The sequence below is a fragment of the Canis lupus genome, chromosome 14 (genome assembly GCF_011100685.1).
Source record: "Canis lupus familiaris isolate Mischka breed German Shepherd chromosome 14, alternate assembly UU_Cfam_GSD_1.0, whole genome shotgun sequence".
Taxonomy (NCBI): domain Eukaryota; kingdom Metazoa; phylum Chordata; class Mammalia; order Carnivora; family Canidae; genus Canis; species Canis lupus.
In genome coordinates, this window is record NC_049235.1 from 6,878,895 (window position 1) to 7,126,077 (window position 247,183).

Genomic DNA, 247,183 nt, shown 5'->3' on the forward strand with positions numbered 1-247,183 from the left:
GAGACCCCGTCGGACACCAGGGGGCGCCCGCACCTCGGCGCCGCCGCGTCCCTCCCGCCCGAGGCCCCGGCCTCGAGCCTCCGCGCCCGCGCCGCGAGGAGCCTTCTCTGGGCCGGCCTGGCCCCCGCCGGGCTCCGGTGGCCCGCGACACGGGCGGCGGCGAACGAGAGGAGCCGGGGGACGTGGGCCGGGCCACAGCAAGGCCACCCGCACGCCTCCCCCCGAGCCCCGGCGGCTCCCCGAGCGCGAGCGCCCCTGCGGGGTGGGGAGAGGGCGGGGAGCTCCGCGGGTGCCGCGGCCCGGGAGGGGACGCCCACCGGCCCGCGCGGTCCCGTCTCGCCCCGGCCTCGGGCCAGGAGCCCAGTGTCACCAAAGCCCCGCACGCCGCCGGGAGGGCTTCCTGTAGGAGGGGGCTTGCCCGGGGCCCGGCGGGATGGGAGCGAGCGGGGTCACACGAAGGGAGCAGGGCCGCCGGGCGGGAGCGGCCCCGAGTGCGGCGCGGCGCGGAGGGGACGGTGACGCGGGCTGGCCTGGGGTCCTGGGGCGGAGAGGGTGAACGGCGGCGGCTGGGGGCCACGTGGAGCAGCCGGGGCGGGAGTCAAGGGTGCGGAGGAGGAGAGGGCGACGGAGGAGTGGACGGGGACCTGGATGTCCTCCAGAAGCAAGAGAGCCGGGCCAGGAGGGACAAAGGGGAGGCTGCAGGGGCGGCGACAGGTGCAGCCGGGTAGAGGGCGGGGGAGCCAGAGCGCGGGGCAGAAAGGGTAAAACTGAGTGAAGTAAGTCAATCGGAGAAGGACAAACATCATATGGTCTCATTCGTTTGGGGAATATAAGAATTAGTGAAAGGGAATAAAGGGAAAGGAGAGAAAATGAGTGAAAATACCAGTGAGGGGGACAAGACATGAGAGACTCCTAACTCTGGGAAATGAACTAGGGGTAGTGGAAGGGGAGGCGGGCGGGGGGGTTGGGGTGACTGGGTGACGGGCACTTGGCGGGATGAGCGCTGGGTGTTATGCTATATGTTGGCAAATTGGACTCCAATAAAATTTTTTTAATTAAAAATAAATTAAAAAAAAAAACAGCTGAGAGCATGTTCACTTTTGAGACTAATGGAAGCCTGTAGCTTCCACCTTGAGTGCTCCCTCTCTTGCTCCCTCTTTGTCCTGGACTTGTCTCTCTAGGTTTCAGCTGCTGGGGGCTGGGAAGGGAAGACCTAAACCAGTGGCTCCTCCAGACCCCCTCAAGCTAGGAATGACCGCCACTCAGACCTCAGGAATCCCAGATTCCTGACCCTCAGAAACTGAAACAGGTGATCAGTTGTATTAAGTGTCTAAGTTTGGGGTGTAATTAGTTACACAGACGTATTAGATATCTAGTGGTCTGTGATTTTGTGGAACCCCTATATCACTACTGGACTGCTTATCACTAGATTTATATGAGATTTTTAAAAAATTCTATCATGTTGAAGCCACTGCTTTAAAATTTTTGTTTTGGGGGCATCTGGGTGGCTCAGTCCATTAAACCTCTAACTCTCGACCTCAGGTCATAATCTCAGGTCATGAGATCCAGCCCTATGGTGGGCTCTATACTCAGCAGGGGTCTGCTTGAGGTTCTCTCTCTCCCTCTGCTCACCTCACTCGTGCTCTCTTTCTCTCTCTCTCTCAAAATATACATAAATAAATATTTTGTTTTGTTTATTACAAGGAACCTAATCTTAAGTGACTCAATAATAAAAGGCTGGAAATAACAGTGAAGTAGGAAATTCAATTCCTACTCTCTGCGCCCTAACTTGAGCTTCCACTTGCAAGGTCACCTCATGGTCCAAGATAGCTGCCAGAGCTCCAGAAATCATATCCCCAGTTCTAGGCAGCAGGAAGAAGGACGGAAAAGTAAAAGTTGCTCATCTCCCAGATGACAGCTCTTTTTCAAAAGTCTTCTTGGATACCTCCTCCACACTTCCACTTCCACCTCCTTGGCCAAACTGGAGACTCATGGCCACATATTGGTTTGAGAAGTAGGGAAATGAAAGGTACTGAATGCATTGCCCCCTTGAATAAAATTGGGGTTGTAATGCAATATGTGGATCTTATATTTTTATTTTTTAAGACATTTCTTTATTCATGAGAGACATAAAGAGAGGCAGAGACATAGGCAGAGGGAGAAGCAGGCTCCCTGAGGGGAACCTGATGCAGGAGTCAATCCCAGGGCTCCAGGATCATGACCTAAGCCAAAGCCAGACACTCAACCACTGAGCCACCCAGATGCCCCAGATCTTATACATTTAGAAAATGTTGGAACAAGTCACCTCTTTAAAAAATCAGGAGACAATTGGAGAGTTTTGAACAATGAATAGATAGATGATGATATTAAGAAATTATCATGAAGTTATCATTGCTTTTTATGGATGATCACGGTATTGTGTTTTATATTGAAGTGTGGATGTGTGGGTGTGTACAAAGATTACCTTTACATACTGAATTTTGGATGAAATTATATGATGTCTGGATTTGTTTCAAAATAATCCAAGGAGGGACGCCTGGGTGACTCAGCGGTTGGGCATCTGCCTTTAGCTCAGGGTGCGATCCTGGGTCCCAGGATCAAGTCCCATATCAGGCTCCTTGCATGGAGCCTGCTTCTCCCTCTGCCTGTGTCTCGCCTCTCTGTCTGTCTGTCTGTCTGTCTCTCTCTCTCTCTCTCTGTCTCTGTGTGTGTGTGTGTGTCTCTCATGAATAAATAAATAAAATCTTAAAAAAAAAAAAAGAAAAAGAAAAACGGGCCGCCCACATGGCTTAGCAGTTTAGGGCTTCCTTCAGCCTGGGGTATGATCCTGGGGAACCCGGACTGAGTCCTACTTCTGGCTCCCGGCATAGAGCCTGCTTCTCCCTCTGCCTGTGTCTTTGCCTCTCTCTCTGTGTGTGTCTCTCATGAATAAATAAATAAAATATTTAAAAAACAATAATCTAAGGGTAGGAGGAATGGTATCCATGAAACTGGGTTAGCCATCCATTAATTGCTGAAGCTGAATGATGGGTGCATGGGAGTTCATTATACCATTTTTTCTACTTTTTTTAGTTAAAGATTTTGTTTATTTATTTGAGAGGGAGAGGGAGAATCAGACTCACCAGTGAACAGAGAGCCCAACGTGGGGCTCAATCAGAGGATCCCAAGACCACGATCTGAGGTGAAAGCAGATGCCTAACTGAGCCATCCAGGTGCCCCCATTTTCTCTACTTTTGAATGGGTTATAAAATTTTCTTCAAAGTCTGCTATTAAGTAAAAGTATATTTTAGAAATTGGGGTTCTAAAACACTGGAGTTCTGTTATTAAAGAATAGCAGAGGTTGGCTTTGGGGATGCACAGAGCAGTCTCTGCCAGGCGCTAGCAGCTGAGCTCAATTCCTAAGGGACAGAGATTGTCTGAATGTTCCGTGATCGGATATCCTCCAACAGGCCTGGGCCCTGTCCTCCTGGCCATGGTACCTGCTAGATTCCTCAGTTGCCTGGCACTTCCTGGATCCTGCTGTACGTCTAGATTGGCGTCATAGGCCTGAGAGGAAGGGGATAATGGTTTGAGAAGTATGGAAATGAATGCCTTCAATTGAAGGCATTGAGACCCAGGCCCAGTTCCCAAGCAGTTTATGATTTATTTGAGCAGACAAGTGGGAATTCAAGGACACCCACACTCCACGTAGTCATGCCAACATTGGAGACAAACAGGTGGCAGATTGTTTCAGGCATGTTCCTTCAGCAAGAAGAGTGAAGCTGAGGTGTGCAGGAAGATGGTATGCAGGAGGCAAGGATGAACAGGGCCTGGACTTGAGCCTGATAAGGAGACAAGGTGCCTCTGGTGAGAGTAGCAGGATCAGGGAGCTGTGCGGAGACACTGTGTATCTCAGGGGTTGGGGAACACTGCAGCTCTGTGCCTGTTTCTGGCCCTGGCGAAGAAATTCATTCTTCAGAATAAAAAGGCAAGCCACAAGTTCTCCCCGTGGATAATGATGATGATAACAGCAGCAATAGCTGATGTTTTAGGGTTCTGGGCATTGAGCTGTGGGCGTCATTTAAGCAATGTGTGATCACGGCCGTGTGATCTCCCTGCAATGCACACCTGTTACTGTTGCCTGCCCAGCACCTGTTCCTTCTTCTGGAATCAGTCCTGCCATGCTGTTTGGGGGACCCACCCCCTCCTCACGCACTATCCTCCAAGTGGTTTTTAGAGGCTAACTCCCTCTTCTCCCTCCCTCCAATATGGGCCCCCTTGACCCTGACAGCCAATCAAGCATCCTACTCTGAGTTCAGAGAGGAGCCCGTAGCTGGGACTTCTGCTGAGACCATGTGCATCAAGAGATCCTTTTCTCTCTGGGGTTGCTGAGCTGGTAGGAGGGGAGCCTGGAACCAGGCTGGAGCCTGGACAGCCTGTCTGAGAACCTACCTGGACTTTTCCTTCAGATGAGAACATGAAGCCCCCTTTTTTTGTGGAAGCCAACTCACGCTGGCTTTTCATCATTTGCAACCAAGAATCCTGACTACTACACACCTCCATCATTCGAGTAGGAAACTAGAAGGTGCAATTATAAGCCTAAAGTTATCAGATATGCTTAGAATCTATAATAGCCATTACCCTGAGCTTAGAAGACAGAGTTCCAAAAATGCAGCAAAAAAAAAAAAAAGGATAGGTTTAAGCCAAAGCCTTATATAGAAGAATGATGGCCTCTAATTAAGATGACCAAGTGGCTCTATAAACTAACCCTGTACCCTACCAAAACCCCTAAAATGACAGTAAAGGGTCACAGAAGAGACAGGGGCCGTAAGTATAGAAACAAAGAGAAGGAAGAGTAGGCAATAACAAACAAGAACACAAAAACATTGCTGGAGACTGGTAACAAGTGTACTAACCAATGAGATCGATTAAAAGCACAAAAAAAAAAAAAAAAAAAAAAACACGAAACTTGTCTCATAAAAACCCTATTCCTAAGCCAGAAGGGAGGGAAGTGACAAAGCAACCCAATCTCCACTGCAGAACCCCACCCTCCATGGCTGGTGGTCCCAGGTTCCTTTGATCCTTGGGTTGGTTGAAGGTTATAAAAGGAGGAGGGATAGAAAGTTTAGGAAGTGTTGGACAACAAATCTCGTCCCCATTTCTGTCCTCCCCACCAACCCAAGCCTCTGGCCCTTTCGACTGGACACATCACAGGATTTTGCTAAGGGAAAGAGCAAACCAGGGAGTTACAAGCACAGCTCAGGGAAAACCAGAGCGTAAGTGACCTGTAACAAAGTGCTTGAATTAGTAATTTTAAAACCACTCACAGGGGGATCCCTGGGTGGCTCAGTGGTTTGGCGCCTGCCTTTGCCTCAGGGTGTGATCCTGGAGTCCCAGGATCCAGTCCACATCGGGCTCCCTGAATGGAGCCTGCTTCTCCCTCTGCCTGTGTCTCTGCGTCTCTCTCTGTGTCTCTCATGAATAAATAAATAAAATCTTTATAAATAAATAAATAAATAAATAAATAAATAAATAAATAAATAAAACCACTCACAAAGTAAATTTCAAGTCTAACCGGCTTCACTGGTGAATTCTACGAAGCATCTTTAAGTGCTTTAATCTTTAAACTCTCTTTAAAGAATCAATACCAATGTTTAAAATTCGTACCAAAAAAATTGTAAAGAAGGGGACACTTCTCGGGGCGCCTGGGTGGCTCAAATCAATTGAGCGTCTGCCTTCCGCACAGGTCATGATCCCGGGGTTCTAGGATCAAGCCCTGAGTCAGGCTCCCTGCCTGGTGGGGATTCTGCTTCTCTCAGCCCCTCTGCCCCTCTTCCTGCTTGTGCTCTCTCTCAAATAAATAAGCAAAATCTTAAAAAAAGGTGGGGGGGGCACACTTTTCAACTCATTCGATGAGGCCAGTATTATCATGATCCCAAAGTCAGACAAAGACATCACAAGAAAAGAAAATGACACCTTATACAATTTTCCATGTCAACTATAACTCAATGAAATGTATTTTTTACAAAAGTGAAGGAAATAACAGAATGAGAGGATTATTTGCAAATTATATGTCTGATAGGAGTTTAGTGCCCAGAATATATAAAGAACTATTAGCTCAACAATAAAAAGACAAATAACCCAGGGGACAGCTGGCTGGCTCAGTTGATCTCGGGGCTCCTGAGTTGATGTCGAGATTACTTTAAAAAAAAAGTCTTAAAAAGACAAGTAACCCAGTTTTAAAATGGGCCAAAACTGGAAGAGACATTTCTCTAAAAAAGACATACAAATGACCCATTAGCACATGAAAATACGCTCAACATCATGAGCCTTTAGAAAAATGCAAATCAAAACCATAAGGAGATACCACTTCTCATTACTAGAAGAACAGCGCTAATGAAAAGGTGGACAGTGACTAGTGTCGCCCCCCTGCGGAGGAGAGGGCGCGCTCACTCGCTGGTGGGAATGTAAAATGTTGCAACCACGTTGGAAGACAGACTGGCAGTTTCTCAAAACGTTAAGCATAGCGTTACCATATGTTCTGGCAAGTCCACTCCTAGGTGTGTACCCAGGAGAATTGAAAACATGTGTTCACATAAAAACTTGAAAGGAGTGTTCACAGCAGCATTATTTATAATAGCCCATAAAGCGGAAACAACTCAATTGTCCATCAGCTGATGAAAGGAAGGACAAAATGTGATGTATCTACATCTATCTGTCATCTATCTATCTATCATCTATCTATATTCATGCAGTGGAATATTGTTCAGACTGAAAAAAATGAACTACTCACATGGCTGTAATATGGATGAAGCCTGCAGACACTGGGCTGAAAGAGAGAAGCCAGGTACTACTAAAGGCCACATATTATAGCGAAATGTCCAGAATAGGCAAATCCACAGAGACTCTAGTAGATTAGTGGTCACTGGGGCTGGGTTGAGGGGGCAGTGGGAAATGACTACCAATGGATAACAGGTGTTTTGGGGGGTGATGAAAATGTTCTAAAAGTAGATACTGGTCATAACTGCATGACTTTGTGAATATACTAAAAATCACTGGGATCCCTGGGTGGCGCAGCGGTTTGGCGCCTGCCTTTGGCCCAGGGCGCGATCCTGGAGACCCGGGATCGAATCCCACGTCAGGCTCCCGGTGCATGGAGCCTGCTTCTCCCTCTGCCTGTGTCTCTGCCTCTCTCTCTCTCTGTAACTATCATAAATAAATAAAAATTAAAAAAAATAAAAATATTTTTAAAAAAATAAAAAAAATCACTGAATGGTTTGCTTTAAAAGGATGAATTTTATAAAATGGGAATTATAGCTCAAACAAGTTGTTATAAAGTGTTAAAAAGAGTTCTCTTAATGAGATGAATGGGCTGGTTTTTTGCAATTATTTTTTGTATCTATGATTTTAAGACATAATTCAGGAAAAATTTTAATCCTATTTTTTCATCTTTAGAGATGTAAGCACCAAGAAACATAAATAAGGAGATGGGAATGGAAATCATTTTGATATAGCCATTTCAATCAATTCTTTGAATTCTTTCTGAATTATAGGGAAAATAGTAATCTATCATCACAAATTATTTTTAGTGATTTGCCTGCTGACAAATCTATTCAGTTCTCTATTTTGCTGAAAGCAAAGAACTGAAAGTCACCTGAGTCACAAAAGAATTTTTTTAACCCAGTTGCTAAAGTTATTCTATTTATCAACTGTGGCAGGTATACTAAGAAAACTTTGCCAAGACTTAGCGAATAAGTTATCAAATATATCAAAGACTTTTCAAATATGTTAATTTCAACTGTCACTTTCCTTTTAAGATTTTATTGATTTATTCATCATAGACACACAGATAGAGGCAGAGACACAGGCAGAGGGAGAAGCAGAAGCAGGCTCCTTGCAGGGAGCCCAACGTGGGACCCCATCCCAGAACTCCGGTATCACGCCCAGAGCTGAAGGCAGATGCTCAACTGCTGAGCCACCCAGGCATCCCAGTTTTTTCAATTTTAAGAAACTTGCTTAACTAAAAAAAAAAAAAAAAAAAGAAACTTGCTTAACTGATCACATTCAGAAGGTTTGGGAAAGTGAAAACATTTTAATGGTTTTATTAACATAACTATTATGCCTTTACCTGAAATGCCTCACACATTTCATATATACACACACACACACACATATGTAGACACACATATACACACACATATGTGTAACACACACACATGCACACATACATAATTTTTTGTCAAAATCTTGAAACAACAGATTTGACTATTCAATTTATAGAAAATATTTACTATATAACCTGAGTCAGTCCTCAGTCATCCAAATCAGACTTACTTTCTGTCTGAAAAAGCCTGATGTCACTTTTCAATTAACTAAACGTTTTAATATGCATTTGGGGAAGGGTACCTGGGTGACTCCATGGGCTAAGTGTCTGACTCTTGATTTCAGCTCAGGTCATGATGGCAGAGTTGTGAGATCCAGCCCCGTGTTGGGCTCTACCCTCAGCAGAGTGTCTACTTTTCTCTCTCTCCCTCTGCCTCTCCCCATGCTTGCTCTCTTTCTCAAAATAAATAAATAAATATTAAAAAATATATATTTGGGGCAGCCCAGGTGGTTCAGTGGTTTAGCACCTGCTTTTGGCCCAGGGCATGATCCTAGAATCCCGGGAATGAGTCCCGCATCGGTCTCCCTGCATGGAGCCTGCTTCTCCCTCTGCCTGTGTCTCTGCCTCTCTCTCTCTCTCTCTCTCTCCCCCTCATGAATAAATAAATAAATAAATAAATAAATAAATAAATAAATAAATAATAAATCTATCTTTTCAAAAATCATGTAAAACTAATATAGTTACCAGCAACTGTGCTCCTAGCTATTTACCCAAAAGAGGTGAAAACATGTCCACGAAAAATCCTGCACACTGGGATGCCTAGGTGTCTCAGTGGTTGAACATCTGCTTTTGGCTCAGAGCATGATCCTGGGGCTCTGGAATCAAGTCCCGCATCAGATTCCTTGCAGGGTGCCTGGTTCTCCCTCTGCCTGTGTCTGCCTCTCTCTGTGTCTCTCATGAATAAATAAATAAAATCTTTTTAAAAACATCCTGCACACTGATGTTTATAGCAGTTTTATTTGTAATTGCCAAATCTTGGAAGCGAACAAGATGTCCTTCAGAAGGTGAATGGATAAACAAATTGTGGTACATCCAGGCAGTGGAATGTTATTCAGCACTGAAAAGAAATGAGGTATCAAGTCCTAAAAAGACATGGTGGAATCTTGAATGCATTATTGCCAAGTGAAAGTCTATACACTGTATGATTCCAACTCTATGACATTCTGGAAAAGGCAAAACTGTGGAGACAGTAGAAAGATCAGGGGTTGCCTGAGGTTGAACTGGCAGTGGAAGGGAGGGATGAATAGATGACACGCAGAGGATTTTTAGAGCAATGAAAATAGTGTGTATGGAGCTATAATGATGAAAACCTCGATAAATACATATTTGTCCAAACCCACAGAATGCACACCACCAAGAGTGAACCATAAATGGATTTGGGTGATAAGGATGTGGCAATGTAAGTTCAACCATTGTAACAAATGCACCACTCTGGTGGGGTTGTTGGTAATAAGGGAGACTGTGAGGGGCATTTGGGTGGCTCCGTTGGTTCAGCATCTGCCTTTGGCTCAGGTCATGATCGCAGGGGCTTGGGATCAAGCCCCGCATCAGGCTCCCTGTTCAGCTGGCAGCCTGCTTCTCGCTCTCTCTCTGCCCCTCCTCACCCACTCATGTTCTCTTCCACTCACTCTGCTCTCTCTCTCTCAAGTAAAACAAAAATCTTCAAAAAAAAAAAAAAAAAAGGGAGGCTGTGCATGCAGGGGGAAGGGGGCATATGGGAAATCTCTGTATCAACCCCTCAGTTTTTCTGTGAACCTAAAACTGCTCTAAAAAATAGTCATAATTTTTTTAAAAAGTCATAATTTTTTAAAACTAATTTAATTTAAATTTTAAGGTAAATCCTTCTGTCCTTCCTACTTTTCCCTACTCAGTTTCCTTTCCCGGAGGCTGACCACTATTTGTAGCCTCATGAGTGCCCTCCCAGAGATGGGTCCTTATGTATATAAGCACAAACCATCAGATTCTTTATATACAAATTATACACAGTGCTCTACATCTTGCTTTGTTTTTCATAGTAATAATTCCATAACAGTATATAGAGAGTGGCTTAGTTCTTTTTTTTTTTTTTTTGGCTTAGTTCTTTTTAATAGCTGTATAATATTCTATTGTGTTGAGCTATATGTAACCAATTCCTTATTGTTTTTTTTTTTTAAGGATTTCATTAATTGATTCATGAGAGACACAGAGAGAGAGAGGCAGAGACACAGGCAAAGGACTCCTTGCAGGGAGCCCGACATGGGACTCGATCCCAGGACTCCAGGATCAAGCCCTGGGCTGCAGGCGGCGCTAAACCGCTGAGCCACCCGGGTACCCCCCCAATTCCTTATTGTATCAAAGTTCTAGGAGTTCTAGTTGGTTCTTTTTCATCTCTATGTCTATATATGTATATATTCTATATACATATAAAATATATGTATATTCTACTAGACATAAATATATGTCTATATGCCTATATATGTATATATGTCTATATATGTATAAACATATATTTTTTTGCTTTATATTATGCATTTCAGGTGTCCTGGAATACATAATATAAAGCCAAAAAAAAAAAAAAAAGATACATGCCTTGTTGAGAAAGGCAGACCCAGGACTGGATAATGAATTCTGCAGAAAGGGCTGTGGTGGAGCCAGGCCGGGCAGAGTGGGCCCCTGGTGCTCAGAGAAGGCTCATTGGAGGACAGAGGCCTGAGCTGTCTTATGAGGGGAGCCAAGCTGGGGAAGTGGAGGGTGTGTGTGGGGGTGACATCTCAGGCTGAGGACGAGGCCTAAGTGAAAGCAGAGAGGTTGGAACAGCAGGAGGGGACCTACACAGTGGGGCGGGCAGGGCCAGGCAGGACTCGATCCTGAGACACGGTGACCATGAATGGGCCTGAAGCTGGGGACGATATGTCATGTGCAAACAGGGGCTATTGTGCAAGCAGGGAGTGCAGCCAGGGGCTGTCCCGTTGTCCAGGAGAGGGGGGTGTTGGCGTGGACCAGGCTAGAGGCCAGGCAGACGGATTCAAAGAATCTATGTACTGAGTAGAATTGGAAAGACTTGGTGATGGGGTGAGTGGGAGTGCTGACTCTGGCAGGGGCACAGCTGTAGGGAAAGCAGGGGTTGGGGGAGCAGGTTTGAGCCTGTGAGAGCCTCTGGGGTGTGGAGAAGCTTTGGGGGTGTTGGGGAATCTGCTTTACTGCCCAGGTGGTGGACTCTGGGGCCAGCAGTTGGCCTCCCACTAGGAGTCAAGATACCCAGCTCTGCTGAATTATTCAGCCACTGCCTCTCAGCTGTGACTGCATCAGCAGGGCCTTAGCAGATGCTAGAAACCCTGGCTGCTCTGCTGGCTACCTGGGGACAGGAGACCAGGGAGCCCTGAGTCTCCAGGGAGAGAACCCTCCCTCACCTGCTGCTGGGCCTCTGAGCTGGGCTGGGTGGAGGCACCGTCTCCCTGTCATCCTCCCTCCTGGCCACTTCCAGGACACCTGAAGCCTGGCCCACTGGCTCTGCTTGGTGGGGCCTGACACCCTGGGAGGGCTGATGAGAATGAAGCTCCAGAGGCAGGTTGTGTCCTCACCCTACTCCAGGGTCTCAGCTCCTACCACCATCTGCCTGTCAGCCTGGAAACCAGTTCCCCCACCGGGCCCAGGGTGGTGGTGCTGGGCAGCACCATGGGGAGCAGGGTGGGCCAGGGCAGCCAGGTGCAGGAGCCTCTGGTCCTGACCTCTGGGGCCCACTTTTGGGCAATCCACTGAAACTCTAGACCCTACTAAAAGCCCCAGCCAGGGAAGACCACTCTGGTCATGAGACCATCTCTGCACCCAGCCTGGCCTACATCATCATGAGCCCAGAAATCAATCCCACAGTCAGGAGCTCTGTTCAGAGCAATCTTGAGGGGCACACTCAGGATTATAGTGGGGGGCAGTGAGCAGGAAGTGGGCTGAACTATCTTCCTTCCTGAGGGTCATGGTTTCTTTGAGGTCACACGGTGGTCACCTACAGAGCTGGCCTGCACCCCACTCTGCCCACACTTCCTCAGGGTCCTCAAATTACTCAAATCCAATGTGCCCCACCTGAGAGGTGGTCCCCCACTGAAGTCTCCCTTCCCACACAGGCCTATTCAGCCTCCTGCTGACAGCCTTATTCCCGGAGGGGGCTTTTTACTCTAGGGTGTTGTGTGTTCTGGTAACAATGCCTTATCTCTCACGGTGAGAATTACAAAGTTCCCAGGAGAGGCATTTGGGGGCAGCTGGGACCTTCCCGTTCAAGGGCACCTGCTGGAGATGGGTCACAGACCCCCAGACAGAGCCTGAGTTCCTCGGGGACACCCTAGAGCTGCGGTGGGAGTGAAGGGACTGTCACGTGGCCCTGGGGTTGGGGGGGGGCAGGGCCTGTACCTCTGCCCTTGGAAATGGAAGAGCTGCTTGCTGCCTAGAGTCCCAGGGTGAGACGAGCTTCCCGTGGTCTACTCCCTCCCTCCACTTGGGCCTGAGGAGAAGAGCTGGGGTGTTAGCAGTGCCCCCTGGCCCCTTCCCTGCTGCCCCCTGCCCCGGGATCTTACAATCATCTAGGCCTACTTGATCCAGGACGTGCTCTAGGGAGCCTCCACAGCTGGGCCACTGCTGTTCTTTGGCACCCCGAGTCTAGCCTGCCAGGGCCTGTGGCCCCCATTACCAGCTGCAGCCCCATTAGGGCAGAGGCCAAGTCCCAGGGCCCTAGAACAGCAGGACCAGAGGTAGCCTCAGAACAGACCTGCTCGCTACAGATGAGGAAACGGGCCCAGCCCAGGAAGGCCTTGTACCCAAGCAAACTGGTCCTTGGAGCCTCCCAGCACTTCTCCTAACACTTCCATGTTGGGGAATCCTCTGAGAGCAGACAATGTGAACGCCAATGCTTGGGATGTCAAAAGAGAAATAATTTGTTTGCATTTCTGTTTGATTTGATGCAGAGACTGAGGACCAGGGAAAGAGGAGGTGTCCAATGGCTCTGCCACAGGGTGGAGTCTAGAGGGCAGGGGCCCCCAGGCTCGGGTTACTGCCCCACTGGAAACAGGGCGCAGGGCCAGCAGGATCGGTGGCCCATTACTAATGCATGTGCTGGCTGTGGTCCTGTCAGCCTCCCCAGCTGGGTCCCAGCGGGCCGGGTGGGCGGAGGGGGAGGGTGCTGGGGCCCGCATTCTCCCAGCCCCGGCCCCAGGGACAGCCCGGGGAAGCACCAAGACTGGCCAGAGAGGACGACCATCCCCCACAGTCTGAGAGCTAGGGCTCTCCCCTGGGGCCATACCCTGCCCCGAAGAGCCCCTTGGGCCACATCTGTGCCCAGCTGCCTGCCCTAGCGCTGATCTCAGATTTGAATTTCGTTTTTGCAAGGGAAATGACCCGCGCTCCTGCCAGGGCCTCCACCCTGCAAGGTCCCCTTGCTCTTCCAGAGCAGTGCCTCTAGGGCAGGGGCAGGATGCTCCCCAGAAACTTAGCACGTGGCTTTCCTGGGCTGAGCCTCGGTGTCCTCACCTGGAGCCGGATGCCTTCGGTGCCATTGGTATGTCTGTGTTTCTACCCTGCCTGGTTGCAGACAGGATTCTGGGCATTAAAGCTTTGCACCTAGTAACCCACTCGGTCCCGTGAGATGCTGAGGGAGGGTTACTGCGCTGTCCCGGGCGCTTCGGGGCAGAGTTTGAGCGATTTGTTCAAGCCAAACAGAACTCACCCAAGGTCACACACCAACCTCCTTATCGCCAGCCCACGGTTCTTTCCACCCATCTCCTATAGCTCCCCATGAATAATTTGCACCCGCCTGGCAGGGCAGTCACCGGCCACATCCTTCTCACTTTTCTAGAACATCAGCCTTTCTGCTCTCCCTCCAGCAGCTTTTCCGCCCACTCTGGCAGGCTGGAGAACCCGTGTGTTCAAAATTATTGGTCCATTCTTTCCCCTCCTGGAAAAAAGACAGCCAAATAATGTCCCTGTCCTTGTCAGGCGGGTGTCTCATCCCCCTCACACTGCCTTACGTCATCCTAATCAGAGTCACATTCATAAATTCATTCATTCGGTTCTGGCCCAAAAATAAACATAAAGCATTCACACACACACACACACACACACACACACACTTATTCACATTGCAAGAGCCCCAATGATAAAGCATCTTTAATTCATAGTTTGACATTTGGGATAGCAACGGTAGGAGGAAATGTACCTTTGCACCTATATGCAAAAAAAAAAAAAAAAAAGTATAAGTAAATAAATAGGATGATTAGAAAAAAAAACAACCAAAACCCTTAATTAGTATCCTGTAGGGCAGCCTGGGTGGCTCAGCGGTTTGGCACCTGCCTTTGGCCCAGGGCCTGATCCTGGAACTCAGGATCAAGTCCCACATCAGGCTCCTTGCATGGAGCCTGTTTCTCCCTCTGCCTGTGTCTCTGCCTCTTTCTCTCTTTGTCTCTCATGAATAAATAAATAAAATCTTTTAAAAAAATTAGTATCCTACAAAAATCATATTCAAGATTGTCTTCAGAGGTTATGGCAAGAAGACCTGGTGAGAGAAGGTTGCCTCCCCTTCAGCTGAACTCTCTGGATCCTGAGGCTCCTCTGACGGACCTGATATCAGAGCCATTTGGGTACAGAGCACCCGAGACCTTCTACTTATGCTAAAGGAAATCATATCTCCTAAAACAGAGGCTCTGATCTGATCCGTTTTCTCCCTCCGATGTGGAGAGCCTCTGGGGCGCCTGGGAGGCTTGGTCAGTGATGCCTGTACCTTCTGCTCATGATCCTGGGGTCCTACTTCTCCCTCTCCCTTTGTCACTCCCCCTGCTTGTGCTCACTCTCTCTCCTGCTCTGTCAGATAAATAAAATCTTAAAATAAATAAATAAATAAATAATAAATAAATAAATAAATAAATAAACTAAACTAAATGGAGAGCCCCAATGGACTGTTTATCTCCCCAAACCTCCTCATACGCTGTTGGCCTCCCGGAGGTCCAGTCTCTAGTATCAATCCTTGGTGCTATTGGTCATTGACAGACTGGTGGCTGGGATTTTCTGAAATCCAGGGCACACTCTGAAAGGAGCATCTGGTGGCTTATATAGAGCAGGGCTGTGGGTACACAGTCTCTAAAATACCAGACTCGACCGTTTCCAGGTGCTTCAGAAATACACCTGACAACTATTTGAAATAGCAAAACATTAGAAACAACCAAATGGCCACTGAATAACTATGATATTGTTTACATCATGAAATCCTATGCAGCTGTTAAAAAAGAAATGAAGACTGTCTCTATCTGCTTCTATGGAATGACCTCCCAGATATATCAAATAAAATTTAAAACAAAAAATTGTAAGGTAGAGAGAGCTCTTTCTCTTCCTCTTCTTCCTTTTCCCTTCCCGCCCAGAACAGTTCACCCCAAAAGCCATGAAGTGGGCTGAGCAAGGAAGGTGCACATGCGTGGTGGGGTGAGCCAGGTAAGGAGGGGCGTGGCCTGCGGTGTCAGAGCAGGGACAAGGTGAGGAGGGCATCCACATAACCGCTCCTTTCACCCGCTTGGGTGTCAGAACCTGAGCCAGGAGAGATGGGCATCGCCAAGGGGGGCCCACCCCTTATGGAGTGTCAGAGGCCAAACCCAGTAGGAGAGCACTCACACGGGAGGGTGTTCTAGAATGAGATGTTGGATGGGGCACCTGGGTGGCTCAGTGGTGGAGCGTCGACCTTCGGCTCAGGGCGTGATCCCCGGGGCCTGGGATCGAGTCCTGCATCGGGCTCCCTGCAGAGAAACTGCTTCTCCCTCCGCCTCTGTCTCTGCCTCTCTCTGTGTGTCTTTCATGGATAAATAAAATCTTTTTAAAAATTATGACATAAAAGAATTATGCTGGAAGTGACATAGGAGGGGACTAGAGGCTTGCTAAGCCCCCTCGGGGTTCCCTGTAGAGCCTCATTTGGGACAGGCTGACTACCGTGGCCACCGACTGGAACATGTTCCCCAAGAGCCAGGGAGGGAGCCCGAGGAGCCACATCTCTCCTGCGGAAATCCTCTAGAATCTTTGGTGGAAAATGCCTCCTTCCCCCTGGGCGCAGGGATCGGCGTGAGAGAAGCGTCGGTGGGGGTGGGGACGGCTCACAAAGGGTCAGTACGGCAGGGCTGGTTCACAGGGTGCAGGGAGACGGCGAGCGGCGGGGAGGCTGCCCAGGAGAGAGGGCAGAGCGGCGGGGGGCGGGGGCGCGGGGGCTGCGGGGGCGCGGGGGGCTGCGGGGGCGCGGGGGCGCGGGGGCGCGGGGGCGCGGGGGCGGTGGCCAGGAGGCGCCCACGAGGCCCGGAACTGGGATGCGAACCCGCTGCCCTGCGGGTGGCGGCCTGCCGACGGTCGCCTCGCCATGCAGGGTGCACGGTGCCCGTGCAAGTCGGGGCTGTGGGGGACACCTGGCAACACCGGCCGTATCTGTGTCCCGGGGCTGCTGCAACAAACGGCCCGAAGTGGACAGGCTGAAACAGTTGTGTCAGGGGCGCCGGGCAGCTCAGTCGGTTGAGCGTCCGACTCTTGCTTTGGCTCAGGTCCTGATCTCGGGGTCCTGGGATCCCCGTCAGGCCTCACACTCAGCGCGGAGTCTCTTGAGGGCTCTCTCTCCCTCGCCCCTCCCCCCGCTCGAGTGCGCACACGTGCTCTCTCTGCCTCTCAAATAAATAAATCTTTTTTTTCTTTAAGACTTTATTTATTGGGAACCCTGGGTGGTGCAGCAGTTTAGGCCTGCCTTTGGCCCAGGGCAGGATCCTGGAGACCCGGGATCGAATCCCACTCGGGCTCCCGGTGCATGGAGCCTGCTTCTCCCTCTGCCTGTGTCTGCCTCTCTCTCTCTCTCTCTCTCTCTCTCTCTGTGACTATCATACATACATAAATAAAAATTAAAAAAAAAAAGACTTTATTTACTCATGAGAGACACACAGAGAGGCAGAGACACAGGCAGAGCGAGAAGCAGGCTCCACGCAGGGAGCCCGATGTGGGACCAGATCCCAGGACCCCAGGATCATGACCCGAGCTGAAGGCAGACACTCAACCACTGAGCCACCCAGGTGCCCCTCAAACAAATAAATCTTCAAAAAATATGTAAAATGATTCTCTCAGTTGTGGGGCCAGAAGTCCAAAATCAGGCTGTGGGCAGGGTGTAGGCTCCTGAGATCTGGGGGGAGACTGTTCCATGCCTCTCTCCTAGCTTGTGGTGGCTGCTGGCCACCCTTGGTGTTCCTTGGCTTATACAAAGTCACTCCAGTCCCTGCCTCCTCCTCTGCTGTGTCTGTCTCCTCTGTGTGTCTCTTGTAAGGACACTTGTCACTGGATTTAGGACCCACCCGGATAATCCAGGATGATCTTCTTGTCTCAAAATCCTTAACTTGATTGCATCTGCAAAGACCCTTTTTCCAAATAAGGTAACATTAACAGGTTCTGGGGATTTGGAAGTGCACATATCTTTTTGGGGGGCCACCATTCAGCCCACTCCCCCAGCCTTTAAGGAGAAGAAACAGGCAAGAACCCTGGGAAAGGAGTCAGGACCCCGTGGGGCTGGGTCACTGATGCCACAGGGCTGCAGACAGACCTGCTCGGGGATGAGAGAAGGTGGGAGCAGATATTTCTACTTTGTATGGGCGCTACCACTACTCTTCAGTTTCCTTCCTCTGTGATTTAACAAAGTCTGTTCTGAAAGTTCAAGTCAGTCTTGGCTGTGCTGTGAAGAACCTAGTTCTTGGGCCAGGGTAACAGGGGGGTTCAGCTCACCTGGGTCCAAGGCAGAGCCAGCAGCCATCAAAGCAAGAGACCAGGGAGAAGGGGAAGTTGGGAGTACAGCCAGCATCATGGGTCATGGGTCCTGACCTTCCAGAAGCCCCCTCCCAGGCCAAGCATTGGCAAGTCAGGGTTCTGTTCCATCAAGGAGGGTGCTGTCCTCTCAGCCTCTGGAAGCTGGTGGTGCGATGCAGAGGGGGGATGGCAGTGAGGCAGGGCTGGGGTGGGGTGGGCCGGGCAGAGAGGTGGAGTCTAGACCCTGCAAAGCTCTGGGTACCCCCTTTGCCTTCTAGTCCCTGAGCCTCCTGAAGGCTGGGAGCAGCCCCTCCTCCTGCCTCCCCTTCCCTGGGGGCTTCCAGGGTGCCGGGCACACATGTGCATGTGCCGTCCAGGAGCACCTGGCTAGTTTAGTAGGTAGAGCACGTGATTCTTCATCTCAGGGTTGTGAGTTCAAGCCCCATGTTGGGCGTGGAGCCTATTTAAAACTAAAAGAAGGGGCAGCCTGGGTGGCTCAGCGGTTTAGTGCCACCTTGGGCCCAGGGTATGATCCTGGAGACCAGGGATCGAGTCCCACGTCAGGCTCCCTGCATGGAGCCTGCTTCTCCCTCTGCCTGTGTCTCTGCCTCTCTCTCTCTCTCATGAATAAATAAATAAAATCTTTAAAAATAAATAAATAAAAGAAAAGAAAAAGAAAAAAAGAACCAGTCCAAGGTGGGGCTGAAGGAGGAGGGAGACCCAGGACCAGACTGAGCAGAGCCAAGGATCTCTCTCCCAGCTGGAGGCTGCAAGTGGGGCAGGAGCTGATTCCTGGAGAACCTAAACAAAGTGGGCAGACCACCTTCCAGAGTGACCCCCAGAACCACAGCTCTCTAAGAAAAGAAGATGATAAGAGTGCCCACCTTGAGGGCAGTTGTTTGGGGAGCAAAGTGGGCTGTTGCTGTGAAGCGTTTAGCCCCCACATCCTAAGTGATGTAGTGAGTGGTAGTAACAATCATCACATGCCCTAGAAGTTGGAAGGAAGCTGATGTGGCCTGCAAGGAAAGTCCAGCACCCCTCCAGACAGTTACCCACCCTCTGGCCTGGTGTGTCAGGAACAAGAGTTTGAGGGATGGCCCTGGGAGGTATTGGGTGATGATCCATGTCCCGAGGTCTCCCCACCTAGGAAGGTGGGAGTGCAGCAGAGCAGCCCCTTGAGGGAGGACTACCTTAGTGAATCTCACTACTTGGGTCATGGGGGCATCATGCAGACCAGTGGGTGCCCTAGCCAGGAAGACTCCCTTGTTCAATTCTGATTCCCAGGGCCTGAGAGCCCTTCCCAAAGACCTCGGCAGGAGATGCCACATCCTTCCTCATCATTCGAGATGCCTGTCATCAGGAAGTCCTGCTGGTACCTCTTGAAGGCTCTCATGCTGGAGGCCTGGCAGTTGGCCGGCTGCTGGGCTGGGAGACACAGGCAGAGGGTCTTTGGGTAAAAAACACATATCAGGATCGAAGGCCCTGATCCAGCTCCATGGTGACAACCTCAAGCCCTCGGTTTTGGGGGGCAGGCGGCAGGGGAGGGACCCAGCTGCCACTTGGAGGCAATAGGGCCAGTCTTAGAGCTCTGATCTCAGCCTCTGTCAACTTCAAAAGCAATTTCCTTTATTGCTGGCGCCATTGGCTGGAACCCTGGATGAGCAAATTAATGTTGGAAGCAGGTGGGCAGTTAATACCCGAGTTCAGCTTTGTGTTCTCTCAGCGGTAAACAGAGATAACCTGAACTCTAAACAGTCAGCTCCCGGAGGCTGCCCACGCGGGCCCCCTCTCCCCCCCCCACCACGCACCGGCTCCTCTCGTTCAGCAGGTGCACCGCCGGGATGTGCCTGCTGGTTCCACACACCCCAGGGCCTTCCCTTGACTGGGGGGATGCAGGACATCCCGCGGATCCGGATGGCAGGCCTCTAGGATGCCCCCAGGACAGCTCCACCAGGAGCCCTGCAAGGTGCATGCTGCTGTCCCCAGCTCCCTCGGGTAAGGAAACCAGATGTAGAGAGACCTGAGCTGAGCTCACAGGCCCCGAGGGGTCCCCTACACTTCCTACCCTTTGCTCCATCTGGCTTCTTAAGCTCTTGTTATCTCCCGGGCGTAGGTCAGGAAATAGGGCGCCTTGCACGAGGCCAGCCAGCCAGGACATGGGCTAGTTTGAACTGGAGCCATCTGAGCCCGAGACTGCCCTTGCCCTTGTCACCACAGCACCACACTGCCTGGCCATCCACTCACGGCCAGTCATGGAAAAGCCGGATTTGAACCCGATGTGTCCAGCCTGGGATGCCTGGACGTGGACCCTAGTTCGTTCTGGAAGCCCTCCTTCCACAAAGCCGTGGGTACTCCCTCTGCCCAGGCCCACGCGAGCCTCCTCTGGGATTTCTAGCCAACTCCTCCCCTCCTGCTCTAGTCCATCCTCCACCTTTGGCCCTGGCAGCTGCTTTCTTTATGCCAAGCCCTTCAGTGCTGACAGAAGCACATGGGACATTCTCCACCCCCAGACGCTCTATGGCTTTATTTCCCTCCCACCCAGACAAGTGAGTTCCCACCAAACAGGCCTCAGGTCCCAGACCCCGACCCCTGGAAGAGGGGGCCTCTTCCAGCCTTGAAGAAGAGTGCTGTGACCCAGGCACTACAGGAGGGAGAAAGCCCTTCCAGCTGGGGGTCAGGGAAGGCTTCCAGGAGGAAGCGGGTGGGCCAGAAGGCATGGGGGCACATGAGTCAGCATGGGCAAAGCTGAGGCAGGAAGGCTGGATCTGGGGGCTGCTGCCCAGGAAGGGTGTTGGTCAGAACAGCCCCTGAGAGCACAGGAAAATGCACTGCCAATCCCTAACCCTTCAGGAGAGGCCTGGAAGCCTGGAATGGCAGATGAGAAGTAGGGGGCGATTTGAGGTGGTACAAGTGCTAACAACCTTCCTGCAGGTGGAGGTTTCGAAACACCTGGAGAGTGGACACCATCCCTGCATGTTACTAACCTGGTGTTAGCTTGGCCAGGTCACTCCTGACACCCAGTCTCCGTGTCCTCATCTGTAAATGGGGGTGAGGGGAGGGGGGAAATCAAACCAGTCGTCATTTTTCCTAACTTTTTCTTAGCATTAGAGCCTGGAAGCTTTTCCTTTTTTAAAAAAAATTTTTTTTTTTTTTTGATAGAGAGAGAGAGAGAGAGAGAGAGAGGCAGAGACATAGGCAGAGGGAGAAGCAGGCTCCATGCACCGGGAGCCCGACGTGGGACTCGATCCCGGGTCTCCAGGATGGCGCCCTGGGCCAAAGGCAGGCGCTAAACCACTGCGCCACCCAGGGATCCCGAAGCTTTTCCTTAAAGGAGATCTTTCTTGGAAATCCCAAGGACGATGGGTAAAAATGGAGCCATGTGAATAGATGGAGGGAGGGAAGGAGCCCAGAGGCGGATCAGTCTCCCCTCTAATGTCTACGATAAGGCTGGTGGACGATCACTGGATTTGGAGTCTGTCTCGACAGCACCTCCTGGGTCCTGGCCCCACCCCATGATAATCCACTGACCCTCACCCACCACCCATCCCCAGCCCAAGTTGGTTGGGCCTGCCTTCGCGCTGGGCCCCCTTGCCTGTCCCCGGCCTCAGGAGAGGGACAAATGCTCTGAGCCCCAGCACTGGGGAAGAAGGAGGAGGCAGCCCAGGTGGTGGCCACACAACCCTGATTTCCCAGGCATTGATACTGAATTGTCTAGATTTCTATGCTCCCAGGGCCCCCGGGCCCCTGAGGAAGGAGGAAGATGGTCCTGGGAACTGAGGACAGGGAAACAAGACCTGTCCCTCAGCCCTGCCCATTGTCGTAGCATCTGGGGTGCTGATGCACATGTGGATGGATGATGGGGGGAGTCCAGGGACTGCTGTCAGGATCACCGAGGGCCCAGCGCGCCTACTGCATATACCACCTGCTTGTTGGAATTTTTGACAAGGCATATGTGCATGTGTGTGGCTTCCATAATATGAACCAATAGTGGAGCATGAGACTCTTGATCTCAGGGTTGTGAGTTTGAGCTCCACATTTCAGGAAGAGTTGACTTAAAAAAAATTTTTTTTTTAATTAATGTTTTAAAATTGGTGTTCTTTGACCTAGAGATACCACTTTTTGAAATATATCCTTTTAAAAAAATCTGAATTTGGGCACCTGGGTGGCTTGGTGGTTGAGTGTCTGGCTTTGGCTCACAGGATTCAGGATTGAGTCCCACATTGGGCTCCCTGCGGGAAGCCTTCTTCTCCCTTTGCCTATGTTTCTGCCTCTTTCTCTGTGTCTTTCAGGAATAAATAAATCTTTAAAAAAATCTGTGGGACGCAGAATAATAAATAAATCTTTAATAAATAATGAATATGGGGGGACCCCTGTGTGGCTCAGCAGTTTAGTGCCTGCCTTTGGCCAGGGTGTGATCCTGGAGTCCCGGGATCAAGTCCCACATCAGGCTCCCTGCATGGAGCCTGCTTCTCCCTCTGCCTGTGTCTCTGCCTCTCTCTCTCTCTGTGTCTCTCATGAATAAATAAATAAAATCTCTAAAAAAAATAATGAATAAATAAAATATTTTTTAAAATCTGAATTTGTATTATAGTGGGAAATTGGAAATTACCCAAATGCCCTTAAGATGGGCTTGAAAAATAAAGGAATAACCATAGAATGAAATACTGCAGTTATTAACTATCAGAGGATATAATATTCCCAAATGAGAAAAGATAATTCAGTGAAAGATGATACAAAACAGTATATACAAAATGCTCTTATGTTTTATTAAAACAAAATGCACATGGGGAAAAAGACTGGAAAAGCCTACAGTGGGTGGTGGTCAGTGGCTTTCAGGGTTTTGTGTTGTCTGCTTGGTCTTCTCACTCTGCAGTCTCAGGATTATTTCTGTGATGAGGGGAGCACCAAACATTTGTTTTGTTTTTTAAATATTTATTCATGATAGACATAAACCTTTGTTTTTTTGTTTTTTAATTTATTTATGATAGTCACACAGAGAGAGAGAGAGAGGCAGAGACATAGGCAGAGGGAGAAGCAGGCTCCATGCAGGGAGCCTGATGTGGGATTCGATCCCGGGTCTCCAGGATCGGGCCCTGGGCCAAAGGCAGGCGCCAAACCGCTGCGCCACCCAGGGATCCCAATTCATGATAGACATAGAGAGAGAGAGGTGCAGAGACACAGGCAGAGGGAGAAGCAGGCTCCACGCCAGGAGCCTCACGTGGGACTCGATCCCGGGACCCCAGGATCGCGCCCTGGGTCAAAGGCAGGTGCCAAACCGCTGAGCCACCCAGGGATCCCCAAACATTAGTTTTAAAAGAAAATTAGAGGGGCTTCCGGGTGGTTCAGTGGTTGAGCATCTGCCTTTAGCTCAGGTCATGAGCCTGGGGTCCCAGGATTGAGCCCCACATCGTGCTTCCCACTTAGCAGGAGTCTGCTTGTCCCTCGGGCCCTCCCTTCCTCTCATGCTCTCTCTCTCAAATAAAAAAAAAATGAAATCTTTTTTAAGATTTTATTTTATATATTTTTAAAGATTTTATTTATTTATTCATGAGAGACATAGAGAGAGAGGCAGAGACACAAGCAGAGGGAGCAGTAGCTCCCTGCCGGGACTTCGATGTGGTACATGATCCTGGAACTCCGGGATCATGACCTGGGTTGAACGCAGACACTCAACTGCTGAGCCACCCAGGCGTCCCCTAAAAAATGAAATCTTGAAAAATTAGAGAGGCACCAGGTTGGCTCAGATGGTTGGGCGTCTATCTTTGGCTCAGGTCATGATCTCAAAGTCCTGGGATCGAGCCCCACGTGGGGCTCCCAGCTCAGTGGGGAGTCTCCTTCTCTTCCCTCTTCCTCTCCCCCTGCTCATGCTCTCTCTCTCTCTCTCTCTGGATTCCTCTGTCTCAAATAAATAAATAAAATCTTTTTTTTTTTTTTAATTTTTTTTTTATTTTTATTTATTTGTGATAGTCACAGAGAGAGAGAGAGAGAGGCAGAGACACAGGCAGAGGGAGAAGCAGGCTCCATGCACCGGGAGCCCGACGTGGGATCCGATCCCGGGTCTCCAGGATCGCGCCCTGGGCCAAAGGCAGGCGCCAGACCGCTGCGCCACCCAGGGATCCCCAATAAAATCTTTTTTTAAAAGAGAAAAAAGAAGGGATCTCTGGGTGGCTCAGCGGTTTAGCGCCTGCCTTTGGCCCAGGGCGCGATCCTGGAGTCCCGGGATCGAGTCCCACGTTGGGCTCCCAGCATGGAGCCTGCTTCTCCCTCCTCCTGTGTCTCTGCCTCTCTCTTTCTCTCTCTGTCTATCATAAATAAATAAATAAATAAATCTTTAAAAAAAAGAGAGAGAGAGAAAAGAAAAGTAAAAATCCAAAGTATCCAAACAAATTTGGCACAGCCATGGCACACAGACATGAGTAGGCCTGGCCCCTCCTCTCCCCTCTTTCCATGGCTTCTCTGCCACTCAGGTAATGTTACCCTCCCAGTGAGGAGGGTCTCCATCTCCTGGGCTCCTGTCCCTAAGGCAGCTGTGTGTCCTGGGCTCCAGACTCAAGCCCAGAAGAGAGATGCCTCCTTGGGCCATAGAGCAAGGCTTCCTGTGGCTGGGAGGCAAACCCCCTCTGTTCCCACACTCAACACTTCCAGTAGTTGGAGGGGGTCTGCAGGACCCTCTGAGGTTGCCTGGCAGTCCTGTCTGCCAAGGGCTTCCCTTCCCCTGTGGCTAATTATTAGGTAATAAGATACTGGAGGTGGCTCCTGACCCACAAAGACAGAGAAGAAACATGTATTGCTCGTCTCCCATTTCCCAGCACTGTGCTCAAAGCTCTGCATAAATCATCGACATTAAGCCTGTTGTTCCCACGAGGTAGATGAGGAAATAGGCTCACAGAGGTTAGGCACCTGGGTAGGGTCCCACTAGCCAGGAAGGCCAGCAGATGCTCCCCGCTGCAGGTGGGCCTCAGCTCTCTTCTCCAGGCCTGTTCTGCCCCAGCCAGGTGTTAGCTCCTTTCCTGGAGGTACGAAGGTAGTTGGTAGGGGGCTCCATCGTGCTGCTGCTCAGTGGGGCCCCTGGGTGGCACAGGACCCCAGGGAGGCCCCTGCTCTGAGGCCCAGCCAGCCCCACTGCCCGTGGGTGGGGCCTGGGTGCCCCGCTGTGGACAGGCCTCCCCTTCCCTGGTAAAGAGGATAGTGACCACTCCTAGTAGAGGGAATGTCCCAATTGCCTTTTGGGGAGGCCGCAGCCCATTCCCAGGTGAAGAAATGTCTCCCAAGAGACCTGGGTGGGAAGGGCCATGGCCGGAGGATTAGGGAACAGGGCCTAATCGCCTACTCTCCCCTCACCCTCAGGGGTCTCGCCTTCATGGCTGTGCATGCTGGTCCTGTGGGGCATGGGTCTGAGTCCTCAGCACCAGCATTCTTAGTCCTGCTGACTGGTGTCACCTGTGGGGTGGCAGGGGCCTCCCCCAAGGAGGGCCTGCCCAAACTGCCAAGGGTGGGAGCACAAGAGCAGGCAACAGAAGGATTCAGAGACTCATGCAGAGCACAGGAGGACACCTGCTGGGTCATCAGCAAGGGGCTGGGGGTGTGTGTGACTTTTTAAGGGACACCTGGATGGCTCTGCCTTTGGCTCAGGTCGTGATCCTGGAGTCCCAGGATCCAGTCCCACATCGACTCCCTGCATGGAGCCTGCTTCTGCCTCTGCCTATATCTCTGCCTCTCTCTGTGTGTCTCTCATGAATAGATAAATAAAATCTTTAAAAAATAAAACAAAAGGACTTTTAAAATATGAGTATGTCCAATGCAATATTCAGGACACACTTATAGTATAAAATGATTTCGTTTTACTAAAATTCCAATCTGAGTGGCATCCTTTGTTTCATCTGGCAACCCCAGACCTCGGACCTCACCTGCTGAGGCCACTCAGAGGGCACCCCTCTTCACACAGCCAGGAAGGGGCTCCTCCCAGTCGTGTGACATCTTCACATCTCACCATTCTGGGCTCTGACCCTGACAGGCTGCTGGCCCTCATGGAGTGGCTAGCATTTTCTATGTAGCACAGCTCTCTTCCCACCTATGTCTCATTCAAGGTGCGCAGCCACTCCAGACCAGATGGAGCCACCAGCATTCCCCTGTTTTTGTAGATGCAGAACCTGAGGCCTGTGTAAGAGACTAGCCCAGAGTGCTACAGAGAGAGAGAGTAGAGCTCCAACCAGAATGGAAACTGTCTTGGCTGGAGGCAGAATTAGGAACCATAGGGCAACGTGTAGCTAATTCTTCAGCCAATCTGGGTTGCTACCTGGAGAAGGAACCTAGCTTTGGCGGACACAGACTCAAGTCTATAGGCATGCTTGGATGATGAAATATTTGTATTTGCCTCCAACCCTCTCCTCTCCCCCAAGTCTTGATAGATCCCAGTTCACATTAAAAGGGCCTCTGGAAACTGGAAAGATAGCAGAAGCTCCTAAGCCATGCAGGCCCTGGCCTCTGCAAAGGTGTGCTGGCTTGAGTGGATTACTTCTCATTCTCTGCTGTATCTCAGTTTCCCCACCTGTGAAGTGGGTGGAAATATGCTGTCATGTCAGGCTCCTAGCAGCCCAGAGTGATGTCCTGTTTGATTACAAAGTGGATTAAAAGTCTCATGTACTTGATACAAGTAACTCTATCCTGTACATGGATGGCTTCATTGAAAAGCAGCCTCAGGTGGCTTTTCACCAGCCTCCTTGGCCCTCCCCTCCAGCCCCCATGGAATGGGCTGTGGAGGAAAGAGAAAGATGATAGGCTCCTCCTGGTGCCCTGGGGTATCACTGCTGCTGTTCACTCTTGCTCAGGGCTCCAGGAAGGGGAGCTGGCCACCTGGGCCGGGGCCCTAGTTCGTGCCCTGTCCCTTTCAGGCTGGGAGCTGGTCTCAGCTGAACTAGGCCATCGCACTCCTGACAGTGGGCTCCAGGGCAGAGGGTCAGGGTTCCAGCAGAGCACATGGAGCTGCTCAGACGCCCAACCATCTGGCTTCAGCACCCCACCCCAAACCACATTCACACCAGACACCTTGGCTGGAACCTGTGTGTCTTGCAAGATAATCCCATGTGACATAAGCTCAGGTCTGTCCTTTGGCGGGGACCTGGGCCCCTCAGGTCCCCTGGACATTCAGGGTGAGGAAAAGTGTGAGCTGCTGCAGGGAAGGCCCCCACACACCAAAAGGCCACCTTCACCTGTTTTCTGAAATGCATATAGTAAGGGCTCCCTGTATCCCTGAGGTCAGCACCTGAAGAGCGCTTAGGCCCTTTGCTGCAGTAGCTAGTGGTTCTGTGGATTGTTACACCCCACCTCTCTGGGGGTTTTGCTCTTTTAGGTTTTTTGTTTTTTTGTTTTTTGTTTTCTGTGAACAGCTCTTATGTAGATGGTCTTTCGTTGTCTGCTCCTTCTGGAAGCAGGTCTCAAATAAACAAGTGCATAAATGAAATGTATCTCAGTGGTTTTCAGGAAGTTGGACATTAATGGAGTAGCATTATCATCCCCACAATGCCCACCATCTCCGCCTCCCAAGAGGTAGTGGTAGGGAACTCAGATACTGATAGTCAGGCCTCTGGTGGCTTCAGCCAGCTGAAGCCACAGGCTGTAAATGGCCTCTGAGTGTGGCCCGAGGCCTGCTCAGCCTGAGATATCTGGGGCTGACCTGTTTGATTTCAAAATGGACATAAAGTCTCCTGGATTTTATTCTTTTTTTTTAAGGTTGTATTTATTTATTCATGAGAGACACACAACAGAGAGAGGCAGAAACATAGGTAGAGGGAGAAGCAGGCTCTGCATGGGGAGCCAAATGTGGGACTCGATCCCAGGACCCCAGGATCATGACCTGAGCCGAAGGCAGAAGCTCAACCACCGAGCTTCCCAGGTGCCTCCACTGGACTTTATTCTTTGGAGCACAGCGGTGATCTCTGAGGCTGTGGCTGATGCTGGACTTATTTTTTTTTTTTTTTTTTTGATGCTGGATTTAAAGACATAACTGTAGAGGACAGTTTGAAATTCATTTTTGTGACTGGCATTTAACTGACCTTCACTTGCATATTTGGCCAGATGGGGCTAGGGCCTGTCTGGAGCTCAGGATCTCAGGCTGCTCACTGCCCACTGGAGGCCAAAGGGCCCATCCAAGGACACCAGCACTCAATCTCCTCACATACAATGGATACAGATCAGCAGGACCCTCAGACTCAGTCTGAGTCCCGGCTCCACCCCATCTTAACCGAGTGGCCAAATTATTCAACCTAGTAAGCCTCGGTCTTCTCATCCATAAAAGTAGGCATGATAACCACAGTCTTGGGCAGCCCCGGTGGTGCAGCGGTTTAGCGCCGCCTGCAGCCTGGGGTATGATCCTGGAGATCCAGGATCTAGTCCCACATCGGGCTCCTTGCATGGAGCCTGCTTCTCCCTCTGCCTGTGTCTCTGTCTCTGTCTCTGTCTCTCTCTCTCTCTCTGTGTCTCTCATGAGCAAATAAATAAAATCTTAAAAAAAAAAAAAAAAGATAACCACAGTCTCACACAGTTCTGGTGAGGAATATAAAGCACCCACTCAGTAAATGTAATCTCCCTCCTTCTGGGATTTTTATTAATTACAGCATGGGAATAGAAGCCGTGTTCATTAACAAATGCCATTCATTTATTTAACACATTTTAACAAGTGCCTACTATGTGCCAGAAAGGTGCTGTTAACGTCAGAGCTCTTGGACAATGGAGTGGGGGACAGTCTGAACCTGTAGGTGAGGAACAAACACAGAGACACAAAGAATCTGTGTCTGGATTTTCCTGAAGAAAATGGAAGGGGCAGCTAATGTGAGCAGAGCCTACAGGAGGCATATCCTGTTTTTCTAATCTCATGACTGAGGACAACCTGAAGCAAGGCATCCGGGGGTCTTCAGGCAAAGTCAAAGCCACCATGATAAGGAAATGGTTCTTTTTTTCTTTTTCAACATTTTTTTTTAACTCAATGTGGTGCTTGAACTCAGGACCCTAAGATCAAGAGTAGCAGGCTCTGTCAACTGAGCCAGCCAGCTGCCCCAAGAAAATAGTTTTTATTTTTTAATACTAAAAAAAAATTTTTTTTAAATTTTTATTTATTTATGATAGTCACACAGAGAGAGAAAGAGAGGCAGAGACATAGGCAGAGGGAGAAGCAGGCTCCATGCACTGGGAGCCTGACGTGGGACTCGATCCTGGGTCTCCAGGATCGCGCCCTGGGCCAAAGGCAGGCGCCAAACCACTGCGCCACCCAGGGATCCCTAAAAAAAATTTTTTTTAAGTCAACATGGGGCTTGAACTCACAACCCTGAGATCAAGAATCACATGCTCTATCAACTGAGAAAACGGTTCTTTAAAGGTTCCTGAGCTTGAACTAGCTGGGACTGGCTGAGCCCAAGGCAGGTGGCCTGGGGAAGCTCCTACGGTGGCTTCTCCTAGAACTAAGGATAGAGGGGATTCCTTGGATCCTAACGCAAGTTGAGGGCAGATGAGCCTCGCAAGGACAAATAGTGAAGCCAGAGAGCCAAGAAACTAGGGTACAAGTCTGGCCTCTGCCACTCATGGACAGTAGGGCTTGAACAAGTCACTCAGTCCCCAGAAACTCAGTTTCCCTCTAGTAGAATGATTGGCTTGTCCTGAGAACCCGATGAGGTAAACTGTGGGAAAGCTTTTTGTAAACTCCGAAGTGGCATCGTCACAACTGGAAGTGAGCAGACCGAGGCTGAGCTTTTGTCCGCCAAGTGTCCTGAGTGAACCTGAGAAATGCACACTCGCATACAGCCTCAGATCTTCCTACACCACTGAGATCTGAGGGGGAAATGAATGTGTTCAGGAAGAACTCTGGAAAGTATGATCTATCTGTGGGCCTCAGTCAAGGCTGCTTGCTTTCTGGGCCGACCCTTAGCCCTGGGTGCCCCAAGTTTCCATGGTGGCTACCAGGTGCCCGGAGCCCTTTATTGTGACACCCACTCCACGACGTTTCCCCATAACACTCCAGAGCCAGGCCCTTCTCCTAACCCTCTCGAAACTCACTCATCTAGGGCCGCCTGGCTGGCTCAGTCGGTAGAGCACATGACTCTCGATTTGAGGGTGGAGAGTTCAAGCCCCAAGTTGGGCATGGAGCCTACTTTAAAAAACAAAACGAAACAGAAAAACCCAAAAACTTACCCAGCCAGGTACACAAGCACATGAAAAGATACTCATCATCGTAAGTCACCAACGCAATAGCAACTTAACCCACAGGAAGATGTAGCTACACACCCTGCATAGAATGCTAAAATTAAAAAGGCTGGCAGCATATCAAGTGTTGGTAGGGATGTGGAGCAACTGAATCTCTCATTTCTCTCACTAGACAAGGGGAATGGAAATCAGTAGTGGCACTTCGAAAGCTTCAAATTGCCCTTGGGAGAGTATGTATACCCCTGAAACCAGCAAATGCTGCAAATCAGGGCTCTCTCCTACCCAGAGAGCTGGTTGTTAAACATTCGCTATCACAAACTCTGATGGGAATATGTTCACAAAGAGACTAGTACACCAATGTTCCTAGGAACCTTGTTGATCATAGCTGAACACTGGAAACAACTCCCATGTCAACCAACTAAGGGGTGGGGTGGGGATGGATAAACAAACTATGGTACATCCATACAGCAAAATACGACTCAGTGATAAAAAGGAGTGAACTATTAATACACAGAACTTGGGTGAATCTCAGAGGCATTATGCTGAGCAAAAGCAGCCAGGTTCAAAAGGTTACATACTATATGATTACATTTGTATGAAATTCTGAGAAAACAAAACCATGTGACAGAAAGCAGATCAGTAGTTTCCAGGGGCTAGAGGGGAGATGAGGTAGGTGGTTGGTAGGATGGCGGGGAAAGGAGACTGACCTGGACGGGGCATGAGGAAAAGTTTAGGGGTGGTGGAAATGTTGTGGTGATGGTGAAATGGGTGTATATTTGTCAAAGCTCATCTAATTGTAGGCTAAAAATTGATTAATTTTATTGGATGTAGGGATGCCTGGGTGGTGCAGCGGTGGAGCGTCTGCCTTTGGCTCAGGGCGTGATCCCGCCATCCTGGGATCCAGTCCCACATCGGGTTCCCTGCATGGAGCCTGCTTCTCCCTCTGCCTGTGTCTCTGCCTCTCTCTGTGTGTCTCTCATGAATAAATAAATAAAATCTTAAAAAAAAAATGTTACTGGATGTAAATTATAGCTCAACACAGTTGTCCAAGCAAAACAAAACTAAAGACTTATCCCTTCTTCATTGCAGTCCTTGGGGTCTTTGCTAATACATATGGGATCCTGGTGGCAGGCCAGTTGCAAGCCTGGTATCAGTCTCAGAATAAAAACCGAACCAAACCTCCACGTAATGATTGACGGCAGGACTGGCCAATGGGGAAGCGACTTGGAAGCAGGAGGTGGTACTTCAAGTTCTACCTCTCCCAAGGAGGTGGGTCAGCTGGGGTCAAGGTTGCTAGAGTCGGGTTGAGGGGCTCTCCCTTTCAGGTGCCGTCTTCTCTGCCTGCTCTCCACCTGAAGAAGTTGAGACCCTATGGATTCTCCTTCAGAGAAAAAAGGCAATGTTTTTGCTGGTGGACCTGGGAGGACTGGGGCCCCTGAAGCTTAGATGAAAGAAGTTGGGAGGGAGATGAGGGCAAGGAGGGATCAAGACCAGGTCATCATTCACCACGGGTGCTTGGGGGATTAGCATATGGCAGATAACAAGCAGCTGTTCTCCTTTGGTTCCAGATGGATTCAGAGAAAAACAGCCTTCACTGGTAGCAGAAAAGATTTAGGTGGGACGTAAGGATGAACTTCCTGAGGGCGCTCGTGAGAAAGTGGACATGTGTGTACACCCACATAGGTGCACACGTGTATGAGTGTACGTATGTTGTAAAGTCAGAGAAGGGCAAGAGGCCACTTGGTATGGATAGTTCCTCTCTCTGGAATACTTGAGGAATTGGAAAGACAAACCCCACTCTGAAATGAGCCTGGCCCCTCTGGGCTGAGGACAGAGAGATGGACTCAGGCCCTTTCTCTAGGTACCTTGGAGGGCAATTAGCTGGCTGGTCCATCAGGAAGACCCCCAAACCAGAAGTCTATGGAGCCAGATGGGTACTTACTTCCATGGCCCGACCCCCTCCCAGACGGCCCTGTGCACTCTCTTCCCATTAGAGCAGAAGAGACCATCCATCAGCAGCAGGGATGGTGATGTCACAGCTTCAGGCCTCCGAGTGCACAGGAAGACTGTTCCAACCCCTCCGAGGCGCTAAATCATTCATGGAGCAGAGAGCCCGGTGGCAGGAGATTTACTGCCGAGGGATCACTTTAGGGACTGTGGAAATCAATTCTTTAAAGAGACCCCTTCAGCTGGCAGGTGGCCTCAGGCTGAGGCTTGGGCATATGGGGACCCAGTGAAGTGGGACCTGGTGGGGAGGCGGCTTCCCAACTCCAAAACGGAGGATGGGAGCGAGCCCAGAACCTGCATCTGAGGGTAGCTCCGAAGTGAAGGCGGATTCCCAGCACCCTGGTTGGTCGGGGGTGGGGGCTCCCTGATAGCCAGCCCTGGTTCATCCATTCCTCCTGTCACCCATAGGGGTTTCTGTGCTGTACCCACAGGAGTTTTGCAGGTCATTAAGAGAATGAGGAACGGTGTTGGGATGTGTCTGCTGAGTCTATGGGCTCTGTGATCTTGGACCACCCCAACCCAGCCAGTCTCAGCTGGAAGCAGAGTTTCAGGCCAGCTTTGGTTTCTTGAAAGTGGAAGTTGGAGCATTACCCAGCATTCACACCCTTGTCTCAGAAAGAATGTGAGCTCCTCAAAGGCCCAAACTGTTTGACGCTCCAAATTCCAGAACTTGGGGATTCGGCTCTTGGCATACTATGTACTCATTTAACCATCAGGAGCATGTGACATCAGGAGCATGTGGGATTTGTGCTGCCCTGCACCACCGCAGCACACAGTGGGGCTCTTCTTGCCCAAGTCCAGCCCACCTCATCCACCTCCATTTGAATGGCTACAGCATACTTCTTCTTTGTGTCTTGCTCAAGAAAAATGAAGGGATGACAGAAGAAAGGGTATTTGGTATTTCCAGATCAGCTTTGGAAAAGCAGACATAGCTCTTAGGGCTCCTTCCAGTTCTCACACTCGACAGATGAGGAAACTGAAATCTAGAGGTGGAACTGACATGTCCAGAGCCCATGTCCTTGAGATAGGGGAAGGAGGGGAGGGAAGGTCCCCAGAGGTTATGCTGAGCTCTTTCTGCCTCCCTGGAGATGGCCCCGGTCATCACGGAGGAGTAAAGTCAAGCAGGCAGCTGTGACTGTGACAGAGAGAAAGGTCTGGGATGGTTCTGGCCACTGTCCAGCTGCCCTGGCTCCTCTGCAGGCTCTTCACGTGCTGGGTGGGGGGTGGGGGGAGGGGACCCTGAGGCCCCCTGGGGGACTGCACGCTGTACCTTGCTCATTTATTCACTCCAACACGTATTTGTGGAGCACCTTCTGAGAGGCAGGCATGGGGGTACAGCTGTGAGCCAGACGGATGTAGTCCTCTCTCTCTTGGAGTTTGCATTTTGTGTTACCAGCACTCATGCTAAAAGCCGGGGCAGGCAATCCCACCCCCGCCCCTCCGTCATCCAACCCATCCCTGTCCAGATCTACAGGATGCTTAGAGCACCTCCAACCCCTTGATAGGGGCCAGAATCTGCTTCTTAAGGACCCCTGCCACCTCCAGGCAGGGCTACAACCACCTGGGTCAGGCCCTCCCTCAGCTGCCATCCGTCTCTGGAGGCCCCGCAGGGGCAGGTTCTTGGAGCTTTGCAAAGAGCCTCAGGAATCCCTGATGGGCAGTCCCCCCCAACCTCCACCCAAGCTGCTCATTTCCCACCTCCTTTTGCCCCCTCTCTCTTCCACATTTGCCAGTTCTCCACCCTTCCGCCTCCCTGCATCATCTCCCTGCAGGAAGCTCTGTCAGCTTGCAGCCTGGGAATGGGGGAACCTTCCTTCTTGGCATCCCAGCGTTTGCCTGGCACCCGCTCCTCAGGCTTGTCCTGGGAAAATCTCAAGTTCCCGAGGCGCCCTCAGGGGCCACTAGGCTAGAGGCCCTCAGGGGACTGGGTGGATTCTTGGACACGAGCCCTCCCCCAGGGGGTCCCTCAGCATTTCTTTCTTAATGGCCAGCTCCAGTTCTCCCCACACAGTGGCGTGGAAAAAACTCCGGTTGGGTCCAGAGAACTGGGCTCTCTGGTCCTGGCTCTGGTCCGGATTCAGGTCCTTGCTGGGCCCCTGATCCCTCCCGCGGAAAACGGGTTGGATCCGACAATCCCTGACGCCCCAGTAGGGTCCGAGTGGATGGGAGGTAAACCAAACAGACCCCAAGGCAGACAAGTAAGACGAGACACTTGCGGAGATGCGGAGGCGGAGAGGATCGCGAGCCCGAGCCTGGGCCGGCGGGGCGCACGGCATGGAGGAGGCGTTGGCCGGGCACGCGGGGTGCGCCGGGGGGGACCCGCCAGCTAGGAGTGAGCGAGGAAGCGACGCGAAGCCCCAGAACCCGGCGCATCGCCTGCTGTCCAGCTGCCGGCCGGAGCTCAGGCAAAAGTCCTTTCCCTGCCCGGGCAGGAGACACACAGAAAGCCGTTCCACAAAGGCGGACAACCTGACCCCCTTGCATGTGCTTGGTGACAACGGGACTTAAAAGAACTGTCCCCTGGAGAAACCCATTGTTGTTTCCAAAGCGCTTGCAAAAACATTTCGTTATTCAATTCCCCAAACAGTCCTCTGACTTGGGTAAGCTTCCAATTTCCAGTAGAAGAAATTGAGGCTCAGAAAAAAGGTCAGGGAGGGGCCCAGCACCCAGGAGATAGGTGATTAAAAATGCAGATTATTCTAATTTGAGACAATTAAATCCTAACTCTCTGACACATCCCAAAACAAAGCGTTTGCCTGCTTTGGACAAGCTGAATTCTGCTTTGGACAATACCGTATTTGGTCACCGACCTCTGGATAATCTGCTGAAGGCAGTGAGATGCCCCCCCAACCAACGGCAGACACAGCCTCTCTCCTTAGAACCTCTGCGCTTTGAGCTCTGGAGTCCTGGAGCCCTGGAGCCATCTCCAGGCCTGGGGGCTGGGACCTTAGCTCCACGCCGGTGGGTGCGTTGCAGGACAGTTCTTCTGGGTGCAACAGATGCCCGAAGGTGGGCGCTGTACTGCCGGGCTCTGGGGTGGGGTGGGAATGCTAGGTTTCTAGCCCTGGAGGGGCCCCAGCTGAGTTCTGGTCGACAGGGCTTCTTTCCAGGGGCCATGTGCCAGTTTTCTGCCCCTATCCTCCGGAAGGAAGTGGGGCGAGTGTCCTCCGTTTCTCCCACACAGGAGGAAACAGAGGCTGGACTCAAATCCCACGCCCTGAGCACCCACCCAGTGCTCAGTCCCCTATCCCCTTCGGCCGCCTTCTCACTGACTTGGGTCAAGGACATCTCTGGGGTGGTGCTCCAGCCTTGGCCAGGGGCCAAACTCAGCTGGAGTGTCACCTGGTAAGAGAAAGTAGGAGACAGAATGTTGCAAGGATGACGTACTGGCCACACACACACACACACACACTTGCTTTCCTCCCGAGTGGCGGGTGACCCTGACACAGGACCCACATGGACCAGGATCTGAGAACCCTGGGACCCCCTCCCCCAAGCCCCTGCCCAGCGCTTAGCACCACTGCTCACTTAAGCCTCTGGCTCACCCTCTCTGATTGAATTCCTCCAGGCTTCAGCATCCCGAATCAGATTTTTCAAAAAGTAGTTTCTGGGGGCACCTGGATCGCTCACTCAGTTAAGCGTCTCCCTTCGGCTCAGGTCATGATCCCAGGGTCCTGGAATCGAGCCTCATGTGGGGCGCAGAGTCTGCTTCTCCCTCTGCCCTCCTTCACCCCTGCTCATGCTCACTTGCTCTCTCTCTCTCAAATAAATAAATAAAATCTTAAAAAAGCAATTTCTACAGTTTCTTTTTTAATTGAAATTTTACTATGATCATATGGTAAACACATACACTTCAAACAGTCCCGAAAGACATAAGGCAAAAAGAAAGTCTTCTGCCCCGTGGTCCCCAATTCCCCCGCTCAGCAGCCACCCCTATTTGTGTCTCAGGTGTCCGTAGAGAAAACCTGACACCTAGACACCCACCCCCCACTTACATTTTTACACAAACGGAAGTCCATGTGTCCTTTGCACTTTTCACCTAACATCCAGGGTATTTCCCAAGATATATTCCGGCCATATATATTTTCCTCACTCCTTTTAAGGGCTGGAGTAGATTCCTCTGATAGGATCGCCTTTCATTTGTCTTGTCTCTCTTCTTTTTGTTCTTTGCCTATCAACCCTTGCCCTCGCTGTCCCTCCCTGCCTGCAGCCAGGAGCTGAATCTCTGGGTTTCCAGGCCCTTCGATATGGTATACGGACCTCATGCCGCTGGAAGGAAAACGTAGACGCACAAACACACCGTTTTGTTTTGTTTTGTTTTGTTTTGTTTTTTGTTTTTGTTTTTGTTTTTGTTTTTGTGGAAAATGGGGGAATCGTTGGGTTTTGAGCACCCCTGCAAGCATCGACCAATGGACATTTAGATTCTAGAACAAAGCCCGTAGGCCTGGGGCTGGGCCAAGATAGAAAGACAGTAATTCGCCTCTGGAGTGGACCTTAGCCTCCAACACTTCTCCAGGCGTGGAGAAGTGACAGTGGCGACATCTCCAGGGGCAGAAGGAGGAACCTGGGATCTGGTGGCGGGACACTAGCACTCAGGAGGCATCGCGCTTGCGGGGGTGGTGGGATGGGGGTGGGGGAGTACACGGTCTGCCCCAGCGATAATGCGGGTTCTGTAGTTTGCCAGAGATCTACGGGTCCCCAAATACGCCCGTGCCCACACGTGCATTTTCTTTGTCCTCCTGAGAGGTGGGAGTCATGATACCCATTTTGCAAATGGGGAAACTGAGGCTCTGAGAGGTGAAATGAACCGCTGGAGATCGCGCTGCCGGTACCTGGAGAGCGCGGGGACCTGAACCTGGGGCCCGCCTCACTGCGGAATGCGAGTTAGGCTCGTGTCCTGGACCTAGCGCCCGGGTCAGCGCGGGGTCCCGACTAATCTGAGCGAGGCCGAGGGCAGAACCGCCGCTGGGGGCGGGTCTGGGGGGAGGAGGGCTGCAGCCCAGACCTCCTGCCCCGCACAGGGAGAAGGGAGGGGAGGCCGAAGGCTGATGACCTCTTCGCTCAACGTCTTCAGCACAACGGTGACCTCCTAGGAGAGGGCGAGCTTAGGGAACAGGATGGGGCCGGGGGAGGCAAAGAACTGGCCAGAGAAGTTGGCCAGAGAAGCAAGCCGAAGCACCGGCAGCGAGAAAGATGGGCCGCGTTCAGGGACCGAGCGAGGGGCGCGATCTTCCAGGTTGGAATAGCCCGAGTTTAGGGGTCCTTCCTAAACCTGACCCGAGGGAAGAGGTTCCCAAACCCGCGCGTCGCGGGCCCCGTGGGATATTGACGGAGAGGCAGTAAAGGTCTCTCCGGGGGGAGGAGGAGGCCGCCGCGGGGCAGAGAGGCGCCCGACCTGCGGAGGGAGGGCAGCAAAGTGAGGACCTGAGGTCGTCCGGAGCCATCTCCTCCCCCGCCTGCGCCCCGAAACGAAAGGGATACAGGGTATCGGGTCCCCGGGGGCCACCCTCTCACCGTCCGCGTCCAGCTCCGGTTACTGGCCTGTTCCCTAAAATATGTATGAGGCCCTTCAGGGTGCAGCTTCGCGCCCCTCCCGGAGTGGGGTTGGAGCCCTTGGGGTGCGCGGGGAGCCACGGGGGGGAGAAAGCCTCGTTGGCTCCTGAGGCCGGGGCCGTCTCAACTTTCAGCAGCGCATTTAAGAAAAGGTGGAAACTGGATCCGTCTCGGAGCCGCCCCCGCCCCGCCAGCCCCGACGGCCGGACCGCGCTGCCGGGTGGCTCGCTTTGCGCTGAGCGGTGTCTAGTTCTCAACAGCAGGTGAATGGGCCCGGGCGGGGCGCGCCGGGCACGGGGGGCGGGGCGCGCGCTATAAAGGGGGTGCGACAGGCCGCGGGGGCCACTCGCAGCCGGCATTGCCCGCGCTTAGGCTTTGCGGTTCCTGGCACACCGCGTCCCCACCACCCAGCATCCCACGGCCCTCGGGGAGCAGGTAGGGCGCGGCTGGGGACGGAGCCAGGGAAGTTCAGGGCGACGGGGCTAGGCAGGGGAATGCGAGCCGGCCCGGGAGGGGTTAATGTTCGAACGATTCCCGCCCCCCCCCCTCCCTTCGGCCCTTTGGGCCTAGCTCTTTGCTCGAGATCTCCCCTGTCTGGGTCCTGGCGCACCACGCCTCATCACGGGGTACTCTTGAAGAGGGACACCGAGGCCCCGCGACTCGCCCGGGTGGTCCGCCTGGGGTGGGGGGATCTTGCCTCCTCCTCTGGCTGCGACATCCAGGGCCGGAGCAGGCCCCGCCCAGGAGTCGGACCTATTCAAGGGTTGGTCTCAGCACCAGCTCTGGCTGCCCCTCCCGGCTGGGCGGGGGCTGGGGTAGTGGACACCGTGGACCCTGGCCCCCATCACCACTGCCTACTCCCTTTCTTCGCTGGCGCCCAGAACAACGTGCTAACGGTCTTCAATTTTAATACAAGAGAGCTTTCGATTTGGGGGGGGGGCTCGGCTAAGCACCCTCCTTTTTGGGGGCTTCTTAGCCGCCAGACCTGCGAGGTTCGATAGGGAGAATAGGAGCTAAATGGGAAGAGGACGGATTAACGTTTTATTTTAATCTGGTTTTGAACTGCGGTTGCCGTCTGGGGAGGCCAGGAGGGGCTGGTACTGGGAAGGGCGCCCAAAGCAGCGGGTGGGGGGAGGCGCTCGGTGCTCAGGATGCTGGGGAAGGAGGAAAGGGCCACCTCGACGCTGACAGCCTGGTTGTCTTCCAGCCCCTGCCCCGCCCCTCGGAATGCTCCGGATGGTACCGGAGCAAAGGACCGCAGAGAAGTATCTAATCAGCGTCCGCGCCCCAACCCAGGCCCGCCCCGCCCCCTCCCCGGGGAGCCTCTGCCGCAGAGGGTGGGGGGGAAGGAAGGGAGATGGAAACGGGTCTGGGGGCGGCTCCTCTCCCCCTCCCCCTTCCGGGACAGGCAGCCTTTGTTCCCGGCGGCGCAGAGGCCAGACACCTGTGAGGCCGCAGAGCTGAAAAAGCATAGTGGTAAGGACGCAGCGGGGAGCCCTGCCGTCCCCGCTCCAGCCCAGTACCCCTGGCTCCGGGTGGGCCCGCTGACACAACTCGGCCTTGCGCACCTTTCTGCGGGGGAGACTGCGGAGATCCGTCCAGTGGCCCCACAGTGATCCCAGCTCCCGACGCGCGTCCCCTCCCCCAGCACAGGGTCGGGTTTCCAAGCACGCTACTCTACACACACCTCGGCTAGCTCCGGGCTCAGAGGGCGGTGGGGTGGCGGGGCGTCGGGGCGTCGGGGCGCACCGCGGCCTGCGGCACCCTAGCCTTAGGGCGGAGGAGGCAGGGGTAGGAGGCGGGCGGCGAGACCCCTGGGGCCGGAGCCGGCGGGGCTGGGCCAGCAGGCGGGGCCCCCGGCGCCTCCGCAGTCCCGGCCGGGCGTGCCCTGCGCGGCGCACCAACCCGAGCCACATTCAAGGTGAATCATCCCCGGCCCGCCCCCGGCCCCTCCCCGCCTCGCGGCACCTGAACCAATGGCGCGGCGCGGGGGGCGGGCGGGGCTCAGGGGGCGGTAAACCCTCCCAGAGTCATTATCTCTGCCCTCCGTCGAGTCCCCGCACCTCTGCGCCGGAGCCCGCGGGCCTCTCTCCGGCCGCGCGGTCCCGGGCGCGCCGCGCACCCTTTTCCCCTCGGCCTCCGGGGCCCCCGTGCCTCTCCGGCCGTGCCCCGCCTGCCGCGCGGAGGCGGCTCCTCAGGTGGCAGAGCCGGGGCCTCCCCCAGCAGACCTGTCACCCGACACCCAGGAAGCGCGCGGCCCCATCCCGGCTCCTCTTTGTTCCCCCGCCGGGCTCCTGCTCGGGCGCCGCCTCCTCCCGCGTAGCGCTGTGGAGGTTCGGGGCGCCGCCCTCGGCCGGGACGTGCCCCGGGCTCCGTCCATCCGGCCCCCTCCGAACCAGGGCCCTTTTTGTCTTGTTGTTCCCATGTGGACTCCGCGCGGAGCTGGGAGGCGGCGGTGCGCCCAGCCCGGAGCCGGCGCAGGTGAGTGTCCGGGCGGGGCGGGGCCGAGCCAGAGCCGGCGAGGAGAAGGTGGAGGCGGGCGCCCCGGGGCGAGCAGGGCTAGAACCCGGGTGGGGCGGGCAACCGGCCTTGGGGATGACGCGGCAGCGCGGCCTCCCGGCTCTCCCGCGCCTTCCGGCGGAGGTGCGCACGCGGCCCCGTGGTCTTGGGGCCCCGATGGAGTCGGGTTGCGCGCAGGGCTGCGGTTTGGGTGCGGACCGTGTTTGGCCAGGTGCGTATCGACGCGGGCCCGCACCTCCCGCGGGCTCCGATCGGGGTCGCGTCGGCGTTCCGCCGCCCCGGTGGGCTCAGGTGGAAGCGCAGGGCTGGGAGGCGGGCGCCGACCTGGGCTGGGGGAGAGTTCCTGCTCCGCGAGCTAGTTTCTCCAGCCTCCTCCCCGGGCTTCGCGACTTGTCGTTACCACTTTTGTGGCCCCGGGACGGCCCCGCCCAGTCTCTAGGGGAAAGCAGTTCTCAGACCACCAGCTCCCCTCTGCTTCGGGCTCACCCGTCCTGGGAGCCAAGCACGCGGTCGAGACACGCTGCGGCCCTGCGCCCACCCCTATATCCTTGTTCCTGCCAGCGAGCACCCGGGGCCCCTGAGCTCTGCTTTGGGGTGGGCAGCCCGACGGCGTGCCTCGGGTCCCTCACTGGTGCGCGCATCCTGGAACTGGGCTGCGAGAGAGCCGTCCGGGGGTCAGGGATCGCCCGATTCCGCGGGACCCTCTAGGCTCAGCCGTTCGCTGTCCCTTCCCCCAGCCCTGGCATCCCTACCCTGTGTATAGACGTGCCCGCTGGGGGCTGGGGGCGTTAATACAGGCTCAGAGCGATTAGCAGCCGCGAGCCGGCGCTGCCCTAATCAACCTCCCCACCCCCATCGTTTAGGTGAGGACCGAGCCTCCCTGCGTTCTGTGGGGCCTCATAAAGCTCTAGAGGATTAAAAGCCCGATTTTCCTCCTGGAAGCCAGGTGGCGGATGTCTGCGCTACGCCCCTGGTCCTCTGGCCGGGTCACGGGGCTCCACCCGGTGTGCACCACCTCCTGCAGTGAGCCCAACCCGCGCCGAGTCGTCGGGTCTCCGAGCAGGGACTGAGCCTTCCTAGAACTCTGTCCTGACCGTCGACCGAGCGCACCCAAATGAGCGTGGCCCACACCCGGCTCGCAGCCGGATCAGGCCAGCGCATGCGCCCCGAGGCTGTGGGTTCGGATCCAGCCCCTGATCTGCAGCCTCAGCGGCGGGTTTCCTTAACGCTCTTGGCCCGCCGTGTGTGTGTGTGTGTGTGTGTGTGTGTGTGTGTGTGTGTGTGTGTTAGGAGAACCTCTGGAATCCACCTTATGCAAAGGAGAAAAAAATCCCAGGTCCAGAATGCGAGAATTTCGTTTACTCCTTTACCTCTACCAGGCAGGTCAAGGGGTGCAGTGGCTCCTGGCGGAGCTCGCACAGCCCCAGCGGCTCCCATTAATGGTTGGAGCTCTGTTGGCCCGGGCTGCGACGAAAGCAGCTTTGGGTGCCTCCCCCAGGGCCTCTGGGAAGATAGGGGGCAGGCACCAGGCCCTAGGCATGGCTGAGGGCCCCAGCTGCTCCCAGCCTCTAGCCCCTTGGGCCTGGGGCATTCGTTGGAAACCAGAGAGACCTGTCCCTGGCCCGTTGTGGGTGGTGCAGCTCAGATCCTGGACTCTGGAATCGTTGTGTATTTGTCGAGTGGAGAGCCATGGGGGCGCTTTGTGATGGCCAAAGACTGGCAATCTCAGAGTACTCAGGCCCGGTGTCCCAGTGACCCCCTCGTCCCCTGAGCTGTTAGAACTCGGGACGGTGAGACCTGCCGGGACGGTGAGACCTGCCGAGGGAGGGAATCCTCTAGAGGAGTGTCTGAAGATGGTCCCCAGGGAGTTCTGGAGGGTGGGGCCGAAGAGGGTGGGGTGGTGTCGGCAGAGACCTGGGATGGTGTGTAGGGCACACACACAGGAGATCCTCAAGTACTCCAGGTGCTTTGGTGGCTTTAGTGTCAGCAGCCTTCCTACCTGGCCCACAGGTCGGGTCCCCTTTAGGCCACACCAGCTCTGCAGCTCTTTTCTTTGTCATGCTCTCCCTCTGGCCAGGGTGGGAGACAGGGACTCGCCTGCTTCCAGACCTTACTTCATCTTCCCTCTCCCAACGTGGATTTCTGTGCCTTTGGATCTCAAGGTCAGGGCTGTGTCAGGTTGCCCTCCCCGCTTCCCACTAGGCCAGAGGAGGCTGCTCTGAAGATTCCCCTTGAACCACAGGCCTTGGTTTCCCTTTTGACGCTTCAAATGAGGCTTTTGCTGCTTATATCGTCCCAGCTCCCCTTGGCCCTCATTTCAGGAGAGCTGGGAGACCATGCTCCCCTAGGATTCAGGTCTGAGCATCTCTCAGTGGAGAGCTGAGAGGTTAGCGCAGGGCTCTGGGGGTTGACCCCGGTGGCGGGGGCGGCGGGGATGGCACCGCCCCAGCACTGCGGCACTGGGTCCTGCCGCATTGGGCTTAGCAGGGGCGAGGCAGGCGCAGGGGAGGAGCCTGGCCCAGCTCTGCCACTCCTACGGGAAGCTGCAAGGGGATTTGGCTTTTAAGCTATTCTCTGCTTACAGAGACCCAAGTCAGCTGCAAAGATGAGGAAAACAGACCAAGTGTCTCCACGGATGCCGCAATTAGAAGGAGCCCGAACAAGCCCCCAGGCCTGCTGCAGCCCTCTTTACCTTCCCTTTCCTGGACCAGGGAGAGCAGGACCCATAACTGCTGTCCTCTACCTGCTTCTTGGTCGCCTGGTGCCAGGCTAGTGTCCGGTGCTCCCCTGCCCCCAACATCCACCTCTACCTACCCCTAGCTCCCAAAAGAAAGAAAGAAAAAGGAATTTAGGGCTGTTTGTGTAAGTACCCCTGGGGTAAGCCTTCTGATAGTTTAGAGTGACCGCCTCAGAAAGAGCTGCCAGACATTTTGCAAAGAAGGGCTGCACCCCTGGGGGCAGAATTGCCCGGGTCCCTATTAAAATGCAGATTTCTGAGTGCACCCACTAATCTGCATTTCAGGGGCCCCTTGGGTGAGTCTGCTGGGTTACACCCTGAGCTCTTTTGAGAACTACCTCCACCTGGCCTACAGGCTGTACTAACATTCCCACCCCTGGGGTGGGAGGTATTCTGTCCCTTCTTTTCTCTAGCCGAGCTCACAGTTGTGTCTGTGTCGTGTCTGTGTCGCGGAAAACTGAGGCGGAGTCCCAGGGAGTGCCTTCGAAGATGTCCGTCCCAGCAAGCTGGGTTGGCCTGTGGTAGCCCGGGGCCCAGCAGTGGGCCTGTGTTGAATCAGGATGAGGAGTCCCCTGGGGGCTTGGGGAAGGTGGAGGCTTGAGCAGTGATTTGGGTTCCTTTGCACACAAGTGATGAGGGCAGAGTGGGTGAGGATTTAGAATAGGTGCTGGGAGGCCGAGTGGCTCCTAGCAGCCCCGGGGTCATTGGGAGGAGCATCACCAAGGGGGTTTTGATAGTTTCTAGGCCAGGAGACTTGTTCTCTGAGCCTTCCAGGCTGCTTTTCTAGCCACTCTGCCCCCTGGTCCCCACTGAAGCCTGGAGCAGGCTGAGACTGCCGCTCTGTGGAGCGCTCCTGCCTGGGCACCAGCTCCCCTGAGACCGACCCTCTCTCCCCTTCCCTCATTTCTTCCCCAGGGTGCTGGGCACCAGAGGCAGGAGCTGCCACAGTGACTTCTCTCGAGGCAGCCACTCTGGCAACCACTGATGCAACCTCCCCAGCCCCTCCCTCGCCTCCCGCACCTCTGCTTTCCTCTGCAGTCCCCTCCAAGCCAGCCAGATGCTGCTCCCCTTGCTGGGAGGCAGCCGCGCCTCCAGCTCCCTCCATGCTGCCTCCTCGGCCAGGGAACTTCCTGCCCACCTGCCCTGCTATCCTGGCTGCAGGCTGGCTGCAGAGATGCCCAGCCAGGGCAGTTCAGGATCAGGTCTGGTTTGGGATGGGAGCCCAGGGAGCAGCAGGTTTGGTTTGGCGCTGGGGCTCTGTTTCTGCCACACGGCAGGCTGGGGGCTGGAGGATGGTGGAGACCAAGACATCTTAGAACAGGAGGGTTCTCTGCTCAGAGGTCAGGAGAGGCACCCTGATGTCCCACTGGTCACTGCCCCTTTGGGACCTGGTGTGATGGGCAGAGAGGAGGATCTAGCCAGCAGGTTGCTACCCTGAGCTGGATTTGCTCCCTCCTCGGCCTGAGGAAAGGTGGGCTGGGTGAGGGTGGAGGGACTGTGGGCAGGCTTTCAGGTTGAGACAGGAGACGCCCCGGTGTGGAGGGCTCTGCCCTCCTCCCCCCCCCCCCCCAGTCCCTGCTCCCGGAAATTCGTTTTGGGCTGAGAGCAGGCTGGTCAGGGTGGCGGAGGCGTGGGGTGAGGAGGGCCACTGCGGGGTGGTGGCAGGCTGGACCTCCTGGCCAGGGTGGCGGGGAGCGGGGCTGGGCGTCTCTCCGCAGGGCCGGCGGGCCGAGAGCGTGACTCCTGTTCTGTGTATGGCACTGGTAGAATTCACTGTGAACAGTCTCGGTCAGTGAATTACCGAAGGGCCATAAACAGAGCAGAGACAGATCCGCGAGTGTCTCGGGAGCACTCTTCACCCCGTGGCCCCATGCCAGCCTGGACGTCGGAAATGTCTGCGGGGGTGGGGGCGGCGCAAGGGATACCCCTCCAGTATGTCCCCAGAGGGCCTGCCACACTTCCCACCTGCTTGGCCGATTTTGGCACTAGCACATTTTTGCTTGTGTCTCTCCGCTCTGAGCAATCATGTGCAGTGCCAATATGGGAAAAGCGGGACCGCAGCCGCGCGCACCTCCCCAGCGTCCTGTGTCCGGGCCCCAGCGGCTCCTCGGCCACTCCCGGGCCCATCTGGCTCAGCTGCCGCGAGGGCCGCAGCCCTGTGGACAGCCAGATCGCCTTACACTGCCTCGGGCCACGGCAGAGCTGGGAGCCCACAATCCGAGCAATCCGAGCCGGCGGCAGATGGGGCCGCCCGCAGCCGTGGATGGGGGTGTCGCCATCTGTAGGGCCAGCCGGGGGGTGCCATGGGTCAGGAAGGCCCAGCTCGCCTCCCCACACACCCTTGGGGTGAGACTTGGCTGGCAGCACAGAGCCTGGCCTTCTGCAGCAGGAACTGAGGGAGGCAGCTCTGGGCAGTGGGGGGCGTCCTTGCTGTCAACCCAGGTGTTTCTGGGGGCTGCTGTCCCTGGGCCAGAGCCTTCATGCAGTGACACTGAGAACAGGGTGCTTGGTGGGCTCAGAGTTGGAGTGTGTGGTTCGGCCCGGGCCCTGGCAGGTAAATCACCGTGTAGACAGGCAAAGTGAGAGGAAAGGCCTGGCTGAAGAGGTCAGTCAGTGAGTCAGTCGTTGGGCTAGGCCGGTGTCACTCTTTGGTCACCAACCACAACTTGTGAGGAGCAGGTCAGCCTCTTTGGTTTTGTGTTTTGGGCACTCCTGGCCCCCAGGGCTTGGAGGCACCTCAGCTCTGCACCCACAGGCCTGGGCTCAGATGCCCCAGATGACAGATATGGAGGTTGAGAGGCCTGGACCCAGCCAGGCTGTCCTGGTGCGAAGCCCTAGTGACCTGCCCTCAGTGAGAGGCCTGCTGACTGGCCAGGCATGCTACCCGCTGAGGGCCTTCAAGCCTGAAGTCTTTGGTTCCAGCTGTTTCTCCCTGGGGAGTGAGCCTCAGGCATGGGGTAGGGAGGAGGGGGTGGTGTGTGTTGGGCTGCCAATTGGAGCTCGGTGGGACACAAGGAGGCTGCTCAGCAGGAACCCGGGGCCACCAATCCCTCCTGCTTAGGGCACTAGGAATGCCTTGGAGGAACCGGGCCATTTCTCTGTGCTGGTTCCCTGTGTGTCACATAGAGAGGAGCTCCCTCGTGGTCTCTCCTGGGTGGTGATGGTGTCCTGTGCAGAAGCTCTTCTAAGCCCTGCAGAAAAAGGACGGATGCCGCTTATTTGCATATTTATTCTAAGAAGGAGACATGTGCCCATTAGCTGCCCCTGCAGCTGGATCTCTCCTCTGATGCTCACCCCCCCACCCGCCCCAGGGCCTGCCTGGCTGACCCTTGCTCATCCTGTCTCTTCGCTGGCCCCCTACTCCATGGCTGAAATGGCTGACTTGCCTGAGAGCTTCCCTCCAGGGCTCTGTGCTATAGGTCTGAGGAGCAGGGAAGAGGGCCTGGATCGGTGTGACTCCTGGGAGTAGGAGTGGACACAAGGACCCAGCAAGGGTCAGGGGTCGGAAAGTGCCTTGGTGTGACAGTTTCTGGAACATCCCTGGAACTTCTGAAATGTCTGGCCACATTTCTGTACTTTCCTGCCCGGCAGGGAAGGGTGGCCCTTCCAGCCTGAGAATAGAGCAGCTGCCCCTCAGCCCGTGGGTGGTCTGCAGCTGGGCTCCATTCTTCCTGTGACTTTGCTTCTGCTTCTCAACACCTGCTCAGGTGGGTGCCTTTGCTGAGCTCTGAGTAACAGGTGCCAGTTGGGGCTGTAGAGGAGCCAGTTCTGTGCCTGTAGCCAGCCTCCAGGCCTGGATGTCCCTGGGGCCCAGATCCAGTGCTCCCTGGGAAAGACCTCATGTCCTAACTTTAATCGATCCCGGGTCAGGCACCAGCTCCCGGTGTGGGCGATGCAATGAGTTCACCCACAACAGTGACTAGGCCAGGCTGGGACCCCTGGAGTCAGCTCTCATTCCCAGAGGCCACTTCCTGGACGGTTGGGGTGGGAGCCCTTCCTTCACCTCCCTCCTCTTCCAGCCTTTGTCCCTCATCACCCTGTAAACTGGGCCCGAATCCTCCTTTGTGTGCCTGGGGAGCCCCCACCCCCCGCCCCTGCCACCAGCAAAAGGCTTTACCCCCTCAACAGGCAGCTCAGTTCTGGAGATGTTTGATCTAGCCCGAGCCCTGTGCCCCACAGGGATTCCTGTCGTCTGACTGAAGTCCCTCCGGCTGCTGCTGAAAGCATTTTCTTGCGATGGCAAGGGCTCTGGGAAGCACTTTGCTCTGATTTTTGGTGTTTTTCAAGGGCGGCCAGCCCAGGGTGTCCGCCTCCTCCCTGCAGGGCCCCTGTTTGTCTGCGGGGCTCGAGCTTCTGGAGATGGCAGCGCCCCGGAGGGACTGTGTGAAGTGGATTTTCCAGACTCCCCACCCCTCCCCCTCCCCCTCCCCCACCGCTCCATTTGCTTATTCAATCCCAGCCATTATCCCGCCGCCGGGCGCTGCGAAATGCGATCCCGCCCCATTGATCGCGGCAGTGAAGCCGGGCTGCTGTGCCGAGAGGGCTCCCCCCGCCCCCCGCGGTGCCCACCCGGGCCGCCCTGCCGGCCGCACCCCCAGGAACACCCGGACCCAGAGCCCAGGCCTGTCCCCAAACAAGCCTGCCCACCCTACAGCCTCTGCCTTGCTCGCTTCTGTGAACCTTTGGCACCGCGCAGATTTCTCTCCAAACCCAGGCCTTGCCGGTCCTACTGGGGGCTCCGGCTGCCCGGTGCCTCTGGGGGCCTGCCCTGCGTGAGCCAGAGCCTGAGGATGGCCTGGTCTGCATCTCCGCTCTTCTGCCCCATCTTCCTAGTGGCTCCACCCCGGAGGGGCAGTGGCTGCTGGCTCCCGCTCCTGCTGAGGGTCACAGGAGCCCTGCTGTGGTGGGGTCAGCCTCTCTGAAAGCTTCTGGTTTGGAAAGAAGTCCTCTTGTGAGCTGGTCTTACTGCTCTTTAGGCAAGCAGATCCTTCCAAGCCTCGAAGGGCTGGGCCTGCATGCTGGCTGAAGACTCGAGGTGACCTTAGGTGGCTTCAAACACCCCTTAGGAAAGGGCTTGCCTGCATCTGGGGGGATGTGGGACACACAAGTGTGCTGCCCTAGGATGGGCAGGGCTGCCGTGGGTGTTTATGGTGAGTTTACAGTCAGGAGAATGCTGTGTGGATGGGATGTTTAGTGGCTTTTGGCTTGGCTCGTTTCTGCCATTAACTGGCCAAGCTGAATGATGTCAGTGACCCCAGAGGCCACCTGTGCTGGTCATGGAGGACTGGCACTACTGGGGGTTGGTCCACCTTCCTCAGGGAAGATGCCACAGCAAGCTGTTTGCCCCTCTGGGGCTCCATGCAGAAAAGTATCGGTACAGAAAGTCAGCTTCTTCCTCATGGGGTGGGGCAGCTGGTGAGCTTTAGCCCCAGGGAAGGACAGGGCTGGGGGGGCTCTCCCTGGATCAAGTGAGACAGTGACATGGAGTGATGAGTACGCCGTAGAGCATGGCCCACTTTAGCTCTCGCAACCCCAGAGTCCAGGCAGAGGACTGTCTGAAGTGGAGGGGCCCTCTATGGTTCCCCAGAGAGTGGGTGGGGACAGGGCCCAGTCCTGAGCTGCATCCCCATAGCTGCCGCCTGAGTGTTCTCCCTCCCTCCCTGCATGATCCCAGCACAGTCCCAGCACCAGGTCCCAGCACCAGGCCAGCGCAGTGGGGTGGCACCGGGGCACGGCCCAGGAGGGCTGGGCTCCCTCAGGAGCCAACAGGAAGGACGTGACCATGCGGTCCCTGCGGTGGGGAGGGTGCCTCCTGCCCGACCGTCCCGGGCCTCAGAGCGCGCTAACTCTCCCTGTCTCTTCTTCACAGAGGCAGTGGCCTCTGAGCCCCCTCGGCTGGCTGTCCCACCACTGCCGCTTGCCTCCCGCCGTTTTTGGCAATGGTAGAACTCACACTGGTGAGGTAATGGGATCCGGTGGTTCTAGACTTGCCAACTATGGTGCGAGGCCTCCTCAGGCAGCTCTGCAGCCAGCCGCGGGGACCACACTGCCCGCACTGGGCCTGCTGCCCCCCAGGGAAGGGGGAGGGACTCTGGCCCCCAGGTGCCGGGCAGTGGCAGAGGGTGGGTGCAGCTGGAAGTGACACTCACTGTTTCCCTGCATCCCCCTGAGGTCACAGGTCTCCGAGCCAGCGGGGAAGCTGTCCTCCGCCTTGGGGGTGGGTGGGTGGGTGGGTGGGTGCTACCTAGAGGGCTTGAGATACAGCCCAGAGGGAAGGAGTCGGGGTGGGTGGCTGAGCTCAGGAAGGAGGGAACATTTGGAGTTAGGTACCCTCACCCGGCTTTTCTTTTCAGGGTGAGCCCTGAGGCCTCAGGAGAGGGTCTCTTTCCCTTCCACACATCACTGGCAGTGGGTCTCCCTCGGCCAAGAGCCGGGAGGATACGGCCGGGTATCCATGACCTCTGCAGTCTTGCTGAAGCAGTGGAGGGATGGATGAGACAACGGCCCCAAAGGTGTGATGGGGGGTGTGTTTAAGCCACTCAGATAAATGTAGGACTGGCTCCCTGGGGTGTGGGGGCCCCTGGGCTGGACCTCGGCCTCCAGCTGCAGCTCTGCAGTGTGCTGCTAATGTCTCGAGCCCGGGATGCAGTGGGAACTCCCAAGACAGGCCAGAGAGTCAGGGACCCAGCTTGGGTCAGGATGGGTGGCAGCGTGGTGGACAGACCTGCTGGCATTTCCTGTGCCCGCTGAAGATTCGAGAGGCCCCAGGACTAGAGCCGCACATGTGTGAGAGGATGACCCACAGGCAACAGAACAAATAGAAGTGCAAAGGCCCTTCCCTGTTCCCCTGGATCTCCTGGGAGACCCGCATCCCCTGCAACTCTAGCTGTTTTCCCCTTACTTGTTCTCAGAGGGGAGGGAGTGGTTCCAGCCACTGGGGCTGATGCGTGGGCAGGGCGGGCAGCCCTCCCTGGCTCACTCCAGGCTCTGGACTCCAGGGAGCTGCAATGTTTTGAGGAAAAGCTGGCTGAATAAGGAAGGTGGGGGGTACGTCCCCAGAAGAGGGCATCTCAGCCTCTGGCTCTTGGAAACGAGAGAAGAAAGACTGTCCTCCCACAGGCTGCAGTTCATTTAAAAAGCCTGATAAGTGCCAGACCTGAGGAGGATGAGGGTTTGTTCCTGTTGTCAAGCACTTATTAGGCAGCAACTACATACCAGGCAGGGCATAAGCACTGGGGCTGTAATCAGAACAGGCAAGGGGGGGAAGGGCGAGAGGTGCAGTTGCAGGGACAAGGGATGGGGAATCGATGGAAGAGCTGGGGAACTTGGGGAGCAGGAGAAAGAAAGCCTCTCTGTGAAAGTGAAGGTTTTGCAGGGGGAAGCAGACCATGTTTGGTTTTGGCCCTGAGAACAGTGGGAGCCTGGGAAAGGCAGAGGGGGATGTGATCTTGTGAGATGAGGGGAGGGATGAAACCGGGGCTTGGGGGGCACAGGTGTTGATCCAAGGGTGAGATGGTGGCCTGGGCAGGCCGAGGTATGGGACTGGAGGGAGAAAGTACCTAGAAACGCACTCCCGGGAAGCTGAGTGAGGGATCCACTCCTATCTTAACGGGCTCTATTCTGAAACTTCTGAGCAACCAGAAGAGGAAGGCGCTTTAGTAGCCACACCAGCGGGCAGATGGGTGCGCGGTCAGCGATCTGTACAATCGCAGCCCCGCCTGACCGCTAACTGGTAAACATCCAGGTAAAGGACGGGAGCAGAATGAATTTACAGCAAAGCCCGAGAGGGTGAGCCGAGCCTCAGGCCAGGGTGGCGCCACCTCCTTCACCTGGCCCAACAGCTACTTTTGGGTCTGGGACAACCAGGCAAGAGTGAGATTATTCCTGGGCCTTGGTGGGGAGGGGAATTAAAAGAAGAAATTGGGGGGCTTTGGACAGATTTAGTCATGGTAAAAGCTACTGATCTGTTAGCACTTACTGTATGCAGTGTTTTCCTGATTTCAATTAATCCTCACAACTGCCGGCCAACTGGGGTTAGGACATGAGGCACGATGACCCTGGTGAGAAGCAGGGAACTTGAGCCCTGGCCATCTGCCTCCAGAGCTGTGACTTGCTGGGGCCTGTGGTTGCTGGGAGTGGTGGAGCCAGGACCAGGGCTGGTGGGGATGGCCTGGACACCATCACCACTGCTGGCTCCCGGCCCGGCTCCCTGTTCTGCTCTCCTGACTGTCCCCTGCACTAGCCCGAGCACGACAAGCCTGTCCCTGCACTGCCTCCAGGATAAAGCCAAGCGCTTTACCTGGTTGGCAAGGCCCCGTGTGACTGGGCCTACCAGGCATCTGCCCTCTTCTCACCGCCCTGGGCTTCCCCTCATGCTCCCCTAGGAGATGCACATCCCCATCTAGCCTCCTCACCTTTTTTTTTTTTTTTAAGATTCTATTTATTTATTCATGAGAGACACAGAGAGAGAGGCAGAGACACAGGCAGAGGCAGACCCTCAGCCACGGAGGCACCCAGGGACCCTGGCCCCCTCACCTTTGCCTGAGCTCTCCGAAGTGCCTAGAGCACACCCTTCCCTGGCCCTGGCTGCCTCACGTGAAAGCGTCTGCTGGTGGGTCTGTTTCTCCATCAGCTGAAAGCTGTTTGAGGCTGTTTGAGGGCCAGACTGTCTCACTTGGGGGCCTGGGACCACATGGTAGGTGCCTGGCACAGGACAGGGAGACCCTGGGATCCCACAGGGTATTGAGTTCCATGTGATCTTGTCTTGGGCACCTCTACCAGTCACCTAAGAGTCCCAGCTCTTGCCTGACCCCAAGATCAAAGGATGGTGCTGCCCCAGGGTCAAGGCCAGGCAGGTGGCTCTGCCTGAGGACTGAGATGGCAGGGACCCCACCTCTTCTAGGTGTGACAGCTTTCAAAGTGCTGTGTCCTCCGGCAAAGCGCCATGAAAACCACGTGTGACAGGCATCCTGCGAAGACCAGCCTTAATGCAGGAAGATGATAGCGGCCACGAGTGGACGGATAATCCTGTTGGATGCTAGTGGCAAAGGCATGGGTGTGGACTGGGCCTGTCCTGGCACACGGACCTCTGGCGGGGCGCTGTGGACGGCAGGCAGGTGCAAACGGGTGGTGCCAGGTGTTGGGCCCCGAATGAAGAATGGCCCTCGGGGAAGGGGGAACCCATGGGCTTTGAGTGAAGGCAGCACCTGAACTGGGCTTGGAGGAGGAGCAAGCCAGAGCCACCTGACGGCAGGAAGAGTGGAACGTGAGGCCTGGCACGTGCCCCTCAGTCTGTTCAGGCTGAAGGAGGTCAGTGCCAAGGCCTGATCCTGTTCTGTCCGCGGCCCTCTGCTGCCAGGATACAGATGGCCTGTGGTCTGTACAGAACAGTGGTCCTTGTGGGGGGCGAGTTTTGCCCCTCTGGGGGACATGAGACATCTGGAGACACTCGATTGGCCTAACTGGAGGTGGGGGCCGTCCCTGGCCTCCAGGGGTAGAGGTCAGGGAAGCTGCTACAGCCCGCAGTGCCTAGGACACAGGATGATAGGCCCCACTGTCAACAGAGCCGAGGCCGAGAATACCCACCCCCCCCATAGGATGATAGGTTAGAAGCAGTGAGTTGGCATCTGAAGAGAAGAAGGTTAAAGCCCTACGTTTAGGGAAAAGCCTCAGTTGTACCGGGGTAAGAAGGGAGGAGACCAGACTACCTAAATGAAGGCAGAAGAAAGACCTGGTGACTTTGGTTGACCACACACTCACCTGGGATGGCACTGAAGCAGGTCACGGGAGGTGAGCAGGCTGTGTCTGTGCCGTGGTCCGGGTCTGCTACCATCTTCAGAGGGGCCGCAGCAGACAGCTGGGCCAGACCAGTGACATTTCGGGTGCCCACATGCCCTTCTGCGGATTACATAATTGCTCACTGATACAGTTAAAAGATGTTTTGCGTGGGGCAGTGGGAAGAATAAAAGGTATTTTAGGAAAGCCTGCTGGCTCATTTGGAAGACCATGTGACTCTGGATCTTAGGGTTATGAGTTCGAGCCCCATGTTAGGTGTAGAGATTACTTAAAAAAATAAAAGAGATTTTAAAATTCAGCTTTTTTGGTTTTCACTGGGTGGATCATTCAGGAAATCTAGTCTACTTTATATTTGGAAACTGCTCACCTATCTCCAGGAAAAGCTGGAACTGGAGATGTTGGCTGTGAAAAGTTTTGGGTGGGAATGTGAATGCTATTTTCAATGATTTGGAGGACTGGAGACATTACAGTTTTCCCTGACTGCAGAGGCAGTGGGCCCTACAGAGAGGTGGACTGTGCCTCACAGAAGAACTTCCTTATGGTCCGTCAGGCCATGATTTAAGACAGGTAAGCTGTCCATCTCTGGAAATATTCCAGCGAAGGTGTTGGGGTGCTGAGGTGGGTGGCAGCCTTAGATGGGGGCTGAAGCAGATGCCTTGTCACTGTGTCAGCGTCATTTCATGGTGAAGCTGGTTCCTTGCCCAACAGGTCGCTCGCATCTCCCTAAACTCCCGAGCTGTGATCTACACGTGATTCAGCTCACGTGCACACAGCTTTTTAAATGTCCATAAAGGCTATTGTGATGAACAAGCTGCAAATTTTTTTTTTATTTTTTTTATTTTTTTTATTTATGATAGTCACAGAGAGAGAGAGAGAGAGAGGCAGAGACACAGGCAGAGGGAGAAGCAGGCTCCATGCACTGGGAGCCCGATGTGGGATTCGATCCCGGGTCTCCAGGATCGCGCCCTAGGCCGAAGGCAGGCGCCAAACCGCTGCGCCACCCAGGGATCCCAACAAGCTGCAAATTAATGGAAGAACTTTGGATTCATAATGGATGTGTCTTTTCTCAAACAGCAGATACTGGAAAGCCAGTTACTGTAGTGGTAGCGCTGGTGGGCTGTGAGGGTTTGTTTTTTTTTGTTTTGTTTAAAAAAATATTTTATTTATTCATGAGAGACACACAGAGAGAGGCAGAGACACAGGCAGAGGGAGAAGCAGGCCCCATGTGGGGAGCCCAATGCAGGACTCGATCCCGGGTCTCCAGGATGAGGCTCTGGGCTGAAGGCGGCGCTAAACCGCTGAGCCACCGGGGCTGCCCAACCCACAGGTTTCAAGTGTCTTCCCTTTTTGTGAAGGCAAAGGCATCTCATCTTGGCGGGTTTGAACACAATGTGGTTTTACTCTCTGTAGTCATTACCTTGACCAGGTTCTGTTGACTCTCCTGTCAACTCCTAATTACATTTTGAGTGAATTCCATAATTTTATAAACATGGTTCATCATTAAGTACCGACCCCCCTGAAGCTTCAGTCTCAAACTCGAGTTCAGTGCCACCCTCTTCCAAGCTCCAGGACCGGTAGTGTTTGGGGTGGGGGTGTGGTCTGCCTTGAAGACGGCTGCCTGCCCTTTTCCTCTTGATCCCCATCCTCCAGGATTGGGGGGTGGTGGTGGATGATGATGGGGAGGTGGGGAAGTTGGGAGAGGGGAAGCAGAAATCAGAAGTCAAGCACTTTCCTGAAGCCTGGTGACCTTAGGGCTCCTCTCCTGTTCCTGCAGGTCTTACTAGGACAGGGAAGGGGGCATTTCAGATTTCAGGTAGCTTACTGGCTACTGCTGACCATTCTTGCCTCTCCCCTACCTTTTCCTTGGATACTTAATGACCTGTGAATAAACACTTAAATGCCCCATTAGTTCGGCTCCTCCCATGATACCTTCAAAATTGAGGTGTTTAATGTAAAGGTCAAGGCTTTAGAAGACTAAGGAAGTAATCACAGCTACTGGTTTGGGTATAAAAATGTGGAATATACTGAATGTAAAATAGCTTGGGAGTTCCCTTCAACTTTTAAAAAAGTATTTAGCACTTTGTTTCTTTCGAGTAACTGATGATTTGTTTCTTTCTTCTAGTAACATGACCTCTTTGTCAAGAGCGGAGCTAAATGGAAGCCTTCAAATCACTGATGTTGACCCCACCGTGGGTAAAAGTGTGGCATGACCTCCTTTTATTTGGTCTTGATTTCTCATTCCCATTTTCTCACTTCATCGTATACATCTTTTGTACAACCTTCACATTCTTTTTGGGGAAGTGTTACAACCAATGAAAATGTTCTAAAATTACATTATATGATGTTTGGACAACTTTGTAAAGACACTGAAGACCTTTGAGCTGCTCCCTTTAAAACAGGCTACCTGTCATGTAACTTCTCAATAAAGCTGTTTTTAAACACCTTGAGGTTCTTGGGATGGTGGGAGTGTGCAGATGGGGCACACTGTTACCCCAGTGGTCCCCTAATTTACTGACTTTCACAGACCTAGGAGAGCTCTTTGGTAGGGGCAACGCTAATAGGGGAGGCTATTGGGATCCCAGCTTCATTATCCAGCTGGGTGGTCACAGCTTAGGTGGAAATGATGGCGCTTGCAGCCCCCTTCTCTACCTGTGAGGTAGACCATCTCTAGCCCGGCTGGCCATCGCTGATTGGTCGAGAGGCAGAGACGTGACACCAGCTGGCTAATCAACTGCTCTCCCAAGACCACGGCTCCATATTGGGGGTCCGGAATTTGCGTGAATTTGGGCTTGGAAGACCCAGATCCTTGGCTCCATTTGCAGCCCATCTTTACTCAGGCACCTTTGCTCTTCACACCAGAAAGGCTTTGATGCCAGGTGCTTTCTGGCGTCACCTCATTCAGTCTGGCCCTGCCAGAGATGTTGGGACTGGTGAGCACAGGAGGACACTGGGGCCGGGACTCACAGCCCAAACCAGCCCAGCTTGGCACAGCTCATCTGTGGAACAGTAATGGCACTCCACTCAACTAATTCATTGGGAGAAGCAAAGGACCTGGGCCACTGCCTCTTGTTCGTGATAGGGTCCCCTGAATTGTTCATTAACTGATGTTTTGTACAGATGAGAACCCTGAGGGCCAGGGTAAAGAATCCTATTATGTGATTAGTCTTCCTTAGCTTTTCTCTTATGAATTAAAAAAATATTTTTTTGGTTAAAAAAAAGTATCCCTTTGTGGCTGTTTTCTGCAATAATTTTGGTAAATTTTGGCAAATTTCAGATTACTTTATTTGGCTTGAATATTGTTCTCTATAAAAATAGTTCTGGTAAGGGAAATGCATAGGTATAAATTAAAATTTTTAAAAAATATTTCAAGGGGGATCCCTGGGTGGCTCAGTGGTTTAGTACCTGCCTTAGGCCCAGGGCATGATCCTGGAGTTCCGGGATTGATTCCCACGTCGGGCTCCCTACATGGAGCCTGCTTCTCCCTTTGCCTTTGTCTCTGCCTCTCTCTCTCTCTGTCTCTCATGAATAAATAAATAAAATCTTTTAAAAAAAATCTTAAGTATTTTAAGCCACCCAACCTGGGGCTTGAACTTGCAACCCCAAGATCAAGAGCTGCATGCTCTACTACTGAACCAGCCAGGTGCCCCCCCCCCCAGATTTTAAGGTTCGAAGAAGCCCCTTTAGATGGTAAGGCCAGGCAGGGCAGGAGTTGCCCAGAGTGCAGTGGGGGCATGACCCCGGCCAAGAGTCAGAAGCCTGGGTGCAATGCTCCACTCATGTGGTCCTGAGTCTCTGTACCTCTAGGCTTTAATCTTCATAGCCTAAATGAGGGGTGGTGGCTAATGTCCCTTCCAGCTTTAAAATCCTCTTCCATGCAAGGCCGAAGACTGTATGGGACTTAGGTCCAACTGACGACTTCACAATCCAACTACTTTGCCAAAGTTTGGCTTGGCCTCCTTGCCTGGAGCTTCTTGGGTTATAACATCAACTGATCTCTCTGCAGTGTTGAGGCTGTAGGGCTTTTAATGAAGACAACATGATGTAACTACTTATGTCCAAGAATATGTCCAGGCCCCAGCATCTTCACTACCCTTCATCCTTGGTAGGATCTCACAGGGCCAGATTTTTCTTGGGAATAACACCAACATTATTTTCACACCAAATTATTTAACAATGTTAACACTGGCTTTTGCAGAAAATTTTTGAGTAATAAGGTGTGGGAATGGATGTTTTGGGTTCCTTGAAGTTTTTAATTAAGGAACCACTGGAAACTAAGGTCACTTATCTGATGAGATAGATGTTTTGAGTATCTGCTCTATTCGAGTCCCTGTATGTGTGCCTGATAAAAAGGCCCCGCTGCTGGGGGGGCGGCTTGTGTGTGGCCAACTCCCCACGACAGCGAGGGCACAGTCAGAAAACCCTGATGGCTGAGGCTGCCCGTGGGCTAAGCTCAGGACTCACCTGGGGATTTCCTTATTTTTTTATTTAAAAGATTTTATTTATTTATTCATGAGAATACACAGAGAGGAGAGAGAGGCAGAGACACAGGCAGAGGGAGAAGCAGGCTCCATGCCCCGGGAGCCCGACGTGGGACTCGATCCTGGGACTCTAGGATCCGGCCCCGGGCCAAAGGCTGCGCTAAACCGCTGAGCCACCCGGGCTGCCCTGGAGATTTCTTTAAAGATGAGAATCCAGATGTACAGCTTGTATTTCAACACCAGCCCTCTGAATGGTTGGCACAAAGAACAGAACTTCTAGAGACAGACATATCAGTTTGACCCCAGCCCTCCATTTGCTAGTTGCACATTTACCTTGTGAAGTTGCCAAGTTTCAGTTCCTGCACCTATAAACTGGAATCTAACCTCCATATAGGGTTGTGGAGAAGGTTAGAAATAAAGGTGGACAGCATTTTGCATAGTGTCTTGTGCAGAGCAGTTTTTAATTACTGCTAGTTTTTTTTTTTTTTTTTAAGATTTTACTTACTTGACAGGGAAAGAAAGAACAAGTGAGAGTGAGCACACCAGAGGGGGAGCCCTGATGCAGGACCCAATCCCAGGACCCTGGGATCATGACCTGAGCCGAAGGCAGACACTTAACCGTCTGAGCCACCCAGGCGCCCCTAATTACTGCTAGTTCTAACACTAGTATTTGAAGGATAAATTCAGAAGAAATTGGAGTTGAGACCCAACTAATTTAAGTTGCATCAACAATTTTATTATTTTATTAATTTATTTATTTATTATTTTTAAAGATTTTATTTATTTATTCATGAGAGACACAGAGAGAGAGAGAGAGAGAGAGGCAGAGACACAGGCAGAGGGAGAAGCAGGCTCCACGCAGGGAGCCCGACATGGGACTCGATCCTGGGTCTCCAGGCTCATGCCCTGGGCCGAAGGCGACGCTAAACCGCTGAGCCACCCGGCTGCCCTGCACCAACAATTTTAATTTCAAGTGCATTAAATTTGGGGAGATAGTTCCTAGACTTTTCTCCCAAATATTAAATAAGCGACTTTAACCTCTTTGTGTCTGCTTGCTCATCTGTGAAGTGGGGATAACAACAGTACTTTGTAAAGATTAAGATAATCTATAGGTAAATCTCGAGAACAAAACAAGCCACGTTGTAAGGGCTATATAGGTTGGAACTATTTTGATACCATATAAATACTCTTCATTGTAGACAAGTCGTAGTTCTCAACAGGAACTAGGAAAGCCTCTGGACGGGGCTGGAGACACGGGCTTGGGACACAGGCTTGTCCTTGCCTCCCGAGGTCGCCCTGGGTTAAGCCTGGCTCCCCCTCTGCACATGGGCATTATCCCTGTTCTTTTCCCCTCCCGCCCTCAGTCTTTGTAGAAATACACTCCCAAGACACCAGCAGTCAATTAATGTTTGCTAACCGCCTAGTGGTTTTCAGGAAAGAGAACCTCAAAATCAGAGCGAGTTGGGGACTGGAATGGCAGTGGGAAAACCCACCCTGTCCTGCTATTCCAGAATCCGTAAGTCATAGCTCTCCCTCGGTGCTGCCTCCACGGCCCCGAGTGGATCTTCTCTGAGAGCTGCCAACCTGGAGCAACGAGCAGAGGCTAAGGTGGGAGTGCACGGACGGTGTCCTTGGCTCTGGCATCTGAGTATGCGCCCTGCTGCTGCCACAGGCTGCGCTGGCCTGAGGACCTGACCCAGAGCCCACTGGGGGGGCGGTGGGAGGGGGAAATGCGGGCTCTTCTCCCTCACCCCATGTAGCCTCTGCTCCAACTAATTAAGCTTCAGTTGTGTGGTGACACCAAAGGGACCCACAGCATTGGGTACAACCTAGCCACACTCCAAGCTGAGGCTGCGGAGCATTGTGGAGGAGTGGGGACGAGCTGCAGGTAGGGAGGAAGGCGAGTAGGCTCTTTCCCATGTGCAAAGTGGCTGCAGATGAGCCCGGCTTGGGTCTGCATGAGGCCCACGGCACACTGGCAGCCTGAGCTTTTAGGGTGCGCAGCCCTTCTCTTCCCTGCCCTTCTGGTTCTCCTCAGCTCACTCATCTGAGTTTAGACAACTCCAGCGGTCACCAGCATCGCCAGTGACTTCTCAAATGTAGGACTCAGAGCCAAGAATTCCTGGCCCAGTCTCAGTTTCTGTGAGCACCGGATCTTTGTCTGCGGCCTGGATGATAAACTACTTAATGCAGAGGATCCTTAAGGAGATAAAAGGAGATAACAGAACTTGTTCTGCTACATCCCTCCATCCAGATGGCACCTTATCACCCTGGGCTGCAATGATCTGCTCATACGAATGTCTCATCTTGCTGCCCATGGGCACCTGCCGGGCTGTATGTGTCTGACACATGGCAGGCTATCACACCAAGTTAATCAAAACTGACGCATGAGCCAGATCTGGTATACAGATGTTTTTTTTTTTTAAAGCCCCTGCAGGGTGTGTAAAGGGTTTTTTTGTTTTTTGTTTTGTTTTGTTTTTTAGGATTTTTGATTTGTTGTTGAAATCAGGAGATATGTTCACAAATCTGAACTCCCCATCTTCTCTGAAAAGTTACGGAGATGGGGCTCTAGGGCCCATATTCCTCCTACTTGCTGGTAATCTGTGCACACTCAGGAGAGGCTGCTCCCTTTAGAAGATTCTCTCTACCCTGCCCCTATGCTTCCCTTCTTCTCCCACCCGAGCTACTTCCACTGCACTTGGCGATTTTACCTACCTGGTCCCTGCAGCAGCTGCTGCTGCTGACTCGGGCAGTAACAGAAGCAAGTCTCCATGAGCCCCACCAAAGAAAGTTTTCAACATGCTTGCTCAAAAGGCAGCACCTGGGGCTTGCCAGGCCAAGAGAATATACTGTATAGAAAGTCACCTCCAGAGAGAGGCTGGCCCCATAAGGAAGTACTCCAGATAACCCAGATGCTCCTAGGTGGCCAATGGCAGTGAAGTTCAGTTGATATGGCTGTAATCAGTCCTCTTTTTCCATTCACCCTCTAGTGAAAATAGGCAAGAGTATGCTATTTGTTCAAGAAGGGGGAGAACTGGCACTAGCTTTATTGAGCCACTGTCAGTCATCAAGGAAAACCCCTCTGGTCTTTTTTTTTTTTTTTAAAGATTTTATTTATTCATCATAGACACAGAGGCAGAGACATAGGCAGAGGGAGAAGCAGGCTCCAAGCAGGGAGCCCGACATGGGACTCGATCCCAGGTCTCCAGGATTGCGCCTTGGCCCAAAGGCAGGTGCTAAACCGCTGAGCCACCCTCCCTCTGGTCTTCTTTATTCCACTATTTTAACCATTATCACCAGGAAACTGACCCAGGAAGCATCCAATAACAAAGAAGGTAGTGGAGGGAATCATTCTAGGCCAAGGCACAGAGTGGGCACAAACACGGAGGTGCAAGGTTATGGGGGGGCGTTATGAAGGGCCCACAGCCGGTGGTGTGACAGGGCGTGCAGCTGGAAAGATGGCAGCTGCCACATGAAAGCAATGAGCCAAGAAGCGAGGACTTAAGGAAACAGTTACTGGCTTGAGGCCTCTGTGTCAAGGATAATCCACTGCAGTATCGAACAATATTCACATGGAAGGAACCCTGATGGGCAGGCACCATCACCCATCCTGATTTTTAATGTGGAATGCAACACCTGAAGAAAGAACTCCAGAGTAGAGTTTCCAAACCATCTTTAGAAATTTTCAAATTAAATTCCAGCCCCTCACCTGCCCCTGCACTGCCAGGACAGTTTATAAAACTAATTCAATGGAACTGCTCTGGAGGCGGGTGCTGGCCAGGAGGCCCTGACCCAGTCCTTCCGCTCACTATCCTCACTGGGTTCCAGAGCATCACGGAGTGCCAAAGACCACCAAGCTTGAGGACGAGCACCTTTCACAAAGCAGAACAAGCCACCCCAAAAGAGTTCCAAGGGGCCAAGTGCTCCTATAGAGATGAACAGTTCCACTTCCTGTTGCCACATTTTAAACTATTTATTGAATGAGGCAGTAATAGACAGAATGGAAAACAACACAGAATCCATGCTCTGCTACTTGGGTTTTGCTTCTCTTCTTCTTGGCAACTTCTCAAACTATTAGGAGGTTATTTCACCACAAAGGAACACGGACTTTAAAGCCCCTGAACAGCTTCACAATGACGATAAAAAATAATAATTAAAAAAATAACAAGTTGTAGAACTAGGACTGTTTATATGTAAATTTCCCTTCCCTCCCCCTATTACGTACAGAAAAAAACATACAAAGAACATTAGATAGTTTTATATAAAACAAGCAAATACAAGAATTTGAAACTTTTCTCAAAGGCTGAGCAAGACGTGAAGGATCTTTTAATGTCGCATAAAAAAAAAACACATTAAATACACTATCACACGTGGGGGCCCGGGAGGAGGGAGGAAGAGTTGTCCCTGTACTCAAGGAGCAGAGATTTGGCCTGTCGAGAAGTCAGGTGAATTTAGCCACTGGAGACTCAGGGCTTGCAGCTGAGAAATCACAGGATTTCACAGAGAACACCCAGACCAGTCAACGCCCGTGAGGAGGAAGCCGTGGGGCCCGGCGCACAGGCTGCAACCTGGGAAGACTGCCGTGTCCCTTCTGAAACAGGGCCTGCTCCAGGGGTGCCGGAAACACCCAGGTCCCTTTCTCTTCCAAAGCCCCCCGCAGGATGAAGAGCAACCTTCCTCAAGCCAGGCGCTCCTGTCAGTTCCAGTCTCCTCTGTGAAGCTACAGAAAGTTACTGGAAAGGAAAAAAATTGCTCCCATTGGTGTGCCCTGGTCTTTGAAGATCTTTCTCTCCCTCCTTCCTTTCCCCTTCCCGCCCCTCCCCTCCCCCTCCCACTCTCTCCCCTCCAAGCACACGCCCACAAGCACACTTAACACGCACGTGCTCCTCAAACCCTTAATACTTCTGTTACCTTCAGTTCATATACATGACCAATTCAGGACTGACCTTAAAACCAAAGCAACCTCTTAAGAGTCGTGATATCAAGAAGGCTTCCTGGGAAGGGGAAGAGATGGGAGGCTGAGGAAAACCCTCTTGTTCCTGCCGGGGGCTTTAAGGACATTCACCTGCCTATGGTAAGGTCAGCACCTGGGCCAGCCCGAGGAGCTCTCAGCTGCCAGACCGCGAGGCCCTTGGACCTTGCAAACACAACTTCTGGACCCTGCCCCATTCTGGAACCTCCTTCCTCAGGTGAGTCCAGCAGGGAGAGCTCTGGGTGGCCACTGGGAGGCAGCTTTGGTGAAGGGCATGGTCACCTCCGCCTGAGTTTGTCAGTAGCTCAACGCATGACCCTGGTATGAACAAAAACCGGGTGACTGTGTCTGGCCACGTACCCTACACCCACTAAACTGGGTGAATTATTTTTTTCCACAGCTCACCTTGATTTCATACAGATAATTCCATGCGGGTTTCATATATATATATATATATATATATACACACATACATACATACATATATATATACTTTATATATATGTAAATGTGTATATCCATATGTACACATATACATATATTCACACTCACACATACACACACGTAAGTATACACACATGTTTCTGCAGAAAGAAGTCCTGCCATAATTTGGCTTTTTCGGGACAGTGAAATTGACAACATGGTATCTTATTCCACCAATCCCAGAAAATCAAGAGTGGTGCTTTAAAAAATGCAATTCCAAAACCCACTGCCTTTCTTCCTTTTTAAAAAAAAGGTTAACAAAACTTTTCTTCCAAAGTCGAGAGACTTAATTCCATTTGATTGCACCTCTGCAAACGTGTAAAAAATTTTGAAGTAGACTAGAAAACAATGCGGTGGTATGGCTGCATGTCACTGTTCCAACGTCACCACCTCCACAGCCTGGCCGTCCATGGTAACTGTGCTGTCCGATATCCGGGTGGTCACAGGAGCCATGGCCACCTGCACGGGCCCGTTGCCCTGGGCGAGGCTGGTCACCACAGTCTGGTACATGCTCACAGGGATCTGGACCAGTCCTGCAGAGACAAAGGGGACACCATTGGACTCAGCTTCCCAGATGCCAGCTGGACAGGGTGCCCAGCCCCAGCCCTTCAGGATGCCACTGTCAGCCTCGTGTAATCGCACACCGACTGTCCAGGCACAAATACATCCCTCTTCTCACCTAGTTTCATTCTTTAAAACAGACCTTCAGGAAAGAAACTTTCAAGAAACCATGGAAACGTGCCCCAGGGCAGGGCCTCCCCAACTTGCCAGATGAGCCTGCCTACCTCTAATTTTAGGAAGGAAGGCTGGTCAGGTGTGAACCCTCCTCCCCAGCTCAACCCTTCTGACTGCCTCCTCCCACTGGGGAAGGCTGCCATTAATCTTCTTTGATGTTCTGCTACTGACTTCAATTGTCTGCCTGCCTATGCTCAAGTTTCTCTCAGCTCCTGGGTGGCCTGGTCAATTATTTAACTCTTGAATTTGGCTCAGGTCATGATCTCAGAGTTCTGAGATCGAGCCTCAGGTCAGGCGCATATGGAGCCTGCTTAAGATTCTTCCTCTCCTCCCCCAACTCTCAAAAAAAAAAAAAAAAAAAAAAAAAGGCTAGGGTATTGTTTTCTTGATTTTAGATCCACAGACCAGTAAAATTTAAAAATATATTTTGGGGTCAACTTAAAAAGACCCAACTGTCTCCTAATATCACTTTCAGAGTAGAAAGGGTGGTTTAGCACAAAGAAAGGAGGAAGCACATCATCTCAGAAAAGGGCAGTCCTTCCTAAGAAAGAAAAGTTGATAGCTTTATATGACATGTTAAAAAATAAAAAAAGGATTTCCAGTTAAATGAGATAGAAGAAATGCATAAGAGGAAGCTCCTCTTCCTCTTGAAACTAAAATTATAATGAGGTGCAGGGGAAGGATATAAGTGAGGGGTGCCAATTTGCTATGGAAAATGAAAAGCAAATGTAAAGTGGTTCTGACTTATCAGAGAACTAAAAGCAGCAAGTCCTGTGTTCACGGAGGGCACAGGATATATAGGCCTCACTACTGTAGAAAGAGATGAAAGAAAACAGGAATTGGTAAAAAGGAATTTCCTGGACCAGCAGCTCTCACCCATCCCAACACCCAGACACCCTGACCTTTACTGACAGGACATCTGAAGTTGTCCTACTGAAGAACTCCATTGAGCTCTATTGAGAAGGTGACCTGAAGAGGCCAGGGAATGACCACAGGGATACCTGCTGAGTGGGGAGGTGGGGGGAAGACACTGAAAACTCTGGCCTGCTGTGCTGGCACTTACCCCGGGGCCTACAGACCATCTACTCTGCCCTGCACACTCCCTGACAACTCGCTCTCACTCTTCGGGAATACAAGGTTGAAGACAATGGGGGGAGAGAAGAAAGCAAAGCCTCCGAACTCAAATATTCTCAGAGAAGATATTTATTTATTTTTATTTATTTTTCTTTTTTTTTCAGAGAAGATATTTATATCATAAAAATCGGATGCTTTTCTTATAAAGAAATATGAGAAAAAGTTTTAAAATAAAAAAAATCTAAGAGATGAAATATTTTCCAAAGAAAGCAGAAGATAAAGTCAAGGAAACTTCTCAGAGAGTAGAAAAGATTAAAAGATGGAAAGGAGAGAAAATATGAAACTGAAGGGGTCCAGCCTCTGATAAGATGGAATTCCAGAGACAGTTAAAAAAAAAAAACAAAAAACAAAAAAACAGAAGGTAGGAAATTATCAGACACATTGTAAATAAATTTCTAGAACTGAAAAATACGAGTTTCACATTGAAAAGGCCGATTAGATGCCCAGCAGACAAGATAACAAAAGATTGAGGTACTAATGCACATCTTTGCAACATTTTAGAACACCGGAGATAAAGCAATGATCCTGAAAGCTTCCAGAAAGAAAGAAAAGTCATATACAGGGATCCCTGGGTGGCGCAGCGGTTTAGCGCCTGCCTTTGGCCCAGGGCGCGGTCCTGGAGACCCGGGATCGAATCCCACGTCGGGCTCCCAGTGCATGGAGCCTGCTTCTCCCTCTGCCTGTGTCTCTGCCTCTCTCTCTCTCTCTCTGTGACTATCATAAATAAATAAAAATTAAAAAAAAAAAAAAAAAAAGAAAAGTCATATACAAAGAACTGGGAATCAGAATATTGTGGGACTTCCCAAAAGCAAGCCTGGAAGCTAGGAGATGAAGGAGCAAATGCCTTCATGTGTCTGAGAGAAAGTGCTTTCCGGCTAGAACTGTTTCTAGCCCATTAAATGATACCCCTATCAACTGAGTGTGAAGGCAGAAGAAAGGCATCTTCAGAACTGTAAGGGGTCGAAAAGTTGGCTACCCATGCATGCTTTCTCACGAAGTTCTGAAGGATGTGCTCCACAGCAATGAGAGAGAAAACTAAAAAGTGCCCATGGGATCAAGGGGACAGAGAACACATTATGAAGAGCTCTGGGGCAGGCTGAGGGGCCCTGAGCCAGAGCTGGGCAGCAGGTCTGAGAGCACAGAGAGGAAAGACTGGCAGGACAACATGGGCATGGTTTCTGAGGGGTTTTCCAGAAATGGGCAGAACTGGTCATTACTACCAAAAAATAGAAGGGAAAAAGCAAGTAGTAACCATAGTAATATACTTACCTTAGGAGTGGACAGGTTTTTTTTTAAAGATTTTATTTATTTGAGAGAGAGAGAGTACACAGGGAGAGGGAGAGAGAAGCAGACTTCTTGCTGCGCAGGGAGCTCGACAAAGAGCATGATCCCAGGGCCTCAGCATCATGACCTGAGCTGAAAACAGATGCTTAACCCACTGAGCCACCCAGGTGCCCCTGGAATGAACAGTTTTAATGTAGTTATAATAATATAAACATACATTGTGGGTTATGAAGAAATTGCAAAACTGCTTCAGCTCAAGAAATAATGACTTAAGACTTTTAGAGCAGTAAAGATATACACCAGAAAGAGCATGAAGTGCTGCCTCTAGGGTATAGTCTTTTTTTAAAAAAAAAGTCCTTTTAGTCCTTTTTGACATTTAAAGCCATATATCATTTTGTTGAAAATAAAAATTTTATTTATTTTTTTTAAAAATGATTTTATTTATTCATTTGACAGCACAAGCAGAGGGAGAGAGAGAAGCAGGCTTCCCATCAAGCAGGGAGCCCAATGTGGGGCTTGATCCCAGGATACTGGGATCATGACCTGAGCCGAAGGCAGACATTTAACCAACTGAGCCAGCCAGGCACCTAAAATAATTAAAAAAAAAAAAAAAAAAAAAAAGGTGTTTTGGGCACCTGGGTTCCATTTCCCTCATCTAGACTTTGCATATAGCTCTTAAATGTCTCTAACCAAGCCTCTTTCAGCTCATTCCTCCCTGTCACCTGAGAGATCTTTCTATACCACATCAAATCCTCCATCTCAAGCTTTTCAAATTCCACGTTAAAGAAGTTCTCAAAACCTATATATATATATATAAAGTTCCTGTTTGATGTTGTATTCAAGACATCTTATGCTCTTCTCTGGTCTAGCTCTGTAGTCTCACCTCCCTCCCTCACCACAGGTATTCTGTGCTCAGGACACCACCCTGGCTCCTCTCATCTCCCAACACAGTGGTCACATGCCTTCCTCTGGGCCTTTGCTCACACTGTTCACTACTGGGAAGTTCCATACTCCCCACTCCTTCCCCTCTAAAAACTGGCAAATAAATAAAACAAAAATGAAATTCAAAAACAAATATAATGGACATGAAATTAAAAAAAAAAACTGGGTTCAGTTGGACGTCCTCTTGGAAGCTGGCCATATTCCAACCCCCATCAATGCTGAGAGTTGCCTCTGCTAGATTCTCAGCACTGGCATGGCCGGTAAAAATGCGTGTGGATAGGCCTTCCTGTCTGACAGAGGGTTACTTCAAGGCCAGGCTTGGCTCTAGTTCATGTTCTGTTTCCCACAGTGTGAGGTACAAGATGTGCCAGAAGAGCAAGAGGCCACAGGAGTCTATTACTGGCCTTGGCAATGTGCAGCTGGGCCCCTACTCCCTGGCCTCTAGACTCCCGAGTATATATGAAGACCATACGACTGCTTCCATCACCCCAGTGTATTCATGATCATCATCACTTTCATCCTCTCTACTGGTCACAAGGGACGAGGTAAAATTAACAAAGTAATACACTTTTTTGTGTTTTTTGTTTTGCCCACTGGCAAAAGTAGGGCACATATGTCATCCTGCAAAGAAGCCACGTGCTGGCACAGAGCAACTAAAACTAGAAGCAAAGATCAGTCTCACTTCTTTACTTTTGCTTCTGAGCTTGATTCAGTTCCCAAAGCTCCAAACTTAAGGGAATAAGTTGCATACTTTATAAAAACAGGGACCACTGTGAGCAGAGAAACTTCCTCACTGTGAACAACCACCCTGAGACAGGGGGCAGGGGATGGGTGTGGGTGGAGACTGAAGGAATTGTCATAGTTACATCTCTGGTTTATGGTATGTTTTCATTTCCCTATTATGTGGATCCACACCAACACTGTTGTTAAAAGTTTTAGTATTGTGGGAGATTTGCTCCAGGGTAAAATGGAGGAAGGGGCAAATTGCAGAAATATATATTGGCTGCCACTGCTATAACCAGAACAATCCTCTGAATGCAAACTGATCTTGTTGCCTTTTACAATTCTTCAGTGACCCAGGGATATTAGGTCCAAACCTTGCAGGATTTAAACCCTTCATTTCATCCCACGTTGTTCAGTTTAGCCTAGTGACCACGAACCCCCACCTGTTTTACACTCTGATCTGGTGAACTTGACTGAGTCTCCATGACCTGCATTCAACTATGACTTCTGCCTGCAATGATGGGCCTGGACTTGTGCCTTGAATGGGCTCCTATTCTTCCTTCCACAGTCAGCTGCAGTCTCTCCTCCCTGGCCCTAGCTCCTCTTCTCTGGAGGTCACAAGCACTTTGCACTGGCCTCCATGGAGGCAGTGGTTATGTCCACCATCACTGTTTGCATGTCTTTGGGAGGACTATCAATTCCTCCAGGGAGGGACAGAGTGTCCATCTTTGAGTCCTCAGCAATCAGTGGGGACTCAAAAAGATTTCTGCACTCACGGATGAAACCTGCCTTCTGAGGTTGCACAGGTGCCCCTCCCGGAGACAGGGTGACTGAAATGGCACAGTCTTAGGGTGATGAGGCATTTTAGAGTGGAAGCTCCCCATCCAGACAATACTCACATAAAAACTACTCTGTTCAGGACTCATCCAAAGAAAACCACTTTTAAAGATTTCATCTTATTTCACCTCACGATCAGGGAACGAATAAATTTGGCCTCCACAACTGGGTGATGAAGTGACTCCGACACAAAGCTGTCTCAAGAGTGAATGGTGACAGCAACTGCATCTCTGAAATGCTTTTCGGAGGGCAAAATTCCACATACACAGCCATTTCATAACTCCAAATGCCTCAAAATCCCAATGCCGTTATTTTCTGCATGTGGTTTCAATCTACCTCCACCTTAAATCACCACATTACCATCCTACCGTGGGGATTTGAGAATTTCAGAATCTCTCTCTCTCTCTCTCTCTCACATACACACAGCCATTTCGGCACGGGATTAGATTAAATCGTCTCAGCAGCTCTGACCCAGCAGCCCTCCTGTCCATGGAGGGGCGGAGGAGGGCCCAGAGGCCTGCAAACCAGCGCACTAAGTCTGTAGCTGCCCTTGGAAGAGAGATGATTAAACGCTGAGGTACAGTAATCAGGCTGGGATTGTCCCTGCATCTGCTCAGCCAGCCCTGATTAGCCCTAATCTAGAAGGTGTATGTTAATCTCAGTTTGTATTCTGGGTCATTTCGATTAAGCAACAGGAAGCCCTTCACATTCTACTTTAAAGGTTGGAAGTTCTCTTTTATTTTTCTGAGAGATCCTGTTCAATCCTAGCAGTAAGTCTCTTGGCATTTGTATAGCACTTTTCAAAGCCCTCTTTTTTTTTTTTAAAGACTTTTATTTATGCATGAGAGACATAGTGAGAGAGAGAGAGGCAGAGACACAGGCAGAGAGGAAGAAGCAGGCTCCATGCAGGGAGCCTGATGTGGGACTCAATCCTGGGTCTCCAGGATCAGGCCCTGGGCTGAAGGCGGCGCTAAACCGCTGAGCCACCGGGGCTGCCCTCAAAGCCCTCTTACATCCACTGTGTATCATCTGATTTTTGCTAAGACCCTAGAGAAGCAGGCTGGGCAGGTGTTCCTCCCTTTCACAAATGATAGGCAAGTTCCTTTGGGAGAACCAGGGACTTATCCTAAAGGCACATACTTATAAAGTCCTGAAGATTTAGTACCCCAGTCTCCAGAACCCCAATATTTCAAAGCCATAAGAAACCTTAGCATTCACTCAGTTTAGTAAATCCCTTTTGCTTTAAACTCAAAAGTAAAAAGTTTATTAAAAAAAGTAAACACAGAACAAGACAGAGTGGTTTTCACCCCAAGATGACTGAGTGCACTTGTCGTTAACATAGGCTTCTTGAAATTAAAGCCTTTGAGTCTCTTCAGCAGAGGAAATCCTGAGCGCCTTTCTGTGCCTTCAAGGGAGAGCTCTGGGTGCCAAATCACTATAGCGCGGTACGTGTTGTGTAAGGAGGAGCCTGTGTGGATGAGCCCATGGTGTGGCACCTGTCAGTGTAAAGTGGTAACATCTGCCTTTATTTCCAAATGTAAACAAAATTATTTTGGAGGGCTTTCCATTTTTTTCCCTGAGCGATTTTTTTTTTCTTGGAGTCTTGTTTTTGAGTGAAGAGAAAGATTTTGACATAAATCTTGAATGGAACTGCAGCTCTCAATACAGAGTGCTATCGTTTTATTTCATGGAAGAATAAATCCCTCTCAGTGGCAAAAAAAAAAGTCAGGTGTCCAGGCTCCTGACCCCCATGGGAGTCTTGCCATGCACCCAACTGCTCTTAACATTGAACAACATGCTGGCAGGGACCTAGAAGGTGGAGCACTACCCTCTTCGTGCTCATTGCTACCTCTCCCCTCAGGCTTCCAGGTAAGTTTTACAAAGTTGGCCAAACTGGGAAGAGGCCAAAGCTGCCTCAGGTCTCAGCACCAGAATTTCCTTGTCCAATAGCAGTCAGACTAAAATCTCAGGAGGGACTGCTGGCTCCAGGACCACATTTCCCTGTAAAAGATAATGAGACCTGCCCCTGCTTCTCTCCCACTTGGGAATCACATACTGGAGCCCACATGATCAAACACACTCCTCCCAGTCTTTCCCCAGTGCAATGAGTGGCAATTATATCCCTCCAGGTGCTCAGGCCCAAACTTTGCAGTCATCTTTGACTTTACATATGATACAGCAGCAAATCCTGTCAACTCGTCCTTCAAATATAAACCTGGAATTCAGCCACTTCTCTTTGCTGCCTCCCTGGACAGAATCGTACCCTCTCTTGCTAGGACTACATTTTTAAAACATGTATTTTTTCTTTATATATATAAAGGGGGAAATAGAGCAAACACATGTGGTGGGGAGGAGCAGAGGGAGAGAGAGAAGCTTAAGCAGCCTCCCTGCCCAGCACGACCCTGAGACCATGAGGTGAGCTGATATCAAGAGGGGGACATTCAACTAACATCCACTCAGGTGCCCCACCATGAGTACATTTTATCTTCCTCCATAATCATCCTGCTTCAGCCCTTGCTCCACTGTAGCCAGAGGGATTTTCTAAAACTTCCATATGACATGATGTGTTATCAGGACAGCCACTGAAAATTCAGATGTCTGGGCTAGGCTGGCTCTGATACAGCTCACGTGCTTCTCACCCAGCATCCTTCAAAGGCCTCCCTTCAAGTCACATGACCTTTTCAGGTAGGACACACAGGGACACTGACCCCCAGTGTGGCCAGGCTTCTACTCAGAGTTCTCCAAGGAGACCCCTGCACAGGATCCATTCTTAAAGGGGACTGCTCATCTCACCAGGGACGTCATTTCACACAAGGTAGATCATCTGCTGTTTAAGCTCCCCGCCGCTTCAGAAGAATCCTTATTTTAACAGAGACTTACTTAAAAAAATAGCTAACCCACAGAGGGCATAGGAAAAAAAGGTACAAAAAAGGGTATAGCGTTGAAAAAAGTCAGTCTCCCTCCCAGAGGCTAACTACTATGGCCAGTTTTGTGGCTGGCCTGTAGTCTCACTGAGACTGTGCATTTGGTAATGTGTGTCTTTTCCCCATTTGAACAATGCATACCATTCATAGTCTTCTGCACCTTGCTTTTTGGGGGATCTTTACTTACAAGTATGAAAAGAGTGGCTGCAGAGTATTTCATTTGTATGAAGGTGCTTAATTTTTTTTTTCATGTCAGATGGGTAAGGTGGCAATATTGTAACAAGGTCTGAGGGAGGTACAACCACAGGAACACCCAATCATCATGCTTATGAACTACAAAAGGATTTGGAGGTGCTTGGTTTTGACTAACTAGTGCTCTGATGACTCACACCTTGGCTTCCCAATCTTTTGGTATTATGCCAAATGTACTGTAATTTCTCACAAATGCAAGGATTTACCAAAGAATATGACTTCTTAAGAGGATATTTATACTTTAAAATTTCATAGGTGCAGTAATGAGGGGACTCCTAACTGTTTTGCTCAGCCCAATTCCTTTCAAGATTCAAATTCCTAATCTATTGCTAGTAGTGGGATTTAAGATTAAGGCATGATAAGTGACAGGGGAATATACTTTTGGACAGACATTTGTCTTTGAGCCTCTCAAATCGTTATTATATGGGTGGCAGATAATGCCATCTACTCATAAGCCTGGTCTTGTCTTCTAATATAAGTGACCATTTGCTCATGTTACAGGGCTTGGCCTTGTTTTCTGCAAAACAGGAGGCCATGAGTTTATAGTGGTCTGTCTCTGATGGTGGCACCAGGGGAGGCTTTGTGGTAGACCATGGGCGCCAATAAGAGTAACTTTAAAGGTTAGGGTCACAGCCTTGCACACTCTGAATTTATCATTCATGAGCGGATCTACTCTATTCCTGACCTCTCCTGAGGTAATGAGTTTCATCACTTACCTACTGTATAATGGAATACACAGACATGTGTACGTGTGTATGTATATTTGCAATTTATTTACCTAGAGGAATTAATTTACTTTCCTTCAGGCTAACTCCTTAAGTGTTCTGTGATTTGATGAATACATCTACATATCACAGTTAGCTAAATCTTCCTGAAGTAACATTTAGCAATGGCTATCCTGTCCCACCAAAAAAAACAAAACAAAACAAAACAAAACAAAACAAACCCTCACTTTTGGTGGCTGTTTACTATGGGAAAAATAAAGTTCAAACAGCTGGTTTGAAGGATTACATCAGCCTTTCCCACAAATACTCTACATTCTCTCTTCATTACAACCGTACCTGTCTCCTTACTGTACCCTGGCCACCACATATGTCTGCTCAGACAGATCCCTCTGCTTAGCACTATCCCCTGCTGATGCAAGTCCTGTTCTTCCAACAGTCTCCATACCTTTCCCAGAGTCCATCCAGATAGCACAGCCCACACAGGTTTCCTTTCTGTGATTTTACTCCCTCCATCATTTGGCACCAGCTCTGTGCTAACCTGTTTCCAAGTAGTTATTGTTCTCTCTATAATCTGCTTGCTTAGACCATTGGCAGGACTATGTCTTTAAATACTGAGCAGCTTGAACATAGTAGATGCTTAATAATGAAATATGACTATAGAATAGTGTTCTTCATGCTTTTTAGAAACTTGGTTACATTCCTATCAGCTTTGGCTTCCATAGACTGAAGAAGGCCTTGGAACCTTTCACTCTGCTCCTGAGTGTAGCAGGATTTTCACAACAAGACTCAAGGTACGGTAGCCAAATACTGTTTGGCTAATACCAAAATAGGCTGTTTTATTTCCATGAAAGGCTTGCTGGTCAGAAAGACTACATGTGACTCCTGGCTCTGCCATTGAATGGCTTATGAACCTCACTTTCCTCAACTGTAAAATAGCAGTCACTAATCTCACAGGGCTGTCGAGGACTAGATGTACTGACTTAGGCAAGGTCTGGCATAGTTCCTGGCACATAGTAGGTATACTATAAATGTCAGCTACTTTTCAAAGATGACTTTGAACAAGAGGTTGAATGAAGTCTGGTGGGGCCACAGACGTTAGACTAAAGCTCTCAGGAAACAGAAATGAAAGCAGAGACGGCACAGATCTCCTTTCAGCAGTGATTTGTTCCTGCCAGGAAGCACATCATTCGCCAAAGGCCTCCAAAGATGTAAAGATTAGAGATAAAAGCCATGAAATCAGGGCAGATGGACTGGCGTGCAGCTTCCTTTCTGAGATGCAGATGGACGGTCAGAACTGGCACTGGATCTACACTGTGACATATATGGAATCACTGCCGACTCTGCACTGGTAAATAGATAATCCAGGTGAAACCGCTAGTCAATAGTGAGAATGTTAAATATATGGTCAGGGGCAGTAGGATATGATATCATCACTCTGATAAATTTCTAAGCCCCTCCAGATAATAACGACATAGGCTCAAGTGTAGCAGAGCACAGAGTTACAGGCCTGGCCACTGTCACCCAGAACCAGACTGCCCTCCCCCTACTCCACCCTGCGACGAGACAGAGCAGGACAGACAGCCTCAGGAAGAATGGGCCTTTCATTTGCCCTCACAATCTGGGAAACCTCTGGGAATTGTTGTTTGCTGTAACTGAATCTTTCAGCCCAAAGGCCTTCCAAGTTGGTCATGGAAATATCTTTAGTTGGGAGAAAAATATTGATGGTTGTGAGAGAAAAAGAGCTACACAAAGAAATTTATCAAATAAACACAACATTTTCTGGAAGATAATAAAACATTTTTAAAGACTGATTTATTTATTTTAGAGGGAGAGAGAGGGAGGGAGGAGGGAGAGAGCATAGGCAGGGGGAAGGGCAGAGGGAGAGAGTCCTAAGCAGACTCCACACTCAGTGTGGAACCCGACATGGGGCTTGATACCATGACCCTGAGACCACAACCCAAGCTGAAATCAGGAGTAGGTTGCCCAACCAACTGTGCCACCCAGGCACTCGAAGAGAAAGAAGTCTTAAAACCCAAAGGAAAAAATTACAATATAATGCCTTCTGTAGTTTACGGATGTGAAAGCTGACTACAGGTATCAGGAAAATGCTGGCTGAAATGGGGAACCAGAAGACTTCAATTGGAAAGGACTGGAATAAATAAGTAAGAAATAAAGCCATGAATTATATTACCTAAGTAAGTTCTGCAGTTTTTGTGTTTTATTTTGTTTTATTTTTAGGTGGTTTTATTAAAGCACAGGGACAGGGCCCATGGGCAGAAAGTCTGCGGCTGCCAGTTCTGAAGTTTTTGAAGAGCCACCAAGCATTATCTTCAGGTGTGTCAAGAGGTGACAGGCAGGAGGGAAGTACTTTAAAGTCTTATTTGCAGACTTGAAAAAGAATTTGCACCAGGGACTGATGTCTAAGGCAAGCCACTATTAAAGGAAGAAAACTAGGTATGGTATGTACTGGTGTAGAGATGGGAGAACATGAAAGGAACTCAGGGAAAGAAGCTAGTCCAGTAGGCGGGTGGCAGATAGAGGCTGAGAATAACAAACAAGGACCAGATGGAAAGAAGACAATTACAGGGCAAGAAGGGGAAGGTCATGAAAAGAATGTCAATATCAAATGACAAGGAGATCCAGGGAACCCTCCTGATGCTAAGACAAGGAGGAAACAGAGAAAAGTATTTCTCTCCCAGTCATTCTGTTATATTAGCTGCTTCTGGGACATTTAATCTTTCTTTTCCGTGTTTTCTAAGTCCCTGGCTTTTGGGTGAATTTGTGGGATTTATGGATTAAAATATGTATTATACCTGGCGTACTGAGTATTCTCATGAAGCCGATAGCAGCCTCCTAGGTGCCTTGGTGTAACAGGCACTTCTTGGCATACAAGATTTTCTACCCCCTTGCTAGACGATGTCAACCCTGTTTTGGAGAAACCACTTCCCGTGATAACTATCATAGCAGAAATTCTGTCCTTTGCCTGATTTTTCAGACCACCAGGCAATTTCTCTTGCCCACATCCCACAAGCCAAATGTTAAAAATGAATCCATTTTTCCTTTATTAGTAAGTGTATTTCAAAACATATTTTGGAGATACAATTTCACAGTTTGCTTTTGAAATTATTGGGAGTGTCCAGGAACATCAATGAAGTCAGGGTTTTGTGCTTCAAAACGAACCACTGTGGTATATTACCCCACAGGCCGAGCTCCCAATGTGGGGTTGAACAAGCTAACTCCAAGGCCTGCTGATCTACCCAATAGGGCTTTAAACTGAAAATGGCAGGAGAGAAAAGTGTTCAGCTAAAGTTTGTGGGACATGTGTATGCTCAGGAGGACATGTGATTTGACTGTACAGAGAAGGGCAGGAGATACCTAGGAAAATTCAGAAGAAATCACTGGGAAGAAGGAAGACACTCAAGGTCCCTAAAGTCTATGCACCAGTAGACAGGGTATGAGCAATATGTAAAGGATTGATTTTTTTTTTTTAATATTTTATTTTTAAGTAATCTCTATACCCAACATGGGGCTCGAACTTCTAACCCCGAGATCAAGAGTCACATGCTCTACCGACTGAGCCAGCCAGGTGTCCCTAAAGCATTAATATTTATTTATTTATTTATTTATTTATTTATTTATTTATTTATTTATTTAAATATTTTTAAATAAAAGAAGGGGGGGTAGGGTAACTGGATGAGAGGCATTAAGGAGCACATGTGATATAATGAGCACTGTTATTATTAAGATTTTATTTATTTAATACAGGGGAGAGAGAGCGAGCGAGCACGCACAAGCAGGGGGAGCAGCAGGCAGAGGGAGAAGGAGAAGCAGATTCCCCACTGATCAGCAAGCCAGATGAGGGGCTGGATCCCAGGGCCCTGGGATCAGGACCTGAACCGAAGGCAGATGCTCAACTGACTGAGCCACCCAGGCACCCCTAACAACACAAAACTTTCAAAAAGCACTGAGCAAGATGAGCCACGAGAATGTGCTACAGAGGAACAGCCACAGGAAACTGCCTCCCCTGTATGTCCTGGTGTCCGGAGTGCAAAAACCATCTCTTGACAATCTCCCATGGAGGGTTTTATAAACCCTTCGGTCAACATGCCAGCACACTGAGTGCTAAAGGTGTGCATATTGGTAAAAGCAGATCTTACAGTCAGCTCTTAGTTGTGTTGAAGGGAAGGTGGGCCACTTCTCGGATACCTCCCCTTCTAAACTGGAATTTATGATGTGCTTTTCTTATAGCAGACTTACTTCCTAATAATGTCTCCTTTAAGCTAATATGAAAACTAATTTGTATTCCCTAAGTACCCAGCAGCTGGGTGAGGGGTGGAGGAGATGGTCTGGGCTTATGCTAGCTTGTTGAAAGAAACTGTCCAAGGATTTAAAATGTGTCATGACTAATCTGCATGACAGATAATCTGTATGTGGCTCCTGAGAGTGGACTATATTTTACATTTATAAAATGGACAACTACTCTGTCTCAAAGGGCTGCTGTGAGGAATGTTATATTTACATGATTTAAGTTCTGGAGAAAAAAAGGACAAGATCTAAATTTGAGTTCGTTTTGTTATTTCATATAGGTTTCCTCATAGGAGTCAAAGCGACCATGCAGTGGCTACCAGAGGCAGGTACAGAGAGGAAGCAAGATTCAAGATCTGGCCCTTGGTCTCCAGAGTTGCTAAAAATGGAAGGCACCACCAGTTCAGTGGTCTACCCTACTCCACATGGTGCACAAAATGAAGAATTCATATACATATTCTTGGCACTCTTGTTAGTCAAACAGCAGGGCCTTGAAAGCTTAAGGAAGGATAGACCAGGGAGTAGGCCAGCTGAAAATGGACCTTCCTAAGATTAAAGCCCTTTCTCATGGTTATAACTCATTACTATTATTTTGAGTGTGTGTGAGGGATGGGGAAAGGACTTGAGATTCTTGGAGGAAAACAATTGTTTAAGGTGGGAAGATAAAGATCACATTCTAAATAATACAGCTGGAAGGAGTTGTTCCAAAAACATCCAAGCAAATTCCCTTTTTCACTTCCCACAAAGCTGAAACAGAAACTCCAAGGCTGGCTAAAGTGGTCAAGACATTTCAAAAGGTTCAGACTAATCTCTAACAGTGCTGTCCACCAGAACTCACTGTAAGGATGGCCACGTTCTATTTGTGCACTGGCCAATATGGTGGCTATAGAGCACGTGAAATGTGGCCAATAGGACTGAGGAACTCAATCTTTGACTTTATTTAAAGTTTAAATAGTCAGTGCAGCTCTAAAACCTTCCCAGAGTTTCCAGTGAGCCAACTCCACATCATAAACATGCTTCAATTGTACACACACTGTAGAACATGATAAGAGTTGCCTTTGTTACCTAGAAACTCAATCTGAAACTGGATGCTCTGCATTCACCTAAAATATGTTTTCCTCACATTTCCCTTATTTATGTCATTGTTTTTTTTTTCCCCCTTTTGCTGCTCTACCCCATCAACTTATTTTAATACCTCCCTCCCGGCCCCCTGCAGAGTCCCCAGGTGAGAAACTTCAACATTTGAGAACAATATAGTATAGCTCTACAGTATAGGACTACGAGCAGTACAGAAAGGCTGGGCAGGACAAAAGCTGAAGAACTGCTGGACGCCGGCTCCGTGAGCCGATCTGATAGCAGGGTTTGTCTCACTTAGAACAGTGTCTCAGTTTCCAGATTTAGACCCCTTCAGTGATTTTCAGATCCAATTGCTAGCTTTACAACGGAAAAGATGTGTTTATCAATTTCACTTCGAAAACCCCATTTAGCCTCTGAAAATCTCTAAATTGGGGCCTTTCTAATAATGAAGATTTGGTGTAATTATAATGTCACAGGCATTTGTGCTGACAAAGCAAAACCAATATGTCTCCTTGCTGGGTCTCTGCTCAGTCTGACCAACAGGAGGAGAAAAGAGGCTTTGTCAGGAGCAGATGTGCAGTGGGAGGCCCCGGGAAAGCAGATCTGTTGAATGGAGCAGGTGCCACTTAGACATTCACTTTACTGACTCCAACCACAACCTCCCCTTCATTTGATATCCTGCTCTTGGCAGGAGGATGGGGAGAAAGCATCATACAAAAAGGAAGCGTGTTTATCCTGTTCAGATTACGGCTCTGCCAGGCTGCTGCTGCTGCTGGGTTCTGCATATTCGCTCTTTATTAAGCAAATGGTAGAGCTGGGAAGTGAATCCCTGTATTTACACAGGTAATCTGAGAGCCAGAGGGCCCTAAACCATACTGGCTGCGATGTACAAGCTATCAGAGTTAATAACAGTGTGCTGACATTCCTTCAAAATCCTAATGGAAGAAGCATAAATAAAAAAAGGAAAGTCTACTTTCCACATGGACCTTAAAGACTTCATTCTGTTGGAGTTTTTCCTGTCAATGATAGTCTCGCTCTTGTGTGAACAGTGATTAATCCACTTTTTACATGCTCAATTAAAACCTACTTTTTCATCTATGTATTAAATAGAAATGACTCCAATTAAAGTTGTCCAATTATGGCTCCGGATTTGGTATGCCAAAAAAAAAAAAAAATTCCCTTTACAGAATATTACCTGCAATGACAGGCACCAAGATTCTGCTGGAATCATCTAAGACCAGAATCTGTCTTTCGAATACAAAGACTCAGAAAGATGTGGGGACCTAAAGGGAAGGAGAATGAGATAAGGAAACATGTAACTTGGCCCTCATGACATTGGGGATTGAGAGGAGACTGGTCAGTCCATCTACCAAGTGGCAGGCACTGCTTCTTGGGAATCTCTGCTCTGAAGCTCTGGCCTGAGTCCTTTGCCCAGAATGTCCCTGGCTCACCAAGTTCCCCAAGCTGAGAATACCTGACACCATCAGATGGAGGAGTAGTGAAGGCATGCTGACCTGGATTGCTAATTCCCTCTGGGGACCTGAGGGGCCAACTCTGGAGGCATTCAGCTTTTAATATGGAAAGTACCTAAAAGCTACCTCAGAAGGACATGGCCATCGCTCAGATGAACACTAAGAATAGAGACCAGTGTGTAGTGGTCTGTCATTTCATTGTAAAGGCTCTCCCTTTCTGCAGTCTTTAAGTTTTCAAGTAGCAGAGTAATACTTAAGCAATTTCTGGTGTATAAATGATGAATGCCTGAAGCCACCCTCATTTATAATGGTATAGGGGAGAAAATACACCCCTCTCTGGACTAACCAACTCTGCAAGGAGAAAGACGAATCTAAACATCACACTCTTTCAAGACACAGCCTGGTCCTTCTGGAGGTATCCACAGGTCAGTATTTTTACGGGAGACAATGGCACCAGAGAACCCTGATAATTAGAAACCCCTCCAGCTGTGGGGGCTATGTCTGATGAGTGACAGGAAAGACTTGGTCATTCTGGATTACTGAATCTTACTTTTGTTTCTCTAGCATGCCTGAGGGACACAATATGTTTTATCAGTAACAGAGGCTTTCTAAAGCAGGGATTCTCAGCATGACATCCATTCCCTGCTCCCTCCAAATGAAGGCTTACTGGACCAGATCCTAAGAATGTGTCCCAGAGGAGATAAGATCGAACCCTCTGCAGATTAATTTCCTTCCCGTTCAGTGTGTTTAATAACAACAACAGTAGTAGTAGTAATAGTAGTTAACAGTTATGGCATACTTACAATGCTCCAGGCACTAAAGAGAGTGGAACTAAATATTCTGTGCTATCTGCTGGCCCCTAAAATTAGTGTGATCGACATATCTCCCTGGATGGGCAAAAGCGGGGAGCCAGAAAAACTGCCATTTCCCTCTGGCAGCTATTCGGGAAGGCATTTTGGATTTTAGGAGGTAACTATGAAGGGAGTTGGGAAGGAGGACAAGCTTCAGTGCTATAAAAGGGCTAGGAAGTAACACACATGGGGCAGAAAACTGTGAATCTGAGTATTCTAGAATTGAGAGCCCCAGTATACACCTCTATGTTCTTATCTCAGAAGCAGTCATGTTTTCATTGTAAAGTCTGGAGTTTATCCAATAGTAATGAATTCTTTCAGCCTTGTGACCCACTGGGCTCTGGATATTTTATCCTTTTGGGGGTCATTATAAATCATTAAAGCACCTAGCCTCAAGATGCCTGCAGTCAAGAAGAGAAATCTGCACTTGTAAGGCATCTGGGTGGAAATGTGTAAGGGGCCTAGGTCGTGCATAAAGAGACTAGGAGGTGGGTCTAGGTGTCTTCATTGCCTTTTTTTTTTTTTTTTAGATTTTATTTATTCATGAGAGACACACAGAGAGAGGCAGAGACATAGGCAGAGGGAGAAGCAGGCTCCCCAGGGAGAGCCCGATGCAGGACTTGATCCCAGGACTTCAAGATCATGCCCTGAGCTGAAGGCAGATGCTCAACCAATGGGCCACTCAGGTGTTCCCTCCCCTTCTTTTTTAAAGATTTTATTTATTTGAGAGAGAGAAAGAGAAAGAGGATGAACAAGAGGAGGGGCAGAGCTAGAGGGAGAAACAGACTCCCCATTGAGCAGGGAACTGACTTGGGGCTCTATCCCAGGGCCCTGAGATCATGACCTGAACTGAAGGCAGATGCTTAACTAACTGAGCCACCCAGGCACCCCTCCATTGCCTCTTGTCTCAGGTTTTCCTGCTCAGGACTCTGCGGTGCACAAAAATAGGCCAGTTCTTCTTGCAACCCTCCTGCCCAGCTGTTTACTGGTTGCGGATTACTGCAGTCACATGGTAGTGTTTTGTTTTTTAAGCAAAGCCATGCTGTCTATGAGGTGAGGTCACTGGGAGGCAAGGATCATGAAGTATTGGTGTTGTCCTTCCCTGTGCAGAAGGGATACAACTTGCCAGAAGAGAATAGTATTTCTGCTATAGCCTTTGGATTAGTGCTAACCAATACAACTTCCTGCAATGATTAAAATGTTGTTTTCTGTGCAGTTTGTTATTGTAGCTACTAGCTACAAGTGGCTATTTACATTAAAATTTTTTAAAGATTTTATTTATTTATTTATTTATTTATTTATTTATTTATTTATTTGTTTGTTTGTTTATTTGAGAGAGAGAGTGAGTGGTGCATGCAGATGAGCTCACAGGAGTGGGGGGAGAGACAGAGGGAGAGGGAGAATCAGACTTCCTGCTGAGCAGGGAGCCCAATGTGGTACTACCAGGACCTCAGGATCATGACCTGAGTCAAAGGCAGAGACTTAACAGACTGAGCCACCCAGGAGCCCCATGCCTATTTGCATTTAAATGTGAATAAATTAGAATAAAAAATTCGGTATCTCAGGCCACACATGGCTTTTGAGTACTTGAAATGTAGCTGTGACTGAAGAACTACATTTTTTATTTAACTTAATTTTAATGAACTTACACTTAAATTCAAACAGCCACAATTGTAGCTACTGTATTAGACAGTATACCTGTAGATCTTAGGTTTTGATGCCATTTATTTATTTGTCTCTGCTAAGAGTTATCATGACACTGGCTTCTTCTTTTTTTTTTTTAAGATTTTATTTATTCATTCATGAGACAGAGAGAGAGAGAGAGAGAGAGAGAGGCAGAGACACAGGCAGAGGGAGAAGCAGGCTCCGTGCAGGGAGCCCAATGTGGGACTTGATCCTGGGTCTCCAGGATCAGGCCCTGGGTTGAAGGCGGCGCTAAACCACTAGGTCACCTAGGCTGCCCATGACACTGGCTTCTAAAGTGAGTAAAATATGGCTATAATCACTCCTTAAAACAATTCTGCAGAACAGTGACCCACACAAAGAACAGTTGAATCAGATGAATAATAAAGACAATGGTTTTCACTTGTTTTATATCTCCTTGACCTCCTTGGTTGGCAAGAAGGACTGAAGAGGAAGGAAGGGAACCACATCGGGCAGTAGCGAGTACTGGAGAACTGGGTTTGGTTTCCAGTTTCACCATTTAGTTGCTGAGTAGGCAAGTCCCAGCTTTAGCTGCCCCTGCAAAATAGCGCCTTATAAGCTCTGTTCTACCCGCTTTACTGGGTGAAGTAGAATAATGCAGAGAGTTCTTGCTTAGTCACTGGCAAGGGGGGTTATGGTGATGGTGGTGGCCATAGCAGTTAAAACAGAAAAGGAAAAAAAGGAGAAAGAAAAGAAAATGATGAAGGTCCTAAATAATGATGGTCAATGCTCATAATCAAAAAGCAAAAATAGAGCAATAATGAGTTATTTTCCTGGTAAGACATCTATCAACATGTTTTCCAGAATGAAAACTATGCACTTTAAGAAAAGAGTTACCTGACTTAAATAGGGAAATGCTGTTTGCAAAGAAAGTGTGTTGTCCACATCTGTCCACAGATTGTCCACATGAAGCATCTGTGCCCTGGGTGCTGGCCGCAGGGCTGCTGCAGTTCCCCAGCTACAGGCCCTCCTGTACTCAGCCCTCTTTTTTCTGAGCCATCCTCATCTGATTCCTTCTAAGAAGTAAATCTTTCCAGGTTTGTGAATATGCTCTACCATCCCCTCCATTTAAAAAAGACCTATAATACCAGGGGCACCCAGCTGGCTCAGTCAATAGAGCATGCTACTCTTGATCTTGGGGTTGTGAGTTCAAGCCCCATGTTGGGTGTAGAGATTGCTTAAAAATAAAATATTTTGGGATGCCTGGGTGGCTCAGTGGTTGAGTGTCTGCCTTCGGCCCAGGGCGTGATCCTGGAGTCCCAGGATCGAGTCCCATATTGGGCCCCCTGCATGGAGCCTGCTTCTCCCTCTTCCTGTGTCTCTGCCTCTGTCTCTGTCTCTCATGAATAAATAAATAAAATCTTAAAAAAAAATTTTTTTAAAAGTACATAAAAATAAAAAAGACCTAGGATTCTAAAGGGAAAAAAGCTGTACGGCACATAAATCTTCATTTGCTTTTTATGACAGAATAGGTAAGACCTCAGCTTGGTTGGACTGAGGCCATTCTAGTATCTGAGCTTCCCTTCTGGTCTTCCTGTCAGTGGAAAAAGAGTCATTTACTCTACAGAAGGGTAGTCTAAAAGCCCATAGCTGCCAAAGGTACTGCTCTTTGGGGACTTTAAGGATGGGAGGAGGCTTATAGCCTAGGACTCCTAGCTCATATAAAACTGTTTGCCTGCTTCAAGTCCAGGAGGACTGAACTCACTATCTTTGGATTAAAGGGACAAATAATATAGTAGCAAAAAATGTAACAGCTCATTTCAAAGCTATTATTGCATGTTATGGTGACTGAAAATGTACCTTTACAATAAAACTTAATATCTTTGTTTAAACGTTAATTAAAATAGCGAGGCAAAAAGTGATTTAGTGCATAGTAGAATAGCACGCCAGCACTTTTTAAAAAAAGAGATTTTATTTATTTATTTGAGAGATAGAGAGAGCACAAGGTGGGGGGGAGCGCAGAGGCAGAGGGAGAAGCAGACTCCCCACTGAGCAGGGAGCCTGTTGAAGGGCTGGATCCTAGGACCCAGAGATCATGACCAGAGCCGAAGGCAGCTGCTTAAATGACTGAACCACCCAGGTACCCCTACCAGCACCTTTCTGGAGAAGCAACACTGACATATCTCCTAAATTAATTTAAAAATTAAAAAAAAGATTTTATTTATTTATTCATGAGAGAAACAGAAAGAGAGAGGCAAAGGCAGAGACAGATGTGGAGGGAGAAGCAGGTTCTATGCAGGGAGCTTGATGCGGAACTCGATCCCGGGACCACAGGATCACACCCTGGGCCAAAGGCAGAGGCCCAATGGCTAAGCCACCCAGGCATCCCCTAAATTAATTTAATACTGACATCTCCATTGACTCTTTTGAGAACAAGTCCATTTACTAATGTGTCCAGAGAATGAGGAGCATAGATAAAGGGAGGATGAGAGATGTATTCTATAGTTTATCAAGATGAGGACAGGCATTTTACCTCTTATTTTTTAAAGAGCTGGAAGAGAAGGACATTTAATGAATAATAATGGATGATGATGGTAGTGAGAATAAGGAAAAAAGTGAAAAAAATCCTCCTTCATGATGGAGATGGAAATATAATGCAGCTGTAAGATGTGACAAGAGATTGTGCCCTTAGGAGTAACAGAGGCCAGCCACATCAACCACAGCAGCAAACTAGGAGCTGGTAAAGAACAGCAGCCATTGCCCAAGGACAGTGATATAACCAAATCCATGAGCTGTTAAACAATGTCACCTTCAATCAAAAACCCTTCAATTTCCTTCACTCAAGGCCACCCAGAAAGAGCTTATGATCTCCCATTTCTGCAGCATTTACCTCTGGAGCATAAATTCTTCAACTGTATAAGGTAAGCATGTGGATCTGTCCTAAAGACAGGAAAACACAATCGTATTTTGCATTCTGAATTACAACTGAACATATTCTGGGGAATGATGAAATTCTGGGAGATGAAACTGATGTAGACAGCTAATGATAGTTTTATGTTTATAGTGTACGTGCCAAGCACTATGCTAAGCACTCTACAGGAATCATTCTGTTTAATTCTCACACTGACCTCATGAGCAGGAAACTACCATTAGCCTAATTTTATAGTTAAGGCTTAGAGAGGTTAATTTGCTTGTTCAAGATCAGAGAGCTTGGTAGTGTAGCTTTCAGAGTAAGCAGCTAGGCCGGCAGACCCTCCCATCTCCGTTGCCCCTCTTACTCTCAGCACTAGACCAGATATCCACAAAGTTGAATGACCCTGGCCACCACTTTTTATGGCAGAAGCTCTTAATCCTTTTGCCAGAGGCCGGGTGGGGTGGGGGGAGGGGTTCTCTATTTGCACATATGATCAAAGCTATGGATCCCAGAAAACTATAAAAAATTTACATAGAATTTCTCATGGTCTAAGACCCCAGGTTAAGGATGCCCTAATGTCCTTATAATACATATAAAGTGGGTTTCCACAGAGAATTAAAGCACACATGCTGCCTCCTTCAGATCCAGCTGCACTTACCTCTTCATAATAGGTACAGAACAGAACTTTCTGCTGTCCTGTCTCACTTGGGAGGCCTTGCGGAATAGGAATGTGTGTTCCAATCTCTCATGCAAAAACCCCACCCAGGAATCCTGCTCTCTTATCTGAACTTCATATTTCTGTACTCATCCATCTATCTACTCTTTTATCCCTCTTGCTATAAAAAGATGAAAAATTTTTTAAAAAAGTATTCCAATGAGCATAGTTAAGATTAAATTACACTGGAGAAATACACTTATTTTTTAAAGTTTTGAATAGGGTCAAAGAAAAGTAGCCAGGTGAAAGGTGAAAACATGTTCAGTATGAAGAGAATTTTTTTTTCTAAAGGAATTAAAAACTGATTTAGCTTGATTTGGCAGTTGAAATGGGTAGTAAAATGCACACTTGTTTTACAGTGTAGCAAGATTTGAGTGGGGTCTTCTAGTTGTAGGAAGTTTATGTTGATGAGTCTTACGGGGGACCCTCAGGCAGCGGGACTGTTGCTTTGTCAGAACAAAGAGGGACATATTGCATGGCAGAGAAATGAGAACGGTTGCTCTTTCTGTGAGTATAATGTTAATGCCTTGTAATCAGCTTTAATTTTTAAATAGTTCCAGCCCTCTAGTCCACTTCTCCCCATCCAGGGCAGGAGGAAAGTAGCTGGCCCCAGGTCTCAGTCAGGACAGCACAGGTAGTGGAGAAAGATGCATTTTCTAAACTCTCTGGCGTGACCCAATCAAGGGCTAGAGGCAGAGCCAAAGGAAAGGCACAGTCAGGAGCAGGGGAAAAAAATTAGCCACCAACTAGCTCTGGGCAGAAATGTACATTCCCCAGAGCCCTTTCTACCACCTCGGTTCCTACTTCCCTAGAGAAAGGGGGGAATGCTGAAAGAACTCTGGCATAAACTGAATGGTGGCAGATGGGCTTAGAAAGAAGCTTTAGGAGGTGAGGAAACAACTCATAAGCTGGGCTTACTTCCTTGGGAACATCATCTACTCCCTGCCCCCAAACAATGTCCTTGGTTCTAAACGACACCCACCCCCTCCTCAATCAAATGAAGAAGACATGTTCACTAATTACAAAGTGATCTCACTAAATGTGATAACTGATCATTGAATGGTTCTATAATTTCTGCACCTGGAGAAACACAGACCTATGGGCTCCCCAGGCTAGCAAAGGGAAGTGCATGCCCGCAGAGAGGAGGGCTGCTGGAGAGAGGAGCACTTGACATCAGAAACCACCATAGGCCCCCTACAGCCATCAGGGACAGCTGGGGCAGAGGAGGGCACTATGGCCAAGCTCGACAAAGGCAAGTGGCTTCTAGCAGGGATGGGGAGAAAGGCCTGACATTCCCAAACTTATTTGTTGGATGCTGGGAGATGTCATCACTCTGTATTTGTGGAGTCACATCAAAGGGAGGCAGCATAGCTGATTGGTGCAGAAGCCAACTGCCTGAATTCAAATTCCACTTCTGCCACTCTCTGTGTGAACCTGGCCAAGTTACTGAAACTCTATGTCTCAGTTCCCCCATATGTTAAATGGGGTAACAGTGTTTACCTCATAGGATTATTCTGAGTCTTAAGTAAGTCAATGCACATAAAACACTTAGCAGAGGGCTTCCACACAGCAAGCACTATATAAATGTTTATAAATAAATAAAATTAATAAGACAATGGAATTGAGAGACAGAAAGCAAGGTCAAAAGTGGGAAAGAATGCAGATTCCTAGCTCGGAGTACTCTGGAAGGGGGGCTGTGCCTCACCCTCACAAAAACAAAATTGAAATTGAGGGAAAAACGGGAAATTAAAATTTCAAAGGGTAAGAATTGAGCCTCTATAGAATTCTGCATCAACAGAACAGACAGCCACAATTTCTTAATCTAGAAAGACGCACCTGTTTTGGTCTAACTACAGGGACAGTGTCTCCTCCAGCAACAATTAGTGTTTCATTCATTTCACTGGGGCAGTATTAAGAGCACTTGCTTCCCACTCCTGGTCCATCTCTGTGATAATGAATACTCCCCACTTCCCCTGCCCTATGGGGCAGAAGGAGAGGAGAACACTTAAATTAGTTAAATTAAAATAAGGCTTTAACACTATATGTTAATTACACTGGAAGTAAAATTAAGGGGAAAAAAGGCTTAATTCTTCTGAATGAACTTTAAAATCACTGTAAAGATCACACCCCCCACCACACAAATCTTTTTGGAATTTTGATTGAATTTTTTCCAAATTTGGAGATAGGCCTTTCACTAACTGCTAATAATAATACCACAATAAAATATTATACTATAAAGAACAAAACAAATAGATGAATGGAAATAGAAAATCCACACAAAAGACCTTGTACAGTCTATTTAAGAATTATGCATAAAAATACTAAAGGCATTTTTCACAGAACTAGGATAATCCTAAAATTTGTATGGAACCACAAAAGACCCCTGAAAAGCCAAAACAATCTTGAAAGAGAAAAACAAAGCTACAGTAATCAGAACAATATGGTACTGGCACAAAAAGAGACACAAAGATCAATGGAACAGGACAGAAAGCCCAGAAACAAACCCATGGTTATATAGTCAATTAATCTTTGACAAAAGAGGCAAGACTGTACAACAGGAGAAATGCAGTCTCTTCAACAAACGGTTTTGGGAAAACTCCACAGTTACATGCAAAAAATAGAAACTGGACCACTTTCTTTCACCATACACAAAAATAAACTCAAAATGAATTAAAGACCTACATGTAAGACCGAAACCATAGAAATCCTAGAAGAGAGCATAGGCAGTAACGTCTCTGACATCAGCCATAGCAGTATTTTTCTAGGTATGTCTCCTGAGGTGAGGGAAATAAAAAGCAAAAACAAATTATTTGGGCTATATCAAAATAAAAAGCTTCTGCACAGGAAAGGAAACAACAAAACTAAAAGACAATCTACTGAATGGGAGAAGATATTTGCAAATGACGTATCCAATAAAGGGTTAGTATCCAAAATATATAAAAAAACTTATAAAAGTGAACACCCAAAAAACAAACAACCCAGTTAAAAAGTGGGCAGAAGACATGAACAGACATTTCTCCAAAGAAGACATACAAATGGCCAACAGACACATGAAAAGATGCTCAACATCACTCATTACCAGGGAAATGCACATCAAAACTACGATGAAATACCATCTCACACTGGTCAGAACGGCTAAAACCAAAAGCACAAGAAACAACAAGTGTTGTTGCAACAACAAATGCAAACTGGTGCAGCCACTATGGAAGAAAGTATGGAGGCCCCTAAAAAGTTAAAAATAGAACTGCTCTAGGATCCAGTAATTGTACTACTACTGGGTATTTACCCAAAGGATACAAAAGCACTAATTCAAAGGGATACATGCATCCCGATGTTTATAGCAACATTATTTACAATAGCCAAATTATGGTAGCAGCTCAAGCATCCATCCAATAGATGAAAAGATAAAGAAGAGGTGGGATATTATTCCCACCTGAATATTATTTTATTCAGTCATAAAAAAAGAATGAAATTTTGCCATTTGCAACAACATGGATAGAACTAGAGATTATAATGCTAAGGGAAATAAGTCAGGAAGACAAATACCATATGATTTCACACATGTGGAGTTTAAGAAAAAAAGAAATGAATAAAGGGAAATAAAAGCAGGATGCCCAGTAGAGCTTGCAACTCCTGATCTCAGGGTTGTGAGTTCCAGCCTCATGTTGGGTGTGGAATGTAAAGAAAAAATAATAAAATAAAAAAATAAAGGGGAAAAAAGGAGAGACAAACTAAGAAACAGACTCTTAACTATGGAGAGCAAAATGATGGTTACCAGAGAGGAGGTGGGGAGGGGTGAAATAGGTGAAGGGGATTAAGTGTACACTTATCATGATGGGCAGTCAGTAAAGTACAGAATTGTTGAATCATTATATCGTACATCTGAGACTAAAAAACACTATGTTAATTTAACTACACTGGAATTAAAATAAAAAACTAAAAAAAAGAAAAAAGAATTCTGCATATGATAAAAATGACATTTCAAATCAGTTGAGAAAAGATGGACTTCAATCTTTTTATTGAATAAATGGTACTGGAATGGATTATGTAGGGGGAAAAATCAATTCAGATTCCCACTTAATGCCATATTCCAAAATAAACTGTAGATATTTTATAGTATTTAAAATAAAAAATGAGACCATAGAAGCATATATATATGTATCTGATCTGGGACCTATGTAAATGTAAAGGCAAAAGACAAAAATAAACTGGAGAAAAAAAAACTTTGCAACATATATAATTAAAGATGTTATATTTTGGGGTGCCTGGGTGGCTCAGTCAGTTAAGCATCCGCCTTTGGCTCAGGTCATGATCCCAGAGTCCTGGGATAGAGCCCATATCAGCTCCCTGATGAGCACAGGAGTCTACTTCTCGTTCTCTCTTTGCCTCTCCCTCTGCCTCTCCTCTGGCTTGTGCGCCTGCTCTCTCTCTCTCTTGCTTGCTCTCTCTCAAATAAATAAATAAGATCTTTAAAAAAATTAAGGGGTTATATCTTTAATATAGGATACTTTCTTAGCAGCTCTGGTAAGAGGCTTAATGGGACCACAGTTGAAGCAGATGATTCCCATTATCTGTATTGATTAACTATGAATTATCTGTTCAGTAACCGCCCCCCCCCCCGCCCCATCTAGCTTTTAGGAATAAAAGACAGCTCCATGAATATGCAATATGATCTCAGACATAACAGCACCTCAAAAGAATTGGCCAAAGGTCAATATAGTTCCTATTTTTAATTATTTTTACTGAAATAGGATGGAAGAAAAAAATATGTGTAGGGCTGGTTGCCCAAAGACTGCTAACCATGGGTGGCAAGGTCAGGTGAGAGGTGACTATGAGTCACAGAGTCCCTTTATCCTTGTGTAGGCTTGCCTTTACAGATTGCACAACCTTTTATATTAAGGCGTTGCGGGGAAGGGGGCACAAGGAATGACTATGAGGGAAAGGAAAGGAAAGGAAAGGAGAAAAGAAAGGAAAGGGGTAAGGAAAGGAAAGGACAGACAAGAGAAGACGAAAGGAAGGCACTCATGGACGGGCCTTCCCCAGTCTTAGGCAACTCTACCTGCACTTCAATGAAAAGAAGACACCTATAAAAAACTTTCCATCGAACCAAACCATAAAATTCCATCTTAAAGAGAGATCAAAGACCCATTTAGTAACGCTATCAAAAAAGGGAGAGCATAAATGAAATAAAGTATACTAATGCCTGAGCAGTTCCCTTAGTTCTGGGGTGGGGCAAAGTCCCAGGGTGCCATCTTCAGGGTGCAAGGTCTCTGTCCAACCTCCCTTGGTGACCCAGAAATTAAACTTGCACATATACATGGGTCATTATCTTGAAAACTACTGTCCTACAGGACACTGCTTTGTATATCATTGCTGCCTGGACATCTTTCACTGGTTTCCATACTCCATCAAGCTCTACACACAATGGTTCTCCATCCCAGAAGACACAAAAACTCCCTCTGCTTCAGGCCTAAACAATATCCAGATTGCTCCTAGAAAAGTTGTCTGCTAGGAGGATTTTTATTTAAATCATACTCTGGAATCGGATGTATTTCCTTTTCTCTATTAGTGGCGTTCTAAATAGCACCTAGTTCTGCTACCATCTGGTTCTTCCTGATAGAACTCTTCCTGATAATAAACTTGGTCTACTGGCAGACATCATAAGGCTGTCATCACAGAAGGGACAAGCTTTGGCAATAGGACATAATCTGAAAGAATAATAAAAAGAGAATCCCTGAAAGTCTATCCAGATACTAATCATCTATTTACATGGGAAAAATATGGTTCCTGTCCCACAGTAAACTCTATAGCATTCTGGGTAAAATGTCTAAGACAGAAGGCAGAAGGAACATCAGAATTATTTGGATCATATTCAATATTTGATTCATTTTCCCGATTTCCAAGGGAGAAATGAAATGATTGGCCTTCCCCTAAAATTGCTGGGGTAAGGTGCACCTCGACATCCTGGATTGATGTGGAAAGCTGTGCTGAAAATGTGCTAACTCTAACTCCCACGTTGTAGTTCAGCACGTGTTGGCAGTCACAAACTGGGGATGGCCTTCTTTGGGAACCACTGGCTTTTAGTATGTAGACCAGAATTTTCTCTTACCACCAACACAGCCAACTACATGAAATCAACACAACCGATTCATATACCCCAAGGTTACTGAAACGAGGCAGTTTCCAGGAATCAACGGTAGTGGGTGTGGTTCATCTTTACTGTATAGCTGAATGGGTCTACTTGGCCAGAGACCACCAGGGTCCTTATACTTATTTATAAATTCATCTGAGAAGAAGCCAGAACTAGAAAGCTGTCTATTCTCCTAGCCCAGACAGGTCAAGACCATTAGAAGGGAGAACATTCTCCTATCAGACCCAGGCAAAGAAGTATTTGTGGCAGTTCTATGGTGAATAACAGCAATCTGTGCTTCAAAAGAATGTCACAGAGCCAGATATTCTATCTGTTCAAGGTAGATTAGGACTCAGAAGAGGAATAGCATAAAGTAAGGAAGTAGGGATAGGATTCTAGCTAAAGAGGGAGGTTTTCCTTAAGTCTACCTATGGTCCATTTCATGCCCTTTAACTTGCAATGTTCTGGCTAAAATCAAGTCTATCTCTGTTAGGGTTAGTTCATGGAAGCCTCTAACCCTACAGAAAAAGCAGGGTGTAGTTGTAGTATTTGATTTTTGTTTGTTTAAGAAAATGATTCTCAGGAGTCACAGGGGCTCTTTACATTTCCTATATTATTTTCTTTCTGGGTGATAGACACATGTACTTTCCTCTTCTCTCTTCCAAAGGAGGATACAGTCTTCTTCAAAGACTTTTCCAACTGACATTATTCACTTATAAGGGACCCATCCTTTAAAAAGGGCCAGGAAATTTTCTTTTAGCCACTGATGTCATTAAGGAACTTTCTGTCTAAATAAGAATATGTTATTATTTATTCTCTTTTCAAGACTAAAAAGAAATCTAAAAATCATGGACTAATTCATTTGCCCTGCTTAACCTAATTTTGTCCTACTTAACCTAATTATAACACACACACACACACACACACACACACACACACCACATATAGTTTAATAAATAATCACAGAGTGTCACAGAACGGGGCTGGTCCTTCTCTTTGACCCAGACTTCTGAGGCACTTCCCCTGGCAGCCCAAGTCTTGGTAACTGACTTCCAGAGCCTGCTGAAGTGGATCCAAAGAACTGGGCTAGAGTTATAAATTTTTGCCACCATATTTCCACAAACATTATCCCTTTTCTTTATTCGGGAAATCAATAATATTCAGTAAGTCAAAGAGCTGGGAAAGAAGGGCAGGGTGGTGGCGTGGATTGGCTAAATCCAGAGGTCCTTGGTGAGGCCACATTCACCAAGAGGTGGACTCATGGCACCAATCAGAAAAATGCCTTCATCACAGCTTGCTGGCTTACCCTGTGTGAGATGGTGGTGCCTTTCTTGAGATAGAACATACTACCTTACCACAATGCACTCGCCCATAGGAGGGTCTCTGCTATAGCAAAAGACCCCCAGGTCCTTTGATCTACCCCCAGGGGAGAGTAAAGGACAAAATGTGCCCCATAGCAAATTTTAAAGTACCTCTCAGTTCTATCACAGCAAAATATTTTTCAAATAAACAATTCAGTTAGATAGCCATTTTCATGGCATTTCCTTCCAGCAAACCCCAAGTCTCCTACTAGTGAAAGTAATCAGAGGCTCCTAGAATTTCGCTAGGCATCTATTGCCTATCAATAAAGAAAAACTCAAAACAAAGCTCGATCTCTTTCTGAAGGGCCTGCTGTCAGTCATGTCATGAAGGTTTAAGTGGAAACAGGGAAGATATTCAATAAAATATTTATGCTCTCTTACCATTAGCATCTTGGACTCCAGTAAGTGCTCCGACAGCTGCTGCGGTTTCCCCAGACAGGACGATCTGTCCCCCCCCTTGCAAGGTGGCCTCGGCCAGTGTGGCGACAGCATGGGCAGCGGCTTCACTGTGGGCACAGGAACAGCAGAGGGGGTGGGTAAGATGAATAAAGGTACAGCACTGAAGCCAGACAAACCACCCTTCTAACCCGTCCTTGGATCTCCCTACTTGCTCCATGGGTATGAGCCTACCAGTGAATACATAAGTCCAGTGCTGCTGGATAGAACCAGAGTAATTTATTTATTTATTTATTTATTTATTTATTTATTTATTTATTTATTTATTTATTTATTTGTTTGTTTGTTTGTTTGTTTGTTTATTCATGAAAGACACAGAGAGAGGCAGAAACTAGGCAGAGGAAGAAGCAGGCTCCCTGCAAGAAGTCTGATGTGGGACCCTGGGGGTTAAGGGACCACTCCATGAGCTGAAGGCAGATGCTCAACCACTGAGCCACCCAGGTGTCCCAGAACCAGAGTAATTTTTAAATGATAACAGTAAATAGCTAGAGAAAACCCAAGTCTTATTGATTTATAAAGCTAATGTGAGATTTTCTTTAAATCTAAGAAATGGGTGTTTGAGGACAGAAGGCACTCATTACCAGTCTTCTCTTTATCAATATTGGTTGAGTGTTTATCAGCCAGAGTGGAAGCTTTGATCCATACTGACAATGCAAAAAAACCCTTTCTGGTTGGCAATCACAGGTTTTTATTCTTTTTTTTTTTTTTTTTTTTTAAAGATTCTATTTATTTATTCATGAGAGACACAGAAAGAGAGAGGTAGAGACATAGGCAGAGGGAGAATCATGCTCCATGCAGGGAGCCCTACATGGGACTCAATCCTGGGACTCCAGGATCATGCCCTGGGCTAAAGACAGGTGCTAAACCGTTGAGCCACCCAGGGATTCCCTTCTCTCTTCTCTTTATGGTAACAGTAGCATGATTATCTAAAACTGCCCTTTTGTAGCGGAGGATAGATGATAACATGAGGAGTCAACAACCTAGACTTGCTATTCAATTAATATTAAATAATAACAATGTAGTTTATATCCATGACTTCAAATACAAGTAATGGCTGACCAAGACCCTAATACCCTGCAAAGTCAAGCTCTTTTCTTTGCCTCAGGGTACATGTGGGTAGTGCTAAATTAAGGCTTGAAATTTTAAATGATCATGATCAGGGTAAGCTCAAACTCCTAGCCTCTAGAAACAACAATGAAACAATTAATCTCCCTTCACTGCAAAGCAAACACTTTATAGAATAGAAAGATATTAACCATCTGTTTACAGTGAGCACTATCCTAGCAGTTTGTATCCTATTTTTTTCTTTTCCTTGCAACATGCTTTTCCCAAGTGCACAAGTACCCATTTTTATTGATTCTAGGTTGCTACAAAGTAGAAAATGCACCATTATCTGTGCCAGATATGTGCCAGCAAGAAAAAGAAAAATGCCTGATAATTTGCAGTATTGTATCCAATAACTACAAATTTACTATCCAAATTTCAGAGATGTTAAAATGTGAAAGAAGCACAAATTTGGTACTTCTCCCGGGAACGAATCAGCTCCCACTTTGCACAGTTACTGAAGGAGTATCAAACGAGGTCATGGAGTAGAGGAGGTGGTGTCATTCAGTTGTGCAGAGGTGGGCAAAGTCCTGGGTTTGACACTGAATACAAGCCAGCTGATTCAGCTTTGCTCTGAAGCTGCAGACACTAACTTGGCAGGCACACCTCGTTGTCACAAGCTGTAGGTGGGATTGGGTAAGGGGCTGTGGACTGGTTACGGTAGACATGTCCTGACCGTAGGCAAAGCAACATGTACCACACTCAATAGTGTCACTTTCATTTAAGAAGATCAGCAGATAAGTAAAGCAACCGACATAATCATTTCCCTGGGGAAATGTAAGGATTCCAGGAAGCAGTAAAAGAAACCCAATGGACAGAAAAGAGCTATGATCACCCTCCATGCTGAGACACACTTCTTGGTGATCTGATGCCCACAGCTAGTCATTGCACGGTATCTGTAACATGAATTTAGAACTAAAGGGGCCTTTGATCTAGAATTACTACGAAGGCTATTCTTTTCATTTTACATGGTAGAGTTTAATTTTAAAGTCTTTCAAAAGTCTTTATTAGAAATAGTAAAATTAATGATCATTTAGTGTCTAGATCTTTAATCTTTAATAGTTTTCTAAAAAATTTATGTCAAATAAATTACAGTATCCAGCTGTCACTGATTCATGACAAAAATATTTCACACTCTGGCCTGAGACTTCATGGAAAGTTGAAAAGTCTATTCTTTGAGAAAAGCTGCAGCAGTGTGGTATTTTGGAGAAGGAAGCTGTAAATGAGGATTGTTTATATGTAAATACGGTTTGTGTTTACAAGTTACTTAAGCGACAGTTTCATTCCCTACAGTTTTTAATCACAATTTGTATAATCTTATTTCTGTGACCATCAAAGATGATATCCTGCCACATGGAACCCCTGGCACATGCTTTCAGTATGGAATTTTACAGATGGTGAAGGGAAGACAGCTACCTTGATGTGGAAGTGCACCTGTACCCAACCACAACTATTTTGTTACATCTGAAGCTCTACATACTTGAAGTCATTTTCTTGAATAACCTTTCTAAAATACATTTAGTTAGAAGAAAGGATGTAAACCTGCACAAGCCAGTGCAATCTAGGACCAGAGGTTTGAGGGGGATGATGAGCTCACAGGCTGGTGAGGTTAGTTATTTCATCCCCTGTCAGGGGCCACAGGCAAAGCAGTGGAGGATCTTTCCCCATAGGGGATCTAAAGGCAGTGGTGACTCCAGTGGTCAACCGGTCTTCATTTCTAAATCTACTCTGACCACTGACTCTAGATGTCATGGGAAGGGAGCAAACTGTTAGGAAAAGATACCCTTTACTTACAAGGTGAAGAGGGATGAAAAAGTCTCTAAGCTACTGCTTCACAAGTTTTTGACAAAAGTAAATTTCTAAACCAGAGTTACAAATGAGTTTTCGTCAGCTTCTTAACTACAAATGTCCAACCTTTATCCCCATGAGAAAGCAGCAGCTGTGCTGAACCTGCCTTCCATCTCCAAAGAGGATTTCTAATCTAGGTTGTCCATCCCATTTTATTAGACAAGTACCAGTCCCTACGTTAAAGCCATATTTTAATTTAACAATGTCTCTAATTTTAAGTCAATAGTACTTTCATTAAAAAAAAACAAAACAACAGTAAGTTTTTCTTTAAAAGTAAGATTCACTTTGGGGCACCTGGGTGGCTCAATTGGTTAAACATCTGCTTTCGGCTTAGGTCATGATCCCAAGGTCCTGGGATTGAGCCCTGCAACTGGGCTTCCCTGCTCAGCGGAGAGTCTGCTTCTCCCTCTCCCTCTGCTGCTCCTCCCTGCTCATGCTCTCTCTCTCTCTCAAACAAACAAAATAATAAATAAATAAATAAATAAATAAATAATAAAACTTTAAAAAAATACAATTCACTTATTTTTTTTTAACTCACTTATTTTTTTAAGCCAAGTGTCTTCACAGCATAAGAACAGCAACTCTGAGTTCCTTGCCTTTGCTTCCCCATAACACCGAGTTGTAACCCTATACACCATAGACACACAAGTAAAAATTGTCTCGGTGTCTACAACACAGTGTAAATTTCTACTAGGGCAAACATAGACTCAGTCTATAAATACTTACCACGCATCTGTATATGCAAGGGCTGTACTGACTTAAAAAAAAAAAAGATTTAAAGTCAGTACAGCCCAGTGTGGGCCTTGAACTCTCACGACCCTGAGATGAAGAGATGCATGCTCTACTGACTGAGTGAGCCAGGCACCTTAGGGTCGTACTGACTTAAACGGACTTGTTTAAGCAGCAATATAATCCAGGACGGCTTAACCAACAAACTGAAACTTCAAATTAATCTTCGTATTGCAACAAGCAAATGATGATTTCACTTCCTTTGCCCTCTGGTTGTTCAACTGAATATTTTTTATTTTTTAATTTTTTTTTTTCAACTGAATATTTTTGTATGTTGAGGTTTTTTGAGCTGTAATGTGCTGTGCTTCATTTGTTCATTTTGATTCTCTCCTTGTCTCCTTCCTCAGAGTGCTGATTTATTATGTATTTTGAAAAGAATTAAAATTAACTAGTTTTCACATTTTTTATTTTTTTATTTTTTTTAAATTAATTTATTTATTTATTCATGATAGTCACAGAGAGAGAGAGAGAGAGAGAGAGAGAGAGGCAGAGACACAGGCAGAGGGAGAAGCAGGCTCCATGCACTGGGAGCCCGATGTGGGATTTGATCCCGGGTCTCCAGGATCGTGTCCCGGGGCAAAGGCAGGCGCCAAACTGCTGCGCCACCCAGGGATCCCAGTTTTCACATTTTTTAAATGATAATTTCTCCATACCCTCTTTGGCTTATTTATAATGCCAGGGTGGGCTGAAGGCTGTTTGAGCTCAGGGTCCTTGTTCTGACTTGCTCAACAAAACTCTTTTAACAGCGTGGTTGAAAAACAGGTCTGTCCTGCATCTGTCCTGACCCCCCTTTCCCCTCCAGCAGATGAAGGAGCCCCTCTGCCTGCTTATTCCCCACCTGCCACATCATGCAGCTTGCCTCTCCTCACTCTGTGCCCACATCTGCTGTTTACAGCATAGAAGAGGGGCAGGTGATTATTAAAGAACCATGCTTGTTCCATCTGCACCTGAAACAGGCTAGAAGGAAGCAGCTCTATGAAATCGCTTTGTTACCATGGGAACAAAGACCAGATTTCTCAGGGTAGTTTTCACTAAGATGACTTCCAGCAACAAATTCTGCAGAAAGGCTGGGAGTATCGTCTTATTCCATAAAGAAGCAAACACCAGGGGTTTGCGTCTGAAGTCCAAACCTCCTGGCATTAGGCAGTGAGTGACCTCTCTTGGAATCAGAAAACCCCTAGTAACCTGCCATAGTCTGGTCTTGGCTGCCAGGCTTGATTTTTCACCCCCTAGTAGAGGCTGCAACACACCATCCCCCAACACTCATGGGGTGGGGATGGGGGACTCTCTGATTGCAAACAGATTTCAACATCTCTACTCCTCCTCTATGCCACAGTGAACCACATTCTCCTTCCTTTGGAGTAAACACTATAGCCACCTCAGCTGCATCTGAGTTTGTTAACAAGCCCTCAGGGGAAACCATTACTCTCCTTGCCTTTAGAAATAAGCCTTGGTCCTTACACTAAAGGGAGCCAGAATGTGCCTCATATTTTCCACTATGTATAGGGTTCCCAGGACACTCACACTTCATTGGAATATCCAAGGTGCTGGCTCAATGAATCCAAGTTTTGCTGGTCTTTAACTGTGGCCTGTTAGGCTCCATGCTACAGTAAGGGGTTACCAAACCAGAGGGAGGTTCTCACTCTGGCTGTGACTTTTAGGAAGTTTATCTATGCATCCTCTCTGAAAGGAAGGAGTAGAGTTGGGCCAACTTAATTTCTCCAAAGTAAGAGGGAAGGTGATCTACAATGTTCATGGTCTGTGCTACACAATTCAATAGTGAATTACCCTTAGTAATGGTGTTCACTGAGTGTTTTACTTAAATCAATTTCCCCAAAATAACAGTATGACTTCTTTGAGGGCAGACATTGTATCTTAGAGCACTCCTTACTTACAACCTTACCTAGTAGAGTGCTGGCATGTCAGAAGAGTTCAGTGACTATCTGAGGCTAACAGCTGTTATACATCATGGAGACAGCAGCCTTACCATATGCCAGGCACTGATCTAAGGATCTCACATGCAGTGGCTTTCTCAGTTCTCATGACACCTCTGCATGGTAGCTACTGTTATTACCCCTGTTTTACAGAAGAAGAAAACCTGGGCACTAAGTGCAAGTAAATATCCCAAGGTCAAACAGCTAGTTAGGTGACAGAGCAGCAATGTAAACCCAGATAGTCTAGCTTTAAGACCCGCACTCTTTTAACTATTAGGTAAAATGCCTAGGTCCACTGAAAATAAAATTATGTCAGCAATAAAGAAAAAAAAGAATAGTATGGGGATAATCTCTTCCATTAACCAACAGAAGGAACCAAGCAGGAACAATATAATTTAGTTTTGGAAACTATCTTTCACTGGGGTATCCTATTCTGCAGCACCCTTCCTAAACATGCCTGAAGAAAAATATTTCCTAATAGTCTGTTTTTCCTGAATAGTCTAAAACTTATTTCAAAATCATTGATAAGCAAAGGAAACAAGTTTCCTGAAAAGTCAGTAAAATCAGCTCTCAACCAGCCAAAACATGGATTAAAGCCCCTAACAAAAAGTGGTTTCTTTTGGATGAGTGAAAGTATGACTAAACACGATTTATTTTGTGGGGAGATGGAATATCAATCCTGAAGCTTCTTGCTTTATCATATCCTTTGGTCCCTTTAAAAACACGTACTACTCAAACCTTGCTGCTTTTGGTCTGATAAAGGGCACAAGATAGGATGAAGCTAAATCAATCCGTGTCCCTTGATCAGCAGGCTTGAGCTGGAAGTCAGAAGGCTGGACTGGGGTGGGGTGGGGTAGTAATGGGGTGAATGAGGACAAATATGAGCCAAATTACAATATGGCTATGTAGTTAGCCATGGGCTAAGAGCGTTAAGCTCCAACTGCCAACTGTGACAGATAGAGGTACAACATTTTTCTTGACAACCCGTAGGTAGGGACAGATTCACCATCCTCATTGATTCTCCCAGCCCTGCTTCCACCTGTTGAGAGCCATGGTGACTGTAGCTCCCTGTTGCATCTCCTGAGAAGCTGCCACTGCGGCCTCTGCCAATGATGCCACCGCCTGGGTGGCCTCGGATGCTTGCGTTGTCTGGATGGTCATCTCACCTCCCTGTAACGTGGCCCAATTTTGTTCCACCTGAGGCAGAAAGGACATGATAGTAAAGAATCAAAGTCACAAAAGGATTATAATAAATTGCTATGTGCTCAGCCAAATACATACACATTTTTAAATTAACATGACCTATAATGTACAGAACAGGGTTTTTAGTATGCTATCTTTTGTATATAAAAAAGGAGGTATTAGAAAATATATTTGAATTTGCTCATATTTGCATAAAGAAATTCTGGAAGGACACAAAAGAAACCACTGAAAATCTTTTCCTCAGTGTGTGTAGGGGGACAGGAATTGTGGGAGTAGGTTGGAGAGGAGACAGAAAGCAAGATTTTCCAATGTGTACTTTTAAATAATTTTTGAAATATATGAGCCCTATCAATGTATTACCTATTCTTTTGAATTCTTTTGAACAGGTAACACATTAATATGGGTCAGATTAAAAATTTTGAACCATAAAAAACTCAAAAGTTAGAACTTTTGAATAGATCATAAATATAATTCTAAAAAAATTCAAATGATACCAAAGAGTATGTAATGCCAGTACTCCTGACCTTTTGCCCAGAAGTGACTACTGTTACCTATTTCTTGTGTGTTTTTGCAGGGATATTTTCTCTATATGCAAGCATATTTATACACACATTCCCTCCTACTTCTCCCTTTCTACTTCCTCTTAAAAAAATAAAAATGGCAGCTTATTCTACGTTATCTTTTTGTGACTTGCTTGTTTCATCAACAACACATCTCTGAGGTGATTCTATTTTGCAATGTATAAAATAGCTTCATTCATTCATTCATGACTCATAATGATGGCTGCACAGCATTGTAGCATATAAACACACCGTGATTTATTTAACCAGCCATCTTTTAATGGGCATTTAAGAAGTTTCTAGTCTTTTGCTATTACAAACAGTACTGTGATGAGTATCTTTACATACTACATTGCATATTTCATGGGAGTCTCTTTATGAAGTAAATTCTCAGAGGTGGGATTGTATATTAAAGTTATTTTATATTTTAGTTTTTGATGGAAACTGCCAAATTCAGTAAACATTTTTTTTTTTTTTAATGTAGCAAAAACTGCTTTCCTTCTAGTGGGGAAGAATTATGAAGAAACAAAATAAAACATACAAAAAATTCTATTTGGTGAGAGAACAGACTTGAATTTAGTTTTGTTAGATCAAGCACAGGGGTTTTCTTGGCATTGGCATTATTAACATTTGAGGCCAGCCAAGTCTTTGCTGTGGCGGGCTGTCCTGGTAGGATGTTTAGCAGCATCCTGACTTTTACCCATGCTAACGGCCCCCACCCCAGTCAGGACAATCAAAAACATCTCCAGACATTACCAAATGTCCTGGGGTGGGGGTGGGGTGTGTGTACCCAAAGAATCACTGCTTTCAGAATAATGCTTTGCATTTAGAGATTTCTCAGTCCCGAATACCTTTATCTAGCTATTTCAGTCCATTTTGCTCAATAAGTACAGTTGATTAATCACTCCCCCTCAAAAACAAAAAGCAGCAGAGGCAATGAAAGCAATTTCTATTTGAAATTAGGGTAGGTGATAAATCAATCTGCTCAGGTACAATATTTCTACAGTCTCAGGATGTTAGGTGTGCTCACTGGAGCTCTTCCTGCTCCTGATTCACACTGCTTGGGCCAGGTGAGTGGAGAGCTTGTGACTGCATGTTAACTGTGTCCCAAAGAAAGTGTCACAAGCTAGGAGAGGGAGATATTTAAAATGCCTCCTGCTTTGGATCTATTATGATACTTAAGACTATGAGAGTGCTTCTCAGAATGCTTGTCAAAAGCCTCCCAGAAAATGGGACATTTTTTCAAACTACCCTAGTATTTGCCCTGAGTTCTCATAAGCAGTGAATTGTGCCAACAAGCCTTAAGGGCTCATCACTAAGAGGCAGAGATACCCCGTTTCCTTCCCTTAGAACTGCAAAGTTAACTCAGGAACTCATAAAACTCTTGCTTTCCAAGAGTTAATCTCTCTTTGATTTCATTACTCCAGTGAGTGGCACTGCAAACAATGCCACTTTAAATGACAAGTTACTGCCAATTTGTAGATGGTCTATGATTCCACTCAAAACACCAGCTGAAGCTAGCTGGCCCCCGTCACCTTTTGCCATTAAACAGTCTTCCTCTTTCCAGTTCTGCCCCTCTAGATTTTTGCCCATCCCACTGCAGAGCCTGGCCTAGTGAGGCTCTCCCAATACTCAGATTCCAATGCCAGCAATTTCATGTATACACATTTAGTTACAATTGTATTTGTAGCAAAAATGGTATAAGAAAGTTGCCATATATAGTATATTTTAAGGGAGTTAAATTATATGGCATGAAAGATTAATGGATGGTGGCAAAGGGTAGAGAGGAAGTAGGAAGAAGAAGCAGACGAAGAGATTTCTATTCAGAATAATGGCAGGTGATAAATAAATCACTTGGGTGTTAACATTTCTTTGGAATTTCCTATTCTTCAGTCTCAGTGCTTTAGTTGTATTTGCTTGAGCTCTTGTTGCTCTCCCTTTCCATCTGTTGGGAGCCACTGTGTGGTTATCTATGCCGGATGTCACCATGTCCCAGAGAAAGGGCCCCAAGCCCTAGGAGGGAAAGATATTCAGAGGATGTACAGTTAGCATCAATGCTTTTCTGAGAGACCCACTCCAATGAGGCCCTTCAAACTGTGGTTACTCTTATTCCTCTAGCTACAGTTGAACTACCTGAGGCCCTTCCACACTTTGACAGTGCGATATACTGCATGTACTGTTCCCTTTGATAGGAATACAACTTGCACCTTTGCTTCTAGTTGAGCTCAGGTGAACCTGATGGAGCCTGTACAACTCCCTCCACTCCCCTATGGTACAAGGCTTAGGACTTCTCCTCTGTGTTCCACAGTACCCTGGGCTTGCTTCTACTCGGTCCTTACCTCATTGCCATTGTGCTTTGATGAGTTTTTCTCTACCACCTACCTGTGTGCTCCTTAAGAGCAAGAGCAGTCTTTATTTTCCTGTATCTATAGAATCTATAGTAAATGGCACAGGTCTCAGAAAGTGTTTACTGAATGGCAGGATGGAGAACATATTCCTTTATTCATATTTTCCTACTTGTTCTTCAGCCTTCCTATATTTCAGACAAACTGATATTCATTAAAAAACCATCTGAAATAGATCATGCTACTGTTATATGTGGTGATGGTTCAGCTTAAAATTCATGTCTTCAATGTCTTTGTACTTTGGTTTCTTCTTCCTCTTCTTCTAACAGAACCATATATACCATCATGATCAGATACCATTCTATTCCAAAACTTGACTTTCCTGACACTTAAATGCAATTAATATCACCACTACTAATTGGTGGTCTTATTATATAACAAAATAAATTCTCAAATCCATTTGCATTGGTAAATACGCCATCAAAACTGAAATTGTATAAATATTTTGAAATCAATGTAGTTTATGTCAAATTATTTTGAAATTCTTTCCTTGTTCACTTTTTTTAAGTAGGTTCCACACCAATGTGGGGCCTGAATTCATGACCCTGAGGTCAAGAGTCACATGCTCTTTCAACTGAGTCAGCCAGGTGCCCCAAAAGACTCTTTTTTTTTTTTTTTGACTCTTTTTTTTTTTTTAAGATTTGTTCATTTATTTAAGAAATCTCTTTACCCAACATGGGACTCAAACTCACAATCCTGAGAGCAACAGTTGCATGCTCTTCCCACTGAGCCAGCCAGGCACCCCTATTTCCTTGTTCATTTCTAAATGTCTATGCAATTTATTATGTCCTTACTTAGTTTTAAGCTGCCTAAGGTTCTTTTTTGTTTCTTTGTAAATACAGTCAACCCTTGAACAACACAGGTTTGAACTGTGTGGGTCCATTTATAAGAGGATTTTTTTTTCAATCGATATAGTACTATATGTTTTTCCTTATGCTAGTTGACTGTTATTAGTAAGGCTTCTGGTCAATACTTGGCTATTAGTAGTTAAGTTTTTAGGGAGTCAAAAAGTTATATGTGAATTTGACTGCATGGGGGTCTGTGCCCCTAACTCTCACGTTGTTTAAGGGTCAACTATACTTAGATTATTGGTTGTTCTCAGCACATAGAGTATTCAAACAAATTTGGGAGACCACGTATTACCAGAAGGGACAGACCCCAGTGGTTCTGTAACTAAGTGTAACTTAGTTGAAGGCGGTGTGGTCTAATTGTAAGAGCTCTCACTGGCAAGGTTATGATAACAAAATGACCTCACAACTTCTAAGAGTATAGATATTTATTTTTGTAAAGTACTTTGTGTTCCTTGGAAGAAAAGATGCTAACTACAAGACAGGATGTTTCTACTGAGTCATCTGATGCAATGTTTCATTGACTTGATGTGGTCTTATCTGCCCTAAGCAGTGAGATATTTTGAGTAATTCCAGTTCTTACAGCTCAAAACTGAGATGCTAACCATGTCAACATCTAGGAGAAATGAGAAGGCAAATAAATCACACTATGAAATCGAAAACATTTTGTTACTTTCTGAGATAACCTGTGCTGCTTCTCTTTATACCATTTTTGTTTCAATGGAAGTATGCAAAGAATTACATTTTTTCCCCCATCTGACTGAATTGGGGTATTTAACAGCTGGCTCTTTCTGTCATTCACCCACTCCTACAATAGATGCCTTAAACATGACATGCTTAAAAGCCATAGATAACTCAGAGATTTAAAAAAAATTTCATACTTTTCTGTGAACTTTTAAATATGTTAATTACCACCAAACACATGAAGTTATTTAGTAAAATGGGATTCAAAAAATTAGTGTCTAGGGAAGTGTTTAAGAAACACAGAGTTGCTTTCTTTAAGTAGTACCAGTAAATATTCAGTAGGTAGATATGGTTGATAACTGATTAAGTCAAAGAATAACAAATCTCGTGAATGTACCTACCACTGTCTTTTCTATCTCTTTCACACTTCAAGGAGTGTCCCCCAGTTCTAGTGTTTGAGGACTAATGAATTTTTCTGTCAGCTAATCCATACTCCTATGTGACATTTATATACTTATAAAAGTAAATATCCTCTTGACTGTTACCTCTCTATACTGCAAAACCAAATGCTGCTCCTGCCTCCCAAAACTTCTCAGACTGCCTAGCTGGAAACATTCTCTCCTGAAGGCACAGACCACTTTGCAGCATCTCCTGCAGAATGGACCAGAGTTCATTTATGTACACTCTTCTCCCCCACCAGACAGGAGGAGCTTCTTGAGAGCAGATTTCCCATGTAAATCCACTCCACACATCTAATGCTTCATTGCAGCATGGCAGGGGCTCCCTTCCTGCTGCTGACTGGGGAATCTGGCTGTGTTTCTCTTCATCTCACTAGCCATGAGACCTTTCTCAGCTCTCTCCCTTTCCTGAGTTGCACAAACAAAAATGACTTTCTGGTGTTCTGAGTAGAATGCTCCATGGTTGTGAACAAAGGTGAGATAATATGTTTAACTGTATTTCTAATGCTGCTCTTTGACATTTGTTAGCTATTTTTTTAAACTTCAGGGGTATACCACACTGGTACATTTGGGGGAAAAGTCCATGGAGCCTTACTGAAGCCTTTCCTGAACTTCACAGATGGCTCAGAGCTCAGAGCCTGGACAACATTTTTCTAAATGCATTCCTCAGCTTCAACACTTAGTCCATGATTTTGGGCAAGTCATCTAACCTCTACATGTTTCAGTTTTCTCATCTATAAAGTGAAGATGATAACAGAACCCATTCTTAACAGGGCTGAGTGCTTACCAAGTACTCAATTAAAGTTAGCTACCTTTAGACTAACATTCCATAATTATCTTGATTTTGGTAGAGAACAATTTTCTCATTAAGTCTTTTCAAAGGCATATTTAAAATGTAAAATATCTACTGGTTCACAAATATTTTTGTCCCTCCAAAGAATTCTTTAGTCAGTTCCAGTCTTCATGATCTAATTGTTTTAATAAAACCTGATGATTAAATCTTTGAGGTTTACAGCATAAAAGTATTACATGGATAATCTTTTTTTATTGTGTATTATATAAAATGCTATATTGTAAATGTAAAATTTTACGTTTCTGACAGGTCTGAATCATAGAGATCTATGAATTTCAATTACGACAATATACACAGCATAAGATACTTTGCAACTATCTTGGTCTGATGTTTTAATAAGCTTAAATAAAATAATGCTACAGATGTGTTGCTACTTGGTCTTTTTATCTTGTGGACCCTAACTACTCCCTCACCTATACATTTAAGTATTTAAGTAGATGCAGACCAAATCCTCTTTCTTACCTCTCCATCAGCCACTGCTGAATAATTCACTTGGGCAACAGTGACTGTGGTTGGCAATTCTGAAGCATCAGCCAATGTGGCTACTGTTGCCCCTGTGCCAACCTAAAGAAAAACACAGAGAGTGATAAGCATCAGTGGTGGATTCTTCTACCTCCTTTACTCATAGATTAAGATTCATTTAATCCCAAATTCAGCACAGATAATGATTAGCATGCTTTGTAGTGTGAAATGAATCATATCTTAGATACTTACATGAGTTTCAGAATTTTATTTCAACCAAATAAATCAGTATCAGAAGCTATCATGTTTCACCACCAATACCTAGTATCAGCCAACTGACTTTCTACTTTCACCTCAATCTGAATTTTAGAGGCTCCAACAAATTGTGTTTTACCTCAGAAGAGGTCATTCAGAAGGACTAGCTCCAGGTTCCTGACAGAATCAAATGGTACAAAAGGAGCCATTTTTCTAGTGCTTTGTCTTGGAAATGTCCAAAAAAGCTACCAATAGCACTGTATTTAACAAATTGCAAACAATTTAAAATAGTATTCAAAAATAAATTTCAGGGCAGCCCATGTGGCTCAGCGGTTTAGTGCCGCCTTCAGCCCGGGGCGTGATCCTGGAGACCAGGGATTGAGTCCCATGTCGAGCTCCCTGCATGGAACCCTCTGCCTGTGTCTCTGCTTCTCTCTCTCTCTCTCTCTCTCTCTCATGAATAAATAAAATCTTTATTAAAAAAAATCAATTTCAGATAGAAAGACCTTGGAGAGCTATGAAAAGTTAAGTAAGAGTAAACTCTTCAGTCTGGAGTGAAGTGCCCACTGATCCACCTTGCAACTATAATCTGATAACCACAGGTTTACTCACCTGGATAAGTGAGACAGTGCCATCAGGGTTACTAAAGGTCTGGACTACAGTCTGTGATGGTACAAGATGGGCTATACTGTGTGTGGTTGTGGCCTGTGTTTGTGTTTGCTGATCTTCGAAAGCATACAAAAGGTCCTCCCGCCCGTGCTGTTTATAACAATTTTTAACTATGGTCCGTAGTGCCTGGGTCCATGAAACCTGTCACCAAAAGACCAAAAAAGCACATTAAAAAGTCACAAAGAACATTGGCCATTTAGCCTCACTATGGAATAAGCAGCCGCTTATTTATCAAACCAGACTAAAACTGTACAGAATAAGCTCCCTCAGGGTTATTTCCTGTAGACCGACTGTGGCACAGAGAAACTCAGCATCAAACACCAAAGATTTCCCACTCGTCTCCTTCCTAACCAAACTCTGGTTCAGCTTTTGGGTTTTATATCCCATTCTAACCTGAGACTAACACTTAAACTTCTCACAAAAGGAGGTTACTCTTTTGTCAAAAATTATATATTAAGATTCTAAATAAACTTCCAAGCTAACTAAAAAACAAATATGCAGAAAAAGCAAGGGATGACAACTAGTTGAGTCGATGTTTTTAAAAAGAAGTGTCATTATCAGCAGACTTAGCCAACTTCACATCTTTTTAATTCTATATTTTTCAACAGTGGTTCTCACTAACCAGGAATAAGGACATTTCTAAGTCTTCAAAGTGATACTTTTTTCTTGAAGTTTCTTCAGTTTTTCCAAGTACCTCATAATATTAAAACTGCTCCAAAAGGCAACGAGGCAGAGAGAAGTGTAAATTCATGGACTCGCCCCAAGTCTTTATAGTGATGAAATGATGAATGAGAACGACTACAAATCAAAGAATATCAAACTTCTTTTGGGAGACAGGTTTGACTTTTACACATATGTTTCTAAACTTTTTATAATAAGATGTGGAACCTGCAAAACTGTAGTTGATTCAGAGTGGAAAAGCAACAAACTACTCAGGTCTGAGAAACTCTCACCCTCTGCTTTTGCTCTTCTGTGCGGACGTCGCTCCGGACATTTGCCCATGGGATATCTTCAGGCCACCAGATGGGCTTGCAGCTTTCTTTGCCCCAGCCTGGTTTCCCCCGACCTGTGGAGTACTTGAGCATCTCTGGAATAAATGCCCGAAGCTGGGCCTAGAAGACAAGAGTGTGGTCATCAGCGGTCATGAAAAATATCTGCAATGTGCCCATGTCTTTTATTATCTTAGAATTTTTAAGATAATAAAACAGAGAGCCTTCCTGGAGGGTTGCAGAGAATTCCAAGACGTAACTGATGAGAACCCATTGTTCTCCACAGGTTATCATAGTTCCACGGGTGGCTGAGAATTATACATATGTTGGTAAGGTATACCTTAAGCTGTGTTTCATAGACTTGTTCCTAGAAGATCAAGAATAGCTGCCCCCAAGTTTGATTTCTGCCTAAGATACTATGGATGCTATTTACCTCATTTCCCTTCTACAGCTTCCCATGCATTTAAGGTGTCAAACAAAAGCAATGCATTTAACACTGTTCTGGAGGAAGTAACCAGGGCAATTAGATAAGAGAAATAAGAAGTGAGGATAACATCATTATTTGTAGAGGATATGATTATGCATCTGCGAAACCCCGGAGAATCCAATGAAAAACTACCATAAACAATAAGAGCACTCAGGAAAGTGGTTGGTTACAAATGGGAAATAGGCTTTACTTAATAAAAAGGGAAATAACCCTAAAGTTTTTCCAGAAAGTTCCTGGTACGCTAGGCCAATGTCTGTGAGTCTGACACACACATGGAGTGAAGCAGATGTGATCTTACGCTCATTATGGACTTCATTCAGATCTATTTTACAAATCGAATCCAGACCAAACAGGTGTTAAACCAGAGACAACTGCCATTCTTTATCTCCTGGCACAGGAACCACACTGAGTGTGTATGTTGGAGGAGAAGGGGAGCTTACTTTGTGAATATTCTTAATTGCTGACAATGATTTTTGACAAGAGAAGCAGTTTATCAAGTTATAATGTTCCTCCCTGGACCTACTGCTTTCCTTTTAACCTCTGCAACACTCAGGAGAAAAGCAGCATCCTCTAACTAAGGACATGTCCACACTGCCTCTACAGTTTAAGACCAAAAGGAGAAGACAATTTTAGCAATGAGTCAGACCCAAGGACATGGGCTTGTAACAATAAAAGAAAAAAAGAATAAAACAGAAATGGGAATGCTTAAGTATTAATGAGAGAATGAGTGCAACACCACTTTTATATTCGAGAGCCTACTGAAATATTGGTTGTTCTTATTTGAATATTATTTTACCAGAAGCTGATATCAATTATTATATAATAGGGAATCATGAACCCAAATCAGTAAAGCTTCCCTAATGAGAAGAGCTCTGGTTGACTGTATATCCATCATTAATCCTTGCGCTGAGCCTGCCATCTCACCTCCCTAAGCCTGCCTCTCCCAGACAGTCTCCTGCTTACAGGATATGATATAATACACTCCGTATATATTTGGCTCTGCAGCATCAAGCAGCAGGCTAATAGAAACGTATCCATTTGCAAACCCAGGCTATCAGCTGGCTCATGAGGTCACTCCTTCAGTTATTTTAAGAAAGTGCATCTCAAAGTCATTTTCCCCTTTATCCTGCTTTCCTGGGAGTGTGTCTTTTTCTTGCCTCAGATACAGAGGGAAGGAAAAGGCTTAATCCTCCTCACACACAATATTTGCATTTCTTCAAGGGAGAAAAAAACAATGGCTTTTTCAGATGCAAAATAAACCAACACCACATACTTTCTCAAGTCTCTCTTTTCTTTTAATCCCATTAACACTCTCCAAAAGGAGAGTTCTTTATATCCATACCTAGCAGAGTCTGGTGATAATGAAATAAAGTTCAACAGCTCTAAATTAACATAAGACTACAGTGTTCAGAAAGAACTCAAAAAACACTTGGCTGAAAGAGTCTGCTCAAATCTCACCTGGAAGCACATACATTCTCTAATTCTGATGACTTTCAGCTTCTGATCCCCCACCACATTTGCATCATTTCCCACATTCCTCAGCTCTGGGTCACCCTGGTACCTGGTGAGGACACCTTCCATCCTGTTTTACTTTCAGGCTTCTCACATCAGGCTTTCACTGGGTTTCAAGGACTCACAGGTTATGGGAAGTGTAGGCACAGTACCAGCCTACTCACTTTAAACCCTCCTCTGCCTTTTCTCCAACCACCTGTCTTTTCAGTCTTAGTCTCTGCTAGTAGAGCCCCACATTCTCAAGCTACCATTCTAATGCCAATACTCGCTCCTTATTGCCCAGCAAATCCCACATTCTTCGTGAAATGTCTCTTTTATCTCCTGAGTCAGCTTGTTGTCTGTCAGTCAGTCAATAAGAACATAAGCTCTGGACTCAGAGAGTTGGCTCAGAACCCCGGCTCCCTCTGAATCTTAATGTTCTCAACTGCAAAATGATAATGACAAGTGTATAGGGTCAACTCAAAGGATGAGAGATAGTGGGGACATACATACACATAGCTGCATTGAATTAACAGCAGTTTCACTATCATGATTCTAGTCAGCAGCACTTTACTCAAATTCAGAGAAAAAGCCAATGTTCTAAAATGGCTTTCTACTACAACACACCGTGATGTACAGGAAGACATTTATCCTTAGTTTTTCAAGGTGGGCATAGTGAAAAGGGCAGAAGGAGGTAGAAGAGTGAGTTTATATGTATCTGTGTAAACCTGGTTGAAGATAAGACAGAGAATGCTAGAATCAAAAAGTGACTGGGCAGCCCAGGTGGCTCAGGGGTTTAGCGCCTGCCTTGGGTCCAGGGCCTGATCCTGGAGACCTGGGATCGAGTCCCACGTCGGGCTCCCTGCATGGAGCCTGCTTCTCCCTCTGCCTGTGTCTTTGCCTCTCTCTCTCTGTCTCTCATGAATAAATAAATAAAATCTTAAAAAAAAAAAAAAAAGTAACCATTGAGGTCAATTCAATGCCTTGAAGAAGGAAGCTGTTACCAAAACACTCCAATGTAGAGATGATTTAGGTGATTTGTTCTACGGGATTTGGGGGCATTTAAAAAAATGTGTACAAGCAGTTACTAATAGAAATCATCAGAAAATGGGACTCAAGTGTAACCATAATAAGAAGAGAGAACTAGAACTAGGCAGCCTGTCAGAGATGTTCCATGTGCTGGGAATCTCTGGATGGGAAATGTCTCATAGTCCTGGGAAGAAGAGAGTAGGAAAGACAAACAATATATGGAGAAGGTTGCATCCACAGGCAAAAACTCCATCAAAAGTTAAAAGATGAGACCAGAGTGAAATTTAACTGCTGGTATACAAGTTCTAACTCACAGGCAGATTTTAATGTTTTACTAATTATCCACTGTGTAATTTGCCCCCATATCAAAACAAGAGGTAAAAAGCACTTTCTACTATAGTAGAAAAGTTCTAAAAGTTCACTTTTCAAGTCTGTACATTTGGGGGATGAAGACCATTCTTTGCTTTTAAATGCATAGAGATGATATGACTTCACTGAAAAGGACGATTTTCCACCAGACTGTTACTTTATACTGTCCCAAATAAACAGTGCTCAGACAAAAGGGACTATCAATAAGGGAAAATGAACTATGCAGTATAGAAAGAGTTAAATGATGTCTTTCCAGAATTCAGCACTGTGCTCTTATTACCAGTTGGATTAATTACTGGTCCTGGAGAGTTTTGGAAACCCAAGCTACTCAATGTGCTTGTTAAAGAAGGTTTGTCTTTAATCCCCAGAGGAGACAATCAACAGGATCAGCAAAGGTAAAGCCTACCCTCTCAGGCTGTCCTTTAATTGGGCCGTAACAAGCTTTCCCAGCCTCTCATTCTGATTTAGGGTTATATATGGGCTTAAAGTGTCCTGCTTGGTCAGTAAACCCACCCCAAACCTGCAAAGAGTAGAAAGTCCCACTCATTCCGGGCACATCAGCAAAGAAAAATGGTATCAAATTCCTGCCAGTGGCAATCAAAAGTAAAGATTATGTAGAAATCACAGATGGTTTTTAAAAAGATTTTCTGAAATTCTAAAAAGTTTAATCTAGCCACAATGAAATAATTTACTATGTTAGAAATTGTCCACTTGTAAATTCTTTGCTGTTCAACAATGCATTATCCTTGTACATTCCCAAATGCCCATCTTTTCTCATTCTATCTTTGCTCCACTTGTACCCAAGTCTAGGATTTTTGAGGCCCTGGTGTCTAATTTGATTCAGTTACCAAGAAAAGGCCTCTCAAACCAAAACGTTTGTCAACTCCCCCTTTACTGAAAAGATGAGCGTATTCATAATTAATTTTAAGAGAAGGCTGCTGAAATCAAGTTGTGTTGGCAGGTGATGCTTTCTAGAACCTACGGGGAAACAGGAATGCGGCAGAGAAGGAAAACTGTAGAGTTTTCATATTGTGGCTTCATTATTTTAATTTAAAGTTATGACCTTCCAGGTCAACAGATTCAATTACATTCAGATGGATATATAAAGGGTATTAGAAAGCAAAAGCAAAATGACATTTTTGCTCACTATTTAAAATGATTTCCACCACTGACCTCTGTTCATAGAGACAATGAGAGTGATTTTCCTTATTAGAAATGCCAATCCTACATCCCCACTCCCTGGCAGCATCAGCAGAAACACTGGCTTCTTTTAATTTCATTCCCCCATAAAACATATTCCCATAGAAACATGGGGAGAACAAGTCTGGAAGGAAAGAGAACTTCAGAGAATATATGTCAATGAAATCACTCGTTTTGAGACTTCTCTCAAGCCAACCCCTCTGCTTTCTCTCTCTCCACACCCCATCAACCTACTAGACTGTCTCTTTCACATTCATCAAACTGCTTTTAAAATTGTACCTTCCCTTTGAAAGAGTCTAAATCAGTCCGTTTCTGCTATCTCATCCCAGCCATACTCTTTTGTACAAAAATCTAAACAAGCAAAGTACTCTTTTCCATCCATCTTCCCCAAACCAGTCACATATCAGCAGCCAGAATGTTCTTCCTTATTGGCCAAATTCTATGCATTTACATGAATATATGATGGAAAAGCACAGTTTTATGTGATGAAAGAAAACACAAATTATATCATATTGTACATATTTTCCTACAACTCAATTTTTCCACTCAACATATTGTCACAGAGACCTTCTCATGGTACTGCAACTAGAATAACCTAATTTAAAAAAAGTAGTTCTCTAGTATCCATGATAGAGGTTTTTTCCATTTTATTTAACCATTCGCCTGCTGATAAACATCTAGGTTATTTACAATGCTTGTAAAATGTCTCTTTGTCCACAGGTATGGGTGTTTCTCTAGCAGCAAAGTGAAACTGCTGGTTAGAAGGCATATACATTTAATTTTTGTTTTTAAAGTAGGCTCCACACCCTGTGTGGAGCCCAACTTGGGGCTTGAACTTGTGACCCTGAGATTAAGACCTGAGCTGAGATCAAGAGTTAGACATTTGACCAATGGAGCCATTCTGGCGCCCTTGCATTTAACATTTCAATAGACACTGCCAAATTGTCTTCCAAAAAGTCTGCCAATCCCATTCCCATCAACAGTACACAACAATACTCATTCTTTCAAAACCTCCCTCAAATTTTTTATTACTCACCTTTCTTATTTTGACTAATCAAATGTGGGGGAAATGGTAATTACTTTTTCATTACTAGTGAGGTTGAGAATCTTTTTGTATGTTTACTGATTATTTTTCTTCTTCTGAACTGTTCAGAATGCTTTGCTTATTTTTCTAATATCTCTTTCTTATTAAACTGAAGGAAATTTCTATTCTGGGTATTACTACTTTGCCATATAATTTGCAAATATTTTCTCTAGTTATATCCTGCATATGGAATTTCTATGTCTATTCCCTTCTATTAGCATTCTTAAATATATCATTATTCTTTTACTCTACTCAAAATATGTTATGTTCTACTTAAGAATTCAGTATTTTTGTTAGTAATAATTTTGTTATTGTCTTAATCTCATCCTGCCTGCCTAATATTTACAAAATGTGGAATGGCATCATATAAACATTTTTCGATAATTTTAGATGGTAGGAAAAGCCTACTTTGTACATAAGTTTTGACATTACAGTAAGGAGAAACAGTTTGGAACTATTATCTACAACAGTGGTTTTCAAAGTTGGCTGCACATTGTAATCCCCTGGGGAGTTTAAATGCTATACATGCTGGATCTCATCCCCAAAGATTCTGATTTAATTGGTCTGCAGTATGGGCACTATGATTTTAAATTCTCCAGGTGATTTTACTATGTGGTCAAGTTTGAAGACCACTCTATACTAATTTTTTTGTCATAAAATATATATAAATTATGGTTTTAATATGTACAATTCAGTAGCATTAAGTACATTCACAGTGCTGTACAATCATCGCTACTACTTCCAGAACGTATTCATCACCATCCCAAACAGAAACTCTGTATGCATTAAGCAATAACTCTTCATTCTACTCCTCTTCTGCCCATTGTAAATTCTACTCTTTTCTGCCTCTATGAATTTGCCCATTTTAGATATGTCATGTAAGTGGAATCGCACACAAGATTTGTCATTTGTGTTTGGCTTATTTCAGTTAGCATAATGTTTCTACTCTTTGGGTAGAAGAGGCTGGACCTATGCTTTTGCAAAACAACATTCAAAAAACCTAAAAGACAACTGATTAATAGTTTCTAAGTAAAATGGGTCAGACCCTGTGAATAACTTCCTTCTAATGAAGCAATCACTGTGCTGAATGTTTCTGAAGGTTTTTCCTAAAAACTGGTGAGGAATTACTACCCTATTGCATCATCACCCCAAGGGAATATTAAAGCAACAAAGATTGCTCCAGTGAGAGTAAGAGGAGGACAGTAAGTTCAGGTGAGGAAAGGGAAGGAACAAAGGAAAAAGTAGCAGATTTTTTTTTTAGAAGTGTAATTACTATAGAATATTTATATTAGTTTCAGGTGTATAACATACTGGTTTGACAATTCTATGCTCACCAAAATAATTGTAGTCACCTATGTCACCATACAATGTTATCACAACATTATTGACTATATTCCTTATGTTGTTTCATCTCTGTGACTTACTTTTATCTATCTATCTATCTATCTATCTATCTATCTATCTATCTATCTATCTATCTACCTACCTACCTACCTACCTACCTACCTACCTTAAGGATTTACTTATTCATGAGAAACACAGAGAGAGAGGCAAAGACACAGGCAGGGGGAGAAGCAGGTTCCCTGGGAAAGCCTGATGAGGGACTCGATCCCAGGACCCAGGATCATGACCTGAGCCAAAGACAGATGCTCAACCACTTTATATTAGTAAAGTGCCCAGGTGCCCCCTCCATGGCTTATTTTATAACTAGAAGTTTATACCTCTTAATCCCCTTTATCTATCGCACCCATCCCCCTACTCACCTACTCTTTGTATTGTGCTCTGTATTTAAGAGTTTTGGGGGTATCTGTTATCTGTATGTCTTCTTTGGAAAAACATCTATTCAGATCCTCTGTCCATTTTTTAATTACATTGTTTTTTGTTTTGTTTTGTTTTGTTTTTGTTTTTTGGTGTTGAGTTGTATAGCTTCTTTATATATTTTGGATATTAACCCCTTAATAGATATATCATTTGCAAATATTTCCTCACATTTAGTAGGCTGCCTTTTTGTTTAGTTGATGGTTTCCTTTGTTGTGCAAAATATTTTTATTCTGGTATAGTCCCAATAGTTTATTTTTGCTTTGTTTCCCTGGCCTAAAAAGACATATCCACAAATATGTTGCAAAGGCAATGTCCAAGAGATCACTGCCTAATTTTCTTCCAAGAGTTTTATGGTTTCAGGTCTCATGTTTAGGTCTTTAATCCATTTTGAGCTTTATTTTTATGTATGGTGAAAGAAAGTGGTCTAGTTTAATTCTTTTGCACGTAGTTGTCCAGTTTTCCCAGCACCATTTTTGAAGAGTGTCTTTTCTCCATTGTATATTCTTGTTTCTGTGGTCACAGATTAACTGGCCATAAAATGGGTTTATTTCTGGGCTCTTTATTCTGTTCTGTTGGTCTATGTGCCTATTTTTATACTGTTCCATACTGTTTTGATTACTATAGCTTTGTAGTCTCTCTTGAAATCTGGGGTTGTGATACTTCCATTTTTGTTCTTCTTTCTCAAGACTGCTTTAGCTATTTGGGGTCTTTTGTGATTCCATACAGATTATTTGTTCTAATTCTATGAAAAATGCTATTGGATTTTTGATAAGGATGGTACTGAATCTGTAGATTGTTTTTGGATAGTATGGAAATTTTAATGATATTAATTCATTCATTTATTAATAAATTTTAAGTAGGCTCCACACCCAATATGGGGCTAGAACTCATAGCTCTGAGATTAAGAGTTGCATGCTCTACCGAATAAGCCAGCCAAGCACCCCTTAACGATAGTAATTCTTCCAATCCATGAGCACAGAATGTCTTTCCATTTATTTGTATTGTCTTCAATTTCTTTCATCAATATCTTACAGTTTTCAGAGTATAGGTCTTTCACCTCCTCGATTAAGTTTATTTCTAAGTATTTTATTCTTTTTTGGTACAATAGTAAATATAATTGTTTTCCTTTCTCTTTCTGTTACTTTGTTATTAGCATATAGGAATGCAACAAATTTCTGTATATCAGTTTTGTGTCCTACAACTTTACTGAATCCATTTATCAGTTCTAATAATTATTTGGTGGAGTATTTAGCATTTCTACATATAGTATGATGTTATCTGCAGATGATGACAGTTTTACTCCTTCCTTACCAATCTGGATGCCATTTATTTCTTTTTCTTGTCTGACTGCTGTGGCTAAGACTTCTAGTACTATGCTGAATAAAAATGGTGACAGTGGACATCTTTGTTCCTGATCTTAGAGGAAAAGTTCTCAGGTTTTTTTTTTTAAGATTTTATTTACTTGGGGCAGCCCCGGTGGTGCAGTGGTTTAGTGCCGCCTGAAGCCCAGCGCGTGATCCTGGAGACCCAGGATCGAGTCCCGTGTCGGGCTCCCTGCATGGAGCCTGCTTCTCTCTCTCTCTGCCTGTGTCTCTGCCCCTCTTTCTGTGTCTCTCATGAATAAATAAATAAAATCTTTAAAAAATTTATTTATTTATTCATGAGAGATACAGAGAGAGAGAGAAGCAGAGACACAGGCAGAGAGAGAGAGAAGCAGGCTCCATACAGGGAGCCCGACACGGGACTCGATCCCGGGTCTCCAAGATCACACCCTGGGTCGAAGGCAGGTGCCAAACCACTGAGCCACCCAGGCATCCCAAGTTCTCAGTTTTTCACCACTGAATATGATGTTAGTTGTGAGTTTTTCATAGATGGCCTTTATTATCTTGGTATGCTCCCTCTAAAAAAAATTTGCTGAGAGTTTTTATCATGAATGGATGTTGTATTTTGTCAATTTTTTTTTCTGCATCTCATGAGATAGTCACATGATTTCTAACCTCCTCTTGTTAATGTGAAGTATCGCACTGATTGATTTGTGAATACTGGACTGCTCTTGCAACCCTGGAACAGATCCCATTTGATCATGGTGAAAGATTTTTTTCTTAAAAAATTTTTTTCTTAAATGTCTTGTTGAATTCAGTTTGCTAATATTTTGTTGAGGATTTTTGCACTTACGTGCATCAGAAATATTGGCCTGTAGTTTTCTTTTTTGTAGTGTCTTTTTTCCGGTTTTGACATCATGGTAATGCTGCCCTCATAGAAGGAATTTGACAATTTCTTTTCTTCCTCTATTTTTTGGGATAGTATGAAAAGAACAGGTATCAACTCTTCTTTAAATGTTTGGTAGAATTCACCTGTGAAGCCATCTGGTCTTAGACTTGCTCGTTGGAAGGTTTTTTCTGTTTGTTTTGCTTTATTTGTTCATTATTTTTCAAACTTTTTATTTATTCAAGTAATCTCCACACCCAATATGGGGCTGGAACTCAGGACCCTGAGAGTAAGAGCCACATGCTCTTCTGACTGAGTTAGCCAGGAGCCCTGGAGTTTTTTTATTCAATTTCATTACTAATAACTGGTCTGTTCAGATTTTCTATTTCTTTCTGTTTCAGTTTTGGAAGAGTGTATGTTCTAGGAATTTACCACTTTTTTTCTGTCCAATTTACTGGCATATAATTTTTTACAGTATGCTCTTATAATCCTTTTTATTTCTATGGTGTCAGTTGTTACTCTGATTTTACCCCATTATCATTATGAATGCCCTTCTTTGTCTCAAAAAGGACTAATTTTAAACAATAATGCTGGACTGATCTTTCCAGAGATGCTTCTTCTATATTATAATCTTTGCGTGCATCTCTTCTAAGACAAATTCCAAAAGATTTATAGCCTCCCAAGAAAAAGACAATCTGACTAGATTCCAATGTGGTTAAAGAGCAGAACTGATTTCCCACGAGCAAAATCATAATAATTGCTTAAAAACTCTTCAAGCAACAACGTAATTTCTAATTTCAAAGTGTAGTCTGGGAATTAGCAGCAGCATTGGCATCACCTGGGAGCTTGCTAGAAGCCATAATCTCAGGTCCCCACTCAAGACATAGTCTGCATTTAAATGACAAGACTCTCAAGTAATTCTTATGCACCCTGAAGTTTGAGAAGCATGATTTAGCTTTGGTTTCTGGTCTGAAGTATCCTATAAAATTTTGCAAACCTGGCTTCCAAAATCTCTGAAAAAGATGCTTCATTATTTCATTGCAGAATCTACACTAAATTAATGATTTCTTCTGCTAAGCCTTATCTCAACCTCCTTCAACTCTTATGCCAGTAGGCAGGCAGATATGGGATAAGTTCTAGCCACTATTCTTTTTTTCTTTTTAAAAATATTTTATTTATTTATTCATGAAAGACACAGAGAGGCAGAGACATAGGCAGAGGGAGAAGCAGGCTCCCTGTGGGGGGCCCGATGTGGAACTCGATCCCAGGACCCCAGGATCACCCCCTGAGCTGAAAGAAGACACTCAACCACTGAGCCATCAGGGCATTCCCCTAGACACTTTTCTCAAAGGTCCCTAGAAATGCAAGTTTTCATTTTAGCACTAAAAATATTACAGAGCTATGTGTTTTTTATCACACACAGACGCACACATACACACTAAGACTTTAACAGGATCAAGACAGAGTTATAATAGTTTCTATTTTTAAGTGAATGTTTATGTAAATATTCTATTTACTAACATGGCATCATACTCATACCAAAACCAAAAATAAATTAAAAAATGACAAAAAACAAAACTACAGAGCTGCTTCCTAAAAGAACCAGAGCATTCAGTTCACACAGAACTTAAGATATTCTATCATATGTAATTTCAGTTTGTGTAGGAGACAATTTTGATAAAGCAAGAAATTTCTTTAAAACAGTAAATGTTAAAAAAAAAAAACAGTAAATGTTTAGTGTAGATTAGTTAAAATACTCAACCTGAGTGATGATCATAATATAATTTTAAGAAAGAGACAGAAACAGAGAGAGAGAGAGAGAGGGAGAGAGAGAGAAAGAAAACACTGGCAATATGGACTTCATCATTTAATTCCATTTCTGTTTGTCACTAATTTGCCTCATAAATTGCTTCCTCTCTTTATGCCTCAATTTTAAATATATGATCACCTGTATTGTCCCACTTCATTGCTTAGCCAAATAAAAATTCCAGGTCCACTAACTTTCTGTAAGTGAAAAATGGGTGAGAAATGGTAATGTTCAGATCACTCAAAAGTTAATATAGGTAATATATACAGTTAGTATAAGTAATTGATAATACTATCTTTGTGTGATGTATTCATTTTCAAAGCACTTTCCCATATAATACCTTATTTTTAATTTCTTTGACTCCATAAAGTAGGAGGGCATATATTATTCTCACTTTCAGATAAAACTGGGAACCCGGGCTCTATGTGGTAGGAATGGGACTAGAGACTAGAGCTTCCAACTCTAATAAACCAGGCTAACTTTCAAATTTGTAGATAATAATGGAACCAACCCATAACATTAGAACAATATTGAATACAATTTACTCTTTAGATGATTGAGTACTCATCTTAGGATTACATATAGAATTATATTTGTCAGTCTGGATCATCAATATAAACATTATTCATCTCCACAGCATTCAGTGCAGATAAGATGACTAATAGAGTTGTCTAGTTAACCCAAGTCCATCTCTGTTACAATGCACCTTTATAATTCTGGAATTCAACACTTCAAGGAAGTCATGAATTACCTATATGGTCTGGATTCTAGAATTGGTATCCAATTAAATTTCCTCATCCTTTATGGTTATCAATCAACCATATATGAGTTCTGCTTCCTTGACTATGAAATAGGAATTATATATGTACTCTGGAGGACCAGGATTAAATGAGATACTCCTATAAAAACTTAGTAGTGTGTCTCCCAAAACATAGTAGCTATATGAGAAAAATAAGAGAAAGAAAAAAGAGTTGTTGACAACTTCATCTAAAGTTCAACAAACTTGTACTTTAAAAAAAATCAAATTTAGGGGCATCTGGGTGGCTCAATCAGCTAATCATCTGCCTTTGGCTCATGGTCCTGGGATTGAGCCCTGCATTCGGCTCCCTGCTCAGTGGGGACCCTGCTTCTCCTCTGCCCCTATCCTCATGCTCACGCTCTCTCTCTCTAAAATAAGTACATAAAATTTAAAAAAAAAAAAAGAAAAATTCAAGTTTAAATATAAAAATATTTTTGTGTTTCTATTTATAAAAGTAATTCATGCTTATTAGACAAAGAAAGTGAAAAGCACTCATAATGCCATCATGTACAGATAATCACTGTTAATATTTTGGTTTTACAGTAAGTTCTACATACACACAACACACAGAGACAAGTTTTGTGTGCACGTTCTAAACAAATGAAATTGATTAACTCAATTATGTATTCCCTGGGGGAAAAAAATCTAGCCCTCTCCTAAACAAACAAAAAATTAGCACTAAACAAAGTATTAAACAAAGCAAATTAGAGAACATATGTACTGTTATTTTACAAGCAGTTAAAAACTACTGGAACTCTCTATCCCACTGCAATAGAGAAAACGTCAGCATTTTTGGTGTCTAATATTTCCCTGAATAGTAAATTTCTAGTCTAGTTTGGGAGCTGCTGTTTTTTCATATAAATTCTAAACATCACTACTCTAACTTATTCAAGTACTTTGTTCCCAGATTTTTCTATTATAAACAATGCCATGAACATACATCTTTGCTCACCTGGAAGGCATGACATTACATATGTTAAATTTTGTTTTTTTTTTTTTTTCATATGTTAAATTTTGATATGACTGTCACCCAGCTTTCTGGAAAGATAATACCACTGCGCATTTCTACTGACACTGTGTTAAAATGCTTGTATTCCCATTCCCTCTCCTACCTAGGTTTAGTTTGAAATAATACCCTGTTTTCACGATCATTAATCGTGAAAGGTTTTGGTATCAATTAGAAAAAAAAAAAAGGTAACTGGCTCACATTAATTAAAAAAAAAAAAAAAAAAAAAAAAAAAAGATCCAGAGGGCAAAATCCAGGATCCAAATACGCAGAAATTACCATCCAGTTAGGAGCTGGGGTTTTCAACACCCTGCTCTCACTCCTCCTCACCATCTGTTTGTTTTATTTGTTACATATTACTTTTTAGTCATGATCTGTGATGAGAAGGGAAAGGATGGAATGTAGTATGATAAAGAATGTGCATGCTCCCAACAAAGTACTTCTTTCTGAGTCTGATCCCTGATTTCAGTACTAACTTCCCTGGGATCATTAGACAAAGCTCTCCCAAGTGTGTATTTCACAAGAATAGAAAGCAAAAGTTTCAAATGTGACAAAGGAAAAAAAATGCCCATCACGGTAGAGGGCATAATGCCTCTCATAGTATTCTTAACCAGAAGTTTAGTTAACTTTTTATCTACCTTATATCTGAGGTATAAATTCTTTACATCAATCAGGTAAAAAAAATCATCTTATGTTTTAATTAGTCAGAATGGTCCTAAGGACAGAATAATAGGTATGAAGTGACAGGAAAAAAGTTTAGATAATGCTTTCCTTTTGAACCATTATTTAGATATTCTTCAAATGTCCAGAGAAAGATCTATGAATCCAATAAGCAAAAGATCACAATTTAGCTTTATAAAATATTATATGGCTTTAGACTAAGCTGCAAGCTCAGATTCAGCAGGAAAAAAAGTGTTACCCCCTGAGTAGCAGCATCAGTGTCTGCAGTCAATGAACATCCACTTGGAAGACTTACAATCCAAGTACCTACCATGCTGGATTCATTTTACTGTGAATCTTAGGTCATTTACTGAACAGATACTATTATTTAAAATTCAAAGGTTATTTAGGTGACAGGAGCTGTAGTAGACAGCAGTAAAGAATGGAAACTAAATTCCTGCTCTCAAATTCTAGCTGGAGAGATAGATCACAGACAAGTATAAATGTTCATGAATAAGATAATTTCAGATAGCAAACAGTGTTACCAAGACAGTAGGATAGGGGGACGCATTCGGCAGTGACTTGGTAGCAAGGAGAAGCTCCATTAGATGGGATAATCAGGAAAGGCTGGTCTTAGGAGGTAATGTCTGAGCCAGACTTTGAATAAGATAAGGTTAAGCATGTAACAATCTGGGAGAACAAAACAGTAAAAGCAAAAGAATGGGCTTGGAGTGTGATAAAAAGAGGGCCAGTGTGGCCAGAGCACAGTGACTGAGGGCGAGTTTAAAGAATGAAGCTAGGGCAGTCTGGGTGGCTCAGCAGTTTAGCACTGCCTTCAGCCCAGGGCGTGATCCTGGGGACCGGGGATCTAGTCCCATGTTGGGCTCCCTGCATGGAGCCTGCTTCTCCCTCTGCCTGTGTCTCTGTTCTCTCTGTGTCTCTCATGAATAAATAAACAAAATCTTAAAAAAAAAAAAAAAAAGAAGGAAGGAATAATCAACTGTGCTAAATGCTGCTGGAAGACTGAATAAGATCAGGAAAGAAAACTCACAACTGAATTTACCAAGAGAGGAGTACATTAATAAAGAAATAGGGCAGGAAAATTTGTTATAAAAAAGGCATTTGATCTTGATCAAGCTGTTACTTTCAAAGCTATTTAAAATGGACCACCTCAGCAAAACTCCTCAGGAATGCTGATTTCTCAGGCTAAGTACATCTTGACTTCCTTGTCAAAACAAGAGGAGAAGCAATGACTCAGGGGGATGTCCTTCTGAGTGTTCTGTTCTTACTCCCCAGAGAGGGGAACCTTCCTTGACGCTAGTGTGGTGGTATTCGGAATTTACATAGAGGAGCAACTCAGCCCAAAAGACTACATTTACTTGCCCTGCTTGATGGTGATTCATCAAAATCCTAACAGCCACCTGTCCAAACCAATTCCAGACTATAAGTTTCTTTATCTAACCCAATGGCCCAAGTGAAAGGAAAGAACTGCAAACCAAGGAGGAGACCACATCCACACTCTCGGGTGGGAGCATTCTTCTGACACTACATTCTCTTCCCCAAGGCTGCTACCACCTCACTGTCAGACTCAAGCTTGGCTCTCTCTCCACGGGCATCACTGAGCACAAAACTAAGAAGTGTGACCTGAGGCCCGCCCACACCCGGGCCACTTGTCTTTCTGTCTCCTCCTCACTTTCCACCCCTTACCTGGGTCATTTTGTCCACAGAGACTGGAATTCCGTCGATGGTGAGAGGTGGCAGCTCTGAGTTAACCTCCTGTGGCGCGGGGGCGTGTTCTGCCAGGGCAGACTCCAGGTCTTCCAGGATCATGCTCTTGTACTTACGCACCTGCAGGGAATTAAGGGCAGGAGTAAACAAGATGCCCAGCAACCAGGGAGGGTTGGTGCCAAGCAACCGGAGAGTGGGTGGGGCTGGCTCCCTCAACCATAGCAGAGCCCTAGGAACAAACACTTCTACAACTAGCAGGTAAAAACACCCGCTGGCCCCAAAGACATCATACTATACAGAATTAAGTGAAAAGATGATGAAATTGCAGGTAATAACAGTAGAAAGGAGCCAGTGGGAAAGGTTTTACAGAAATACTGCTTCTTAAAGTCACATTTTCTCATTCAACACCAGCCCTATTACCTGTTCCATGTCTAATAGGAATGGTGTTCTTTATTCTGTTTCTCAGGCCATTTGATAAAACCTAGCTGTGGTAGTTCATCACTAAAATCATTTTCCAGGTCACCAAGGATTATGTCTCTAAAACTCTAAGCAACCTATCTGAAACTGCCACTACTTTCCTGCAAGGCCAGACTACCCAACAGGTGATTCAAGTGATTGAGAGGCTCAGCTGAAAGGCTTCAGAGGGGAAAACAAGTGGTGTATACTGGAGCTACCTGTCAAAGGTGTCACTAGCAGCAAGGCCCAGGGTCAGAGAGAGCCCCGCAGGTCAAGCCCTCCCTCCTTTCTGGTACTCCCTGGTGAGTGGTAAACTTCAAACCCATGATGTCTCTGTAGCTCTGGCATGCACAGGTCTAAACCAGATACCATTATTCTGACTCCTTCCCTTCCACTACCAGTGAAAGATCTCTCCAAAGACAGAGAACTTAGCAGCAGCACATTTGTACATGCACACATTATTCCATGATGAGTAGAAAGGGTAGGCAGACACAGGATCCTACAATCACCAATAATGCATCCATTCCCTCACAAGAATACACAGGGGGGTAAGGACACATTGAGAGATGACAAAAAAGCCATGGAATTATGGAAATATAACAAGATGGGACAGGAAATTATAACATGCTTTCAGGGCTCAAGCCATTATCTTAGAAATAAAGGGGAAAGAAAAGAGGTTTCCCAGAAATTATGACAATATTCAAGTCCTAGGTTTTCTTTTTTTTATTTTTATTATTTTTATTTTTTATTTTTTTGGTTTTCTTTTTTTTTTTTAAAGATTTTATTTATTTATTCATGAAAGACACGGGGGGTGGGGCAGGGGCAGAGGCAGAGCCAGAGGGAGAAGCAGGCTCCATGTAGGGAGCCTGATGTGGGACTCGATCCCAGGACTCCGGGATCACGACCTGAGCTGAAGGCAGACGCTCAACCAGTGAGCCACCCCAGCGTCCCAGTCCTAGGTTTTCTACTCCAGGATGGACTCTCAATCAGGCAAACTTCCTTAAAAGTATCTCATTATGAGGATTAAAAAAAAGAAAGATTCCCATACTCCACCTCAAGCATATGAAAAAGTAAAAATTATTGTTGGTTATGAAGTACAACGTTTGCAGTTACAGAACCTTCCAAATAGGTTAACAAAGGGGATGAAAGAAAAATAGTACAAATACGTATAGTCATTATCATCTTAGAGACTCAGTTTTAGCCTGGTTTCTAACAACAACAAGTAAGTTTTAAAAATCATTGCCAATATATTTACTGTAACATAAGCAGCTAGTGTTGCCATGCCAACTTTAAGGATTTGTATTTTCTACTTTCTAGTTTCTGTATCCTATGTAGAGTTTTTTGTTACCATCCCAGAGAAAAATCAAATCTTATAAGCCTAAATTCTGGTCTTTGAACTTTAATATACCAGGTTGAATCATTGTATTAGTATGCAAGCCATAGTAAGAGTGAATAATAATAGTATAAAAATAAATTTCACGGGCAGCCCGGGTGGCTGAGCGGTTTAGCGCCGCCTTCAGCTCAGGGCATGATCCTGAAGACCCCGGGATCGAGTCCCACATCAGGCTCCCTGCATGGAGCCTGCTTCTCCCTCTGCCTGTGTCTCTGCCTCTCTCTCTGTCTGTTTCTCATGAATAAATAAATAAAATCTTTTAAAAATAAATAAATAAATAAATTTCACTGTGCTGGAAATACTTGGCAAAGACAGGAAGTCATTAGATTATTATTATTACATTATTAGCTGGTTTCAAACAATTTTAGCCATTTTTATGGATCAGTAAAATTCTAGGAATTCATCTCCAGGCACTTTGCTAAACTTATCAGATCTATATAATTCCTTAAAATATCTTGAGTTTCAAAAAAAACAAATTGCTGGTAGAGCATTCCTCTGAGTAATTTACAACAAAATAACTTCAGCTGTGACCACAGTGTTTTTAAGGTCATTCGGTAAAGTTTCCCAGAGTGATCAAGCTAGCGCTTCAATTCTATCTGACTTCTCAATTCTGAGGTACATATTCTTTTGCATTTATCAGTGCTTTGAAATCAGGATACATCTTAAAATTGCTGTGGATGAGGCAACTTGGGGCACAGCTGTCACAGGCTGCACACCTGTGAACATGGCTTTTCTCCCTAGGATCATGACTGCAATCCCTTGTCTTTTCGATCAACAAACCATTTGAGAAAGGAATGTGAGTCTTGGTTGCAGTTAGATCATCTCCCCAGGGATCTTTCTAGTAAGATCAAGAAGCACCAGCATCAAACTTGTTGCATCTTAGAAAAAAGTCTAGAGACTATAGCAGAGCACTTCCTAAAGACATGCAGCACCACCCATGCTCTTGATGGCACAGAGGACAATATTACATGAAATGTCACAGATGATGATGACTTTGCAATAAGAAGTCATTCAGAAGCACTGGATTGTGAAAGTGAGAAGTTTTAGGAATACCAATTTATTTCACTTTCATTTTCCTTTTTAAGGTACTATATAAAATGCAATACTATTAAAATCTATGTCTAAATAAGCTTAAAAGAGTTCTCTCAATAAGTGTAAAATAAAAATTTTAAGTGATCAGCACTGTGCCAGACTTTGTCAGTGGTTTTTCTTTCTTCATGGTACATATATGATGGTGCAGCTTATAACTGATCATGTCATAGACACAATAATGTAGAGGTTTGTTTTTCCAACTTCTATCTTCTATTCCAAAAACCACAGCTTAAGCCTTTGTTACTTCATACAACCAACTGGTTTTACAAAATTAAAACCACTTAAAAACAAAATCAGCTGGTCTGCCTACCAAGCTCTCTTCCCGCAATTCATCCTGTATATCACTCCCATTTATAAAATATCTGAGCCCTGGGTGCCTGACGGCTCAGTAGAGCCTGCAACTCTTTGATTTCAGGGTTGTGAGTTTGAGCCCAGAGATTACTTTAAAAAAAAAATTTTTTTTTTTAAATATCTGAGCCCCTTTGGAGCTGCATGAAAATAAATAAATCAATTAATTAACTTCTGAAATAATGGCTTATGATAGTTAAATATGATTTATTAAGCACTTACTATGTGTCAATCACTGCATATATTATCTCAGTTAATCCTCACATAATTCTATAAGGAAAATACTAGTATACCCATTGTGCAGCTAAGAAAAACAAGGCTTAATAAACTTAAGTGACTTACCCAAATCATATAGCTAGTACATAGTAGTAATATGGCTGCATATCAAACTAATTTTTATCTAGCTCCAAAGCCTGTATGTTCAGCCACTTTGCTATCATTTGTCTTTTTCTCAAAATCACTTCTCCAGTTCCCCACATCTCATAGGATGAAGTCTAAACTTCTAAGCCCAGCATTTCAACCTTTCTAATCACTCCCCACTTTTCCAATACTCCACCGGGGCCACCAGATACAGTCATGCTTGCCCAGCCCTGTAGACTATGAGAATGGCACTCTCTGAGCTGGCCAGTTTCCTCACTAACTTTTTCATCTAGCAAGTTCTTTTCTACCTCTGGGTCTTTAATTCTGTTTCCTATAAAAAAATCTTTCAAGGCCCAACTCAATTTCCACTCCCTGTAAGAAAAATTCCTAGGTGTTCTTGCCATAATTCTTTGACCCTTTTAAATTCCTACAAAATCAAATGATCACTTATATTGTTAAATATACCATATACAACTAATGTATGACATCACTATCATTACCTATGTTATGAAATATTTCACATATTCGGATATGTGCAGATGACATATAACAAACATTCTCCTAGTTGCCAGAGGTGGAGAGTGTTTAGGGTGTTTCAAAGAGCCATTAGAGTTCTGAGCATGGAATGTGCTTGCTGAGGATTTAGGAATTGGCTGCTCCAACCGTAACATCAATGGGTCTTTAGTCAGGTTGCAAAAACAATCCCAGACAAGATACCATAATTCTTTTGTATACCTGAAGACTTTCTGGAGAAAAGATGAGTCTTCAGGAAGGTCCTATGAAAGATTACAATTTTTTTCTTACCTATGTACTTCTCTGAGATTAAAAATATGTTGTCATCTGGGGTATAAAATAAAAAGATGCCCCAGTGCAGAGCTGTTCTCAGACCCATGATCCTGAAGCATGCTTGGCATGGAGCCAGACCACAGGCTGTGGCCCATGAAGTTATGTTGGCTTTCACCCTGTTCTCTCTCTAGCCCCAATGTCAGCCTCTTTTCTCCCCTGCCTCAGTCCAGATCTCTAATTTTCTCCTCCCTCCCTGGATTTCTAGTTTTGGACCCTGAAACCTCAAAGGACGGATTCTTTATCTTATACTTTATATCTAAGAGTGTTATTTGCTGAATATGTAAGTAAATGAAAACTTTTTACTTCACTATTCAAAAAATTTTTAATTCCAATATAGTTAACATAGTGTTACATTAGTTTCAGGTGTACAATAAAGTGATTCAACAATTCTATACATTACTCAGTACTCATCATGATAAATGTTTTCTTTAATCTCCATCACCTATATCACCTGTCCCCCCACCCACCTCCCCTTTGGTGACCACCAGTTTGTTCTCTATAGTTAAGAGTCTGTTTTTTGGTTTGTCACTTTTTTTCTTTTTTCATTTGTTTAAGTTCCACATATGAGGAAATCAAATGGTATTTTTTACTTTACTATTTTTTAAATATGCTTCCCCATTTCCTGTAACTTGCAGGCATTTTTAAAAACCTATATAAAAAAGTGAATGAGTTAGAACAAGAAATCACAACCAACTCTCCCACTCATCTGCTGGGAAAATGGAATTAAAGACCGAAGGATGATTTTAGAGAAGCTGGTGACAACGCCAGGGCTACCTTTTGCCTCTGTGCCTGTGACTAATTTCTGTACCTGTAGAACTGGTTAGTCATATCCAGTGTATCCCCATCTAAATGTTACAGATTAGACTCCAAGGAAAGAGCTCCACCTCCAGGAATTCCTGAAGTTCTTCTGGAAAAGGATGGAAATTCTTTCTCTATTCCTCAACAAAATATTTTTGGGCCTATTCCTACCGACCCTATAAAAGTATGGGATATAGCAGTAAGCCAAGAGAATGCTCTCAGGGCACAGCAACTTGAAAAACCTACCATTTGCCAATGTTCTTCATGCCAGCTCTCTATAAACATATATAGGGGGATGATAATCAACTTTAATTAATTTCTACTGTTCCCCAGTGAGGTAGGTATTATCCTTATTTTACACATGAGGACACTGAACCACATGTAGGAAAAATCAATGTGGGTAACTACTCAAAAACTCAAAGCTTAAAAACAGTTTCCACAAATATGGAGGCAAAATTGAATGAGCTTGTCTGAATGTTAATAATGCTGCCTTTTAGGTGGGAGCCACACCTTCACTAAAAAGGATATTCCAAAGGGCCAAAACACACAATAGAGTTGTTCTGGAGGTCTTTTAACTTATTTTTTGTTTGTTTGTTTGTTTGTTTTAAAAAGCTGAGGCTTAAGAAGACAACGGTTTTAAACTGCAGAGAACATTAGATCTGAGAGTCTAGATCCCAAGCAACTTAAAAAACCTTGAGTTTCTGACTAAGGGAATCTCATTCTACATCAAAGTCAAAGGCCCTTTCCAAGAGATCAGCTTAGTTTTAAGTTACTTCACTACCTCACGTTACAAATATAGACATGGCATAAGTGATCTCTGAACCCAGTAGTTCCTCCAGCCAGCCAGCCATCAAACAAACATTTATTCATCTCCTATATGTTAGCCACTGCGCTAAGGGTGGGCCAGGGACAAAATAGAAAGCAAATTTATCCATCAGTGTCCATTATTATGCATATTCCAATCTAGTGGAGAAGATGAACAAAAAATAATCATAAAAATAAATATATAATTACAAACTGGAACAAGCACCATAAAGAATGGCACAAACTAACTTCACAGTTCTTTACTTTTCAAGGTCTCAACTGAGATCCAATGTAGGATCAGAACTTAGAAACCGAATCTTTATTGCTGAGTGCTGCCAAATGTTTGAAGATGCTTTATTCATTCAACAAATATTACTAAGCAACTACTCGTGGCAGGGGCAATGTATGGTTCCCGGAGCATAATGGAGAACAAAGCAAACTCAGTCCCTCCCATCCTGGTGCTCACAGTCTAGCTGGGGATAGACGTTAGTCAAATAATCATACAAATGAACATACATTTATAGTAAGTACACACAGGATTGTTGAGAACTGGAAGGTAGTTCTATTTGTTCCCTTTTATAAAAGGAGGCAAAGACTTAGAAAATGAGATTAAACTTAAAACCCCATATTTAATACCCTGGACAAATCTATGAAAGATGTAATACTCCATCACCTTGAACCCAAATTTCGACAATGGCTCTATCTTTCAGAAGTTGGGAAATGTTGAGCAAATTGCTCAGCCTCTTTGAGCTAGCATTCTCTTGCAAAATGAAAATAATCATACACGCACATCTCAGGATTACTGCCAGATTTACTGAGAATATGTATAAAGTTTTAGGGCACCTGGGTGCCAGTTGATTAAGTGTCTGCCTTTGGCTCATGTCATGATCCTGGGGTTCTGGGATTGAGCTCTATATTCTGAGCAGGGAGCCTGCTTCTCCCTTTCTCCTGCTTGTGCTCTTGCTTGCTCTCTTGCTCTCTCAAATAAATAAATAAAATCTTTTTTAAAAAACCTACAAAGTTTTATAAATCTGCCATATTATACAAATGTTAGTTATAACAATCCTCTGTATTCAACAATTCCATAAACATGTATAAAATGCAGACTGACTTTTAAAGCAGGACCAAACTCTATGGTTCTATAATTTTGTTCACCTAGTACATCATCTCGATCTGAAAATATTAATAGAAAGACCAATGTCATCATTATACAATGGCAGTGTAGCAGTCCTACCTCTGGATGAGTCATCAATTTAACTAACCCCTTATCTCTGAACATTTAGGTTATTTTCAATTAAAAAAAAAATGCTATAAAGAGTACAGTGACTGATATACTTGTACATCTATCTTCACTCATTTAACCAATTATTTCCTTAGGATAAAATTTCAAAAGGAAGCTGGGTTAAAAAGTGTACATTTGGGGCACATTTTATACTAGTTGCCAATCTCCCCTCTAGAAAATTACACCAATTTAAACTGCCTGGTTGACATACCAACACTGCAAATTGTATATCTTTACCATGTTTACCAACCTAAGCAATGTAAAATGGCTGTTTTAATTTCCATTTCTTTGAAAATTTTGACATCTGTTCTTCCTCCTTCTGTTTATGTCCTTTTCTCTTTTGTCTTTGGGCGTCTGAAAATATGATTTTAAATGAAAAAACTTAAATATACAGAAAGATGTAAAGAACAGTAAAATAAAGGCTTCTACTCTCACCACTCTGATTCAATAATTGTCAACATTTTGGCATAATTACTTTATTTGCTATCTGTACACACACGCAATATTTTTGGGGGCTAACCACTTAAGGTACATTTTATTTTATTATTATTTTTTAAAGATTTTATTTATTTATTTTGAGAGCAAGAGCATGCAAGAGCAGGGGAGCGGTGGGTGCAGAGGGAGAGGAGACGCAGACTCCCAACTGAGCAAGGAGCCTGACGTAGGGCTTGATCCTAGGACCCTGAGACTATGACATGAGCCAAAGACAGACACTTAACTGATTGAGCCATCCAGGCACCCCCACTTAAAGTATATTTTAGACACTGCAACACTTCTAAATACTTCAGCATGCATCTTGGAAAAATAAGGGCATTCTTACACATAACTACAGTATAATGATCACATCCTACAAAAATATCAGAATTCTTTAATATCATCTAATATCTAATCCATATTCAAACATATCTTTGGGTCTTTATTATTCATCTGTTCACATTTTTTATTGATTTTTGAGAGCTCGTTATATATTTAGAATATTAATCATTAGTTTGCTACTTACTGTGTGATCTTGAACAAAATACTTAAGCTCTCAACCCTCAAATTTCTACATCTGTGAAGCACAAATAATAAGACATATATATCATAGGGTTATTGCAATGATTACTTAAAATCATAAATATAAAATGTTTAGCAGAAAACAGACATATTAAAAATACTCAATAAATCATAATTGCTGTTATTAACTTGAAAACATTTTTCCAGTTTTTTGTGAGTCATTTAATTTTGTTTACAGTGCCTTGCTATATATATACCCTAATTATGGACAAGGAGGTAATATCAGCAGAACACAGTATGGAAAAATAAACAGAAACCTGAAAAATATTTAAAAAAACAAAATACAATATCAACTATTAAAAGACCTAGTAATGTTTCCAATTCCCTTTAACAAACTCTAAATAAAATTAACAATCTTGATTCTGAAATCCATATTCCAAAGATGAACATCCCTATTGAATTTTAATTTTTCTAGAGTTTCTCAGTAGCCTCTAGCTAAAAAAGCATAAAGGAAGATTAATGACAGCTTCAGGCAGGAGGACAAAATGCAAATCAGTTTTAAAATTATTAAATGAGATTATACAAAGTGCTTATAACTATACCTAGAACACAGTAAGCATTCAATAAATATTAGACATCTAAATCATCTCCTTAACTGTTATTAACAAGAGATTATGTACAACATATTGTGTACTGATTATGATAAACAATGGGTTCTAATTACTTAATGCCACTCTGTATACCAGTGTATATTAAGGAATATTCTGTACCTTGAAGGTTAACAGAAGTCATCCAAAATAATCAGAGCAGTGTCCCCTTTGAGGGATACATTTTAATTACTTTTTCAATTTTGTACATGTTTATTGTTTTACTGAGGTTTAGATATATTTTAGTTATTTTATTTTCTTACTAAATTATCCACTTAGTTGAGGTTCTTAATTTATAACAACAGAATTAATGCACAGCATTTCCTTACAATTTTCAATCTTTCCTTACCTGCAATTGTAACTCATATCATTTCTAAGACTATATATTTGCTTTCTTCTCCTTTTTCCTCAACTAGCATACTAGAAGCTTTTCTATTTCATTGGACTTTGCATAGCATCATTTCTTGAATATAACAATTCTACTTTTTCTGCTCACAAACTCATTAATTTTTTCCACATGTTTACTTATTCTATTTTTTTCTTAGACTCATTTTCCAGCTTCTTGAATTAGATGAAGTTTATTTCTTTCCCAACTTCCTTATATATATAAAAAAATTAAGGCAATGGATATTCTTTTGAGTAGTGGTTCAGATCATAACTTTTAAATTTTGCTTTTATAATTTCTAAATAGTCTGCAAATTAAGTTTTTCTTTTAAGAAGTATTTTTAAATTTCCATGTGACTGAAAAATTTTTCCTGTCCATCTTTTGATATTAAGTTCAAAATGTTCTGTGCCATGGTCAAAAATATGGCCTGTATAATTCCACTACTGGGTATTTAGTCAAAGAAAATGAAAACACTAATTTGAAAAGATATATGTACCCCTTATGTTTACTGCAGCATTATTTATAATAGCCAAGATATGGAAGCAACCCCGGTGTCCATCCATAGATAGTGGATAAAGAAGAGGTGATGTGTGTGTATATACATATATATACATGTATAATGGAATATTATAATATTGTAATATGTGATGGAATATTACTCAGCCCATAAAAAAGAATGAAATCTTGCCATTTGCAACAACATGGATATATGTAAAGGGTAAAATGCTAAGTCAAATCAGTCAATCAGAGAAAGACATCATATGATTTCACTCATATGTAGAATTTAAGAAATGAAACAAATGGACAAACAAAGGAAAAAAGAGACAAAAAACTAGACTCTTAAAGTCGTCTACCATACTCTTCTAAGGAAAGGTTCTAATATGCACCCTAATTCTAGGGCCTTAGGAATTTTTAGCAAAATTCAAAACAAAACTCAAAAATGTTGAAAAAGAACCACAACAGTTGTATGTGGAAAAAAAAACAATAAAACAAACAAAATTTCAACTGCTTACTAATCAGTTCTAAACTCCTGAAATGTCTATATTCAATACGGGAGAAATCCAATAAATGTCCCTTTAGCTAACAAATGTTATTGTAATAAAAACAAAATGCAATTTAAATCTGGTCGGACTGTTATTCTACTAACAATTCACAGTTATTTTGGCTAGAGAAAAAGTAGGTCACATAGTATTAAGTATGCAAAGGTAAAATACTATCTTTATAAACTTAGCTATGGATAGTTAGGCAATCAAAATATTCAACTATTTTTCAAAACTGAAGCAGAATGTCGAATAAATTCTTCAAAGAAATGCAAGAGATTTTAAGCACGTAACTAAAATACCAGCAATCAGCAAAATGTTTCCTGAGGTTTGCCTCACAAAGTCTACATCTTAGAATTATCTCCCACTTGGTTCCAGATGTAAATCAGTAATTTTCTTACAAAATCCTGCACTGGTTTCTTAACAAATATAACACCATTTTTTCTCCTTGCATGACACAAGGTATCTTTCAGACGGAATATCTGATAGGATAGAATATCTTGTTATAGTAAGTACAAACCAATAATCCCTTTTATTTTGATCTACATAAAGTAGCTTGAAAACCAGTCCCACTCCCACCTTCGGATCAGGGGAGCACAGAAGTAACAGCTATTGTACTAGACAGAGGACCAAAAGAACGAACAACGACCCACAGAAAGCAAAGAGTATCTGAGAACGTAGCTGAATATTCTTACCACATTTTCCAAAGGTGCTGCACCAAACACTTTAAAGACGGGGTTGGGTTTAGAGGGGGAGATACAGAGGACAATAGCTTGCTGTCCCACTCGAGTAGTATATTCATCTAATGTGGCTCGGAGTTTCCTGAATCAGAGAATGAAAAGAGAATAAAAACAATTAAAGAAAACAGAAATTATAGTGACATGGAAACAAAATTTACTTTGACTTCAGAAAATTCATTCTGATTAGATATGGGTCTTTTTTTTTTTACCTAAAATATGAAAAGGGGAATGTGAAGTTGAATACCCTGTTCAGCAGAAATATGTGCATGCCTCTGTCCTAGAGCCATGACTAGCCCACTGATCCAAAGGTCGGTTATAAGTTTGCACACAGCCTTGACACAACGTCAGACGTGGAGAGTAGAATTCTTCCCGATCTCAGTAACACTAAAGGGGTTTTCTCTTACTGCTACTTATAATAGTAATAATTACTGCTGAGACCCTTTCTTGTAGACGTCATCATATCATCGCCATGCTTACTGAAGGGGACCTAAATGACCTGCTTCTAATTTCTTTGACTGACATAGTCCTTGTTTATGTCTCACTGACATAGTTTTAATCCAGAAATACAACTTCAAAATGTTGTCATTTCCAGATTTTCACTGCATATAAATAATAATTCTTGGTCCTGCAGTATTTTACAAATGAGGAAGAAAGGGGATCCCTGGGTGGCTCAGTAGTTTAATGCCTGCCTTTGGCTCAGGGTGTGATCCTGGGGACCCGGGATCGCATCCTGCATCGGGCTCCCTGCATGGAGCCTGCTTCTCCCTCTGCCTGTGTCTCTGCCTCTCTCTCTGGGTCTCTCATGAATAAATAAATAAAATCTTAACAACAACAAAAAAAATGAGGTAGAAGTCAAAGAGCTTTTTCAAATATATCAACATCGGATGAAACAGAAATGCTGGGCTTTTCTTCTGAAATTATGGGAGATTATTTTAAAGTCTACATTCCATAATTCTTCTGGGAACATAGTCTACTCTTTCCAGAGACTGGTGAGTAATTAATTCAAATGAAACAAATGGAACATAACTACTTTTCCATCTTTCTCCAAAAGTATGTACTGTCATTCTATGCCCCTTATAGCAAAGACATTTCTATAGATAACACATTCTAATTACTCCTGCCTATCCTGTCATTAAAAGAAATGAGAAGATCTATCTGGTGGTATAGAAACTCTTTGTTGAAAGCTTCCAATCAGTACTTTTGGGTTTTTCCTTCAGTTTCTTATAATCTTCCTCTTCTGTTCTTAGTATAAACCGTATTTTCTAGCTTTTGTCACATATCATTTACATGGACTGGCACTCCATTTGGATTCAACATTCCAATAAACATCTAAAATTTTGGATATAATATTTAAAACACTACAAGAAAAAAACTTCTGGAATATTTTTAGATGAAATTTCTTATTCTTTATGCAGTCAAATGCTCTGCCACTGAGCTATACCCCCTCTTATTCCTTATGAATGCATGTTGTGCAACCATCAAATATTAAGTCCTCCATGTACCACACCTGTGTAATAATCTTCATTTGCAAACTACAAACTCTTCAGAAAAACAGAAATGAGCAAAGGACCATATACCAACAAGAAATTTGAAGACACTCCAATCCTTTCAATCTTACCATTCCACTGAAAATGCTTTTGTCAGGTTCAATCATGACTTCCATGTTGCTAAATCTAATGGTCAATGTGCATCTTGTTCAACCTGCCAGCAGTATTTGACAAATCACATGCCCTCCTTCTTAAAGCACTTTTGTACTTGGTTTCTAGGATATTGCTCTCTTGATTTTCCTCCTGATTCACTGATAGCTTCTTGGACTCCTTTGCTCATTGCTTTGATCTCTCCAACCTCTAAAGGGTAGAGTACATCAGGCCTCAGGTGGCACTCACTCCCTAGGTGACCTCTTCTAGTCTCATAGTCTTAGACAAGATCTAAGACTTAGACACTTTCAGCAAGATCTCTCCTTTGAATTTCAGACTTATATATCAATTGCTTATTCTGTTTCTCCACTTAATAGGTAAGAGGTATCACAAGCCTAATCTGTCCAAAACAAAATTCCTGATTATGCTCTACCCTCACTCGTTTCTATACCTGTCCTTCTTCCAATAAGTATCATCTCAATACTTCCAGTAATCAGACCAAAAATCTTGAGGTCACCCGTTACTCCTGTTTTTGTTCTCATACCCCACATCCAATCCATCAATTACTTATGTTAAGGGTAACTTTTGAAATACATCCAGGACCTGACCATCTCTTACTATCTTTGCTATGTTGGTTTTAAACACTATAGTTTCTGGCCTGGATTACTACAATCATCTCCTAATTGCTCTCCCTGCTTCCATTCTTGTATACCCAAATTTGATTCTTAAAACAGTACCCTGGCAGTTTCTTTGAAAACATAAATCAGACCATATCACTGCTTTGGTCAAAAGCCTTCAACTGACTTTCCATCTTATTCAGAACAAGAGTCAAAACCCTTATAGTGGACCAACGACTCCAAAATGTGGCTTTCTACTACTGCTCTGATGCTATCTCCTGTCATTCTCTCCCTGGCTGTTCCTCAAATATGACTATCACGTTCTATCCCACTTCAGAAACTGCTCTTGCTCTTCTCTCTGCCTGAAAAGCTCTTCCCCTAGACATCAACAATGTCCCTTTACTTACTTTAGGTCTCCATTCAAAGGTTGCCTATCAAAGAGGACTTCCCAGGGGATCCCCAGGTGGCTCAGCGGTTTAGCGCTTGCCTTCAGCCCAGGGCGTGATCCTGGAGACCTGGGATCGAATTCCATGTTGGGCTCCCTGCATGGAGCCTGCTTCTCTCTCTGCCTGTGTCTCTGCCTCTCTCTGTGTGTGTCTCTCTCATGAATAAATAAATAAAACCTTTAAAAAAAAAAAAGAGCCTTAAAAAAAAAAAAAAAGAGGACTTCCCAGACCATCTCTATAAAAAAAGAGAAACTACTGTATCCTCCTCCAGACCTTTTTTTCCCCCTCACTCTATTTTCTTTTCTTCCATAGTACTTATCTTCATTTGATACATTACATATGTGTTTACTTTCTTTTTTCCTTCACTAGAATATAAGTTCTTTAAGGGAATTTGTTTTGTTCATGGTTATATTCCCGAGGCCTACAGCAATGTCTGGCACAGAGCAGGCATAAAAACTTTCTCTGAATGAAATGATGTGATATTCTACATTTGTTCATCATTTCTAGTTTCATTTATTTAATTCCATAGGAGTACTTTCAAGTCTAATTCTGCCATCAAGGACTCTAACTTGGCATCCTTGGTGTACTTAGTAATGTATGTTCTAACTCTCATTCACATCACGAAGCACTGGAGGAACAGCAACAATATGGAGAAGGTAGCCCTCACCGAAGAAGGCGTGTTTGCTGTCTCTTCCGGATAGATGGATTAGACTCAAACACATGAGGCCGTTTCCGCTTCTTTCCTGTTGCCACAGCAGCAGCAGCAGCCATTCCCACAGGACCTAAAATAATAACGCATGTGCTGAGATCAGGCAAAGCCTGCTAGCTGTATAAGACAGAAAATAAAGGTACAAAAAAGGTAGCATTTATTTCCTAATATGTTCTCATTAAATAAAATGTTTCTGATATTATCAACATACTTTGCTATTGTTCACCACGAATCATATTTTCATTTACCAATAAAACTTACAATGAATCTTAAAAAGTGATTGACTTAAACACCTCCCCACCATACACTAGCTAAATTTGATATAACGTTATGTTTTGTTTTGTTTTGTTTTGCCAGCATGCCCATACTGCGAAGGCAATATTTTCAGAGGTGCTAGATTAAACTGCAGCATTGAGAGGAAGAGCTTGCCAAAAGAAAATAATCACAGATTTCAAATTTCACTTCCAACCCTGTGCCCCTCTTTCCATTACCCCAAGACACTGCCAAGTGGACAGTGCCAAGTTAAGGAAGTCAGAGATAATCACTCATACTTGGAACTCAAATAGTAATACTACCACACATAAGAAGACTATCTGGAAGAATATTACCTTAATGGGAAATTTTTTTCTTATATATCTGAGAATTGTGCCTAAAATGGCATTGTTGACCACAAAGTTAAACTGATAAAAGCATGCTGGCAGGAAAAAGATGAAAACTATCCCACTCTGAGGAAAAAATATTAATAAAAGTTGGTCTGGCTTGCCCTGAAGCTAATCACTAAAAGAGAGGAATTATTGGTGTCTCTGATTCATGGAATCTCAACGTATCAAGGACATTCCTTTTTTTTTTTTCCTTTTTAAGCAGATGACCCACTTTTATCCTTATCTGTAAACCCTGTAAAAGGCTTACATGAAAATTAAGTTTACTCACATTTATATATGTTATATATGGTCTAAGGGGCTCAATTAAAATAAGCCTTCTTGAAAATCCAGACAAATCTCTCTACATGTATTTTTGGTAGTATAATCAGTCTGACTTAAATAAACTCCACTAAAGAGCCCCAGAGCAAGTAAAAAAATAAATTAATAATTTTCCTCTCCTTTCCATAAAAAATCTTACTGATGCATTTTTTCTAGGATTTTATTTTTTTAATTGTGATAAGAACACTTAATGAGATCTGACATATTAATTTTTTTAAGTGTACAATACAGTTAAATAGGCACAATGTTATATACCAGATTTCTAGAACTTATTCATCTTGCATAAGAGCAACTCTCATTTTCACACCCCTGTCCCTGGCAACTACCATTCTACTCCTATTTCTCTAAGTTTGACTAGGTACCTCATATAAGTGGAATCATGCAGTATATGTCCTCTGTAAATGACTTATTTCACTTAGCATAATGTCCTCAAAGTTCATCCATGTTGTTGTATATGGTAGGATTTCCTTCTTTTTAAAGGCTGGATAATATTCCATTTTATATCTACACCACATTTTCTTTATCCATTCATCGGTCAGTGGACATTTGAACTGCTTCCACATCTTGGCTATTATGAATAATGAACATGGGAATGTGAATACTCTATGAGATCCTGATTTCAATTTTTTTGATTAAATATCCAGAGATAGAATTGCTGGATCATAGGATAGTTCTATTTAACTTTTTAAGGAATCTTTATACTGTTTTCCATAGAGGCTGCACCATTTTATATTCCCACCAACAGCATACAAGGGTTCCAATTTCCCTACATTCTTTGCTGATATTTATCTATTTTTTTTTTTATAAGAGCTATTCTAACAGTGTGAGGCAGCATCTCACTGTGGTTTTGATTTGCATCTCCCTGATGATTAATAATGTGAACATCGAGGGAGGGGGAAAAAAAATAATGTGAACATCTTTTTCATGAACCTCTTGGCCATTTGTACGTCTTCTTTAGAGAGATGTCTACTCAAGTCCTTTGTCCATTTTTTAATTAGCTTATTTGTGCTCTATGGAGTTGTAGGAGTCCAACATTTTATTACTGAAACTTTCAAATACAGAACAAAGTTAAAAGAATTTTTTAGTGAATATTCATATCTACCACTCTACCATTAACATTTTACTATATGCACCTATCCATCTTTCTTTTCTTTAATTCTTTAAGATTTTTTTAGATTTTTAAATAATCTCTATAGCTAATGTGGGGCTTGAACTCACAACCCCAAGATCAAGAGTCACGTGCTCTAATGAGCCAGCCATGCACTCCATCTTTCTATCCATTCATCAAGCCATATCATTTTTCTTATTCTGATTCATGTAAACTGCAGTATGACTCCCCTAAATATTCAGTAAAAATATCATTACCTAGAGTTCAGTATTTCTTTACAAGTTTTTCTTTTGAGGTAAAATTTACATATAATGCAATGTACAAAATCTTAAGTGTACATTCAATTTTAAGTGTACCATAAATTTTGAAAATGCAGACACTTATGATAACCAATCTCCTATCAAGATATATAATAATATCACCACTACAATAAAGTACCCAAAATTCTGAATTTTTTCACCCTATTTTAGTTGTCTATTCTAGAACTCCAAATAAATGGAATCATATGATATATACTCTTTTGTGTAAGGTTTTTTTCACTTAGAATAATGTTTCTGAGATTTATCCATATTATTATATATTAGTAGTTTGTTCCTTTTTATTGATGAGTAATATTCCAGAGTATAAATAAATCATTGTTTATCCATTATCCTATTGATAGACATCAAGGTAATTTCCAGTTTTAGCTATTATGAATAATGATGCTTAATTAATTTATAAATTCAATACAATTCAAATTAAAATCCTGGCATGGGTTTTTCTAGAACTTGAGAAACTGATCCTAAAACTTAAATGGAAGTACAAAAGGCCAAGATTAGCTAGAATTATTGTGAAGAATTTTAAAAGGTGAACTCATCCTATCAAACATCAGTAGTTACTATAAAGCTATAGTCATTAAGAGTATGGAACAGGCTGAAGGATAGACAAACCAATGCAACTGAACACAAACACCTTCTTATGTCAGAAGACAGAGTGGGAAAAGGATGAACTATTAAAAATATGGTACTGGGACAAATGACTGTATGGAAAAATAATGAAACTAGATCTCTATATCATATACAGAAATGTATTATTCCAGGTGAATTAAAGAGCTAAATTAAAACAACAAGAACAAAAAATTTTATAACTTCTAAAATAAACTGTTGTAGAGTATTTATACACTCAAGGGTAAGAGTTCCTTAAGTAAGACTCCAAAAGGATTAACAGTAAAGGTAAAAGACTGATAAATTTCACAATAATATAAATTAAAACCTTTATAGACAAAAAGAAATAATAAAAAATTGGGGGAAGGAGTGGTCAACAAATTGGGAGAAGATAATAAATGCAATGCATACTATCGAGAAAAGAATAGTATTGAAAAACATTATCAGTAACTCTTACAAAGTAATTGGGAAAAACGACACAACCCGATTGGACAAAGGCACAAAGAGGAAATATGCAAAAGAAGAAAAGCAAATAGTCAATAAAGATCTGAAATGGTGCTCTATCTCATCTTCTGCACTGGCCGGAATTGCTCGCTCAGAGATGAGCAAATTAAACCAACAATGAGATACTATTTCATACTCATTAGACTAGCAAAAACAAAAAACAAAAAACAAGTCCAAATATGGTACGGACTGGAAGCAACCGGCACTTTAGCATGCTGCTTGTTGGGATGTAAATTAATATAGTGATCTGGAAGGGCATTTGGAATATTTAGTAAAGTTGAAAACGTGCCCATCTTTGCCCTCTCATTCTCCTCCTGGGTATATCCTTCAGCAGTGTTTTTAAACTGCAGGTTTCTGTTCTTTGGTGGTTCATGAGTAGTTTTTGTTTTTTAACAAAATGGAATAAAGTAAAAGATACCAGAACATATCAGTGGGTGTATCATGGCGGACATGTAAGTAATACTCCATGAGAAATTGTTATTACAGTTATATGTACACTCACTTATTCCAGACCACAATGTAAAACATATCACTATGGGAGCTGTCAAAGTTTGAAAAACAATGCATGGGTTTTCCCACAATTTGCATAAGAAAACAAAATAATTTTCATTTGCAGCTATTATTAATAGCAGAAACTTACAAACAGCCTAAGTATTATACCAATATATGTCATATTCAGATAATGAATAGAATACCAAGTAACAATTAAAATAAAAACATACTGCCACATTATCAATATGAATGAATCTCAGAAAAATATTACTGAATGAGATAAACAATGTTATAGAAAGGATTAGAAAAAAAAAAGAAAGGATTAGAGTGCTATCATTTATATAAAACTTAAAACATGGCAAACAATGCTAAGTATCGTTTATTGAAACAGACATACACAACAGTAATAAAAGAAGTACATGAGAATGATAAATTTAGAATACTGGTTAACTCAGGGGAGGAAAGAGAATAGGATTAGAAAAAGCAGCAATTCCCTTCCCTTCCCTCTCCATTCACCTTGTTTCGTTATTTCTTCTAGAGTATTCAGTGCTTTCTGAAATTATTCTGTACCTTTATTATTTGTACCTTTCTCCTCACCACTGGTCTGTAAGCTCCTTTAGGAGCAAGCTCTTGCCTGTCTTGTTTATTGTATCTACATATAGTGACATGGAGTATACAGCGATTCCTCAATAATTGCTGAATGATTAAATGGTAGATAATTTCTACCACCTGGCCCTCAGTTTCCACACCTGTCACATGAAAATGTTAGATAAAAGTCCTTTCCTAATTTTAACATCATGACAATGCAGTGCCGTAATAGCAAAACTGTGGCTCAAAAGCATCTTCCTTCCCAGGAAAGAAGTTGACCTGCATTCATTATGTTAGGATGCCCTCTTCTGGGAAGTATAAATACTTCAAAAATATATTTCACAAACATCTCATCTGTGTTCTGCCACTGAGCCTTATTTTAAATTCACAATTCCAGAAATACACAGTGGATAATAACGGAGAATAATACGGCTGTTTTTCATTTTTCATTTGTTTTCTCCTTAAATATAGCACATTCTAAAAAAAGATGAAATATTGTGGCCATTCCTAATCACTGATTTACTGTCCAATTTTCTCCTAAATATCTTCTAAGATCAGTTTTCCTTATACAATATTAAACCCTTCCAGGCATCGTTTACATAGAGTCTTCTACATAATGTTAAATGTACAATGTAAATAGCAAAGAGAATGGCACAAACTATAGCCCAGCTTTAAGTCATTTAGTGGCCCAGAAAATCTCAAACCTTAAATTGGATTAAGATAATCCAGGATTGCTAGTGTCCTCAGGCATCTGGCAGAAGCAAACAAAAATCCTCTCTAGAGGACAATAATTTCATTCTAGACCCCAAATTATTTCTAAAAAAATTTCTAAATGCACCATCTAGCACTCATTTAAACATAACCAATACATGAAGAGAAAAAGCAATGTAAGTAAGAAACATCAACAACATACAACAGAAAAAGAGCCAGAGGCACTTCAGAGAGTAGAGTACCAAATTTATTGTAAAATCATTATGCTTACTTCACTCATGGAGATTAAAAAACTTTTTTTTTCTATTTCAAAGTTATAATAATACAAATTTGGGAGGAAAAAATATTAGAAATTCTAAAACAAAAAACTATTAACTATTACTAAAATTACTGCCTCAGTAGACAGATTTAAAAGCACTTCAGACACAGCTGATGAGAAAAATTAATAAACTAGAAGACAGTCTGAAGAAATTATATAGAGTAAAGCATAAAGAGACAAAATAATGGTGATACAGAATAGAGGGTAAGAGACATAAAGGATTTGGTGAAGACTCAATGAGGAAAACTAATATATTTAACTGGAGTCACAGAAGGGAGAGATGGAATGGAGCAGAAGCAAAACTGAAGCAAAATGTAGTGACTAAGAGGCACCTGAGTGGCTCAGCTGGTTAAACGCCTGCCTTTGGCTCAGGTCATGATCCCAGGGTCCTAGGATTGAGCCCTACGTTGGACTCCCTGCTCTGCGGGAAGTCTGCTTCACCCTCTCCCTTTGCCCCTCTTTCCAACCATGCTTTCTCTCTCTCTCAAATAAATAAAATCTTTAAAAAAAAAAAAAAAATCTTGTGACTAAGACGTTTCAGAATTGATGAACGACATCATCCACAGATTCAAGATGTTCAAAGAATCCTAAATAGAATAAATAAGAAGTCCAAAGCCAAATATATCACAAAAACCGAAGACAGAAAAATAAACAAAAAAACTAAAGACAGAGAAAATCTTTTTTTTTTTTTTTTTTAAGATTTTTTTTTATTTATCTATTCATGAGAGACACAGAGAGAGAGAGGCAGATTCCATGCAGGGAGCCGAATGCGGGACTCGATCCTGGGACTCCAAGACCACGCCCTGGGCCAAAGGCAGGCACTGAACCGCTGAGCCATCCAGGGATCCCCCAAGACAGAGAAAATCTTAAGAAGAGTTGGAGGAGGGACCTATGTGGGAGATAACCTGCAAAGGAGCACCTGTTAAAATGAAATAGCTGCATTCCAAAAGCAAGGATGGAAACCAGAGGACAGCAGAAATAGTATCTTCAATACGAGGGGAAAAAAATAAGTGTCGACCTAAAATTCTATACCTGATGAGAACATTCTTTGAGACTGAAGGTTAAATAAAAAACATTCTCCAACAAAAACTGAGACTTCCATGCTGAAGAAAATACTAAATGTTATCTTTAGATAAAAGAAAAACTCTCAGAAGTCAAGTTGGATATAAAGGAAAAAATGAACACTATGTATGAAACAAAAATAATGTCTTGTATAGCTTAAAATATACAAAGAATTAATACACAGAATAATAGCATATAGGTCAGGAGGGGCGGTAATAAAATTCAAGGGTTTGAAGAGACTTGCACTGTCCCTAAAAAGGACAGAAGTATCAACTACAGAAGACTTCTAAATAAGTTAAGGATGCACTATAGTTTCTAGGGGTACCAATAATAATAAAAGTGTGTATAATTTTCAAACTAACAAGAAAAAAAATTTAAACTTTTCGGTCCCTCCAAAACACAAAGGAAAAGTAAACACAAAGTGGGATGAAGAGAAAATATATAGCAAGCATGATAAATTTAAACCTAAACATACCAATGGTTATGTTTAATGTAAATGGACTAAATGCTTTAGTTAAAAGTCAAAAGGTTGTTGGAATGGATGAAAACACAAAACCAAAGTCTAATCATTAATAGTATGTGATTAATTAGTATGTGTCACATTAATAGTATGTGACATCTTAAGTCTCAGTAGAATACAAGCATAAGCTGTAGATGAAAGGCTTTAAAAACTGTGAAAATGTGATATGAAGATATACATGACAATGCCTACATCCGAGGCCCTTTCAGATATGCACAATACCAAAAATTAAGCAAAAAACCGAAGAGCTTCTGTTCCAAACAACATTACCTGCAGCAGCTAGATGGGCTGTTACCTCATCAGCCGCTGTGGAGTTGAGTATGTCTGAATCATCATAAGATGTGTCCTCAGGAGAAGAAGGTGAGTCTTCATCAGCACTCAGCATACTGTGCTCAGTATAGGTGGCCACATGGACCTGCTGTACTTGTTGGGCAACTGCATGGGCTTCTATGGTAGCCATGTGTTCAGTTTGGGTCACTCCGTGTTCCTCCATGAAGATCTACTGTCAGAAGAAATGGCAAAGAACAGAATTCAATGTGTAATGTAACACAATGCTTAAACTAAGCAATATTTTCCGCAAGAGCTGAGGAAGCCTGCAATTTTACTACATACCTCACCACACCAAGTCATAGGAAATGGAAAGCACCATTCAAACATCACCTAGAAATGGTAGAACATTTTCCTTATGTAAAATCATTTTGGTAGAAATTCACTGTGCTAATTTTATATGTCAGGCCACATAAGAGTAAATACTCTTGATATTACATGTAACAATAAAAAGATATTTTAAAGATCCCAGTGACTTGCATTTGCCATTATAGAAATAAAAAAATTAGTAAGTAAAAGAAATACTTAACATTTTCTTTGTACTTCACAGACAAATGGAAGTTAAGCTTTATTTTTTCCAAAACTACAATCACTTAAATTGGTTTTTCTGCATATAAAACTGTGCTTCTTGTAAATCCTGATATGATGCAGTAACTTGTAAAGTGGTAAGATAAAAGTCTCCTCTTCTACTGCACTTATAATCTATTCCCTCATCCCCCTCAATCTACGGAAATGTGTTAACCTTACAAGAATTTTTTGAAGCATACATACATAGATATGATTTTAAATAAAAACAAGTTCATATGTGGAGCACATGGGTGGTTCAGTTGATTAAGCATCTGCCTTTGGCCCTGGTCATGATCTCAGGGTCCTGGGACTGAGTCCCACGTGTTGGACAACCTGCTCGGTGGGGAGTCTGCTTCTCTCTCTCCCTCTGTCCCTCCCCTCTGCTCATGCTCTCGCTCTCAAATAAACAAAATCTTCATTTAAAAAAAGGTTCATATTACACATACTCTTTTATAATTTGTTTTCATATTACAATCTATCTAAACATTTTGATGCGTCAAAACATACAGACCTTTCTAAACAGCTGCAGTATACTTCATTGTATGGATGTGCCATAATTACGCAACCAATCACCTACTGATACGTGCCAAGGCTGCTTCCCACATTTTGCTTTTATAAACATCAGTGTGGTGAATATTTTTGTTTATAAAATTTTGCATAGTGGTCCTTGATAAACTGAAAAGAATACCCTATGATCCAATAATTAATTATCTTCCAGCAATTATACCTAGAAGAACTGAAAGCAGGGTCTCAAAGGGCTATTTATACACCCATGTTCATAGCAGAATCATTTAAAATAGCCAGAAATGTAGAAGTATCACAACTAACCACTGATGGATAAATGGGTACATAAAATATGTAGATATATATACAAAAGAATAGTATTCAGCCTCTAAAAAGAAGGAATACAGGGGTATCTGGGTGGCTCAGTCAGTTAAGTTTCTGCCTTCAACTCAGGTCATGATCCTGGGATCAAGCCCCACATCGACTCCCTGCTCAGCTTTTGCCTCTCCCTCTGCCACTTCCCCTGCTTATGCTCTCTCTCAAATAAATAAAATCTTAAAAAAAAAAAAAATAAGAAGACAAGAACTTCCCTTACCGATTTTCAAATTGGGGTACCCAGGTGGCTCAGTCAGTTAAGTAACCAACTCTTGGGTTTTGGTTCAGGTTGTGATCTCAGAGTTGAGCATTGTGGCAGGCTCTGTGCTCAATGAGGAATCTGTGTGAGATTCTCTCCCTCTGCCTCTCCTCTACATGCTCATTCTCTCAAAGAGAGAGTAAAAATATATATTTTTTTATATATATAAAAAATCTACAGCTAGTATCATATTTAATGCCAAGAAGCTAAAAGCTTTCTCACTAAAATTAGGAATAAGGTAAGGATATTCCCTCTCACCACTCCTTTTCAACACTGTACTGGAAGTCCTATAGATAGTCCAGTAAGGGAAGAAAAAGAAATAAAAGGTATACTGATTGGGAAGGGAAGAAAACCCTGTGTTTATTCAAGAGGACATAATTGTCTACACAAGAAATCAAAAAAAACCCCAAAAAATTGGGCAGCCTGGGTGGCTCAGCGGTTTAGCGCCGCCTTCACCCCAGGGCCTGATCCTGGAGACCCGGGATTCAATCCCACGTTGGGCTCCCAGCATGGATCCTGCTTCTCCCTCTGCCTGTGTCTCTGCCTCTCTCTCTCTCTCTCCCCGTGTGTCTCATGAATAAATAAATAAATCTTTAAATTTTTTTAAAATTTATTTATGATAGGCACACAGTGAGAGAGAGAGGCAGAGACACAGGCAGAGGGAGAAGCAGGCTCCATGCACCGGGAGCCCGACATGGGATTCGATCCCGGGTCTCCATGATCGCGCCCTGGGCCAAAGGCAGGTGCCAAACCGCTGCGCCACCCAGGGATCCCTAAATAAATAAATCAAAAAAAAAAAAGAAAAAAGATACTCTCTATGAAGATAATGAGAAGACAAGGCACAGATTGGGAGAAAATATTTGTAAAAAGTCAGCTGATAAAGCTGTTTTCCACAATATGCAATAGAATATGAACAACCTGATTTAAAAATGGCAAACAACCTGAAAAAACACCTCACCAAAAAGTTATAGATACGGCATATAAGCATGTGAAAAGATGTTCAATCATGTCGTTACCGGATTGCAAATTAAAACAAGATAATACTACACATCTATGAGAATGGCTAAAATCCAAAACACCACCACCACAAAATGCTGGTGAGGATGTGAAGCAACAGGAATTCTCATTTATTAATGGTAGGAATGCAAAACAGTACAGCCACTTTGGAAGACGTTTGGCAATTTATTACAAAACTAAACACACTCTTATCACACAACCCAGCAATTGTGCTTCTTGGTATTTACCAAAGAAGTTAAAAACTTTTATCTACTACAAAATCTTTACAGAAATATTTACAGCCTATTCATAACTGCTAAAACTTGAAGTGACCAAAGTATCCTTTAATAGGTGAATGGATAAACTATGGAACATCCAAAAAATGGAACACTATTTAGCACTACAAAGAAATGAGCTAGCGAGCTATTAAAAGGCATGGATGAATCTTAAATGAATAGCTAAATAAAAGAAGCCTGAAAAGGCTACATATTTTATGACTGCAACTATATGAAGTTCTGGACTTCATCAAGATAAGAAGCTTTTTGCACAGCAAAGGATACAGTCAACAAAACTAAAAGACAATCTACAGAATGGGAGAAGATATTTGCAAATGATGTATCAGATAAAGGGCTAGTTTCCAAGATCTATAAAGAACTTGGAACTCAACTCAACACCAAAGAAACAAACAATCCAATCATGAAATGGGCAAAAGACATGAACAGCAATCTCACAGAGGAAGACATAGACATGGCCAACAAGCACATGAGAAAATGCTCTGCATCACTTGCCATCAGGGAAATACAAATCAAAACCACAATGAGATACCACCTCACACCAGTGAGAATGGGGAAAATTAACAAGGCAGGAAACAACAAATGTTGGAGAGGATGTGGAGAAAGGGGAACCCTCTTGCACTGTTGGTGGGAATGGGAACTGGTGCAGCCACTCTGGAAAACTGTGTGGAGGTTCCTCAAAGAGTTAAAAATAGACCTGTCCTACGACACAGCAATTGCATTGCTGGGGATTTACCCCAAAGATACAGATGAAATGAAACGCCGGGACACCTGCACCCCGATGTTTCTAGCAGCAATGTCCACAATAGCCAAACTGTGGAAGGAGCCTCGGTGTCCATTGAAAGATGAATGGATAAAGAAGATGTGGTCTATGTATACAATGGAATATTACTCAGCCATTAGAAATGACAAATACCCACCATTTGTTTCAACGTGGTGAATTATGGGTATTACGGGTATTATGCTGAGTGAAATAAGTCAATCGGAGAAGGACAAACATTATATGGTCTCATTTATTTGGGGAATATAAATAATAGTGAAAGGGAATAGAAGGGAAGGGAGAAGAAATGGGTAGGAAATATCAGAAAGGGAGACAGAACATAAAGACTCCTAACTCTGGGAAACGAACTAGGGGTGGTGGAAGGGGAGGAGGGCGGGGGGCGGGGGTGAATGGGTGACGGGCACTGAGGGGGGCACTTGACGGGATGAGCACTGGGTGTTGTTCTGTATGTTGGAAAATTGAACACCAATAAAAAATAAATTTATTATTAAAAAAAAAGTTCTGGCAAAGGCAAAACTATGCAGATAGAAAAGAATTAGTGGTTGCCAGGGATTAGGGGGAACACAAATTTTGCAGGGCAGTGAACTACTGTGTATGATACTATAATAGTAGAAAATATGTCATTTAATATTTGTCCAAACCCATAGAATGTACAACACAAAGAGTCAACCATATGTGAATTATAGGATGATAATGATATGTCAATATAGACCCAACCATTGTAACAAATGTACCACTCTAACACGTCGGATGCTGATACTCAGGAAGGCCATGCCAGTGTGGGGACAGGGAGGGTATATGGGAAAATTATACCTTCCCCTCAATTTGTCAATTATACCTCAAAGAAAATTAAAAAAAAAAAAAAAGACAAAAAAGAAATTTTGACACATGGTATGGCATGGATGAACATTGAGGATACTCTGGCTAAGGGAAATAAGTCAGTCAAAAAGGACAAATACTATGTAATTCCACTTATATGAGGTCTCTAAAGTAGTCAATTTCGTAGAGACAGACAGTACAAGGTTGGCTGCAAAGAGCTGAGAGGGGAAGGGAAACAGGAATTGCCTCACAGGTATAGAGCTTCAGTTTTGCAAGATAAAAAGAGTTCTGGAGATTATACAACGATATGAATGCACTTAACACTACTTAACTGTACACTTAGAAATGATTAAGGGTTGGGGCACCTGGGTGGCTTAGTCGGTTAAGCGTCTGCCTTCAGCTCCAGTCATGATTCCAGGATCTGGGATCGAGCCTCACACTGGGCTCCTTCCTCACCCAGGAGTTTGCTTCTCCCTTTTCCTCTGTCCCTCCCCCCTGTTCATGCTCTCACACACTCTCTCTCTCTAATAAATAAATCTTAAAAAAAAGAAAAAAGAAAGAAAGAAATGGTTAAGGGGTACTTTGGTGGCTCAGTTGGTTGGGAATTTGACTTTTTAAAAAAAAATAATTTATAATTTGAGAGAGAAAGAAAAAGCATGAGTGGGGAGCAGGGGGCAGAGGCAAGGGAAAGGGAAAGGTAGAAGGACAAGCAGACTCCCCACTGAGCATGGAACAACCAGCTGAGTCACCCAGGTGCCCTGGGTGTCTAACTCTTAATTTCAGCTTAGGTCATGATCTCAGGGTCTTGGAATCCAAACCCCATCAGGCCCCACGCTCACCAGGGAGTCGGCTTCTCTCCCTCTCTACTACTCCCCCTGCTCACATGCATGTTCTCTCTCTCTCTCAAATCAACCAATCAATCAACTGGGGCGCCTGGGTGGCTCAGTCAGTTAAGTGTCTGCCTTCAGCTCAGATCATGATCCCCAGGGTCCTGGGATCAAGCCCTGCAAGGAGCTCCCTGCTCAGTGGGGTGTCTGCTTCTTCCTCCCTCTCTGCCCCCCACCACTTGTGTTCTCTTTCATGTGCTCTCTCTCAAATAAATAATATGTATATTTTTCTACTATTAAAAAAATCATCCTTGACGCCAGTGTAACTATTGTGCAAAGAATAAATGACTATCATTGAGCAGAATAATAAATCTAGCCCTTATTAACTTTTTATTTTTTATTTTTATTTTTTAAAGATTTTATTTATTCATGAGAGACACAGAGAGAAAGGCAGAGACACAGGCAGAGGGAGAAGCAGGCTCCAGGCAGGGAGCCCGACGTGGGACTCGATCCCGGGGCTCAAGGATCACGCCCTGGGCTGAAGGCAGATACTCAACCACTGAGCCACCCAGGGATCCCCCACTTATTAACTTTTTAAAAACGTTGCATATTATTTGATTTAAACAAAACAGAGTACAATACTCTGAAATAATTCAGAGACAGACAAATATCATATGATTTCACTCATATGTGGAATTTAAGAAACAAAACGAATAAATGAAAAAACAAAGACAAACCAAGAAACAGATTCAACTATAGAGAACAAACAGATGGTGGTGGGGAAGTTGGGGGGGAATCCCACGAAGGGGATTATTAAGAGTCACTGAGTAATGTACAGAATTGTTGAATCACTATATTGTATATGTGAAACTAATATAACGCTATATGTTAACTATACTGAAAATAAAATTTTTAAATGTTTTGATAAATTCTTAAAGGTAAAATTTCTCAGTCAAGAGTATATTTTAAATTTTGATGCATACTGACAAGCTGAGTGTTCAACTGGTGCACTAACAATCTCTACATGTATAACTCACCCCCCCATGCCAAGTTTGGAATTCAACCAGCATGCAGCAGAATACAGCACTGCATATCTAGAGTTAACTAATAAAAAAGGGGGGGGGGGGCAGCCATATAGATATAACCCTTATGGCTCCAAATAAAAAGCACATAATTATCTATTCATGCAAAGTTCTCTCATTTTTATTCTACTGTATTGTAAAACTCTCCTTTTCCTTCTTTGCAAACTTTAAAAATCCTTGGTTTCTCTAAGTGATTGCTTTCTTTTTTTTTCCTTCCTGGATCCCTACCCCCATCCCGCCCCCAACCACCCCAAAGACGAATGCTTTAAGCCCTATCCTGTTATGCTTTTTTCTTCAGGTGACTGGTTCTGTGTAGATGACTATATTTTCACCTTTGGATGCTCTGGATTTCTGTTTTATATTCTTGTGCTATTTTCAATTTTTTTCCCTCTTTTAATTACCTCTTGTTACTGTCACACCACTGTACATATCGTAACTCATGCTTCTAACTCCAATTCTTAACTTTGGGACTATTCAGTTATCTCTAGGAGTATTCTGTATTTCAAAATTAAATTCACCTTAATTACAAAATAAAACAACCACATGATGCCCCAAATCCAAAAAGATTAGGAAATCACTCATCTATCATTTGACCGCCCCCTCTTTTCCACACTTTCTCTTCTGCTTGAGGTTATCTCCCCAGCCCTGTATCTCTGCGTGGCATAATACCTTCAAATGGATGGTTTCTTCCATCCAAACCAAGTGATGGCTTCTTCAAATGGAGCTTTGGAAGATGTACATGGTAAGATAGTATTATTTAAAAGAGGAAAAAATAAAGAAAACACAGTAAAACATTAACATTTGGGAAATGTAAGTAATTAGAGTTCTTATACTATTTTTGCAACTTTTCTAAAAGTCTAAAATTATATGAAAATAAGTTTTTCTTTTTTTTTTTTTAAAGAAAGTTATCTGGTAAAGTTTCTTCCATATTATGTTTGATATGTTTCAGAATATTCAAGGGACTATATCCTACTCTCCAGATTTGTACATATCTAAAATGCAATTTTAACAGAGTATTTAAGTTGCACAATTAAACATAATATACGAGAGTAAAACAGCATGAAATTACTGTTTTCCCATCCATTTCACTGTTCTTCTAGTGTAAGAGACAAATTACTTAGGGCATTTTAAAATTCTGGATACTTCAAAATTGTTTTTAAATGATTTGGGATTAGATAGTATCTTACTGCTTTTCAAAGGGATTTGTCGGCTATGCACTTGGTGTAATGGATTTCCATTCTTTCCTGCAGAATGCGGTTTGTGGCAGACATCAATAGGGATGTCTGTTTCACAGGCTTGTCACTTGTGCCCAGGGCCTCATCTCTTTCTACTTCTCTCCCATCCCACCCTTCAGCCTCTCTAAACCACTTTTATTCAGCACTCTGTAAAAAGCAAAGGCAAAGGTATTTCAGACTTCTTTGAGCTAGAGTGGGATACTTGTAAATGATATTTCCAATGATTTCATAAAATAACACATAAAACAGTTTTTTTAGAGCCAAATATGACTGGCATCCAGATACTGCTAGAGATTATCATAACCACCCACCCACTCATTTCTAGTAAAGCATTTTCGTTTTCATCCATGAGCAGTCAGATTCTGTGGACAACAAAACTGATAGAAACTGCTAATAACTGAAAACATATTAGATAGTAACAATTTTAAAAACAGCACAGGGCAGCCCCAGTGTGCAGCAGTTAGGTGCCGCCTGCAGCCTGGGGTGTGATCCTGGGGACCTGGGATCGAGTTCCACATCGGGCTCCCTGCATGGAGCCTGCTTCTTCCTCTGCCTGTGTCTCTGCCTCTCTCTCTGTGTCTATGAATAAATAAAAATAAAATCTTTAAAAAAAATAATAAAAACAGCACAGACTATGATCATATATCCAGGATGCCTGGGACAAATTACTTAACCTCTAAGCCTCAATTTCAACATTTGTCTTTAAGCAAAAAGAAAATGATAATACCTGTGCTCAAAGGATATGAGGATTAAATGAGATCATCCAGATAGAGTGAGAAACACAATGCCTAGCACATAAAAACTCAATATTAATGATGACGATGATGCCTGAATTCCCAGGTCTTTACGGTCCTTCTTGACTCATTACCTGACTAGTCTTGCAAGGACTGGGCCTCAATTTCTTCATCTTTAAATTAGACAACCAGCTCTAAGAATATGGTTTTCTTAATTGTGTGCAAAAGGTTTTGAGCCAGGCATCCAAAAAAGTCCTTCCTTTATTATATTAACTCCAGCAACCAAGATACTGTTCTCCTAGACGTAAAATAAGGAGACTGTAGAGCACCTACAACTCTAGTATAACTTCATGATAGTGCGCATAATGGAGAACCAGCAGATGGGCCCAACAGTGAGTGATTCCTCTGAACAGATGTGAGAAACAAGGTGAAAGCAACCTAAATGCCACATGCAAATGAAAAGGTATGCCTGGAGCCAGTGGTGTTCAGCAGATTAGTCAACACTCCAAGAAATTCATTCTTCAAAACAATAACATAGCAGTTCATAAGTTTAGTAAAGTCTCTTTCTTAGCCTGGTTCATCATGGGTGCAACATGCACTTTTATCTAAAGATTCTTCTTGGGTCGCCTGGGTGGCTCAGGGGTTGTTAAGTGTCTGCCTTTGGCCCAGGGCATGATCCTGGAGTCTCGGATCAAGTCCCGCATCTGGCTCCCTGCATGGAGTCTGCTTCTCCCTCTGCCTGTGCCTCTGCCTTCTCTCTGTGTCTCTCATGAATAAATAAATAAAATTAAAAAAAAAAAAGATTCTTCTTTATTATATAAACTACCATGGGTTGAAGAGGGGCAGTTTGGTACAAGCAGCTCCTGCTCTACCCATTCCAGGCCAGTAAGGGCGGCACTGGAAGGTAATGAAGAGGGCAGAGAAACAGATTCGCCTGCCTCCCAGCACCCTAGTAGCTGCAGTCAATAATTCCTATTGGAATTATTATTAGGAAGCTATTGGAATTTGGAGAACATGTCCAACAGAGTTCGATTTAATCTAATCCACACATAATGGATAAGATTAAGTGTATAGTATTTTAAAAATCAAAGTAGGAAGCGCAGGGCAGGAAATCTAATCAAAGTATAACTAAATGTAAAGGAAAACACTAGACTAATCAATAGCATTATCATATCAAAAGAAAAACTGCAAGAACTGCCTAAAGGAAAGTCTCAGAGCAAGACTGTCTACAGTCTAGAGCAAGGACAGGAAAACCAAGAGGCTCAAATTTATATTCCCAGACATGTCCAGAATCTAAATTTCATAACTAAGATAGAAATTTCACCTAACAGAATGGCCTTTCTCAAAAAAGCTTAAAGTTAAAAGGATTTGATTCTTTTTTTTTTTAGAGTATTTTTTTTTTAATATTTTATTTATTTATTCATGAGAGACGGGCGGGGGGGGGGGGGGGCAGTGACACAGGCAGAGGGAGAAGCAGGCTCCAAGCAGGGAGCCTGACGTGGGACTCGATCCCCGGTCTCCAGGATCACACCTTGGGCTGAAGATGGCGCTAAACCACTGAGCCACCCAGGCTGCCCAAGGATTTGATTATTAAGGGAATGCAGAGTAGTGGGTCAAAATCCCAACACAGCAGGAAGAAAAAAACTGCACAAGAAAGTCAAGGTGAAAAAAAAAAAAGTCAAGGTGAAAATAGAAGCAAGGGTAAAAACATAGCTTAATTCTGAGTAATAAATGGAGCTTAAGACAAGAAGAATCCATCTGACCTTCCTAGGAATATTCTCTTTCAAATAGTCCACTGGTGAAATTAGGAGAAAAAAAAAAAGAAAAAAAAAAATATTCCCACACCACTGGGCTCTCCAAAGGAGGGGGGCGGGGAATGAAGCCAAAGTCAGGTAGGCAGTTTATTGTTTTCCATTTTCAGACTCCAACTACAGGTAAAAATACAGAAAATTAAATATAGTACAAAATAGAATGTTAAAAGTTACGAACCGCGGCAATGTAAAAGTAGATATCAGTAGATAAAGCGGAGAGAAATGAGGTGGGAGAGGGATGGGGAAATGTAGGAATGGCTAGGATCATGACATCCTATCTTCAGGCAGTCAGGGGTTCAGGAGATGCTATCAAGAGCTGATGGAAGAACTCAGTATGACAATGTAACCATCAAAAATAGAGGGGAACAAAGAAAATACTGTGAGGTAATCCTTACACAGAGGAAGTACAAAATGTCCACATTTGATAAGTTATTATTCAGAGTCATGGAGGAAATATTGTGTGATAATACCATAAACAAAATAGTTAAACTATAAACAAAGACAGTTGTCTCTGAAAAGTAGGACTAGGGGCAGGGAAGTGTGTGGCAAAGGCCATTGATTTTTTATTACAAATCCTTCTACTTGATTTTTACTCATGAGCATGTACTTTGATTTCGACCAAAATAGACTTTAAAAACAAATAACTGGGTGACGGGCACTGAGGGGGCACTTGATGGGATGAGCACTGGGTGTTATTCTATATGTTGGCAAATTAAACACCAATAAAAAATAAATGTATAAGAAAATAAAAATTCTAACTGAATACCCTACAATAAATAAATAAATAAATAAATACAAATAACTACAATGTTGCCTTTCAAATTGAGTCTTTGAAATATTTAAGTAACATACAAAGCAAACTGTCACTAGAAAAGTCAAATGCCTATTTTATGCTAAGAATCAAGAGAACAGCACATTCAAGTGTAGAAATCATCTTGCCTTGTATAAAACTAACTCCTCATTTGGAGTATCTGAAAGTAATAAAACTTTGTATGACTGCAATATTTTTCATTCTGATATGCTGATAAAATTTGTAAATATTCATTAATATTAATAACAGCCCAAGAATCCAGTTAATAATAGTGCTTTTATATAATACATGAGAAAAACAAGCTTTACCACACAATGTCACAATGACTTAAGGATGAGTATCCACGGTACTGTGAAAACAATTGTAAGCTCACTGAAGGCAAGGCTTGGGTCCATCAAGTCTTTATGAATAGTAGCTATCATAATTTGCTCTTTAATAAATGTTTGGGGGTAACTGGTTGCATATTTTAATTACTACAGCCAAACCCCAGGCATCACAGTTTCTGTAATTTCCCTATCAGGTTATCCTGGCCATTCATCTCTTGTCCCTCATTTCCAAGCCTTCTAGAATATACTTGCTCTGAAGTGCTCTTGACCCAGCTCTGGGCTGGATCAGCCAACCTTTACCAGACTTGCCTGCCCCCTGTTAGGTTTTACTAAGTGGAAAATTGGGAAGAGAGGGTGAGAAGGGGTTTCCTTGCTGTTCTCCTTCCTATCAGAGTTGCTTCAGCAAAGAGCATAGCCCCTTTTCCCAACTCCAGCTGTGCCTCTTCTTCCCTAGTTGTTGCACCAGCTGCCTGGCATCCCACTCAGAGATACAGACACCAACTGTGTGGGGGCCCCCTCTGAGCTCCTAGAGTCTTCTCAGCCCTAGGGGTGGTGGCTGCTTCCCATAATTATTAATATCTGCATTACCTCAGTGTCTACTTCTTGCCCCTTCAGTCTTCCAACACCTGTGTAACCCAACCCCAGAATTAAATCCTCTGAAATATCTCCTATGGTTTACTAGGCCTTCACTGATAATAAAGGGAAGAAAATATGTACCCTCAATAGAAATAACTCATAAGGTGCTGGTAAGCAGCAAAACTTTATACTGACTTACACAAGTTGATGTAATAAAATGTACTGATATTTTATACTGTCGATAAAGTAAATTCTAAGGACTTTTTTTTTTCTGTAAGTCCACCACTAAGGTTTCTGTTTCCATACACGTGGAAGTTGAATTCAAAATCTTAACTCTCATAAGTCATTAAAACAAGACTAAATTAGGGGCACCTGGGTGGCTCAGAGGTTGAGCATCTGCCTTCGGCTCAGGGTGTGATCCTGGGATCCCAGGATCGAGTTCCACATCATGATCCTCACATGGAGCCTGCTTCTCCTCCCTCTGCCTATGTCTCTGCCTCTCTTTCTCTATGTCTCTCATGAATAAATAAAAAAATAATCTAAAAATATGGAAAGAGAAATGGGACACTTAGAAGAAGAGGGTACAGATAGAAAGGGAGGTAGAAGATATAAATACAAACTTTTATCTGTTTGAGTGTATCTTACCTACCTTTTTCTTTTTTTTTTTTTAATTTTTAGTAAACTCTGTGCCCAATGTGGGCCTTGAACTCAGGACCCTGAGGTGGATGTTCTATGGACTAAGCCAGTCAGGTACTTAGTAAATCTAACATTTCAGAAACATCAAAATCAACATCACAGTAATACAATAAATGTCTTTTTATGGAAATAATAGTGACAGCCACAAAAAGATTTGCCATACTTTTCAATTAATATGGACCAATCAAAGAAATCATCTACCACTCTAAATTCTTGGCAGACATTGTGGGTACTAACTATAATTTCCAGTGTGGCTTGCAGCAATTTAGTTATTATTTTTTTCTTTAAAAATAATTTTTTTAAATAGGCTCCATGTCCAATGTGGGTCTTGAACTCACAACCCTGAGATCAAGAGTCACACATTCAACTGACTAAACCAGCCAGGTGCCCCTCTTTTTTATTATATAACTGGACACAAAGTGTACAAGGGTATGCAAAGTCTCCTCTTCATTCCACCTCATACCTGCTTAAAGGCTTAACCCCACTTCTACAGCAAGGTGATTAAGACTGCAGTCTGAAGCTGAAGTATTATTGGATTCATGTCTTTTCCCTGCCATTCACTAGTACCCGAGAGAAGTTCCACTTGACTTCTTCCCCCCCCCTTTTTTTTATTGGTGTTCAATTTACCAACATACAGAATAACCCCCAGTGCCCATCACCCAATCACCCCCGCCCTCCTCCCCTTCTACCACCCCTAGTTCGTTTCCCAGAGCAGTCTTTACGTTATGTCTCCCTCTCTGATATTTCCCACACATTTCTTCTCCCTTCCCTTATATTCCCTTTCATTATTATTTATATTCCCCACATGAATGAGAACATATAATGTTTGTCCTTCTCCGACTGACTTACTTCACTCAGCTTCCACTTGACTTCTATGCCTTAGTTTCATCATCTCTCAAATGGGGAGAATAATAGAACCTACTTAATAGAATTAAGGACCAAATGAGTTAGTATGTACAAGTACTTAATATGGGACATGATATATAGGTACTATGTATTACATATTATTATCATTAATTCCATATAGAAATATAAGCAAAGCATCAGAAATGTCAAAAGGAGGATTACATGATTTATTTTATTATTATTTTGTCGAGTTTTTTATTTTTTAAAGTAGGCTCCATGCATAATATAGAGCCCAACATGGTACTTCAACTCACCACCCTGAGATCAAGAGTCAAACGCTTAACCAACTGAGCCACCAGTGGCCCCATGATTTATTTTTATATTGGGAGAATAAAATGCTTATAGATCACAAACTGAAAGGTTTTGGCCAAGTGCACCTGGCTGGCTCAACTGGTGGAACATATGATGCTTGATCTCAGGGCTGTGGGTTTGAGTCCCACATTTGGTGTAGAGATCACTTAAAAAAATAATAAAGTTTTGGCCATATAAAGGAATGATCTCTACTGGAGAGTAGTTCTTGATTTTTTTTTTTTTTTTTGGATTATGGCATCCTTTTAAGGATGTGTGAAAACTACAGACCTCCTCCCTAGAAAAATGCATATATACACAAAATTTTCCAAAATATTTCAATGTTCTTGGAATCAAATCACAAATATTTTTTTCATGATAACATAGCTACACCAAAGCTGAAACACTAGAGGGTGCCATAACCAAAGAAAAATGTAAAGAAAGCACAGGTAATTTCAAGTTGCTTAAAATTCTTCAAATGGAACAAACACCCTTCCACAGAAAAGAAGAATTAGGTGAATCTACTTCACCAAATGCTTTAAAATACATGAACTCTTCTATAGGTTCTAGATGAGCACTGTCCAATAGAAATTTCTGCAATGGAAATGCTCTAAAGTTACACTGTCCAAAACAGTAGCCACTAACCACATGAAAATGTGAGAACTATAACTAAGGCATTAAAAATTAAATTTTGTTTAGTTTTAATTGATTTTAACTTAACCACATGTGGCTGTGGCTACCACATTGGTACAGCTCTACATTCTTTTTTTTTTTTTTTTTTTAATTATTTATAAAGAGAGAGAGAAAAAGCACAAGCAGGGGGAGGGACAGCGGGAGAGGGAGAGAGCATCTCATGCCAACTCCACACTGAGCAAAAAGCCTGACTCAAGGCTTGATCTCACAACCTTGAGATCATGACCTGGACTGAAATCAAGAGTGGGACACTTAACCAACTGAGACATCCAGGTGCCCCTCTACACTCTATTTTTAATTTTTTTTTTAATTTTTTTTTTTTTTTATGATAGTCACACACAGAGAGAGAGAGAGAGAGGCAGAGACACAGGCAGAGGGAGAAGCAGGCTCCATGCACTGGGAGCCCGATGTGGGATTCGATCCCGGGTCTCCAGGATCACGCCCTGGGCCAAAGGCAGGCGCCAAACCGCTGCGCCACCCAGGGATCCCTATTTTTAAGTTTTGAAATGATTTGCTTCTAACCACAGGCATCACTGTTAAAGAAATTTCTAATAAAGTAGGTTTATACAATAATTCAGACCAATCTGTCCCTTGTGAAAATTCAACACTGAAGGGTAAAAAAAGGTTGAAAGATAGAAAAAAGACTTTCAGCTGCCCTACAGATGTTCATAATCCAAAGTAAAGGTTTCTTTTATTCATTATAGAAGACCCTACCTACCCAATTCCCCTATTGTGTTTCTTAATCCCCTGGGTTATAAGAGCTTAAAAACATAAGTACAAATTAATAGTTAAGTAAGAAGCCATGTGCCATTTTAAAAAAAGCAAAAATCACATTCACCAGTGGGCTAATAAGCACAGAGAAAACAAGGCTGCAAGGACATCAAGTGGATATCACAAAGGAGATGAGCCTTCAGCCAGGAGTTTGTCAGGTGCCAGAATGAAGAAGGGCACTGCGGGCAGAGGCAACAGCTTGTGAAATCACGTGGTATAATGAGGGGGCATCAATGAATATCCAGACAGCAGAATCTGTAAAAGTCTGTAGATGAAAGGAACACGCCCTTGGCTGCCTTCACTCCAGATTCTTTCTTTACACTGTAATTTAATCTTCTAAAAATAAAGCTAATGCTGACCTATCCCTCCGAGGAAAGTAGTCTATCCACATTGTAAAACATCTTATAACCCTGTGTCTATCACAGTGCCCTGAATGGAGGGTCGATGACAACAATAAAAGGGATTAGAAAATGCATTTGCAAATATTTAGATGCTTATTAACAGCCACAAAAATCAATAAAAAGCAAGTGAGTTGCTGGAGCTATCCCTGGTTTAGAACATAGTGGATAGGGATGTTAGTACGCCTAGGCATTTGCTACCGGGTCAGAGCACAGCTGGTTCTTTTTACAGAAAAATCATTTGTCCACAGCTGCTCCCCAAATTACCAAAAATCAAATAAGTAGTTGTCATGTGATAGCAGGATCAGAGACTGTCTCAATTTCTATTAAGGGGAAATAACTTAAATTGCTCTAAGTCCCACCCCTTCATCTCAGATAAGCACAAAGGACACTTTTATTTCAGATCCTGCTCAGTGAAATATAGCATTGTTGCCTGGCTGCTTCTGTGATGGGCCTCAATCCTGCTGGATCTGTCATTACACAGCCAACATTCAGTTAGTTAAAGCTGTTCCTTAGATTCTGGAGGACAGTTCAATGCATCATTTTTCTTCTGAGATAACTGAGCTAGTACTTGTCTCTGGATAAAATTATGAAGGTATAAGTGTCAATACTATATAGATCTACAAATCTGCAATTCAATCATTCTGTCATTCGCTTTACAAATATTTACTGAATTCTTATCAGGTACTCCCAGATTGTTTTAGTGTTAGTATTCCAAGAAAACCTATGACCGGCAATTCTTAATTATTTTTAGTTTAAAAATGTATTATTATAGGGGTGTCTGGGTGGCTCAGTTAGTTGGTTAAAGTGTCTACCTTCAGCTCAGGTCATGATCCCAGGGTCGTAGGATTGCACCCCCAGTCGGGCTCCCTACTCAATGGAGAGCCTGCTTCTCCCTCTCCCTCTGCTCTACTCCCACCCCCAGCCCCATGCATGCTCTGGGGCTGCTCTCGCTCTATCTCAAGTAAATAAATAAAATATTTTTTAAATGTATTATTATAGAAGCAACAAATTGTTTGCTCTCGCTCTATCTCAAGTAAATAAATAAAATATTTTTGCTTGCTCTCGCTCTATCTCAAGTAAATAAATAAAATATTTTTTAAATGTATTATTATAGAAGCAACAAATTGTTTTTGGGTAACAGAAAATACAGATGAGAGGGACACCTGGGTGGCTCAGTGGTTGAGCATCTGCCTTCGGCTCAGGGCGTGATCTGGGTCGGGGGATTGAGTCCCCAGTCGGGCTCCCTGTGAGGACCCTGCTTCTATTTCTATGTCTACGTCTCTGAGTCTGCAATGAATTAAAAAAAAAAAAAATACAGATGAGAAAAACAAAGAAGAAACAAATCACTACAACCTGAGATGGCCAGGTTACCAAGCCAACAATTTGATTATATAGGTTTCTAGCATCCCTCTTCCCCCAACTGCCAAATTTTTTATATAGTTGGTTTTATTTTGTTCACTTTAAAAAGTGAGGCTACAGGGTACATACTATTTTTTTTTTAAAGTAATCTCCACACCCAACATGGGACTCAGACTCACAATTCTGAGATCAAGAGTCACATGCTCTACCCACTGAGCCAGTCAGGTGCCCAAGTGTACATACTGTTTTATAAACATTTTAAAATTTAACATTAGAATAAAATTGTTTATATTATTAACATTTTCAAATCAGTTTTTAATGTTTGCAGAGCATTCTCTGTAAATATGTACAGTAGTTATTTTACTAATTCCCTAAAGTCATTTAGGTTATTTCCAAATTTTCACTATTATAAGTAGCACTGTGATGACAATTCTGATATTTAATAAATATCTGTTGAATAAAGAATAAATGAATGATTTCCTAAAGTCTTTCACATATGCCTGATTATCTCCTTAGCTCGTAACAGACATAAAACCTTGTTTCATCACACAGTTATGATTCTGACTATTCTAGCAGGCATGGAAAGGAAATGCAGTAAAACCAACAATCTAAACATAAGAATGACCACATAATACTTGGCAGTGGATGAAGGGCAGGAAGAAAACATTAACCTTGACAATGAAAAAGGGAAGGATAGCTCCCAAAAGGTAGAATATAGGAAGAGGGCAGGAAGGGCAAGGGTACTTATACCATTTTATATAATGGCAGATTAAGACCCTATTGAAAGTTGATGGATCAAAAAAAAAAAGTTATCACTTAAAATTATAAAGATAACAAGTCTATAAGTAATATAATTATCAACTAATGGGAGATGGAGAGAGGAAGAGGCAGAAAAAGTGAGTTCTTATTTTTCATATAAAAAATCTACAAGATATTGCTTAAAGTTGATGAATAAGGAACAGAAGTTTATACATATTAATAAATCTTATGAAAGTGACTTCAGGAGAAGCTAAAAACAAAAACAGTGAAATAGGTTTTAAACATTGTCTTTGGACAGTAAGGCTGAGAATAGAAGAAAAGAGATGAGGCAGGAGACGTTCTTTCATTGTAAGCTTTTCCTACTATTAGATTTTTTAGGAAGTACAAATAATTCCCAGATAAAGGTTGGCTAAGAAAAGCTGGGACTACTTACTTTGACTCTCATTAACTATATCTTTCTATCTTGATAACTAGTCAGGTTCTACTCCCCATAGAGCTTTCCTTTAACCAAAGGCAAACTAAAAAAAATAAAAATAAAAAAATAAAAAAAATACATAAGACCTTGGAGACCATCTAGTCTGATTTTCTCATTTTACAGATTTAGTCGAGACCCAGAAAGGTTAAGTGAGTTACCCAAAGTAACATCTCTAGTTAGTGGCAAACCCAAACCCACATCTCCTGCTTTCTAATCAAGTGCTCCATTCAGTCCATCAAAGACCTGCCCTATGTCCTGGAGTACAATCTGACCATTACTGGCTTGGGCTCCTTAACTGCTATCCCACACTATCATGTGCATATCTTCAAGCCAAAATTTGGGTTTTACTGAGGGTACAGTGAACTCGTATTATAACAAATTTGCACTATAAATATGCATATTGAAGTACTTTTTCAAAACTGTACCTGCAGTTACTACCCCAGGCTGCCTACCATGCCTCCTTAAGCCCCCACCATCTCTGCCTGAAAAGATACAGCTACATTGAGGACTGGTTCCTACAATCTGAGAAGCCTGGTACAATGCTCTCCAGCCGCAGGAATAAATGCAATTCACGAAGTTTCAAAGCCATGTCTTTTGAAGCAAGAGTCTTCAGTGAGCACCAGAGTGGGCAACTGATTTCATATTCTTCTTCATTCATTTTAAATGATCTAGCAAATTACCCACTCCCACTTTCAATAGATAGAGAACAAAACTGTTAAAAAAGTTTCTTGAGGAAAATGGATGGGACGCCTGGGTGGCTCAGCGGTTGGGCATCTGCCTTGGCCCGGGGCGTAATCCTGGAGTCCTGGGATCGAGTCCCACATCGGGCTCCCTACATGGAGCCTGCCTCTCTGCCTATGTCTTTGCCTCTCTCTGTGTCTCTCGTGAGTAAATAAATAAAATCTTTTAAAAAAAAAAAGGAGAATTGTGCACATAATTTTTATGTTTGTAATCATACCATTTTAATAAAAATTATTTGAAAACTAAATTTTAAATAGTACAAAAGTCCCTTTTATTTGAGATTAGATTATTATGGAAACATGAAATAAAAAACATGTAAAAATGGGGACCAAACCAATCACTGGAAATCAAATATATGCAGAATGGTCAAGTTCCAGTAACCAAAGCCCTAGTATCTACTATATTAGGGATGTCTGGGTGGCTCAGTGTTTGAGTATCTACCTTCAGCTCAGGGCGTGATGCCTGAGTCCTGGGATCAAGTCCTGCATGAGGCTCCCTGCTGGGTGCCTGCTTCTCCCTCTGGCTGTCTCTCTGCCTCTCTCTGTGTGTCTCTCATGAATAAATAAATAAAATCTTTAAAAAAAAATAAAAGAAAGGTAATATCTACTGTATTTTCCATAAATAATGCACAATTTATGGATGGTGTATTCACTGTCTCACTATTTAAAATAACTAATTCTGGGGATCCCTGGGTGGCGCAGCGGTTTGGCGCCTGCCTTTGGCCCAGGGCGCGATCCTGGAGACCCGGGATCGAATCCCACATCGGGCTCCCGGTGCATGGAGCCTGCTTCTCCCTCTGCCTCTCTCTCTCTCTCTCTCTCTCTCTCTGTGACTATCATAAATAAATAAAATTAAAAAAAAATAAAATAAAATAACTAATTCTGGATGGCTAAAGAATGGCTTGGGTGGTCAGTGAAGCCAGTCAGGTCACTAATTCAATGGTCCATGCGAGGAACTCACAGTTGCCTGAGCTAAGACAATGGGGAGGGAAAGGGTGTCTGAAATACTTAAGTGGTGAAAATGGAAAGGGCTTAGTGAACAACTGGATGAGAACAGTGAGGACAAAATAAATCCAGGATGACGGCCACTTCTCTGGCTGATTAATCAGTGGCTCATTAACCAAGGCAAGGAACAGGAAAAGAGCAGAACTACAGAGAAAGATAGTTTATGATAATATTCACCTAAGCTATCTGAAGAGCCCCATAGCTGGAGTGGTGCTGCAGGTGTAAGTGTAGAACTCATCAACAAGGAGATGGGAAGGAAAGCAGATGCACGAATCAAACTGACCAGAAAATGTATGTAACAGTTGTAAACATGTAAAGTTGGACAAAAAGGAGCAAGGAAACTTGGGGAATATTCAAAGGGTGTATTAAAGAGGAAAAAACAGTAACATATGAAGAATAATGAGAGGATTAGAAGAAGAAACGAGAATGAGAAGACAGCAGTGTCATCAGTGGCCAAATGAAGGGAGAAGTCAACAGTACCAAGCCCAGTGAAAGGAAAGTTGAGATAATGACTTGCCAAGAGATTCAATACATTCATTCACTCAACACATAGGTGATTATTACCAACTATGTCAAGCACTAATGCAGACACAGAGGAGACAGCAAAACAGATACCTGCATTCTTGGATTTGACATCCTTTTTTTTTTTTTTTTTTAAAGATTTTATTGACTTATTTGAGAGAGGTAGTGACAGAGGACACTAGCAGGAAAGAGAGAGAGAAGTAGGCTCCCCACTGAGCAGGGAGCCCGATGTGTAGCTAAATCCCAAGACCCTGGGATCATGACCTGAGCTGAAGTCAGACACTTTAACCACCTGAGCCACCCAGGTGCCTCTGGTTTTGACATCCTAACAGAGGGAGATAAACAATAAACAAAACCCAAGTATATACATAAATATATATGTATATATGTGTGTGTGTATTTCATTCATATATATATATATATATATATATATATATATATGAAATATTTCAGGAAGAAGGGAGGCAGGGGGATGGGAGGGTGCTGGTCAAGGACTGCCTTTCTTGGGGCAGCCCCGGTGGCGCAGCGGTTTGGCGCTGCCTGCAGCCTGGGGTGTGATCCTGGAGACCTAGGATCGAGTCCCACATCGGGCTCCCTGCATGGAGCCTGCTTCTCCCTCTGTCTGTGTCTCTGCCTCTCTTTCTCTGTGTCTATGAATAAATAAATAAAATCTTTAAAAAAAAAAAAAAAAAAAGGACTGCCTTTCTAACCAGATATCTGAGCTCAGATCTGTAGGAAATGAGAGAGATAGCATGAAATACTTGAGGGAAGAGTATCCCAGGCAATAAGAACAGCTAATACAAATATGCTGGGGCAGGACCATGCCTGGTGTGATAGAGGAATAGCAAAATGGCCTGTATGCCTGAAGCACCCTAAGTTGGGGGACAAGGGCAGATGAGGTCAGAAAGGTTAGCCAGGGTCAGGCTTGTGGGGCCTTGAGGGCTACATAGATCTTTGGATTTTACTCTGAGTGAGACAGGCAGTCTGGAAGGTTTTGAGTAGGTCAGAGATGTGATCTGATTTTCTGATTCACGATTTTAAAGCCTCATTGCTCTGCTCTGTGAGAGCAGACTGAAGGGAGGGAGAAGAGTAGAGGAAGACCAATTATAAGGCTAGTGAAAGAAAAGCATGGCTTGGACCAAAGTAGCAGACAGACGTGGAGGTGCGATGTTAAGAGTAGAGCTGCTAGGATTTTCGGATTATTTGGATGCAGGGTAGAGTGAAAGAGGAGTCAAGGTTGACTCCAAGGTTTTTGGTTTGAGCAAGTGGAAGAACACAATAGTCTTCAGGCTTTACTGAAATGGGATGAATGTCAGAGGAACAACTGAGATAACCTGTTTGATATTCATGTAGAAATGCTGGGTAGAATGTAGTGAATTGGTAGCTTAAGTATGTTTGTTTTAACTGCTTTTAGATGCTTTTTAAACTGTTTTAAAAACTATTTTTAATTGTTTTTTAACATTTATTTTTGCTCATTTTTTGAACAATATAAGAACTACACTTATATTCTTAGAAATGTTAATGTCAACATTTATTATTTAGGTTAATTTCTCAACAAATCAATTATAAAAGTGCCACTATTATCTTTTCTAAGGGACAATATAACACTGGTTTGCAATTACCTATCACATTTCAGTTTACAGATTTGTCGATTTTCTTTATGGATGTCAAACATCTATAAAAACAGATAACTACATAAATAAGTTAGTAGCCCCTGGAGAAATTTTAAAAATGTGCTCTATAAATTATTATACAAATATTCTTTCTTTCCTTCTTTTCTTTCTTTTCCTAAGAGGTGCTATAGTGTAAGTAGAAAGAAGCCAGAACCTGGAGTCAGAAGTGCCTGGTTTTGATTTCTAGTTGCATAACCTTGCAAAAAAAAAAAAAAAAAAATCCTAAAATGTCGATGACCTTCTGTTTTGTTCTCTGCAAAACTGAAATAATGTCTGCCTCATAGGGTAGTAATAGCTAACATTTACTGAGCCCTTATAACTACATGCTGGATGCTTTTCTAAAACTTTTACATATATAATCTCATGTAATCCTCAACTCTATGAGGTAGTGTTAATTATTATCCTCACTGACATAACATGAAATGAGGCACAATAGGTTAAGTAATTGTTCTAGAGCAAATAGGGAGTGGCAGAAACAAAATTTAAATCTTGACAATATGCACACTGCTTTATAGTTTACAAAATATGTTCATATTTTATTTTTAAAAGTAGGTATACCACAGTATTAGAACAAACTGAAATTGCTTTTTGTAGGCCCAAGATAGTCAAATCAATTTCATATGGTACAACCTTAACTATTATGCAATAGCCACTTTAAAAAATGAAATGTGAAAAAAATTTTTAACTGTAAGCCACTTTGGAAGTTATTATTTTAAGCAACAACAAACAGAACCACACTAAGAATTATTAATAAAACTGTAACATTGAGAGCTGCATGAAAGGAAGCAGACAACACATATGAGAATCCACTCAAACCGCACAGCAATAATCAATAGTCAATAAAAAGTCCATTATATATAATCCATGTTTCTATTTGCAGCTTTAGTATTTTGAGGATTAATCTGAACAGTATGGAGACAATCTCAAGCTGACATCATTTTCCCCATAGCACTCACCATCATCTGATGTAATATTTGTTTATTTCATTTTTTTTCCTCAACCCACAAAAAGTAAGCTTATGAGGGCAAAGAGTTTTCTATTTTATTCAGTGCTTTACTTCAGCTTTACCCTAGAACTGTTCAAAACTCATAAAAATCACTCAAATTCGTGTGCTGAAAAATTGAGATATTAGAACTTCCTAAATTACTTGGACTAAGAATACATGAAATATATTTTAAGACAAAGATAAATAGTACCCAGAGATTTTGTAATGAAAACAGTAACAAACCTTTCTAAATGACATAATAGTTTCTACCCATATTTCAAAAAATGTCAGACATCTAAATTTTGAATAGTACTCATTCAGAAATAAAAATTCTCACATTCACTTTGTGAGTAATCCATTAAAATAAACTATATCTTGAATGACTTACAAAATTAAATTTTGGATAGCATTTAATCAAAGTTACAAACAGTAGTAAGAAGGAAAAAATGATCTTAGAATCTTAGATTAGAAAAGGAAGTTAGAGAAAAGTAAAAAAGCACAGATGTTTCAAGACTGAAATAAATGAAATTTAGAAAGTAGTTGAATATAAAATTAAATGATTTCTTAAAACTAGAATAACATTTCCATTTTAGAATTTGTTTAACCTGTATAAGATATCCCTAAACTAAAGGGGGAAGGGGAATGCTATCCTAAGTTTCTAAAGGAATAAAAGCTCCCTAAATAACATTTACACTATATTTCCTGTTAAAAAAAAAAAACACAAAATTTTTCCATGACTGTCAAATGTTGTATCTGTTTAGAATAAGTATTTGAATTATAGAGCACTATACAAAGAAGATAATAATCATCCTATAAGAATAAAAAAATTTTTTTCACTACCAGTTTCTCCATGTGATCTTTCATAAAATTCTAAAAAACAGAAGGGGAAAAGGGACCATCAAATGTAATTTACCATATACATTTATGAGCAGCCACTTGGTCCTGGCCACAATAGATGTCCTGCAGCTGGCTGTCAAACCACTAAAAGCTGCTTGTCACCCACCTTCCTAGTCTCTTAGAACTAAGCTCACTTGGGTCAAAACAAGTCAACTGCCTTTCTCACCAGCAGTAATACACTGAAATAAAAGTGTCAAGTACAATTCTGGCTGCCAAGATTTTGTTCTTAAGAACAGACTTGTAACTATTAAAGGGGACATTAAATAAGAGCTATTGCCTAAAAGAAAAGGTCTATCTGCATCTGAGCTTAATTGTGATAATATTTCTGAGGTCTTGATCTGTAATCAGACCAGAGGAAAGAGAAGCAACCGGGAGGGGGGAGGGAGGACAACAAATATCACTACCCCAAAAGGGGGGAATAAAGAGTAAACTATTTTTAAAAGATGACCATGCCAGTAGCAATATGTAAATAAAACTAGGGTTATACTTTAGAACAGATACCATGTGTTATGCAACAAGGAATATTCACTCTGACTTAGTATAGTTATAAATCATTAGTACAGAGGAATACTCTAGAAATATTAAAGTATAAAGTAGACTGATGTGTACTGACACAGAAAATGTCCACAATATATGCTGTTGGAAATTGAAAAACAAAAGCAAAAAACAAAAACAAAAACAAAAAAACAAAACAAAAGAAAAACCCAGGTTATAAAAATCTGCTAGAATGATATAATCTCATTCAGAGGGAAAAAAAATTATGGATATGGTTATGAGCAAAGAAAGTAATCTCTAGAAAGATACATTGAAACTATTAAGAATGCTCTTCAGTGCAGAACAGAATTATGAAGATTTTATTTTTTATATAATTTTTTCTCCCTTTAGAATAATAGGAACATAATTACTTTTATAATGAGGGTGGGGTGGTGATTTCCAGGTCTAGGAAAGAAAAGACAAATACCATAATAAGCCCCTTCCTCCCCCTTTACCAAATGAAAAATCTGAGGATGGCCTCCAAGCTCATGGAATCACAGAGACACATACATAGAGTGTCAAAGCTGCATGATGTTCTGTAGGAATTCTTTCTTTAAGCAGAATCCTATGCGGAACCTGAAAACATAAAAGTGGAACTTCTCTTACTGAAGAAGCTGGGAAACATAGACAGCTATACCCATTCATCCTCCTCATTTCCTGTAAGTCCTCTCAAGGCTCTTGAAAGCTCCACAGAACACAGGTGGAAATTCCCTGATTAATACAAGTCTTCCACTGTGCAGCTGGGAAACTGAGGCCCGAGGATTAGTCTCCTGTTAGGGCCTCTGCCTTACAGACTAGCCCCAAGGTCATATTATCTGCTAGGCTTGACAGACACAGTCCCTGAGCCGTGTCTTTCCAAGTGCATCCAGAAAAGTGTACAGAAAGCATTAGACATATGAATTGGCTCCAAAATATCAAAAGAACACTGTATAATAAATAATAAAAATTAACATATAGTAAATCTCCAAAAAGGGAAAAAAAATAAAGGTTTCTGATATTCAACATGACTCAAGCACACAACTTCTTAGTGGCTTTGCAAATGTACGTTTTTCTATTGTCTGAGGGTTATGTTTAGACATACATATCCATCAAAGTAATAGAAACTGGAATTTGCCCCTGAGAAAAATAAGTGAAAAAAAAAAAAGGCAGCAATAGGACAGTTCTGGAGACTAAAGAGTCCAAAACGATATGCTGGTCAAGTAGGAAGATATCTAGAGATGCCGGAGATAGTGAAGTACACCCATGGAGGGTAAAATCAAAGTCCATAGACTCCAAACAGACTAAGAATATTAAACAAAATCTCACTGGACAAATTTTAATAGGCATAAACATACCACTCAGAACTTTGGTCTAAAAAAAAAAACCATTAGAGAAAAACATAGGATGATGAAGATTTGTATCATTATCTCACACACACACACACACACACACACACACAATTCAGGGGTGTTGGTTCACACTAAATTTAGAAATAAGCATATGACATGCAACACGATAAATATGCATAATGAAAGGTGATTTCTGCATCAACCTGACCACACCCATATTTAGTGCTAGGCACTTTACTTTTTAAAGATGTAGAAAAACCCCATTCTATTTCCCTGGGACTGTGAAAAGGCCCAATATCATAAGAAACAGCTGGAAAACATGGAGATGTCTATGCCTAGAGAAGAAAGGGCTTTAGGAAAATGACAGTAAGAAAAAATAAATAGGAAGTTAGGGTAAGTAGGGGCAGAATTCTGGTTAACAGATCATTTTTCTAACACTGGTGTGAAGACAGAGTGAGTTGTCAGAAAACAGGGAGTTCTCCCATCACTAGACACCTTCATGTAAAGCACACATAACCACTTGGGGGCACTAGAGAAGTGGGCTTGTTGCGCAGCCTCACTCAAACTGGTACACAGAAAGTAAGGGAGCATATAACTGATTCTGCACAATGGGTTCCACAGGTATATCCGAGGGAGGCTGTCTCAGGAGAAATAGATACATACCTCATACATAAAATCTGATTTAATTCTTGCCCTTCACTTATTGGAAGAACATGATCTTTTGATACATATTTCTGCTGCATGCGAGGGTGTGTACAAACATACACACAGAATTACATAGATGGTATAAAAACTAGCTTTAACCAAAGGTTTACACCCTCTTTGAGAATTCTAACAGAAGCTGAACAGCTGAAATGCTTTCCTAGAGAAGTGTAAGAAAAAAACCACAAATCTTTTGCTATCATAGTCTAGAACATTTTATACACTTTCCTTATTATTAACAAATTGCAAAGGAAAGCAATTAATGTTCTGCTTCATCTCTGAAGATTATGTATAGTGAAACTGGTAATGTAACACCACCTTTCCCGAAAATGCTGCAATCTCACTCATAATACAGCCAACAGACCCTGGGAAAGGATTTAATTTTGTCTTACTTTGCCTTTTAAATTTGTATACTATTCTAAGGAGTGTAGTTCTGATTCCCTAGGCTAACACAGGAGATGTAGTAGAGCAGAGTAAAGATATAAGAACAATAGGGAGGAATCTATCAATCAATCAGATAAATACAAGAAAAAGCAGACAAGAACAAACATTAACAAGCCAGCCATACAGTCAGCCATACAGACCTCAACTGCTTGTAAGGGCATTTTCCTATCACAGGACAAGCATTCCTTTACATATCTGAATATCGTGTTTTTCACAAAGCATGAGCAACCTAAAAATACATATGGCAGTCACTCTGGAAGACAGTTTGGCAGCTTACCACAAAACTAAACATACTATATGATCTAACAATTACACTCATTGGTATTTAGTCAAATAAGTTGAACATATACGTACATGTAAAAACCTGCACATAAATGTTTATAGTAGCTTTATTGCCAAACTAATTGCCAAACTGGGAAGCAACCAAGATGCCCTTCAATAGGTGAAGGAATAAACACATTGTGGTACATCCAGACAATGGAATGTTATGCAGCAGTAAAAAAGAAATGAGCTATCAAGACACAAAAAGACACGGAGGAACCTTAAGTGCCCATTGCTAAGTGAAAGAGCCAATCTGAAAAGGGTACAAACTGTAATAATTCCAACCAAATGACATTCTGTAAAAGGTAAAACTATGGAAACAGTGAAAAGATTAGGGTTTGGAAAAAGGGAGGGAAGGAGCACAGAGGATTTGGGAGGATTGAAACCATTCTGTACGATACCAGAATGGACAACACCCTTGTCAAAACCTAGACTGTACAACATAGTGAATCCTAATGTAAACTGTGGCCTTTAGTTAATATTGGTTCATCAACTAGAAGAAATTTACTACACTAAAGCAAGATGTTAATAGAAGGAAGGGGCAGCGAAGGAGTATACAGGGACTTACCATAGTTTCTGCTCAATTTTTCTATTAAAACTGCTCTAAAAATAAAGTATATTAATTTTTAGAATATATGTCAAAAATCGGTGTTCCCATAAGAAATCACAGTAAAGGTGGGGGGACAAGGATTTTCAGGCACAGCCTAAAAATCCTTCTCTAAATCATAGCCAATAGCCAATAGTTAGATAATGCTGAATAGTTACATATTATTTATATGTGTTTACTTTTATAGCTTACATATAATATATATTTATTCTTACAATATGGTTTCTATGTAAAATGTACATAGCTTAGAGTTGAGCTATATAATGCTAAAAATATTTTAATGTATAGGAGGCATGGTAATGAAAGACTGAAGAAATCAAGGGGGTGGGACAGCTTCATCTAATGAAGAGATGATGTTGCTGTTAGAACTTTCCCAACATTGCTAATAACATTCTAACTAAAAAGTGCAGAAGAGTTCAGAGGCTCTGAGGCCAAAAGAAGTTCCAATATAGTTCAGTAATCAGTGCTTTCCAGGGTGATATCAAGTTGCCAAGAAAAGATAAAAATTATAAAAGTACATAGTATTCTGGCTTTAACTGTATAGAAATACACATTGTAGGCTTTTCTTTTTTTCTAAGACTTTTTTGGGGGCACCTGGCTGGCTGAGTCAGTAGAGCATGGGACTCTTAACCTTGGGTCATGAGTTCAAGCCCCACAATGGGCAGAGGGCCTACTTAAAACCAAATAAAACAAAGCAAAAAAAAATTTTTTTTTCTCGTATAGTTAGAATTATACAGCATGTAACCTTTACAGATTGGCTTCTTTCATTGAGTAGTATGCATTTAAGGTTCTTCGGTGTCTTTTCATGGCTTGACAGCTCATTTCTTTTCAGTGCTGAAATATTCCATTGTCTGTATATACCAGTTACCAATTCTTTTCTTTCACAGATCTTTCCTTTGGTGTTATCCCTAAAAAGGCATCACTATACCCAAGGTCATCTAGATTTTCTATTTTATCTCCTAGGAGTTTTATAGTTTTACATTTTAAATCTTTTTTTTTTAATATTATTTATTTATTCGTGAGAGACACAGAGAGAGAGAGGCAGAGAGACACAGGCAGAGGGAGAAGCAGGCTCCACACAGGGAGCCCGATGTGGGATGCGATCCCGCATCTCCAGGATCAGGCCCTGGGCCAAAGGTGGCGCTAAACCGCTGAGCCACCCAGGCTGCCCGTTTTCCATTGTATATTCAGGACTCCAATCCACTTTAATATTTGGGAAGGGTATAAAGTCTGTGTTTAGATTTATTTTTTGGCATGTACATATCCAATTGTTCCAGCACAACATTTGTTAAAGAGATTCTCTGCTCCTCTGTCAAAGATCAGTTGACTATATTTATGGGGATCTATTTCTGAGCTCTCTATTCTGTTCCATTGATTTGTCTATTCCTTCAATACCACAGGCCTTGATTACTGTAGTTTTATAGTCAGTCTTGAAGTCAAGTACTATCAGTCTTCCAACTTTTTTCTTCTCCTTCAATGTTGTATTACCTATTCTGGGTCTTTTGCCTCTCTATATAAACTTCAGAATCAGTTTGCCAGTAGCCATAAAATAACTTGCTAGGACTCTGACTGAGACTGCACTGAATTTATTAGATCAAGCTATGATTCTGTGTGTGTGTGTGTGTGTGTGTGTGTGCACAAAAAGTTGTTTTTATTAAAGCACAGGGAAAGGATTCGTGGGGTCAAGCTAAGGCATCTTCACAATATTGAGTCTTCCCTATCCATGAACATGGAATCTATCTCTCTTAGTTCTTTTTTTATTTCTCTCATCAGTTTTGTAGTTTTCCTCATACAGATTTTGTCCCTATTTTGTTATATGTATACCTAAGTATTTCATCTTTTAAAATAAAAAATGGCTAAAACCAAAATAGTACTTAATGTTTAGAAATAAGCACCACTTATCTGGTAAATTTGTGTACTATAAAAATCTCTCATGTAAGCTTAAAAACATGTTTAACAATACTACCTCTTCCCAGTTGCCTATATTTCTATATGTGATATTTGCCGTATTCTATACTAAGAAATACACCACAATTTTTGGCATAAATAGTAAATTTACCAGGTAAATGTCTAATATGTAATGCTCATTCATTTTCTATTTCCTTTTTTTTTAAGATTTTATTTTTACTTATTTATTCATGAGAGACACACACAGAGAGGCAGAGACATAGGCAGAGGGAGAAACAGGCTCCATGTGGGAAGCCCAATGCGAGACTCAATCCCAGGACTGCAGCAACATTCCCTGAACCGACGGTAGACGCTCAACCACTGAGCCACCCAGGCGCCCCTCATTTTCTATTTCTAGCAAAGAATCAGCTAAAATGGTTTTATAGCCTTTATGTGGCTACTTTGCAATTTGGGTAATCCATATAACTGTATTCCTTTTTTTAAAAGGTACCAAAAATACATAGACTTAAGTAGGAAGAAGGAAAGCAAAAAACACATCCAAGTATTAATGGTGGCCTCCCTGAATGGCAGGGCTACAGATATTTTCATTTTCATACTTTATTTTTAAGTTCTCTACAAAGATCATGTATTACTTTCACACTCCATTAAATAAAATATTTACAGCATGTTAAGTGAATAAACTACATAGATAAATAAAGATTAATCTCTTGTGTAATATTTAAAAACAAAAATAAATATTATGTCTTTTCTATGGATATAACACACAAAGAGAAAGTTTTTTAAAATGCAGGAAGCGTGATAAACACCAAATTCAGAATCATGGTCAAAGCTGGGAAGGAAGGGGGAGTAGATGAGGAAGGAGTGTCCAGGAGGCTGTAATATCTACAATACTTCATTTCTTAAGCTGGATAGTAGGTACATGGTATTCATTAAATTGTTCTATATCCTTCTTTATACCTAAAGTATTTCAAAATTCTTTCAAAGCTGCAGCTACAGAAGGCATGTCAAATCAGTAGTACTTAACCCCGATCTCTTCAAACTACTTTAATGGAACATGGTACTAGAGGATAATAGAGATAAATGTATTTTTTACAAGTGAGAAAATTCTTTGGAAATATTAAAGCAGGGGTTCTGAAGGTGCGTTTTCATGCATATATTTATAAGCAAATAACAATCTAAAATCTATATTCCATAAAATATCTGTAACAGTTTAATCAGCATCTTGCACATAGCTCAAAATTAAATCTGTCCAATTTAATATATAAATTATTTTATATATAACCTCATTTTACATTTCTTACAACCCTATCTGAAAGCAAACTTTTTAGTCAGTTTAAAAACAGTACTTAGGCTTTTTAAAGATATTGTAAAAATAAGATTAATTCCTGACTGGTATTTTTCATCTTGGTGATTTAAAATGGATTCTAACCAGGACATGACACCTACCACAACACCACAGTAGTGGCTCACATAGTAACACAGCCCTTATACTAGCTACACCCACTCACATTGCTACATAGCTATAATGACCAAAGTTTAGGTAATGGTTATCCTACCCAAGCTTTCCCCTAGTATCCATTGTAATTTGAAGCAGTGGCCTTCAAGGACAAAAGGTAAATTCGTAAGATGTTTGAAGATACTCCTTAAAGTAGATCCAGTAACTTTGAACTTGAAACAAAAAAAGGGAATGAGGGGATCCCTGGGTGGCTCAGTGGTTTAGCGCCTGCCTTTGGCCCAGGGCACGATCCTGGAATCCGGGGATCGAGTCTCACGTCAGGCTCCCGGCATGGAGCCTGCTTCTCCCTCCTCCTGTGTCTCTGCCTCTCTCTCTCTCTCTCTCTCTACCATAAATAAATGAATAAATCTTTTTTTAAAAAAGCGAATGATTTTGATAGTTAGAAATGCCTTAGCTTATTTTACAATCTCTACTTGTGATAGGAATAAAAGCTTTTAAAAAGTAAGGGGTGGGGACAGGGAATGACCTACATGGTTTAGAACTAGTAATGTTCCTCCCCATTTCCACCTTCAATTTCACTGCCCATTCCTACAGTCTAGCCCTAAACCAGAAACAGATTGTAACAAACAAAATCACCAGAAAACAAAAGGAGTACTATTTAGCAAACTTTGAAAGTATGGAAATGTAGCTAGATGGAATGAGGTTTCCACACTAAAAGGATATATCATGCCATTTTACCACCTGATTCCTTGCCCAAAAAAGTGGGGGTAGGAGAAACAAGTCTATATAATCACACTAAGGTATTCAGGGTCCCTTAAAGGGAAACAACTCAATTAAAACTACCTGACTTTGGAGTTTATATGAACACAGGACATTTATTCACTATTCTTCATTAAAAATGATTTGTTTTTAACACTCATTTTCTGTGACCCTTTTTGAAAAGACATTGCAGGATCAAGCAGTGACCTATTGAAATTTAAATGAGATGTTTGCTTTTCAGATCAAATCCATCTGACTTGAGGATCCTCTCTTAGACCACTACAAATCTAAGGACCCAAAAACTACAGGACTCATTAACAGATGCCTAACAAGGAGCGCCTGGGTTGCTCTGTGGGTTGGGCATCTGCCTTTGGCTCAGGTCATTATCCCAGGGACCTGGGATCAAGCCCTACATGGGGCTCCCTGCTCATCGGGGAGTCTGCTTCTTCCTCTCCCTTGGCCCCTCCACCCCACTCATGTACACACTCTCTCTCAAATAAAGAAAATCTTAAAAAAAAAAAAAAATAGATGCCTAACAAGGCTGGAATTGTTGGCTGCATGGGTAATTGTATGTATGTTCCTTTTCCTGTGCATTTCTGAAACCAGTTAATTCCAATGTTAATATCACCTTGTATTTAGTTATTTCATAATTTGCATTTACCTAATATATTATCCATACTTCATCTGACCAACCTATCCTCAACAATGGTCTGCGGAAAGCTGCCTAATCAAGACTGCCTACATTATTTTACTCACCAAGTTTTGTCCTGTTTAAATGTCATCATACCACATTCACTAAAAATATTTTCTTTAAAATATTTTATTTATTTGAGAGAAAGAGATCACGAACAGGGGGGAAGGACAGAGGGAGAAGTAGACTCTCTGCTGAGCAGGGAGCCCATTATGGGACTCATTCCCAGAATGCTGGGATCATAACCTGACCCGAAGGCAGACGCTTAACCAACTGAGCCACCCAGGTGCCCTAAATATTCTTTAAGCACCTTTTCTGTGTGAAATCCTGGACCAGAAACTCTGACCTCTGATGATTAGTTTAACCCTCAAATAGCTTACAGCAGCAGTTCTCAAAGTGAACTGTGGAACCCTGGGACCCCTGAGACTTTTTCAAGGGATCCATGAAATCAAATCTATTTTGGTAATAACTGTGATACAGTGATTTATAAGAAATAAACTGTAAATAATGCTGTGATAAACAGAGGGGTGCATGTATCTCCTTGAATTAGTGTTTCTGTATTTTTTTAGTAAATGCCCAGTGTGGGATTACTGGATGATAGAGTAGTTCTAGTCTTAACTTTTTGAGGAACCACGTGTATTTTGATCTCCATTCACAGTTCCTGGCTCACAGTTCCTAAAACGTTTGGAATTCCTTGTGATAAGGTCAACTAAAGTTCTTTTGTTATGCTAATGAAGGTGGCTTTGGGATCAAGCAAAAGGACTGGAACTGGTTGCCAGGAGGACCAACCACCCGTTTAGAAGGTTGGAACTTTCAGCCCCACCCCCCACCTCCAGGGAGGGGAGAGAGGCTGAAGGTTGAATCAACCAATGGTAAATGACTTAGTCAATCATGACTATGTAATGAAGCCTCCATAAAAACCTAAGAGTGGGTCCAGGGAGTTTCTAGGTTGGTGAACAAGTGGAAATGCTGGGAGAGTGGTGCACCTGCAGAGGGCATGGAAACCCCATGCCCTTTCCCCCTACCTTGCCCAATCTCTTCACCTGGCTGTTCATTTCCTTTATCATATACTTTAATAAATTGGTAAAATTAAGTGTTTCCCTCAATTCCTCAAGCCAATCTAGCAAATTAATCAAACCTGAGAAGGAAGTCATGGGACCTCTGATTTACGGCCAGTTAGTTAGAAGTACAGGCAAAAACCTGGACTTGCTATTAGCATTTTGAGTTGGAGGAAGTCAATGGAACCTCCAATCTATAGCCGGTGGGTCAGAAGTACAAGTAACAGCCAGAGACTTGTGACTGGTGTCTGAAGTAGGTAGTCAGAGGCAGTCTCGGAGGACTGAACCGTGGAATCTGATGCTATCTCTGGGGAGATAGTGTTAAAATGGAGTTGAGTTCTCGGACACCCTAATGGTGCCCAAAATTGTGTGGGAAACCACCTCTCTCCCCCAATCACACACACATTAGAATTGGCCTCAGCATGATTTAGTTAACAGAGACATTTACCCTTTTCGCTGTGTTATATTTGCACTTATGTCCAAAAGCAGTGGTATGGTAAAATTACTGGCACCTTAGCACAATATGATCTTCATCTTCATGTGCGGACAGTAAGAGTCAATTTTATTTTATTTTATTTTTTTTTAAGAGTCAATTTTACTGAAGAATATGTTGATGACAGTAAAAGATATATTTGATTAAAATTTCAAACCCCTGAGTTCTTGTCTTTTTACTATTATGTATAACCAAATGGAAAGTACTCATAAAGCACTTCTGCACTCAGAAACGTGCCGTTTCGAAAAGTACATGCATCATGCTTTGAGTTGCAAACTCAATTAGCTACTTTTCCCCAAAAAATACCATTTTTGCTTCAAAGAATAGCTAACAAACTATATGGTTATTCAGACCTGTACAAAGGAGATATTTTTCCAAAAACCAACAAAGTGAGCCCATCACTCCAAGGAAAATAACTGACAGTATTTGTTGCCAGTGATAAAATCTGATATTTCAAGTGGTCATCAGAATCCCGGAAAACTTGTATCTGCCACAGCGAGCTTGAAAGCCTTTTCTGATGAGATCAATGGTAGTGTTGATGAATGTGATTTTTCTGTCAACATTTGGAAAAGCTGTATAACTCAGTAAGTTGGTAGCTTCCAAACGACCAATGTATGATGTTACAAAATCATGGATGGATTAAAAGAGTCATTCAAAGTTTATAATAAGCCAACAGATTTCAATGAAACAAAGTACAATTATGGTTTCAGAACATACACTGCAACTCACCTTTAAGAAATTAATACTGCTGAGTTTTGGGGTAGTATCAAAGAATATCCACAATTATCTGAAAAGACTCTTTTTAAAAAGATTTTATTGATTCATTTGAGAGAGAGAAAGAGAACAAGCAGGAGTAGGGGAGGCAGAGGGAGAGGGAGAAGTAGGTACCCACTAAGCAGGGAGCCAAATGCAGGGCCCCATTCCCAGGACCCTTGATCATGACCTGAGCTGAAGGCAGACGCTTGACTGAACCACCCAGACACCCCTGAAAAGGCTTGTAAAAATGTTCTTCCCTCTTCCAAGTACATATTTGGTATGAGATCAGATCTTTTCCCACATACTTTAACCAAAGGTACATACTCAGCAGATTGAGTGCAAAAACAGATAGGAGAATCCAATTGTCTTCTAACAAGCCACACATTAGAAGGATTTGCAAAAACTGTAGAACAATATCCCTCATTATACTGTTTTACTGTAAAACAATATCCCTCATTATACTGTTTTTTGTTTTGGAAAATAGTTTTTTTTTTATAAACATATTTTACCTATTTTAACATGTAGTGGTGTACTATTGTTATATTTAAATTCACATTTTAAAATTTTCTGTTTTAATTTCTAATACAGTAAATATCAAAACGTTTAACCTACATAAACAAAAGCTCTGGAGTCCTCAGTAATTTTTAAAGGTAGAAAAGCGTCCTGAGACCAAAGATTAAGAACCACTGGCATACAGTATAATAGGAGAAAAAAAAAGAAAACACTAATAATACCCAAGGTAGAAAATGTAATAGCCCTTCTATTCTCAGACATCCCAGCTCTTCCTAAACTAAACCTATGCTACCTACCAGGCTCTTGAAATAATTTATTTGGCCCTGCTTTCTATATAATCAAAGTGACTAAGTCTTTAAGTAGGCATAAAAAGGGCTTAAGCAATACCAAGGTAATATATTAAACCAATTTGAATTGATAGGTTTTTCTTTACTAATTTTCTAAATAAATGGCCTGAATTAAATTGGTTTTATTTCCTTGGTATAAACTTAGCCTATAAAGAGAAGTTTTTCACAAAGGACTATATAATATACAACTCTTTTGGAAAGGCATCCCACACAATCAAATTAGTAATAGAAAGCTATGAAATTTGGTTCCCTGCCTCTCAACAATAGGGCAAAAACCCCTAGAAATCCTACACTGATGCTGAAATTCAGGACACAAAAGAAGTCACTCCAAAAAGGGAGTAGGGGGAAGCACTTTCTGGAGAATCATATGCACATAAGCAATCACTGGTGTTTTTTTTTGTTTGTTTGTTTGGTGTTTTTTAATCACTGGTGTTTTTAAAAAGGGGATATACAAATATACTTTTTGCTTAGCCTACCTTGAAGGATACACATAAAACGGGTAGTGGTGGTGATTTCTGGAGAGGCAGACTGGGAGAGAAACTCACTTTTCGCTGTATTCCTTTTATAGTTTGGTCTTTTAACCATATGTATATATTTATGCAAAAATATGTATTTTTAAAACACCATTTCTACATCACCCATTTCTTTAGTCTTCTATCTCAAAGGTAAACTTCAAATAACACTAGAAGATATATAGATCATTAAACGCATTAATTTGTTAAATAAACAGTGGGCACACATTTCATATACCTGACAGAAGTATCAAAAGCAACCTATCCATCAACCAAGAAGTGATCAGCCACTGATTACCTGAAAGAGTACTGGAATACCTGATTATAGAAGGAGTATCTCATGATGCCATCCATCTGCCCAGCATTGATGTAGTTGCTACTTCAATGGCAACTTTTTTCTTTTTTATATTCACCACAGCATTTGCTTTAAGAAATATTCTCTGGATAGCACCAAAGTAGGTAGGTTTAAAGATTCCTTTAAACCATGCAGCAGGGACGTGTGGATGGCTGAGCGGTTGAGCATCTGCCTTTGGCTCAGGGTGTGATATTGGATTCCAGGGATCGAGTCCCGCATTGGGCTCCCTGCAAGGAGTCTGCTTCTCCCTCTGTCTGTGTCTCTGCCTCTCTCTTTGGGTCTCTCATGAATAAATAAATAAAATCTTAAATAAATAAATAAACCATGCATCAACATTAAAGTCCAAATTTAGCTCCTACTATGCACTAGGCACTGTGACTTGATAGTGCAACACTTGTAACACACAATGTAACATGTGACAATGTGCACTTGGATCTAAAACCTAACTACAGATTTAATAGTTTATAGGTTTAATAGTTTAATAGTTTAATGAAAAAGACTTGGGGGTTTTAATCAATTCCAAGTTTAACAACCCAATCTCATGATTTAGCTACAATACATATAATTCAAATCTGGGCTGTATCATAGTGGCTACACAGTGTCCAGAATACAGAAATACCTACTATAGTATGTACTTATCAGGGCCATCTCACAACTCATGCTGGATATTAGGCCAGTGATCTGGAGTATCTGGGTACATAAGATCTAGAGACCCTGAAAAAGTGTCATAGGGTCAGGATAGTTTGGTATGTGGAAGGCAACATTTAATGAGTTACTATCATGTGTGAAGCACTTCACATGAATTTTTCTTAATATCTTCACATATCAGTGATACAAACATTATTATCCCTCTTTTAAGACTTTATTTATTCATGAGAGACAGAGAGAGAGAGAGAGAGAGAGAGAGGCAGAGCCATAGGCAGAGAGAGAAGCAGGCTCCATGCAGGGAGCCCACTGTGGGACTCAATCCTGAGAATCCAGGATCACACCCTGAGCTGACGGCAGACGCTTAACCTCTGAACCACCCAGGTGTCCCTATTATCCCTGTTTTAAGATTAAGGAGATTCAGACTCAGGAAGGGCAAGTAACGTGCTCAAATTTGCATGCAACTTTGCATTATCAGGATTTTAAGCCCAGAGCCCCTGTAATAGGTTGAATGGTGGCTCCCCCAAAAATATGTCCACATCCTAATTCCTGGAATTTGTGTTACCTTATGTTGAAAAAAAGGTCTTTCAGATATAAACCAAACTAAGGATCCTGAGATAAGGAGATCATTCTGGATTATCCAGGTCAGTCCAAAATCCAATGACAAGTGTCCTTTAAGAGTAAAGCCAACAGAGATTATACAAAGAGTAGGAGACAATGTGGTCATACAGGCAGAGACTGGAGTGATACAGCACCAAGTCAAGGAACGACAGAGGCACCAAAAGGAGGAAGTGGTAAAGAACAGATTGTTCCCTAGAGCCTCCAAAGGGACTGTGGCCCTACAAACCATCTTATTCCTGACTTTTGGGCTCTAGAACTATGGGAGAATAAACTTATGTTGTTTTAAGGCACTTACTTTATGGTATCCGTAGGAAACAGCCCAACTCTTTCCAGCATATCCTATTACCTTTCTAAGAAGGCTGAAGGTCCCCAGGGACATTTAAACTAAAAGACAACTCAGAGGACTTTACAAAGAAATTATTAAATATACTTGATTTTAGAAGTCCTAGAGAACAGAAGACAGACCAGTAAGTAAAATTTGCAGAGAGAAAATTCCATTGAAATTCAGCTTTCTAGCCATCCAAATGTCTTAAAGATTAAACAGACTTTGGGTAAGTAGTAAATTTCCCATCACTGGATGTGTTCAAGGAGAGACTGATAATCTTGTAACTTTGGGCATCAAGGGTAATTTAGAGGACTTAGAATCTGGTCCCACCCTGTGTTCCTGAAAATTATAAATCATTAGACAGCACCACAAAGCCTGGTAATAAGGTAAAATATTACAAATGAATTTTGCAAGATTTTTACAATCATTCAAATAAATACTGAGTGCTTGTTATATGTCAGACATAGTGGTTGATAATGAATACTATGATCTAGTATCATGAAGCTTTACAATCTGATGAGAAAGACATGTATCAAGTAATATTAAAAAACAAATGTAAAATGACATGTAGATACATATGATAAAGTACAAAAATGAGGGAGACGTGATAAGATTTCCTGAGGAAATTATGCTTAAGCAGAGACCTAAATTAAAATTTGTATGATTTTACTAGAAAGAGAAGAGAGGGAAAAGCTTTCCAGGAAGAAGGAACACCAATAGGAAAGACTTTATGGTTAGGGGAACATGACTGATAAAAGATGAGTCCAAAAGTTAGATACCACATTAAAGAATTTGTCTTCACTCTACATTCAATGGGGAACACAACCAGAGCAGTGCATTTAGAAAAGACCAATTCATTCTGGAGGCACTGAGGAGGATGGGCCAGGCAGAGTAGACGCAGGTGGACCAGGTAGAGGTTATTCCAACAGTCCAAGAAAGAAATGATAGCAACTCAGACAGAAGTGGTAATGGTGAAATGAAGAGAACAAATTGAGTTTAGAAAGTTAAATAAACAAGATCTGATGACACTGGAAGACTAAAGTTTCTGTTCTGAAAAACCAGATGAAACAGTGGTATTATTCACTGAGATAAGCAAGAGTTGAACAGGAGCAACTTTGATAAGGGAATTTCTTTTGGAGATGTAAGTGCATCTGAGACATCCAAGAAAGGCCAATTAAGCCACTGGATATAGGGTTCCGAAACTGCTGGTAGGCTTGATTTGAGTATGCATATTTACATAGAACAACTGCACTAACTTTTATCATTAAGGGAAACCAGCCATCATTACAAAGTAATCATTATTCTTAAAAGATAATTTCAAAATCACGCTAATCTAAAAGACAAGAATCACTATTGTACTAAAAGCCCTAAATTAATACTAAACAGAGATTTGGGGCACCTGGCTGGCTCAGTCAGAAGAGTATGGAACTCTTAATCCAAGAATCATGAGTTTAAATGCCATGTTTGGTGTAGAGATTATTTAAATAAATGAATAAATTTTTTTAAAAACTTAAAAATACTAAACAAAGATTACCTATTCAAAGGGTATTGTATATACACGACGCTGGCTACAAGATGGATTATCTTCAAATAATCTACTATTCTCACATGTTTCAGATACAAAAAATTAAAACAAGAGGCAGCAAGTTCTTTATTCCCGAATTCTCTACCTCTTGCTATATCTGCAGATATTGACTTAAGCATTTTAACTGTCAAGTACAAAGTTTTTCTCCTGGAAAAGATACTAATCTTCAAAGTAAAAGGGAAGAGAATAAACAGACATTTTTCTTCCAACACACACCTCCACAAGCTTTATATTATACTTGCTTGAAAAATGACTAGATTGCTTTGGATATTTGTTGCTGCAACTTAGGAACTATTCACCCTAGATTTGCTTTCCATCTTGTATAAAAAACAAAAATAAACCAACTACCAGAGGGATTAAAGACAAAACTAAAGAAGGCAGGAAAATTGGGTTTTATTACTAACTCTCAAGAGAATCAATAAATACAATAAATTGTATAAATTAAGGAAGTTAACTTTGAGAAAGATCTGGTTATTTTTACATAAAGTTAGAATTCTATATACCATATACTTCACTGAGAGTACACAGCATTTTATATTTGTATATATAAATATCTATATTATATGTATACAAAATCTTTTGAAGTCCCCATAGATAATGTTTAAAAAAAAAAAAAAACAGGGACTTTTAACACTTTTGTATTATACTATTGCTGCTACTAATATCTAATTTGCTCTCAATAAGAATATAACAATTCAGAAGGTCCCAGGGTAAAATAAAAGAGCCAATAAATATATTGAGATAAATTTGTTCACTTCAGAAACTACCCTGTATATAGAAATCTTAGCTCAGAAAGTATGAGGGCAGAGTTGAGAAAAAATGAGTTATTATGTGAGTGAAATTGAGGTTAACTCAGGATTTAGCTTTCATTCTTCACTGAGTAAGCTTTCATGGGCCAGCCCTTTTGCCCTTACCTCAGCAAAAAACACACAGAGCACAAAACAGCAAGCATTTTCTGAGCAAATTGGTACTTGGGGAGAAACCTTTAAATATCTTTTATATTTCATTAAAACAAATGGATTTACAACTGCCCCATTAAGAATATTGCAGGGCAAAATAAGTGGATGAATTAAATATCCTTAGACATTTTTGGTTCAAAACAATATGCACAGTATTATTGCATTTACCATATACAGTGTACATATGCATGCATATACATATATACTTAGAAAAATATTTAGAACTATATATACTAAAATATTATTACCTTTGTATAGTAGAATCATGAACATTTTAAATTTCCTTCTTTTTGCTTTTCTATGATGAACATGCCGTTTTAAGAAAATACCATATTTATTAACATATCATAATACAGACTCAGAATCAACTTTAGAAGAAATTTTTATTTAGAAAAAACTTTGGATACCATTTATGTCCTCCTCACTTTTCAAGTGGAACCAAAGGACCAGTGAGGATAAATGACTTGCATGCCCAAAATCTGATAGTGACTCTTTAGGTTCATAATTATATTATCTATATTTATGGAGGTTGGGGAAAATGAAAACCACCTACATGCTCATAAACCAAAGACAACAATCACTGACTTTGGAGGGTTTTTTTGTTTTCATTCTAAGATTTCTCACTAAGAAAAAAATAGCTTATTTTCAATGTAGAAAAATTTTCAAAATATAGAACCAAAAATTAAGGAAAAGACAAAATCTTAACATTCACTCACATAACTGTTGATACCAAAATTATTTCTTCTTTAGACTTAGTACCTGCAGCCAATTTGGGGGCAAGAGACTAGTTCTAGGATAGTATTTTTTTTTAAAAAGATTTATTTATTTATTTATTCATTCATTCATTCATTCATTCATGATAGACAGAGAGAGAGAGAGAGAGAGAGGCAGAGACACAGGAGGAGGGAGAAGCAGGCTCCATGCCGGGAGCCCAACGTGGGACTCGATCCCGGGACTCCAGGATCGCGCCCTGGGCCAAAGGCAGGCCCTAAACCGCTGAGCCACCCAGGGATCCCCAAGGATAGTGTTTTTATTTTTTATTTTTTATTTTTTATTTTTTATTTTTTTTTTATTTTTTATTTTTTTTAGGATACTGTTTTTAAATAGCAAACCTTGATTGGCTCTTTAATTTGTCGGTTATTTTTATATAGAAGATCAATTACTAAAAATTTCATAATTGTTTAATAAGACAAAGTATCAAAAAAAAACACAAAAAACAAAGGAAAAGATAAAATATTCCAGTTCTATTTAAGAATCTTCTTTATAGATTAATGAATGTAAAGATAACCCACAAACACAGCTAACTATAAGTTCTATAATACAAATTTTCTGTTTAAGATTACTCAATATATTAATTCATTGCTTCTTTTTTCAAGATTTATTTTGAGAGAGAGAGAGAGTATGCACACACAAGCATGGGAGGGAGGGGCAAAGAAGGAAGGAGAGAGAATCTGAAGCCGACTTCCCATTGAGCCGGACAAGGGACTGCACAACACTGAGATCATGCATGACCTGAGCCAAAATCAAAAGTCAGATGCTTAACTGACTGAGCCATCTACACACCTCCATTCATTGTTTTCCTGTACTTACCAATACTTTTATAGGGTAGTCCATAAAACATTGCTGGCATTAATTATAGGAAAAACATAAATTATGAACACATATTTATAAAAACAAGCTAATCAAACTCAAAAGTTACTGAACCATCAACTCTATTAGCAAGATATTTTAAAAATCTATTTCATATTTATCTTGTCCTTTTAAAATTTCTACCTTCTATACGCTTTATAATACACACAAATGTATTACTATACTAGCATAAGAACATCATTTACAAATAAATGCGATTCAGAATGTGTGCTCAAAATTTTACTTGTATGGGTGACAATCAAAAACTGGAGATCACTGCCCCAGAACCTAGGGCCTAGCTAACAAAACTGTCTCCTAATCTAATTTCAAAGATCCAAAAATCAGAAGAAGTGGGACTCTGGGTGGCTCAGTGATTGAGCCTTCAGCTCAGGGAGTGATCCCTGGTCCAGGGATCAAGTCCTGCATCAGGCTCCCTGTGGGGACCTTGCTTTTCCTTCTGCCAAAGTCTCTGCCTCCCTCCCTCTCTGTCTCTTATGAATAAATAAATCTTAAAAAAAAAAAAAAGAAAAAAAAGAAGAAGAAGAAAGTAAAAATGACCAATTATCTAAATCTTAAGAATGAAATTATTTTGGGATAAATAAGTTCTAATATGGATTAAAAATTTGCTTAAATTTCTAGATTTTATTGGTAACAAGAAATTTTGAGCACTAGCCATTTGTTATATTAGCATTAAATCATCACAGATCTCAAAGTATTCCATTACCGTTATACTTCAGAAAGGCCCTATAAAATAGGCCAATAGTATTTTCGTTTCATGGTCAGAAAAATTAAGCAGGGCAGCCCGGGTGGCTCAGCGGTGCCTTTAGCCCAGGGCATGATCCTGGAGACCCGGGATCGAGTCCCACGTCGGGCTCCCTGCATGGAGCCTGCTTCTCCCTCTGCCTGTGTCTCTGCCTCGCTCTCTCTCTCTTTCTGTCTCTAATGAATAAATAAATAAAATCTTAAAAAAAAAAAGAAAAATTAAGAAAGAATGTCTTGCCCCAAATGACAAGAATTGAAACACTTGTGCGTTTTAGTAAATTTCTAAAGCATAAACAACTCCCCACTTCAACATTTTTTTTACTGCAATCCATGAACCACTTTGCTTTCTTTCAAAACTCATTCTCTTTAAAACAATAGTAATTTGCTCACAAGGCCTACTGCATATAGTGCATGAATAGATAAGTCATTTACTAGTGCGAATCCTGAAGTATTAAAAAAAAATTTTTTTAACATGAAAAACAAGGAATCCTGAAGACTTGGCAAGATTCTGGAATTGGTTAAACTTTGCTTTGGCATTCCTTCTGCCTTCCTTCTGGTGCTCCTAGTCCTAATCCTAGAGGTGCCTCAGATCTTCCCAAAGTTCTTTATCTGAGACATCCACTCAAAATTTCTTCCCCTTGGTCTGTCCCAATCGATGAAGTTTACGGATTTCAGTCAACCAACACAATCAGTATTTGACTTAATTAACAATAACGAAAAGGCCTTTGATTTTTCTGTGTCAAGAATGCTTTGAGGGGCGCCTGGGTGGGTCAGTGGTTGAACATCTGCCTTTGGCTCAGGGCATGATCCTGGAGTCCTGGGATTGAGTCCCACATCAGGCTCCCTGCATGGAGCCTGCTTCTCCTCTCTCTGCCTATGTCTCTGCCTTTCTCTCTGTGTCTCTCATGAATAAATAAATAAAATCTTTAAAAAAAAAAAAAAAAGAATGCTTTGAGAATCTCAGAAAAGTTATGGTCACTCTCCCCAGAAAAACTGCACAGGCACACATAAAAAATTTTTCAGATGATTTCAAGAGATCAGGGTTACATGGCCAAAATATATCCATGAGCCCCATAATTATAAAACCCGGGTTAAAAACTCCTGCACTTAATGTTTAAAAATTATAAAACCTTAAAACTCTTCAAGAGGGTTTTGCATTTTGACTATAAATTCAAACTTACTATACTATATACTCAAACCTAGAAAATCTAATTATTAGAATTAAAGTCTCCCAAAGTTTTTATGCTGTAATTGTCATAAGGGGAAGAACAGGACCTATTTCTAAGCATGGGTCATCTATTAAGTTTGGTTTTACAGACCTTATCCCTATATTCAATAATGCTCTAGAAATCTATTATGTTTACACTATCATGATTCCTGTCAAGACAATACACACACACTACACACAGAGAGAAAATTCCTATCTCTTAATTGCCAAATCCAGTTTTTTTTTTTTTAAGATTTTATTTATTTATTCATGAGAGACACGAGAGAGGCAGACACATAGAGGGAGAAACAGGCTCCCTCTGGGGAGCCTGATGTGGGACTCGATCCCGGACCCGAGGATCACACCGAGCCAAAGTTGAGCCACCCAGGCATCCAAGCCACCCAGGGGTCCCCAAATCCAGTTTTCATGCCAATGAGCTCCCCATAGTAGTTCATGTTGCTAAATTCCTTGTTAAAATTCCCTTAACCCCTATCCTTAGCTTCTTCAAACCCATACCATTTATCTTATCTCTTTAAGCCATTCTTTTTCAACTTCCCTCAAAGACCCTCTTCTTCCACTTGACCTTCAGGTGTAGATGCTTGGCAAGAACACAAAACTTTTATTTTTAATTTTTTTAATTTTTATTTATTCATGATAGTCACACATACAGAGAGAGAGAGGCAGAGACACAGGCAGAGGGAGAAGCAGGCTCCATGCACCAGGAGCCCGACGTGGGATTAGATCCCGGGTCTCCAGGATGGTGCCCTGGGCCAAAGGCAGGCGCTAAACCGCTGCGCCACCCAGGGTTCCCGAATACAAAACTTTTAATTGATCCCCACTTCTCCTTCTACTCCAGCCCAAATCTATCAATAGGGAGCTATCTGACATATCTTGATTCCCACATCTAGACTCATGCTCTATTACCTTCTTTCTCAATTTCTGTTCTTCCAATACATTCCCTATCTTAATTAAAGGTATCATCATTCATTCATTAATGAACTATAATCTTTGAACTCCCCCATGTTCTTCCCAATCAGGTCACAATCTTATCATTTTCCACTACTCCTCAAGTACAGTAAAATCTACTTCCTATTTCTCCAACTATCAATACCTTTCCTCTAATCTCTTCTCCATCAGGTGAAACAGCTACTCACTTTTCCAAGTCCTACTTAAAGATCTCCTACACAGTCTTCGCTAAACTCATTTATTCTCCCATCACTCACCCCTCCCTCTATAATTCCACACCAATCGTTATTTTACTTCTCAACAAGCTATTTTGTAGTTAGTTGAGCCCTTATCTTTCTCCCCTACTAGACAAGGTCTGTGGTTAGTTGTTACTGTAGCACTAACACATGCCTGAATATAGTATGTCTCTAATCAATGCCTGGTGAATGAATGGCAAAACTCCAAAGAGAGGACATAGTTATTTCTCAATGAAAAGTATGCCTTATTCCATTTGAATATAAAATGAGAATTAAGTTCCCTAGTCCCTCACTCCCCATTTCTAGTCCACTGCTTAGTTTTAAGCAATGTTTCATAGGGACATTTCCTCACTTCCTCTTGTTCTTTGTAGGTTTAGCTGCCAGCCTAACCACATTAGCATTCAGGAGGAGCAACAAAATAGACTCTCCAAATTCTAAAAAAGCGAAGATTTGACAATTACCAATCGTAAAATACAAGTTCCTTTTTAAAAAGTATAAATGTTTATGCATACAAACTTCATTCTTCATGATTCTGAAAAAGGCTTGGTATAGTTTATCCAAAAGACACCATTTAAGAGTTATTAAGAAAATGTCCATTTAAACTTTGTCAGACAAAATTTTCACATTTACAACCATAGAAATCAGCATGTACGAATTAATCTAAGTACTATGCCTGTATACTAAATACTCTATAAATAGTAGTCTGAATCACCAGATGACCCACACAGAAGTAGCTCTTTTAGCTTCTTTTAAAAATACATGCCCAAAGGGGACCTGGGTGGCTCAGTCTGTTAAAGCCTCTGACTCCTCGCTCAGGTCATGGTCTCAGGGTGGTGAGATCGAGCCCCATGTCAGGCTCTGCACACAGCACAGAGTCTGCTTGGGATTCTCTCTCCCCTCCATCTCCCCCTCCCTGGATCGCTCCTTCTCTCACAAATAAGTCAATCTTTAAAAAAAAAAAAAAAAGCATGCCCAAAATTCCAGTGAGCAACCCAAGCCATAAAACTGTATTCCTTTATCAGAATCACTCATTCCCCTTTTCTCCCTGACAACTTCCCCAAAACACACACACACAAACACACACACATATCCCTCCTTTAACAGACCTGGTTTCATCAAGAAATTCTCTGATAGTGCAAGAACAGTTTGATAAGGCAGGCTACAAGGTCTGGGATTCTAGAAGAGATCCCATATGGTACAATTATCTTCTAAGAGACTGCTTTTGGTGACAGAATACAGATTTGCCTCAAGGGTCACAAATGTGGTAGGCCTGCCTTATTCACCTCCTAGTTTTTGTCTTTCAAAAATATATTAAAAGCTCTCTTTAAAGTTGTATTTCTGACTTTTCTTCAGTTCATGTAATAAATGTTCCTATTTTAGGCACATAGACATGGTGACAATGCAAAAAACAACAACAAAAGAAGACCATATGATGAAATGTGTTTGAAGCTTTGATAACTAAACTGCATTGAGTGGGGTCACAAATTTATTAGCCTAATTCTGAACTGCACTTCAGAAAAAATATATCTTCAAGGCATATATAATCCACTTATTTTTCTTGAGCAAAAATTCATTTTCCAAATTTTGTCCACATTACATTGAAATAACTTTAGACAAAGCATTCTTGTTGCGCCAAGATTAAAAGTTTCCAATAACTCAATGTGGCTGTAATCTTCTGGAAGCACCTGAAATTTATTTGTTTCACCTTCTTTTACTATTTCTTTTCCAGCCCATTCACTTTAGGAGAATATTGATGGACAGAAGTTCTAACTGAAAAGCCCAGAAAGTGGGTAATCCATCCCCTAGCTAATAAGAAAGGAACTATGGATACATAATGCACAAAATTAACATGTATCCAGAGCCTTAAAAAAAAAAAAAAAAGAAAAGGCAAACAATGATTGGACTTCGTCTAAATAAAATGTTTCTAAAATAAGCTTAACAATAGGTTTCTTTTTCATTGCTATTTTACTAGACATTTATGGAAAATTACATTTGGGTAAACTCAGGCTGAAAACACTAGCTTTAGCTCTCAAGGAAAACATAAAGAACAGAGAGAAAACTTTCTAATGCCCCCCCCCTTTTTTTAAAGACTGGCATTTATTTTTAAGACTGATTTTCCAACTACATATACATATATATGTGTGTATATATATATATATATATATACACACACACACTATATATATAGTATGTATATATACACACACACACACACACCCAAACACACATATAATTATATAATTAATAAGCATCACACACAGTCACTCACACACATATTTAAATTCAAATATCACATTTCCTGGGCTAATTACAATCCCAGAGAGAGTGCACTGAAATTCCTGAGGTTAGAGCAGACACTTCTGAGACTCAACAACCCAGAGTTCCCGCTTTACACTCCAATTCTCCCATTTTTCACAGTGGCACGAAGTGGATGAACAAGACCACTGCAGCACAAAGCACTGGGATTGCCTAAAGAGATCTGACAGAAGCTGAACATATGCAAGAACTTCCTGTTCTCCATAGGACTGGAGGGAGGGTGTGCTTCTAAAGGCCCTTCCAAAAACCAAGTCAATGTCTTTTCAAATACTTATGAAAAAATTTTTAATTTGAAAAATTACTGTTCATCATTATTCCCCAACATTTACTGAATGCATTATTTATAAGAAGTATAAAAAATTTAATTCCAGACCCCCAAGGAGCTTAAATTTCCCTTAAAACAGTCACTCATTTGTGATTATTTCACATAAAATACTTCTTGAAAACAACCCAGGGGGCTGCTTGAACTCACAGTATACAATGCAAATTCAGGTATTTAAATCACCAGGAGTTTGTCTTCAGCTCCCTAACAAAATTAGAGATGGAAGTATATTTGTGATTTAATAAAAAGAAACCGACAATTTTGGGTTCCATTGGAATACACATGAATTGGGAGAGGAACCTGAAATCCTTTCTTCTTTAATCCCTTCTAGATCTGGATAAGTGCTCTCATTATCTCCTGCTTTTAGAGTTATTTCCTAAATCCAAGAGCTAAATTTCCTTAAAATCGCCTAAGAAATCTACTTCTATGAAAACTCTTGGCCTGAAGATGATTGGGGGGGTGGGGGTGCTGAGAATATGATCACTAACTACTAAGCAAAAAGTCATTTTCTCTCATACATTGAGTCTGAGATGGGGGGAGGGAAACAGCAGATAGGATGAAATCAAAGGACTTTAAGTAAGGATGTGCCAAAAAATAGTAAGTAGTACTTCTTGTCTTATTTTTTGTCTTTGTCATGGACCTAGTCGAAAGTCACATCTAACTCCTGTCAGAAGAAGAAAAAAAAAGTCCTTTGACACAAACAGTTCTGCACACAATTTAGGAACCCCAGAATATATACATTACATGTGTTAATTGTATGTTTCCTCTCCTGCTCATAGAATAAGGAAATTACACTCGTGCAGATTCTAGTCATATTTTCACTACCTTATGAGATAATACATCAAGAACATTCAAACACAAATCTGGATACTACTACTGAATTTTTAAAACAAAACAAAAACTCGGGGTCTCCAAGGCCCTCCTCCCACCTTTCCTTGAGTAAAGAACAACCCAAGAACTTACTGTTCAATGCCAAAGTAAAGCATTCTTGTTTAAAAGGCTGGACATGAAATAAGAAAAGGATCACTGTGGGCACAGAGGATGCCCTGGGAAAAAAGGTGAGATGCGCGAACCCATTCTCCTGAGCTCTGTCCAAGCTGACAGGTTCACTCACACTGCCTTCACCTTAACAGTTTTTCAAAAACATTGTCTCTACACACTTAAGAAAATGTGAATTTTACTCTCACCACAAAAAGAATTAAGCATAACTGACACCAGCTCTAAGTAAGCAATTAATATATTCTAATCTAACGCTTAAGAATGGATGGAGATCAGGCAACAGCTCCTCCAACAGGCTGGAGCATATTATCATTCGAAGCTCTAAAAATATTAAGATTTTCAAACAACTCCAAGTTCTGATGTGCACAGTCAGATGCCCTGTAGAAACTTTGGCACCAGCAGCAACGACCCAACAGGTGAGACAGGCGGTGGACATCACTGCACAGCGAGGTGGACAACATGCAGGGGCAAACCCTTGAGTTCCCCCGAAAGGCTGGGGCTATGAGATAATACCCAAGCACAAGGCCAGTCAGAGCCTTTACAGTAGCAACAGTTCGTTTCCTTCCGAGGGTCGCGCCACTCCCCCTCTCTTCACCCAGGGGACCACCACCCCAGGCACAGGAAGAACCGAGGCCCCTCCACCGGCGGTATCCCAGCTGGGGAAGAAAACACAATGTCGCTCCTTATTTCTGCGTACAAAAGGACTTTGCGCCCTCCCTCGAACTGCCGCCGCTGCTGCCCGGGCCGCCTCCTAACTTGCAAGAAGGTGGGCAACGCGCCATATTCCAGCGTCCCCCGGTCTACCTGGGTAACAAGCCCACGCCACCCCGGCGGGAGGGAAGCTTCGGAGGCCGCCCGAAGAGCTGCCTCCTCTCCCGCAGAAGACAGCGGCTCCCGCGCCCCGGCCCAGCCAGCCGCGCCGCCCGCGGACCAGACCCGGGAAGGGCCGAGGGGGCGAGCGGGGAGCCGCGGCTCCGGTCCCGCGCAGCCCGCCCACCTCCCGCTCCCGGGCCCGGCGCGCTCTCCCGGGCCTCCCGCTCCCGAGCCCGCGGGAAGGCCGGGCCCGGGCCCCGGGTTCTACGGTGGAGAGTAGGCCGCGGCCCCCAGAGCCTCAGGCGGCGGGGGAGGCCGGAACCCTGGGGCTCTCGGGAGGGCAGCGCCTCCCTCCCGAGCCCGCCAGGACGCCTGGGGCCTACTGCGGCCTGCGCATCCTCGGGGTGGCGGTTTGACTGGGCCGGGCCGGGGCCCCCCGCCCGAGGCGGGCCGAATCCGGCAGAGGCCCAGGCCCGGAGCCGGGGGCGGCAGGGTGCAGGCTGCGGGGCGGGCCGGCCGGCCGGCGGGCGGGCGGCGTGTTGCGGCTGCGCCGGGGCTGAAATAGCTGGAGATTGCGCGGTAGGGCACTCACCTCAGAGCGGCTGCGCTACCGTGGGCCTGCGCCGTGGAGACTGCGACCGCGCCGGCTCCTCGCAGCCTCCTGCCACCAGCGGCAATGGCGAGCGCTGCCGCCTCTGCCGCCGCCGCCGCCGCCGAGGAGGGGGAGGGGAGGGAGAGGAGGCACGCACGCGACGCACGGGCTCAGCTTCCCCGCCCGGCGGTCGCCATGATGGGGAGGTCGGCGCTGCCTCGGCGGGGCGGGCCCGGAGGGGCTTCTGGGCGAGGGTCCCTGCCGGCCCGTGCGGTCTCCTGGAGGCCACATTTAGTTTGAAGGGGCTGGATGGGACCGGAACCTCGGAGGCAACTGGATTAGTCAAGTGTGGACTCTCGGGAGAGTGGCGCGGGCAGCCCAAGATGGTTGCTAATCTGGAAATAGTAACATTTCTCGCCCCGCAGCCCCGAGAATTCTAGCACCTCCTGAATGAGCCTCGACAGTCGGGAACGGGCTTCCCCGCGTTTTCCTCAGCCTTGGCAGTCGCGCCTTCACCCTTTCTTTGGAATGACCTTTGTTTCCCAAACCCTAACCAGGTATTTAAAAGCAAAAAAATGTATATTGACTTCTAAAACTTCTGAGCAATATATTAACTTATCTGCTCATTCGTTCGTTTGGCAGACATTTCTAGAGGGCCCTTTTCTGTGCCAGTCTTGTTCTGGGCACGCTGGAGATGCACCTGTTAGAAAGATGAAGTCCTTGCTCCCAAGGAGTTTGTACGTGTGCAGGGAGTCAGAAGCAATAGGACCCCCAAGCAGGTGCCTGAGAACGAAGGAGGAGAAGGTAGCAGAAAATCTAATGTTAGAGGCATAGGACAGGTAGCTTTTGTTCTTGGTTTTTAAAAGCGTGCTTAGGAAACTACATGCATCAGAATCACTAGGGCTGATTACTTAAATTCTGGACCCGAATTGGTGTCTCCACAATCATGGCTTGTTAGCCCAGAAAACTGAATTTTTAACAGCCCCCTACTCACACGTCATCCTGGCAATTCTCATGAACGCCATAATTTTAAGAACCATTGCCTTAGGATGCATGGATAGTGCTACCAAATCATCTCTAATCAAGATACTGCAGAAGACTTCATGGTCTCCCTGCCACAGGAATTGCGCTCTCCAATAGATTCTCCGCCCTGTAGCTTGAGCAGTCTTTCAAAAAAGAAAATCATGTCATTTCCCCCACTTACTGGGCTTAATAAGATCCCATTGCTCATAAGTTAAAGCCTCTAAAAATTCTTTGAGTTGGCTTCAGGGCCCTTGGTGACCTCACCCCTGCTGCCATCTTTGACCTCATCTGCCACAGACTTCTCCCTCAGGCTGCAGCCAAATCAGGAAGCTCTCAAGTCATACCAGGCAGGAAGTTCTCCCACCTCATAATTTTTGCAAGGGCTGCTCTCTCTGCACAGAACTTTCTTTACTCTTTAGTCCTTCTCGTTACCTGCTTAAACCTAAATACTTCCTGCTACTTCCTAAGGCCTCAACATTAATGCCATTTCCTCCAAGAAACATTTTCCCATCTCCCTACATGAGCGCTTTGGCTCTTCTATCATCATACCCAGTAATTCTCACCTGTGCTTATTGTGTCAGGCCCTATTTTAAGTCCTTTACACACATTATCCCCTGTCTCATTTAATTCTCAAGGAGAGTCGATGAGGCAGATACTACTGTTTTTATTATCTCATTCTGCAGAGAAACAAGGGCATAGAGAGATTACTTGCCCAAACCCAGACAATAAGAGATGGAGCCAGGTCTGAAATCCATCAGCTTGACCTCAGAGTTGTGCTCTTAACCATTACCAGCATTTTCACATTGCAGGTTGATACCCACTGATGAAGCACAAAATTAACTTAGTGGGTCATGACCAACATTTCATAAAAGAAATAGAAAATCCCAGAGAACATCAAACTTAGTAAGGCTCTTGTTTTGTGAAGCTTTTATTTCAGATACATAAATGTATATACATAGGTATGTGTATTTGTACTGGATTATGATATAAAACACATTTCTTACTGGATTACAGCTGCAAAAAAAGTTTGAAAGCCCTGCATTACTCTTTCTACACAGCACTTCTCAGACCATGGATCCTCAATAATCCAGAAGCTGCAGGAGGGCAGGGATTTCATCTTGTTCATGATTGTATACCAGCATCTCATGCAATGCCTGGCTCATAGTACACTTTCTTTTTTTTTTTTTTTTTTTTTTTTTTTTTTTTTTTAATTTTACAAAGCTCTTTACAGTTTTTTTTTAAGTTTTATTTATTTATGATAGGCACACAGTGAGAGAGAGAGAGGCAGAGACACAGGCAGAGAGAGAAGCAGGCTCCATGCACCGGGAGCCTGACGTGGGATTCGATCCCGGATCTCCAGGATCACGCCCTGGGCCAAAGGCAGGCGCTAAACCGCTGCGCCACCCAGGGATCCCCATAGTACACTTTCAATAAACATATAATAAGAGACCTCTGTGTCCACCATCCTCAGACATGCAAGTAATTTTCTTAAGACAAATGACCCTGTGAACCCCAGTTGCTCTGTCCAAAAAGCTCTTCATTCTGGAAAACCAAAGATTGTAGAATCAGTCTCAAAAAAAAAAAAAAAAAAAAAAAAAGCAGAAAAATCTACCCTAAGAGATTAAAAAAACTGGATTCCAATGAAGTGACAGTGATCAGCTTCAGCACAAAGAAGTCAGAAACCGTAGACAGGATAATGTAAGAAGACAACTCTATAAGGTAAGGTGTAGGTAGTAGCCGCATTAAGAAGGGATGACTTGGAGTGCCTGGCTGGCTTAGTCAGTGGAGCATGTGCTCTTGGTGTTAGGATTATGAGTTCAAGCCCTGCAGAGAGCTTAGTGAAAGAAAAAAAAAAAAAAAAAAGAGAAATAAAGGAAAAAAAAAAAAAAAAAACAAACAAAGAACAAGATAAAGACTTAAGATGATTTAACCTTGAAGCCCAGAGCAAGGATAAAAAGAAACCTAGATATTTGAGAATTTATTGGGAGTTCAGCAGCCTGGGCAATGCAGGAGATTCCCAAGTTGGCCTTGCTTTCAATAAGCTGCCGGTCATTTGACTGACTGATTACCCAGAAAAAAATTACACCGTGTGCTGAGAACCAAATGAGTGGTCCTACAGATAATAAATGCTCCAGACAATCAGATTTGTGGGAAATTTCACAGAGAGATGTAACTTGATTTGGCCTTGAAGAGTGGGCAAGATGCTTATGGGTATAGACCAGAAAGGTGAAGACACTTAATCGGGTGGATTGTTGGGAGGTGTCCAAGTGTATTTAGTAAGTAAAGGAGTAAGGTAAGTCTCACTTAGAGCAGCCTGAATTCAGGCCTGTCCAAGGTGGTTTGCTCACTAGTGGGATACTTGAGAGGAGCTGACCTGTAGGAGGTGTTTAGCTAGAGGGTAGTCTTCGCTTCTAGTGTTGACTGTGTCCCTTGGGGTGGGGTGGGGGGAAAGGCAGAGAATAAGAAGATGAGAAAGATGGCTGAAGCAACTATTTTCACAAGGGACCCTCAGGACCCATTGTGTAAGAGTTCCAAGAGCATTCAGCCTCCCCGTTTCTACTTTGGAATGTGTGTAGCCCCTGCCCCATAAGGATTAACAGGAACTTGGAGCTATGTGAACAATACAAAGGGGTTTTGGTTCTTTGGGGACATCAAGGGCTGGCCCAGGCAGGGTCTACATTTCCAGAGAGCACTGACCCCAGCAGCCACACCCCCATGCTTTAAGACACCACATCATAACATGGCTTCCGGAGTCAGACACTTGGTTCAAAGCCTGGCTATCCCACTTCCTACCTGTGAGACCTTGACAGTCACTCAACATTTTAAGCCTCTATTTCTCTGCCCAAGATGTGGAGATTAAGAGATAATATAAGGGCTCAGAACAGAGCCTGGACCCAGGAAGCACACAGTAAGTGCTAGGTATTATTAGCTCTTCCCAATTACCATTAATCATGCAAATTGCTTGGTACAAAATACAGGTATGATAGATGGTGGCTGTTGTGGTGATGATGATGATGAATAAGTGTTTGTAAGCACCTGTAAATGTCCCTGAGGACTCCCCCAAAAGCTAGGGAGAGCATTCAAGGGATGCCTAGACAAGGGATTTGTGTAAGGGAGCAGTGTTATAAGGTTAGAAATGTCAAGGTGAAGTTTTTTTTATGACTGAGGGCGATTTGGAGAAAGCAGATGGAAAAGACTGTTTACTGTTACTTTATTTAAATTAATATGTCTGTATTCAGGTAACAATTTTTAAAATCTATTTTTCTTTGAGCTGATCTCATCTATTTCAAAATCTAGGAAATTTTAACAATCATCTTCAAAGGACTCTCCTCTCCCTAAACCCAAAGTCTGTTGATGACCCCCTATCATAGGTATTTCCTGCTTCAAACCTGAGCGTCTGTCCTGCCCGTGAGACTTTGAAACTGTGATCAGGAGCTCATGTCATATAGGCACTGCAAATTCAGTAAGTTAAAACCTGACCTCATTATACTTCCCTCAGAGCTGCTCCACCTACTGTGGTCCCTATCTCAATTAATAGTGTCTTTTGGCTCTAACATCTCAGAATCCTTTTTTGTATGATTTCTCAGGTTAGTTCAACACGTATTTATTGGACACCACTCCATACGAAAAGCCGAAGTGCTCTCTAGAAACATGGGCTTTGTCCTTGAGAAAAGACTGATTAATGCTCCTTCAACCCAACTGGAATACACTACTCTTCTTTAAATAACTGTTTCACTCACAGTGTTGTTAGATAAACCACTAAACATTTTAAACAGCATTTATATACGTAATATATTTACTTTGCCTTTAAAATGCTTTTTTTAAATGCCTGATTTAGGGACATCTGGGTGGCTCAGTGGTTGAACGTCTGTCTGCCTTTGGCTCAGGTCGTGATCCCAGGGGGGAGCCCACTTCCCCCTCTGCCTATGTCTCTGCCTCTCTTTCTGTGTCTCTCATGAATAAATAAATAAAATCTTAAAAAATAAGTAAATAAATGCTTCATCTAACAAACAGAATGTCCTCATGTAAATAATAATAATAACAATGATAACTAACTTACTGAGCATTCACTAAAAGTCAGGTACTATTCCAAGCTCCTGTATGAATTCATTAATTCCCTCCCAGCAATGTTGTAAAATAGGTACTATAATTATACCTATTTTGTAGATAAGAAAACTCAGACACAAGAAGTTTAAGTTACTTGCTCCTGGTCAGATATCTAGCAAACCTAATATATTTAAAATCTAATAAATTTTAAAATCAAATATATTAAACTTTAAATAAAGTGAATGTCAGACTTTTTTTTAAAGTAGGCTCCATGGCCAACATGGGGCTTGAACTCACAACCCTGAGATTGAGAGTCATATATTCTACAGACTGAGTCAGCCAGGTGCCCCCAAACTCTCTTTCAATACTATTTGCAAACTAGTAAAGATCTCTGAAACAAGTATAAAATCAATCACTGAATTATATATTTTACATTGGAATCACAGGCTAGTTTATCAGATCCTCTGATATAATAAATTGTATCTTACAAACATTAAAAATACCAAATTACACAGAATATTATTAGAGTTAACACAAAGATACACATTCTGTGAATTTATTCCATCATCCTCATATTTAATTCTGAATCTTTTAGGATTAAATATCATTTACCATCCCAAGCAATTAAGGTTAGTTTCTCAAGCCGATTGAGCTTGCCTCTGCAAAAGAATGAGGATGCCTGTCTCAGCAGGCTGAGATTGCTTTTGGCCAAGGTATCAGATTCTTCTGCCATCACTGTGAACACCCAAATCCCTTCAATATAATCTGTGTCAACAGAGTTCTCCTAGACCCTCCCTACCTCACAGATTAGATTCCCCCTGGTACCTAACCTAGTTCTTTCTGGACTCATTGATTAGGTTATGAGGTAGATAAAATTCGGGTGACCATCAGGTCCTTCTTCCCTTAATTAGATCCAAATGATCTCTTTATTGGATGATTACATTTGGCATCCTTTTCCAATTCTTTCCCTATCTGCCTCAATCCTAAAGTCATTCTAATGACAAAAAACGTAGATTGAGCCAGGCTGTAGAGGGTCCTAATGGCCTTCTTAAGAATTGGTTCTTTTTTTTTTTTAATTTTTATTTATTTATGATAGTCACACAAAGAGAGAGAGAAAGAGAGGCAGAGACATAGGCGGAGGGAGAAGCAGGCTCCATGCACCGGGAGCCCTACGTGGGATTCGATCCCGGGTCTCCAGGATCGCGCCCTGGGCCAAAGGCAGGCGCCAAACCGCTGCGCCACCCAGGGATCCCAAGAATTGGTTCTTAATTCAGGGCAACAATTGGCTTTTGACAATTTTGACCAAGACACTTACAAGGTCAGAATAGTGTAGATTCACCAGGAATCCAAATACGAACTGAGCCACTGATCCCTAGAAGGCACTCAAGGCTCCCCACTTCTTGACCCTCTTTAGGGTGGAGTCAGGATGGTGAGCAAGAAATTTCACCCCACACCAAACTCATACCCACATCCACAAAGGAAGATAAAACTTGCTGAAATTGGAGAATATGGCATAAGGTACATTTTCGAGGGTAGAGCCTTTAAAAGGTAGGAGGTTTAACACTAATAGGTACAGTCTTCCATTGTCAACATATCCTGAGTGGTAACAGGGCTGTCCTTGCCCTACTTGGAGGCACCCAAGCCAGCATCTTCTTTCTCCTTCTAGGAAATTTCCAGGCCCTGGAGCTATAGCCCCACCTATAACAGCTTGTACAGCCCCAGCCTTTGGGCAAAGAAGCTGCAAATTTGTCTTTCTGTCCAGTTTCCCTGGTAAGGCTGACTTTTTGCGCCACTAGGAAGTAAAGTTCTAAGACTCATGTTTGGGCATCAAGTGGGGGGAATAGACAGAAATGACCAGAGTCCAGCCTGTCTTTCCTGACTTCTGCATTGTGGTTTGAGGTCAAATACCCAGCTAATAATAAAGTTCTCTTTTGCCTGGTTGTGTGATTGTTCATTTTCCTTATATTTCCTCCAGGGATCTCTTAGGTAGAGGAAATGGCTGGCTAAGACAGGATTCAGGCATTCCCAGATCTCCAACAAGATATCTTCTCTATACCATCTAAGGAACAGTCCTCAGAAGATATTCTGAACTCCTGAACAGACCAAAATTAGGCTGGAAATGCTTAAAAGGAATGAAAAACCAATGGGGGAAGTAAAAGAAAATTCAATACTGCTTGGTAACTAATCAGATACTGAGGGAATAGGAAGGCAAAGGTCAGAGGTAATTCCAGGGTTTTAAGAGCTAGATGACAGAAAGATGGTAGTGTCATTGACAGTCATCTAAAGGGACAGCCAATTTAAAAGGAAAGAGGATGTTTTTGGTTTCAGACAGATTGAGTGACGGGTGGGAAGCCATATGTTTTGGGCACAGGCAGTAGCATGGAGTGGAGGTGGGGAAGGCTGAGGCAGAGCAGTCAGGCATGAATGCAAACTGGTGGTGCCTGTGGCATAGAAGGGAGGAAAGGATTTGAGAGACATCAGGAAGAAAGCTTAATCAGGGCTTGGAAACTGATTAGATCTTGAGGGTAATGGAGCAAGTGAATTGTCCAGTAACTCCTTAATACTAACATTAATAGCTTTAGACAGTTACTCTTTTTAAATATCATTCACTCATTTATTCAAGAAGTACCTTGTAACAGTCACCTTTGGATGTGACTTGCTTAATCAAGAGATTCCCCTTCTCTGGAAACTGCCTCCAGTCACAGAAATGGTCCCCAGAAGTCAAAACCCTCACCCTCCATTGCTGACTGACAGAGGCATGCATTTAACCCAAGCTATGCTAGGATATTCTCTGTCCTGGGAATTTAGCATGTTTGGCTAAGAGACATAGACTGGAATCCTACTGGAGCTGAGTCACATTAATGGTGTAGTTAGAGGGCAGCCCGGGCGGCTCAGTGGTTTAGTGCCGCCTTCAGCCTGGGGCATGATCCTGGAGACCCGGGATTGAGTCATCCTCCCCCACCCCCGTTGGGCTCCCTGCATGGAGCCTGCTTATGTCTCTGCCTCTCTCTCTCCATGTCTTTCATGAATAAATGAATTTTTAAAAAATGGTGGAGTTAGAGATGGGGTGCCTGGGTGGCTCTGTTGGTTAAGCGTCCTTCAGCTCAGGTCATTATCTTGGGGTCTTGAGATTAAGCTCCACATGGGACACCCCGCTCAGCTAGGAGTCTGCTTGTCTCCCTTTCCCTGCCCCCACCCCATTTGTGCTCTCTCTCTCTCTCTCAAATAAATAAAATCTTTAGGGAAAAAATGATGGAATTAGAGAAAAGATCCACAAACACCACTGAGGTCCCCAAGGCTGTAATATCCCCCTAGTGACTTCTGGCCACAGATGATTAGTCTAAAAGCAGGTACCTAACTCAAGTTGGCTAATCAGATCCTTTCCTGGAGATTTTGAAATTGGAATCGAGATCGATCTCTCTATATATATCTTTCTCTCTACCTCTGTCTCTCACTTTCTCTCTAACTTTACAACTTTTCTTAGCTTTGGGAGCTGTAAGTGGAGGCCATTTACCACCAAATGAACTGGGGAACAGAGACAGTCCATCAGTAAGTAGGAAAAGCAGGCAAAAGAGAGAATGTTCCAGGATCCCTACAGTGCCCTAGTCTCTCATTTTCTTCCTGATATTCACAGGATCCCTGCCGATGGGTTTCCTAAATTCCTGAATATTCTCCTAATAAATTGCCGTTTTTGCTTAAAGGACTTTGAGTAGAGTTTCTGATGAGTAGACACTCCCAACCTAAAGAGTTCTAGCAAATACATATCTGTATGTATGAGGCTCTGGGCAAGACACCACAGATTTGCTATGGATCAGGCATGGTTCTGTACTCAAGTTACTTAGAGCAGTGGGAAGAAGATACATTCTGTTATCAATAACTACGATACAGGTAAGAAGAGAAAAGCCATTAGAGATGTACAAAGTCCCTCTTTGGGGACTTAGAGGAGGCCCTGCTAAGAGCAGGGCTGGACTAGAACAAGGCAAGCAAGGAGCCACTGACTCTCAGGGTTATGTTAGTGCAGACTTGGCACTTCCACAAACCTGAGAGTGAGTGCTTCCTTAAACTTTGCATCATAGGCACCTTTCTGGGCTCATCCCATTTCTGTCCATGGCTAAGAGTGAGGGTCAGGAAGACTTCATAGGTTAATACTTGAGCTGGACCTTGGGGAAGAAAGAGTTGAACTTAGTGGCAAGGCCATATAACTCGAGGTGAAGTTAACATAAAAAATACTCCCATGAGAACACAAAAGGGTTGCTCTAGAATCATCAGACTCTCAAGTACGGCTTAATATACAGAGCATGAAGGAGGAGGGGACAGTAAGAAAAAAAGAGGAAACACAGAATAAGATTCTGCAGGCAACAAGAGAATAATGGTGACTGTTAAGCTGGGAAGTGACATAATCAGAGCGGTACTTAAGAAGATTAATGGAACAGAATAACCTGAACTAACAAGGAAGGGCTAAGGTCAGGGCAAACAGTTAAAGGCTATTGTTAAAGGCTATTGTGTTAATCCAGGTAGAAAGGTGAAAGTCTAAACAAACTGGCACTGGGAAAATAATACACAATTAATATAACTTAAAATTGGTTGTTGGAGGGGATCCCTGGGTTGCTCAGCGGTTTAGCGCCTGCCTTCGGCCGAGGGAGTGATCCTGGAGCCCCTGGATCAAGCACCTGGATGAGTCCCTTGTCGGGCTCCCTGCATGGAACCTGCTTCTCTCTCTGCCTGTGTCTCTGCTTCTCTGTCTCTATGTCTCTCATGAATAAATAAATAAAATCTTTAAAACAAAAGTTGTTGTTGGAGATGAGGGAAGAGAGGAATTAGAAATACTGGTCAACTGTGCACCTATAACAAAGGATGAAAAAGCATTTGATGCAATGATGTCCAAAATATATACATGAAAAATGCAAGTGGAACTGTGTATATGGTATGCTATTTGTATTTGCTTAAGTTTTGCCTGGTTTGTTGTTGTTGTTGCTGCTGTTGAGGTATAATTGACCTATATCTTTATATTAGTTTCAGGTATACAGCTTAATGATTTGATATTTGTATATATTATGAAGTGGTCACCACAGTAAGTCTAGTTACCATCTGTTACCATACAAAAGTTAAAAACAACTTTTTCTTGTGATGAGAACTTTTAACATTTACTTTCTTGGCTACTTTCAAATATACATTACAACTTTATACACTACAGTAACCATGCTGTATATTATGTCCCCATGGCTCATTTGTTTTGTAACTGGAGGTTTGTACCTCTTGAGCCCCTTCACCCATTTAGCCCACCTCCCAACTCCTCCCATAATTTGTAATTTTAAAAGGGAAAACGTAAATAAACATACTTCTTACATATTCAAAATATAGGCATATATCCTTAAAGGAATATGCACAAGACTGGCATTAGTGGCCTGTTGAGAGGGGAAGTGGATAATTGGCGTTCTGTAGTGGGAGAGCCTTTTCAATGTTTATCAGTGAACCTTATGAATTTTACCATTTAGATTCGGTACCTGGTAAAAACAATTCCTTAAAATTGCTGAACAAAAACAATCCCAAAGCCCAAAGATGAAGTTAAAGTATGGAGCTAGTGACAATAGCTTCATTAACAAAATAAAGACAAGAAGATAAGTTCATTAGAGAAAAAAAAATGTGTTTCAATTATGACATACTGAGACTGAGATGCCAATTGTACATACATCCAGTTGGAGGCTTCCAGCTCGCAGTGGAGGAGGGGAGAGCTAACAAACAAAAGGTCATGAAAGACCTTTGCCAGAATAGTCACTGGAATGGAGCAAACAGAAACCACAATTCATGGGGTGCCTGGCTGACTGAATCTGCAGAGCGTGTGATTTTTGATCTCAGGGTTGTAAGTTCAAGCCCCATATTGGGTGTAGAGATTACTTAAAAATAAAATTTAAAAAAGGAAAGAAAGAAATCAGAATTCAGTGGGTAGCAGAATACAGGGGAAATGGGAAAGGAGAGGTAACTAGAGTAGACTATTCCTTTAAGAATGATGGATAAAAAGGGGCAATGGAGAGGTTGTCATAGCTAGAGAGAGCTAAGGTCAAGGTAAAATAGAAGAGATTGAACATCTTTTTTGGCTTCTGGAGAGGAGCCAGTAAAAACAGAAAGGTTGAAACTACAGGAAGAGAGAGAAATTGATAGAGCAAGGACTCTAAAGAGGAGAACAAGCACAGGAGTGGGATGAGGCTCAAAGGAAGTGCGGTACCTTCACATTTAAGAGAAGCCAGAGGGGAAGAAGGAAGGATGGGAGAGGAAAAAGATGCGTTTGTAGGGTATTCACAAGGGAGGGAGGATTCAGGCTGGCTTGTCCTTGTTTCCTCTGTGAGGGGGTCTAAGTCATCTGCTGAAAAGGGGACCTGCAGTCAATAAATAGCTCCGGAACAATGGCAAAGGTGTAGAACAGGCCTTGCTTAGGGAGAAAGCACCACACAACGGTAAACAAGAGAGCTGACCACTAATGTCAAGGCTGAACTGAAATGAGGCCCCACTCAAATATGGTGGCATCAATCAACTTGACTCATAAAGCACTTTCTGTGACTCTCCACAGCAGCCCACAGACACTCAGATGGCCAATACATAGTTTTGTTTCCTTGTTTTGGGCTTTCTCTTTTCTTGAGAGTCAACTTAGGTTTGTTGTTTTTAACTGTGGTAAAATACATTATATTGGTTTGCTCAGGCTGCCATAACAAAATACCACGGACTGGGTAGCTTACACAACAGAACTTTATTTTCTCACAGTTCCATAGGCTACTACAAGTGTGAGGTCAAGGTGTCAGTAGGTTTGGTTTTTTCTGATGCTTTTCTCCTTGGATTGCAGAAGGCCACCTTCTTGATGTGTGTTCATATGATCATCTCTCTAGGTATGCAGCTGTATGTTATTTCTTTCTCTGTGTGTCCAAATTTCCTCTTCTTCTAAGGACACTGGTCATATGGATTAAAGCCACCCTAAAAAAACCATTTAAGTTAACTACTTCTTAAAGACCTTATCTCCAAATACAGTCCCATTCTGAGGTACTAGGAGTTAGGACTTCAACATATGAATTTCAAGGGGATGCAATGCAGCCTAAGACATGCATATAATATAAAAATGTATTATCTTAACCATTTTTAAAAATATTAAGCCAGAGCATTCTTTTATTTTTGAAGACTTTATTTATTCATGCGGGACAGAGACAGAGAGAGAGAGAGAGAAAGAGGCAGAGACACATGCAGAGTGAGAAGCAGGCTCCATGCAGGGAGCCTGATGTGGGACTTGATCCCGGGACCCCAGGATCACATCCTGGGCCAAAGGCAGGCGCTAAACCGCTGAGCCACCCAGGGATCCCCTATCTTAACCATTTTTAAATGTATTGTTTTGTTTATATATTCATTATGGCTCATGAGTCTTACTTGCTTTCTGTAGCAAGAAGATATTCCCAGGCCAGATAAATTTTGCAGGCTCATTCCTGTAACAATCAGCCATTCCTATAAAAATCTCAGGTTCCTATTAGTGGTGAAAGGTATTTAGGGACCACAATCTAGATACTAGGAGTGATCATTGCTCCCAGGTTGTCATCTTCAATGGATGCTATAAAATAAGTATTTTTTAAAAGAACAAAAAGGGTTGGGGCATCTAGGTGGCTCAGTCAGTTAAGTGTCTGAATCTTGATTTCAGCTCAGGTCATGGGATTGAGCCCTGAGATGGGCTCCACACTGGGTATGGAGCCTGCTTAAGATTCTCTCTCTTCCTTTTTCTCTGTCCCTCTCCCCCTGCACACTCTCTGTCTCTAAAAAAATAAATGAATAAATAGAACATTTTAAAAATAAAAAATAAAAGAATAAAAAAGGTTTATACTGATATTTTCTCTTCAAATTTAACCTTACAATTATTTACTTATTAACCTTACCATTTTTATACTTGTTTTTAAAGATTTTATTTATTTATTCATGAAAGACACACAGAGAGAGGAAGAGATAAAGGAGAGGGAGAAGCAAGCTCCCTGCAGTGAACCTGATGTGGCACTCAATCTGGGAACTCTAGGATCACGACCGGAGCCCAAGGCAGTTGCTCAACCACTGAGCCACCCAGTCCATTTTTATACTTGTATCACTATTCTCTTACACTGAAAAAATTAGTTCCTAACAACATTAAAACAATTACCTATTTGCTATACCATATAATCTATGTAAAGAAATTTCAAAGTGATAACACCAAATTTACTGTTAAGATTCCTTTGCAAGTTGTTATGTCTTGATTGATTGATTGATTGATTGATTATTTATTCAGAGAAATAGAGAGAGAGAGAGGCAGAGACACAGGCAGAGGAACAAGCAGGCTCCATGGAGGGAGCTCGACTCGGAACTCGATTCCAGGTCTCCAGGATCACATCCCCGGGCCGCAGGCGGCGCTAAACTGCTGTGCCACCGGGGCTGCCCAAGTTGTTATGTCTTTTTAAAAAATATTCCTCTGAGGATGTATAGTGAAAATACTATGATCTAAAGTGACTTGAAGTAATTTTTTTTCTCTTTGTTGTGACACTAACTTGATATATATGTTTATTTTTATTTCTTTTTAATTTTTTATTTATTATTTATGATAGTCACACACACACACACACAGAGAGAGAGAGAGAGAGAGAGAGAGAGAGAGAGAGAGAGACATAGGCAGAGGGAGAAGCAAGCTCCATGCACCGGGAGCCCGATGTGGGATTCGATCCCGGGTCTCCAGGATCGCGCCCTGGGCCAAAGGCAGGTGCTAAACCGCTGCGCCACCCAGGGATCCCCAACTTGATATATATTTAGGCTCATTTCTTCCTGCTGTGTTCAAAACTGGATACTGGCCACTTGAGTGTCTGTGTACTGCTGTGGAAAATAATGTGATTTTATTTGGTTTTATTTTTGAGTACACAAAATGTTTACATGATTGCAAAGCTAAAAATATAAAACAACAGGGGATCCCTGGGTGGCTCAGCGGTTTAGCACCTGCCTTCGGCCCAGGGCATGATCCTGGGATCATGGGATCAAGTCCCATGTCGGGCTCCCTGCATGGAGCCTGCTTCTCCTTCTGCCTGTGTCTCTGCCTCTGTGTGTGTGTGTTACATGAATGAATAAATAAAATCTTTAAAAAAAAAAAATATATATATATATATAACACAACATATATTCAGAGATATCTTCTTTTTCAGCCTAGTGCCTTCCCCTCACCCTCGCGGTTGATAATCATTTTATTATTTATTCCTCCTTCTGATAGTTCTTCTTGCAAAATAAGCACATACAAATATATACACAAACCTTTGTTTCCATAATATTTACATTTCTTGAACAGAAAATAACATGTTAAAGTTAATGTTTAAGTAGTTTATCATTTTTTATTCTTTTACTTTCAACCTGTCTATATTTAAAGTGTATTTCTTGTAGATAGCAAATACTTGGAATTTGATTTTTGGTCTAGTCTGATAATCTCTGTCTTTTAATTGGGGCATTTAGAACATTTCCATTTAATGTGATTACCGATATGGTTGTTTTTAAATTTGCATCTTGTAAATTGTATACTATTCCATCTGTTTCCAGCTCCATTTTTGTATTTTTCCATCTTCTTTTGGATTGAGGATTTATTTTTATTTTATGATTCCACTTTATCTCCACTATGCACTTAATAGTTTGACCTCTTTATTTTATTTCTTTTTAATTTTTTAAAAAATATTTTATTTATTTATTCATGAGAGACACAGAGAGGCAGAGACACAGGCAGAGAGAGAAGCAGGCGCCATGCAGGGAGCCCAATGTGGGACTCGATCCCAGGACCCCAGAATCATGCCCTGGGCCGAAGGCAGGTGCTCAATCGCTGAGCCACCTAGGTGTTCCTCTTTGTTTATTTTTTTCATGGTTGCTCCAGACTTTACAAATATGTGCCTTTAATTTATCACAGGCTACCTTCATTTGATATAATATCACTCCATATTTAATATAAGAACTCGATTACAATCTAAATCCATTTCTGGCTGCCTAATCTTTCTGCTTCCTTTGTCATAGGTTTTTCTTCTATATATGTTATAAACATCACAGCAAATTATCCTATTTTCCTTAATAGTGAACTACATTTATAATGAATTTCAAAATGAGAGAGAAGCATATGAAAAGATGTTCAACATTATATGTCATTAGGGAAATGCAAATTAAAACAATGATGAAACCACTACATACCTATTAGAATAGCTAAAATCCAAAAAACTCCTAACAATACCAATTGCTAGTGAAGATGTGGTAGGAAAACCTAAACTGTAATTGACAAATATGGGAGAGTCCCATATTTTTGTGCATTTTACCCCTACCAGTTTCTCACACTGAAAATAAGGGGTGGAATGCCTGGGTATCTCAGTCGGTTAAGCATCTCAGTCTTGATCTCAGGGTCATGAGTTCAAGCTCTGTGTTGGGCTTCATGCTGGGTGTGGAGCCAACTTAGAAAAAAAAAAGGAAAAAAAAAAAAAAAAAAAAGAAAAAAAAAAGGAGAAAAATTCCCTCATGCTTTTGGGGAGTGTTGCTTTTGGAGGGGATGTGTTGGGCGGCAGGGTGCCATTTTGAAATATGTTCAGAATATTCTCTTCTCCTAACAAGGCCTGCCCTCAAGATAAACTATTTCACCAGAGCCTAACTGACCTGGGGGAGGGAAAATACTAAACTCTCGCCCCCTCTATCCTTTCTGTCTCATTTAAGGGGTGGATGAAGAGATTGAGTAGCACTTGTAAAGGTCACAACCCAGGAGCGCAGGATTACTAAAACATAGATCTAGCCATCGTACTTTATGGTGTTCCCCCTGCCCCCCACAATCCAAGCATCAGAACCAGACTCAGATACGGCAGGGATACTAGAATTATCAGACCAGAATTTAAAATAACTCTGATTACTATGCTAAGGATTCTCATGGAAAAAATAGACAACATGTACAAACAAATAAGTAATGTAAGCAGAGAGATGGAAATTCTAAGAAGCAACCAAAAAGAAATGCTAGAAAGCTAGAAATCAAAAACAAACAAACAAACAAAAAACACAAACACACACACACACACAAAAGAAAGAAATCAAAAACAGTTACAAAAATGGCTTTGATAAAGTAGATGGTAGACTGGACACAGCTGTGGAAAGGATTGATGAGCTTGAAGATATAGGTCAATAGAAATGTCTAAAACTGAAATACAAAGAGAAGAAAATATACTGAAAAACAAAACCAGAACAGAATATCCAAGAACAGTGGGACTATTACACAAGGTGTAATGTACACAAAAATGAATACCTGAAGGAGAAGAAAGAAAGGAAGAGAAGGAAGAGCTGAAGGAACAATGACTGAGAAGTCCCCAACATTAATAACGATGTATCCATATTAGCTCTCTTAGCCCTGCTCCAGCTAAGATACGCCAGAAATCTGAGGAAGCTAGACCCCCAACAATAGCCTGCCATCAGAGAATAGGTGGCAGCTGGAGGATAACTACCCCAGCTTCCTCAGTCCTTGGTTGGGACCCCAAGGGCATGTTCTACTCTGTTTCCCAAAGTTCTTCAGTGGGATCTAGCCTCCATGCCCACAACAGGCCCCTGCTGTATCACATGCCTTCTGTTGCCTTCCTTCTATTCCCTGTACCACTTGCCCATTTCCAACCAGGGCTTCCTGGGATTACCTCCCAAATAAAAGGCTTGCACTTGAATCCTTGGCCACAAGATTGCTATCAGAGGTACTCACCCTAGCACATCTAGGTATGTTCATTATGATATATTACTTCAATGATAGAAGAAGATTTGAAAAAAGAATCACCCCATCTATACGGTTTAACCAGTGTATTCATATTATCTGATAGCTGGTCATTTGATGTATTTGGAGAGCAGGAAATGAAAGAGTTACATGAAGTAGAGTTCTTTAAATTGATTTTGATATTTTGGTGACAAGTCCCATTGTAATGCAGAAGCAGAGCAGGAAAACTTGCAATCTATCTATGTCCCCATTATCAACTGACCATGTGCCATGTTTTTTGTACTTAAAGAGTAGAGCAAATAAAATGTTCCTTGTATGCAAATAAATCGAGAGTATAAACTGCTTTGAGGTATTTGGAATTCAAGATATATTGTTACGCTAGTTTTCAAACACCTAGGTGAAGTTTACTTTGTATTTTTACTTGACATACATTCACATTGCTGAGTATTTTAGAGATGACCTTAAATGCTGGGTAAATATTAAATTTAAATATATTTTTAGATTGTCGGGAAAGTGACTAAAACACTGAATGTGAAAAAATGGTCTCACTGAATTTAAGACAATCTATTTGTAAAGGAAAAAAAAGATGAGAAGAACATGTATTAAAATTATAAAGTAATTTGTATTTAAATTGATAAGATAGGTTAGGAGTTTTGTTTCTGTTTTTCAAAATTTTGTTTGTATGATTACATTATTTTCGTAATACAGTATTTTAGAAGAAAGTTCACAGAAGCAAACAACACAAGATCTCATTAAAGAAGAGCTACCTTAATATTCAGCTGTCTGCTTGTTTAATTTGAAATTCCCACAATAGGGAGAAAAGGAAACCCTCTTGCACTGTTGGTGGGAATGTGAACTGGTGCAGCCACTCTGGAAAACTGTGTGGAGGTTCCTCAAAGAGTTGAAAAAAAGATCTGCCTTATGACCCAGCAGTTGCACTGCTGGGGATTTACCCCAGGGATACAGATGCAGTGAAACGCCGGGACACCTGCACCCCGATGTTTCTAGCAGCAATGTCCACAATAGCCAAACTGTGGAAGGAGCCTCGGTGTCCATCGAAAGATGAATGGATAAAGAAGATGTGGTCTATATATACAATGGAATATTCCTCAGCCATTAGAAATGACAAATACCCACCATTTGCTTTGACGTGGATGGACCTGGAGGGTATTATGCTGAGTGAAATAAGCCAATCAGAAAAGGACAAACATTATATGGTCTCATTCATTTGGGGAATATAAAAATTAGTGAAAGGGAATAAATGGAAAGGAGAGAAAATGAGTGAAAATATCAGTGAGAGTGACAAAACATGAGAGACACCTAACTCTGGGAAATTAACAAGGGGTAGTGGAAGGGGAGGTGGGCGGGGGGTTGAGGTGACTGGGTGATGGGCACTGAGGGGGACACTTGGTGGGATGAGCACTGGGTATTATGCTATATGTTGGCAAATTGAACTTCAATTAAAAAAATTTTTTAATGAAATTCCCACAATAAGAAAAGACTTAGGAAAAAAAAAAAAGACTTAGGAACTGTGTAAAATTTTACCAGCCATCAGGTTATTAAACATGGCTTTCTCATAAATTTAAGTATATTTTAATAAATTTTTAGATGACATAAAAAATAAAAGTGCAAAAATTGGACGTGCAGAGCTCAGTGAAATTTCTGTCAACTCACCTGTGTAACAACCATCCAGTTGGAGAGCTAGAACATCCCCAGCACCCCAGAATCCCATCTCATGCTCCCTCCCAGTTATCACCACCCAACCCTCCCCAAAGGCAATTGTCAGCCTGGCTTCTAACATCATAGATTAGTTTGGCTGTTTCTGAAGTTTACGTAAATGGAAATTTACAGTATGAATTCTTTTGTGTCCTGCTTCTTCAGCATAATCTGTGAGATTAACCATGTCATATGTATGAATATAGTTCTTTCCCACAGTTTACGACTCTACCACAATTTATTCATTGTAATGTTCTGGGCACTTGAGATGCTTCCAGTTTGGTGTTAGTATTAATAGTGTTTGTATATTCTTTTGCCAGTCTCTGGATGCACATATAGATATGCAATTCTGTTTTTTTAAGATTTTATTTATTTATTCATGAGAGACACAAAAAGAGGCAGAGACACAGGCAGAGGTAGAAACAGGCTCCCTGTGAGGAGCCTGATGTGGACTTGATCCCAGATCTCCGGGATCATGACCTGAGCCAAGGCAGACAGATGCTTAACCGCTGAGGCACCCAGACATCCCTAGATAATGCAATTCTATTAAGGAAATACCCAGGATTGGAAGTTCTGGATCATTGGGTATGTGTTATATTCAGTTTTAGTAAATACTCACCGTTTTCTAAAGAGGCTATACCAATTTTCACCCCCACCAGCAGTGTGTGAAAGATATAGTTGGCCCAAGTTCTTTGTCAGTTCTTGGTATTTTCTCTCTAACTGTTGCCATTCTGGTGGGCAAGTGTGGTATCTCCTGGCGGTTTCAATTTGTATTTCCTTGTTGACTAAAGAGGATAAACACCTTTATCCATCTTATTGACTATCTATATAACTTATGAAACGTCTGCTGAAGCCTTTTGGTCAATATTCTATTGAATTGTATCTTTTTCTTATTGATTTGTAGGAGTCATTTATTATATTCTGGATGCAGTCCTTTGTGGGTTATATATCGTACAGATATCTTCTCCCACTGTGATTGCCACTTCACTCTCTTCATGGTGAATTTTGATAAACAAAATATTTTTTTATTTTTTAAAGTATTTATTTATTTGTTTATTTATTTATTTATTTATTTATTTATTTATTTATTTATTTATTTGAGAGAGACAGAGACAGAGATAGCAAGAGAGCGCCCAAGCAGGGAGGAGAGGCAGGACTCCATCCCAGGACCCTGGGATCACGACCTGAGCCAAAGGCAGAAAGAAGCCTAACTGCTCCACCAAGGAGCCCCAATAAATTTTTTTCTTAATGGTTAATGATTTGTGTTAATGTCAGTATCAGTGTCCCGTTTAAGAGATCTTTGCCTACCCTAAGATCATGAAGTTTCCTGTATTATCTTCTTGAAACTATATTATTTAAACTTTCACATTCAGATCTACTATGTACATGGAATATACGTTTGTGTTATGTGAAGTAAAGGTCAAGCTGCCTTTTTTTTTTTTAAACATAAGGATATTCACTGGACCGAGCACCATTTATTGATGAATGTCTTTTCTGCACTATTCTGCTTTGCCAACACATACAAGTGATTATATATATGTGCGTCTGTTTCTGGATATGGGCTCTCTATTCTGTGCCAATAGACTTCACAGATTTTTTAATGCGTGAAAGACTTTCAGAGGGAGAAAGGGAAAATTTAGGGGCACTCATTATAAACATATATAAGTTGTAAACTTTATTACTATCATTTTGTTTGCTTTAATCTGTTTTTCTTTTTAAAGACAAACATTCAAAACTGTCAGCCACTTAATTTTTTTCTTTTAGTTCTATAGATTTTTATAGATAAAGGGGCACTGAGATAAATCCAGCATACCTCAAAATGATTCTCCACTGGGGTGCTGTGTGCCAACTGTTTAAGGCACTGAGCTTTGAGTATAATCTTTTAAAAAATTATTCCAACAAAGGTTAAAATGCTTTCTTTTTTTTTTTAAAAAAGATTTTATTTATTTATTCATGAGAGACACACACAGAGAGAGAGGCAGAGACACAAGCAGAGGGAGAAGCAGGCTCCATGCGGGGTCTAGCCTGCGTCAGGTGGGACTCCATCCAGGGTCTCCAGGATCAGGCCCTGGGCTGAAGACGGTGCTAAACCGCTGAGCCACCCGGGTTGCCCTAAAATGCTTTCATAAGAAGCTTAGGAAAGCATTTTATATGCAAATAATTTTTAGATTCCAATAACAGTAGCATACATTTCATAGTTGAAATGTACTGGGATATGACATGTGGAATTCAACTTTGTTTTGTTGTTTCATTTCATACTGGTTTACTTAGCAGTCCATTTTCACTCCTCAATAGACTTTATGTATTTCTCATAGTTTCTTCACTCATTAATTCATTCAGTTCTGAAGAATTACTGAGTGTTATCTCAATCAGCCAACCATCTTCTTTTTTTTATTATTATTTTTATTTATTTATGATAGTCACACAGAGAGAGAGAGTCAGAGACATCGGCAGAGGGAGAAGCAGGCTCCATGCACCGGGAGCCCGACGTGGGACTCGATCCCGGGTCTCCGGAATCGCGCCCTGGGCCAAAGGCAGGCGCCAAACCGCTGCCACCCAGGGATCCCCGCCCACCATCTTCATAAAGAGATCTGTTGACCAGTCCTGGATTTTCTACAAGAGCTCCGTTAATTTCAGTTACTTCTAATAGAGGAGAAGAGAGTTCACTAGCGGCTTTCACACTTTCCAAAGCAGCAGACTCCTCTTGTTTGTTCCGTTTTGTCCCAATTTCAGGTAGACTACAGTAAACATCTCCTGTACGAAACTGCTGTGCAAAATTGCAGATTCCCACTGGTCCCATACCATTTTCTGTTGTTATCCATTCGTGTTCGGCTTGAATTTATGCACGGAGAGCAACGCGGAGCCTGTGCCCAGAGTTAGGATGGCCTGGCCCTCAGCCCCCAGGGCTATGGCAGGGGTGGCGGTTCCCAGGTGGCGGGCAGAGGGCGGCGGGCAGGGCGCACACTCTGCATTGCTCCTAGTGTCATGTGCGCAGAGGTGGGAAGTACCAGTTGCTTAATTTTAAGATTTTTTTCAAGTTTTTGGGTATGTAATATATATTTGTGCCTCAGACATTAGCATATATGTAAAGTTATGCAAATGTCGACCCATTTATTTTCTTTCCATCTACCTTAAGAGGTAACTACTGCTATTCATTTCTTATTTTTCTTTCAGATATATTTTTTAAAGATTTATTTATTTATTCTTGAGAGACACAGAGAGAGAGAGGCAGAGACACAGGCAGAGGGAGAAGCAGGCTCCATGCGGTGAGCCTGATGCAGGACTCGATCCCAGGCCCCCAGGGTCACAACCTCAGCCAAAGGTAGATGTTCAACCACTGAGCCACTCAGGTGGCCCTCTTTCAGATATTTTTAATGCGTGCATAAACTACCACGAAAATATATCTTTCACTTTTTTCCAGTAGTAGTATGCTCTATACTCTATACACTCTTCTGCATCTTCCTTTTTTAAACTTGACATATCTTAATTTTCCATAACAACACAAAAGAGGTTCCCAACCTTCCATATGGCCACAGAGTGTTCTGTTTTATATATATATAATCATTTAATTACCCTGGTGAGGGACATTTTGTTTGTTTTTAGTCTTTTGCTATTATAAATAATACTACAAAAAATAATCTTGTGTGAATAGTATTTTACCCATGAGGAACTGTAATTGTGGGATGAATTTCCAGAAGCAGAATTGTTAAGCCAAAGGGCTTCTTTGACTAGATAGGGACAAATTCTCTGAGAGGTTGTTTACACTTTGACCAAGGGATGAAGGAGCTTCTTTCTCAGGAACTCTGCTAGCACGTCATAACCTTGTAATTCCAAGACAGGGCACAGCGTCTTCCAACCTGAGTTCACACTGATTAATTCAGAGAAGAGGTCACAAGCCAGGTCAAAGGAAAGCATCCATGGGCTCTTTGCTAAACATAGCAGAAAGGAAATCCTCTCTTTTCTCTGAGATTGTAGGTATAAGAATAAAACAAGCTTGGAACTGCCTGAGAATACTCCAATCCAGGGGGAAGCAGGGCCTAGAGATGGAGAGTGATGTGAAGGAGCTCCTGAATCCAATCTTGCCTAACTCTGAGAGGTTATGTGTGTCAAGAACAACTTCATCACTTGTTCCTTCTCTTTCTCTTTCCTCCTCTTCCTCCTTTTTTTCTCTTCTTCACTCATTCTAATTTTAGGGTTTTTTTTCCCTACAACTTGCAATCTAAAGAGACTCAACTAACACAACTTCCCACCTTCAAGTTCTTAAAATAATTTAACATTTTAGTTTACCAAATAAGATGTTCTATGTTCTTTTTTTTTTTTCTCTTTCTGTCAGCTTCATTCAACTCTTCATCAGTTGTGGTTTGCTGGTATCCAATTCTTGTTTCATTAATAAGTCATCCAACTTTGGACAGAATACCTGCAAGGCCCCATTGTAAGGGACTGTGGGAGAGATGGTCCTTTTCCTTGAGGTGCTAAGGCCTGTGGAGAGAGCCAGACGTTTACGCAGAGAAAGGTGATCAGCACCAGGAAGATCACTCAGTGCCTAACCTAGTGAACAGGAAGCCAGAGGGAAAAGGCCTCACTCTTCCCTGGGGTAGTCAGAAAAGAATTCATGTAGGAGACAAGACTTTTGGTTTTTAGCATTTTATTTTAATAGATAGCACATTGACACCGTCCCATCCAACATTCAGAAGATACGTGTAATGTACAGTTGGTAGCTTAACCATGTTTAAGTGCACACTCAGTGGCATTGAGTCTATTTACATGCTGTGTGACTACTGCCACCATCCAGACCCAGAACTCTTTTCAGGTTGCACCACTGAGACTGTCCCCTTTAAACACTAACTACCATCAAATACCATCACATATCTTAATTTCCCCTCCTCCAGGCCCTGGTAACCACTATTCTACTTTCTGTTTCTATGACTGTGACTGCTCTAAATGCCTCAGAAAAGTGGAATCATCATGGTATTTGTCCTTTTGTGACTGGCTTATTTTAGTAAGCATAATATCCTTAAGGTTCATCCATGTTGTGGCAAGTGTCAGAATGTTCTCCGTCCCCACCCCCAACTTTTTTTTTTCCCTACCTTTTTTAAAGAAGGATGAAGGGCAGAGGAAGAGAGAGAGAATCTTAAGCAGGCTCCATGTCCAGCGCAGAGCCAATGCGGGGCTCCATCTCACGACCCTGAGATCATGATCTGAGCAGAAATCAGGAGTCGGACATTCAACCAATTGAACCAAGGCAGGTACCCCAAATGTTCTCCCTTTTTAAGCAGCATAATGTTCCATGGTATGTGTGTACCACATCTTGTTTATACATTCAGGTTTTTGAGGGTTCTTTCTCTCCTGCTGTCCCACTCCTTCGTAATTTGTACCATAAAGCAGTTTTCTAGAGCTCAAGGCCTTTCGTGACTCTTCTTTTTTTTGTGTGTGTGTGTGTGTGTGTGTGTGTGTGTGTGTGTGTGTGTGTGACTCTTCTTTATTGGGTGGAAGGACCTACTGGAATGACTGTCTTTTCCCAGAGACTCCAAGGAGCTGACCTCCAACACCTCCATAGGCCAGAGGCCTCCTCTCTTAGTTAACTTGGTTTCTTCAGAGAAATACTTCCTCTCAAAGCCTTTCAGGATTTCAGTCCTGTCGGCCCAGAAGTCCTCTGGGAACAGAGCTCTCTGTGCTGACCCAGAGAGCACTAGCATCCTGCTGAGCAGCTTCTGGCAAAGGCCCTCTAAGTGGATTTTCTTCATATCCTTGGCAGGCAGCCTCCAGAAGTGCTGCCTGTTTTCGCCCTGCCCTACTGATTGGGTGCCTCAGGCTGGTTGGTTGGTTCTCGGTGGTGGGGGGTCACCCTCAGCTACACCCTTTCCGACACTTTATCTTCCAAGCCCCTGTGACCTTTTGTGTTACCCGGGGCCTTTGCTCAGTCTTTTACAGCAAAAGACTGTAAAAGACTCAGTCTCCTTCATTCTTTCTTTTTCCATTGTTTTTTTACCTTCTTAAAAAAAGAAACAAAGAGTTGTAAGAGAATGCTCTTGTTCTTCGGAAATACACTTATGTGAGACACTTGGTAGATACACCAGGATGCCAATGGGCTGCAACAAGCCCAGGTCCTGGGTATTCAGTGGTAAAGCAGCTCAATGCCTCCAGTTTACAAAGGATTCAGGAAAAATGCATCAGTATAAACATATAAAGAAAAAGAATGATAGGGATGCCTGGGTGGCTCAGTGGTTGAGCATCTGCCTTTGGCTCAGGTTGTAATTCTGGGGTCCTGGGATCAAGTCCCACATCAGGCTCTCTGCAGGGAGCCTGCTTCTCCTTCTGCCTAGGTCTCTGCCTTTCTCTCTGTGTCTCTCATGAATAAATAAATAAATAAAATCTTAAAAAAAAAAGAAAAAAGGATAATAAAGCAAACAGGGTAAAGTGTAACAATTGGTGAATCTGGTGCTATGGGTTAAATATTGTGTCTGAAATTTATGTGTTGAACCCTAATCCCCAGTGTGATGGTATTTGAAGGAAAGGCCTTTGGCAGGTCATAAGAATAATAATAGGTGGAGTCCCTGTGAATGGGATTAGTGCCCTTAAAAAAAGAGACCCCAGAGGGTTCACTCACTCCCCTTCTACCATGTGAGGATGCAGAGAGAAGATAGTTATCTGTGAATGAGGAAGTGGCCTCTTGCCAGACACCAAATCTGTTGGCACCTTGATTTGGGATTTCCTAGTCTTCAGAACTATAAGAAATAAATTTCTGTTTTTATAAAACACTCAGTCTGGGGCACCTGGGTGGCTCAGTCAGGTAAGCATCTGACTTTTGATTTCAGCTCAGGTCATGATCTCAGGGTGGTGGGATTAAGCCCTGTGGTGGAAGTCTGCTTTTCCTTCCCTCTTCCCCTCTCCTCCCCCTGCTCATGCTGTCTCTCAAATAAATAAATAAATAAATAAATAAATAAATAAATAAATAAAATCATATATATATATATGGTATTCTGTTATAGAAGCCCAGATAGGGAATTCTAAATAGATATAAGCAGATCATCTGATATGTTTATATGAAAAATTGGATTGAAAAGCTGTTGGAAGTTGTGTGCCAGAAAAAGCAAAGTAAATGAAAAACCAAGGTAGATATTAACTTTGGTGGAAGAGGGGAGGAATTGTACAAACAATGAAATGAAAGCACAGTAAATCAATAGGCTCAGCATTCATTTGCTGCAGGTGTTTACTGATAGTGTGCCAGGCATGTTCTTAGGCCCTGGGGGACACAGTGGTTAATAAAGTCCCTTCCCTCAACAAATTATATAATTTGTATATAATATATATACATAATAAATGTATAAATATATAATAAATATAATTGTATATAATAAAACTGATTATATAATCAGTATTTACATCAATAAGTAAATAATATAATGTCAAGGTGTGTGTGTGCGTGCATGATAAGTCTGTGAAGAAAAGTAATGCTGGAAAAACGGATGGAGTCTCTGGAGCTTCTCTGATCAGGTGATATTTGAGCAGATCCCTGAATGAAATAGGGATGGATTTCAGGCAAACATCAGGGCGGAGAGCGTTCTGATGCTGGAAGAACACACGTAAAGGCCCTGAGGGAGGAATACACACAGTGTGGTCACATGTTGGAGGAACCAGGGAGGCCACTGTTGCCGGAGAGGAGTGACAGAAAGGGAGACAGCAAGGGGGCAAGGGAGCCCAGGGCCCTAGGGTTTTAGAGGACCCAGCAAAGACTTGAATGATTCATAATCACAATGAAGAACACACTAAATACTAATTTAACTGAAACTTGTGGTAAGATGAGAGAGGTAGTGCAAAAATGTCATATCCTCATCTACCGTAACAGAAAGTCAACAGATAACATCTAAAGTTGGTAGCAAGAAATATGAGAACAAGCATAATTTTTGCAAATGTGGAGATAAATGCCAAAAGAACTAGCTAGATGAGCTGACCACGGTGGCTTCTGGAAAGGAGCCTGTTGAATGGCAAGAGCTTGGTGAAGGAGACCATGGTTGATTATTATGAGCACCTTAGTATAATGTAATTTTTAAGACCATATGCCCATATGGCTCTGACAAAACTGATAAAACAAAACAGGAAACAAAAACCACCAAAAAGCCAAGGAGTGACCTTTCATGGCCTAATTCCACAGGCAATGGCAGGGATGACTTTCTACGACGCTGAAGGTTCTCGGTGATTGCCCATGTGGCCTTGCTTAGCTGTTTGGAAAGCCCCTGAGAAGGCAGCTCCCACCTCCCTGTGCCATCAGCTGGTGTGTGAAGCAGACCTCTTGGGAAGCACTCTCTCGGAGCCTGCCCAGCTGCTTCCACGCTTCCTCACCAGGCAAGCTTTGCATATAGAACCAACTTAACTCAGCGATAAGCAGCAGCCACAGAGGCGGCAGGCTGGGGGCTGTGATAAGGGATGAGACAGGGTTTGAACTTAAAAACCAAACCGACCCAGGCGGTCTCGCTCCACTTCACAGTGCTATGGGCTGTGTTCAGTGGGAGAAGTTATGAGAAAAGACAATGTAGGTTCACTGAGTGTTCACTATGCCTTAGTTTATGTGTGGGAGGCTTTATATACATTATTTCATTTAATCCTCACAAACAGCCTTGTAGGTTTAATGCCACAAAACCGTATACTTAAAAATGGTTAAGATGGTAAATGTTTAAGATGGTAAATGTTACGTTATGTGTAGTCTACCATAATTTAAAACCAATAGTGATGACCTTGTGTGGAAGGTATTATTTCTATTTTCTAGAAGAGAAAACAGATTATCAAAGAGTTTAATAACTTGTGGGGTGGCTAGGTGGCTCACTTGGTTAAGCATCTGCCTTCAGCTCAGCTCATAATCTCAGGGTCCTGGGACTCAGTCCCTGCTGAGCAGGGAGCCTCCTTCTCCCTCTGCCCCTCCCTCCCATGCTCTCGCTCTCTATCTCAAATAATTAAAATCTTAAAAGAAAAGAAAAGAAAAGAAAAGAAAAGAAAAGAAAAGAAAAGAAAAGAAAAGAAAAGAAAAGAAAAGAAATTTAATGACTTGTTGCAGCTGCCCAGCCAGTAGGTGTCTGAGCCAGGTGCACTGGGCTTTGATGGCTTTCTGCCCTATTGGGAGGTCTCAGTGGTAAGGCAAATGCTAAATGAAATGGAAGGAAGGAGCTCTAAAAGGAAAGTGTAGTCTTTCTTTTGAGCCTCACAATTTTGCCCACTACCAGCTTGGTACTCCACCCTGGAGGAGTGAGCAAGTGCCGGAGTGAGATGTATTGGTGAACATTCCCCAGCTCAGCAGCTCTGGGAGACAGGCTCCATCAGTGTGCTCCTCACCCACGGAGGCCATGCCGGGGAGGGGCAGCAAATGTCTGCAGCAGGTGAACATGCAGCTCTGAGCCTTCGCAGATACTCCACAGGAGGCTCTTTTCACTTGATTTCAGGTTCTGAATTAGCTGAATTTTTAGATGATGCAAATCCGATTCTTTCCCTGCAGGAGTTGGAGGAAATGACAAGTGCTTAGTTAAGGGCAAAAAGAGCATCACCATATGATTAAAATGCAGTTGGGAGAGCAGAGTTGTGGGGAGGGGGAGGCTTAGGAGAGCAGGTGAAGGGATGAAGAATAATTAGGATAATAACACCATCAAACACTGCAAAGCATGCTGTGTGGCAGACACTGTTCTAAGCAGTTTCTGTGTATTAATTCATTTAAAGATTTTTTAAAATTTTTATTTATTTATGATAGTCACACACAGAGAGAGAGAGAGGCAGAGACACAGGGAGAGGGAGAAGCAGGCTCCATGCACCGGGAGCCCGATGTGGGATTCGATCCCGGGTCTCCAGGATCGCGCCCTGGGCCAAAGGTAGGCGCTAAACCGCTGCGCCACCCAGGGATCCCAATTCATTTATTTCTCATAACCATGCTATGAGGTTATTATCAGTTAGCTAAAGAGTACACAGTTTATAAAGCATTGGTTGATCCTATATGCCAATTTCTGCCTAAGAAAAGTATTGTTTATAATGGACAAAATCACCTAAATGTTCAACAACAGGGAATATTAAAGCCATGGAATGTATGTAGACATAATGTCATCTCATTACCTCCTTTAATCTTTACAACCCCTAAGAGAAGTACTAATAGGAGCCCATTTTATAGGTATGGAGACTTAGGCTCAGAAGCCTTATAAGTAGATTTGCCCCATGTAACTTCAGGACCCAGGCTCTAACCTACTGTATTATCTTTCCTCGAAGACTGGAAGATACAAAGTGTTGCACAAAACTGCCATTCACCAGGATTATAGTCGCATAAAACATAAAAGTCTGTGGGCAAATGCCAATCATGACTACAATATATGAACCAGGTAAGGGGATAATTTGAGTGAAAAGAGTAAAACTGTTCTAAGTAAGATCCTTACAGGAAGCCCAGGACAGGGCATTCGTTTCCCCCCTTTCACTGGCAGCAGCCCCGTTTAGCTGTCATTATGCTCTGTGCCACTTTGAGCATGTCCTGACTTCCAAAGGGAGAGAGGTGGCAGAGAATAGTACTTTCCCTTTCCCCGGGCTCCCCTGGGCCTCGCAGACCTGCCCTGACACACCCTTCGCTGAAGTCACACCTGCTCCGAGCAGGAGACCATAGCCAGGGTGTCTCTGGGGCTGGCAGTTCGGCTGCATCACAGGCCTCTGGGAGCCCGGGACTCCACTCACGCGGCCTACTCTATGTTGTGGACACCTCTATTCTTATGTGCACCACAGTGGTCCAGGGGCCTTAGGTGACACTGGGCTCCTTTGGCTTCCACCAAACAGACTACTCACCCAGAGCATGTTAGCACAGTTACAGATGGCTTCAGAGGGGAGACAAGAGAGGTTCGTGTTGAGGCCACACAGTGTCATCACCTTTCTTAAAAGTCGTTTGCCCTTTCTTTCTTTTTTTTTTTTTAAGATTTTTATTTATTTATTCATGAGAGACACACAGAGAGAGAAGCAGGGACACAGGTAGAGGAAGAGGCAGGCTCCATGCAGGGATCCCAACATGGGACTCGATTCCGGGACTCTGGGATCACGCCCTGAGCCAAAGGCAGATGCCCAACCACTGAGCCACCCAGGCATCTCTCCTTTGCCCTTTCTTTTTTTTTTTTTTTTTTTCTTTCTTTTTTTTTCTTCTTTTCTTTCTTCTTTTCTTCTTTTTCTTTTTCTTTTTTTTTTTTTCTTTTTTCTTCCTTTGCCCTTTCTTACTAGTCCTGGCTTCCCACCACCACCTCTCTGGCTCTTCATGTCTGCGCCGATGAGTCCCCTTGACTCTTCTCTGCCGACTAGTCCCCTCTCAGCAGGAGCCAAGGCAGGAGTTCCTCCCTCTGCTTCGTGCAGAACCGCATGCCCTCCTCTCACTGCCAACTCCCTTCCCACAGGTCACACCAACCCCCAGGAGATTCGGCAAAGGTTTTCACCTCAAAAGACACCTTCTTTCTTAAGAGGAATTCTAGCAACAACTGTTCAGGAGGGGAAAAAATTTTTTTTAACTTTTTACATTTTCAATCATCTGAGGCCAGCTTACCCAGAAAACAGTCTGAAACAGAGATCTGTGTGCAAAGGTTTCATGGGAATGCTCTTAAAACAACCCCTTCGGGAACGGGGGAAACAGGACTGGCTAGAGGAGAAGTTAAGCTTCCATGCAATTGCAATGAGTTGTTAGCTGGTCCCACAGAAAATTCTGGAGCTAGAATGGCCCCTTGGAGTTATGCCATTGAGGCAAGGGGGGCAGGCCTTCATCTTCTGCTTTCCACACAATTGACTGGCTATTCAATGTATGTCAGGCAGCCCACTCAGCTGAGGACTAGTCCAGGTGGGGACACAGCAGGCCAACTCCCAGCAGCTAGCGGTATGAGCACCTCCCTCCTAAAGGTGGGATGTGGATGGCACACCACAACAGCCACTGCAGTGATAGTAAGTTTTAAAAGTGTGAAACAGGGGCACCTGGGTGGCTCAGAGGTTGAGCATCTGCCTTTGGCCCAGACCATGATCCCAGCGTCTGCATTGGCCTCCCCGCAGGGAACCTGCTTCTCCCTCTGCCTGTGTCTCTGCCTCCCTCTCTGTGTGTCTCACGAATAAAAAAATACTTTCTGTAAGAAAGAATAAAATAAAATAAAAAGTGTGAAGCAATTTCAGTGCCTCTCTATTGGGGATTTGATAAATCAATAATAGTACATCCACACCAAAGAATACTATGCAGTTGTTAAAACTTTGTTTACGAACATAGAGTGGGGGGATCCTGGGGTGGCTCAGTGGTTTAGTGCCTGCCTTCCGCCCAGGGCCTGATCCTGGAGTCCACGGACCAAGTCCCACATCAGGCTCCTTGCATGGAGCCTACTTCTCACTCTGCCTGTGCCTCTGGCTCTCTCTCTCTCTCTGTCTCCCATGAATAAATAAATAACATCTTTAAAAAAAAATGAACGTAGAGTAGTATTCAGGATATATTCTTAAGTGAAAAAAGTGAGTTGCAAAACAGTACTGCCTCATGACTCCTTTTTTATGCTTAATAAATAGATAAGTAGTCTAAAAGTAGTCCAGACTTTTAATATTGACTACCTTTGGAGAAGTGCTTATGCCAAAAAATTAACAATAAACGTTTATTATTATAACCTTGAGAGTAAAACTTTTTAAAAAAGATTTTGGCTTTTTATATTGATTTGAGGGGGGAGGAGGGGCAGAGAGAGAGGGAGAGAGAACCCCAAGCAGATTCCCCACTGAGTGCAGATCCCACAACCCCGAGATCATGACTTGAGCCAAAATCAAGAGTCGGCTGCCCAACTAACAGCACCACCCGGGCACTCCGGAAAGATTTTCAAGTAATCTCCACACCCAGGGTAAGGCTCGAACTCACAACCCCAAGAGTCACATCCTCCACTACTGAGCCAGCCAGGCGCCCTGTAAAACTTTTCTGGAAAAAAAAAAATCCTAGCCAATTGAAACCAGGTAGCTGTTGATGAAATATAAGTCAAGGAAGTGACTTTTCTCGCTGCTGACTTGAATTTCTCTCCCCATCAGCGGTCTGTAAGAAATGGCATTTCTCCCCACTTCCTGCCTTAATTTGTGCTGCAGCCTGTGCAGCTGTGGAGCAGCTGTCATGTCCCCTTCTGACGCCGAGGTGGCTGCAAGCACCTAATGAGGAAGCTGCTGGTTTCACGTCCCATGTGGGAGGAACAGGAGCAGTGGGAGCTGCCCAAATTCCACAGAGCCATGCGAGAAATTCCCAGGCTGCAGCTGCTGCCAGTGTCCCTCGTAGCAGTGTCCCTCTTCACCCGTCACCCTCATCATCATCATCATCACAATAATGAAGAGCACTATCGTCATCGTCACAATAATGAAGAGCACTTTATTGAGACTTTCCCCTGTCCGGGCAGTGTGCTTTATATTCGTGATCTCATGCCTTCCTCATGACAATCTTATATATGATTATCTTGGTTTGCAAACAAGACACTGAAGTCTTTGCCCAAATCTGTGAGCATACGACAAACCACTGAACTGTGCAACTTAAGTGGGTGACTTTTATGGTATGTGAACACTACACCAATAAAACTTAAAAAAAAAAAAAAAGAGAGAGAGAGAGAGAGAAAACTGAGGGTGCCTGGGTGGCTCAGTCAGTGGAGCATCTGACTCTTGGTTTCAGCTCAGGTCATGAGCTCAGGGTTGCAGGATCGAGCCCCACATCAGGCTCCATGCTGGGCATGGAGTCTGCTTGAGATTCTCCCTCCCTCTCCCTCTGCCCCTTCCCCACTTGCCTCTCTAAAATAAATAATTAGAGAGAAGGCTAAAGTCCGTAGAGGTTAGATAACTTGCCCGAGGTATAAAGTGGTGGGACAGGGTTAGCGAGAAGAAAGCTGGCAATGGAATCTGTGCGGTGGCTGCTAGACCAGAGCCTCCTGCCTGCCTGAGGCCGACCGTGGGTGCTCAGTGTCACTACTTCCGTCCATGGGAAGATGGGCCTGCTGTAGGCAAGCCATCGGGGCAGTCCTTCCTGCCGTGAGCAGCAGCATGTCATCTCCTCAGAGTGGCTTTAACAGTGGGGGGGAGTGTTGGCATGGGAGAGAAAAATGAGTGACATCCATCACCCGATGCCCCATGCCAAAAATGCCCCAGCTCTGCATGAGGTGGAGCAGGGGCCCCACAAGCTGCTGGGGGTTCTGTCCTTAGTGTCCTGGGAACCCGGCGTTCAGCTAAGGGGATGGAGAATGGGATGCGGGAGGAGGCGGCTGCTGGAGGGGCTGCATCGGGCTGGGTCCCACACTGGAATCTGTCCTTCTGCCGCCCGCGTGCCTTTGGAGCAGTATCCAAGCCAGGGACGTGGGGATTGCTCGAACGACACATGCACGTGCATGTTCTGCTAAGTAGACCATCAGCATTATCTTGAAATAGTTGGTGTGAAAAAGTTGATGGGTTTGAAATCCTTTGCCTATCACAAGAAATTTCCATAAGAGCTGTTAAACTCTTTAAAGATAATTTCAACTGCTGTAAAAATTTGAAGGGTGATAAAAACACTTTAAATTTTTTATCTCCTACTTGGGCAAAATTTCTCATTGATGGTGATTACCAAAAACTTGAATAGATCATTATTTTAAAATCTCCACTGGCAATTATTTATTGCCATTGTGAGGCATATAAAAAAGGTTTAAAAGAATTATGCCTCTACTATATTTACTATCCTCATTACAGAGCAGCGCTGTGCAGTCAGGCAGCCACTGGCCAGTGGTCAGAACCGTGCCTGGTCCAAATGGAGACTTGTTGTGTTTCACTTATAAGTGAAAATACATACTAGACTTAGTAAGAAAACAAGAATGTAAAATATCTCATTATTAATGCAATTATTATTTAATAAAGTATCTCATTTAATTTTACATTGATGACATTTGAAATAATAATATTGGGGATATATTAAGTTAGAGGAATATAGTATAAAATTTTTTTAAAGTATGTTCATGGAAACAAGCTCAAGTTTCTCATTAAAAATTTGAAAATATTTTATTTGGAAAATTTTATACAAATTCAGTATTTAATATGTTCCCTAATGACTTTATATTTTATTTTTATGCTTCTTTAATATAAAGAAAACATAATTACTTTTTCCATCAAGCCCCACACAGATGTACCCAAATCCCCTCCAGTTCACTTGGGTGTGCCATAATAAGGTGGATGTTTCCTGCGAGTGTGATGACATGAAATTTTTTCAAAGAAGGTATTTTTGAGGATCTATATTGTTCAGAAAGATATTTTTTAGTATCTTTAAGGTTTGTAAAAGGCATTTTTGTGCATCTCTCCATGCCAGGCACCATGCTAGATTCTGGGGATACACAGCTGTACATATGGTACGATGTGTTGATATATATATATATATATATATATATATATATATATATATATATATCTCAACACTGATGGGAGGGAATCTTTGCCACCCCACTAAGGAAAGAAACACCTGGCAGAAAACTCCTAGCAACCTGCTCTGTTGGTTGTAGAATTCGTGGACATCTTAGTGAGGCCCAGACCAGCCACAAAGCAGTGGGCCAGGAGGCCTCGGTCTGAACAGAGTAACAAGGAAGGGTAGGCCTTTTTACTTTTTTGAGCTTTACGTTTCAGTGGAGCTCCTGGCAGGGCTCCTTACGGCATGTTTCCACTGCATGGGGCTTTCTCTCTGTCTCTCCTGTCAACTCCAGAAGCCCTGCCTCACCTGCAGAGCATCTGTGTGCAGGTTTCCTAAAATTATCTGCCTGAGGCGAGGCATGTCCCGAAGTCAGAGGCCAGGCTACCCGGGTGCTTGTAAACTCAGTTATTTTTTACATGTGTGACTTTGGCAACCCATTTAGTTCTTGTTATGGGCTAGCCTAATGCCAGAGCTGACTTTCTGTTTCCAACTTCGCCCCCCTGGGTGGAATCCTGCATTTGCCATAAATGGCCTTTGCAAAGCAGGAAGCCACCCACATGCCCTCACTTGCATAATTTGAGATGCTAGCATTTTCTCAGTTCTTCCGAAGTGGAGGAGATTATCCATTTGAAAAATCATCAGAGAGCACTGAAGGTGACAGAAATCAACATTAGATCCCAGACTATGGAGTCACTTCCTGGAAATGCAAAGAAACAATATGGCATCTATTCAGATGAATATTACTTTTCAAATGCTGTGTGGCCTTTTGCCTGCTCTGTGATGTAACTTTGTCATGACTTTCTCCATCTGTGCCCTGAACACCTGTGTAACTGTGCCTAAAGCAATTGATATACAAGTGATTGATATAAAGATTGATATAAAAACTAGGCATATGTATGGATATACAGTGGCAGCAATGCGCTTTATTATAAGAAGTGTTGTATATTATCCATGTTTAAAAAGGAAGGAATTTGTTCAAAGGCAAGCCATCTAATGTAACTAACCAAGGACAAAGGTTTCAGGACTTTCAGACTTTTTTTATTTTTATTTTTTTATTTTTTATTTTAGCTTTCAGGACTTTCAAATGGTAACTGTTTCTCCTGTCTAGGAAACACCATAAAGGTCAAGTTAGTTAGGGATGACTTATACATTTTTTGTTTCTAACATCTAAGAGATGCTTTTCAGACATTTGTATTGCCATATTCTTTTATTTTTTTAGATTTTATTTTTAAGTAATGTCTATACCCAACATGAGGCTCAAACACATAGCTCTGAGATCAAGAGTCATATGCTCCTGGGATGCCTGCGTGGCTCAGTGGTTGAACATCTGCCTTTGGCTCAGGTCTTGATCTCAGGGTCTTGGGATTGAGTCTCACATCAGGGTCCTGGGTTTGAGTCTTGAATCGGGCTTTCCACAGGGAGCCTGCTTCTCCCTCTGCCTGTGTCTCTGCCTCTCTCTCTGTGTCTCTCATGAATACATAAATAAACTCTTTAAAAAAAAAAAAGTCACATGCTCCACTGACTGAGCCACTCAGGTGCCCCCATATTGCCATATTCTTCTTCCTTTTTTTTTTTTTTTGAGAGATTGAGAGAGAGAGAGAGAGAGAGAGAGAGAGTGAATGAGAGGAGGCAGAAGGAGAAGGACAAAGAATCTTTTTTTTTTTAAGATTTTATTTATTTATTCATGAGACACACACACACACACACACACACACAGAGAGAGGCAGAGACAGAGAAGCAGAGTCATAGATTAGAGAGAGAAGCAAGCTCCACACAGGGAACCCAACGTGGGACTCGATCCTGGGTCTCCAGGATCACACTCTGGGCCAAAGGCGGCACTAAACCTCTAAGCCACCAGGGCTGCCCAGGACAAAGAATCTTAAGCAGGCTCCATGCTCAGCATGGGGCCTGACGTGGAGCTCAATCTCTGACCCTGAGATCATGACCTGAGCTGAAATCAAGAGTCGGACACCTAACTGACTGAGCCATCCAGGTCCCCTGTCATATTCTTAATTGAATGCTTTGAATGACTACATCCAATTCTGCACCTATACCCTCTGATATCTTTTTAACCTTCCTGATATCATTTTCTAAAAAATAAAGACACATTCAGATCTGAAAAAAAGAAAAATGGGTTGTATTGAGATGACAGAGGTCATGGGTGTTACTCACTATTAGGTGGTTTAAATATATATATTTTTATATTTTCTCTTTTTAAGTAATCTGTACACCCAACGTGGGGCTCAAACTCACAACCCAGAGATCAAGACTCACGTGGTCTTCTGAGTGACCCAACTAGGCACCCCAGGTTTTTTAAAATATTAAACAAAGTTTTAAACTTTAAAGAACTGTCCAATTAAAGGAAAAAACCGATAGAGCCATTTGAAGAAAGCCTATTAAAAGAATTTCAGCCATTTAAATGTCCAACGATAGGGGAATGATTAAATCACGGTAATAATGTACACTTACTGTACACTTTATTCTATACCAGGTACTATATGCTAAGTGCTTTATATGAGTTATTTCATTTTTTAAAAATGCCCTAAATAACTCAGCAGGAGAGGACTATTATCATAATTTTCATTTTATCGATGAGAAAACTATAGTATAAAGACATTAAGCCACTCAGCAAAGACCACATGGCTAGTTATCAGCAGAGCTGGGATTTGAACACAAGACTGTGGGTCCTACAGCCAAGTGCCAAAACACACTATCACACAATCATGGGAAATTTTCACAGCCAAGCACAATCTTGGTGGAGCTATCATGGTTAGAACCTTCTAAAAGGAAGGCTATTTTGCAGCATCTCTCACAGTGTTAAGATGTACATACTGTTTGTCACACAATTGTATTTCTATGATACCATCCAAAGGAAATGTTCTCATATGTACATAAAGACTATTGTACAAGTGATTATACCATCATAGATGTTAGTCAACGGGAATGGCAAAGGAAATGATGACACTTCTATAAATGAGCTATTTGGGTAGCTTTCTTAAAATGCAGCAGATCCCTATTTACCAGTAAGGAAATGTCTCCAAGTTATGCTGTGACATGACAAAGCTAGTTGTGGGGCCACTAGTTTAAAAAGCTGTTTTGTATGAGTGTAGAGAAAAATCTGCAAGGATAAGAACTAAACTGTTAACAGTGGCTTACCTCTGAGGCATGGTGCAGAGAAAGGAGAAGGGAAGGGAAAATTTTACCTTTTCATTTATATATTTCTGAATTGTTTTAACTTTTTACAATGAATGTATATTACTTCTGTAATTAAAAAAATAATATGGAAAAAATGTTAATGTTTTCAACCAAGTTTTAATGATATGGGAAAATATTGTAACAAGTGAAAAAAATCGGAGCATGAAATTATGTATACAAGTATGATCTCAGCTGCAGAAAAATGCATTTAAAATCTAGAAAGGAAATATATCAAAATGTTAATAGGCACTGCCTCTGGGTGGCAGGATTATAAGTGGATTTTTTTCTCTGCTTTACTTTTCTATACTTTCTAAATGTGCCTTATTATTTTTACAATTAGAAAAAAAAATTAAGCAGGTCTGCCAAAGGTCTGTGGCAGGCTGTAAAACACGAGCAGCCGCTGCCCATACGGTCAGGCTAGACGGTCCAAGATTCCTGACCACCAGAGGAAAATATCCTAATTGCAAGAGGACAGAGGAGGACCAAAGATGGGTTTTCTTCATGTTGATTTTCTGATTAAATTGCAGGAGGAGGGATGCCTGAGTGGCTCAGCGGTTGGGCGCCTGCCTTTGGCTCGGGGGTGATCCCGGAGTCCCGGGTTCGGGTCCGCATTGGGCTCCCCGCATGGGGCCTGCTTCTCCCTCTGCCTGGGTCTCTGCCTCTCTCTCTGTGTCTCTCATGAATAAATAAATAAAATATTTTTTAAAAAATTGCAGGAGGGAAAGGGAGAGTCTCCCGGCAGAGAGGGCGAGATTTCCGATCCCCAAGGTCAGTGATGGGCTTTGCGGGGCACCGGGAATCACCGGGGCTTGTGGAGCGTGTGCGTCCAGAGCCCAGGGACTGGGCGCTGAGGGCTGCTGTGGCCCGGCCACACGGCAGCGGTGGAGGGCAGGCGGGCACCACACCGAAAGGCCTTGTGTGGTTCCCGAAGGCCGCCCCAAGTGCTGCCAGGCCACAGCGTCGAGGGTGGGGTCACAGTGGTGTGGCTGCAAGGAAAGCAACTCTGTCACTTGACCTATATGACCCACTTCTTGAAATATCTGAGACTGCCTGGCGCCATCATGATGGTCTGGGACTTCTCGGAAAGTATCCTGGAAGAGTAACTCTTTTAAAAGTAATTCTCTCTCTCTCTTTTTTTTTTTTAAGATTTTATTTATTCATGATAGACATAGAGAGAGGCAGGTTCCATGTAGGGAGCCCGACGTGGGACTCGATCCCGGGTCTCCAGGATCGCGCCCTGGGCCAAAGGCAGGCGCCAAACCGCTGAGCCACCCAGGGATCCCCTTAAAAGTACTTCTTTTGGTAAAGAGCTCTCGGCCTGTGAGTACCAGTTCCGGGCCTGTCATGCCTTTCTTGCTCCGCTCCTCTCGCTCTGTGCTACAGAAGGGCTGCTTCCTGAAGGCTGTGTTTCCACGCCTCCCACGTCCGAATTCGAATTCTGCCTCCGTTTGGCCAATGGGAGACACTGTCAAGAGGTCTGGAAGACAGGAGAGGGGGAAGTTGAGGTATTTCTCCTCCTCCCTCCCTGCTTCGGGTGAGCCTCTGGCAGCAAATGAGCCTCCTCACATCAGCTTCCACTGAGTAATCTTGAGTTCCAGGTACCCGACCTCCTCTCTCTGTCCCCTCGAGGGTGGGGTGGGTGTCCTTCCTGTTCGCTGCTGACCTCCGCTTATTTGGCTTCCCACCAAGTCCCCTGTCACACTTATCAACAAGTCCTTGCATTAAATTCTCTCTCTTCGAAGTACTTTAGGTGGTTTCTGTTTCCCTGGCTAAATCCTGAACTAATACCTTCTTGGTCTAGGCCAGTCCCAGTGAAGAGAACCTCAAGATGGCAAATACCGGGGGATGCCCCGGGTGGCTCAGCGGTTTAGCACCTGCCTTTGGTGCAGGATGTGATCCTGGAGACCTGGGATCGAGTCCCACATTGGGCTTCCTGCATGCAGCCTGCTCCTCCCTCTGCCTGTGTCTGTGCCTCTGTGTGTGTGTGTGTGTGTGTGTGTGTGTGTGTGTGTCATGAATGAATAGGTAAAATCTAAGAAAGAAAGAAAGAAAGAAAGAAAGAAAGAAAGAAAGAAAGAAAGAGAAAGAAAGAAAGAAAGAAAGAAAGAAAGAAAGAAAGAAAGAAAGAAAGAAAGAAAGATGGCCCCACCCCCCAGGAGTGTGAGTGCTTCTCTGCCTTTACTTTATATGTATATAACCCGAGGATCTCATTCAAATGTAGATGTGAATTCAGCAATGGTGAGAATCTGTATTTCTAACATGCTCCCCCATCGTGCTGGTACTGTGGTGGAAGCCTGCGGGGGCAGCCAGGCACCAAGGCATCTAGACCTGGGTCGGGGAGGGAAACACCAGCGCCCTGGAATGGCTCAGTGGCCTCCTCTACAGCACTACCACTAGGGGACACAACACGCGGTGAAACGCTGCATCTCTTAGAAGCAGCAGAACCCCACAGTTGAATAGGCTGTCCTGACATATTTACTGAGTGGGAGGTGGAAGGTGGGAAGCCAGCTGCCCGAGAGCAGATTGACTATATTCGTGTAGCAGCAAGCATCTGACTCCTTTATTGTGACATCTAAGATATGTTTGTGCCTGGATATTTACTTATTTAAATAAATTTTACTTTTTGTAAGTTACTTATGTCCCCTATACTACGCAGTACAGGAGATTTTACCTCAGAATTTCATTTCCAGGGTAATCAAGGGGATGTTACAAAATATTTGTCTTACAGAGAGCCCTTGGGGTGGAAGAAGGTCATGAACTACTGGGTTAGAGGATCCAGAGGAGGGTGGCCACTACCCAGAAATCCTGGGCCAGAAGTGGAAGTAGGCACTGATAAGACTCTGGGTTGTTTCCCCTCCTGGGGGGGGGGGTGAGAATGGGGGGAGTGTTGCACACACTCTTGATTATACAAGTAGTGTCATGGTGTCATTGTGTCACAGGGCAGCATTTTCATTTTCAGTTTTCATTTTCAAAATACAAGAATGAGGAGAATTGCTTATATTGTTGCCAAGCAGCCAGAGACGTGGGCTCTGGTGGGCATCTATCATTCCTCTCAGCTGCCCAGCCTCTGAATACCCTTTCTCTGGGTGGGGGGGGGTTTCCTTGTTTTATGTGTCCTCGACAGCAGGCAAAGCCTGCCTCCCACTACAGAAGCTAAACAGACACTCCCTCTCTGGGGCTCCCCTGCAGTTGGGTGTGCACGTGTTCTAGGCACACATGGAGCAGGTACACCTGACCTAGACTTTGAATGAACACAGGATTGCTTTTCCCTGAGTAAGGAGGAAAGCATTACCATGGAGGTGAGGTTTAAACTACGTTTTGAGGAATAAGTAGAATTTCCACAGGTTGGGAGGAACGAGCAGTGGGCAGATCAGAGGGTTGGGTAAGCAGGTAGGCATTCCAGGTATGGCAAAGGTGTAAGCATGAAGATACTTTAAGATAAGTAAAATGCCATTAACCTTACTCATGCATGTTGGAGTCAAGGGCATTGAAAAGGGGCCAGAAGACCTAAATTCAAATATGGATCCTGCCTTGTATGACTTTGGACAAGTCCCCAGCCCTCTGGGCCCACTTCCCTTACTTGGAAAAAAGGTAGTACTACCACTACTGATTTACCATCCTCACATAGTTTTTGTAGGATACGTGAAGATGAACATAAACTGCTTTAAGTGGATAAGTCTAAATGGAAATTATTAATTATGAATAATGTGTGTAGGGAGTGGGATAGACAAAATGATGAGAGAGCACTGGTCCAGCCTGAGAGAGATCAGAAGAAAATCAAGTCTGGGGGGGGAGTGTCTGATCAAAGACCAACTCTTCCTCAAGCGTAGGGCTGGGGAGGTAGGTCCCCTGGATAGCTGGCAGGTGTCAGGAGGAGCGCAGATACTCAGCTAGAAAAGGGGCTTCTGGGGCAAGGCTAGTCCCGTGTCTCCCTGAGGTTCTGGTCTGACCACGTCACCTGTTTTGTGGCTGTTTCCAGTCTTTCAGCCACCCTGTTACAAATGCCTTGCTATTTGCTTTCTCTAGCTGGCCAATGTCTTGTCACATTTTGATTCTTAATTTTCACCCTAGAAAGTAATTCTAATTTCATTTTGGAGGAGCTTTGCCGACTCCCTCATGTTCCCTCATGTAGAGCATGAGGCATGGAAGTAAATAACCCGCCAGCCTTGTGCAGAAGAGCAGAGAGGCTATTGTACTAGAGGCTTCTTGTCAGTCCTGTCCACGTATCACGTGAGAGGTGCTCATAGCTGGCGAGGTCGAGCCTCTACCCTCCTAGCTACCTGGGCTGAAAATCAGCAGTAGATCGACACCACCTTCCAGTTTGCATCCCAGATCATCGGGAAATCTCGATACCACAGGAGGCCTTTGGGGATTCACAAATTAAGTCGTCAAGTGTGTGACTATTTGGGAGCAACTCCAACGTCCCTGACCCAGCCATTTGGTTCTAGGAGTTTCCTAGAAGGTTCTGCAAAGCCCCAGCAGGAGTTGAAACTACAGCAGTTAGCGGTGAGAGCAGGGAGCCTGCAGCCTGTCGCCCCCTCAGCCCAGTGAGTGATGCTTTTAAAACCAGGGATTCCCGAAGGTCTGCAAACGCAGACCCTTCTGTAACGTCCGCGGGGTTCCTCTCCTTTCACTGCCCCGCGGCGCCCCGGAGCCCATCTCCACCTACACCCGCCGCACCTCCCCGCCCGGGTTTCCTCCTCCCGCCTGGGTCCACGCCTCCAGCCAGGCCCCGCCCCGCAGAGGACGGTCGGACCCCCCAACCCCGCTCGCAAGCCCGCACCGCCTCCACCCAACCCTGTACCCCCACCCTCGCGCCGCCGCTCCCGCTCCAGCCAAAGTCCTCTGTGCGGCGCGGCCACCACTGAAAACCTGGCCCGCATCACGTGCTCGTCGGTTGGGTCGCGTGTTGGCGGCATCCTGGATGTGTGGTCAGGTTTAGTCTGACGTACATTCGGAACTGCAGGTGGTCAGCTCAGAGAAACGGACCAGAAGAGCCGACGGTCGGAGTGGCATAAACTAACTGTACAGGGGACAGGAAGGCAGGACACAGGACTGGTGCCCCAGGGGCTCTGGGTGGGAGGCTGCCCGCTGGTTCCTCAGGGCCTGGAGAGCTAGGGAGGAGCTCAGGAGCCTCGTGTTCCTGGGCCTCAGGCAAGTCATCCCCCAGTCCCCCTTCTGCACCACCCCCCCAGCCTCCCAAATACACAGCCTCAGGGAATTCAGCTTCACTGGAAGGAGTTTCACACCCTGTGGTTGGAAAAAGTTCTGGAGGCAAATGGGTTCTCCCCAGAGCCTTGGTAGATCCCAGCCAGGGCCTCAGTGAGGTCAAGGCCCTCCTGTCCTTGATCTGGTCCAAGCCTGGCCTCTGCCTGCACCCAGGCCTGGCCCTGGGCTTGGGGGTGGGGGTGGGGGTGGAAGAGGCAGGAACCAGAGGCAGGAGGTAGGAGGCTAAGCTCCGGATGCCTTCCTGCAAAGGAACCCAAGATTTTTGTTTCATTCAGGCCAACAGCTCAGGAGATGACTGCCACACCAAGAATACCCAGGGCCGGTCACCCAGCTCAGGGCTCCCGCAGCCTCGCCGGAGGGCATCGCTCCAGAGGGTCACGTCGCGCTCCTGACGAGGACAGCGCAGAGGACCAGGCTGCCGCGGCCGGGGTGGAGCAGAGGCTCTGACCGCCCGGGGAGGAGGCGGCTGCTCGCTTGGAGGTCAAGTCCGTGGATCCCCGGCCGGTGCTGGCAAAGTCCGGGGCGACTCCCAAGGCGGCCAAACAGGAGACAAAGAAGACAGGCTGACCAAGCAGTGGGGGCGGACAGCGCTTTGTCAACGTGGGGCCCACCTTTGGCAAGAAGTCCCCAGTGCCAACTCAAGTCCTTTGTTGTTCTGGCTTTCCCCCAAACAGTCAACAACAACAACAACTGAACACATTTGTTACTCACAGTTCCTAAGAGGAGGGCACAGTGCCACTCAGGCCTCACACAGGAACCACAGCGTCAGGAGGGGAAAGCAGCGGCTGCCGTTTAGTGGGGTTTTTGCTGGAAGGAATAGAGGAGGCAGGGTAGGCAAGCTGAGCAGGCTTAGGAGGGGATAGTCAGGGTAATAATCTCAGTGGGCTCTAGCTCCAGGGGCATCCCTAGTTGTCTTGCATCTGGCCCTGGGATGACTTAAGGTAAGGGGATAGAGTCCTGACTGTAGGAACCTGATAATAGGAGGTGAATGGGGGAGAGAGGGGCGGGTCAGTTGGTTTCCATATCAAAGCTAGGCTCAGGGGCAAATTGTTTGCTACTTCTAGAAAGCAGCTCACCATGGGAGGGGCAGTCCCTCTGCGCCTGCAACGCCTGGGGGACATCAAAACTCTCAAAATACAAATATAGAGCAGACTGTCAGAATGTGCATCAGGGAGTCTTCGAGAGGCTGCAACCTCGCTGTGAACCCCACGCAGTGAGGTAGAGCGTGAAAAATGAGCACCATGTGAAAGCAGGAGGCTCCCAGGTTCTGGCAACAGCTCCCTTGGACGATCAGCTGGTGTGGTGCAAACACGCTCTCACTCTCCCAGAGGGCGCAGCTTGGGGTGGACGCAAGCTTTGGCTTTGGAGTCAGACCTGGTTGGGTCCCGCCGTATGACCAGGGGTAAATAACTTCACCCTCTGAGCCCCAGAGGATCATTGGGAGAATTAAAGAAATTTGAGGACAGAGGCTTCTCCATGTAGGCTAGTCCGAGTCGCACAACTGCTTAAGAGACCTCTCTGGAACTGGTTTAAAATAATGCTGATTGCCTGGCTCCACCTAGACCTTCATGGGACTCAAGCCACACTCAGTAAATTGGGGATAGCAAGACCAAGAGAAGTGAGTATGTCCCCGCAACAGCAAGGAGACACCGGGACAGTGCTGAGTGGCTCCAGGTAGGCGGAGACCAAGGCCACCAACCTGGGAGAGCTGGCTAGGCTGGGTGGACTGTCACCAGGCTGGGTGGGCTGTCACCACCAAGGATATAGGTGACCAGGGTCCTAGGACATGAATACCAGCCCCAGGGCCTGGGGAGCTCCTTCTGGTGCCACACACAGAGGTCCACAGACTGTAGCTCCAATACCGAAGTTGGAGGTGTTCAACTTCACACGACAGAGACATGATTTTCAGCTCTGTGAGGCCCAGAGTGAGAATTAAATTCACATCCACAGGAGAGAATGGAAATGTCATCTCCTTTTCAAGTTCCTAGTAGTACCCATACATTCCAAACTGTGGAGAATGAACTGTTTGCTTCTTTATTTTGATATAAACTTTTTAAAAAAGATTTTATTTATTTATTCATGAGAGACACAGGGAGAGAGAGAGAGGCAGAGACACAGGCAGAGGGAGAAGCAGGCTCCATGCAGGGAGCCGGACGTGGGACTCGATCCCAGGTCTCCAGGATCACGCCCTGGGCTGAAGGTGGCGCTAAACCGCTGAGCCACCCGGGCTGCCCAAACTTTTTTTTTTTTTTTTTTTTAAAGCAAGTCGATTTTTTTCCCCTGGTTATCTCCAATCTGCAAATTCCACGAAGGCTCAAAATCATGAGTTCTCTTGTAACACTCGCTCCTTAATCCTGCCCACTCCTGACTCAGCCACATCTTTGTATGATCTCTGATGGAGCAACATTCTGCTGAGGTGATTTCACAGACTTCCGGAGCCGACACTTGTCACCCAGCTTCTGGCCGGCGCTGTGACCACGTGAGCCCCCATCTTGGACCCCAGGGCACCCCTGTTTTCTGAAATGCATGACTCATCCTACCCAGGCTTTCTTGAAGAAAGTGAAATTAAGCCCTCCCACACGCCTTTAAAAATGTATACTCTAAATTCCAGTTGTCGTAGTAACATCTTCATGCTGCCCGCTGCCTTTTATATATCTTGGTGCTGATGGACCATCAGTTACCATGAGAACGGCAACGTCTTTGAGCAGCGAGAATCTTGTGGAACTTAGTTTTGTGTCGTGTGCAAAACAAAACCCACGTCCACAGAAGCAGCCTTAACAGAGCGCCGATAGTTTAACAACGGCATGGGACCTGGAAGCCACCAGAATTTTACTTGGTTCCCTGAATTTTGTTTTGGAAAAAAGGTGTATTTTTTTTAAAGATTCAGTTTTATTAATTGTCACTCTTAAGTGATTGCATTAGTTTTAAATATTTATTTTTTATTTATTTTAGAGAGAGCAAGAGAGAGAGAGCATGGGGGAGGTGGTAGGAGGAGGAGGGTCAGAAGGAGAGGGAGAGAGAGAATCCTAAGCAGACTCCATTCTCCATAAGAGTCCCAAGCGGAGCTCGATCTCACGACCCCTGAGATCATGACCTGAGCTGAACCCAAGAGTTGGATTCTTTTTTTTTAATTATTTTTTTAAAGATTTTATTTATTTATTAATGAGAGACACAGACAGAGAGAGAGAGAGGCAGAGACACAGGCAGAGGGAGAAGCAGGCTCCATGCAGGGAGCCCGACATGGGACTCGATCCGGGGTCTCCAGGATCACGCCCCAGGCTGAATGCGGCGCTAAACCGCTGAGCCACCCGGGCTGCCCACAAGAGTCGGATTCTTTTTTTTTTTTTTTTTAAGATTTATTTATGTATTCATCATAGACAGAGAGAGAGAGAGAGAGAGAGGCAGAGACACAGGCAGAGGGAGAAGCAGGCTCCATGCCGGGAGCCCGACGCGGGACTCGATCCCGGGACTCCAGGATCGCTCCCTGGGCCAAAGGCAGGCGCCAAACCGCTGAGCCACCCAGGGATCCCCCAAGAGTCGGATTCTTAACTGCCACCACCCAGGCGCCCCAGTACATTAGTTTTAAATACATATTCTTTCCTTCCGACTTGAAGATAGATTTGTTCACACCTGCCATACAACTGTAATCACTTCCTGAGCTATGCTTCGCTCCACTTCCCCAGCCCGGCCCACTGGTGACAGGGCAGTGCCAACTGATCAGGCGTTGCCTGCTATTGCAGAGCCAAGGTCTGTGCATTAATTCTTTCTTTCAAAAAGTGAATGTTTGAAAAATGTAAGCTCTTTGAGTTCAAGGACATAACACATGCTTCTTCAGAACTCTCTGCATAGTCCTTTTTGTTATTTGATTTGGCTTTAAGCTTTCCATTCCGATGTACAAAATGAGGTTTTGGCTGAGAATTTAAAATAGTCAATTTCAGAGGGTTTGTGTGTGGGAACAAACTTGAAGGTAGGAAGAAACCAGCCCCACAGTCTGAATAGCAGGCTGCGTCAAAGACACACTCTTTAATGAGTCCTGTTGACCTAACTACGTAGTGTGTATTGTGTGTCTACCATGTGCTGGGCACTGAGCTGCACATGTGACGTGTATTACCTCATTTCATGCTCACAATATAAGCCCTGTTTTAAGCTTTCATTTTACAAATGGGAAAACAGAGCTGTGGATATGGGGCAACTTGACCCAAAGTCACACACCTAATTACCCAGTGGGACTGGGATTTGATTACGAGCATCTTGTTCCACAACCCAAGCACTTGTAAAGCAAGTAAACCTACATTTTACAAAGACATCCTAAATCCAGGGCCAATGGGATGGGCTTTGTACATCTGTGCAAACTCTAGCAGCAGATGGCAATGTGGAGAGCGTGTTTTAACTGGTCACTCCCTGAGTTCTGTCCTTGAGCAGTAGCACTGTGCTGTGCCCTCTCCTGCAGATGCAAGCTAGATTCAAGGGCAGGGGTGAGAATCAAGTCTTTGCCAGTGTCCCCGTACATTGGTTCCTGGTCTTCCGGAAAACAGCATGCCCCATAAAAGAATTTCATTTTTTGACCCAGTAACCCCACTCATGGCAATTTGTTCTAAGAAAAGAATTCAAGTCTATACACAAAGAGGCATTTATCCAGCACTATACCTAACAGCAAAAATTGGCAGCAATATAAACTGATCCGCTCTAATGGATCCTCAGGTAAATTACAATTCATCAATCGAAAGGAATACTACACAGCTATTAACAGACAGCTGTGAAGGCAATGAAACTACACATTAAAAAGATTCTGATTCTGCAAACATTCAGTTCAGCATCTGAAAATTACCCTTCACTAAGACTATGACCACGCTTTTTTTTTTAAGTTTATAATAAGATGGCCAAAAGACACAAAAAAGATGCTCAACAGCACTCAACATCAAGAAATTCAATTCAAAACTACAATGAAGTATCACCTCACACCAGTTAGAATGGCTAATATCAGAATGGCAAGGAAAGAACAAGTGTTGGCCAGGATGTGGAGAAAAAGGAACCATCACGCCATGTTGGTAGAAAAGTAAATTGGTACAGCCACTGTAGAAAACAATATGGAAGTTCAACAAGAAATTAAAAATAGAAATTCCATATGATCTAATAATTTCACTAATGGGTACTTACCCAAAGAAAATGAAAATGCTAATTTGAAAAGATATATGCACTCTTATGGTTATGGCAGCATTACTTACAACAGCCAAAGTATGGAAGCAACCTAAGCATCAATCAGTAAACAAATGGATAAGGAAAATGTACACACACACACACACACATGCACGCACAGCCTAGCTGTCCTGCAGCAACCGGCTGCCACCCCTGGCAGATCCTTGGAGTGTGACCTCAGCAGTGTGGATGGTGCTCAGCAATCTCACAGAACAGAAGCTCATGGGCTGCACACACCTGGGCACAGAGTGCCAAAGAAGTCAAGGCTAAGGACACCTGGAGACAGAGAAGGGACCAAATGGCACTGGGCAATTCAACTCCCGTAGCCAACAGGTGGGCCCAGATGGGTGGACACTGCTGTTCATCGCTCTCCCACTGACTCTGTGTGGCAAATAGGACTATGGTCAGTATGATGGTGACAGGTGCCCCAGAAGCCAGGGACCAAGAGGGTCTGAGGGTCACCTGCTGGCCAGGGACCTGGAGCTGACGAGCGGGCAGGCGAGTCCACCCAGCCTCCAGATTCCTGCACGCTCTCCTTGTGCTGAGCCTGCCGTGAGCCTCACCTCTCACTCACAGCTTCTCTGCCTCATTTATCATTAATGCCTTTTACATCCTCACACAGGAGAGGAAACACGAGGTTGACATAACTGGGGGAGGCTGTTCACAGAGTAACAACAGATCCAAGGTGCAAATTAGCGCTAGGAAGTGCAGATTCGGAACCGGAGAGTGTCAAGCAAGGTGGGGATGAGGTGTTTTCTGTAGGAAGTAGGTTGAGGCAGGTGGAGGGTCAAGGTGTAGGTGCTCCAGTGGGCAGTGAAATGTGTTGTGGTTCAGGGGCTTGGAGTTGTATAGGGGGCCAGAAAGAGTACCCTGGTTTCTCTGAGTCACAAGGAAAAGAGGAGAAATGAGGCTTTGTGCAGAGCGGAGTGAAGGAGTCCTGCGCGCAATCACATCTGCCTCCCACCCCTCACCACTGCTCCGTTGCAGAGAGAAAGCCTCTTGTGGGAAGTCCGTGCTGCATAAGCTGTCCCTTCCCTCCCACCTCTGCGGGAGATCAAGAACAAAGAGCCTTGGTTGATTTGTTTCTGTATTGTGGTAAAATATATGGAACAAAAAATTTATCCATTTATACTTTAACTATTTGTAAGTAACTGGTTTAGTGGCATTAGGTACATTTACAATGTTGTATAACCATCACCACTGTTTGTTTGTTTGTTTATTTTTAGAGAGGTGGGTAGGGGCAGCTGGAGAGGGAGCATCCCAAGCAAGCTGCATGCCCAGCCAGACCGTGATGGAGGCTCAGTCTCAAGACCGTGAGATCCAGACCTGAGCTGAAACTGAGTCAGATACCCAATCAACTGAGCCACCCAGGCACCCCCATCACTGCCCATTTAAATTTTTTTCATCATCTCAAACAGAAACTTACTAAACAACAGCTTCCCATCTGCCCTCCCCTCAGCCCCTGGTAATGCTGTTCTATATTCCATTCCCATGAATTTACCTATTTGAGAGAACTCATATGAGGGAATCATACCATATTTGTCCCTTTGAATCTGGCTTAGTTCACATAGCATAACATTTTCAGGGTTCATCCATGTTGTAGCCTATATCAGAATCTCCTTCTTTTTTCAGGCTGAACACTATTCCATTGTCTGTATAGACCACATTTTGTTTATCCATTCACTTGTGATTGGACGCCTAGTTTGCTTCCACCTTTTGGCTGTTGTGAATAATGCTGCTATGAACGTTGGTGTACAAGTATCTTGTTTGGGTCCCTACCTTCATTTCTTTTGTGTATATACCTTAGTGGAATTGCTGGATTGTATGGTGACTCTTACATTTAACTCTTTGAGGAACCTTCAAACTATTTTCCACAATTGGCCACACTGAGCTAACTTATTTTTCTAATGATTTTATTTATCATTTATGAGAGACACAGAAAGAGAGAAGCAGAGACACAGGCAGGGAGAAGCAGGCTCCATGCAGGAAGCCTGATGCGGGACCCGATCCCGGACGCTCAACCACTGAGCTGCCCAGGTGTTCCTAACTTAAGCTATTTTAATGAAAAATGAATCTATTCCAAAAGCCTCATGTCAGCCTGGACTGGAAAGATTGGTCTAAAGGCCAGAGCCTCACTGGGATGTAAAATGTGGGTGCCCCATCGTAGCTACAGGAGAAATGACACACTGGATGCATCCAGAATAGGGTGACCAAGAGGAGTCACATTAAGTAAAAAGTGGTTGAATAGACTGGAGTGTTTGGCCTGGGGCAGAACAGGTGTCGTCTCCACATAGAATGGTCTCCAGGAGTGTGTAAGGCTGCCATGGGGCAGAGTGGATGGCTGTTTTTGTAGCCACGGAGGTAGAAGGGGAGAGCCGGGTGAAATTCTCCAGGAGACCCTCTTTGGTGAGATGCTGCTCTGAGAGCAGCAGTACCAACTGAGTCCCTAACAACCTCCTTCCCCCGGGGCAATGACAGCAGGCTGTGGAGAGGGTTCCTGTGATGGGTCATGTGATGGGTCATCACTAAGGCTCCACGACCCAGGGAGGTCACCAAGGAGACAGCACAGAGCAGGGACTCATGCTTCACGGGATGCTCTCATTGTTGTTCTGTCTTGAACAGATGGGAAGGTTGAGCTCAGATTTTTCTTTTTCTTTTTTTTTTTTTTTTTTTTTTTGGCAGTTGACAAAATCTTAGGTTTCCTTTT

General features: G+C 43.4%; 1 protein-coding gene, 1 long non-coding RNA gene, 3 other non-coding genes and 1 pseudogene across 11 annotated transcripts; 4 read left to right on the forward strand and 2 right to left on the reverse strand.

Annotated features, from left to right (window-relative positions):
• Positions 1-39,780: 39,780 nt before the first annotated feature.
• LOC102151305 lies at positions 39,781-55,154 on the forward strand. The gene is made up of 3 exons (XR_005369305.1): positions 39,781-40,141; positions 53,199-53,279; positions 54,835-55,154. It is a non-coding gene; the product is annotated as an uncharacterized LOC102151305 (long non-coding RNA).
• Positions 44,671-44,732, forward strand: MIR183 (microRNA mir-183). The gene has a single exon (NR_049248.1). It is a non-coding gene; the product is annotated as a microRNA mir-183 (primary transcript).
• Positions 44,883-44,971, forward strand: MIR96 (microRNA mir-96). Its single transcript, NR_049449.1, has one exon. It is a non-coding gene; the product is annotated as a microRNA mir-96 (primary transcript).
• Positions 48,833-48,924, forward strand: MIR182 (microRNA mir-182). Its single transcript, NR_049429.1, has one exon. It is a non-coding gene; the product is annotated as a microRNA mir-182 (primary transcript).
• A 5,990-nt stretch (positions 55,155-61,144) lies between the features above and the next one.
• Positions 61,145-197,081, reverse strand: NRF1 (nuclear respiratory factor 1). 7 transcript variants are annotated; one of them, XM_038556540.1, is made up of 14 exons: positions 196,934-197,068; positions 171,217-171,282; positions 146,292-146,339; positions 145,950-146,181; positions 138,431-138,545; positions 135,019-135,145; positions 123,856-123,996; positions 108,152-108,310; positions 107,142-107,339; positions 106,275-106,376; positions 102,419-102,577; positions 99,841-99,998; positions 93,052-93,176; positions 61,145-63,178 (listed from the first exon to the last, which is right to left on the reverse strand). In XM_038556540.1, the coding sequence occupies exons 4-14, from the start codon at positions 146,170-146,172 to the stop codon at positions 63,015-63,017; spliced, it is 1,671 nt and encodes a 556-aa protein (XP_038412468.1). In that variant the 5' UTR covers positions 146,173-146,181; positions 146,292-146,339; positions 171,217-171,282; positions 196,934-197,068; the 3' UTR covers positions 61,145-63,014. The 7 variants fall into 7 exon arrangements, with proteins under 7 accessions (XP_038412468.1, XP_038412467.1, XP_038412466.1 ...); XM_038556539.1 differs by lacking the exon at positions 146,292-146,339; XM_038556538.1 differs by lacking the exons at positions 146,292-146,339; positions 171,217-171,282 and having other exon boundaries at positions 196,934-197,081.
• Positions 71,475-71,569, reverse strand: LOC119867656 (annotated as a pseudogene).
• Positions 197,082-247,183: the final 50,102 nt, after the last annotated feature.

Excerpts from the sequence above, each read along its gene's own strand:
- NRF1 (XM_038556538.1), bottom strand. The coding sequence starts at position 146,172 with ATGGAGGAACACGGAGTGACCCAAACTGAACACATGGCTACCATAGAA. Across the intron at positions 106,377-107,141 it reads GCACTGTCTCACTTATCCAG|GTTGGCACAGGGGCAACAGT; the intron begins GTGAGTAAACCT and ends GTTTTTCTTTAG. Across the intron at positions 99,999-102,418 it reads AAAGAAATGTTAACACCCAA|GTGGAACAAAATTGGGCCAC; the intron begins GTGATTTATTTA and ends TTTCTGCCTCAG.